At 37.7% G+C, this 288358-nt stretch overlaps 3 protein-coding genes and 1 pseudogene across 6 annotated transcripts in view; 1 reads left to right on the top strand and 3 right to left on the bottom strand.

Annotated features, from left to right (window-relative positions):
* Positions 1–2811, bottom strand: part of LOC148070586 (Krueppel-like factor 15) — a 6628-nt gene extending 3817 nt beyond the window's left edge. Inside the window, exons 1-2 of the mRNA XM_087801366.1 lie at positions 2640–2811; positions 1–665 (exon numbers count right to left, since the gene is read on the bottom strand). The exon at positions 1–665 is cut by the window's left edge and continues 490 nt beyond it. Of these exons, the coding sequence (XP_087657492.1) occupies positions 1–601 (601 nt within the window). The 5' untranslated portion in view covers positions 602–665; positions 2640–2811. The remainder of the gene's footprint in view (positions 666–2639) is intronic.
* A 2748-nt stretch (positions 2812–5559) lies between these two features.
* nucks1a (nuclear casein kinase and cyclin-dependent kinase substrate 1a) lies at positions 5560–12768 on the bottom strand. 2 transcript variants are annotated; one of them, XM_087801083.1, is made up of 8 exons: positions 12256–12563; positions 10717–10763; positions 10396–10486; positions 9286–9332; positions 9055–9213; positions 7444–7593; positions 6966–7118; positions 5560–6722 (listed from the first exon to the last, which is right to left on the bottom strand). In XM_087801083.1, the coding sequence occupies exons 1-8, from the start codon at positions 12270–12272 to the stop codon at positions 6472–6474; spliced, it is 915 nt and encodes a 304-aa protein (XP_087657209.1). In that variant the 5' UTR covers positions 12273–12563; the 3' UTR covers positions 5560–6471. The 2 variants fall into 2 exon arrangements, with proteins under 2 accessions (XP_087657209.1, XP_087657210.1); XM_087801084.1 differs by lacking the exon at positions 7444–7593 and having other exon boundaries at positions 12256–12768.
* Positions 12769–110864: 98096 nt separating this feature from the next.
* On the bottom strand, positions 110865–283530 carry fhit (fragile histidine triad diadenosine triphosphatase). 3 transcript variants are annotated; one of them, XM_087800524.1, is made up of 7 exons: positions 283396–283530; positions 271318–271402; positions 229686–229802; positions 159955–160100; positions 157734–157763; positions 146183–146251; positions 110865–111136 (listed from the first exon to the last, which is right to left on the bottom strand). In XM_087800524.1, the coding sequence occupies exons 3-7, from the start codon at positions 229789–229791 to the stop codon at positions 111029–111031; spliced, it is 459 nt and encodes a 152-aa protein (XP_087656650.1). In that variant the 5' UTR covers positions 229792–229802; positions 271318–271402; positions 283396–283530; the 3' UTR covers positions 110865–111028. The 3 variants fall into 3 exon arrangements, with proteins under 3 accessions (XP_087656650.1, XP_087656651.1, XP_087656652.1); XM_087800525.1 differs by having other exon boundaries at positions 283480–283529; XM_087800526.1 differs by lacking the exon at positions 146183–146251.
* On the top strand, positions 264317–265275 carry LOC148070584 (zinc finger BED domain-containing protein 4-like; annotated as a pseudogene).
* Positions 283531–288358: the final 4828 nt, after the last annotated feature.

Here is a 288358-nt window from a genome sequence, read left to right as displayed (position 1 = left end):
GCACTGGTGGGCTTGGGGTGGATGGTGGAGGTCCTGCCAGGGAAGAAGGCGAGGGTACTGGTGGGCTGGAGCCGTTTTTCTTGCATTGATAGGCTTTTGTGCTTGTTTTGGATGCGACAGTGTCTGTAATTTTCCCAGTGTCTGGGGGCGAAGTCAGAGCAGACGTGGAGCAAACAGAGTCGCTCGAGATGCAAGGTAAAGGAAGGATCTCCTCTTCTGAAGCAAACAGCTCTTCTTTTACAAGCTCCATCTTCTCCTTCAAGAACTCCTCGATGTCCTCCAGAGTAGGAGAGAATGGAGACGAGGGGTTGAAGGAAAATTCCGGCAACTTTGGCTCATGGTTCACAGGCTCTTCTTCCCCTTCTTCACATGTAAAAATGTGTAGAGGTGCACCACTGTCATCTTCTTCGTCTTCGTCGTCATCCTCTTCAGCCGGTCCTGGGCTGCAGCTATGCATGACTTCCATCTCACTGGCTTCAGGACTGTCGCAGGAGGCAGAACTTCCTGCCTCACTGTGGAAGCCCTCTCCCAAACAGAGGAAGCTACTGTCCTTAAATAGGTCAACCTCCAACTTCAGGGATCTGCTGCTGAGTGACACCATCAGGCCGGACTGTCCAGGCAAACAGTTGATGGGCAACTTGTTTAAGGTGTCAGATGAAAGGAACCTGCAAACATATTAGAATGTTAAAATGTTAGACGTGGATCAACATTATTCAGTTAGTAGTTTAAGTAGTTAAAACTTAACTAGGGTTTAATTTAACATTGCAGAATGTACCTTTTATATATGAACTGCTTTGCAGAAAATCAAAGGTTTATTTTGTGAGTGGCTAATCCAACCGCTGTAGATTTTATTTTTGTATTAACTTTAAAAATGTGGCGACTATATCTGTTGAATAGTATGTTGATGGTGTTGCTGAATGGAAGTACCTCAATGCCATAATTATATTGAATATTTGTTAAAACTATTGAATTATGAAACTTTGATTCATTTATTTATTTAATTCAAATCTTTTTTTTTTTAACATTTAATTATACTTAATAAGAAAAATTCAAATAGACTTCAATATTCTAATTAAAAAAGTTAAATACGTTTTCTAATAAACACTTATTCAATATAAAAAAATTGGTAAAAAAGTTAGCTGAATTATGTTGAATTTAAAAATGGACCAAATTAAAACATATGAATTTAGAAAATGCCTTTCAAATGATTAAAATTGGTCCTCAATTCCTGGTTCCGGGACCCTATACCAATCTGTGAGGTATTTGTTAAAAAAAAAAAATAGTATTTATATAATAATTTGTGTTCTATTGATGTTTCTGTCTGAAATGTGTTTTATTTAAAAAAAAATATACATGTTCTCGGAAATATCCTCAGCCTGTGACTATTGACACGTCAACACACTGAGTTAACATCGCAACTGCAGAACAACAAAACATGTGTTATTGTTTTAGTGAAAAGGAGTGATACACACACTTGAGAAACAAACCCTTCTTTGAGTCATCAATTCATATCAATAAAACAGAAACGTGTCAGCACCTTTGCACAAGTAAGTAAGTAAGTAATTTGTATTTATATAAGTAAGTAAGTAAGTCATTTTTATTTGTATGGCGCTTTTCCAGACCAGGGTCACAAAGCGCTTAAACAATCAAAACAATATTCAATAAAGTATATATTTTAAAGATCAAGATAAAAACTGATAACACAACATAGTGCTTTTCCAGACCAGGGTCACAAAGCGCTTAATTAATCAAAACAATACTCAATAAAATATATACTATAAAAGGTCAAGATAATACTGAGAACAACACAGGCGTTCCAGAAAATCAAGGAAACAAGTTCTCTAAAAGCTTGCAGAACACTACTGTTGGCATACAATCAAATATATATATATAATATAGCTGGAAAAACAAAAATATCTTCAGCATTATGGTGAGATGTACTTTTCATGCATTCAATTAAATATATTTTTTATTTTTAATGGTTGGTTGCTGACATTAAATCGGTCTGAGGTACGAAGAAGGTTGGGGAACTCTGAATTAAATATTGAAACTGAATTTGTAAAAATAATAATAATAATAATAATGATTTCGAAAATATTACTTTTTTTATTCAATGGTTATTCGATATTCTGATGGCAAAGCTAATCCATATTGTTGCTATCGTATTTTTAAAACGTGTTTTGCACACAGAATCGTGTCTTACAAAGTGCTTATAAATGTGCCCTACGTTGTTTTTTTGTTGTAAATATTGTCTCTAAGCAGCTGGACAGCCTAAGCGTGGCCACTCGTGTAAAGAACGGCGTCTTGGTGCAGTTGTTGTGTTGCTGCTCCAGAGGATGTTGTTGTGGCACATGTTGCAGCGGGGCCTCCCTCTCACATTGAGGCAGCATGACCGCGGCTGGTAAACACGGGCCGCACCGTCGCGCCCATATGGCGAAGAAAAGTCGCTGCGTCTTCTTAAAACAAACATGGCGCGAGATATGCGATGGTGGTGCTAGTAACTTCCCCCGAGGTCGCTTTTTACGTTATAAAACCCCGCCATCGGTCGCACACATGCCCGGGTTAGTACATGTATTTACACGCCTCCCTGCTCCGACTGAAAGCTGGGGTATAGCTGGGGCGGGTTAGCTCGAACCTACCGAGAGTACTTTGACGCGGCTCGCCTCGGTTTAATCCGCTCCGTCAACAAGGATCGACGTCGCAGGCGACGCTTCCCTCGTTTTTTTTTCTCCCACCGTCGTGTTGTGGTTCCAACTCTCTCGCTTCTCTACTCACGCCACGGGTCCATGTTGGCATTTCTTCTCTCCTGGCGTCACGTGACTGCACCGCTGCACAATTCGGAGGAACGGGCCCCTTTCCTGCGCGCTGATTGGTGGAGGGCAGCGGAGGCTCGTCTAAGGGAGATCTTTCAGATTGGCTCTAGTTTGGAAGGACTTTTTGTTTGAACATGTGTTGATGGTTCGGGATTTACCACCAGCGCAGAAGTCACTATGGTGGGGGACAGGGGATCGACTCCAATGATTGATCAGGGTTAAAAGTTAGATGGGAAAAAATAACCCAGGACCAGTAGAAAAAGTGCAACAACACGCGGTAAACACAGAAGAGTTTGTGACGTTATTATAATGTTTTCGTCCAACATATTTTAGAGGATAGTATTCCTTTGAGAAACATCTTAAGACGTTTTTATTTGTTCAGGCTTTTCCTTGATTTTCTGGAACTCCTGTTGTGTTATCAGTTTTATCTTGATGTTTAAAGTATATATTTTATTGAATATTGTTTTGATTGTTTAAGCGCTTTGTGACCCTGGTCTTGGGAAGGTCTATACAAATAAAAATGACTTACTTACTTACATTAGTGTGACTAGTGTGACCATATTCTAAAGCCCCACCCCAAAAAAGACAGGGCTGGGTCCAGTGTATTCCTCAAAAAAAAAAAAATCCTCTTTGAGAATTAAGTTGTGTTTATAAACAATACAATCGTTTAACTTGAACATTTCACGACAAAATTATCAGCAAATAATAGACATCCCGTAAACTACAATATTGCCCGTAATATTTGTGTATAAATATCCAGATTTCTTAAACCAAAATACAATGTGATATCTCTGGAGAAACACATGCAACTGACACAAACATCCTGGTGTCAATTATGTAAGAATATAGATAGATAGACACAACTTTAGATAATGCCTTAACAAACATGGTAGCTTATATTTTCAATATTAAGTTATCCCATTCCTCAAAATAATGTCTGATGACTGATGCACAAATTATAAATAATTCGTCAAAACTGAACAAAAAGAAAAGAGATGTACTTAATATATACATATATGTTTATAGTTCTTGCATAGATGTTCTGTGCATTTAAGTGTTAAGACTTTGCAGTGGCTATTAAAACAATCTTAGGATGCATAATACAGTATACAAAAGTAATCACATTGATTGGTACATAAGTCATGTAACTAGAATACATTTTACTAAATAAAGTAAGAAGCCTGGAAAGGGTAAGTCTGGTATTGCAACTGCTAAACAATAAGCTTTCGATATTAACCACATATAATTACAATGCCAAGTGCAGGGTTTTGAACCTGCAAAACCTCAAAAGTGGTAGGCTCTATAAATTGAGCTGTATGAGATTAATTAAAGTTGGATCTGTGAGGAGGTTTAATTTAATTTCCTTAAATACAACAGTGTGTTTTGCAAAGATAACAAACGTGCTGCACAAACCCAAAACTAGAGACATTGGAAGAATTTCCCGAAACCTGTGTGGACATCCCCCAAATGAGCAAATCTCAAGGTAAAGAAGGGCGTATGTTCACCCTGATCAAAGGCACCAGGTCATCTTCCGGTCACTCTGAGATGGAGATGAAAGTCCAGGTCAAACCACGCTCTGCAGCATTTCTTGGATTATTAAAACAGATGTTTTGCAGAGCGTAATCCTGCTTGAAGAGGTGTCACCACCATCTCACATCTGGACACATCCAAATTGTCAACATCCCTGGGTAGATTTGACCAGCTTGTTAAATTTCAACAAAATCATTAGTAAGGGTATTCAGTACTTTGCCATTGTCTGATACCCAAGATTAATGTTATCATTGAAGATACATCCTATACTGTCAGATTCTACACTGTTAAACCGTTTTGATTACTACTGATCAAAATGGGCTACGGTTTGAGGACTCAGGGGCAAGTATTGCTGTAAGAAATAGGTTCATTATTACCACATTTGCTCAGCTAATTTTTATGTCGGGTGGATTACATTTCTAAAGAATTATATCATAAGGTAGAAAACTACCAGCCCCATGAACTCTATGTTCATGTTATGTTTCACAAAATGTCTGAAGCCAAAGAAGCTTATAAAGGATTGAAATGAAAACAAACCATATCACAGAACACACATGTATCATGAAGACGCAATAGAAAACATAGTATTCTCTACAATTGATTGGTGAAATACGGCTTCTTTTTTTTTTTTTTTTAGATAACCAAGTTTCTGAAAAACAAATGTGCTGGAATGTCTGTCAAACATTTGAAGTCGTCTGTGGACATCCTGCTCAAAAACTTGTAGATAAGGCAAGTTGTTCCCCAGATGTCCACGGTGGACTTTTATTAGAAACATCAATGCAAAGTGTCCAAATGAACCATACACATCATTACATGATTTAAAATTAATTTAAATGAGACCAGTTTCCTTGGGATTATATCTTGAAGCGTTAACCTTTATTCCAAAGTGTTCCATTGGTTAAACCCACCAGTTTGCTCCTCTGGGCCTTGACCTACCAGAGTGGAGATGGGGAGAGACTAGAATAAAATACACCCAAAAAGAAGTAATGATCGACGTTTGAATAAGGCCATGGATATATAAAAAGGGGTACCATAAGGTTCAGTGGAATTTTCTTCAAGGGTTTCAGGTCTGGGAGAAAATTACATCAGGTTCAGGAATCAGAACCCAATGAAAAGTCAACAACATATGGTCATTAAAGGACGAAAAGTGGGTGACACAGAGAGGGAGATATAGAAAGTTCAGATTGCAAGAATGCAGATTTGATCAGGTCAAAAATTTCTTTAAAATCAAGATACATTTTTATTTCTTTTCTTAAAAAACAAACATTACAAAAGATCTGAAAGAGAATTAGAACATGAATCAAACAGGAGAACCAACATTCTTTTTTGGACTTCAAAGAAAAAAAAAAAAATCTATTCTTGCATTTCACAAAAAAACAAAAAGAAATTGATTTAGGTGGCGCCTGGTACAAGGTGGTGATGAAGATGCAACATCCGTATGTAAATGACTTCAAAATAGCAAGGCAGCTGAGAAGAAACGAGCGAAACAAAGCCGAGGTCTTCATACAGGAAATACCCGAAACACAATTAACACAAAAACACAGAAGCTGTCTTGTCACAGTTTGAGTTGCCAGTCTGACTTGACCAATGAACCTCCTTTAGTTTCTTTATGCAGCTGGATAGCGACACAACACAAGCTCATGAGTGAGTTGGAAAAACAAACCATCTAAAATGAAGCTTGATTGTACTGGGATCAAATTTTGAGACTGTTAAAAACAAAGTGTGTTTTAAAAAATCCCATAGAATAAATGTCCTTTAACACTTACAGAATTGCCACCAAATCAGCGCAATTGTTAAGAGATCCTGTAACAGAGACCACACATGGGGGGCCGAATGTAGATATTTGTGAACAACTTCAATCAGGACGGATGCGCTGCGAAAGGGTCGTGGAAGTCTACAGCGGTGGAGGCATAATGTTGAGGCGCTGAGGATCAGCACAAAGCAGAATTGAGCATGCGCACGATCACACAACCTACAGTGAAGGACCGAGGTCCGGACTGAAGATGTGGGGGAGCTAAATGAGTAAAGTCCACCAGGCCAGACCAGGCCACCACAGACCCAAAAAGTTAAAATAAATGATGAGGGCAAAAAAACTTGGGAGGAGACACGGAGGGTGGGGTACCATAATCTAGTCTTCTCCAGAGGGCGCCTCCTCCTCTGAGCCGTCTTCTTCTTCTTCATCCTCTTCTTCTTCTGCTCCTGGTGCCTCTTTTGTCGTCTTGTTATCAGGGGAGGCCTCCTTCTTCTCAGCCTCTTCCTCTTCTTCCTCCACAGGACTTTCAGGTTCCTCTTCTTCTTCTTCCTCTTTGGGTGAGCTCTTCTCCAAGGCCTTGCCACTTGGGCGACCTTTGCCTTTTCCTTTCATTGGGCTTGGGGTCACTGATACAGAAGATTTTTTAGTTTTTTTGGGCAATGAATCAAATAGTGTAAACCTCTATCACTTATAATGAAATATTCAACATAATATCAGTCTAAATGACTCTAAAACACAAAAATTAATTTTAGAATAATTATCTGTCGTCTATCTATCATTATAAACATTTAAGTCTGAACTCGTAATCGTAATACATCATGCTGCAGTATTATGTTAAATTAATATTTTATTAATCAACAAGGACTCACCAGTGGCCTTTAGTCGAGGTTTGGGGGACTTCTTCTCCTTTTTTTCAGGCCGCCCTCGACGAATCACTTTTTTGTTCTTCTTCTTGGAGCGACCATAATCGCTGTCGTCATCGTCTTCCACCATGAAGTCCTCATCACTACCAGACTCATCAGCTGAACAAAAAAACAACACTTGCTTCATGAGACGCCAACGATTTTTAGCTGCACTTTAAGCAATATTAACACGACCCCTCATAGCCAATACAATATTTAACACAGGATAAGGTGTTCCATTTAAAAGTATCATAGCCATCATAAAAAATGTGTTTCTACTATATTTATTTAACCTACCAACTGTATAATAAAGAGTTGTGTTGTCCAGTTTTGCTGGTTGTTAACAGTTACAAGACAAAGAAACAAGCACGATTCATAAGTATAGACTAAGTGTAGCAAGTTAAGACTTTAGAAAATGGCAAAGCAGTCCGTTTTGAATACTCACGATCCAGGTAAGCTTCCTCTGCGTCTTCCTGTTCTTCATCCTCACTACCACCGTCTCCCAGAAGAATCTCCCTCTGTTTGGACACAGCCTTGGTGGCTGCCTGACGCACTGTACGCTTCCGACTCACCTCCTCATCGTCCTCACTATCATCTATACACAACAAGAGCAGAAAAATGAATATAATAACGATGTGTCTTTAACAAAAATTTGGAAGTAAAATTAATGTTCATATTTTTTTTGCAGCTCATTAATACCGATACCAACTCCAAACTTTGCCATCGATTTAGTACGGGCTTAACAGTTAATCGCATGTGCGATATAATCACGATATTCAGAAATGCGATCATTATATCACAGAGTTTGCCATTTTATTTAATTCATTTATTTTTCGAGCCGTCAAAATGAACTTGTTGATCAGTGACATCTAGAGAAGATAAGAGCAGCAGTAAGTAAAAAAACGAGTGTTTTCAACAACTTTACTTCCCGTCACCGGTTTGTACATTTGAACCAAGAATGTCTGTCTGTGCGCCACTCTTATCTCTGCCTGTGGGCATGTGTGTGTGCTCCTCAATGTTACATTATGCAATCACACAATTCAAATTGTGTAAATGTTAATATATTATTGCGTACGAAAGGAAATGCACTTAAACACAAAAGAAAATTTGCAAAAATATTGCAGTAACAAACAGTAGTATACATTTAAATGTAAAGTTAATTATTTATTGTATTAGATTTAAAAGAAATGCATAAAAAAGGACATTGAAATAAATAATTGCATAAATATTTTTTTTCAATAATCCATCAGCCCTAGATTTAGTCCTTCTGGTGTTATTGATTTTTTTCTTTCAAGACTTTGATTGGTCACCTCTATGGGATTTTACAACCCAATTCTCAATTCAAAATACATTATTACAAGTCTGCAGTTTCTGTCTATCTGTTTGGTAATTCACCTTATCCAATTTTCATGCACATATTACTTATACTTGCATACTACACCATCTAGTGCTGAAATACAAACATCACAGTTCTAAAACATCCCCTTTTCAAGAAGAATTAGATTGCAGTTCTGGGTTGAGAACTTTTTATTATTTTTTAAATTTAAATCACACCCTTGAGTTCTGGTTCTTTACACCGGTCAATGAAGGACGTTAATGCGAGACAAACCCACGTTGAGTATCCAATCAAAAAAAAGAAGATCCAAGTGGGCTTCTACAAGTCAACAGGAAACATGGAATATATCACTAATGACCAACACATTATTTTCAACTGCAAGTATCTTCAATTGAAGTAACTGGAAATTACATAAAGCTGTTTATTTGGCATTTCAAGTGAACAGTAAAAAACATTAATTAATTTAAATTGCTACAGAATCAAAGTCTCTTTGATTCTCTCCTTTCTGCAGAACGGCTTATGTAAAGCATGGTTGGCAGAGTTACCACTGATTAAATGGGACTAGAATTGTGGCTTACCTTTGATTTCACCTTTGAGTAGCATAAATAATCTAACAAGAAAACACTTCATACACGTACAGTATAGTACTTCCACATCGTTTAGATGAAGAGAATCATTTATAAAAAATAACTTGCGTCTCGAATTAATAGACAAAATTACCTGCAGCTCGTTTTCTCTTGGGAGTTTTCTTGCGAGGGGTCTCCACCTTGGCTTTCTTCACCTTTTTTCCTTTTTTCTCTTCATAATCACTTCCCCCATCTTCATCTTCTTCCTCTCCAAATTCATTTTCTTCTTCTTCCTCCTCACTGCCAAAGTCTTCTGCGGAAGAAGAACATGATTCAGCCCCCCTCGTCATTTCACTCTTAACAGTACAAAAAAGTTAAATCATACCTGCTGAATCATTTTTGGACTTTGAGAGCTTGCCGTCAGAGTCTTCACTGGAAAGAAAAGGGGGAAAATGGTTCATACAGTTCTTTCTTTAAAGCAAGATGTTAGCTGATGCAAGCATCTTTTTGAAGGACAAACCTCAACAAGGTTGTCCTTAATACCTAAAAAAAATATCTACCTTCCAGTAAGAGATAAGTAAATTATCCCACATCAATTCACCAATAAAGCCAATACAGCCAGCACACTGAAGTGTCTCACTTTGAAAGGTTATTTGAAGTTTGTAAATAAAGATCAAAGACTTTCCGATTATGCCGATAAGTTCACGACCATTGATTTCTGGCCTTTGGCATTTGGTATTCATAAAGGATTAGTGATTTCACAAACACCATTTGTAATAAAAACATATGGGTAACTTTTGAGTTTGTCCTACATTTAAACAGTCATGACTCACGCAGGAGAGCTCCAATTATTATTGCAACAATGCTTTTCACTACATAACTTGGGGCTACCAGAAAGAAAATACTATTATTGTTATTTGTGAAGCAACGTTTGAATATAGACGGGACATTTAGTAGTAGAGTAGCAGAGCAATGTTCTTAGTAAAGACTGTATAGATATTATATTGAAAGTGGTAGTAAAATTTAAGAAAATTTTATAAAGGGTACATTTAAATCAACAAACCATGTTTTAAATGTTATCTAAAATTAGTGAATCTATAATCAGGCTGAACGAATATTGTAAATTAATTGCGATACTTTTCTGAAATATTGCGATTTACACGATTTTTTTTATTCATTTTTTAAATCTTATACAATAAATGATTAACTTTACATTAAAATGTATTTCTCAGTCATTCTTTGTTTTCTTACTGAGAAGTTTCTCGTGTGTTTAAGTGCATTTCTTGCCATACACAATAGTATATTACCATTTACACAATTTGAATTTTGTGATCGCATAAGGTAACTTTGATGAGCTCACTTAGGCAGAGCAACGCATAGTCGTTTGACGGCTCGAACATTAAATAAAATCGCAACATCTGCGATATAATTGCATTTTTGATTATCCCGATATAATCGCAAATCCGATGCAATTACACTATAGAAGAGCAGTTACCTGTCCTCCTGCGAATTCTTTGTACGCTTGGGCTTTGGCTCACGTGGGGGTGCTCGTACTTTTTTCGGCTTGTCTTCATTGTACTCCTCATCTGCAAGTTACAAAAAGCCAGTCATTAAAGCAACTGAAACATTTGTACTACGTGTACATTTACCACTTTTCCAAAATGTATGGACCTTGTCGCATACATTTGTTGCTTACCTACTTAATAACTATATTAATACCAGATTTCTTTTATTATTATGACTTTGCCATGTCCTTCAATAAACCTTATTTTACACTTCCATAAAGGCAATATACTGTACAAAAAAAACCTCTTACCAGCATCAGACTCGTTGAACTGTGAGTAGTTCACCACTTTTCTATTCCTGTAAAGACAAAAAAATGAATTGACTTAGTGCACAGGTTAATAACAGGTAGTGGAGTTTTAATGAAGTGTGGTCAGGGTTTACTTTATCTCCAACATTAAAAAAAAGAGTCTGAATCACTGCTGCCAGCACCATCTCGTCATAACATCTATGATTTAGGTAAATCAAGACTACTGGAAGTTTGTTTCGCACTGCTGGATGAATATGCAATGTTTTTGACTTGTAAACATGAGGTTGGAGGCCGATTCCTGAAACTTGGGTCGTGGTTCAATGGCAGCCATCATTTTGGGACCAATGTCTAGATTTACTATTTTATCATAATAATTATATTGGTATTTTACTAATTTCCGTCCATTTGTAAAAATGTAATATTAATTTTAATATTAACATTAGAAAATGTTCAAAATTTGCCATCTAGAAAGGACTTTACTTGATAATTGGATCCGCTCTCGTAACCTCTCGTTCACTATGATTTCATACAGGGGGAAACTTTATAAAGAAACAACCTTAAAGGTGTGATCATTGAGAGACTTACTGCATCATTTGAAATATGTAAGCACATCAAATAAGAAAGTTGGATTTGAACATTAGTCGCACTGTAATTTTATTATGGTAGGAAAACATCCAAATGAAAGAGACATAATACACCCATATAATATAAACAATACATGGCAAAAATATTTGTAAATTAACACAAATTACATTTAACATTCAAATATTTTGGATTATTTACTGGCCACTAAGGAATTTAAAAAGTAAGGATTTGGAATTTACTTAAATAGCAATGTGTTCTAGTAAATATAATAAGTAGTAGTTTTATTTACCATTTAATAATTTATAGGGTATTTTAAGGGGTGTGACAATTACAGAAAACTCCGCCTCCCTGTGATGTCACCAAGTTAATGCCACAAGTGGAAATATCATTCTTATCTAAAAAAAAAAAAAAAAAAGAAATCCTCGCGTTTAAGGGAGCGGGTGTTAAGATCTTGCATTTGCGACTGAAATGGACGAAAAACAAGATGGGAATTCGACACGAAAACCCAAAGCAATGTGTGCAGGCGAGTAGGTGATGGGGGCGGGATCGACGGTGCAGAGGCTCCTCTGGATGAATGGGCAGCCATGTTCGCATTCTCCAGCCAGGGAGGGAAAATATGACCAGGCCCGGCGTTAAAGCGCCGAGAAACCCGACGATTTAAATCATACACGTCGGACCTGCATTCTCGCTTTCGAAATACACCCAGAAAAAAAAAACCGTGCAAAAATGACCGCCAGGCGGCGAGAAGAACACGGCGAACAAAACCGCACTGCTGGGGAACCATGTTAGAGACGAGCGCCGAGAAAATGGAAACGAGCACATTGTAATCGGCCCGAATACTCCCCGTTTCTAGGTCATAAAAATACAACATGGCGGCTGCGTGTATGCAATGCGCTCTCGCAGATGTTATTGGTTAGTATTTCAAGTCGTGCAATGCGGAGGAAAAAAAAAGCTTACCTGACTGGTCGGGCCATGTTGCGGGAACACTGTGAAGGTTCAGGATGGAAGAAAGGGGGGAGCGAAGAAAAAAGCACGGGGAAGAAATGCAGATTCCCGCCGAAGGAAGCAAGATTCAGGCACAACTCCCGTGTCCGAGCAAACGGCTGAAAAAGAACCGTGTGCTGGTGGCTCGACCTCCGAACGCAAATATTCTTTTTTTTTTTTAGCCGACAACGTCACAAAATGGTGAATAAAACAAACTGAAACTGCAGCCTGTGCGCAACCAAACGGGGCCTAGTGGGAGGTGGACCCTAGGTGACAAACCCCGCCCCTTCGGAGCGCTGAGAGGAGAGGCGCGGCGGAGCGGGGCTCCCATTGGCTCGTTTGAAAGACCAGCGTGCGTTTTCATTGGCCGAGGCAGCTGCTTCTCGGTATTCTTCGAGCACAGACTTCTCCACCTCCGCCGAGCAGCCTCGGTTGAATTTACGCCATGAAGAAAACAAAAAAAAAAAAAAGGAGAGATTCCCCACTGTGTTTAATCACGCTCGACGTGAATGGAACTTCAAATATGCCGTGAAAAAAAATGTGCAGAAGAAATGTATGCAAGTGTTGTTGTGTTGTTGTTCCCCTTCGGCGTCTGCTTTGTGAGACAGATGTATGTCGAGGTAAGATTTTGTAATTAAGCGAGAATCATGAAAGAACTTCAATATGTCTTTTAATGTCAAAATACATACAGGATTTCAATAAACAAGCTACTGTTGAAAGTACCCACAACCAAACGTTACAAAGCCATTCAGCCTTTTTCTCAAATCCCCTCAGATTGGCCTCATCTTTAAATATTGGGAAATCAGTGTTATTCATGTTGTATGTTTCAATCGCATTGTGATCTAGAAAACCAGAGGACATTTTCACTTTAAAAGGGTTTTCATTATTGAAAATAATATTGCCCCATTAGTATTTTCATTTTAATACTACAATAACCAATCTCACCGATACTGAAAAATACAGACCTACATTAAGAAGTTAAAAACAAATAAAAAAAAAAAGGTTTTGTTCTAAAAAACAAAATTGGGAATATGGTTACATGGATTAAGTGTTGTTCAAACATATTTTTATTCCGTCTCTTCATGACTACAGTCTACCAAGCTGGATAATACATCTAGACTAGACTAGTTTCTTGCACGTGACAATATGCCACTTGAACCAAATAATTTACACCACGCTGTAACAAGGGTGGCATCTCTTTTGGCTCAAGAACTGCATCATAGATTCAAATATGTATTAGTTAATAGTTAGTTAGTTAAGATGCTGGCCTTGGATTATGGTGCACATGTTTTTTTGTTAATGCTTAAAGCAAATCTGTGTTGAAATGCTAATACATTTGTACACATTTCAATTGGTTCTGAAATTCTGTTTGCTCCAAATATAGTATCTAATGTTTGTTAGCGACTGGCGTTTCTGTTGATCTTCTTGCCTGTGTTTACTGATGTACTCAGATGTGGTTCCAATCAATGAGTAGACCAATATTTGGAGTCAATAATATTTCAATGAGCTGCTACTCAGCAGTTTGCTCACTTGGAGTAACAATTTCCAGTTTGATTGATTGATTGACTTTATTAATCCCTCTGGAAACAGAGGTACCAGTCATTGCTTTAAAATAAGTTCAGTTATAAAGAAATGTTTTCAAATGCATTCGTCATGCGACGCGTCTCCAAGAAGTTGCAGATCAAGAACTTGTGCTAATACGACTGATTGTCTCCATGTGGACAAGGCCTTTGTCAACTAAATGTTTCTAGAGGTACGTCGTCGTACACATAGGCACTTTTTGACAGAACAGCCAAGTCATCAAAACTATTTTATATATACTATATACTATATAAGATAGTTTTGATCTTCACCTCTTTCTCACACACACGTGTCATTGTCAGAAGCTCACAGTAACAGATACTCATGCAGCAGGAGACAGAAATGCTGTTATAATTGCTTTACTTTTTTCTAGATTACTGTGGTGCAATGGTAATAACTTGAATTGATCCTTTCAATCATCACCACAACACACACTGGTTCTTCAGCAGAAAAAAACAAACACCCAACTGCCTCACATCACTTTCCTTTAAAGGGACAGGCTCAACTTGAAACTGCCCTGTTCAGTTGTTTACATGGTAAACATTTTTCTAATCATTGGATTTGTTTCTGTGTTCTTAAAAACCTGCATGACTGAGTTCCCTTGCTGGTTGTATGTGTTGTCTCATAGATTTTCTATATTTTATCTTTAACTTAATGCCCCCAAATGGGCCTGCAAAAATGTGAACATAAAACACTATAAGTATGTGAACTGTTGGTGACAAATAGACTAGGCACATGTGGGTATTCCAGGAGGCAACTAGTAGTATCTTATCTGAAACTAACTTTAACAAAATAAATGAAATTCACATGTGACTTGAAAAAGCTTGTCAATTTTGGATTTATAATTCAATACCTCCCAAGGCCAGTTATAGTTGAGCATTGTTTAAAGTTTGGTCATGTGCCTTGAATTCAGTCCATTACGTAAGTAAGTAAGTAAGTAATTTATATTTATTGAGTGCTTTTCCAGACCAGGGTCTCAAAGCGCTTAAACAATCAAAACAATACTCAATAAAATATTAACTTTAAAGGTCAAGATAATACTGAGAACAACACAGGATATGTGTTTTACATATGATATTAAAATGCGTTTAATCTTCACCTTCGGCTCTTCGTCAGTCACAAGATGGGGGAATCTAGGGAGAGAAGAGGCTGCTATAATGACAAGCAATGGAAGCCTCTCCTATCCTCTTCCTCATGCGTCTCTACCTCTGTGCTCAAGGATAGAGGTGCAGGTGTGTTGCCATGGTAACTAAGGATGTGCCACTCTCTTGATGATTTCTGTCCACCTTTTTTTTAATTTACAAAAGCTGGATGTCTTTCAGTGTTACCTAATGTTTAATGTTTTATTACAACATTGAAGATCTAATATATGTCTGTGAAAATGATGTATAAACATAACTCAATTGGGGGAGGAATTTACAGCAGCAGGATTGTTTCGAGACACGCCTCACTCTCGGTGCCAAAATGGACCTACTTTTTTTTTAATGACACAACCCCTCTACCTTTGCTTCTCTTTTCTCTTATAGAGGGAACCATTTATCAAGTATCCTTTACATTTATTGTCAACTAACACTGATTATAACTCCACAATGTGCACTTCTGACATTCCCTATATATATACAGTATATATTAATATATATATATATATATATATATATATATATATATATATATACTGTATGTTTCAGAAATGGATGTACTGAATGGAGTTGCTCTAAATATCTTGAAAAACATGCATACTATGATTACACAATAAGTTTCACTTAAAATTAAACATATAATACAGAAAGGGGGAGTAACCTGCAGCCTTTCTGTGTTGAGTATTTTTTGTCCACCCCGAGTTTGCGCCGGTTTATTTTCTGTACCACAGAGAGTGACCGATCGGATGATTACTTCAGCAAGATGATGATTCAGACCGAACATATTTTTATTTTTTCTAGTTCCCTTATTAACAATAAGGGAAAACCTCAGTGAAATGTGTTTTTCTGTTTTTAAAATGTTTTAATTGTTAGACTGATGACACAAAACACCCTTGAAAAAAAAGTGCCCCCTGAGTAATAAAGTATGAGTTTTTGACTCACTATACAATTATTCACAACTGAGTTTAGTTTTAGGTTTTTGTCTCCAGGTAGGGAAGTGCTAGATAATATTTTCAAAGGAGCAGTCAGAAGGTAAATATTAATGATTAAAACGATGGCAAAATGGCAAAGATTGGTTGGGTTTTGGCTTTAGTTTCCCTTTAAGATCAATTTAGTTTCTGTGGCCAGATTTTTGTTGTATGTCAGCTGAACTTCCAGAACTAAAATGAACTTGTTCAGTTCATAGTTTGTAATTCAAAATTGTTGAGCTACATTTACAGATCCAAAAACAAGCAAATTAATAGTTATTTTCATCCGACATGTTGCTAAAAAGTATTTGTTTTTTTGCCTCAGCCAACATATAACTACAGACAGCAATCATTTGTTTCAACATTGAAAATCAGCAGGCAAAGTCTGCACAGAAATGTTGAATTTTTCCCATCCACATCAAGTTTATATCACAGAGGCAGTTAAGTGGTGACGTCAACTGATAGAATAACAACTGCTTAAAATGTCCTTTTGCTAAGAAAACATTTTGTTTACTGTATTTTGAGGGCAACTAACTCTCCTGGCTTACCCTATTTAAAAAAGATGCAGTACGTCTCTTATAATGAGGATGTTTTGAAGTTAGTTTTGAGATGTCAGCGAATGAGATGTTACGACCTTCACGCCCCCTCCAGCCAGCTGTAATCACCCCCGCTTTGTTTATACAACAAGTCACTTGGAGGTGAAGATTTTGGGATTGATGACACGGGGTGACAAACTATGATGCTTGTCCAATCACAGCCAAGTGGTATCTGCAGAAAAAACAAGTGTTTTCAGTAGGCGGACTCTAGTAACGCAGACAACATAAACTCTCGGCTGCCCTCTGGTGCAACCCTCACGAACACAGACCTTGAAATGATCCATGAAAGCAGGGGTATCAAGTTACAGTACTCCGGGGCAAAACTACAAATACTACTACGACTACAAAACTACTGATACTGTACTTTGTATGTTCCTACATTATCGCTACATAAATTTTGAAAGATATCGCATTGTTGCCTCTGTATCGTAATATATAGTGTTGCCAGATTCTTGCCAATAAATACCCCTAATTCTTATATATATATATATATATATATATATATATATAAATATATAATATATACGATATATATATATATTTTACATATATATAAAATAGCACCAATCAGATCCACAGAAGTCACAAAGTCACGCTACACTAATGCACAGTACAAAATACTATTATAATTTATGTCAGTGCTAAAAACACAGGTACAGCCATACAAAGACATTTTTATAATACAATTTTGGCTTTTCTGTTTGGCCTCGGTTGGTTCATTTTCGGTTAATCATTTTTATTTTGTGCATCCTTAGTGTTTATTTTTTTGTATCATTTAAAAACAATATATTACTTAAATCAATCAAAAATATTACATTAAATTAAATCTACCGCAAAGACAAAAAAGGAAGTGTTAAAACCTAACCATTAAAGGCCAACACGCCCTTGTCCTAGAGATGGTCTGATGTCGCTTCATAAACAGTGTCAATTTTTTCCACTAGATGGCGGTCTCGTAACTATTTTCCTTTGTTTTGAACAAATGTTCTAACGAAACATCACATGATTTTTAAACTTATGGCACCACCTACTGACCTCTAAACAACATGACACTGCTTCATGAAGCTTCATCAGACCATCACTACCTTGTACATATGTTTATACTCTAAAAAGCCTTTCTGCTTTTTTCTTCCCTTATTGAAAGTGTGGCTTGGTATGTTTGTTGTGTTTCAAGTTTAAATTCTGCAAGATACATTTTCAATCACATCCTTCTCCTTTTCAAGCAGCCATGAAGAAAAAATGACATGTGCAAGAATGTGTCTGTTCTATCACATGATTAAAGTGTCATTCTATAATGCATACGTCCTGTTGACTTCTGAGAACCACAGATGAAACAGTTGTGAGTCTTTTCTTTGTGCATGCCAGAAGCACCCCCAGTTCCCTGGCAGAAGAGCCATTTTCCAAGAGAACTGACTGCCGTTCAGTTCAAAGGCAGTTTGAAGGGAAGAAGAATCAGACGACGAGTAGGAGCAGCAGCAGTAACAGCAAGGTATCTCTGATGAACCAGAAGAAATCCGTCCTTCACAGTTGTCCCTGATATACATTGAGAAGTTCAAATGTTCCTCATTTTTTGATTTATGTTGTTATTGATCTGGATTCTCAGATTAAGCTTAAGTAACCCATTGCTAATGTATGGTTCTAGGCCAGACCTGGGCAAAGTGCGGCCCTTTGACTGTATTTATGGGCCCTCGTAATGTCAAAGTATGATCATGTATAAATGGTTCTAATGCATTTATTATTAATTTACATTTTCACACAACACTTCCCTCCTTTTTGTGTGTTATTTTTCGAGTATATATTAATCCCTCAAAAAACTTGTTTTTAAGTTAATTGAAGAAATTTTTTTGAAAAAAGGAATCTATACAAGAATAAAATTGCATCTTATTTAGCTTAATAAATGTCACGGCCTAATGACGCATGTCTTTTTTTTTTTAGGGAATTTTCGTCTTTCTTTTTGCTTGACGGCCCCTACAACATTCACGGAATTTAATGTGGCCCTTGTAGAATTTGAATTGCCCACCCCTGTTCTAGGCGGTACTGTAAGTAAGTAAGTAAAGGTTATTTGTAAAGTGCCTTTCTAGACCAGGGTCACAAAGCGCTTTAACAATCAAAAACAAAATACAGCTAAAATACATGCTTTAAAAGGCACAAGAGTCCCAGAAAATCAAGGAAAAGCCCTGCACAAATACAAATGTCTTAAGATGCTTCTTGAAGGAGTCAGTAGACTCTATGAAACACAGAGGGAGAGGAAGATCGTTTCAAAGCTTAAGACCTTGACACACACTGCAGAGACTATCGGGCGTCTATCGCTGTCGGGCAGTCCTATGTGGCGTGTCTCCCCCAGTCTGGAGTCGGCATCCTAGTCGGTCCTAGTCGGCCGACCAAAGAGGCGGGTTCACGCATTAAGTCTTGGACTCGATGGTCAATCTGATTTGTCTAGCGCTAGCTATAGCTAGCGAATCAGCGCTGGACAATAAAACAGAAGTGACTATTGTAAACACTAGATAAGCACCGATGGCATGGATGAAACCACACTGTTATCGAAAACTTCACACCAATATTATCATGTAAATGAAGAAGATCATTGCGGCGCAGTCTAGACATGGTAATCTGGTCCTTTCACATGCATCCAGCGAACATTATCATAACATTGGACACATCTCATCACCTCCTGCTCCATGTACTAATTAAGTTACGTTAATGTATTGAATTGTTGTCCTATTCACGTGTGAGTCACCTTCATTTTAACGTTTGTACATTATCACCGTGTCTGATTCATAGTCATTTTGTGCTAATAATGATACAGACGGACAGTATTGTTGACATGACTTTAATGATCATTCTAGATAATCAAAATTATTTCCCTATATCTTGCTCAACACATATACGGAAAAGCCCTCCTAGATGCTGCTGTGAGATCCAGGACTTCACCCACTTAATGCATTTTTTAATGCGACGTCTTTCTTCCACAACAAGAAGACCGAGGGCTGACAATGCCAGTCGCTTCATATTCGTGTCGTTATCCATCACATTTTATTTTTATCTTTTGTTCAGAATTATGTCTCGCACATGCGCAGAATGTACACTTTTTCCGACAATCTCTTTGGTGTGATCCGAGGCAATTTTTTGAGGGAAATGGGCAGACTACGTCAGACCACACAGCACTGCCCGACGGAGTCAGACGCCCGACAATCCCTGCGGTGTGCCCAGGCCGCAACAGCCTGGAAGGATTTCACTAACCTTCACTGCGCGTCCACACAGCTGGTCTCCCGTATCTCCTCCGCCTTCATATTTATCAACTCCTCTGTTCTTTTACGCATATTATAAATAATTAATGGATATTTCAGAATAAAAAAATAAACATGGAATTGTTGCCTTTAAATCTGTCAAATACAGCTCCTGCGCCATGAAGTCATTGGAGAACCGACTGTGAGTTGATTCATGACTGGAACTCAACCATTTCAGTGGCTGAAGCAAGATGTGCCTAGATCAATGAAACATTTCGGTATCAAAATGACCAAGCGATGAAAACATATACACTGTATTTGTGTCCCCTGAATATTATAGAGAGAGACTGCCACTCACAAACAATATCAGATTCAAAGACGCCTCAGAGGACTGACTAGAGGAAGTAATGGCAAACTGTCTGGGTACAACATGACAGTCGTTCGGTCCCCCCCCACTGGTGAGAGCCATCAGACCACAGGGAGGACCCAGATATCAGGCACAGCTCGTCGACTGCTGGCACAGTAGGAACTTTCTTTTTACCACCAATTCCATCTAAAAGACTGGTCTTGCTCCAATCAACAGGGTTTCCAACTGCCGACAGCTTTGCTGGTTGACACTCCTAGGATGCGCTCACACAGTGTGTACTGATCCGAAGAAGACAGAGTCACTCCACGACCAGGTTCACATACGGCCATCGATTTCCAAGATGACAATTTTCCTGAAGAGCAGTGCGACACAACCTTTCATAAATAAAGAAAAATGGCCATTTTGAGGGAGGAGATGCCTTATATTGGGGCAGTGTACTGTCCCCTGCTGGGTGGGTGGGGGGGTGAGTGCATTAATCTTCAAGCCTTGAGTAAACCTACTATACATGTGTTTTCATGCAAAAAAAAGTAGATTTTCATTTAGAAAATGCTTGTTTTTTGTTTGTTAAATGACTGAACTTTAACCATTCGAGTGTCATTGAATGCACCACACTCACTGACAATCCAACGCAGAGAAAGCTTTTTATTTTTTTTTTTTTTATTTTTTTTTTTAGAATCCCTTATTAGTCCCGCGAGGGGAAATTCAACCATTCACACATACTGATGGGAGTAGGCATGCACACTTGCGCCAAGTTCACCATCAGGAGCAATCAGGGTGAAGTGTCTTGCTCAGGGACACAACGACACAAGCTTGTCTGGAGCTGGGATTTTCATGGTGTTATTAAACACGATCGAACAATGTTTCGTCTTGTTTTAAACGCCATAGATTGTGGCACATTCTCTTTTCTGTTAACCAAATCTATTCTCTTTATAGCCATCACCACCACAACTTGTTATTGCATTTCGTCTCAATTTCCTCACATGGTAATGGCTTGTTGGAAATAACCTCCCGATAATCATTGTTTGCAAGAGGCTTCGGGAAAATAATTTTAGGGACAATTAGACCCATTGTCAAAAGTATTTGGTGTGAAGACGTTGGTTATTGATTATTTGCCATTTCTCTTACAATTTACTTTAAGAATGAGAGGTATTCACCCAGATTATTACAATATATTTTTTAAAGCTTATTACTATCTATTGTTCAACATGAAGCTGAGTGTGATTCATTTCAGTTGATAACTGCCTTAAGATTTGAGTTAGAAGTACAGATAGGCTTAAAAAAAAAGGATATCATATTTTAGAACCATTGAAATTCAATTCATCCTATATTTTAACAATATTATATGTCATGGATGACATATTAACGAATTTATAGAACATAAGATTTGTACAATTAAACCAAAAACCTTTAAGAAGATGATCTTTAGGATTTGCCGATGATGATTTTATGTAATCTTTTGTCAACTGAGAGTAATTGTTCTCGGCACTTCTGTCATTGTTTTGCAAGGTCTCTCCTGTGGAGGGCAGTGTTGCTTCATGTACTCAATATGCCGCTGGTTGACGCTTGGCAGCCCGTTGTGTTGATTCGACCTGTGCGACGGAACCAGATAAAGATACATCTTATTCAAACCGAATTATTCAGTGTTGTATCATTATTGATAATCTTTGACATTTCATTAGTCAACAAGTAATTAACTCATTAAATAGCATCAAGTGTACTTTATTTTTTCAGTGAACAATCCATCATCATGGTTCTATCTCAAACTTTACCTTTTCTCTATTTATAGAAATAAAATTTCACAGAGTAGGACCAAAAAAACACAACATTCATATAAAGCAGCTACTCACCAATACTCGGAGACATCACCCCTATAACCCGGGGGACCTACAGTTGTCCCACTCAGAAGACAAATCATCCCAAAAACACACCTATCATAAAAATAACTTCCCCTGAAAGTACCCAGGAATGGAATTGAATAAACATGAAGGAGCACATCTGAATTTAATGACCGCTGCTGGAAAAAGGGTACATTAACAACCACTCCTCTCTGGTACACAAACAGCCTCAATACATTAGTCCTAATATTTGTGATATAAATGTAGACACTGTAGAAACATTGACGTAGAGACTCACATCTCTTCCTCTTATCAATCACAAGGCAAGTGTGCCTGATAGAACTGGTGTGTGTGTGTGTGTGTGTTCTGTGTGGTTTATAAGGGCATGATCAGAATCATAATCCTGTTTATTGCTGTAATGTAAAAACAAAGCTTTAATCTTGTGTGTTGCACATGAATTATGACACAATTTGTCACAGTAGGCATATGAAAATAGATTCATTCATGTTATTTATTTTCTGTATAGTGTATTTTGTGACTATTTCTAATGAAGGGTGCACGAGCAGCAATTGTAAGCCAATGAAAGTGGATGACAATTACTTCAAAACCTTTTAAAAATCCAAATGAGACTTCAAAAACACGAATCACAGCTGAAACGCTAATAAAATGATTACCTACATGACGGCACTGATAACTGTTAACTGTCACTGTGTGTTGATTCTGGTTGGAACCATTGGCGTACATATTGGTGTGTGGTGAAGAGAAATTGTAGGTAGAGCTAGTATGTTTTCCTGCCTATACCACGGAAAATAGTCTTATATTAAACTTATTAAACAATGTTAATTACATGTGGAAATCAACACTTTGACAGCTAATGATGAATTATAATGTTAATTATGCTCCTTTTTTAGATACACATGAAAACACATTTTAATTATATTATGACAGACACAACACAGAATAAAACTTATTAGAAAAATGGAAAGGAAAGTTATTAACAACCTGTCCTCTGCACCAGAACATCAAAGATACTTTCAACCCACTCATCACACGCAAACACAAAGACCCTGCAAACAAAAAACAATGATGAAAAAAAACGTTTATATAAACCTGTGAAAATTAGCATCCTCCAAGTTAAAAAATGAAGTTCCTCCTGAATGGCTGCATCCTGGTTCTCTGGTCCTACGGTGCTACCGAAGACATTCTGGACACGCAGACCAGGGTCACCTGGCTTGGGTTGACGGTGAACCCTAACAATATCATAAGTCCATTGTTCTACTTAGAAACATTAACACTCATGAGGGACAAATAGTTTGATCTGTAAAGGCGTGATTGGGAGGTTTTGCATCTCCAAGACCCTGAGTAAACATCGGCGAGACAGGTCTCCTGCTGTCTTATGCTCCTTGGTTTCAGCGGGGAGAGAAGTTTGGGCCTCTTTCCATCTGCTCTACCTCTGCTTCAGGACCCAAGATAAACTGTGGAAGTCTCATATATTAACTATATTAACGTTTGTGTGGATGACATTGTATCCACCAAAGCCGTGGTGTGTTCTCAAATAACAACCCATGGATTATTCCTGACATCAAATCTTTCCTGAAGGAGAAGAAGAGGGTTTTTATGTTGGGCGACAAGGATGAGGTGAAGGAGATACAGACAGAACTGAAGAGGAAGATCACAGGGGGGAAGAAAATGTACTGGGAAAACATGATGAGTCAGCTGCAGCAGAATATCACCAGAGAGGTCTGGAAGGCAATAAGGACCCAGATCGGGGGAGGAGCGTGGTGGGTAAACTAATTAAACACCTTTAACAATTGGTTAGTCCAGTTACCCGCCCAGGTAACTCTACTCATACCCCAAAATGCAGCCTCTGTTGTCTGTAAACTGTCAGTCTCAAACACATTCCCTCTCAGCCAGAATGCTTCATCTCTGGCTTTTCTCTTCTTGGGATTGTGACCTCTTTTGTAAAATATCAAAAATGCATTAAAAAAAAGGTTTAAATAAATTGTGATAATAGAACTGAATATAAAGCGAAACTTTCACATACAGAGCTAGGTTTCTGTTAAAAAGACGCCAAAGGAGACAAGTCTTTGATGCTGTCGAGAGGTAGACCTTTTTATTTGTTGCATAAACCCGACAAAGAATGAAACAAAGAAACAAAAAACAATGACACACAATATTACGCTTTACAACAATGTCTGAACTCTAAGTGGAATGCTTCAAAAACATACTTCATGTATTTAAATCAGAAATTATAGCCTGATTTGTGATACGGTTATCCAAAACTACTTTAAGTTTCATATTTGGTTTTGACATTTTACATTCAAACACTTACTTTAGGGTCTTGTTCCACAGACAAAACAAGCGTTCATCCTCTGAAAAATTAATTGGCAGTAGTAAATAAAACAGTGTGAGTGCAAAGTTGTGTAAAAGTCAAGTATCGCCTTCAGCCATGGCTTTACTTTCTAGAGCAGTGGTCCCCAACTACCGGGCTGTGGCCCGGTACCAATCTGTGGGCTATTCAGTACTGGGCCGCACAGCTGACACGACTGTGGTAAAGTATGCGAGTTGTCATCAGGCTTTCTGTCCTTGCTGTCATAGACAGGTGACACATTGAAAGTTCTGTCATCGGTCTATGTTGTATGTATGTAATGGAATATGTTAATGGTAGAGTATTCAATAGTGATGGTCCCATGAAGCTTCATGAAGCAGTATCATTATTTTCCAGTCCACTAGATGGCGGTCTCTGCACTATTTTCCTTTGTTTTGAACGAATGTACTAATGAAACATAACATTATTTTTAAAGTGATGGCGCCACCTTCTGACCTCTAAACAACATGGCACAGTTTCATGAAGCTTCATCAGCCCATCACTAGTATTCAGCGCCTGTCTTAATGCACCATAGTCTGGTCCGCATTGTCTGACATTGAACCAGTCCGTGGTGCAAAGAAGGTTGGGTACCGTTCTAGAGGACAAAAAGCTGCTGTCCTTTAATCAGTATATTACACGGAACAAAATCACTGAGGGGTCCTTGGGGATATAAATCAGTAAAGGCGGAGGTAAGGTCAATGCTCCAGGAATGTTTATCCCTGGTATTGCTTCACAGATTATTTATTTGTAGAAATATACACTACATTTCAGACTTTTTAACAGTTGACACTTGACTATGATATGAGTGATGAGTAGGATATGAGTTTTAAACAAACCCAAAAGAATTAAGAAACAAAAACACTTCTCCTCTGTTGTTGTCACACATTTCAATTCAGGACACCATCTCGCCTCCTACCCCCCTCCAACATGTGAGCAGAAAGGTCACTGAATAGAAATGAGGTAAAAATGTATGAAGTATCCCTGAAACACTTGAAGACATGAATGTCTGCTTTTGAAAACAGAATGTTTTTTTCATCTTGCACGGTGGAAGAGAAGAGCGGTCGATTCGCTGCCATTTGGCCAAAGACTGGAAGTCAATGAAACAAAAGAAAATTTTCGATTTCTCTCTGAACTCTTAGATGTGTTTGGCATGCTTGATAACCGATTTTTAACTTTGGACCTTTGTAGAAATGTCATCATATTTACAGTTAAATTAAAAAAACAAACCAAAAAAAACAATTATTAGTCCTTTATTAGCATGATCTACCAATCAGTTGAAATTTAAGAGCCCTTGACCCAGAGACAACACAAGGGATACAGCAGACACATTTATTTTCAGGCCTCTGGTCACCTTGAAAAAATGCAATGTAGAAAAATTACCAGTTGATGGTTCTCACTGGATTATGATAATAATAATGTTTTGTTTTTATCTTTAGTGAGGAAAAAGCTGATGAATAAATACAGAAAAAGAAAAAAAAAAGAAAACAAAGTGACGCTAACTGTCTCTTGTACATGAGCAAGTTATTCTCAGGAACATTAACCTGACAGCTTTGATGGATGCACCGGCGTGTCATAACAAAAATCATAATTGTATTAGAAAATAAAGGCAGCATGATGGTAAAATCCAACCCTGTAAAGTGTTCATTTAAAATTGTGGAGAAAGTGCAGCCTCAAGATGATTTACAGGTGTCAGTAGAGTGTTTGATCCCTCTTCAGTTTTGGAAGAGGAACTGAAGATTCTTATCTGACATGCTACACTTAGTGAGTAAGTAAGTAAGTAAAGGTTATTTGTAAAGGGCCTTTCTAGACCAGGGTCTAGGACATAAGATAAACACAGGAGTCCCAGAAAATCAGGGAAAAGCCTGCGCAAATAAAAATGTCTTAAGATGTTTCTTGAAGGACTCAGTAGATCCATCAAACACAGAGGGAGAGGAAGATCTTTCCAAAGCTTAGGAGCAATAGCCTTAAAGGATTTTTCTTCTGTCGTCTGGAAGCGTGTTCAGGAACCATCAGTAGATTCTGATCCACAGACCTCAAAGCCCGAGCTGGGGTGTAAGGCTGGGTCAGATCACTGATCTAAGGAGGGGTCTGACCATGAATAGATCTGAAAGTTAGAACCAGAATTTTAAAATGGATCCTGAAAGAAACTGGCAGCCACAGAAGAGTTTTAAGGATCGGGGAAATGTGATTTATTCTACTAGAGCAGGTTAGAACTCTCGCTGCAGAGTTTTGTATTAACTACAGGCGAGACAGCTACTTCTTGTTTGGACACAAAACGAGAGTCTAAACAAGAAGACACAAACGCATGGATAATAAGCTCCAGATGATTTTGTGTGAAGTTTAGAGATTTTTCTCAGTTGCAGGAAACAGTTTCTGGTCAGTTTTCTGCAGTGTAGAACTAGAGACATTTCTCTCTCATATACAACACCCAGGTTTCTCAGGCTCAGTTTTACAGACTGACCTAAGTCACCCAATTATTGACTGAAACCTGGAACCTTATCATCAGGCGCAATAACCAGAGTTTCAGTTTTGTCCACATTTAGCTGTAAAGTGTTTTTACTCAGCCATTCATCAGTTGGATCAAATGAGCAGCAGAGCTGGATGTCATCAGCAAAAATGTGGTAAGAAACATCAGGAAATGATAGGAAGGGACTGCAAGCAGTGGCTTCATCTGAAATGATTTTAATTGAATAAATCATGTGAATTAATAACATACAATTGTGTTGATCTTAACCCTTGTGCTATCTCTGGGTCAAGGTGACCTAGAGGACTGAAACAACAAGGTCACAGAGTACCATCACAAGGGATACAACATACACATTTGTTTTTGGGCCTGTGGATCACCATAACCGAAAGATAACATGAAGGTTAACGATTTTGTATCAAATCAAAATAATATAATTTAAATTATTTATAATGAAAAAGTTAATCACCAGTTGTGGTGGACATTAACTGGTTCTTGCAGTTTCATAAACAATCAAATTGTTGTGTTCCAAGTGGCTACACAAAAAACTCCAGAGGCATCCTCTGCATTTTAATGTAAATGGTTACTCTGTTGCTTTGAATTCATTTAAATCTTCCCTCTTATTCTTGTCCTTTTACTTGCATTTTCTTGGCTGCACTGTTTCGATTGTGTGGAAGTTAGATTTTCCCATCTTGTTGATAATTCATCATCACCTCACTACTTTCATCAAGTGAATTCAAAATTGTTCCTCTGATTTCCCTCTGAAACTATGGTCGCAAAGGCAAAACATTTTTGTTAAAATACAATAAGGTAGGAATTACCTCCGTCTTAAAAGGTTTCTTGTAAATTATACTTTATTGAAGTGGAGTCAATCTGTGAATAAAAAAAAATGTTGAAAATTACAAAAATAAAAATAAGAAAACCCCAAAAATATAAATGAAAGTAATAGAAGTGTTTCATTTGTGAGCTTCATGCAAAACTCTTTCAGTCAAGGTTGTTGACTAAAACAAACTTTAAAGGGAGAATATTCATTTTAATTTATATTTTGGTAATCGTTAATTAATATCTGGTTTATAACAATCGATAAGACAACGCGTCTTAAATCTATTATCATCAAGGCTTGGGAGGAATTCTTGTCACTAAATTTTAATAATAGAAGTAGGTAGTTACTTGAATAGAATTACATTTTATGCTGTTTTATGTCATATGAAATCAGATTTTTGGCTGAGGTATGCTGTTCATCCGTTTTTATTGTCTTGCCACAGCCATTAAACATTGGCAATATAACATGTCCAACTACTGTGTTAAAGTACTACATTCCATAATATTTACAATAAATGTAATTACAGATTATATTTCCCAGTCAACAAACAGGATCAGCCGTATTTCAAACTACTACCACTACTTAATCATGTAAAAGTAAACTTCATTGACACACTAGTCAGAGACAGAATGACCCACGGAAAAAATATAAACACAACCCTTTTGTTTATGCTCTCATTTTTTATGAGATCAACTCAAATATCTACAACATTTTCTACATACACAATAACCATTTCTCTCTAAATCTGTCTTAGTGTGATAGTGAGCACTTGTCCTTTGCTGAGGTAATCCATCCCACCTCACAGGTATGGCATATCTAGATGCTGATTAGACAGAATGATTATCACATAGCTGTATCTTAGACGGACCACAATTCAAGGCCATTCTAAATTTGTCACTTGTAGCACACAACACAATGCCACAGATGTTGCAGGTTTTGAGGGAGTGTGCAATTGGCATGCTGACAGCAGGAATGTCCACCATCGCTGTTGCTCGAGGTTTGAATGTTCATTTCTCTACCATAAGCCACACCAGCCCAGAACCTCCAGATCGAGCATTTTTCACCTCCAAGAACAGCCACTCTGACTGCTGCTGCAATAATCGCTTTGTATAACCAAAGAATTTTTGTCAGAAACCATCTCAGGTAAGCTCATCAGCATGCTCGTCGTCCTCATCAGGGTCTCGGCCTGACTCCAGTTCGTCGTTGAAACTGACTCGGGTGGGCAAGTGCTCAGATTCAATGGTGTCTGGCACGTCGGAGAGGTGTTCTCTTCACGGATGAATCCCAGTTTTCAATGTTCAGGGCAGATGGATGACAGTGTGTCTGCCCTTGTGTCGATGAGTGGTTTTATGATGTTGTGGATCGAGTGGCCCATGGTGGCGTAGGCCTTATGTCTGCACTTACATTTAATATTTTGAGTGCACAAGTGCGTCCTGTTTTGCAGTGTGCGAAAATTCAGTGCGCATTGAGCACTCAATTGGCGCAGTCAAATGGCCAGAAAATTGAGTGTGGATCGATGGACACTTTCCACCCTCAATGGCCGCCATCTTACTGACGTAGATGACGCTACGTCTAGAGTTACTTTGCTAAACGGAAGCTATGCCACTGGCGACGCATTTTCGGAGCAGATACCGGCATACACTTCTCAAGAAAACATACATTTTACGACAAAACAACTTATAACTTGTTTTTTAATTGGTGAAAAGCGCAGTCAAATGTGGGCGATATGGTTACAATGGCTGCTTGTAATCAGTGTTAAAAAGTAGTAGAAGAAGAAGCTGTCTAGTCGATAGTGTGTAGGGGTAGTGTTTGATTTGAGACAGCACTACCCTGTCGACATTGGTGCACTGCGCAAGTAAGTTCACTGTTTTACAGTGTACTGTAAAGCGATGACGTGATCCTGTGGCCCATTGTTGTGCCAAACATCCAAGAACATCACCTCATGTTGCAGCATGATAATGCATGGTCCCATGAGGCAAAGATCTGGACACAATTCTTGGAACCTAAAGACATCCTTGTTCTTGCACGGTCAGCATACTGATTAGACATGTGACGCATTGAGCATGTTTGGGATGCTCTGGATCGGCGTAAATGACAGGGTGTTCCAGTTCATGCCAATATCCAGCAATTTCGCCTAGCCATTAAAGAGGAGTGGACCAACATTCCATAAACCATAACCTAATCGACTCTATGTGAAGAAGATGTGTTGCACTGTGTGAGGCATATAATGGTCACACCAGATACCGACTGGTTTTCTGTTCCCAATAATACAAAGCTGCAACTTCAGAGCGTACTTTTATCGTGGCCAGTCCAAGACACACCTGTGCAATCATTAAGGTAAGGTAAAACTTACATTACGCTGTCTAACGTGTACCACACCTGTGAGGTGGGATGGATTATCTCGACAAAGGAAAAGTGCTGACTATCACAGATTTAGATTATAGATTTTTGAACATTATTTGAGTGAAATTGTTATTTTGTGTATGTAGAAAATGTTTTAAAATTTGAGTTTATCTCGTAAAAAATGCGAGCAAAAACAAGTGTTGCGTTTATATTTCGGTTCAGTGTAGTATATGAACATATACAAGCTGGAAACGAAAATCTTCTACAATTATACCTAGAGATGTTATAAATAGAAAACAAATACTGGTTAACTGGTTAAATAACCAATCAGTATTCAAAAACTTGGATTAAAATACAATTTGGTCTATAGCATAAATACAAATTAAGTGACTAATGGCACACACGATTTGAAATTTGAGTTTAGAAAGAGGGCGCCCACGAGACAACCCGAAGGATACCATCACTCACTTGAATTCCACAGAGTCTTTTCGGTGCCTTAAGTGTGTGACTGTATTAAGGGATATCAACACCTAGCCCTACACAGATGGGAGATGGAGACATTCAGGGTGAGCTTTACCATCAGGGCTGCCTATGATGAATTGCCCTCTCCTGTGAACCTAAGCCAGTGGTATAGCGAAGACCCCACATGCTCCCTATGTCCAGGTCCGGCAACACTGCGGCACATCTTGGTGGGATGCAGGAGCAGCTTCATCCAGGGCCGTTACACCTGGCGGCACAACTAGGTGCTAAGGTGTCTTGCAGCGGTCCCGTTGGCAGCCAACACCATTTGTCTGAGAGGGACAGGCAAGCCTCGCCACCATAAGAGCTGACACTGGACAGCTGGGCAGAGCAAGAGACTGGAAGCTTCTGGCAGACCTTGACAAGAAACTCTGCTTCCCACCTGAGCTCGCCTCCACCAACCTGTGACCAGACCTTGTTCTGTGGTCACCCTCGTTCAAGCTTGTTTACATTATAGAGCTCAATGTGCCCCGGAGGTGTCGTTGGTTAATCTGCGAAACACCATTGAAAAGAGCGCCCACTTGACAACCCGATGGATACCATCACTCACTTCCACAGAGTCTCTTCAGTGCCTTAAGTGTGACTGTATTGAGGGATATCAACACCTAGTCCTACACAACAGATCTTACTTGTCTATCCACTCAATAAATAATAACTCAACCAAGACTTCATCATAAAGAATGACTTTGTTTGTATTTTGTGTTGACCACAAATTGTTTTGTGTACATGTGTATGTCTTGTACACACCTGTTGATTTCACCACAAATAGTGTAAACTCTAGGTATGGCTGTTGAAGAGCGAACTTTAAAGTGGACAGATTCCTGTATAGCAGGCGACTCCTCAAACCTGTCTTCAGTGGACTGATAACCGCAGAATATACAAGATGGTGATGGTTGTTATGTCTTCCCCTCTTTTCTGAACCTGCTTCATGTATATTTTTAAAGCAGATATAGATGCTTGAGTAAAGAAAACAGGCTTATGTGTTGATTAAAGCAATTAAAACACCCATCTGCCATGTAACGCTTTAGCATTACTGCATATCCAGATTTTCTTTCCTACACATTTCACACAGGTTTTCTATGATTAAAAAACCCACATAGGGGGTGCCTTTGTAGATACTCATTTGAATCTCATATGTCTGTTTATTTTTAACATTTCACACCTGCCACTATACATCAAAGGTAAGGCGACTGTTTTTCATTTTTTTTAGAAAGTCAAAAGTTTCTGCCTCACTATCGTCTGGTAGAAAAATCCTTACATTAGATATTTTCTTAATACACTGAAACCTAATACACTTTTTTTTTTCTAAAAGACTGCACAGGTATGTCTCATATCTTAACAACAAAGTACAGATATTATAATAAGATTTTGCGTCACACACACGCACACACCCACACAAATATACCATTCAATCATTTTTTTTATTTCTTTTCCAGAATTACGGCCTATGTCTCAAAAGCATTTAGGCAAGTGCAAATTAAAGTTTCTTGTGGATCAAACCCCGTCCTCATCATTCAATTCACACGTTTTATCAATTCTGATCTTCACTTTACACCTGACAACGCCTAGGGTGCCACATTAACAGCACATCATCACCAATGAGGGCTTGTCATAATGGCCCCTGTGGAGCCACCCACAAAAAACCTCTTTGCATATTGCTGGTGAAAGGTATTATCAGCTCACAGTGGGTCGGAAGAAGGTATTTTATCATTTATAATGAAGAGAAACATCTAAAAAAAACAGCTTCTCCAGGATAAAACTCAGGCTGTTGCTTCCCTGGTTAAAGATAGTTGGATAAACTCGATAACAAAATTTGATTTATTTATTTATTTCTTACCAAAACCAACCACTTTTGTCCATACCGAGAGAGACACTACACTAAGAATCGATGAAAAGTAAAACAAACATAAAAAGAGATACTGTACATGATATAGTTTGGAGTATTTAAAAAAAAATTTTTTTACTTTACATGGTTTGTCAACATGTACAATAATTGCAAACATCACATGACCAGAAAACGTATTTGCTGGATTGACACTTAGTCTGCTCCCTATTCCTTCATAAGAATAATTCAGGGACATACTAATGGCAGAAAATTTCACATCACTTAAGTCTTGAGATTCACATTTGCTTCCATAAATGTTATGGTGAGTTTCAATGATTATGTTATTATTAACACATTGGAAAAAAATAATCACAACCCTTTGCAAGAGCACAATGATCCTATTTGTTATTTAAGTGCTATTTTGAAGGTGACTATACCTCACTTGTTAGATGTCCACATGCCGGATCTTTTTATCTTTTTAATCCAGGTGTGCTGTAGTGAACAATAATAGCCACCAGATGGCGACAGCCCAACATTGTGTCACAATACTCCTAAGTAAGTAAGTAAGCTTTATCTGTGTTGACGCAATTAGTCGGATTTGTAACTCTACGTATGATGTGTCGTCAAGACAAGCACCTGAGAGCTGTGGTATGACTTTTTGTACACTTAACAATATCTATAATACGTTGGAATGAGACAGCAAGAAAATCAAAACACTGTGTTGTTTGTAAGCTTTAAAGAGGAGCGATTTGAGCACGATCACTTCAGTATTAAAATGAAAAATGCTTTTATATTTAACATTACACCAACACAGTAAACCAGTTTAAACACATTTCATCTAAAAATATTTGAGAATAATTATGTCTCAATTATGCAGAGACATTGCTAAAACAACAACCTAAAAATGTGTATCCAGAGGTGGGCATAGATCAAGACATTCACATACCTATGAGCTCATTTTGTGACATGTTTAGTCCCTGACTGCTCATTCCTCCAAGACGGACCGAGATCATCCATCACTCAGCGGGCAGTGATCCAAGCATCTCGTCTGCACAGTGCAAAACATATCGGACATGCCTGCAAATGCGAGAGAAGCGTTTGCCTTTATAAGTCAGGCGTATATTTTATAAATCAATTCCTCTGGTTACAGTTCTGTCACGTCCCTCTGACAGACGCTCACAACAGCATCACGGATAGGAAAAAGAAGATGAAAAAAGATGCCGTCTGAAACAAAAGCTCCAGACTATCTCTGCTCGGTTGTCAGGATCAATATTGGCATGTATGACAAAGACGGACGGTCTCTAAAGAAAACTGTTAGATTGAATATGGCACTGGAAATGACAAGTGACAAGCGAGCCACTGTCTGAGGCTGACAGAAGAGCTAACGACTAGAGACCCCTGTGACAGATGCTCCCCAACACGTCAAGGAATAGGCGGACACTGGGGACTGAGATGACAGCATCCACGACCACACAAATTCTGTTATTAAATAAAGAAATAAAGAAATACAACTATCTTCATTTTTGAACCCACAACATGGGCTCGACTTTTAAACACGATAAACACAATTGAGGAAGGGGAAGGGTAAGGGTGTGTTTCAACGAATGAAAGGATGAGAGTTAGAAATCGTTCACAAAATTGCCCAATTTATTTTTTTTCATTATTTGAACTTTAATTTCCTTTGTAAACCTTCAAAAAACAACATTTTACACATTTGGGCAACATTTTTGTTGCGCTCACATGGTCCATCTGATATCATACTTAAGTATTCCGAGTATTTTTTTCCATTTTCGGACACGTTGATTTTTGCCCATTTTTTAAAGTTTGAGTGAAAAAAATCGGTCGAAATATACCTTTTTTCGAGCCTTCAAAAATCAACAATTTAAGCATTTAAGCAACTATTTTTTTGCGCTCACATGGTGCGTCTGATATCATGCTGATGTATTCCGACCTTTTTTTCCATTTTCGGACACGTCGATTTTGGGCCATTTTTTAAAGTTTGAGTGAAAAAAATCGGTCGAAATATACCTTTTTTCGAGCCTCCAAAAAACAACATTTTACACATTTGGGAAACATTTTTTTGCGCTCACATGGTGCGTCTGATATCATACTTAAGTATTCCTACATTTTTTTCCCTTTTCGGACACGTCGATTTTGGGCTATTTTTTAAAGTTTGAGTGATTCAAATCGGTCGAATTATACCTTTTTTTGAGCCTTCAAAAAACAACATTTTACACATTTGGGAAACTTTTTTTGCGCTCACATGGTGCGTCGACATGAAAGAGGTGGAGCTGAACGAGCTGGACGAGCTGGACCCAGAGAAGCAGCAAATGACCGGCGATGGTCAGGCGACCTCTGGTGAAAAGAACGGCAGCGTCAAAGTGAAGGTTCCTGAAGATGAGTCTTTCACTGGTTTGTCCGAGGAGGATCTGATGAAGGAGGCAGGAAGGACGGGATGGGTGTGGACCCGACGGGGACTTCTGGTGCTTTTCTGGTTGGGCTGGATAGGGGGCTCCTCCCTGCAAACCTCTGCCTCTTTGGCCTACCCGAGTCACCCATTAATATACAGAGTACCCCCCGACGTTGGATTCAAACGACCCGGGTAACATTTGACGCGTCGCCCAACTCTTCGTTGCCATGGTTACGTGTCGCTGTTGTCATTTGGCTACCGTAATTCTAAAACTATGAAGCGCACTTGAAATGTTTAATGTCAACACTGCGATTCTACCCTCGATTATGCTTACCGACCTCAAACCACTTTGAGGTGGTACACAGCGACCATAAATCGTTAAAAAATGCTTCATTTGTATTTTTTGAAGCTTGGATTATTCACGCATCGCGGAAGTCAGGGGGCTCTCGCGGAGTAATACTTGTTTAAAAGTGACTATATTGTATATTTTTAGGTGTTACAACTCCACAATGTTGAGATTGTTTTATGAATGAGTAAAATAAAGTCTGGATGTGCTATTTCGCTTGATCCTCTTTATAATCTGGTGCGCTTTTCTTTGAAAATAAACCTTTCATTGAGATTGCGTTTATGGACATATGTTTTCTTTTTATTTAGCTGCGATCATGAGCGATCCTCGGACGTGATCTACTGCCGCACTCCATACGTAACTTCCTCAAAACCTCCAGATGTTGACGTCACTTGTTGTTACTCGTCCCAGAACAAGCGTTTTTGTTGCTCACGTTTGTGCAGTAACTTGACGGAACAAGGTGCGCGTCACTCGACTATTGAGGTAAGATATCATTATTGCTTTAAGACTCAGAAATAAGGTTTCATTGCGTGTAATGTAACTTTCTGTGGTGCGTTAACACGAGAGCTAGTTCGCTAAAACACTGAATAGCTTTTTTAATTATAATGCAATAAAAAGTTTGCTGAATTTGGTAGGTCATGGTAGGCGATTTATTTTATTAATTGATTTCATTTATCACTTCCGCATATTAATACAGATAACATATTTAACGTATTAAAGTATATTACTATAAGTTTATTTTAACCCTTTTGGATGAGGGATTTGATCTGTAGTTTTCTTTAAATGAAAGAATATATATAAAATAATAATGAAAAGTATTTTAAATTCCAGCATAAAGAGGTAAACCAGATGGGAAACGCCATAAAACAATGGATGAAGGAAACATGGAGAGCTTATCTCTGAATGCATGATCAAGTATACTTGCTTGTATTTATTTATTTATTATATTTAAAAGGGAGCACTAGTATGTATTTGTTTTGTTTTTGCATGGAAGTGACCTGCAAGAACTGCCCAGAACTCCAGACCTACTTGACATGAAACCGTTCTCTCTGTGGTTCCTGCCAAATGATTTCAAATGTGAAGTAAGTGGGTAAGTAATATTTGTAAGCATAGTGAACACAAACTTGTAAACGTACAGCACATCCCATCATGGAAATAATCTAAAATGCAATTCTATGTTCTTTGCTAGGTGAGATGGAGTGCTGCATATCAGGTGCTGGACTAACCATCGGAGGTGGAAGGGACACTTTGGTCATTAAAATAGTCATGTTTGGTAATAATGATAAATACATTTCTGTGGCAGGACGCACAAACATGCTGACGCATATGGCCAAAGTTTTCTGGCTTCTGTTGTTGGAAACACTTGGTCGTGCCTGTCAAGGTGGTAGGAACACCAGTCTGGTCTAACTACCACTTTTTCAATAGATTGTCTTTATCAATAGATTTCACACTTCAAATGATCAGTATCACACGACTTCATTAATACAACGTTTTCCAGGTTCTGTTGACTTTCGGACAAAGAGGATTTGACGTTGTTATGGCAGTAAGGAGACGGCTGGAAGAGAAAGATTCTTGAGAAAGAGATGAACCAACACTGGAAGTCCCTGTCAAGTCGTTGTGATTCCCTGAAAGAGTTGTCTCGCATGGCAGCGTCACAGCAAGGTAAGAGTTTATTTAGCAAGTGAAGAACAGAAGTACAGCTGCTCATTCTTATTGTCTTATTCATTTAAGATGCACCATGGGCTTGACTGGTGTGACTTTGAAGGATCTTCAGAGCATTTTAGGAGCAGGAGCAAGTCAGTGTGACATCACTCGAACCATGACTCGGACCAGAAACTATTACACGCAAGTCTTCGCTGAGGACGAGACCATCAACGTCGTGCAGATTGACTCTGATGGTTACTCGTGACATTTGTGACGATCTGTGAAAATTTGTTTGATATGAAACCTGTAATAAAGCACAATTTGATGTAATTTTGAATAATGATCCCATAGTATTCATCCCAACATGATCAATGCAGTTTTAACTTAAATTCTTTGCACTCACATGGTCCGTCTGATATCATACTTAAGTATTTAAACGTTTTTTTTCCATTTTCGGAGACGTTGATTTTTGGCCATTTTTTAAAGTTTGAGGTTGATTAAACTATTTACTATTATAGAGTTAATCTTGTTAAATAGTCCATGACCTCAGAGAAGATTCATCTTCATTTACATTTCTCTTATGAGTGCTACAATATTATTTTAAGGCTTGTATTTAAACAAGCAGGGATGTTTACAGGAGAGTAATAAGACCGAGCAGGGGTTCTGAAGGAAATAAAGCTGTTTCAAACTTTCAGGAAGACATGACATATCATGTTGGGAGGCAGATTGATGACGGGGCAGTTAACACGAAGAGCGAGAGCAAATTAGTTTTGGGACACTGTGCATCACCTTGAGGGTTATGACTTAACTCACAATTTGTTATTCTTCTAATGACTCTGCTGGCGATAGATCGGCGAGAAAAGATTGGCTTAAGGATTGAGAATGATGACTTCACACCAGAGGAAATGGCAAAGACACGTGAAGGGGAAATTGGTGTTTGAGGAGGAGGTTGATTACGAGACACTCACCTGTCAGTATGGACCTTCCACATGGAGACAGATGAGAGTTTGATGAACAGAATATGTGAGCTCAAATCTTACCCTTTTGAATAGAAAATGCATCGCAACTGCAAATCCCCTGCCGGGGCTTTGATGTAAGAACTACTGGGATTCTCCGTTGGATAAGGAAGTTCAGTTTTGGTGAAGATAAATGATACAATTAAAGGTTTCAATTTAAAAACTGAAAAATGTGAACCCACAAATAATGAGACTTCTCAGAAGGGAGGCTGGACCACTGCTGCCTCTAGAGCAGTGCAGAGTTGCTCCGGGCATGTCAACTTGCAGCAGCAAACCCAGGACATGTTTTAGCCAAATATCTCACAGTTGGCCTGGAACTGCTTCTCAGCTTCCCACGAAGAACTGGAAGAGGGATCTGGGGAGAGGCCTCTGGCTTTATTACTTCAGCTGCTGCTTTCGAGACCCAACTGAAGATTAAAGGTAAAAAAAAAATGGATGGATCCTTTACAAACCAGAATCATCTAAAAAATGTATTTGATATCATGAATGAAACACCCCGAAACAAAACAAAACAATAACCTATTGCTCAGTAGAATGAGTTTGTGAAACTCATTAAATCATGATAAAGGTCAGAGAACGATCAAACAATATATAGATAACAACATCCTGTAGGGCAGCTGAATATTTAAAGATGGAGGGGAGAGCGAGGATCAGTACATGTGTGTGTGTGTTGCCTTTGCACAAATTCATAACCCTCTGATCAATGGAGTCATGTGAGGCCAACACATCATAGAGAATCTGAACTCTCGACGCAGCGACAGAGGTCAGGCGAATAGCACACAGAAAATTCACTTAGTATGCTGATTTGTTTGCATCCGTCCTGGTGAAGTTCCGCTATCAGCTTTCATCTCGCCATGAAGGAATTGAATTCCCAGGCAGGCGAGCCGGTCAGGGCAGGCAATAATCATGCCGTCTCCGAAGCCCTTAAGCTTGTGTTATGATGAAGGCAAACTGTCAAGTGCTAAATAGAAAAACATTATGGTCGCTCTTTTTGGGAAATGCACCTGTCATTCCATATTGGTAGCATGCATATCACCCACCAACCTGGAAACGTTAACTGTCGCTTTTACTATCCCAACACATATCTCTTAAAAAGGCAGCGAAATAAAGCGGTTTATTGAATGCCGCATGGGTCACCGCATCCTCGCACAATTGAGTGTTCCACTCTCTCCCCCCTCAAGCTAGTGGAGGAAAGAAATAAAACAGAAAAGAAAGGTTTTCCTGGTACAATCTGTGATTACAAGGATTATATCGGCTGCTTACGTCCGAAGGGGTACTCATTGAGTTTTAGATTGTACACAATGTCTTTTTCTGATGTCAAACACAAAGGGCTGGCGGATTCAGCGAGCCTGGTAAGGAATAACGAAAAGGTACCGAGGCATTTTCAGAGGGATTGTGTTCTATAATTGTTTCACATTCACAGAGACGCTCTGAAGAAATGTGAACACGTACAGTACAAGCACGCACATGCATTTAGAAGTCAACCTCCAATGTATAATTTGAAACAATTATTTCAGCTTCACATTCAAAATATATGTCAAAGCCGTTTCATGAATCAGAACTGCCATAATTATAAGCAAATCTATAGTAACAGTTTGGTGCCAGCAGGGATAAGTGGTGGCTGGTATGTAGACTTCACCTTCCTCAACAGAAAAATAATAATAACACATGGTATTCCAAACCAAGCACGCAGAGCTGCCGCTGTCCATCCAGTGCTATAGGAAAATTATTTCAAACCTTTCTATGCACTAGGACACAAGATATACTTTATACTAACTAATCATCACACACAAAACACTGCAAAAAGTTAAATACAATAATTAAAAAAGCTTATACCTAAACCTGGACTCACACGAAATCAGGTTGCGGTACAGTTTAGTTGTTCTTTTTGTAGTGTCAGATATAGAATCGATGGTTATTAATCCGTAAGATCAACATTATATTCAGAAATAGCGATCATTTAGCAACATTATTACATATGAATGAACAATCTTACAGCAACAATCTTAAAACACATAAATGACCATTGCACACAGATGTCCCATTTAATCTAGATTCTTGTGAGCTGACTTTGTCAGATTAGTAAGGCTAACAAATCCACTGCTGTCTTGGGTGGATGTCTAGTCATAGGTCTAGTCATAACAAAAGCAAATAACTGGAAGAGTAGACTGTTAGTTTCTTTATAGACAGTCATCAACAGATAGCACTGATATTTTCTCTTTTGATATGCCTTTTCCACTTTTTCCTTTAACTCTAAATCTGGAGTTAGTATAGTATATCTTTTTAGGTTTAAAATGCATATGCAGTTTAAAAAGAAAAGCTGTTCAAAGCAATATATGAGTGTAGAGAGTGGCACCTAGAGGGCTCTGAAAACAAGGCTACTGCTTATGAAGCTTCATCAACCCATCAATTCCTTTTAGTGTCAATACAGTTTTTTCGTTTACCTACATTAAAGTAAAAAAAATACTGAGAGTGACAGATTGGAAAGCGAAAAGGAAATGTGATTAAATAAATTGACGAAATGTGCCGTATTGTTGTATTGTCAGCACAGAACTTGATGCAATCTGCAATGCCTAATTCCCAATAGACTTATTTAGGGAAGTCCATGTTTCATTTCTCCTTCTACTGAAACACTGAATCTCCTGGTTCTATGACTCAGGACCCGCCCAACTTCCTGGGTCCAAAGTTTGGCAACCTCTGAAAACATGGCATGGAGAACAAGGAAAAAGAGCAAGAAAAAGACTTTTCAGAGCGTTAAATTTAAATAACATTTTCGGGTATTTTCAAAGCCAAAGAAGAAATTCATATGAAATATATAACCAAATAATACAGTGTTTTGATGTCTATATACTGTTTAAACGTGCACTTCAATCTGATGTTTTCATAATAATGTAATGTTTGATATCATTCTGATCCATAATCAGAGCCGGGAAAGTAATGATCATTTATCATTATGTGTGAACCTCAGATCTTTCAATAATGTCAAATAAAAGAAATTTTGGAATTTGATCGGAAGGAGGAGAGATACAGAAGGAGGCAACAAATTCTAGCAAATTGGTGATGAGAAATCAGAGGTCACCCACCAATCCAGGAGCACGACATAATGCCTTTAAATGCAAAAGAAAATGCTGTCTTCGCTCTTAACTCTTATTTTCACCCTGTAACTTAGTGTGGCCCGTCTCCCTGCTGCACTCCCTTCCCGAGACGAAAGCAAGCTTCACGTGATCCAACCCTTAGTTTCACATCTTTGTTAAACTATTTCATCAGTCTTTCATCAGTCTAGACTCAATTTTTAATCTCTCACACATTACCAGTACTTCTTCACTTTACCTAAAGTTAAACTTGTTAAGAGATATTGATTACACTTATATAAAAATAAACATTTGTTTTAGAGCAAAGCCATATCCATATCTGCAGTCCTTCAATCTTTTTTCAGCTCATTTTTTGCCTTGGTTGAACCTACATTCTGTTACTACACTTCACAAAACAATCCTTCTCACTGCGGCTAGGTTCATCTGAGCAGACAAAAGCTGTGTAAATAAATATATACCAAAATACATAAATAATATACCATTTTAGATTAGATGGGATATAGCTTTAGTAATCCCTTAGGAAATGCAAAAACAAAGTAGAAAACAAAGTACAAGGAACAAGTACAAGTACAAGTATAAACATAGACTTTGGTCTTCTCAGCAACCTTTTTGTTTAGTTCCATTTTTTAAACCATCTATTTTCAGTACTTGTTTTTTAATTATGGTACTCCCGGTAACCCATAAATATAAGCAGTATATTTCAACTTAAATTATGGTTTTCTCTCTATTATCGATTCATCATTTCAACATTAAAATAAAATAGAATTCCTACAGAAACATGTTATTCTTAAATCGACAAATTGTAAATGCAAAACAGCAAACGTACTAGCTGAAGTACTAACACAAGCTATTTTGCTTTCAGGAGGGGCAAACAGTTCTCTCTTGATACATGTCCATGTGCGTTTCCTTAGCATGTGTTTTTTACACACACACTTTTAGTTAATCAACCTTGTCTTTTGTCATTTTTCAGTGAAGGCTACTAGCAAAAATAGCTATAAACATTCCATATACTTATATTAAACAAAAGAGCCAAGAATATTAGCACCAGTGGTCAAATTATGAGCGTTTACAGTAATAGCATTAGATAAATTAATTTGAAGTTTTCGTAAGAAAAGGAAAAAGTTGTTTTTCACAATCAACCAACTGCTATATTCACACGGTTGCAACTGTCATCAGACATGACCAGATGTGAATTTTATGGACAGTGTGGTAATTTAGCACAGGTGTTGGTTTGCCTTTCTGAATCTTTTGCTCTGAGCATCCTTTTCTATTAATCTGTTTTGGCTGAAGTTTTGCCTGTGTTTTTTTGAAAATCATGAGTTGGAACATGAAGGACCCATTTTCAGAGTCTTCCACTGTTTCATTTCATATTTCTGGCCAAATCACCACTACGTGATAAAATGATTCATTTCGTCAACACAGTATTCGATTTGATTGAAACAGTGTCCTACTTAAAGAAAGTGAAATGACTTCGACTAATCATTACATGTTCCAATTCCACATTATGAGCCTCCATTCCGTCGTGTTTCACTCCAAGAACACGACCAAACCTTCCTCGGCTGGATTTTCTGGCACTGAAGCTGCTGTCTATAATTTGTTTTGGCAGGTCCATGTAGGCAGGTGAGGTCTGGTAATGAGCCTGATTGTCAAAGGGAGAGATCACTGTATGAAAAGCCTCCAGGTTTCCATGCACCTGAAATAATGAAGGAAGTTTTGACTTCTGAAGACAAAAAATTACAACGACTAAGGTGACAAAAAAATACAATTTAATACAAAGACACAGTGCAAGTACAACGAACGTCCAGCAGATGGTGGCAGTGTAACTAGAGTCCTTTCTCTCAGTCCAAAAATTAAAATATTAAGTAAAAGAGACAATTCAGGCGGGCGAGGCTGCAAGTGACAAGATACACTGGGGAAGAGGAAAATCAAAAATTAAATCCAATTCACTAAAGAGAATAATAAGGGATGAAAAACTGGTCAGGAAACCAATCAACAAGAGATCAAGGCAGAGTCCAAAAGGTCGGGCAGCAGCAAGAATTACCAGGGTAACTAGGGCAACGTTCTGACCCCGAGTCTGAAAGGATTCCCGCCTTTATACCTGGCAGTAGATCGCTTATCGCCGGCAGCTGTGGTTCTTGCAGAGCCTCGCCCTCGCTGACTGTCAAGAGACAGAGAGAGCAGGCAGAACCAAATGACATTGATACAAATCAAGTGGAGACCGCGAGAATATTTTATTTAATAACTCAAGACCAAGACTGAAGTTGGCGGGAATTGCACGCGTGCAGAAGTTTTGCACACGACTCGGGTGCTGACTCGTGACTACGGAAGTATGGCGTGGATCGGAAGCGACTAGTCTTTAGCGTTCAAACCAGAAAACCCTTTCCAAACCTTCTCCCGAGGTGGTTTTTGCTCAACCGGTTAAAACCCTTAAAAAACAGTTGATTTGCGTTCAAATAAGGCTTATTTGACTGGTTAAGGACCTCTGGTCTATTCAACCGGTTACTATAGGCTTAGTCTGAATGGGGTCATAGGCCAAAGGTTTGGACACACCAAATGGGTTCATTCAAAGTTTTTGCAATTCTCCAGTCTGGCTGACCTTCGTTTCTTAGGGTAATGATGGTCACTCATTTCTCCTCATTTAGCTGATTGGTTCCTTTCATGGGTCTGGAAAAGCTCTATATAAATACAAATTACTTACTTATGAATTCTAACAGTCGTCCATAAAGCTGTTTAAACCTGACTTCTGCACAACACAAATGATGGACCCATCTCTGCTAAAAAGTCTGCAAAGCAGTAATGATAATGATAATCGGCTACTTTGAAAAAACTGGACTATGAGACATGTTTTCAGTTATTACACGTTTGTCTGTTGAGTACATAATTCCACATGTATTCAATCATGGTCTTGATGCCTTCAATAATAAAAAATAAGACTCTGTGGCATATTATCATGAGACGTTGGCCTTTTATCATTCCTCTAGAAAGGTTACCGAATGTCTGGACTGCTCTGTTAAAGATATAAAGCCACCAATCAGAACTGACCCATGCTCTTCTAAAGCTTACAACCTACCTCTGGGAATACTACAAGGTCAAAAGCACTAGCAAAAGAGAGGGTGTTTTTGAGCAGAGATGCTAGGAGAAGAGCCGACCAGCTTTGCCTGCAATTATCCTGTCAAATGTTTGATCACGGTGGAAAAAGACAGAGGGCTCTGTATGCTGTACCCAGTACATGACTTTCAAGGGGATTTTTAACTAGAAAGATTTGACATCATGTGCTTTGACAGATGCAGTCGAAATATCAAAGTCGATTAGGGGCGGACTCAGCATGGGAGTAAACAGGAGGTTGGTTATTAAGTACATGTGAAAGAGACAGAGCATGAAATATTATGTCCTTCAGACCATTTTATTTACCAAGATTATGCCATTGCCACTAATCACTGTCACGTGAGTGTTTCTTCCAAGGCAAGAAATAGAAACTAATGACAAAGAAAGTGTTTTTCCATCTTGTAATTTCATTAAAGAAAAGTAAGGTATTCAATCCGAAATTTGAAATTAACTCCTTTTCTATCCACCCTCATGTCAACTAAATATTCTGTTCATTTTTAGAGTTATAGTAAAATATGCAAGTCCATTTTAAAGTAGAGTCTGGAGCTCAGTTGGCTTCGTCTTTTTCTTCTTCCAAAAAGACAAACTTAAAGGGTTAGTTCAACAAAAATGTAAACTTCACTAATTTTCTACTTACCCTCATGTCAACTAAGGGTTGGGGTTATTTCTGAGTAATCCGTCCGTTTCCAGAATGCATGCTGTCTACTGTCTACACTGGAAGCGCCCACGATATTACAACAGATTACTCTGAAAATAATCCCAGCCCTAAATTGAAATGAGGGTTAGTGGAAAATGTGTAAAGTTTGAATTTTGAATTAACTTGTCAAGGCTTCAATATGAGATGGACGTTATAGACGAGCACCTCGGAGGTATTTGGATGTTTTTAAGTGCGTAGTTTTTGGAGGAAGATTAACCTGTTAGTTCCAGTCGCTACGTTAAAACGGACATACATATTTGTCTTTCACTCAACAGATTACTCACAATTATCCCAACCCTTTGTCGACATCAATATGAGGATGAAATGAGTGTAATTGGAGTTTTGGGTGAACTAACGCTTCAAATCGACTTGTGCAAAAACTGCAGTAATCCCAAACAAACAATCATGACCTTAATGTGCTATAAAACCATTAAACATAATCAGCAACAGTGAATCAGTAAGTTAAAGCAGTGAGCAATCTAACACAGAACGAGTACGAACAGCGGCTAAACCTACATTCAGTAAATAATGCAACATTACAGTGAGGTACTGAGCTTGACTGATCACATGTGCCTTCTCGTGGACAAATATCCAAAAATATCCGGATATTAGTTTCAGAACCTGTTTGAAACTTTCAAGCATAAAAATGCCTGTATAGCAGGGAATTCCTCAAAATTGTCTGCATTGTAGGATTGTACCTAGTTCGCTGAACTTGCTTAGTGCTCAAAGTTGAAGAGGTCTCTCTTTAATCACTTTAATCCAAAAAGTGGGACTTCTGTGGCCACAATTGAGCCAAGTGTACAACTGTGGCTCTCAGGGCAAAAAAATGTGGAAACAGTTTGATAGTACCACGGAAAATGATTTTTGACCAGCATATAGGACTATGTGTAAAGTTGAGATATTGCACTGGAAAATCTTACCTGGGATGCCTGTGGAAATTGGAAAGGATACATAGACAACCACAGTGGGCGTGAAATCGGCCCCATGAATCTCAAGGCTCTGTATGGCGCAGTCTTGGCTGAGTCGCATGTGCAATATTTTGTGAACCAGACTGACAGACCAGAGGGGTGGTCCCCGAGAGTCTGTTCCAATTACAGGGAAGTCACACTCGGCCTAATAAGGACCATTCAGGGGTATTACGGATTATGATGATCTGAATTCCCACTAATAAGACAGTTTCCCTTCCAATGAGTATTAGACTCCACCAGGACTCCCCTGAATCGCCAGTTCATTTCACAATTTTTATGGATAAAATTTGTAAAAAGGGAGAAGAGGGACATTGATTTGGCATGCCACAGTATCCCACGGTAAGAGTGAAGAGAGAATCTCTTAAATTACCAGCGTAGTAAATGTAGGGTTAAAACTTTCACAGGACAACTAGTGCTCTTATGATAATGACTATTAAATAAATAAATATATAAAACATGATATTTAAGAATATAGCTTAAATAATTGAGCACCACCTTTGAGTCTTATTCCAAAGAAAACTAATAAATGTATGCGGTTAATAACTTATTAGTTGACCTTATTAATTAATAATAAAAGAGTAGTTTTGGATCAATCTCATTAACTAATTTACTACTTGTTGTGATTAAATGTTCTTTGTCTGATAAGAGGCTCTAAAATGGATGATAATAAAATTAAAAAATATTGCAAAGGTCTGGTGCCTTAATTGCAGGCTGGCAGAGATCTTCCTTGACTGAGTTGGCGACCGACCACAGCTGCATCTTCACTCAGTTCAGGGGACCAGAAGTCTGAGAAGATGCATGGCATCTGTGATCATAAGAGATTAAAAATCGAATCTAGAGTAATGAAAGACTGATGAAGTACTTTAACGAAGATGTGACGTCTATATATAATAACTGTTCAAAGCAAAATATTATAGAACAAAGAGTTCTAAGAAGTGGCCTCTAAATGTAAACACACTGTGTCATTAAGGTTCATCAAGCCATGACTTGACAGTCGGACAGTGAATATATATATAATGATTAAAGAACATGTGCAAACTGAAAGGTTAAGGGTGCAGTTCAACCATGTATGACCTTTCATGCACTCTGTTGATTGCATTGATGTCATGTCATTTATGGTCCATTTGAGATTTACTTAGATAGCTTGGACTCAGTTCCAAGCTACTGCTACCTAGTCTACCGCGACACCTCCTACTTTTAGCCAAAGTCATGTTCATTCTTAAATTACCTAAACAACACAAATGAACATAAATGTACTGCATTGAATAACAGGAGCATTTCTAACAGTCCTGGTTGGTCTCAGGTGACCTCTTTTTCCTCCCGATACCACATATGATCTGGAAGCATCAGTAGGTCTAACAACTACTCCAATGGTTCCTTATGATGTAATCCACACTTTCCCGCCTGTCATCAGTTCTGGGAGTTGTCTGGCACGATGTCTCAGATTGTAGTGTTTTGCCTGCTCACGTTTCCCCTCGTCATCCTTTTTTCAGAAACGCATCCAAGTCTGGCCACTTAGGATAAAATTTGACTGTGTTTTGGGGTAGAGAGGTGCTCAGGTTTCTTCCCATGAGCAGTTGTACTGGTGAGAACCCTTGCTCCAGAAGTCCTTTGCCATAGTCACTGTCCTTTTTTCACAGAACCTTGATGGTCCGGTTGTTGTTGTTATATCTGGAGAAGTAATCAACAATCAGAAAGTTCTGTTTCTTTGACCACTTAAACACATCGATGCCAAAATTCTGCCAAGGACGGTCAGGAACAAGAGTACCTATGTTTTTGACATGTTTTGCAGCTGTCCACCATCTGGCCTATCTGCGATGAAATTCCTGGCCACAATACTGCTTGTTTTGCTCTGGCCCTGCACTTTGAAATGCCCTGGTGCCCTTCATGCAGACATTGTACAATATCTGCTCTTAGCTGATACGGTATCACAAGTCTCTCTCCTTTCATGAGGAGACCCTGTGCTGCATGCAAGTCCATTCTGTGTTGCCAATATCCTTTAATGTCTGGGTCTAGCCTACATTTTTCTGGGCAGCCTGACTTACAAAGTTTCCTGATCTTAACTCACATTTCATCTTTTTCTTGAGCAAATCTTATTTCCTCCAGCCTTCTATCTGTAGCTGGCAGATGAGATACTACACAGATCACACCTTCAAAGTCCTCCAGCATCTGTGACATCCTCCACTGGAAATGTTCAGGTGCAGATGCAATGCCAAATGCAAGTCTTTTATACTGGAACCTTCCAAAAGGCGTGATGGATGTTGTGAGGGACCTTGACCCTGGAGTGAGGGGGATTTGCCAAAATCCAGAGCGGTAATTAAGCTTTGTGAAAACTTAAGCATCTTTCATCATTGCTAATGTTTGGTCCACTGACGGGAGAATATGACGTTCCTTTTTACATCTGTATTCAAGGCTCTGAGGTCTATACATATTCTGAGGGGCTTATTATCTGGTCTGGGAATCACAACAATACATAAACACCACTCTGTTGGTTCAGTCAATATGGAAAGTATGTCTTCCATTCTCTTCAGTTCGGTTCTCACTGCTTCTCTGAGTGGAAGGGGAACACGTCGTCGGGCAGACGGTAAAGAACCCTGTTCCAGCTCTATGTGATAAGGCTCCTTCAGCTTCCCTAAACCCTCAAAACAGCTGGGTAAGCTGCTCTGAAATCTGCCTCTGTTTCAGTGATTGTGTCTACTCTGTACACTAGTCCTAAAGCCTCACATGCTGGTCTGCTCAATAGTGGCTGCACTAGACCTGATACAAGTAAGACATCTTGTACTGTGCTGCTTCCCTTTGCTACTAGCTTTAACCCAAAGCAGCCCTTTACTTACAGTGGGTAAGTGCTTTTCCCTATTAGTTGATTTCTTGACTTTTTAAGCTTGCCATCCCTGCCTGGTCTATACATTTTCTCTGGAATATATGTGACATCTGCCCCTGTGTCAAGTTTAATTTCTATATTTTCCTCATTTAAGGTGATATTTTGAATCCAGGGCTCTGACCTCTCTATCCTAATTTCTCCCAGGAACACACAATCCGAAAAGGCTTCATTGTTGTGGTTTTCTGTCACTTCACGAAACCTTGCAGCTTCACTACTGCGACAAACTATTGCAAAATGTCCTTTGTTTTGACATTTCCGGCACTGTACCTCTCTTGCTGGACAGTCTTTCCATGAGTGCTTATTCTTCCGACCACACCGACTGCTCTTTTTCATTTTGCTTTGCTTGGTTTTGTTCTTTCCTTTGCCATGTTCTTAATTTTCCTCTTATTTTACTTGTCCACATTGAATCCATATTAGTTTTTCCTCTGATGAGCTGCTCTGTAGAATTGCTTGTTAGTTCGTTACAGTTTCACTCTGTCACACAACTGTCTGACTCTTTGTATTGCTTTAGTAAGTGTTAATTCCAAGTCCATTTGTAGTTTCTCTGACAATCTTATGTCTTTTATTCCAACTACTATTCTGTCCCTTATAAGTTTATCTTTGAGCACTCCAAATCCACAATTTTCTGAAAGTTTGTGAACAGATAGTACAGTGGTAAAACTGCCAAAACGTCATCTGCTGCATCACCCATTGCATACAGCAGTGAATACACTTGATATTCATCAGTTTTATTGTCAAGAGCTGTTGCAATACAAAACCTTTCAAATCTTCTGATCCACCTTGGCCATTCTGAAGGATTTGAAAAATTAAATGTCTCAGAGGGTGTTATTAGTATGGTGGTTGACATTTGTCTCTGTGGAATCCTGGCTTCTCTGCATTTAGATTAAAACTTTCAGATGAGCTTTCACTCGCGTTTCCCTCCGCCGACATGCATGTAGCCCATTGGCTAGCAATCAGCTGTTAGCACCGGTGACTGCCTTCGTCTACATGATGGTAATTTTCGGTCTTAAAGTGCATGAAAACTTCTTCCGCAAGTTTATTATACTGTACAGCACCTGGAAACACCGCAGAGACTTGCTGCTCACCACTTCTGACACCATGTATAATGACTCGTCAGGACTCGGTAGACTCAGAGCCAAGCAGCCTTTATTCAGCACATAGGAAGTACTGTTACTCTGACCCCAGCGCAAGGCATTGTGGGTAGTGTACCGCTACAATAAATACTGCTCCTCATTAGCAGATACAAAATAGCTATCATTGGTAGGAAGCACAACAGTCACTCTGTGTCCAACAAATATGATTCTCTTGGCACTCTTGGGCCATCGCTGCAGGCAAATAATGAGATCTGGCAGACTGTCCTTCAGAGATAGGGTAAGGAGCTAGATCATTCAGGAGACAAAAGTGCAAATGATTCTCCATCACATAGATAGATCCTTGCAGTTGATGTGGTATTGCCAACTTTGCACCAGCTACTCCCAGCCAAAACTGTTTTGAAGGAGTAATTATTGTAACTTTTTTTCTTAAAACACAATTTTGAAAACACTTTAACACCAACTTTTATCAACACCTTAAAAAGTACAATGCCTCTCATTAGACATTAACAGCTGCTAAAAGATTGGTCATCAGTAATATTACACATTTCCACTCTGAAGTAGATCTGTTAATCTTTAATCACAGGCTTCATGCCTATACAAAGAAATTCAAAAAGGTTGTGTGGATACATTAGTTCTATGGAAATATTTGCAAACAGAGCTGGTGCAGAGAAATAGTCTTATCCGCTTTAAACCAATTACACAGAATAAAAGTAAAGTAACGCTTCAAGCAAGATAGGTATGATTATTATACTCAAACAAGTGGACAAAAGCTTGCAGCCACTTTCATGACCTTTAAATCCACTCTCCTTTTTTATATGAGGCTGGGCTGACCATAAACAGCCAGAAGCAGTTTCACTGAAGTGTGAACAAACGTAGCAAACTCCTGATGTTAAGTCTGCAATTCCTGTGTATTTTAGAGATTTTCAAGATTATTGTATCAATATTTCAATACAAAAATGTAAATGTTGATTTAAATTAAAGTTTCTGCATATTTTAATGTGCATACAAAAATGCTCCAGCTAAGGAATATTTTAAGCATTTTATCAAGAGAAAACACATTGTTTACAATTCTCAAAGGAGCAATATTGAAGGTGAGTAATTTTGCGGGTATACATATTATTATTATCACATATTGTTGGTTGTTTTTCCATGTTCTTTTCAGGATAGACCCTTATACAATGGTTTCCACCTGAAACTCCTACATGTGTCTCTTCAAACCTGTAGCAGATATAGCAGGCACACCCCAGGCAAAAGCTTGCCATGCAGTTGAACACAGCCTGTTAACCTCTGGTAATCACACTGGCCGCTGGCTTTTTGAAAATCTTTATTAAAGGGAAAGCCTTAACCTCTAGTGCCCCCTTGTCTCTAACCACCTAAAGGTACTGTTATATCCCTCAACAGGACATGACCATGACCTTTTTTTTTAATTAGTCACTAAGCACCTTTCCTATAGTTGCTCTTACCCTCCGTTTCCCCCTCACTCTTGAACAAGTCTCCTAGTCACTTCAACAACTTTACCTGGGGGAGAATGCTTTTTTCGTCCAACATCTATGCCCCTTTTTGGCAATAGTCTTATGTAATAGATACTGAGGAGCTCTTTTCATCCTGGGTGCTACCCAATTTGTGAGAGATCCATCCAGTAAAAGGTCCCAGCCTGAGGGAACCAACATCACCCCATCGTCAGCCATAATTTGGGATGAGATGTTGTGGTCCCAAAGTGGAAGAGATAGAACTGCTTATCTGTTTTAGTTGACTGTACAGTAGTATATTTTTACAGGAAAAACTGTACACTCTGCTGTGTAATTTGCATGTGACATTCTGATAAGAGTCTTGTGGAATTACCAGACAACAAAACCAAGCTTATAATAGTTAATTTACACAATGTTAAAAAAAGAAAAGAAGATCCACGTAAAAGTGTTGAGGACAAACTCAGGGAATAAAAGGTTACCTCCCACAGTCTATAAACATACAGAGCTTGATTGAAAACTTGGATTAATTGTCCGTAGATATGGATGTATGTCTTTGTGTGCCCAGACTGACATGACAGACAAGCATCCTGTCCAGGTTTATTTAAAGCTGTTTTATTTTCTTTGCATAACATTCTAGCCTCTGGTTATTTACTTCTCAAAACGGTCCTCTCAGGCTTTTTCGTTAAAATAGTCCTCTCATTATGAGAAGAGACAAACACAAAACCAAATAATTAAGCCAACTTTTCTCATCTTTCCTTTTAGCAGGGTTGGTGTGACTTTGATACTTGAGCTGTGTTGTGTGGGTAGCAGACTACCCTTAGGCTTCCTGTATAGCATTCCAAGAATACATCTTTGTTGAATATAAAGAAATATTTAATGACCCCGTCAAAATAATAGTCCTCAATGGTTTTGCCATTCTGCAACCGATGTCCAGTGTTATATTACACCCAGGCACCAACTCCTGTGAAGAATTGACCACTGTCTTTAAAAACAAAACAAAACGTAAGTTCCCTTTAGGATTAAAAAGATGATGGTGGGATTTCCTAGAGGGTAGAAAAGTGTTTCTTTAACTTTTGATCTCACTCAATGTGGACCCCCCACATACTGTAGATGCTTTTATAACTTGGTGTATACTGGGCATAACCCTTACTATGATCTGTGAAGCCAGAGCTTTAGGCATGACTCTATAAAGTAAGACAAATCTAAGTCACGACTATAGCATGCCTTAGTTTACCTTTCTGTGACCAAGCACATACTAAGAAGGGTGTACCATTTTCATCTGCAAAGGTTTTCAAATCATTTTGTCATTGTTATTTGAAGTAACACTGGTTCATTTTAAATGCACAGAATAGTTGAGGAGGGAAAATCTTCTGTATAAACGTTTGTTTTACTGGTCTCTGTCTAATTAATGGTGAGCCTAAGCTAATTAAACTCAGTTTATGCTTCACTGAACATAATAGCTGATCTGGCTTGAAATTCTCTGCCAAAATACTTAACCAATTAGACACTGTTAAATACCCTATTGCTATTTATTGATTTACTGGTTTTTTAATCCTCGGTAGACTACCAGCTGTCTCGCTCTCTAGAGGTTTTTCAATTCTGATGCCTGAAAATTATAGCTGTTGTGCATCTAGAACAGGATATACATTGCATATTCTTAACCATCGTGAGTGCATGCATACTGCATGTTTAATATTGACATTGGCAGGAGAGCAATAGTCTTTCTGAACACTTTTATTTTGCTTCAACTGGTTGGTGGACCAGTGCAAGCTAAAAAACTTTATCAGCTCACCTCCTGTATGTGCTAGCTTTGTAGTGCTGTTCAATGATTCAAGACCATTTGGAACCTTAACAGTCAACAAGAGAAATTCAGCCTCCAAATTTTGTAAAAAAAAAAAAAGAAGCAGATCTTAAACAGATACGCAAGTAAAACAGTACAAAAAGACTGCCCTCAGACTTGCACCAAAACTGGTTGCCTTTTGAAGCAGATTGAACACTGAAAACCTCTTATATTTAAATTTAAGAAATTAAAATCAGTCAGACTGAGAAATTACAAAAACTTTAAATGAGCCAAGAAGGTGCGATAAGCATGGATGTAGTAGGTTAATATTTTTGACTTTGTCAATTTATAAGTAGCTTGCGTGCTAAAAAAGTGCGAGTCCCCCCTGATTTGGAACAAAAGACTGTCCTCTGCAGTTTGTGCCTGCTGGGATTGCTACATCCACGATGAATCGTTTTGGTCACCAGAGTCACCATCAAAGTGAAGAGCAAGAACTTATTTTCTGTTCTGGGGATAATTTGCAGCAGACATCGGAGACAATCACAAAAGAAATAAAAAAACGAAAACTATATTTTGACAAAAATGACCATTAAATCTAAGCATGCTGTTTGGTAGACAAAAACGGGATCGTCATGTGAAATTGATGGTCAATAGTATCATTTAAAGAGTACATGAGATTAATCAAAAGGTTAATTTGCATACTGAAAACTGCTGTAAGCTCCTTGTTAAGGACATACAGGCAAAAGTTCTCTGCAATTCTGTAGAAAACTGAACATATTCTTCTACGTCTACAAATCATTGAATGCTTTATGTTACTCAATATTTTTTTCCATATCCGCTTAGGTCTGGGGAAACTGTATCGCTTTTAACTTCTCTAACAAATGAAGCTTAAAATATAGGTTTATTTTTTTCCGAAACAATTCCTCTTGTTGAGGGTTTAAATAAAAGATTAAGGCGTGTCAGTTGCTACGTTGAAATGAACATACTGTATATAGTTTTTGTCTATAACTCTAAAAAGGAACAGATTACTCTTTACTTACAATATATATCTCAATTAAATGTATATTTGGTATATATATATATATATATATATATATATATATGATAACAATAATAATAATAATATGGTACAGTTGCTTGTATATTATGTATTTAAATGTGCTTAGTATATACTGTATGTATATCATGTTAGATTGTGTAATACAAGACAAGATAAATGTCACAGATAGCTATGAGTCCTTTTCCCTGTTGTATGTACAAATAATGTGTTTGAAAAATAAAAAATGATCAAGCTAAAATAAATGGGTTATTTTATCAGGTAATAGCAAGAGAATCAATCTTCCTCCTAGCTTATGTGTTGCATTCTTGAGTTCCGACCCTTTTCTGACCAGTAAAGCATCTTTGAGATGGTTTGCTTCTTTACAAGATGCGAAATGATGGATGACATCAGTACAATATCTGATTTGTTGATCAGATAATTTAATAACCTTTCCATCTGCCGGAGACAAGGCTGTCAAAGAGAAATGTAGCATGAAACCTAATGTTCAGTCAGAGGAAACCAGACTTGTTTTTCTTCTTCGCATAAGCATTTTTTATGTTTATATGGGGGTCGGGGGGGTTAACTATATATTTTTGGTTTAAAAGTCTTCATTTTCTGGAAGATATTCATTCATTCATCGATAATTATTGTATTATTTTTTGCATCCTCTTTGACAATGAGACGTAGAAGTCACAGCTAAAACATTATGTTTGAATTATATTAAAAGTTCTACATTCAAAAATCAATGAACTACTGAATGATTTAAAAAAGATTAACAAAGTGCCTTAAAAATATCAGAGAATCACCACTGTAATAATGAAGGCAGACAATTGTGCTGATATTCTTATTTGAACAGGAGGTTTATTTCCTCCTTCTGAACAGCGATTTGGGAATTTACCGCACAGTTTAGCGAGAACTTTCTAAATTAAAGTGTGGCTCATGACAGGAGAAACCCGAACAACTGATAGATTGACACGTGCTGTGTCTCAAATCGCATACTGCTCTTAGTGCACTGGCGGTTAGTATGCATCAGGATAGTGTACGTACTAACTAGTACGCAAATTCTCCACATATAGTATGTCTCAAATCAAACACTGCCGCTATGCACTAACCGGAAATGACGCGACAGCTTCTTCTTCTACTTCTATTTAATGATGATTGCAACCAGCTGTAGGAAAACTATCGCAGACACCTGCTGGCAGCACGGTTTGCAATTTTGGATCAAGAAATATGAGAAACAAAATATTCGCGAGATATTTACGCCAGTATCAGCACCGAAGAAATGTCATACTGCTGGCTGAAAATGCACCTGTAAGTATATGCATATAAATAAATCACTAAGATGGCGGCCATTTAGGGTAGAAAGTGTCCATCGATCCATACTCAGTTTTTTGGGCGTTTTAGTACAACAATTTAGTGTGCATGGTGAAATTCGCATACTGAGAATTGAGACGCACTTATGCACTAAAAATAGTTTAAGTACGCAACTATGCGATTTGAGACACAGCTCATGTTGTTGTGATGTTGTTGTCAAGTTACGATGACTCAACCACTTGTTATTCCAATCTGCGTGAGTACAGATGCTGAACTGACAGATAAACCCGCCTTAACGTGCTTCTGATTGGTTAATATTGCATGGGGGCTCCTGTGATTGGCTAGATTTACGCAAAAGATTGACTAAAGTTAATATATATAAATACTGTAAAGTATTCAATGGGTAAATTTAAGTGTGAAAATCGTGTGGTGTGGTTCAAATTGCGTGACTGTCACACTCAAAGACTGAGAGTTTGCAACCCTATTATATATCAAAACATATATAATTTTTTTTTTGTTGCATCACACACTGAGGTCACATAAAAAAATGTAGGATGTGAGACAACATACTTAACCAAACTTTTTTTTTTCCCGCAAATTATATAGATGGGTTTTATGGCAGGAGCTGAAAAAATGACTGCTGAACTACCTTCTTCTGGAACCTCCTTCTGCTGCCCCTAGGAAATAAACTCTTGGATCTGTAAAAGCGCCTTTTGGTTAGACAAAATCTCACAACTGAGGCTTTTAAGAGGCATCCTGTCTCTACAACTCAACTATCCCCAGTTAAATTATAGTATAATTCCTGTTTGTGGCTTGCAAGGTGAAGTCTGTACATAAGAGCTGGAGGTTCTACGGACAGAATGTCAGGTGAGGTATCACAACACTTGAACCTGTTGTTTGAACAGGTTTTTACAGAAATATATGTAACAGCTTTAACAGCAGGGGAGCAACAAATCCCTCCAGTCAGTAGGATACTCATTGATTTTTACTGAGCTCCTTCCGTGCAGGTGTTACTCACAATTTAGAAAAGTATGGAATAATCTGTGTGCAGTGGGGGGTGACCGAGGGGCTACACGGAAAATCAAGGCGGTAATTTATATTGATTACTCTGAAGATTGATGGAAAATAAATGTCTGTCGGGGCAGTGAATAGAAAGTGGCATGTTTATTGCTGCATCGACAATTTCCTGGCATTGTGCGGTAATGGTTTAAATTGGTCTGCTCAAGAGTAATTTAAGGGAATCCGAACCCACAGTGATCTCTACTCTAATTGTTAAGCACAGACAAACAAGAGTTCATAAGCACATGAGTGTTTTTGTACCAAATACTCTGCAAAAATTCTGGAGTTAGAAGCAAAGATGTAATGTTTTTAAACAGAAAATGAATACATTAAATATTTTAAGTTATTAATAAATGTGTTTTCTTATTATGCAGTTCATGCATACTGTTTCCAATTATTTAACCATTAGAATATTTATGAGTAAAAAACACATATATAAAACCAGAGTTCATTATTTAGTGTAGTAGTTTTTCTATTTTTGACGAATCAATTATGGTAAATATCCAGGTAAAATCTAGATCTGAACCATATTTAAAAAAAAACATTTTAATAATCTTTTTTTTTTTTAATGTCATTTCATATCTGTTGGGCAAATCTGTTGTTTTTCTGTGACGAGAAACATTTATCAACCAATCCAATCTGGACAATTTAGGGTCTTTCAAGCATCAATATGGCTCTAGGGACTTGGTCATTGCGCTAGCGGTAGCGCCCCTTGCCCAGGGCCTTTGGACAGCAGCTTAGGATACGCTCCAGGGTCCCCCTCTTAAGGCAGAGGTTGCAGGCTGGTGACTCCACCAATCCCCTGAACAGGTTGGATGGGCTCGGTAGTACATCATAGACAGCCTGAATCAGGAATTGTACGCAATGGGCTTAAACTTGCCAGGTAGGCCTGAAACTTGTCCTAAGGGGCGGCTGACAGACACCGGACTTGGTGAGGGGACCTCTGCACTGGGCCTCTGTAGACTTCACCAGCATGTTCATGGCGATACAGTGATAATACCCTTCTCAAAGCTGTGCCTGTTTGATAATTGACTTATATTAATCTGATAAAATATCACAGTTTAAACGCAACGGAAGAAAGTGTCACAAGAATAATGTAATTGAATAAACTGGTGAAACTGCACAACGTATCTTCCACAAACCACAACCAATTGTGGCGCGAATCTTGGAAAACAACTGTCAATGTCCTAACTATAATAGCAGGATGGATACCATAATTAAATCCCTCGTCAAGAACAGGTGCGAGGTGGAAACGTAAACACAGGTAAAACAGATGATAAATAATTTCCAATTAATTCGAAATGAGTGGGATTATGAAAATAATAGCCTGGTTGAACAATGTAAAGTTGATTTATTCATGATTGTTCTGTTGTAATGCTATGAAGTTATTAAAGAAACAATGATGATGAATAAAAGTTGAGACGCAGATGGTACACAGCATCATCATGCAGAGGACGCCAACAGCTAGATTCACTTACTGTTAATACATTCACTTCAAAATGTACAGAACAGCAGATACAGACAAAGCCCCCATCGAATCCAATCATTTATGGAATGATGAGAAAGTTCTTTGAGTGACAAGGGTATTCAGGCATAAAGTCAGATATCATAGCTGGAGACCACATTCAGTGCATGAATCCATCTTCCCTGGCTGGCCAAAAGAAAAAAAAGTAGGGTATTATTAAAGGAAATCATTCCCTCTTTGATTTGATCTTTTTTTGCCTGAAGGGCTGAGATCTACATCTTTACTGAAGGAAAAATCTACTCTCAATTAAACCCTGGCTCAGCCAGCAGGGAGTCTGTCCTAGTCAGTTATAATTAATGTGGAGGGTGATGTGGACATGTGATTGGCAGCTGGAGTGCTATGGGAGCTGCCAGGGTGGACACCTGCATGAATAGAAAGACAAATTAACCTAGGGTGATTCTTTCTGCCCATGTGTCACTTTCTCGTCCGAGCTGCACACAATGATTTTTCTCTCGCACTAAAAAGTAAATAATGTTGAATGTAATTCCATTTTTCTGTTTTTTAAACAAGCTGTATCTATATAAATCAAACCGTGCATATTGCAGTTCTACTGATGCAACTTTATTTAGGGGCTTTTGGTTGAAGTGGTTGAGACTTTGATAGGAAGACTGACATCAAACTTCTGTGGTAACTCTTACAGAACCAGTACTTAAACTGGGCCTTATGGTATTGTGAAGTATGCGACTCCCTCTATATTAAATAGACATAAACAGTGTTGTTTTAATTGTTTAAGCGCTTTGTGACCCTGGTCTAGAAAAGTGCTCTATAAATATTACTTACTTACTAACAACGATGATTTGGGCTGGACCCAGAATATTAAAATAGTTCAGCTTTAAGTAAGGAGATGAACCCAATTGAGTGGTACCACATATATTAAGAGAGCAAAACATACATTAACAAAGACAATACTAAACAAGTAACATTCATACATTAGGATGGCCTTCATAATAAAAATAAACAAATAGACATTCAGTTTGTCACAAAAAGGAAAAGAAAAAGTTCAAGTCCCTTCATCAAGTTCCTCTAATTCAGCAGCTCAAGTATGAGGGTCCAAACTGTGTTCCAGAGTGAACTTTAAATTAAATGTTGAGCAGTGAACTGATCAAAAACAAGTGTTCTTAGTTCTCTGGACACAGGAGCCTTCCACCAGTTTTCATGTGGCTGAAACTAGCTCGCCATCACCTACCTTGCCTGTATAAAAAGCAGGTTCCAGTCAATTTCGCATTCTAGAAAATATTCCTTGTCAACAACACAGGCTGCATTAACATTATGAATCGAATACAATATACAAAAACGCAATACATTAAAAAATGATAATATATTATTAATATATAAATATTCACAGTCACAGTCACATTGATTGAAACAAATCGAGCTTCTAAAGTTGTTAAAATCATTCCCCAAAAACATAATCAGCATCATTCAGATGGTCATATTGAGAGAAAGTTGTCATTAAAGGCATGTATTTAAGTTGGCCTTGCATGCGTAATGATATGGCTCCTACAATTAATATCTTTAGTAGTAATTTATTTTAAAAAGAAATGCGACATATGATACCTGTGGCTTTTTTTGTCCTTCCATTTAAAAGTGACAGGTCCACACTACTGGCTTTATCTATGCGAAAAGATTTGATGTGCTCTGTCACGTGACCGCCCGCCGCAAACGTAAACAATGAGCGACGTCTTCGCACAGGACATAGCGGGAAATTCATGGAATTCCACCTGGGTTACAACTGCATCATTTTGTCACCATATGATACATGAAAAATCTTTATTCAGCCAGCATTTACGAGCTTCTAAAAATAAGAATGCTTTGTAATAGTAAATGGTTCATGAAGCTTCATGAAGCAGTGTTATATTTTTTATGCTCAGTAGGTGGCACCCTTAGTTTAAGGAGGATGTGAGGTTTCAAAAGAACAGCTGTAGAAAAGACTACTGATTATATAGCATATACAGCAATGAACTGGGGTATGGATAGAAGGACACTGTCTCATGAAGCTACAGTGCCTTGAAAATGTATGTATGCGCCTTCACAATATGTCACTTTATAAAGACAAACCCAATTGTATTTTATTGACATTTTTAATAGATCAACACTCAGTAGCACATAATTGTGAAGTAGAATGCAAATTATATACTTTTTCTTTTTTTGGGGGCAAAAAAGGAACTCTGGATAAAGAATACTTTGGTTCTGTGAAGGCCTCAGTGCCTTATTTCTGTCAGACGAAGAGCAGAATGAAGACCAAGGGACTCACATGACAGGTTACAGTAATGATTCTTGGAAGTTTAAAAGCAGTATTATGATCAAATAAATTATCATAAACTTTGAACATCTCAATGAGTACAGTTCAATCCATCATCGTAAATTTGTGTGGCAGGAAAATAACAAACAATTGCTAATCACCCTGAACACACCATCACTACTGTGAAACATGATCAGTGGACTCACATTCCAGCAAGACAGTGATTCTAGCAGATAGTGTACTGGTAACAATTGAATCGGTTGGATCAGAAAATGTCTAATTTTAGAATGTCCCAGTTGAAGTCCAGACTTTAATCCCAGTGAGCATTTGTGGCAAGACTTGAAAAATTCAGATCACAGACACCCTCCATGAAATCTGGCTGGACTTCAGCTTTGTGCAAAGAAGAATGGACAAAACTTTCTCTAGATGCGCAAAGTAAGTAAAGTAAAGTAAAGATTATTTGTAAAACGCCTAGCTTTAGACCAGGGTCACAAAGCGCTTTAACAATCCAAAACAATTTACAGCTAAAATGCATGATTTAAAAGGCCAAGACACATAAGACAAACACAGGAGTCCCAGAAAATAAGGGAAAAGCCTGCACAAATAAGAATGTCGATGTTTCTTGAAGGAGTCAGTAGATCCATCAAACACAGAGAGAGAGGAAAGAGAGTTCCAAAGCTAAGGAGCAACAGCCTGGAAGGATTTATTTTCTCTGGTCCTGAAGCGTGTTCAGGAACCATCAGTAGATTCTGATCCACAGACCTCAGAGCTCGAGCTGGGGTGTAAGGCTGGATCAGATCACTGATGTAAGGAGGAGTCTGACCATGAATAGCTCTGAAAGTAAGAACCAGAATTTAAAAAATGAACCTGAAAGAAACTGCCAGATCGTGTTGTGACATCAGTTTAGAGATTTTTCTCAGTTGAAAGAAACAGTTTCTTTTGTTGAACCAGAGACATGTCTTTGTCACACAACACCCATGTTTCTCAGGCTCAGTTTGACAGACTGACCTAAGTCACCAAAGTATTGACTCAACCCCTGAACCTTATCATCAGGCGCAATAACCAGAGTTTCAGTTTTGTCCAAATTCAGCTGCACAAGTGTTTTCACTCAGCCATTGTTTCATTTCTAGCAAACAATTGACCAAGCTGTTCAGCCTCTTTTATTTATGTATTTATTTATTTGTTGATTTCGGGCATGTCAGTGGAGTTGGCATGATGTAAGATTATCAGAGCTCTTTTTTGGAGTACTAACAAGGGATTTGTGGAGCATTTGTATGTGTGTAACACAACATCTGTAGTGCTTTTCGCCTGCAGTTTGCCGTCCTGGTGTGTTGTATCTTGCCCCCCTTCTTCAGTTGGCGAACTTTTCTGGGCGATGTCTGTGTTCTTTCTGGAGAGGTTCTTGTTGATGTTGATGTCCGATCCTTTGAGTTTTCTGCTTTGCTTAAGCAGTGCAGACTTGTATTTTCTGTTGGTGAATCTCAGCACAACAGCTCGGGTTCCAGACTCTCTCTTTCTGGGTAAGAGGAGACATACTTCAATGTTGTTTAAATCCAGATTGATGCCTCTGCCATTCAGGAACATAGACATCTGCATCTTAAACCTGAGGTTTAATTCTGATTCCAGTTACGTTGCGTTTTCCAAGCTGGTCCAACTCCTCAACCCTGCTCCCCAGCTCCTTAATCAGCTGGTCTTACTTCGTGTTGTGTTCCCTGAGCTGTTTGATTTTAGCCATCGCCTTTTGAAGAGGTTTCTTTTTTTTTGGTTTATATCTTTCAGTTTGTTTTTCAGTTCTTATTTCATCACCGACAGGCTTTTGTTAAATAATTATTTCACCGCTGTTAGGTTTTCATTCAATAATTCCCACCTGGACTCACTGTCAAAGCTCTACTCATACTTGGGGTTTAATTTTCATTTTCCGACTCTTATCACTGAGCCCTCAGTCGGATCAAATGAGCTGTAGAGCTGGATGTCATCAGGAAAAATGTGCTAAGAAACATAAGGAAATCTCACAATGATTTTCCCCAGGGGAATCAAGTACAGCAACAATAATAAAGGACCCAAAACAGAACCTTGAGGGACTCCACACAACAGATCCTCTGATTAAGACATTGATTGGCAGCTACACTGAAACTTCGCCCAGAAAGGTATAACAAGAACCACTGTTACACAAACCCTGACAGTCCCACTTAAAAGGATCGAAACACGGAGTCGCTTCCGTCGCTCAAACACGACGTCACTTACGTCCCGGGTCTTATTCTTCGCGTCGTGGAGAAAGATGAACAATCCAGTGTGTAACGGGTCGTTTATTCACCGCTTCAAGTCAAAGAAAATACAAGCTTTCAATTACGATCGACCGGACCCACGATGTCCCGGCGACTGTTCAGATCAATAGCCCCGGGCAGACTGGTCCCGATTTATAGAAACATCGCTATATTTAAGGCAAATTTCCCGTACAGGGGGTCGTCCTTTCCGGCCAAATTGTTCTTTCCAGTTCCCATGTGTCACCGACCCCCATTGAGAGACATCCTAATTTGTCTTCCTGTAATCTAATTATTCAAATGTCTTTGGGCGGGGGTCACTTTCTCTTCCGTCTTTCGCTCTCCCTTCTTGCTTCGTTCTTTGATCTACAATTTAAGGTGTGATTTGCAGATAAACAAATGTTTGAAACTACCGGTGTCATAACTCTAATTCTGATCCAAGCTTGCTTCGAACCAGTGTGAATCAGTCCGAGTGAAATGTTGATTGTGAATTGCGTAGTCAAACGTTCCCGCTCTTAGATCAAGCGAGTAATTTATACTTTATATTTTGATTATCCTTTAGCATTAATTAAAAACACTTCATCCCTCAGTATTCTCAGCAGGATCTGGTGATGAACTGTAGAAACATAAGACTTGTTGTAAAGTTAGCTTGGCTAAATACAAATCATCACAATATTCTATTTTTATTGGCAAAAAGAAAAAGAAATGTCCACCACACAATTACGCACTATACCGTTTTTACATAAAATCTCTATAAAATACATTTAGGTTTGTGATTGTAAAGTGAAAACATGTGGACATAAAAGGTTTGGTTTGGTGCTTTGGTTTTTGGTCTAAAGAAACAAGACAATACGTATGAAAATACAGACGAAAAAAGAGTGTTGTAAGAGGCGTTGAAGGTAGAGGAGTCAAGTTGGACAGAGGGCAGAGCAAGAATACGTGATGGTGTTCAACGAAGGGCCAGGACTCAGGTCTTTTTGTGAAAATAAGGGCAACCATTATTAACCATGGCATCATTCATGGATTATCACACAGAGAGGCTGGAAAAGAGTCTGGTCTCATCTCAGTCAGAAAACTGTGTGTATATTATCCATATTTTTCTGGAAACCCAACAGTGGATATATGACAAAAGTGTCTCTTATAACTCCATTTACACTAATACAATTTTTCAGTATGTAATGTACGATGTTACTGTGTGACTCCCTACCTTCCCCTAATTCTTTCCTCTTTTATGTAAACATACAATGTCTGCCTCACTGAAGGCTCCTAACTGAACAGCAGGAGCTGGCCATAGTTGCCATGGTGATGGCCAACAATGGAATCAAAATCTGGGAAATTCAGCCGAGAGTTCTTGAAGAAGACAAACTCTTCAGAAGAATCAACGCAATCAGTGTGACATCAATGTCTCAAACTCTGTCGTTACATCAAATCCACATGAAACCGCTGTGTAAGGTTCCATTTAAAACAGGGGTCCCCAACCACCGGGCCACGGCCCGGTACCGGTCCGTGGGTCATTAGGGACCCGGCCGCAGATAACGGATAGCACACTTACATAATCTCTGCTTTATTTAATTATCCAAGTTTTTTCATTAGCAAAGTTTTATTTTGAAAAGTTACCGGATTCCCTTCATAGCGGTGTTATGGTGAGTATTTACCTTTTTTACCTGTATCATTTTACTTTAAGGTATGTGACGTTAACGTAAGTGACGTTAGCGTTTGTGACCTGTGTTGTCATCATGTAGGAAGTGCTCGGGCTGAAATGGTACTTGCACCGGTCCACGAAATCTTGTCTGGTATTAAACTGGTCCGTGGTGGAAAAAAGGTTGAGGACCTCTGATTTAAAACAACTAATGAGTGGATAAAATAACTCCACAGTGTTTCAGATTGCAAGGTAGGTTATTCAGACGTTGAAGTCCAGTGTGTAATTTGCCTCTTTCCCCTTACTTCTTATCCTTAACCACATTGAGGAACATAACCAAGTAGCCCTCCTGGAGGCCTTAAATATAGCTTGCTAGATCTCACCTGAAGACTGTCAGGGATGGATAATTGAAGTGAGGAAATTGCAACGTTTTCTACAAAAAGATTTTTTTCCAAAAAAACTATAAAGAAACAATGCATTTACTGAAGGTCTTCTACATGCACTAGTTTCCTGATGGTAGAGAATAGGTTCACACTATTTTCGTGTGTTCTAATATTTTGAAAATAGTGTACGTTTGGTTTACAATGTGGTCCTTTGAGAATGAAGATAGCTGGAATGTCAGTTGTGTGTTTATGCGTCAGTCCCTTGGAAATGAATACTTCTGGGATTTATGACGCGTGGTGACAAACTTTGATGCTTAACCAATCACAGCAGAGTGGGTAAACAAGATTTTATCTCCAAAAAACAAAGCCTTTTTAGTGGGCTTGCATTTTCTAATGTAAATATTTCAATTAAAAGAGTGTTTTGTACAATAGATGTCGAAGATCAATTTAGTTGGCCTGTTTGCCAATCAAGGAATTTGCCTTTCGAATCATCCAATACTATACTCTTTCACACATACAGACTACCTCTCACATTTAATACTGAATGTTGACGCCTACTGTACGTGCATAAGAGGCAGTACATACATGTATATGAAATGTCAAGTATGTCAACAAACCGATAGGACAGAGAGAAGACAGCTTGCATACAGAGGTTCAGATGTTTATTGCAGACATGGGACAGTAATCAGGAGGCAACAGAAACAAACAGAATAAGAGATCACAAGCCATGAAATATGAGGGTGATAAAACAGACGCAGAAAGGAGAGTCACACCGCAAGAGTTCTGGATACATGATTCCAGCACATTGTTTATCTCTCCTGATAAAAACAGTAATTTAAATTAAATACAGAGAATGCAATTCAATATCCTATTAAGTTTGTCCGACAAAAAACAAGAGTTATAATATTTCTTTAATCCAACCATGCAAGTGAATGCTGTCTCTAATAATGACTGATGCACCTTTGGCTCATGAAATAAATGAGATTGCAACCAGACCCTGGTGATTCGTCATAGAGTTGGAAATGTTTCTCGAAAGCATAATTAAAAACTTTCATTTTTATTACTTTCCATTACATGGCAATGATGATCTTTATACTAGCAGTAATGAAGTGGTAGCTTGCAAATAAAAAACAGTGACTTCCAAGAATATTGACAAATTTTCAATGGTTTGGCCCTAATGTTGTTTTTTTTCAAAACCACAACACAGCAGTGGTACAAAATGTGGTATTTGATACGGTCAAGATAGAGAAAAGGATTTAGCTGTGGTAAGTGAAAATAAATTTTGCAAAACCAAATGTGACTTAGGGCTACCTGGGCAGTGGAAACTAGTACAGTTGTCTAGGAGGGTCAAGCCACTGCACGCCGAATAGGTCAAATAACAAAAATGGATTTTGTTAAAGTACTAGTTCACCCAAAATTCAAATTGTACTCATTTTCTCCTCATCCTCATGACAACTAAAGGTTGGGATTATTTTAAGAGTAATCTCTCTTTTTGAAGTTATAGGCAAACATGTATGTTCATTTGTTGGTCGTGAATGGGGCTCCCATTTCTTCATCCAAAAAAATACACCTAAAAGCATCCAAATACCTCAATATTGCTCATCTGTAATTTCCGTCTTATAATGGCACCTTGACATTGTTCCTTGTCTTCCAAGTCTAGTGGACTACTGATCACCAGGTTTTAGGGCAACACAGCTGTTAAACAACTTACAACCAAGACCTCTAAATCTTGTCTCATCACCTTGAAAATAAGTAGGGATTTCCACCAACTTCACACCTGTATCTCTTCTTCAAGAGTAGCTCCAAAGCCTCGAAAATTGCTGGTACAAGGACCAAAGGCACTTTCTTGCTTTATCCGAATTTCAGCATGTTCAAAATAGTGGCATAGCTTTTAGTTTACTTGAGATCTTTCCATCAAACTGCCCATGATATTGTTTTTGTTTCTTTCTTTACATCTTTTGCTTGTGGAATGAGCTTTGGTTTGTTGTTTCTTTCTCCTCAATTGTTAAGTACGCAGGAGAAGATATCACCTTGTTCCAGGTCAGACTGTTTATTTATATATAACTTTTTGACTAGCGTATCTAGTAATCTTCTTTTGCCAGGTACCTTCCTGCAAATATATTAAATATATAAAAAATATATATACAGTACATATGTGGGGGAAATCTATGCAAATTCTCCTTTCTTTCAGTCACTTTAGACAGCTCATCGCAGTTGCCACTTCCACTTTATCCAGGGGTTTACGATTCCGGCGCACTTTCATCACTTTGCGTAGCAGTAAATGCAGTAGTTATTCTTTTGATGGTATATCTTGGCACCATCTACTTTTACATTCAGGTCGCCGTACTTGGCTGGAGATTGGGCTGTAGATTTTCTTATTCTAGAGTAAGGTTTGTTTGTTTTATACTTTCTGCTGCTTGACTCATCACAACTACTGTTGGCTACTGATAATCTATGGATGTTTCTTTTATTCTGGTTTCAATAGATTTAGGGTTGACTCACATTCTGTTTTTTTGTTTTGTTTTTTAGCAAAGACTTGCATCCATCCCAACGCATCTTATTTTCATGTCCGTATTAAAAATGGTACTGATGTCAAAAGTTTTAGCAGTGTTGTATTCCAGTGTTCTTTGCACATCTATAATAGAAGAGGAACATTCATTTTACCTGAGTGGTCTTGACAATACACTCTACCCGTCCGTAAGCTTGAGGTTAATTGAATTCAATTGTATTCAAAGTGTCAAATCACAATAGTGTTATCTCAAAACATTTGACTTGGATAAGAAGGTTTAATAACTTACATTTCACTAAAATTTTAACTGTTGTCCTCATTGACAATTGTTAAATGTATTTTTATCTGTATGTACGCTTATCTTTGTGTGTCATATTATTATAATTATGTTCCATACATTTGTGTAAGATTTCGGCATTATTATTATTAAACTATTATATTTTTATGTTGGGATTTGATAACTCAATTTGTAATTTGTAATTAAATTCCATGCCAGAGAGCGTGTCTTACGACATTTTAAACACACTTGCATTGACACAAATTTACCACAGGAGATGCTATCTCTCAACCCATAAATACACACACATTTAGCACCATATTCTGATAATCAACCCAAAATTCATGTAAGCTTTCTGCCATTAGATACTCGGTAAAAAACATTATTTTGTCACTAACTTGACCCTCCTTTTTTATATTAAATCTCCTTTTACCCAAAAAGTTTAGAATCACAAAATGCATACACACACATGCGCACACACTCCCACACACTTCAGACTAATCTATTTTTGTCATGGCTGGCCAGTTGAGACCAAACTTTTCTCATCAGCTCTTACATGGTGCTTGACTTTCAGACGGACTGCTGGTTTCTGGATGTGAGTGGGGAGTGTGTATGTGTATTGCTGGATGCATGTCCAATTCAGGTGTTGAGAAGTTAACACACTCTAGAGATGTGTTTACCTTTTTTCGAAGGGGGAAAAAATGATTTGATATTTCCTGACAGAGTTTGAAAGAATCAATATGTAAAAACGGTATTTCTGAGTTGGTGTGTGTCTCCACCTGATCTTAATGTCTCCCAAAATGGCTCATGGACCAAATTGCTTTAGAAATAACCACGTAAACTAATGACGTCTTAGTGAACTTGATCAAGTCATGGGAAAGTGGGATCAAGGGAGGGAGAAGAACCTAAAACAAAATGTATATATTATATAGACAATTGATACATTGATTTGTATGAGGTACAGGTTTCTGCCTGTTAGGGAAGTTATTTATTGCCACTGTCGCTAAAAGCTTGGTCCTTGTGATTCTTTGGGACCCCCTTTTTCTGTTCTCTTACGAAGTGTAGTTTTAGTTGTAAAGTGTATTGAGATAACCACATTATGGACTGAATGAAATTGAGTCAATTACCTCCATCTCTGCTGATGAGGTCTTACTGCAAAAGTGTTTTTTCTCTTTTTTTTTTGCAAAATGTCATCAATAACATTCAATTACTTCCAAAAAATCCCTACCATGGTGTAAAACTCCCCTGATTTAAATAGTAGAGATTTTCACGGGGCTGCTGTTTGTTGTCTTGGCTTGTAAAGCATGTATTTTTCTGTAGTTTATATGACCCTAGTCTGTGAAAAGCACTTTAAAAAATAGAAATGACTTACAAGTTAACTGATTGTTGGAAATAAATGAGCCATTTCTTATACGTTTTTGTATTATTAATCTAATTAGAAAATGTAATTAGTTAAGATAACTGCTGGATTTTAGCGAATAGTTCCATACATTTATTCTGGTTCCTGACGCCTTTAATCTTAGCTGTGACTCCACTAAAATTGTGTTTAGATTTGATATGAGCTATGTAGGTTAACTAGAGGGCGACTTAGTCACATTGCTAAAGTCATCCTTACAGAAAGAAAAACAGAATGCGCCTGTCTCTTTTCCACTGTGTACATCATATTAAATGTGTTTATGTAGTGTGAAGCACAAATACATTTTCTCTAATGCAAAGACTTCCAGATAAAGGATTACCTTACACTCATACACAACTCACACACACACACACACACAACAGAAACATGCACGTATGCACAAAATCATGCATTTATCCTTATTATAACTGCCACTGCATTCTGGGTGAACCTCTGTCTTTCACACACCAACTTTCCTGTGCAACATCAACTAAATTATCCACAACCAGTGTCTCAAATTCAAATATACAGTTTATACATTTGTTTAATGTACAACTCTGTGGTGCAACTTGAAAATGAACTCAATACATCTTAAAGACAAAGCGGGCATATTCCAGACAATTATTTACTACTGATTGCATCTTGTTTAAATGGATCGCTGCTTTCAAGAAATGTCAAGTGTCAAGTATATGTCGAACTTTCAGTTCGTTGTGCATGTGAGAATTAGAAAAGCAAAAACATACGGACAGGAGAGGAGCTAAGATGGCAGTCAAGAACATGTGCCAGTGTGAGTTGTGTAATGGAGGAACAGGGGGAGGCTCATTGATGTGATGTCACAAATGGCTAGAGCCAGGCTGAAGAAGTCAATGGAAGGACCACTGATGGTTTGACAGTTAACAGACACTTGTGACAACCCCTCTTTATTCAGGACAGTCAGGAGCTGTCAGGACTTGAGGAATATTCTATGGCCACTTCATCAATGAGCTTTTACTCTCCTTTATTTGCAGTGTTTTATCATTTTATTTAATACTATTTTCCTTGAATGGAATGCGTGTTGTTTTATCTTGTTTTACTACTTTTCTTTTTTAATGTATTGTGTTATTTTAACTCAAACACTAACTTTTAACTTAGTTGTTTGCTTTTATGTAAAGCAACTTGGTAACTACTGTTAAAAAAGTGCTAAATAAATACAATTATTATTAGTATTATCGTGAAAGGATAACGATTAGTATCAAATTATACACACATACTCAGTTGGTTTAAAACGTCAGGATACTCAAAGAACCGTTGGATTTTCTTTGCAACTGGATTCGTCCAATTAGTGAGCGGCAAGATGCCAATCCTTACCCTTGATGAAGAGGGTGGCTATGGGAAGCTTGCTACGGTTTCCGGGTACCGGAAATCTTTTCGGGGTCAGTGTAAAAACAATAAGCCAGTGTGTGAAGGACCTTTGTGCGGCAGCAAAAATGTTGTTGGAACCTCATTTTGATTTGTTTTCCGGACGAGAAGTCACTAAGGTAACTGGCTTAATTCCATAGATGGATATCATACACCCATCTTAGCACCACAGGATCAAAACACAGATTATATAAATCACAAATTCTGGTACTCAATCATCCTTCAAGGTGTTGTTGATGAAACTAGCAGGGAGCTTATATATCCTCACTGTTGGAGTTAGGCAGCGGGAACCACTTCCTACAGACAGAAGAAACATTGGCTGAAAAACTGCTGCCGCGGAAAACTCCCTGAATTATTTTGCTTTTTTCTATATTTAAATTTTACATGGGTATGTATATCCAGAGGAATTATGTATAGTAAAAATATGAATATATTGAGAAATATGTAGAACCCCAGATAGCAAACTTTATTGTTTCAATGTTTAATTACTGTCACCATTTTAAAATTGAAAATCTGTCGTTGAATCAACATTGATTCAACATTAGACATAGATGGTGGGTGTTGGGAGAGGGGCATTTGTGGCGGGAATTTGGACATCTGTGGCTAATTGCAATCGGCGAACATTTTATCCAAGAGGGGAAGAAACTGGTAAATCCTTTTAACATATTATTTATTGTTATATTTTTATATAATATTTATTTTTATCCTCAAGTACTACCTTTTCATTGTTGTTCTACTCCTAACTTGCATATTAATGTACCGTGAATTCATATTTTCTTAGGTTAAGCTTGATAGCATCACTATTCATAGCGAAAACAGCTCATTATTATAGCAACTTGACTTTATTCTTTGGTTCCACTGAACGGGGATGAGTTGTGGCACGTTTTGACTATAAAAGTTCCTCTGGATGATCACAGTTCAGCATCAAAATCAGAAACAGAAGGATGAAGCGTACCAAAAAACAATGTTGATTAATTGACATGAGTAATATAGAGGACCAAAAGCGAAACAATTTTATAAATAAATAAATACTTAAAAATGTAATAATATATTTTTTTATCCACAAGGCCAAATCCTGTGTACTTGGAGTCGGATGTGGTCAGAATCCAGTACTGCAAAGAAACAATTGGTGGTGCAGTGGTGACACTGTCAGTAGTCACCTTAACTGCTACTCTTACTTTCAGGTATTAATGCATCTATTTCTACCTACTTTCTCCGACCTACCTACCTCCATTCCAGCCCTGATTCAAGTACAAGTATACAATTACTATAATTTAAAAGCAATTACAGTTTTTACGTCTTTTTTTAGCCTCAAAAAACTGCTCAGCACTTTGGCCAGCATTATAATGGGAAGTGAACCACTTCACTTTCTAGGTGTGTTGTCCAAGTAAACACATTTCGTTCTTGCATTTTCATCTTAAGTTGAAGCTGCTTGGTCAGTCCAACTGAATAATGATGTAGGTAGACAAATTTGAGTAACATTTGAATATGTGTTGTCTAGAGTTGTTGTAATTATATAGGTTCATTATATTTTGTTATTTTTGAATAAATGATTTAAGATTAAATTTGTAATAATGTATTCCAAGACTGTACGTGTAATTTCATTATGTGTTTTTAAGATTCACCTCCTGAAACAGAACAGGGAATGTTCTGTAGTAAAGAGCCGCATTATACAAGGCAAGCATCATTTATAAACAATTATTCAGCTGAAAATTATAAAAATAAACAAGTACATCAATTTAGAATGGAACTGTCTTATGTAAATAATGGAACAGCCCTTTGACATGTTTTGTTTTTCAGCGTCTGCTCGCCAATTTGACCAGAAACTGACAGCGTTGCAATCCAAGGACACAGAAGTGGCTCCGCTATGCACCTGATAGAAAAGGCCAAGTTGCAAGTCCAAGGAAGGAAAAGAGCTAAGAGGGCACATTTTTCAAGTTACATAAGTTATTCAAAAATGATTTTATGTTCCAGAAATTTGAAAACATTAGTATGTTACAATGTGTTAATATGGTAATTTAGAATTATTTGTCTAAATACTAAATAAATAATGGACTTTTTGTTTTGTCATTATACCATGCAGTAAAACAGCTGTTACGTTTGTGTGTATTTTGTTGTAATATTTTAGGATTGCTCCAAACTTGTCTGTTAGGCAGATGGTAGTGAGATTACTTTGTAATTGACTAGTTTAGCTTGCTGCTCGTTTAACTATAACTTGAAAAGTGTAAAAAATATTTATTAATATGGAATACTAGATTGAACCCTAACAACCTGAACAAAATAACATAAGATTAAGGTATTTGCAAATGAGAAAAATGTCTCTCCAATGTGCCCAGTGCTATCAAATGTAAGAATTTCCTCACTCAAGTCAAGAAAACTTGGTCTGTAGTTGCGAGGCCTGTTGGATTAACTGCAAAAATCACTGAAAGTGGTATCGAAATTAACGTTCAATTCAAAGGCATTACCTCCGGTTGACAAAGCTGCAGTTAACATGCCAATAACACGCTCCTGTATAACTTGAGACTGTGGCAATGTGCTGTTTAATCAACCCGAACACTTTAGAGTTGCAATAATCATGCCATCTAATCTGCATCTTGTACACCTGTGGATTTATTCTCTCGGCAAAGTGCAAAAGTGCTCACTAACACAGATTTAGACACATTTGTAGTCACTTTTTAAGACCTGTAGGAAATTTGTGTATATAGAAAACGTTGTAGAAGAAAAAGTGCTCGCTCCTCTAGCACAACTTTGGTGTTGGTTTATTTACCAAGGCGAGGATGAATTTTTTTGATTTACCAGGATGCATCAGGGCAGATCGCCTCCACTGTGTCTCCATTTAAGTGGCCACCATAGTAGTGTACCCTGTGTTAAATGAGCTTGAAGGCCCACCGGTGGTCCTTCAAGACCGACCAACTGACAAATAAGCCGAACAAATGGCTGACCCTGACCCCTGCTGCTGAGGAGTAACGGCCTCCCCACATCAACTGGCCACATAGAAAACAGAAAAAGTCTGTCCGAGCGTATAAACTCCTCCACCTGGGTGTTGGGCAGAAAGCGCCCTCACAGGTGGTGGAGACAGGAAAAGTATGTATGAGGAAAAGGCTTCCATTTAAAGTCACTCTAGCAAAAGCACTACTGTTGAAAGAGAAGCAGATTTTGAATGGAAAGAAACCGAAGACCCGAAAACACTTAAATATTTAATTGAAAATTTCATGATGACATAAATCAATACAAAACTATTACTATGTATGTACGTACATTGTAAGGCACACATTTGAAGTACGACCAAATTTACCAGATACCATCACAAGGGATGATTCAAAATTCTCTTAATTACCCATATGTACATAGGCTTAAGTGATCGCTTCTCCTATTTTGACCAGTATTACTCAACAGTGGTGTTTTAAACATCCAAATAAGCCAAATGATTACCTCTCTGGTGAAATGCTGGTCCTACGTCCCGCTATTCAGCATATACTTCCTCATACCTAATGACTATATAATGTTTTGACAAAACAAGACCTTTCTTCAAATATAGCTTTCAACCAACTCCATTACCCTTGACACTCCTGGAACAGAGTTATGACATAGCCGACAAGGTTGAGGGCACTTGCATCGCCTTCCTCGAGCTGGACATGCAGACTGTGTTGGCGTGTACAGTGACCACTGGCGGACAAATTCCTATTCTTGTATGGCGAGCAGCTTGCAGACCCCCTGATATTGCCAGTTAACATTACTAATGAATGATGTGGTATCTCAGTTGGGGTTGACATTATAAGCAATTGCTCACTTTTAGATCAGTGTCCCCCTGAAAACCTGTCAAAGGTTTGAAGAACATGTCACAACACGAGGTTACAAGGCCGATTCCCATGATTTCCCATTGCAGGGTTGTGTGTCCATGGACCAAATACAACAAGAAATTACTAAACTGACCTGCTTATCCTGGTAACTTTGCTTCAGCATAAAAGGGCTTGACACAACGGACAGGATATTCTTAAAGTGATAGTTCACCCAAAATTTCTCATCAATTTGTTCCTTTTTAGGCAAATAAATATGTCCATTTTCATTTAGTGGCTCAGTTTTCTTCATCCAAAAAGAACAATTGAATACCAAAAAACACCGCTGTGCTGCTCGTCTGTAATGTTTCTCTTGTTCTCATAACTCGGCAAGATGCAATTTTCCGAACAGAAGTTTATATTTTAAGCTTGTTTGTAACAGAAGCTAAAAGGCCAATATACAAGACTAGACAGACAGGAAGTACTCCGGGTAACTATGGCAAGTGCGTCCAATCTACCGTCCATACTGGAAGCTCAAAATATAGGCTGAAAGAAGTTATTTGGATGTTTTTACGTTTGGCTTTTTGGATGAAGATGAAGACAAAGACTACTGACATTTGTGTCTATAATTAAAAAAAAAAAAAAACAGATTACTCTGAGAATAATCACAACCCTTAGATAACATAAGGGTTAGTGGAAAATTAGTGAATTTTTAACTCTTCAAACTATCAGGTATTTTCTGTCTTTGAGATAGATTTTATGAAAGTAAGATATTAAAGCTTACAATTTAATGGATTGCAAAGCACCAAATAAACAAAGATTTACAAGAACAAATTAGCGTTTTTAGGGACTCCAACATAGTTAAAAAAAAAAACTCAAGTATAAGTTTTTGTTTTATGTTGACTGAAGCCACACTTGTGTTTATACTGGAAGTATTATGGAGCTGGTTTGCGTCATACAAGCCCCACTCCTGCCATTGTGCCGGTGCTAACATAGATATATACTTTCAAATCATTTACAACCAGAATAGCCTGGCGATAAAATAAATCATTTTCTCATACTTTAAGTAAATTGCCCCCTATGTGACACATTCAGTGGAATTGTGAATCTCACTCCACTCTCGGTCGCACTCCACTCATCACATGCGTGGAGACATACGCTTTTCCACAGTTACACACTGTCAACCAGAATGTTAACTCACTAACCATCTGTCACTATGAAGGCCTAATCAGCGGCTTCATCCTGTTGAGCTGTTGGGCTTACTGAACCACAAAAAACACCATCAACAGCGCCTGAGTCATAAATTTCTAAAAACATCACAGATTGTACAACAAGTTTAGGGGTCCGAGTAATGATTCAAAATCCTTTACACACTATGGTTATTCAGGTTTACCATCTCTGGCAGGAATGCAGACACTTAAAGAGGCCTTACACAGTTTTTACTCAAAGATCAGCAGCAAGTGCGTTTGTAATGACAGTGAATAGTGAGTCGCTTACAAACATAATGAAAACTCCTTTCAGGCATGGCTGGCTAAGCTATTAAAAGTGCTTGCCACATAAATTGTACGGTTTTTCCAATAGTGATTTATCAATTAAAATGGAGACTGGGGGTGTCACGCTCTCATGAAGTTCTCACAATGTCATTGCCAAAATATCTGCTGCTGCAGGGACTGTGGGTTGTGTCTTGCTTTATGGGCTCATGGTTTCTGTGGCACTAGGAGACTTACTTCTTAGCTGAGAGGCACATTGAGATGATAAAACTCTAAACGACCGGATTTTGTGCTACTTTCAACCCACAAGTGTAGTTATAAAAGCATTGCACACCTTGCTACTAGGTAATTTTTATACTGTAAATGTCTTTGGGATTTCTACAGGAAATACAATTTATTTAAAATAAATACTTAATGTTGACTTGTGTTTGTTACCCATGGAATATATCATTGCCACCAGAATATTGAATAGTTGAATTTAACATTTAAAACATTGACATGTTTTGTTGAAATGTTGTATTTTTTTAAGCATTAAATTATTGTTAAGAGCTCTGTTTGCCTGATGCGAAGGCCGTGTCCAAGGAGCCTGTGGAACTGGCCTTGTCATCCAATGTTATAATATGGATTTATTTGCATCTATTGCAATGAAGTAAGCTCTCTGGTGCCAAACATGGTGCTGTTGTTACACAAGACTTCATACATGTAGATACAGAGTCAACTCCCCCTACACATCGTAGTCGTTGTATCTGTCTGGGCGGTGTTGAATGTGGCCTGATAGCTGTACATTAGCGTCCATGCTTGTAGCCAGGTTTGCAGAATCACTAGCAGCAATCCCAAAAGGAGGGCAACCCCAAGCAGCACAGAGGTGAGGAGCAGCAAGTTGATGGCTGATTTGGCAAACAGGATTGAGCATCAGGAGTGAGCCCAAGAAGCCAACCGGTCCAGGGAAGACAGCAAAACAACCAGACGACAGAGCATCTGGGTGTAGCCCAGAAGACCCCCCTGGCCGCCAAGCCCCCACCTCATCAACCACAGAGGACCATAAGAAGACAGGTCAGAGGGATGGAAAGCCCCCACAGGAGCAGGGGTGATGAACATGAACACCTAATATGGTCAGCACTTGGTCAAAAACCCCCACAGGAGCAGGGGAACAATGCAACCTAGTACCAGGTCAGGTCTCATGGTGAGTGCAGCAAAGGTCACTGGGGGGCCACATGGTCAGAAATATACTATTCCAGAACGGGCCATCACAAATGTGCAGTTGTGGTTTGTCCACTGCACGGTCAGAGGGAGGTGGGGAGGATACGCCACTTCCAAATCAACCTCCAGTGTATTGGCTGTGGATTTGCCCGTCTCAGCCGACAGCCTTCCCCAGCACGGTGGGCATCAGGGGACTAGCAGCAAATCAACAGCCACTGTGCGGCCCCATCTCTTAGACAAACAATCCTGCATAGACACATGCAGGACAGGGCACACGTGGAAAGACACTGCCACCGCTACAGGGGGCATCCACCCGAAGAATCCGGTCAGCTGCCTAACCTGACCAGCAACTGACTCTCCTGGGAACCAGCTCATCCATCGGTCTCACCGCACCCAATTCAGGCCTGCAAAGATCATTTGGAATATTGATGGAAAAAACTGGTCAGTATTGTGTGTTTGGACTGCGTTGAAGACTAAATTTCAGTCTACAGACTCAATATGAAATGTTGTTTTTTTTGTCTGCATCTTTCTTTTACAAGTATTTGTAGAATTTTGGTTATTATTTAATTGTATAACTACAAATACAAGAACAAAAGTTAATTACAACTAGCAGACAATAACGTCATAAGGACCAGACCTTGAAGGCTGGTGCCTTCAGACACAGTTACTCTAGTATGAAGAGCCACTGAGACATTCAGCACAATACTTTGACCATGGTTCATAAAATAGGAGTCGGTAAATAACCATTTATTTATTGGAATGTAAAAGTTTCAGAGAACCTGCAGAATTCTTCCTGGAGTTAGATTCCCTGTAGATCCAGAGTAAGGCTACATAGATATGCAATAATTCAAAACTATTGTAGTCACATTAAATTGCAAAATCCAGGACTAATGTAAAAACCAACATCTAAATGAAAACATCTGGTGTCACTGCCTGAATGACATTTCCACTTATTATACTGTGTATCATTAATTTAATGTTTTTTTTGCCTGGGCGCCAAAAGCAGCCACCGAGCCAGACCTAAGGGAAAAATCATTAACATTTACAGATCATTAACCCTTTCCGAATGACTTGTAAGAATAACAGAAACATCGTAAGCCATTATCATTCATCAGCCATTGTACACAGCATGAAATGGCTCTACTGCACAGGGGAGAGCAAGAAGAGTCTACATTAATGCCCTCACATGCTCACAAGCTGCAGACAAAGGCTGGTGGGAATGGTAATGTCTTTTGATGGCTTCATGTCGGTTTTAATACACTAGCCCAAAAGAATGACTGAAGAGTTCCCTAAAGATTCTAAAGCAGCATGAACGTGATTCTGCTGGGAGCCAAACTGGGCCATCAGTCTTAATGTTCAATCCCGATAATGAATCCGAAGATTTTGAAGAGTTTTCGTATGTGGTCATGGGGAATGCTGAGCTTCTGGAATATCAGAGCACACACTGGGACGCTTATTTAATGGAGCTTTTCAGTAAGAAAAAAAAAAACATACTAATGAATTCTGAAAATATAAATATGGAAACATTTGCGAAAGTATCAAGTTCATTTAAAAAAAACAACTGTGTATCAAATCTTAATGCTGTATCACCTGGTGACTTTTCTACCCTTCAGTGATTCAATTTATTGTGTTTATAGTCGTTGTAAAGCACAGGTGTAAAACTGGTCCAGAAAAGGGCCGAGACGTTGCAGGTTTTGGTTCCAACCAGTCAAGCACATAAAGTTGAACCAATCATGTGTCTGAAGAATAATCTGTGTAACAAGAACAAGAAAATCACAACACTTTTTTAAGGTAGTGAGATTTGAAGTCAGTTAAATACACGTTTTATTTCTGTACACACTAGACCGGGGGTGGGCAATTACAATTCTTCAAGGGCCACATTCAATTCTGTGAATGTTGTTAGGGGCCGTCAAGCAAAAAGAAAGATGAAAAAATCCCTAAAAAAAGGACATGCGTCATTAGGCCATGACATTTTTTAAGATAAATAAGCTGCAATTTTATTCTTGTATAGATGAGTTTTCAAAACATTTCTTCATTTAACTTAAAAAAGATGTTTTGAGGGATTCATATCAACATAAAATATTACACACAAGAAGGAAGGAAGTGTTACGTGAAAATGTAAATGAATAATAAAATACATTTGTTAATGCATTAGAACCATTTATACATGATCATACTTTGACATTATGAGGGCTGCATAAATACAATCAAAGGGCCGCATGAGCGGGGGCCACACTTTGCCCAGGTCTGCACTAGACCCTTACATTAGACACCATTTAACTGAAGACACAAGTCAAATAATAAAAAAATAAATACATTGACTGCTATTAATGCCACAATGGCAATAAAGTCCATTAAAGAAACAAAGAATAAGTAATTTATATTTTGCCATTGTCTTGGACATACTGTATAACCATGGCCTTTTTTTAGCCCAGTTTTGCATATACACACGTGAAAAAAAATTGTCGGTATTCCTCGTTTAATGAAAGAAAAATCCACAAGTGTCACAGAAATACTAAACCAAAGATTAAAATTTGACATAATCTCATATGGTTACAAGAAGATGTTAAGTGACATGGTGTTTACCAAACTAAACATGGACCTATGAAGCAATGATAAAGCACTGAGCAGCTTGATATTCATGTGAATACAGTTGCACACATTATTTAAATGTAAGAGCCTTGAGAGTGTAGAACGTCCATAGATGTAACTGCAGGACGAAAATTGAGGACAAATCAAAAAGATTGAAAATACAAATGGTAACAAGAGCCCAGAAAAACCTCTATAGATAGTCTAAAGCTGAACTCCAAGGTCAAGGTGCATCAAGGTCAGATTCCACTGTTTGTCATTGTCTGAGCCAATGTGGACTTCATTGTACAACTGTTGAAAAATAAAATTCAGAAAAAACCCAAATTGGAATTTGCCAAATTGGATGTTGAGGCACTCAGTTGTTGGGAAAATGTCCTATGGACTATTAGACGGAGTGTGTGTTCACAGACACAAAAATGAAGCATAACAAGAAAAGAACACAATGAAACATGTAATCTGTTATGTTCTGAGGCTGCTTTGCTGCTTCTGGCGAGGGGATATTGAATCTTTGTTTGGTAGAATTAAATCTCTGCTGAGGGGAACAACAGAGGTGTTTTGTGTCAAGTCTTTCTGCCTACAGTCACTACACACACTCTTTTAAAATTGATAGCTTACCCAAAATTCAAACTTTCATACTCATATTATTTTCAGAGTAATCTGCTTCTTTTTTAGAGTTATAAACAAAGATATGCATCCTTTTTAATGTGGTACCTGGAACTCAGTTGTCTTCGTCCAAAAGACACACTTATCCTCCAAATACCTCTGTTGTGCTCGTCTGTAATGTCCATCTTGTATTGAAGCATCAACAAGATCAACAAGAAGAATTACTCCGGAAAAACTTATATAAGTCTATATTTTAGGCTTGTTTGTAGCAGTAGACTGTATGTGCTCTAGAAGATAAAGACAGACAACTGTGCTCCAGTCACTACATTAAAATGGATATGCATTTTTGTCTATAACTCTAAGGGAATGGATTACGGAAAATAATCCCAACCCTTAATCGAAAAAAGGGTGATTAAAAAATGAGTGTTTTAAAAATGTGGTCTATCACAAACTATTACTTTAAGTCAAGTCAGGGTACAGTGACTTTTTTTAAAACGACTTTAAACGTGATAGTTCTTGTTCCAGCTATCCAGAGGGTCCTAATGTACAAGAAGTTTGTGGATTTACTACTAAAAACAGTCGTACTTACTTACTTACTTACACTCACAATATTCAGATGTATGAATCTGAACGTGCACACAAATACAAATACTTTTCCTTCGTACATCCCAATCATGTAGAATTAATCCCAGACTTAAATTGTAGTTTAACAAGAATAAAAGTGTAAATGTAAATGTGACGATGACATACATCTGAGTAGTAAATAAGGACGTACCTTCAAACTTGTCGGGAAGAGTGTTTTTTGTGTGTAAAACCTCTTAGAACATAAGGCCCCTGATTTGTTAAACTGTGTACTCTTGTTTGGTGAGAGCAAAAACCTGCAACCATTGTGACTGTTTCTGGATTAATTGAGGACTCCTGATCTGGAGTGAGCACACTGACATGATGTATTAGTTTTGTAACAAACACTCCATCCTTCTATCTTTGTGTTGTCATTACAAAGTGCCACTTCACTTCATGCACCACAGCCCTAGCTTATAAGGAGACACAGCATAATTGTATTTACACATGCTTGAACAAAACAAAATCATCAGATATTACCTCAATTGGACTTTATTTCATATTACCTCACTTGGACTTTATTTCTACCTAAAACTAGAGCTGTTGTGGCTCTTTACGTAGTTGAGTGTTCCCAATACAGGTCTCTGATATCATCCATCATTATAAAGTTCATTATCAAGATGTTTTCCTAGACTGCCATTAGACTTGGCTTACATCAGGAGATTGATGCAGCCCACCACTGATGAAAGTGCTGCTTGATCCCTGTCATCAATCTAGATTTTACATGGTGTCACGCTGCAGCCTTATTCCTTCATAACAATGCTTCGTAGAGTTCTGCCACCAGCCTGCTTATGATAGTGGCCATCACAGGGGATTAAGACAAATATGGGCTCATTTTTGTCTGAGTCAACATCGACATTGTTGCATGTAAACTATGACAGATAGAAAGTGGTAACTTTACAAAACAGAATGTCCTCTTGTCTGTCCTTTATAAGTCACCTACAAAGCAAAGGTTCAGTGAAATGTGTTGTTTATCTATTCTAAGCAGGGCCCAGTCTGGAAATGCTTTTAAGGCCTCAAAACAAATTAAAGGTAAAAACAAGAGTATTTATTAAATACAGTGAATACGATTAAAATACATTACAAGTTAAGTTTCCCGACTTCTCAGTTAGGTACGTTTTTCAGTCAGTTTTTGTTAAAATACACTTGGAAACAGTTGTGTTTTCCCCTCCATTTGTCCCAGTATATCTGGGTATTACGCCCTTACTGCTCAGACTCATGCTAGTGAGGCTACTAGTCATGTTAAGATGTTCACATCGGTTACATCAACGATCAATATTGATCAAAAGTTAACACACAACATCATCAATACTCTCTAAGTCACTGATTTACAGTTTTATTCTTGTTAAACTCTATTTTAAGATGTTTCAAATAAGCCCCTGATCGTCTCTGTAAATAAAGTATTCGCTTTAATAACTGTATGTAAAATATAAACATTTACATTGAGCTGTCTGCACGAATTTTATGTAAGCGTGTGATCCATGTCAGAAATGTTTAAAATGAATGAATTAAATCTGTTAATCCAGTTTAAATTCATGTTTTCATTTGATTTTTTCTGATCACAGAGAGATTAATCTGGTAAATTTAAATGTGATTTAAATATGTAAATGACGGCGTGGAAAGGGAGGAACAAGTCTGAGAGGAATTCCACGTTGATTGGTACAAAGAAAAACATATTTTATTTGTGTGTACATGCAGATTCATACATCTAAATATTTTTGTATGTGCCCCATTTTCTGGATTTGAGTGTCCGACCGTATTTAGTAGAAGATCCACGAACTGATCGCCAGCAGCTGTGCGTCATTAGCTGACCCAGCAACACTGTTCAACTGCTGTGAACAAGGGAAAAACAAGGAGAAGCAGAACATTTCTTGACAAAATAAATGGTAACAAAAGGTCAATAGACAAACAAAAGGGCTGGCTTTGGTGCTACCTAGTAATGAGTCGATGGGGCGTCGTGAACACCTGGTGGAACTAAAAATCCTTACAGGCAACCTGACAGATGCGCTTCCCCAAAACACAGTTTAGCGCGTCAGTTCGAAACAGTCCTGGTATCAGTCACATGACTTTCTCAAACCAAAACACAGGTTTTGCTGTATGAGCTTGATGCATTCGCCAACGCATCGGTGTTGCCGGACCCATTTTTATTGCTATCCTTGTCTTTTCTACTCATCTTGTGATAACGTCTGGACATACTCGGGATACTGAAACCTAGTGAAATCATAGTGAAATCTAGTGAAACCTCAGGGACTGTGCTGGTACATTTACCCAACTCTACTGATACTGTCACTATTATTCATCACCAACATCTGCAATATTGTTAAGGCTGTTGCATGTACTGACACTTACAACTAAATGTATACTATATATGTATTCCAGGGACAGGGAATTGTTTAAATATTTTTTCATTTATTCATTTCTGTGATTACTTTTTTATGAAAAAAAACAAAAAACTTACAAACTTTTTTTTCTCTACATCATTTTTCTAACTCACTGAAGCTGTTATGGATAAAATGATTATGGCATATTCTGACTTAAGTCTGTTTACAGCCTCTGAACATACATTATGGAGGAATTTCTCTCTAAAAGCTCTCTAAAAAAGCAGAACAATTAAGATCTTGGGAATTAACAGCTTGTTCAAGAAATGATCCAGTCCTTACTGATGCAGACGAGGGCAATCCTTTACTGGAAAACCTGTTGGCTATTTTGATTCAACAAAATGTTAAAAAATGTCACGTTAACTTGCCAACTGGCTTGTGTGCCTGTCCCGTGAGCCACTGCAAGACCATTCTCACCATTAAATGCTTCATTTTTGAACTCTCAGACTCTACAGCGGCCACACTTTCGTCACAATCTGGGTCAGTCCCTTCTCTTAGAAATGAAGACATAACTATTCAAACATAAACAACTGAAAAGGCCCCTAACCATCATCTTCCGGTTCTTGAAAAAATCCTGGAATTCCGGACGTCTTGCTCAAGACTATAGTGTGTGGTTCCTTTCAAGCTACAGTCCGGTCGGCATGGGTCTATAATGTAGTTTGCATCCAGCTAATAGAAAAAATGATTATTGTGAGCTGTAATTAACTAAAAAGTTGGTTCAGACGGCAGCACAAGAACAGCATAATGCTTATGAGCAATATCTCTCTGCAGCCCAGGCAGAAAGAAATGAAAGACTTATTGCAAATAGCTGATCTCTAGGGGGAGCCGATGCAAATACTCAGTAAGTTTGTTCAGGAGTCGCTGAAGACATGCCCTTTTCACTTGTTACTGGAATTAAAAGGATACAAAATGACTTGTGTAAACAAAACAGGGTGTCGCCCACCCTGTCAGTGTACTATATATTTATCTTCAGTATGTCTTTATTTGAGGGGATAATTACAGATTAGTCAAAATAAACCAAAATTCATTTCCAAGGTGAAGTCAAAAGTAAAATGATAATTTTAGCCAGTATTTGAACCATGCGAGTGCTTTACCCACAACGATCTCAATTGATATCTATCTATCTATATTTGTGACGTAGGCCGAAAAGCAAAGGACTCAAATGCAGACTTGTGATCAAAATAAACTCTTTAATCAAGGGTCAGTGTCTTGCTTGAGGGGGGTGAGGTCCGGAGGACGTAGAAAGTGCTGCAGTGCTGGTGGAGGGAGACAGGGCCGGTGCTCTGGTGGTGGTGGCCCGGGGCCAGAGTTCTGATCCATCCATCCGTCCGTCCGTCTGTCCGTCCATCCATCCATCCGTCCGTCTAGTACTTCATAACCAATGTATTACTTTGATGGGGTAGTCATAGCTCGGATGGTAGAGTGGTTGCTTGCGGTCTGGGAGGTTGCGGGTTCAAGCCTTTTGTGGCGTTGTGTCCCTGAGCAAAACACCTTATTTCTCCTGATGGCAAAGCTGGCGCCATGGGTTGCAGCCTACTCCCATCAGTATGTGATTGTGTGTGTGAATGGGGGAATGCGTGACTGTCAAAGCACTTTGTGACCCTGGTCTAGAAAGGCACTATACAAATAGACATTATTATTATTATTACTTACAATAATATAACTTACTAGCACCCCGGCTAATGGGATGGTGTCATTGTGATTAGCAGGTGTAACCTGTTATTCAAGTTTGACTTTGTGGCATCACTCAGTTGTAGAACTTGAGTCGAGAGCAAACAGGAAAAAGAGGCGAGAGGGTGTTCGGATGCCAGAAAAGAGAGAGATGTCAAAGTACTGACTCAGGGGCGAGCGAGTAATCACTACGTGTGCACTCGTTGATCAAGTTTAGTTGCCAAAACATCATGTTTTACGCCCCACGTTCTTTTTTTTTTATGCTCGCTGTTTGTGTTTCTGCACTTCAAGTTCACTGTATGTGCATGTGACGTCCGTCACAATGTTACACACAGGACAGCAATACCTGTGGAAAAGCAGACCCCCCAGCAACTCAGCATATGTTTATATGTATTCCGAGAATGCTTAAAAAATACACATTGGGCATAGGTTTTATGATATACTAGTGTATACGGTCATATATTTTCAGCACGACATAGCAACAAGTCAAGTACATCTGGTCACTTTGACCAGAAGGATAACAATATTTTAAAAATGTGAATATTAACAATGGCACACTCGCATTGACGTTTTAAACTTTACCATGCATAAGTCATTTACCCTTTTTTTTCCATTAGTTTTGAAATAATATCCTTTTTTAAATTGCATGAAAGAATTCCGTTCTGGTCGGATGCCAAGGGGCTCGAGAGACGAGTATGCAGTCTCTAGCACATGGGCTTGAGAGAGTGGGTGGAGAGGCCTTTGGGTCGTATCTCACCTGCGGATATGTCTCAAAGACTAAAAATTACGCGTGTCTCACAAGGGGTGACATTTATTGGCAACGAGACAACCAATTTGCGCAGTAGTCGCTGCTACTTCACTGTGACGCCATGGATACGTCCAAGAGACGTCTTTGTAGTTTCCGTAACGACTACTGTGTGTCTAAATGAACATGTCTCCGAGACCCAATAGAGAAAACGTCTCCAACTAGTCTCAGAAAAGTCTAGATGTTTGAATACCCTGCAACTACATATCGACTCGAATTGTGTCGAGTGGACGTCTCCAGGCCTGTGAGATAGACCCTGTAGAGTAGCAGTCAGCAGCAAGACTCGTCTACTGAAAATACATCAAATATTTATGTTAAGGTTTGCGAATCATTAAGGAGAATCTTACTTCATAAAAAAAAAAACCCAATGAAAATAAGTAAATAGAACCCCTTCAAATATCGAAATGAATCAAAGTGTCATGTATTCCTTCAAATCTGAATAAATTCCCTAATAATTATGGTGGTAAATATTTTCACCACCATATTGGCAGAGTGGGTCGTTCAAGGTAACATGTCAGACAGGCTGGTAATGAGACTTTAACTCAGCCAGTTTCGACACAAGGGTACGCTTTACTCTACTTCAATCAATGGCCTTGAACATTGTTTCCAACAATGTAAAACAACAAATAAACAACATGTCATGTCCAACAGACCATTGGCTGCTGGACACGGCGGCTCTAGAAAACATTACTTGGCAGGACTTGATGGGTTTTGTAAACAACACAGTAACGCAGTTGGCGGATGATGCAGAACCTAATGGCTTTTGGCTCTGAAGACAAACATGATGCTTAAAGGATACGCTTTGATAGCATCTGGTACTCAAACCTACATTTATCATAAATGGAGACTGAGCCCTTTTTTAAAATGGGTGCTTCATTTCTCATCAGTCCACTATGTGCTGATCTGGTCCATCAAACCCAGGTCAACAAGAGCCTGGTCCATTGAGGTATGGATCAACTGAATCAATCATGGTTTTAGTGACAGCTGGACTGGCAAGTTATAACTTGATAAATCATGATATTTACACCCACATCTATTTTACAGATTGTCAAAAGACTGTTAAATATGTTGTGTTGCTGATCTCTTAAGAAATAATCTTCGTTGATATCAGAGGTCGGGAAGAAGAACAAGACTTCGACTGTAGTCTAATTAAAATGTGTACTAAATAAAAAATATTTTCCGATCAAAATACGTTGCTGACAAAATACCATTAGCTGGTATACCGAATTATAAAGGTACAGGTGGGATCTTGTTGAAGGATCAAACAAACTAGACAGACAGCAGTACTAGTGATGCTGAGCTAACAACAAGGTTATTTCTAACACTAACAGTGTTACGGCATGGACTAGCAATAGCCTTTGTTAGCACGATCTACATTGTAGTTTGCGTATACAGCATGAACATTAAAAATTATACTAAAGAAACATTTATTTATACAGTATATGTATTGAAAAAATACCAAGCATTAGACAGAAGTAGCGCGAAAAATAGAAAAAGAATATACACAATATTACAGAAGCTCAACTCACTGTTTACACTATGAGCAACCATCTTGTAATTCCTGCATCGAGTGACATCTAGTGGGAACAACTGGAACACCTTGTGCAACAGCCTGAAGTATATTTTTATTTCATGTTTTTTCTGCCAGTAATGCAAGAATGAGCTTTGGTATCCACTTCTACAACAGTAAAACACAGTTTAAAAAAACCCTCTCCTTACCAACTCTGCTGTTTTCTTGACATTTGTCAAAGTACTTTATCACACAATTAATAGTTTTTTGAGTTTCAAACCAAACACAATAAAACGTCATCGTTGGATCAAAGACTTTAGTGTCGCAGAGACAACTTACGTACAGCTGTAGGTCTGTATTTCAGTTTAAGGAGAAAATATAAAATGGAAAAAATAAATCTGTGACAAAAGTAATTGGTCTCCTGTTAAACCATGTGTTGAAGCCATTATTTTGAGAACACAACACCTTTTGCATAGTTCGGAAATATTTACATGTATTTAAATGTTCTTAAGCCCGGCCCACTGAAAACTTTCTGGATATTAGATTTGTTTACCATAACCACACCCACTCTGCTGTGATTGGTCAAGCATATATGTTTGTCACTGCATGTCATTTATCACGGAAGTCTCCACCTCCAAGGGACTCGTTGTATAAACAAAGGTGTGATTACAGCTGACTGGAAGAGGAGTAAGACACTGTATTATGATACCTTATCAGCTGTTTCTTGAGCCCTCATAAACCCATCAGCACCACACTCCACAATTTACTTCCACCATTTCAAGTGTTCTGCATTTGTTTAAAAAAGGCCCTTGTGTCTGTTTCTCGTTTCATCTTCCTGGTAACCTTAATACAGCCTCTAAGAACTACAGTCATATAAAAACATTGACCGTGACCAACTGCCATAAAGTAGTTTAATCTTGTTGACACTCACAGACTCTCCGGGCGGGTTGTCCAGACAAAGTAACACAACATGAACAATCAACAACACATGAGAATGTAAAACATTCTGGGGAAATATATAAGTGACAATACTTTAGAACTTGCCCAAGAAAACATGAGAGTGAGGAGGATTCAATTTACATTCAATTTTCTAGGTGATTATGCATAAGCTTGTAAAAAAAAAAAGGGAATCCATTATGCAACTTTCGTTGTCACCAATTTTTAACATAGCTGCAAGGTGGTATAAATCATAGTCACATCTTGGAAGCACTCATCCTACTTTCCTCACTCTTTCATTAAGCACAATAAATACTGAAAAGCAATATATGGCTCGATATTAAAACTGCCACCAGTGGTTCACAAGGAAAAGACTCATTTGAAGTCATGATTTAGCACCAATAAACTGTTGTTTTGCCTTCAGCTGTTAAATAATAATAAAAAAAGAGACTTTGCCTATTGTTTAAGTAGAATGTGTCATACAGTTGATATATTACAAACATATTATAAACTCTTACCTATTTTTCACCAAGGGAACTGTCATCTAAATCATGATCAGAGAGCCTTTAACATATTTACTCTGACAACTTTATTATTTCCAAACTTACGATGATCCTTTCAGTATCTCAAGTCTTGACTCTTAAACTCAATCACATCGCTTTTCACTATATATGACTACGTGGATAAGATCCATGATCTTTGAGATAACCACAAATCTTCAAACCTCATCAGCCTTCTCAACATCGTCAATCCTGAACCATAACAATCACATGCTGGTTCGAGGTCATTTATCAATGTATACGTGTAGGAATCGTTTTAAGTCTGTGTGGAGAATGGCGAGTCAGGCCGGATCACAAGCTTAAGATGAGAAAGAGCAACAAACAACGTTGGGCTGATGAAGCTTCATGAAGCAATGTTATTTGAAACTCAGTTGGTCGTGTCTTCAGTTTAAAAATGATGTGAGGTTTCAATAGAACATCACTGCACAACAACAGATCATGGAGTGGAGGATGTTGTCTAGTGAGCCCTGAAAATCAGGACAGTGTATCATGAAGTTTCATTGACCCATCATGTGCTCAATTGACTTCATAGGCTGTCTAGTGAGGCGTTGTGAATATTTTTTTCAATTCATGTGCTATCAGTTATATATTATTAGTTTGTTGGCGACTTATAATGCATCAAACAGTCCATCTAGTGGCCTTTCAAAAAGATGACACAGTACCATGATCAGTATGGGGTAAGTTACTTTAAAATAGTTGCTTAGTCACATTACCAGCATTCATTGTGGATTTATTTTTAAAAGACCAATAACATAAAAGGCTGTCTATTCATCATCGTGTAGAAAAATAGCCTCCTGTAAAAAAAAATAGGAGACGCAGGTCTTAAAACGTTGTGACTCTGTTGCTCTGAGCAGTGAGCTGATTAATCTGAAGGACAATCCCTCAAATAATAAACCTGTTAAAATCCAGTAATCATTACCGTGTTACAATTTTTGACAAAATAATTAGTAACATCACTAAAACAAACTTCCCAAAAATATTTTAATTAACAACAAGTGACTCCCAACACTGATCACACATGCTGTGTCCCAAATCGCGCACTTTTGCACTTGTGCGAAAATGTAGTGCGTAATGAGCACTAAAATGGCGCACTTAAATGGCCAGAAAATTGAGTGTGGATTGATGGACGCTTTCCACCCTCATCCCCGCCATCTTAGTGACGTAGATAACGCTTAAAAGAAGCTACGTCACTAACTAAGAAAACACTAATTATACCACAAAACAACACAACAAAAATAATGACACAATGAAACACAACTTATTAACTTGTTTCAAGCGGTGTGTTCGATGTGAGACAGTACTACCCTGTTCAAATTTGCCCACTGGACAAGTACGTGCACTATCTTAATTTGTACTATAAACCAGTGCACTCGGAGAAGTACGCAATTTGGCACACAGCTACAGTGTCTTCACTACACAGCACTCATAAGGCCTCATCAACCCGTAACTAGTGCACAACACATCACGTTGCTCAAGGGTGACGCTGATGCTAAAGTGGGAACATTGTGAATGATGCTAAATCACTAATCTAGACTAGAACTTTGACATAATCTTACTTAACGTTGGTCAAATGTCTAGGCGAGCATGTAGATGTGGTCACTGATGGATGGTTTGGAGGCTAGAAACAGCTCAGCACAGTCACAGACCAAATCTGAGTAAGTAAAAACCTCCCTTCCTTCAAATCCTGCAGGCATCTCAGCTGACATCACAGAGTTCCCTTAATACATACTTTAACCTTTTTCCAATCTTTTCTTCCCTGTTCCTGCCGCACACCCTCATGAATAAGGTATGGGAGTCAGTCAGCAAGTGAGTGGCAAGAAGGGTGCCGGCAGAAGCCAGGTTCCATCCATCACTGTCAAAGGGTTCCACACATGTAGGCACCAACGTACACACGAGCAAAAGCTCTGTGGTCTGATGATGATGATGGTTGTGTGTAGCCGGTTAATGGTATTCAGGAGCACTTTGTTAGACGCTGAGGTCTGTCTTGCCAAAATGCCTCAGTGTGAAATGTGACTGCACGCTGAGATTTGGGAACAAAGCTTTTTTTATCCGTCAGGTATTTTCTGTTCCATTAATGAAGTATTTAATACAGTAATAATGCGGATTCCATTATTATTCCTAGAATTCTTAAACCAAATCATACTAGTTGGATATGTGAATCTAGCTGTTATTGGTTACATTGTGGTGCTGTTCATGGAGCATCTGGTGCCTATCAAGGATTAATGTGTTTAAACCGAACTGAAATCCCTCATACCAGAGCTGAGATGACAGAGGTGTGCTTCACTCAAGTGTGAACGGTAATGGTCAAACGAAACACCCGGTGAGATACAGATATAAATATCTAATGCGAGTTTGTTTTGGATTCCTGGCATTATAAATGTGTGTCACTGGGTCACAGGTCAGGAACTCGCATAAACTGCTGAGGGGCTCTGACAAAGTGTTTCTGGCACGGAGAAAAGTAAACTCTATTGATCTGGTCGCATCTCTGAATAGACTCATTGGCTGTAGGAGAGTATCGCTGGCCAAATACTGCCCACACTGTTAAGCAGACAAGTAATGAATCACACCTGAGAGGAACAAAGTGGAGCCCAGGGATGATCCACCTCGTCTCTGTGATCTTTTGTAGGTTTCCTTGAAAAACTTTTCTCGCCTTGTTCCAACCGCTTAGAAAATAATCATTCAAACCTCAGAGAATATGCTGGCAATACACAAAAATATCTTAGCTATGTAATTGGTTCTACAACTTGCCAGCGAAAAAAAAGGAAGAGAAAGACATTTGAGATGAAAATCAGCTTTTATATATTGCCAGTGGCACCTTGCTGCATGCTGCGCTCATCTGTCAACACTCCAATTCGGAGGCAGGGAGGAGATTTGAAAAAAAGAAAAAAAAGAGGGAAAATCAATCACTGGGATGAATAAATATGTAGCTGGTGTTGGCACAACTGCGGCAGCTGTGTTCTCATCGTGTGTTAATGTGGCGTTTCTGTCGCATGTCACATGTGAATCAGACTTTGTAAGTACGTAGCAAGAGATGGTGACATCTAAGCAAACAACATGATGAACTTATGTGATTTCCTTACGATGAGCTTATTGATATTTCACAGCAAGAACGTAAATCAAAGCAAGTGTTGGTCTTATTTGAAGTAAACATAGTCTTATTGGACATAATGATGAGGTACATTTATCTGAAAATGTTTTAAGAAATGAGGACACAAATTTTACCTGATTACGTGAAGGTTTTGCTATTGAAGTAAGAAACATTTTCTTGCCAAGTTTCTAAAAAATAAGAGTGTTTCAGAACAAGACCAAGAAAGTGTGCTCTTCAAACTCTATCTTTTTTTTAATCTTTTTAGTCCCGATGTTCAAATGTTGGAATAATAAGTTTTTCGTTTTCAGGAGAATGTGACTCAAATTCAATCTGCTCAGCTAATTCTGCCCGGTTTGGGCTTCTAATCTGGACCATCCTGTCTGTGAATAAATTCAATTTTATTCCATCTATTATCATTTTCCTTAGTGTAAAGTTTCTCCTGTTACACCCGGAAGAGAGCTCAACTGAAATGAAAGTCTCTTGACAGGCCTATACATTAAAAAAAGAAAAGTTTTCTGGCTAGAGTGCGTATTTTTACTGCGTTATCATATCTATATTCCTCTTTAAACGTATTTTTCATTTAACGCTCATGTGTTTTAAAGTGTGTTTCTGGCTCTAAAAATTTGACAAAAAGAATCTTGGTGTTTCATATGAAAACACAGTGTCTGACCTACTGTTGTGAAGCAGTTTGGTCGTCACATAAAACTCAAAGACTCTCCAGGTGGGTTGTCCAGACAAACTTAGAGAGTAAAAAGCATTTCTAAAATAAAACCAAGCATTGCAGAATTAAATCAAACAACAATACTAACGTGAAATATTGTTGCTTATAATATTAACTCATTGGTGTTTAAAAATCCAACATTGTATGATTTTAAGTATAATGCACTGTTAGCGGTTGTGTGTAATTACATTTAAATGAAACACCAGGAAATGTTTTGTCTTCGTATAAAAGATGCCTGTGAGGGATGGGAGCCGAAGTCAAAATTTTCCTCAACAGCCTCAGAAAACAGAGGGTGAATCACACTTAAACTGTAAAATATCTCTTCAAGCCTGCAGCCTTGTTCATGAGCCTCATCAAAGGTTATACTTACGCATGGAACAAAAAGCATCGCAGCCTGGAGCGTTTCATAACCTTGGCACCTCAAAGAAACAGTCTTTAATGCATATTTTTACACTTATTTGTGTTTTGTTTCGCCAACTTCTAGTAACTTGGTCAAGTGATTCATGATTAAATGTTGAACTCTAATTTTACATCATGTAGTAAGTTTGAAGCATGAGGGTGCTCTGTTTTGAAGTGATTGCTCTATGTATTTATATTTATACTGTCCATAGCAAGAATAATTGTTTGATTGAAATTTGAATTAGTTAATTTTATTTTTGCTGAAAGTATCCTTAAGTATCAAGTGTCAGCCAATATATTGTGTCGGCATGTAAGGCCTGTTATAAATAGTTGAAGTGGATGGAGAACGCTGTGATTACTTGGTAGATGTTTTTCATTTTATTGTTTGTAAAAGTTTTAAAAAAAAAGAAGCTAAACACAAATTAGTTGCATTGTTTTCATTTTCATAGTATTTATGGCCTGTTTAGTTAACTTTCCCAAAGCTGACATTTTCATATCAGTTATTCCCTGCTAGAGATATGTATTGCTTAATTAACAGGAAGTTCGCAAACAACGGCAGCTCCTGAGCCTACACTGTAAAATTACATATTGTCAATGTATTCTGCCGTCACTACTCGAGTGGAGATTTTATGATAGGTGTGAGAAATTAATGTAAGAGAGTATCAATTAAGAGCCACATATGCTGGAGGAGGTCTCGAGATGGTGACAGGTTTCACCATCTCGAAACTAGCAAGAACAACAATTTTATTTCCAGCGTGGTTAATGAAGTTAATGTTTGTGATATTAATACCAGTGTATGTCGTGACGGGAGAACAGGGAGCCACAACAAGGTGCCAGTTAACAACGTATTACCCAAACACAAAAGACTTGACAAAATGACCCCCCCAAAAATGGAGGGGGGAAAAAGACGAACCAAGGAAGGATAGTGAAACATCAAACAAAAAACATTAATACATCGTGAAATTAAACAGACCACCAAATGTGGAAAAAAAAAAATGTAAACACAAGCGTAAGAGAGTTGTTACGGAGTTTAACATTGCATCGGAGTTGGTTCGACCTGACACTACGGACTGGAACCAGTAAGCTTAAGAAGTTGCAGCTGGGGTTCATTTTGTAAGAATTGAGGAGGAAACAAATGAAGACATTATGGACAGAAAAAAGCTTAAATAAATAAATGAGGGCATAAAGGAATGAGTAGAAAGACCTAGCAAAGAATTTATATTGAGAGAATTGGTCAAAATAATAATTAAAAAAGACTCAAAACAAGAGAGTGAGCGATATAAGAAGGATTACAGAGGGATACAATTATAGGATTGACATTCTGGAATCTGAGCTGAGAAAAGAAGCTTAACCAGGTGAAAACAAATCTGATCTTAGATGCAAAAACTTTAAAACGTTGGATTCTATAGTGAATGCAGTTTGCAAAGAAAAAGAGAAAAAAAACAACCTTATAGATCAAGTTGCGAAACCCCTCGAAAGAAACGTTGTCATCCCAGCCCAGCACAAGGTAGAAATGGATGATCATAACCTTTAAGTACTGTGAAATCCATAGAAGGCTGAGGCAGTTGTTTTGAAACTCTACTCTGAAAACTGTGATAACAGTTAAAGTGGTGCTGAAGAGGCGGGGCCAAATCGACATTAGACAGAAATTGAAAAATGACTTGTCAGCTACTAAAAGTCCTGAGTCCTGCTTTTCAATCAGTGAGGGAGAAATCTGTCCTTTGAGGAGACAAGACAATTATTTGTGGAAAAAAGGAAGCTCACTACTCATATGGAGCACCTACTGTATGTAAACCTCAGTAAATTGAGATTACGTAAAACAGATAAAGACTCAAATTTAAGTTATACCTATGTAAGAAACATGGAGGACACAGGGAGAAAGGATTCTACACAATAGAATCTGGACGATTATGAAATGTCAAAGAAAAAGTTGGTAATTTATTGTTGTTATCATCTATCAAGCTGATTAAATGCTTTTATAAGATTGTGTAAATGTAGATTTGGTGTCAAGATTAAATTAGACATAAGTCTATAAGACAAAAACTAACAAGGGTATTGTTAAAAACAAAAACAGACTCTGTTTGTGAGTTCTTAAAGTATTTTTACCTTCGTGCTTTAAGGAAATGTTTGCAAAATAGAGAAGGTGACCGTTTTACTGCTACTGGGATTCTGACCACACACTAATATTAATGTGAGAAAAGATTTCTACTCTTTAAACAAATTCTAGATCATTTTCTAGAAAACAATTTTTGCAAGTTGCTCAGAGATCTGGGTCAAGGTGACCTGGTGGCCTAAAAAAAACATGTTTGTGGTATCCCTTGTGTTGTGTCTGAATCAAGACGAACAGTCTCCACCACCAGAGGCAACACAAGAAGAAGAGATAACCTTGTTGGATTCAACAGAAACTTTGTCCCATGATTAGAAGACCATAAACCCGGTCCTAAAAAAGTATGTAGAGGTATGTAATGGCACCTTACACTAATTCAGAACTCGATCAGCAAATGACGCCACAACCAACTTAAGCGCATTCCATTTATAGAATTCAGTCGAGAAAATGGTGAGAGAGACAGTGAAAGTGACACTTTTCGCTTGCTTTGTTTTACAAACAACTCCTGGATTATTATGTGATCCTTTTGTTCAGTATGATCTTCTTATGATAGGTAACCGACACGACTTCACTCTCATCCCTGCAGCGTCATGGTGCAGAAGCAGGGCGTCCATTAACCTCAATGAGGAATCTAGTAGGTGTTTTTGCCTCAGCAAAGTAGATGATTGATAAATGCCGAGCTGTGTCCCACCCATTGGATACTAAGTGTCTCTTGTCTTGATTTGGATGATCTGTCTATGGCTTAATACTTTTTTGATTGACAGTGAATAAGCAAATTAACCACCCTGAAGCAAACATCACCAATGTTTTTCATTCCGTTGTTCTGAGTTGACACAGAGATGTTACTGTCGAAAATTGAATCATCTTTCGTATCCTGACCAAAATCTGCAACTGCTGCTGCTTTTCACGGCCAATGTAGCGTCAGTGATGTCATCGGTGGAGCAAGATGACAAAAGGAAGGGACACTGCTGTAGTCATGAGATTGTTATTGCTCTTTGTTTCTCTTGTAATATTGTATCCAAACACCAACAATTTAACTGGATGGATGGATGGATGGACTCTTTTGTCTTATTAGTAGATTTAGTAGTAAAAGTACAAGTAGATTTAGTAGTAAAAGTATAAGTAGTAGCAGGGCCGGGTCTAGGCAGGGGCAAGAGGGGGCCTGGCCCCCTCAAATAAATGTTGTGCCCCCTCAAACTTACATGTAAGTAAGTAAGTAACAGCACAATGCCCCCTCAAGATTTGTGGCTGCCCCCTCATACATGCCTGTCTAGACCCGGCCCTGAGTAGTAGTAGAAGAATTAGTAGTAAAAGTACAAGTATAATTTGGAGTATAAGTACAATTAGTAAAAACAGAAGTAGAATTAGTAGAAGATGTGGTAGAAGTAGTAGAATTGGTAGTAGAAGTAGTAGAATTAATAGTAAAAAACAAGTATAAGCAGTCGTCGAATTAGTAGTAGTAGAATCAGTAGTAGAATTAGTAGCAAAAGTATAAGTATTAGTATAATTAATAGACAAATTAGTAGTAAAAGTAGAAGTAGAAGTACTAGGAGAATTAGAAGTAAAACTAGAAGTAGAATTAGTAGTACAATTATAATTAGTAAAAGCAGTATAATTAGTAGTAGTTTTAGTAGTATTGGTAGAAGTAGTAATAGAAGAAGTAGTAGTAGAAGTAGAAAAGTAGTAGTATTAGTAGTACTATCAGCAAAAGTGGAATTCATTTTTTAGGCGTGAGTAGATTAATTTACCGAAAGGTCATAGGGTTATGTGAATGGGGAATAAAATGGTAGAAAGAGAGGAATAGAAGAAAGAGTAGAAGAGATAAAAGAAAGATAGAACATAGACCGCATTTCGGGAACGAGCAGAATTGAAAAAATTACAAAGTTTAGGTCTGAAGAGAAAAGTGCCATTCACACAATAATAATAATAATAATAATAATAATAATAATAATAATAATAATAATAATAATAATAATAATAAAAATAATAATAAGAGTTATTTATGTTTTCTCAATATAGGGACACATCAAGTTATTTAATGTCTCAAATTATAGTCTTACTTCAACTGTATAGTGTCTTGAGATAACTTTGTTATGATAAGACACTTTAAATAAAATTGAATTGAATTGAATTGAAATTTTCGTAGCCTCCCTCAGGTACAGAAAGTTGTCATCTCCCCTCCAACACTTGTTCCACTGGGTTGTGTCGCGTAGTGGTGCTGGCTGTTTGTAAGAAGACACAGTTGTTGCTGATTAGCCAACTGCCAAACAAGGAAGACAACATCATCCTGTCCACTCAACAAATGGTCCATTTCATCAAAGAACTGTAATGACCACTGATTTTTCTGCCACCTCTTTTCACTGCAGTCGCTTGGTAGACCTAGCTGTTTTTAGTTCAAGGTTGAGTTCCTGCAGTGTCTTTAGGAGTCCATCTGCTTGTGCCTCCAAATCTTTCTGCATGACATCAATAAGTCTTTGTTTGTATCAAAAGTCATGCTAATTCTAAATCTGAGGTTTACATTGGTGGACCTTCCTTACCAGGACCCCTTAAAAGACCTTGTTTTAAACAACTGTTCTAATGAAACATCACTTAACTTTAAAACTAATGGCACCACCTACTGACCTTTTAATAAAATGACACTGCTTCATGAAGCTTAATCAGCCCAACACTAGTTCTGGGTTGATTGTCTCTACAGGCATCTCCCACCTTATAGCCCCTGCTCCAATCAGCTGCCTCGATAATTGAGACACGAAGCATGGCCCATTTGGTCTAGATATCACCTGCCTCCCCTGTGACATGATTGAAGCTTTCATAGAGGCAGTGGTTGAAGACTCTGCCAACAGTTTACAGGGTATCCAACAAGGTGGGATATGCGGTGACCTGCTGTTTGGAGCATACGCACAAACAACAGTTAGGATCCGCCCACCCCATCTGAAGGTAAAGAGATGCTAGCGTCTTGTAAAAAAAAGGTGAACCCCAACGGATGAGCACCAAACTTTGGAGCAATATTATAAACCTGTCTTAGAAAACTACCAATAAATAAAGAACTTGAGGGTGTAATTTTTTTAGGTAAAGAGTTTGGGCTTCATTCTAGATGAACACATTATATGGAAAAGGCCCAGTTTAAAGTCAAGTAAAATTATACCTTTTATTCAAATTTTCCATGATTGTTTATTTCAATTTGAACACTTATGACTAGTGACTTCAGTCGAACGGTTTTAAAGATACTTTTTTACCACAAAGTGATCAGCCCTGAGTTCAATATAACTAGAAACATCGACCTCAGAGTAATGTCAACCACATAAATAGCAATTAAATAACTAGAAAAAAGGGAATAATTGATAATAAAAGTTGCAGCTGTGCACTTTTTCAATCACAATCATTTTATATGAAATTGTTTAGGACTGTATGCAAATGACAGAGTTTTGTTAACTGATGTCATCTGACAAGATGGAATTTAATCATTAAAAAATATATTTTAGACTGTGTGTGTTACTTCCAATTAAATCACAGTGCCAATAAAAACATTTCCCTCCATGCTGATAGCTCAGGACTTGCCTCTAATTTTTTTGATTTGCTGTGTGACAGAAGGGTTTTATGATCGTCTATTTCATAACATGACAGTTGGTGTTTTATCACGATTTTAATGATGGCAATTTTCCTAAAAACCTATCATTGTTATCTTTATGAATCATTATGCCTGGATAATAATGAAATAAACTGTACATGATTCAATTCTTGCTCATTACAACTGGCATCTTGGTGTCTTGGTATGAGCTACCGTAAAGCTTTAGTAGTCACTCAGATGACAAGCCATATTTCTCCTTCAACTAATAAAACCCCAAACATATTGAAACCATCTCAATTTTCAGATCTAGACTAAGAAGCCAATGTTAAAGTTTTATTTTTCCGAAGTATACCAAGACTGAGTGTGAACTAGTAGAATTTCAGTGAGCGATGGACTTAATTAGGGTTCAGGTCACCCTTTAAATTAGTTCATTTTCAATGTTGCCACAGTTAGGTGCAACTGTACTGCACACAGGAGCCCATAAGGGGACACTATTGGCCCCTCTCCTCTTTACCATCTACACTTCCTACTTCTGCTACAACTCCAAGCTGAGTCTCCTCCAGAAGTATGCTGATGACATGAGTACAGGAGTCTGATATGTGACTTTGTGTAATAGAGTTAGAAGAACCATCTGCAGTTCTTGGACTTTGGGAGGTCTAGGACAAACCTACATCCAGTGTCCATCAGAGGTGACGAGGTGGAGATAGTTGACAACTATAAGTACCTTGGTATGACGTTAGACGTGTTAGCTAGCCTCATAGATGTGTTGTTTGTTTTTTTCTTCATCTTCGTTTTAAAGCAAAATTTACAAAGGGCCGAGGTTTGGCATGTGTGTTTTTTGTAGGCATACTGAGTTTGTGGTCTGGATAGTTAACTTTTTAATCCATGTACAGCTGTAGATACTACCCTGGTAACGAAGTGTATCTTGAGAGATCACTATAAAATAGTTGTTCTAATACTAAACAACATGGAGTTCTTTTTTAGTTTAATGTCCAGTCCGAAGTACATATGGATGTTGTTTTTTCGTTTTCTCACATAGATGCACCAATCAATCATTCTAAATGGAACAGAAATAGTTTCCCGCTGTACAACATGCTGCAAACTATTTCAGTGTCCCCTGTGCCCAGGTTTTAAACCTGCAAAGCAGCATAAAACCCTGAGCCATCTAAAGGTTCATATCAAAAATGGCATTTCATTTGAAGGTAAGTGTGCATGTGTTGTGCTTCCATACAACATTATTAACAATTTTATTCATTTCCTTTTTTAGGTCCCAGATGACACTTGTGTGCGTGTGTGTGAGTGTATACAAGTATACCAAGTATGTGTATATTTATTCACACATGTATTTCTTAGGTAAGAAGCATATTTGCAGCAGATCTATATGTGGTGTTCACATCATCCTACAGCTTGTATTAAGTTTACATGTAAGTCTTGCTTTCAGATCCTGCACTTGACGTGTTATCAAAAAAGTGTTTATTTATTTTGGTACGTAATTGATGTAAGTAAGTAAGTAAGTAAGTAAGTAAGTAATATTTATTTATATAGCGCTTTCCGAGACCAGGGTCACAAAGCGCTTAAACAATCAAAACAATACTCAAAAAAAGTACATACTTTAAAGATCAAGATAATACTGAGAACAACACAGGAGTTCGAGAAATTCAAGGAAAAGCCTGAACAAATAGAAACGTCTTAAGATGTTTCTTAAAGGAGTCAGTAGACTCCATCAAGCGCAAAGAGAGAGGAAGATCGTTCCAAAGCTTAGGAGTAACAGCCTGAAAAGATTTCTCTCCTCTGGTCCTGAGCCGTGTGCGTGGAACCATAAGTAGATTTTGATCCACAGACCTCAGAGCCCGAGCTGGGGTGTAAGGCTGGATCAGATCAGTGATGTAAGGAGGAGCCTGACCATGAATAGTTCTGAAAGTAAGAACCAGAATTTTAAAGTTGATCCTGAAAGAAACTGGAAGCCAGTGAAGAGTTTTAAGGACCGGAGAGATGTGAGTTCTTCTACTTGAGCAGGTCAGAATTCTCGCTGCAGAGTTCTGAATCAACTGCAGGCGAGACAGCTCCTTCTTGTTAAGACATGAAAACAAACTGTTGCAATAGTCCAGACGAGAAGAAACAAACGCATGGATTACAAGCTCCAGATCATGTTCCGACAACATTTTCCTAAGTTTAGAGATTTTTCTCATTTGAAGGAAACAGTTTCTGGTCAGTGTTCTGCAATGTCGAACAAGAGACATGTCTTTATCAAATACAACACCCAGGTTTCTCAGGCTCAGTTTGACAGACTGACCTAAGTCACCCAAGTACTGACTCAATCCTGGAATCTTATCATCAGGAGCAATCACTAGTGTTTCAGTTTTGTCCACATTTATCTGTAGTGTTTTCACTCAGCCATTGTTTGATTTCTAGCAAACAATTGACTAAGCTGTTCAGCCTCTGGGGCTCAGTTGGGTCAAAAGAGCAGTAGAGCTGGATGTCATCAGCAAAAATGTGATAAGAAACATCTGGAAATCTCTGAATGATTTTACCGAGGGGAATCAAGTACAGCAAAAACAATAAAGGACCCATGTCTGTTTTCTTTGAAATTATGTTTCCACAAGAGATTCCAACGTCAATTCCCATTTGGAAACCCGGACACTACCTCTTGTCTGTGAGTAATGATGGGCTACCAAAAACTACACATCACTATTTTTACTATTTTAAAAGAACAATCACTATCTCGCTGCTCTCTAATTTATGTTGTATTCATAACAATCTGCACTGTGTCTGTTAAATGTGGTTTAAACAGTTTAGAGCATTACATTTTTGCTCTTTTAGATACTGTTTGTTTTTATTTTCATGATCTGAATGTGTTTTGTGGTGTCTTGTCCTCTCACATAAACATGAAGTATAGGATTTTAATCCATTAGAGAGAATCCATCTTTCTTGACTCCAAGTTTGCTTATGCAAAATTGGGATTTGGTGATGAGGAGATGAGAACAGTACTGAAGTCCATAACAAAATTAAATTTCCTGTTCCCAAGAAGTTCTGACGTGTGCTTGTTTTTTTTTTTTTTGTGGTGTTTACTTGAAAAAGAGTTTCCTATAACAAAAGCATGTTTAACTGTTTGTGTGTGCATTTGCATGGACATTTTGTTCCTGACTAACGTGTGTTGTGTGCACATGAAATATGCATTTTATTGACCTTTTTGGTTCTAATTTATCTGCCTTTTTAATTCTAGAAACCTTTCTCAGACTCTACGTTTGTTTTTTATGATTTCAGATCCTCTTACTCCCATTATTAAGTATTTCATTCCCACTTTAGGGTTGTCCTGGCCGGCCACATGGGAATGAGGGTGGCATCTTCATGTTGATGGTAGACCGGATTGTGCCCGTTTGTCTTATGTGCTTCTATATTTGTGGATGAGTAACGTGTAATTATTTTCTTTTTATAGTATGCCCTGTATACTGTTTTGGATGCTCCCTTTGACTTCACCATTGTAAGTTCATTAATCATTCTGTCATATACCATACACTGCATGCTCAATTATTAGGCAAGTTAACATTAGGCAACAGTGCTGCTGATCAATCCAAAATGTTAATACATCTCAAACTTGGATATTTAAAGAAGTAAAAGTGAGGTGTCGGCTATCATAAAAATGTTAAAAATATATATGTGTTTGCACAATTATTAATGTGCAGAATTATTATGCCGCTCAAGAAAAATCAAACTTATCCCAACTCACCTGTTCATTTGCATCTGTTAAAGTGATGATAATAATAAAACAATTAAAAATGTACAAATACATTTCTGAAATGTTAACAACCAATATAGCCACCCTTCCTTCAATAACACTCAAAAGTAAGTAAGTAAGTAAGTAATTAGTATTTATACAGCGCTTTTCCAGACCAGGGTCACAAAGTGCTTAGACAATCAAACAATACTCAATAAAATATATACTTAAAAGGTCAAGATAACACCGAGAACAACACAGAAGGCTCAGAGAATCAAGGAAAAGCCTGCACAAATAAAAATGTCTTGAGATGTTTCTTGAAGGAGTCAGTAGACTCCATCAAGCTCAGAGGGAGAAGAAGATCGTTCCAAAGCTTAGGAGCAACAGCCTGGAAGGATTTCTCTCCTCTAGTCCAGAAGCATGTTCAGGAACCATCTGTAGATTCTGATCCACAGACCTAAGAGCCCGAGCTGGGGTGTAAGGCTGGATCGGATCAGTGATGTAAGGAGGAGTCTGACCATGAATAGTTCTGAAAGTAAGAATCAGAATTTTAAAGTTGATCCTGAAAAACTGGTAGCCAGTGAAGAGTTTTAAGGATCGGAGAAATGTCTCGCTGCAGAGTTCTGTATCAAAAGCCGTCCATCCATGGAATCTGTCGGTTTCTTGATCTGTTGACGATAAAGTTTAAGTCCATCTTCAACCCTAAAGGGTCCAACCAGCTCATCTTTAATAATACCAGTCCACACCAGTACTCCAACTCCACCTTGCTGGTGCCAGAGTGGAGCTCTCCGCCAATTACTGATCCAACCACGGGACCATCCATCTGGTCCATCAAGAGTGACTCTCATCTCATCAGTGCACAAAACCTTTGAAAAATCTGTCTTCAGATATTTCTTGGCCCATGCTTGAAGTTTCATCTTATGTGTCTTATTCAGTGTGGGTCTAGTTTCAGCCTTTCTTACATTCACCATGTCTCTATGAGTACAGAGCACCTTGTACTTCCGGACACTCCAGGTAGGTTGCTGTTCTGTAATATGACTGCAATAGAGGATAATGGATTCCCAGTAGCCTCTCGCTTGATTCTGCTCACATCTTTTGCAGTTACTTTTTGTGGTAACTTGCACTCGTGAAGAAATCACACAGAAACTTCCAGCCGTTTAACTCACATTATCTTTGGAGCGGCAGTGCTCAGCACATCAACAGGTAGGGAAAAAGACACGAGGGGCGTTCAGGCCCCAACATAAAATAGGACATTGCCACCTTGCTGCTCCCAAAACTTAAAATTGCATACTGGAAACTTATAATCTACCCTTTATCTGAAACAAAACAGGTAGCCATTATCATCCATCAAAATCTAAGGTCCAGTCTATCGGAAGTTTTGCGTGTGCACTGGGATCTACGTAACCCATGGGTGACTCCCGCTAGGGGTTATCTGGAGATGGAGACCCTGATGTTTCTGGTGTAGCAGGTTGGAGAAAGGACGGCAGCATGTGAAGGTACGGTCGCTTTCGTTGGTACCTGCCTCTCTTCCCGGGTAAGGGGTGAACATCCACCAGTCTTACTTCAGGAGAAAAGTGACGTAATTGTTGCTGAGGTTAGTTTTTTCAAAAGGTTTTCTTTGCATTATTAGGATTTTTTCTATTCATAGAATACCGTGGATGAAAACCATGTTCTCTTGTGTTTCCGAAGGACGAGCAGAAAATTCTCTGAGACTGTAGACGGGCTGGCCAATGGGTTGAGGAAAACAAACTTTGTTTTTTAGCAAGAGTTGAGCTGCCTGACATTCTTCAGATGAAGGGAGAGTACCTGGAAGAGGCAGTAAAATGCTCTCATCTGAGGAAGGCGTTCTCATCGACGACGATGAGCGAGAACAAATACTGGAGCCGTTTAAATCTTTATTTTTTCACAAACGGACAAATGTTTGAAGTTGTCTTTGTAGAAAATTAATTAATTAATTGTGATAACTTAATTGCTCATTTAATTTTATAACTATTTAACCTTAAACTTTACTGTATATTCGTGTATTTCTCTTTGTGCTTGAGTTGTCCAGTTCTAAACACTAGTCAGTCACACCTTGAAGTGTACATTCTTACTGTAGGTCTAGTGAATTGTATAATAATTTTTAATCTGTATATTTTCAATATTATTTGTACAAAATAAACCATATTCTGCCTCGTTGGTTAACATTAATCTATGGATCTGCCACATACATTAATTTAGACGAAAAATAGATAAATGATTGATAGATAAGATCAATTATTTATTGATCATAATTAACTGACCCTTTTTTTGAAGGATAAATTAAATTGTAACATTTTGTCTTAAAGCAGGTCTAAGCGTGGAGGTCTGAGAGTGTAGGTCTGAGCCTGGGTATATGTTTTTTTAAAAGCCAATTCTTATCAACACCGACATTAGCTCACACACCATCACAAGCTCATGCAGGACAAGGCGAGTTGCAACAGCTAAACAATAATATATATGCTTTATTTACAAAGTTGCCCTGAGAGGCGAGGCTGGTGTGCCCAGACTGCAGCAGTCAACCAGGCCTTTCTGGGTGTGCTGGGCCAGCATGTTCAGGCCACAGATATAGTAGCCAGCCGTAACCCAGCCAATGTTCCTTGTTCGTGCTGGGAAGTGGTTTTCCCAGCTGGCTAACTTCTACAGCGAGGAGAGTCTGAGAACCCGGACGACATGAAGGCTCCCTAGTAGTTCCGTCAACACCTTGAAGGATGATGGTGTGCCAGCCTTTCCGGTTAAAATAATCTCTGTGTACTACGGTACTCTGAACCAGTAACAAGCTTTAAATCAGCAGTAAACATCCTATACCTCAAGGGCTCAGTTGAACGACTAGCCTGACCAAACCAGTGACAATGCAATGATATCTGAATTACACATATTTGCGATTTGCAATTACTTAAATCTCCTCCTTAGGGCCGAATAATTACAAGCTAGCCAAAAAGCTAGCAATGGCGAATATTAGCTTATCCTCATATGTCTTCGGAGTTGCTATGAATGATAGTAAAACTTATGTTCAGACTTGATAAATAAATATATACATACAACTAAAACACACAAATTAATAAAGCATTTTTTATTCATGTATGTATTAAAAAAAATACCAGCATTCCGGTGTATTAAAGGATTAAGAGACACTGCATTGTTTCCGTTTGCTTCAGGCCCAGGATTGGTTATCCCACCAGGATTAGCTGCTCATTAAAAAAAAAAGAACATACTAATGTTTTTTTCACAAATTGTAGAAATAAGAATAGATAGATAATGGGGATTTCCGGAGTGACTGACAGAGTCATAATTGTGCAGGAACACAAATGCACCACTCCTTTCACATGCTTTAACTGCCTCACTTCTAAAGCAAAGAAAATCCTAATTGACATCCAAAATGAGAGAGACGACTGGAAATTCTCGCATTAAAAAATGAATGTTTTTAATGAATCCTAGATCAGTGTGTGTGCACTTTGTATGTGTGTGTGTGTGTGTGTGTGTGTGTGGCTCATCAAACATAACACAAGAGGTCTGCCATTCATAAGACGCTCCCTCACTGTGACATATCCCTGTAATCATTTCCTTCGTGCAGCAGGAAGAGGTTATTTTTAAATTTAACTGCCAACTCACAAGGCGATACCTGGGAGAGACCTGATGGGTGATATTTGCACATCCTCGCAATTACCTAAGTTAACAAGGCAGGGAATTCTGAAGGATGCCGCTGGATACAACATTTAAGTCACACTATGAGATCCAACAAATGCTGTCAATGTGAGGAAGTTCACTATGACTATTAGGATAATCATCTGTTTGGGATTATCAGACTTTTCTCCTTAAGAAATGTGCGTTTTCTTTTTCAGCTTGACAGAAAAAGTATTGATGTGTGTCTGCAAGAAGGGTGTGAACAGTCGACTAGCCTGGCGGAGCAACCAGGTATGTTCCCAGTTGGCTACATCTTTGGAAAACTCTTATTTTTAATTAAAATAAATCCACCTGGATTTAGTGAGAGAATCCATCGGTAAAGTTCTCCAGGAAACCATCAAGGAACATACAAATCAGTGAGGATTCACGCGCTGCTGTTGTGGTTTATCTCTTTACACAGTCATGCGGTTCCACTGCTAATCTGAGCTCAGTGGGACGTTTTCATCATGTTGATTATTCAAAGTAAACAAACAAAAGGATTGAAACTTTCAGGATTTGCATTTCTGACATCGAGCAAATTAAAACAATCCCTGGAGTGAAGCTATTCATTAGATTAGCTGGTGAGAAAATGACAACATTGAAATGAAAGCCTGTTGCAGACATCAGGAAAAAGCAGCACATGATGGTGACGATAAAAAACATACCAGGATGGGCTGCAAAATAAAGCCTAAATTATGATGACAATCATAATCTTTTTTTTTTTTTGACTGAGAGTAAGCGTAAAATGTGAGTCATATTTGCCACAATGACATTATCTTGAATAACAATCAGAAACAGCTTCATTGCCAGTAATGTGAAGAAAAAAACGATATAATATTTTATCGTAGTAAGGTGGGAAAAGCGATCGAGGCAGACATTTGCAGGGCCAAACTTGTTTCGCAAAAGATCACATGAGGAAAGGTGGGGTGTGGTTGGAGAAAATCAGGCATCCCTGCTCTGATCCTGAAGGGGGCACAGTGCAAGAAAATACAAACAAAAAAAAGACTTAAAGCATATATTCGTACAGTAACAACATGATACACATAGGGGAAGGGTCTTCAGGCACCACAAGGCATGGGTGCAACTATGGTCGGCGCTCTACAAGTCCTGCTGGCCGGGAGTCGGGGGAAAGAAGAAGGAACACCGTAGGCGATGTGTCACTCCGGTCCATGAGCTTTCTCCCAGTCAGCGGCGTCTCTGCCTCTGCCTGCCGGTGGTATGGGCCTTGGGAGCTGGTCCAGAGAGTAATTTAAAGTCTGAGGAGGATGAGAGAAGAGGGGGCAGCAGAGCATAAGTGGACATGATTTTCCTGGAGATTTTTTAGATAACTAAGTTACCAAGCTACCAAGTACAATTCCGGTTCGGCCTACCAATTTGGTCCGGGCACTTCCTACGTGATGACATCACACGCTGCAAACGATGACGTCTTTTTAAAAGCTTTTTTATTAGTGAACAGAAAAGAAAATCTTGGACGATTTAATCATTTTCGAGGAAGCGTCTCTCTGTTACTTCCTGTTGTACGTGACTTTTACACTAACGGAATGTGTCATGTGATGACGTCACTGATTTGCTGAAACAAAATTGTAACTAAACAATGTGTAAGGAAATGACAACTTTACTGTAATCAATCATCTAGATTTAACACACGTTTCAAATAGTCACTTGATTAACTGATAATCTTTCATATTTAATTCATATTAAATAATCCTTTTCTTGCATTGCATCCACTCACTGTAACAATTCACAGGCACAGAAAGCCTTGCACACATACAGAAAGATTAAACAATCCCAGATTCCCAGCAAGTCTGTGGACACCTGTTTGAGAACTCACACTGAAAGACACAACAGGCCAGCAAGTCACTGGGAACAGTCTCTCTCTAGAAGACAACAACCTTTGGTAAATTCCCACGACGATCACATGCGGAGGACATCTTAGAATCAAGTGTTTACAGTTACTGACCAATCCTACATGTACATTTGACTAGAGGTGTTAACCTGAATATTCTACAATAAAAGATCCACCATTTTGTGAGATTTTTGCGTTCTGGCATTCGATGACGTCTGCGATAGATCTCTCTGCTTGCTAGCGCCCGTGTTCACGTAAGTTTGTCTCTGACTTTTGCATAATTCACTAAACGAGCATTTTTCTTAAACTCATCCATGTGTCTGTCCTTCATTTTCCACCACGAGGCTGGGGAGGGGTCGGTTCACCGGAACACAAAATCCCCACAAATGCAATATAAACATTCATATAACATCTGGTTACAGGTATATTTAAAACTATGTTTTGTAGTTATTTGTATTTCTATTATTGCTTAGACTATAGCCCAGTTTTTTCAAATGGTTCAAGATTAATGGATGGATGGATTTATTTGTAGAAAATAAGTGGTTTTGTGTTTGTGTAGAGGAAGACAAAGCAGAATTAGGATCTCATGGTGACAAAAAAATTCATTATTAAGCTCAGAAAATGAATATCCACTCCATTGGTCGATTTTACTATTTATATCAGGAGCTCTTTCCACAGTGGCCAGGAAGTAAGTGCTATGATTGATGACCACCACTTCAGCTGGCAATGACAGTATATGCCTACTTTTCTTGTCGACCAGGTCTAACAGCGAGTGATAAATCCTCGTACTTAAACCTTGTCCTTGATTTAAAGGTGATATAATCCAGAATATCTCAACAATTAAAGGCATATGTATATATATGTATGTATGTATCTATTTGGCTTGTTCCTCAATGATTTTAAAACAGAATTGTATATTTCCCAAACACTTACTCAATCAACCCAAGTGATTAAACGATGGCTCTTTCAGACTTAGGGGGCTTAATGCTCAATTTCGGAGCCAGCAAATTTGTTTTAAAGAGCCAAATGTGTTGTTGTGGAAGTATAAGCCAACAGTGGTGGGATTCAGACGTGAGCTGCTTCTCATTAAGTTGAAGTTAATGTGATACCATTTCTTCACTGATCACAATTGTCTTGAACCCACGTCATTATTACTGAGGTAAATAACCTGTGATAATATAAATAATATTTCAGTCCAGATAAAATAAAATAACATGCTGGCAAAGATTCAGTGTCTGTCGTATGAAAAAAAATGTACAATGATCTCGGATTATTAACCCCAAGCCTCAATAAATGATTTTAAGTCACGCGAGTAGCATCTTACGATGTCCTCTGAAAGGAGGATGAGCAGGAGAAGCCGACCAGGATGTCGAAGGCAGGAGGAGGAGGCCTGGTTTAGGAGACTGCGCAGCAGACGCAGCGAGGAAAGAAACGTCAGGACAACGACCTGCAGTAAACTTTCTTTCAGCTGGGATGAGTCGACGTATAAACTTGTCCTCAGCGTTGTTCCTCTGGAGGTCGGTGCTGGCGTTGTACACGGTCAGGAATGTTAGAGAACGTAATATGGTGTTGAACATCTCATTTATCCTCAATTTTGAACATTTTCCTCTCCACTGAACATGCACATGCAAGCAAAACGAGACGGGACAAGAAGGAGCAGCCTGTCCCAAGTTCAGAGGAGCAAATGTCAATGGCGCTGCAAGGTTCCATCCATCTGTCACGCATGCATAGTTTCTATTTGAAGTTGAATGAATGAGGAGACTTCAAAGTCCCACTTTTCATTCCCACAGTCACTCTGCTGCTGCCTTACAACCCCAGTCACACGTTTCACTGGCCCCTCGGGGGCACGCTGAACAGTACAACTTGGAAATGTGTGGGCTTTTGCACTGAACTCTCAGACTCAGATCCAATGGAGTGATAAATGATTTCGGCCTGAACTATATTTCTCCCCTTTCCCTCCTTTACCTCTGCCACGATTCAGTCTATAGCTAAATTTACCTCTTCCTGAATACACACAGAGCACTTTGGGTGAACCACGTATGAAAATGTATGTACAATATGTGGCCCCTGTGGCCTCCTCTTCTCAGCCTAAGGACTGAAAATGTTATTTCACAGTAATTCTTCCCAATGTAGCTTGAATATCACAACTATTTAAGTAGACTTATCTCAAATCACTCTCTTTGAATTGATTTGACCCTTTAATAAGAGTCTAAAAATCAACTGCCTTCCAAATTATATTTGTGTTGGTAAAAGTTGAAACAATAAAAGTTATTGTGTGACGTTTTATTATTTCTATTTCATAATTCAATCTGTATATTGTTTCTGCTCATCTGTTCAAGTTGCTTTTTCTTCAGTAAGAAGATCAATATACATATATATTCAGTAATTATGAGTCTGTTAACCCTTTAACATATTGATAAAAAACTTTGATTAACAAATAAAGGATGGGGAAAAATAAAACTTTCAAAATCTATCAATCCATCCATCCATCCATCCATCCATCCATCCATCCATCCATCCATCCATCCATCCATCCATCCATCCATCCATCCATCCATCCATCCATCCATCCATCCATCCATCCATCCATCCATCCATCCATCCATCCATCCATCCATCCATCCATCCATCCATCCAAGCTTGTTCTTACTGTTTGTAACTATTTGTAACATTCTGGAATAAAGAAAAAACTGAGGAAGGAAGTAGCCAGTGCTCTGTACGTGTTAACTTCTCCCATGAAGTCATCTTCAGCTTCTTTATTGAAGTGTCGCTGGAAGTGTTTGTGTCAGCACCACCAGACATCTCTGTTATCAGCCTTCTTCCTCTCCGTTTTTTTTTTCACTTCTGACTCTAGACTTTGTCTCGGAAGAAACTCCACCTGGAGCACTTAGACCGAGGCCAAGACGAACATAATCGCTTTATTTGTTTTAAAATAACAACCCTGATTCCCCTCAGACTGGGTCTAAAACGGAATTACATGATGTATTTTTAATTAATCTATGTTGAGTATAGATTTGGGATTTAGTTTTTACCCTGTCTTAAAAGCACAAAAAAAACCACAGCAGCACCAAACAGAGTTAATGTTGTGTTGGACATAATTTTTCAATGTGTTGTCAAAAGGGATTCTCTGGACACATTTCTTACCCAATCCTTTCCATGATATTTTTATAAAAACTGCACCATGAAGAGAATTTCAAAACATCCATACGAATTAACTGGAAACAACCAAAAACGATGTAGTGCAAATGACAGGCCTGTATCATATGTTCTAAAGACAGCCTGCTCAGAGGGTCCACAACGTTGAGCAGTTATATTGGGTCACACATGGTGTTGCTCATGTTTTTTGAGTGTTTTGAGCTGCAGTTTCTATTACATGCTCCAACGACACCTGGGAGAGAATAATCTGCATTCATTTCAATTTGACTCAGAATCTTTGATAATGAATGTTTGCTCCACATATACTAGCCGGAGCACAGCTGTTTGTAGCTCATGAGAATAAAAAAGCAGAAGATTTAAGGTCAAGTCTGCAACAGGAGTCACAAAATGAGCATTTGCATGTTCATCGTTTCTGAAACGTTGTGGTTCAGCAGCGCAGATGAGATGCAGAACCATTCATTTTAGATACACAGTAAAATGATGTCTTCAATATTACATTTATAAAAAAAAACATCCACATGTTTGTGTTTACTAAAGATCAGTCAAGCCACATTCTTTTATTTTGCATCACATTTATTATTAATCCAATGAAATTCTATTAAATATCTCCAAGCCTTATTTTTTTTTTCCAACTTAAATTCATAATTGTGACACCTTAGAAGTGATTTGTGTTGTGTTTTCTTAATCATTGAGCAACACTGACTCTTTGAGTAACTTGATCAGTAACCATTTACAGTGTCTCAAGCTGTTTCCTCAACTCTGAAGCTTCTGCTGCCATCTCTTCTTCACTTCTCCACATGGCCGGCACGTCCTCTTCCATGTTATCATGCTTCTGCAGCTGAAAAAACAAAACAGAATATCTTGACAGGAATACAAGGAGTACAAATGACCAGTACATTGTTTCCTTTGTCCATTATAAAAGCATAACAATGAGAAAACAACGTGCAATATATGAATGACAAATGCTTTGTGAGGGTGAGGGTACACACATATTGAGTAATGCAAAAAACATTACAAAAAACTTTTTGTAATCTGGTTTAAAAGCAACCAACACATTGGTTTCTTGTTTCAGTCGACTCATGTTGGCTTTGCAACAAAAAAAAACAAATCAATCCTGTTATGATGTTAAGTTGGTTAAACCCAGAAAAGCAAGGTCAATGGCCTTTATTAAAACTGAACATAATATTAAAAATATACATATTTCTTCAACTGTACCTGCTCAGTCATAGTGAGAAATACTCACAACCTTTGTTACTCAGGAGGAGAAGATCCCTTCACTTAGATCTAGTTTCAGTCAATCTGCTGTACAAACAGACAGATGCGAGTCTTCCTTAGAACACAACAGATACAGCTGACAGAATGGGACTAAAGCAGGACCTCCGGTGTAATATCAGGATCAAGCACTGATGGCTACGACTACTTTTCTGGGATCATAAATAGATCTGACATCTGAGGAAAAACATGTCCTTGAGACGAACAAAATAAAAGCTGCAGGAGATAAATACAAATCCAAATTATTTGTTTTATCGAGTAAAGTGGGCTCGGAAACATGTGACGTAAGGCGTTTATGGGAAGAAAAAGCAACAAAAACAAGAGTAACAGATGGTGGTGATAACAGCTCCAGTAGTTAATTGTCAATGTCTTAAAAAATAAGCTGCATAAAGTGAAGATCAGTAGAGGAGTATGGGCGCCACCATGAATATTTATTCAATTGCAAATTTGCAATGTCTACCTTTGGTCTGAATGCAGTCAAGCCTGGGCTTGGTGTCAATATTACAGTTTTATTGCCATGAAATAGGCATCACACATGAAAATATGTGCATAAGGGATAGATATAGATGCAATATTTGATATGGTAGGTTCGTCCAAAATTCAAAGCTCACTCATTTTCTACTAAGCCTCATGTCGACAGAGTAATCGGTTATAGACAAAAATGTATGTTTATTTCAATTAAGTGATTGATGCTCAGTGGACTAACTTCCTTCAAAACGACGATTAAAAACATCCAAATACCTCCATACTACTTGTCTGTAACATCCATATTGTATCGACGCCTCAAAGAGAGGAATTGTTTCTTAAAAAATAAAAAAGTCTATGTTTTACGCTCGTTTTGTGGCAGACACCAGTGTACTCCAGAAGTACTTCTGGTTTATAGCTCTTATTCTTTTGTCTGCCACAAACAAGCGTAAAATATAGACTTGTTACATTTTTTCCGGAACAATTCTTCTTGTTGAGGTTTCAATACAAGATTACAGATGAGCACCACGGATGTATTTGGATGTATTAAGTTTACATTACATTTTTGTCTATAAGTCTAAAAAGGAACATGAAAATATAGATTTTTTCCACTGTAATGAAGCAGATTCTTACTTCCCAAAGCTCAGTAGGTGGCGCTGTTGACCTAAACATGATGGTAACTTCATAAAAACAAGTTCAAAGCAAAGGGTGGAATAAAAATAGGTCGCCATCGAGTGGGCCCTGAAATTAGAAGAAAGCTTCGTGAAGCATCATTATGTTGCAAAATCTTATCCAGTACATTTGTCCCATTTTCTCGTCTAAATATCTCATGAAACTTTTATAAGAGAGTTCACCCATTTTTTGAGCTAAAGTGACTTTTATTTTAGATTTAGATGAACGTATAATATCTCAATTTTCCACTATTTTCACTAATTTCAAGCAAAAATCATTTGCATTAGTACTTTAAAACTCGTTTTATTTTCCAAAAAAAAGTTTTTAAACTTTAAACTTTAAGTTTAAAAACTTATTTTTTCTTTACAAGCAGGCAAATCATCAGGTGCTATTAAATATTTCATAATTCATAATCTGCGCTTCCGTAATTTTCAGCGACTTCATGAAACCTGAATAATATCGATGACTGCACTGGAAAATAAAATGAGTTTGCTTTACGTTTGAAAGTATTTGAAATACGTTCAAACGAGAAGCACAGTAAAAAAAAAATCACTCCCATTGGCAGTACTGTGCTTCCTTAGAAATGGTTCATAAAACAGAGTCTTTTATAAAGGACACGCGCTCTGAACCACTAATTACATGTAGCTACACAATAATTCTAGTCATTGAGTCTCATCTGCTGTGGTTTTCCTAATTCTTGTGAAAAGACTGTGTTTGTGGATAACAAAGTCATAATTTTCAGTATCATAAAGTATCAGCTCTGGTGTTTAGACCTCGGCCTTCACAGCGCTAATATTTATTACTAATAACTAGTTATTCTCACCAGTTAAACTTCTGCATGTTTATGATTCAATGGCTCAATAAGTGTACACAACATTTAAGAGCAATGTTTCAGCTTTTAAAAAACATTCCTAATGTGTTGTCATGGATGCCAAGCAACTTATACTTGTGTAAAAATGTATAGCACAGACAAATTGAATAAATAGCTAAACTACACAAAATTGTAATTTGTTCCGTTTGTACTGTTAATTACCATCATACTTGCACCATCAAGTATCTGCCGCTTAATTACCAGAAGAATAAATTGATACACATCATGAGTTAAAGTTTGATTTCAATTACTTTTAGAAGATTCACAAGGTCTGAGTTCTTGGTTGACGCTGACACTATGTCAATCAGGTGAGAGGAAAAACGACACAAATCGCACAAACTGAACATAACAGAATTGAACTAGTAGTTTCAAGGGTACGTGGAGAATGTGCAGAGTCTGAACCCACAACATTCATGAAGGAAAATCAAGCTTAGAGTGGCTTGATTCAAAATAAATCATAATATTCAAGTTCATGACTTTTTAATAGATGTTTTATCCAAGAAAAAAAACAAGCATACCAAAAAAAGTGTTGATACTCAACGTGTTTTGAAGCAAGGCAAATTATTTATCCACAATGTTTATCTCATTTCAGGCTGTTTAGCAATGCTGAGCTGGTTTCAATCAGCTCCACAATTTGACCTAAAAAGCCAAAAAACACCACAGGCCCAGAGGAATACATGAAAAAAATGTCAGAAGCAGTTATCCTTCAGTGTCGCCATGGGCCAGTGTCCAAGAATAACAGTTTTCATGAAACCAATGTACAAAACAAACACTGGAACAAACACACAGATGTCACATGTTTCATTCGTGTTTGAGCGCTGGGCGGCTCTGTCACCAGAGAACAAAAACACAATCAATTTGATTTAGACAACATTTTTTTAGGCTTCAAGCCAAATTGAAAAGCGGGTAGAACTGATGGGACATTGTATTACATTCCACTGCTTCTAGCTCTTCATCACTCTTGCCAAGGCAACACTAAATATATATATACAGTATATATATATATATATATATATATATATATATATATATATACATATATATATATATATACACAGTATTGGCTGGTATTGACCAGTGCTATCAATTGTCAGATTCTCCAACAACTTTTGCACCCCTCACTCCATTTGGCATAATCTATTAAAACATTTTTAGCACTTAGCTTCTAGCAAAATGATAATCATGCAGTGAAACAACATCATTATCATTTTTACCACAAGCTCAAATAAGAAAACCACAGAGCAACCACAGCAACGACTGCATAAAACAAAGCAACACATTTATAAAACTCATGCATATTTGTAAAACAGTTAACCATTTACCAAATCACTTCTGGCACCACAACACACAAGCTATAGTAATGCTTCCATGGTGATGATGTCAACCAGAATTGTGGATATCTTACTAGTTTGTCATTTAATTGAGATTGTTAAAAGAAAAACAATTAATAAATTGTCTTAAATGTGTACAAATGCCCTGTTCCAAATACCCTTTTTTAATATCAGATACATCTGGACACGATCTGGAGCTTGTAAGCGTTTGTTTCTTCGTTTAGATTATTGTAACAGTTTGTTTTCATGTCTAAACAAGAAGGAGCTGTCTCGCCTGCAGTTAATACAAAACTCTGCAGCGAGAATTCTGAGCCGCTCTAGTAGAAGAACTCACATTTTCCCGCTCCTTAAAACCCTGACCCCTGGTCTAGAAGGTAAAACGGTTAAAACTGGAGTCCGTATCCGTCGCTCCAACACAGGTCTTATGCTTTGCTTTATGGAGAGAAAAGGTCAAATGCAGAGTGTAACGGGTCGTTTATTCGCCGCTTCAAGTAAAACAGAGATACAAGCTTTTACGATCGATCGATCGCGCTCTTTGCCGGCAGCGCTACAGGTCAATAGCTCCGGGAAAGACGGTCCTGAATGATAATAACATCGCTATATTTAAGGCAAATTTGCAGGCCGAGAGGTCCTCCCCCTATCGCCCTATTGGTTCCTTCAAACTCCCTGTGTCACATGGAGAATTCTTCCTACTTAGTTTATCATTAAAATGTTCTTCGGTGGAAGTTCCTGTCTCCTAGCCCCCCCCTCACAGATGTGTCCCTGCTTCGTTCTTTTTATCCACGACCCAAGGTGTAAAAAAGGGCAGACAAACACGTTTAAATAACCGTTGTCATGACTCTACGTCTGTTCCAAGCTTGCCTTGAAAACAGTGTGATTGATTGTGAATGTGTATTCAAACATTTAAGCTCTAAGATGAAGCTAGTAATTATACTTTATATTGTGATGATCTTTATTGAGAGAACACTACTGATGTGTTGGATTAAAATTGTCATAAAAACACACATTTTATAATCATGTTTAACAAAGATATGTGTAAAATAATCATTGTTCAATGATGTTTTGTCATTTTTAACATTAGGTCAACATCAAATATACATAAACTTACATAATAAACATGCTGAAATTAGAAATCTTTTTTTTTAAAACCAAACATACAGTAGCTTTAACTGATTTTGCTTCTAGCATAGTTGAGTTATGATGAGGAAGAGTAGATTTTCAGATTAATGGTGCAAAAAAGGTGGAGTGGTGTTTCATCCATTGATTGTCATCTTATGATGGTTCACTTTAGATTAAAAAAAAATTGATGTTTTATTTATTTGTCTCTTGTTGGTTATTATGCAAAAACGACAGCTGTGTCACCAGAGAAGGATTTATAGCCTTTTGTGTTTGATCAGAAAAATAAATAAATAAAATCAAAACCCGGCGTGTTTAACAGGTGACTTGACGCCCGCCAAGATGTCTCTGTGTGGGATGATTTGTGTTTGCATATTTTTTTGCAGAGCTGCTAATACAATGGCGTCGCCGACAGAGATGAATATGTTCATGAATATTAATACGTCTCCATCTATGGGCGGTTGAATCACTATGATGCCACAAAAATATATATATATATATTGCAGGCATCATTTTGGAAGTTTACCAACAGATTAAAGTTCAGATTTTAGAACTAAAAACTAATAAGACAAAAATAAAAATGTAAATATTATAGCTTATTTGCATCACATCGCAGGTCAATAAGGAGCACAAGTCAACAAGCAACAAGCAGCACAAGCAACTCTGTCACAAATGGGGCAAAACTCTTTGAGCACTTTATGTTGCAGGCTGAAAAAACAAGTATATTTGCTAAATAGAAAGAGTAATTCTTATTTTCAATATTTTTTCCCTCCTCCACCAAATAAATTCCTTTCCTTCCTCCAATACACTTATTGTTGACACACATAAACTCTATTCCTTATCTTATCTTAAACACTGCTATCTTTATGAGTCATCATATCAACATAAACAATAATCTACCTTGATTATGAGCCAACCATCTGGTGGGCCACATAAAATTACTTTAGATTTGAGTTTCAACACATGTTATGAAGGAAATTATAATGGGTTCCAAAGCCAGTAGAAAGAATACGTGGTTATCGTATGTCTATTATGAGTTTTGTGTAACTCCTGAAATTCTCCTTGGTGATTATGACCTCATAATCTCCTTTTTAGAGAAAATTACAGGTTACAAAACAAATGCGTTTGTTGGTATCCCTTGTTTTGTCTCCTGGTCAAGGTCAACGGCCTCCCTGGCTCCCATAAATACATATGCAGTGCTTGAGATCGTTCACCTTGACCTCAAACACGTTAGTTTTTTCTCAACCGGGTCACCTTGACCCTGAGATAACACAAGGGTACAGTATGAGTTGCTTGAGTGATGGATTTGATGTGTGCACTAGGAAACTGCATAATGGAGTAGAATGGATCTTTTAGGCAGGACAACAGTAAAAATTCAAAGTAGGTTTTATAAATGAATGCTATGTGCAAATGTACATTTGCATCTAATCTGAAACATTAGCTTATCCATTTACCTGGGTCCGTCTCCTAGCAACCAGGTTTTGTTTACACTACAGCTGAATATATTTTTCTAGTGCAACCCTAATTGTCTCTGTGACTGAACTACTCATGTTAATAACCCTGCGCACAAAATGTAAATATTTTCCCTGGAGCACGCCTGTACTCAATTCCAACATAAGTGTGTGTGAGCCATGAAAGCAGTGTATGAAATAGACAAATGGAGACTCTTGGCTTGATTTGAATGAATGGTTTCCTCTTAATTCTGATCACGTGGAGGGAAATCTCTAGCTATTCCATATTTTAGCGAAATGTAAAAAGAGAGGAGTCTGGTGCAAAAACATGTATATGCAATTCATTGTTCATAGCAATGTACAAAGAAATGTACTTGGACTTGGGTTTACGCACAGATAGTGATGGCATGATTCATCCACTAGTCCACTAGATGGCGGTCTCTGCACTTTATGAACTGTTCTAATGAAACATCACATAATTTTTAAACTGATGGCGCCACCTATTGACCTCTAAACAACATGACATTGTTTCATGAAGCTTCACCAATCCATAACTACCCAAAGGTTTTAACGTTATAAATATTTTGATTGATTTCAGGATATAAGTGTAGGCCAGGTTTCAGTCAGAAATCTACCATATCCTTTACCATACCAAGGTAAACTGTCGGTCTTTTGTTAAGAAAACAAATTTAAATGACTAGTCATTATCCAGCAGCTATTCGTGGGTCTTGTCGAACACAAATTGGCCGAGTCTGAGCAATAAATCTTGTCTGACACATGCTTTAGTCGACATAATCAGGGAAAATATGACTCTCATTCCCAGTCCTTGAGCTGAAGTTTGCATGTGTTGCAACCAAGCACGTACCAAATTTACAAGTATACAAACATCCCAACTCCAGCCTTCTTTGAGTCTTCGGGACTTGGCTCAGTCTCTGAGCTGGAGCAAGAAACATCTTATACTTGTGCGGTAATTATCAAGGGCTCTGAGGCTGTTTCATAAATCTATAGATGTAAATAGTGAGGAAGCTGATGAAGAGGCCGCAATGAAGATCCAAGATGAGAGGATCTGCATGTGTTCATGTATTATAAACATTCTAGATTACACCTCTATACTGACATTACTATTCAGATGTTTTTTTCTTGTCCTTATAGAAGTAAAACTATATTGTTTGACTAAACAAACCAATTTGTGAACATTTAAATAAATACATGTTTGTTGTTTTATTTGACAAGACAATGAACAATATAAAGAATTGTTATTAAAGATTATGTATAGATTAATAATTAAGAACCATAACCTACTGAAAACTGAACCAAAGAGGAGTTAACTTCAATTTTAAAGGAAACCATTTGTTTTTGCGTGTTAACCTACACAACAACCTGGACTGGATTTACTGCAGATGAAGGTGAAGTGGAATATTCAGAAGCTACCTCTCAAGGTGGACGAGAAACCATCATGCAGGGGGTGGAAGAGAGAAATTGCACTTTATTAACCTCTGGCAACCCCATTCCCGTCTGTGGAGACTGGCTGTTGGACTGCGCAAATAGGACACACTTTCATTAAACAGTGACCCCAACTGGGCAAACCAGAGTTCGTACTGACCTCTCCGCCATACACAATTCGAGAGCAAACAGCTGTGGCGTCACAAGCACAACACAGCCGATAGAGTCATCGGCGTTGCTGGTCAGTTGGAAGAAATCCTTGCATGTTGGAATGAACAGACAAGGTCAAGACCCACGACTGTTCTTGAGAATAGATTCAGGCTTCCATGCACACATTTTTCAATTCCAGGTTGTCCGCTCTCTCTGACATTTGACGAAATGAAGGCATCACTCTCTTTGGAGCAAACCATATATATAAATATATATATATATATATATATATATATATATATATACTTGAACATGACTTGGAGCAAACCATATATATAAATATATATATAAATATATGGTTTGCTCCAAAGAGAGTGATGCCTTCATTTCTTCAAATGTCAAAGAGGGCGGAATATATATATAAATATATATTTCTATATATATAGATATATATATATCTATATATATACTCTATATATATATATATATATATATATACTCACCGGCTTTATTAGGTACCTTGCTAGTACCTGGTTACTTTTGCCTTCAGAACTGCCTTAAGTCCTTCTTGGCAAAGATTCAACAAGGTACTGGAAACATTCCTCAGAGAGTTTTGTCCATATTGACCTGATAGCATCACGCAGATGCTGCAGATTTGTCAGCTAGACATCCATAATGCGAATCTCTCGTTCCCCCACATCCCAAAGGTTCTCAATTGGATTGAGATCTGAGGCCATTTGAGTACAGTGAAGTCATTGTCGTGTTCAAGAACAAGTCTGAGATGATTCCAGCCTCATGACATGGCGTGTTGTCCTGCTGGAAGTAGCCGTCAGAAGATGGTACACTGTGTCCATAAAGGGATGAACATGGTCAGCAACAATACTCAGGAAGGCTGTGGGGTTGCAATGATGCTCAATTGGTACTAAGGGGCCCGAAGAGTGCCAAGAAAATTTCCCCAACGCGATTACACCATCCCTACCAGCCTGTACCGTTGATACAAGGACGGATGAATCCATGTTCACGCCAAATTCTGACCCTACCATCCGAATGACTGAGCAGAAATCGAAATTTATCCGACCAGGCAACGTTTTTCCAATCTTCTATTGTCTGATCTCGGTGAGCCTGTGCGAATTGTAGCCTCAGTTTCCTGTTCTTAGCTGACAGGAGTAGCAACCGGTGTGGTCTTCTGCTGCTGTAGCCCATCTGCCTCAAGGTTCGACGTGTTGTGCGTTCAGAGATGCTCTTCTGCATTCCTTGGTTTTAACAAGTGGTTTTTTGAGTTACTGTTGCCTTTCCATCAGCTCGAACCAGTCTTGCCATTCTCCTCTGACATCTGGCATCAACAAAGCATTTTCGCCCACTGAACTGCCGCTCACTGGATATTTTCTCTTTTATTGGACCATACTCTGTAAACCCTAGAGATGGTTAAATATGAAAATCTCAGTAGATTGACAGTTTCTGAAATACTCAGACCAGCCCATCTAGCACCAGCAAGGTAACTTCAACCAGTCGGAGAGGTGTACCTGATAAAATGGCCGGTGAGTGTATATAAAGTATATATATATATATAACATATATACTGTAATACTAATAATTATTATCAAAATCTAAAATTGTTAATTATAAATATCTAAGTAATCAGATTTTTTTTTATTGCCATTATTGGTGCAAGGTACGAACACACACACACACATATATACAAAAACTGAATTCTGAATTCCCTCTTTTTTCTGTGTGCAGTTTATTTGCAAAGTGAGATAATAGCTGATCAAAATCAGTTTTTTTTTTGATAAACCTTGAATGAAATGGACATGTGTTCCAATGATCTTTGTGGACAAGAGGCTGGATATGAATCTTGTGAGCTGGTGTGGTTACAAGTGGTCTACTGTGTACTAAGACTGGTTTGTTAGATTTGTTCTCTTAAAAACAAATTTGGACACAGCTCATGCTATATACAGTATTTAAAAAGGTAATTAACAGGCATAAGCTCCTACTGTCAGCATACCAATTAAACGCTGCCTGAAAATAAATTGTGTCATTGCGCTCTGAGATGAAGTTTACTATTTAAATATAGACCTGTCAGTGTACAATATTTAGGAGAAATAAATAATTTGTGAACTTCAAAGATCTTTGAGTTGAGCTCATGAAAACTGGCTGCAGAAAAATAGATTGGATTTTAATTTATTACAATTTTGGTCTCCAGGGCTAATTATCATAGAAATTGGGAACACTGATTTAAAATTAATTGGCAAGAAATTGCAGAGCTGTCTGTGCTTCTCATTTGTTTACTTATATCAATACAATTGAAAGTTATGGATATCTTATAGTTGTTGTTTATTTCCTATCAATTTGCTTACATTGCATTCTCACATCCCATATGTCGCCCATGAAGTCCAAGTTAAAAACCATCCTTTTTTCCCCCTTCACTCTCGTCTATCCTAACAGAATCTAATTTTGGCACTGGCTGTTCTCGCAATTACATTGAAGTTATGATTGTCGCCTGCAAAAATCTATACCAGCTGTCATTTCTTTGACGTGGTAGTGAGCTTTTGGAACTTTGAAGTTCTCAAGCGGCAAAAGGGCTGCCAATTAATTATGAATCCCTTGTCTGTTAACAAACTGACTAACTGGATGTACACAAGGACACTGTGAGCACAAACTAAAGAGCTTTCGTGTTTGGAAGTTGACATCTTCTGCGGACAAGGGTTGCCTGTCAAAAAAACAACAACATAGTGTATATCTTCTTTGACTAAAGCACAAATAAATAGCAAATGTAGCTGTAGGTAAAGTCTTTACTTTGATTAGAGATGATTATGAAACAAAAAGTGGCATCCTGTTAAAGTGAAAGTTTAAGTTCCTTTTTGGAGTCATAGTCAAAAACGTATGTTCATTTTGATGTAGCAACTGTTGCTCAGTGGTCTTCGTCTTCATCTTCGTCCATAACGACACTTAAAACCTCCAAATGCCTCCATACTGCTCATCTGTAACGACCATCTTGTATTGAAGCCTAAAAAACTAAAGCTTAAAATATATTTTTTAAGAAAAATTACTCAGGTCAATGCTTGAATACAAGATTGATGTTACAGACGCGCAAACCGGAAGGTGATTAGATGTTTTAAAGTGTGTCTTTTTGGACAAAGATAAAGACGAAGAAATGGACACTTTTTTTTTTTTTTACCTCTAACTAAAAATGAAAGCATTACTCTCCCAATCCCAACCCTTAGTCGACATTAGGGATCCAAGAAAATTAGGTAATTTTAATTTTAGGTAAACTTTTATTTAAAACGTGAACTTTATTATAAATACTGTAAGTTTAGGTTTTTCCATTTATACATGACCAATATATCTATTGCTAAACATTGCCAAAGAGCCCTAAAATGACACTATCAAGGTCGTATGTTTGTCAAAAGACCTCCAGACCTCCTGCTGAACCAAATTAAGAAATCAAATAATTCCCTGCACTGTGAGGTGTATGTGAATCACCTCAAGAAATACATTTACTTCAGTACCTACAAACACATCGTCCACGGTTAAAAAGGATGTTCAATGAGGAAACCAAAGCCGATTCACCTTTAAAATGGACCAAAAATGACCAGGAGAGTGGAGGCTACGGCCAAATAACCACAACGCCTGGTCAAATGATTGGAAAAATGATTGTCGTCCCCTTCCATTTCGTGAGAGGAGGTTTTCTGAGAGAACACTGGTGACTGCGGCCACCAGCGATATGTGAAGTGCCTTTAAAAGACCAGTAAATGACTCTCTGAAGCTGAATCCCTGTAAGCTTGAGAACAAGAAAAGCCAATTAACTTTGCCAAAAGGATTTTCCGCATCCAGAGATAAAGAAAAGATCCTTTGATTTACGTTGATTTGAAAGTCAGTTTTCTTGAGATATCACAGGATTGTCTTCCATTGATGAAACCCGATCGATCTTGGTCGATGAAAATTGAATTAACCCTACATGCTGAGACCCTTTTTAATGATGTGCTATCTGAATAGATGATTGACAGGCAGTCTACCTTGGCGCCGAAGGCTTGGTCCTTATCTGCTTCTAATATTAACATAATCCTTGTAGTGGTTGAGGAAATTATACACGTGGCTGTAGATTCTGTTATTACGCGGATAATAAGACTCGAGATTTATGGCCTACGGTGTATTGAACACAAAAATTAAAAAAACTGTCAATGGAAATCAATTGATCGATCTATTAGGGGATGCTGGTCTTAAAGTCGACCCTTGTGTTCCCTGGCTTCCAGAAATACATATGCAGTTGTGGAGGTCGTTCAATTTACTTCTCTCGTCAAAAGACCACAATAGAGAAACTAGCACGTTGTTCATCTCCAATAATGTGTCTTGAAGAAGACATGCAGGTTTGTGCTGGAGATTAAAACCTCGATTGTTGTTTCCACTGTGATGGTTCAGAAATATCACATATTTCACCTCCGTACTTCCTTTTGTAAATTTCACAGCACGACATACTAATTTCCCTGACTTGAAGCAGCTGTGAAAAGTCATTGAGGGTGGCTGGGCAACAACTAAAAAATCTCCCTAGATGCTTCAGTACAGCCCTACTTTCTGATTACATGCTGGCAGTCAGTCACTGATCTTCAGTGGGCCATATCTGATCGTGCCCCGAGAGAAAAAAGGCTATTCATCTCGCCCAGGAAGGGCTTGTTCGGATAAACCGGTGCCTCCGACAGCTGTACTGGTGGTCACTTGTGCAGATAATTCTTTAAACACAGAAGACCCCGTCAATCATTCGACAAAACAGCCGACGGCAACGGGAATGGTTCTGTTCAGAGCTAGACCTTTCCAGCATTACCATCATCATGATTTTTACTAATGTGGCAAACAAACGTCATAACATTCCCAGCACCAGTCTTTGACTGTCATTATTATCCCTGTATTATGACAACACAGATGTAAGTGAAATAATTTTTTAACTTGTGCTGCCGACATTTCAGATATTTAATGCAGGAGTGGGAAATTGTGATAATTTGGTGCTTTAAGTAATCTACTTTTTCATTTTAACTTTACTCTATGTGTCTCAAGTGTTAGGCTGACGAGTCATTGAGATTCTGAGAATCCTCTAAACGATCTCCAGTTTTTTCTATCCATCTATCTAACCGATCCTAGAAAGTATTTGCTTAAGAGTGATTCCAGAACATTCTCAGAGAAATCTTATCAAGGAATGGACAGAAACTCCCGTTTAAGTGAGGAAGAGTGTTTGGACCCCCATTGATAGGTATGAGTCATCCTTTCAAAGCCAGATAGAACATATGCTTTTGATGATAATGGGAAAAAAATGATAAACTTAAAAATAGAATCTGATCTAACTGTTACGACTGTTTCATTTTACATACTGTATATGTACAATTTCACTTGGAATAAAATACATTTTAAATAAATAGTAAGATATAAAGTCTAATCTAAACTAATCTAAATATACAAAATGCAAAACTTAGGTCCACTTGCCTACTATTCTGAAAGTGATACTTTAATATTTGCCTATATTATTATTTTTTTGCTTATATTTGTGCAAGATGTTTACACTTTTGACTTACAACATTTCAATGTAATTTGGTATCAACAATGGTAAAATCTACTTTTCATGTTTTGCGGAAATGTAAAAAAAAAAATATAAAAATGTTCTTAGACTCTTTAGGAATCTTTAGCAATACAGACCCAAATGTTTTATTTTTTTAAATGATTAATGCAAGAAAATGTATATATTCACCCAGGCTCGTGCAACCAACTTTTTTCTTGTATATAAATCTTTGTAGTATGAATAGAAAATAGGTTTTAAGGTCTAGATAATCTATGTAAGATAAAAAATAATTCGGATGATTTAGTTAATATCATAATTAAATAATCTCTCTTTTTTTTTTAAATCTCTTGACAGCACCTATTTACTGCAATAGAACGTATCATAAAGAAAATCCTGTTCAGTGAGCAAACGTAGCTTTAATCTAATGCCAAAGCACTGACAAGCGACAGGGTCTAAACTCACAGTTCAAGACTTACATGCTTGAATAACTGTCACGCTGGCAACAACACAAACAACAGATGTCTGAAAAGGTGTGCTTGTGCCCCACATTTGAATAAAGGGGATAAAATGTTTCTGCATCCGAGTTTATAGAATGAAATTGTTTCTCTTTCATCTCAAATGATCTCCACCAAGAGAGCACAGCAACCTCCCAAGAGGCCAGCGCCTGAGCAGGAGGGACTTGCTCAACCACCATGACGGAGACTGACTGCAGCTATATTGTAATTTATGCAAGAGAAGGTCCCCTGGTAGATCTGGAACGAGAGGAGTTGTGTGATGAGTCTGTGTGTTGCTGTTGAACAAACTCATTTAGAGATCATCTCATGCCACTTTGACCTCAGTCTGCCAAGTCTCAATAACTTCATGTAAACAAGAACAGCTGCCTTGGTAGGTCAGAGTGAAGCTGAAGGAAAGTCTCTCCAGAGAAAAAAAACTCCACATTTCTTGCTTGGATGGAGAAATAGAAGTGTCAGAACTGTTTGATGATTAAAGAGAAAGTTTACCACCTTATTGGTATATAAATTGGTTTCTATGTAAGAAATAAGGCCAGTTGAAGAAAGTAGAAAAACAATCATCCAACAAAATAAATGCAATGCAAATTAAATATATTTGGACATCAACAATACTTTTGTATCATCTAAAAGTTAAGTTTGGAACTCGAAAAGCTTTTAAAATCAGTACTTTCCTCCAAAGAATGTGTGTTTTACTTTGTAAAAACATTTGACAACAGAAGCTATTGGGTTGCTCAAAGTATAGTGATTACGTTCATGGAAGAAACACAGTCAGGGCCGAATCCAAGCATTCAAGAGTGAAGGTCATGACCCGTGTGTTCAGGGATTCAGAGCCAGCTCTGTGTCGATAGCTTTTGTTGCGGTTTTTGTTGTTTTTTGAAGCTCCCTACTGGCCAACGAAGGATGTGCGACAACCATGCTCTTAGGGTTCTCTTTGTGGATTGGCTCAGCAAAGAAGTGTCATCAAGCCAATTTTTTTTTAGTTTGCATCACGGTGCACACTCTCGGACCACTGCCTTTGCTTTTTGTGCATTTTATGAAAGATTGTGAATTTCAAGTCCTAGGATCACTGTGTCTGTGTCTTAAGAGGATCCAAGGAATTAAACTAGTCACCAGTTTTACCATCTCATAGACAGTGACACACCTGAACAAGCTAGAGAAACAGCATGGGAGGAGACATCTTCCATCTAAATGTTGACTACTGCAGGTAACAGAGGGACTAATGTACAAGACAACACTCGGATGAATCAACGCAGATGCAGCTGCCAAACCCGTTGAGTCAAAGCAAACTACGATGGATAAGATCCTCCGTCTTTGTCGCCTCGTGCTCAGCGGATCATGAAGCTGTTGGTGCATTTCATTTGCAAGAATTGTGGCCATACAACATGTTTGACAACTCCAGCTATAGATAGATGGTGCATACTTGAGAGCGGCACAGATCTCAGAAGGTAAATGGGACCAGAAAAAAATACGAATGGGTTTATATATATATATATATATATATTTATATATATAGAAGAAGAGAAGATTTTTTTGTTTTAACTATGAGTGGTATTGGTACAAAGAAAGGTATTGTGACATATTCATCATCATTTCGTAAGTATGGTGAGTTTCCTGCCAATACTGAGGAGACGTGAAAACACCCAAAAAATAGCCCAGTATGGGCCTGATCAAAAAAGCTTTTTACACAATAAATATGATTTTGAAGAAATATCCAGAATGATTCCTGTATTTGTAAGTAAGTAAATGTAATTTTTATTTATACAGCGCTTTTCCAGACCAATCACAAAGCGCTTAAACAATCAAAACAATATTCAATAAAATATATACTTTAAAGGTCAAGATAAAACTGATAACACAACAGGAGTTCCAGAAAATCAAGGGAAAGCCTGAACAAATAAAAACGTCTTAAGATGTTTCTTGAAAGTCTTATTGTAGTTTTATAATAAAAAACTAATTTCTTGTGCGTTTATTTATATATTTTTATGATGAGGCTAATAAATATAACTTCATATTCAATCATATTATCTGCTTTAAATGGTGAAAAAACAAGTGATTTGTACAATTATTGACTTAAGTTAGAGGACTTGAGGATCGATTTGTTGTTTGTTCGACTTCTTCTGCACACAGTGAGGCAGGAAGGACCTTCACAAAATTAACTCGATGGGAACTTTCATTTGAATATTACCCACGTTTTCTACTGCCTTAAAAGCCAGAAGGTTGCAGGTTTGCTTTCAGGTCCGGTGGTATGCAACTTGTGACCATTCTGTGTGGAGTTTGAATGATTTACCCGTGTTGCATGGGTTTACTCCGGGCACTTCGGTTTCCTCCCACAGTCCGAAAACATACAGAGGTTAATTGAGAACTTTGGGGAATTGCTGTAGTTATGAGTGTGTGTTTGAATGGTTTTATGTCTTTGTGTGTCCTGCGATAGACTGGCGTCCTGTCCAGGGTGTCCCCCGCCTCTCGCCCAAAGAAGCTGGGACCTCCATAAGGTAATAAGCGGAAGTCATTACATGAAAGCTTTCCACGAAAACACAACACAGTGTTTATTCCTAAACACTGATGCTTCACTGACACGTCGCTTTAGATCCTCAGAGGACTTTAACTATGCACCAGATAATGCTCATTGAACAAAACCAAATTTTATTTACCGCATCAACCTTGATGTAATCTTGCTTTTTTTCAGCACAGAAGTTTCATCGCAAACACCGGAAATGAGATTTTCGAGGTTTTGAAAAGAAATGGGCTCCTTTGTTGTCGTTCCAGCGTGTAATTACTGGGATTTAATGGTCTATTAATTCTTTCATCTTCTGATAGGGCCGCTGAAATCTGATATTTAGCGTATTAGCATGTTAATGCATGGCACATTTAGTAATGATAATTGGTTTGCTATCTCGCCGTCACCTCTAATAGCTGACACGTCCTCCATCTGTCGACTCTACAGACTTGTTAGCATAACTTTCAGTAACACATCTCAAGCTAATTCTGTATTATTTCTTTTATTATAAGATGTGATCATGCAAATTAGGTCCTTGATGGTGTTTCAAGCATCCGCTGTCTTGTAATTGGTAACTAAAGTGACTGAAGAGGCCACTGTTGAATATTGATGAATTCTATAGAGTCACAATTAATCTCATGATATAATTTCTTTGTCAGGCCGACTTCTGATACCAGACGGTGAGCGCTTGTCACAGACGTAGTCTTATTTCCCACATTGAAGCCAAGAGACTTACAGTAAGAGAAGGACCGAGAGAGACGTGGTGGCTCATCGGGCAGTTCAGGGGATCAGTGGGAAGGTCTTAAAAGAAAGAGGACTAGGAAGGTTCAGACAACAATCCTAGTTGATGTGTGGAAGTGTTACAGACTAACTTTCAATCAAAGGCTGTTTAATCAAATGTTGTCAACATGAAAGAAAAGCCTCATTTTGCAGATGATTCTCACTGCTCAACATTAATAAGCAGCCTGTCTGCTTGTCAATTCGATCCAGATGATTGACAGAAGATGCAGCTAGCTACTATTAAAACACACATCGATCATGAAAGAAATAAAACCTTGATAGAAGAAGAAAGTGAGACGTGCTGGTTGTTTCCCCGCCAATCAGTCAATCACTCAGCAGGTGTAAAAATAAATGCAATAAATATAACTTTAGGTGTAAAAGTAAAACAAGTTTATCGCTCACCAATAGTGACTCATTATGTAAAAGTTACAGGGAAATCTAGAAATGAAGTTTAGGACCTCTTTAATGTCATCGGGAGCGACAATTCAATTCAATTCAATTTTATTTAAAGTGTCTTATAACAAAGTTATCTCAAGACACTATACAGTTGAAATAAGGCAAAAGAAGCAAAAGAAGCCTCATGAAACGGTTCAGTACTTTTAAGAAGCCAGTAGAACTAGGTTAAATATGTATTATACAACCATGGGTGTCATATAGTGAGCTGTGAAAATAAGGACAGTGCTTTATGACGCTTTAATAGCCAATCATTAAACACCAAAGTTAAACCTATAAAATGTGTCTGACCACCACCTCTTCATACAAGACATAGATTTTGAATTTATAAGGTTTATTTTGTTGCTCTAAATAAAAAAAGAGTTTTTACTATAAATAATAATTGAGAGTTTAGGCATAAATGTTTTGGTACCGGAACACAGAATGAAGCTAATTCAAGAAGCAGAGCTGGACCGGTTTGATAATTCAACATTGGATGGGAAATATTTTTCGTCTAATTTGTTTTCCTACCACTGGGTCTCTGCCCAGCATTGTGCCAGAAGACCCCATTCTATTTCAGAATCAGAATCATCAACTTTATTGCCAGAGTGGTAAACACAACACAGACATGTCTTATGGTGAAATTACAAAATATGTCATCTAAAAAAAATATTTTACTTATTGCAAATACATATCAACAAAAAAGTTATTTCTGAACAGTGTTTAAAACCCAATTTGCACAATCTGACCCTTACCAAAATCCACATTTTTGAAGAAAGAAAAGAGTGAAGAAAAACAAGTAATTGCTCTGCCAGAAGGAGATCTTGTCAATAAGAGCCAGCTTGGGAAACGGAGAAGAGGCTGACTTGTGGCTTCTGAAGTTACAACCACTCATAACTATATGGATATTGTAATAATACAATGACCTAGTATTCAAAGTGTTAAAGTGAAGTAAGGTGAAGTGTGTTTCCAGATTCTGAAAGTTTCATGGTCAGATGAAAAATAACTTTACCACATCTTCCAACACTCAAATGAAACTACACAAGCATCAAAAGAGTATATCATATAATAATATTCAATATGATCTGAATCTTTACGTTAATGCAACATTGATTTTTTTAATTCATAAACATACCTATTTGGTGGAAATGTGTGACTCACATTCCACAATACGATCTTCACTATTAATAACGACTATATATTTAACAATAACCTTTTTTAAACCTGTAGCTACATTCTTACTTTCTGCCTTGACGGCGTTTTTCAGTCCGAGGAAAAAAATCTGATTTATATTCAGTTCTGCAGTGTGGGAACTATAGAATGCTAAAAACTCTGACCACTTGACCTTTGTCAGTGTGGTAGTGCTGAGGAAACGCTACGCTTAGTGAAATGAGTGTCAGAGGTCAGGCCATTAGCAAGTTCTTGGCGACTCAACTGTCAGCCTCTGGGAAAAACCTTCCAGTATGCATCAAGATGACTTAGGCTGAAATAGACATCATAATGACTATCAGCGAACAGTGGTCACATGGTGTGTGGATTATATGAATTCCAGAAATACATTTTATTCTCATCCTTTTGTTCGGTGCAAAGCTAAAGGGAGGAAAAATGAAGAGGGGTAAGAATGTGCAAAATGGTCTACCTTCAAAAGACTTGGTGAGAGGTTAGCAACGAGTCTGCTCAGCTCAGCAGGAAAGCCGACTGGTGTGTTTTTTTAATTTGTTCGATTGACTGATTTTAAAGGGTTTGAAACGTACAATAAAAAACGTTACAAAGGATAACTATACTTTTCTGAATAAATACAACTCACAATATGGCAAATAATGCACAGGAAAATAGCATTGGCTCTTATCTTGTAAAGTAGATTACGATGGGAGTCAATATTCATCCCTAGTTAGGCCCCCTCTTTTACTGCTCACTACTTTGGCAAAATGGTGAATATATAGAGTATGTTTGTACTGAATGTCTTAGTAACATGGCAGTTGGAAACAGTAATCATTCAGGTAGTTATTTCAACTTGCTTTCCTGTACACTCCTGGTAGATTTGTCTTCCTTGCCCATAGCTAGGGCTTTAAAACATTCTCATTTGGGTGGTAAAACACACAATTAAAACAACCTGTGTATATTAAATAAAATAAAATTGAAAACCAAATATCATAGAAAAACTGTAAAGAGAGGGAGAGAAGAATACACGCAGTAAAAACACCAAAAATAATCTGATATTATTAACATCCTTCTTATTTAATATGGATAAATATGGTATTAATTTCATTGAAATTGGACATATTTCAATGTTAAAGAAGGGCTTCTGCTTTCCCTACCATCAAAAAAAGGAGCAAAATACTAGAAATCTCCTTTACTTGGTATTTACTAATCTTCACACTTTCTAGAATACTAGAATAAATTGCCCTATGGACGTTTAGTTCTGTTTCCTGGAGTCACATGCGGAATAATCTTATACAAACTCATGATGTGAAACTTTGGAAAATATCAGTTGAAGCTTCATAAGGTAGTTTTCTATATTTTAGAGCTTAGTAGTTTGTACACCGAGTTAAGCATTTATAGAAAAGCTGTTTCAGAGCAATATATTATAGAACAGAGTGTCATCCGCGGGGCTCCAAATAAATGCTTCAAAAAGCTTCATCAGTTCATCACAATGTTAATGTACATTGCAAAAAAACAACAACACAGGCAAAGCTTGTGCTGATAGAAGCTCAATGATTGTATTGTCAACTATTAGTTTCAACTAGTAATTTTGAACAAATCTGCCTTCACATAATGGTCGTCTCTGGCCTCCAGCATCCTCCTTGTATAGTGTATATTGTCTTGGATTCTGACACATTTCTGCCAAAGTACAAGAAGAGCATATTTGCTGCTGCTACAGCAAGGACATTGATAAGCTAGAAACCTCAACACCATCCTCCAGAACCATTCCTGATCCATTTCCCTCTCTGTTTACCGTTCTTTTCCAGCTCCCAGTAGATCGCTCCCAGGTCTTTCCTCCCTGCTCCCAACACGACACAACCAAAGTCATTTGCACCACTGAGACCTGCTCCAAAATGGAGACTCAAGATGGCATGTTTAAAATATACTCCTGCTTACATTACCGGAGCAACATTGGGATTCCCTGAAGAAATTAAAAACAGTCTAACCGCCGCCCTCCATCACGTCCTCCTCTTTGGTCCTGCGCAACTGTGACAGCACCCCAACGGACACCGACATACATGGACGCTTTCTAAGGCTCACACGGCTTTACATGGTTGAATCGCACGGTGAGTTTGCTCCTGAGGGAGGGAGCGCAGGGACAGAGGGAGGAGATGGAGAGTCGTGGTGAAATGGACCACTATCTTCCTCTGGCTCAAGGTTCTGCCATGAACAGGGCGATACAGATGCACCGACATGGTTCACAAGTCGCTACACAGATGATCTTGACACAGACGGAGGTGTCCAGAGTAGGTTACACGGAAAGAGAGGTCGAGATAAAGGGGGGGGGGGCAGAAAAGAGGCGGAAGTGAAGGAGGGACAACAACAAGGAAACCTGTGTGACAAAACTTTACAAGACATTCCGATAAAGAAATGATGAAAGATAGAGAGAGAAGTGAGGTTAAAAAAAAATACATTTTTAGAGAGCCTGGAGGGTAGGCTTATGTCATCTGTCACCTTTGTGATTGACGAAGATCACCTGCTGTAACGCTGTAGAAGGATTTATGTTATATTTAATCTTTGTTTTTCAGGACATCAATGATTTATTTGGCTCTGTCGGAGATCTGTCGAGTAACCTTAAATGACAGCAGGAAACTTTCATCTTCTTTATTCTGAGGTTGTGGTGTTTTTTAAAAGTTGATATGCTACAAAATTTTGTTTCCAACAACTGATTTTATTATAACGTTCAATCTCAGTTTATTTGAGTGACAGAATTTAAATTTAGCATTAAAATAAGTCATGATTCGAAAACATAAATATCCACCACTAGCATATGAACGTTTAATTTATTTATAATCTGTTGAATGATCTTATTACATTTTTAAAATATAATAAATAAAATGAAAGATAGCAGAATCCGATACTTTAAAAACGTAAAAAAAAACATGAATTGAATTGATCCAGCCTCATTTCTTTGAATACTTTGAATCATCAGATGTTTGTTGAAGGCCAACATCATTTTTATATTGAATGAGGGCCCAAGTTTTAAAAATAAAATATCAAAAGACAAAAACGTACAAAAAGTAATAAGAAATTATTATCTACTGCAGCCAATGATAATAACAAAGATCCAAACCAAAATGGCTTCGAAAAACATTAGTTAAACAACAAATGCTGGACCCTGGTAGCAAGGCTATGCTTCTTTTTTTTCTAGTTGGAGCAGCGACGGAACATTTATCCTCTTTAACAAGGCTTCTAAATCACTGAAATCAGACTGTGTGCAGAAGGCCTCCTGAATGTGTCCCTCAATCAGTTTTAAGCACTTTACGTAACAGCACCAGTTACAATAGAAACTGTAGACAGACGTTCAAATGATGACCCCGGAATTGTTTAAATACATAAAACCAGAACATTTGATTAAGTGAAGTTTGGTCCCTGGAACACTGGTTATTTGAAATCTATTGTTGAAATAATGAGCTCGGTGGAGTATATTTAGGCGTGTTAGCTCCTGTCTAATAAAGACAGATGAAGTGTGGACCTTGTGCTTAACCCTTTGTTCTGTGGTGTATCGTTTTTTTTAATTCACGTTCTCAATTCTTTTCTCTACTTTATTTCTTGTTGGGAAATAAAGTTTGGAAAACATATTTGGAGCTAAGAGGTCTGTTCCAAAAGATCCAGCTTCAATCAGAGATGATAAAAAGACAAAAGTGCGTTCCAATTGAAAATTAAACAGATTGTGGGGTTTAAAAACACTTTAGAGATCAAGACACAACTTTAGACAATGTTAATACAACAAAAATGATAACAGTGGTCAAGAAAGAAAGTGAAAAACACTTAAATGTTGTTCCTCTTCCAAATTCCAAATCAATATTTGAGACTTAAACCTAAAATAAATATTAAGGTATTAGCCTCAATAAGAGACAATGGTGTGATAAATGTTGTGATTTTTAACAAAATACAATGTAATACCTCTCTTCATATTCATAGTCATAGCGTTTCATTTGTCAAACAAACTAAATGCGCGACATACAGCACAGATGAAAAACAGTCAAGAAGACATAAAAAGGTCAGCAACAAGATTTATATTAGACAGAATATGAACATGATTTGATTCGGTAATGTACAGTGAGTTGTGCGGTTTGGTGCCAATAGCAGGGGCGAAGTTGAATGTACAGTCTTGAGTAATAGTCTAACAAATGGTAGTAGTATGGGAACTAATAAAGTAAGTAAGTAGTAGTGACTTGTAAAGCACCTTTCTAGAGCACGGTCAGAAAACAATGTTTCTTATTGAGACTAATACCTAAATAATCTTAACATCACTGTGAGATTTAAAAAACAATCACCTGAAAATAACAAGAACTTGATGGGATCTTGAATTGAAGCGCAGTATAGTGTAGTGATGCACTGGCTGATGAAGAAATCTGGGTAAAATGCCATCAATGAATTAACAGGTCAAAATGTATTTGTAAAAAAACAGGATAAATATTTTGTGGCTACAACTCGGTATGTGGCCACAAATTATTTTTTATTTTCTTTTCCATTTAATTTCTGGGGCTCGTTTGTGTGTTTGTGTCCATGTCAACACTATTCAACTGCATGTAGGGGTATCCGCCTCCTACTGGCGGGATGTTGTCATCACAGCTGATGCATTTGTTTAAAAATCCTGTTACACATTCAGTGATCGTGAACCACTGCAGGACTGTTGCAAAAGTCACATGCGAAAAAACGGCAAGTTTTTCTGTTTCTTTAAACTAAATTTACTTATTCTGAATTACACGTTTACAAATCGAGTTACACGTTCATAAATCAGGATACACATTTGTGGATCACTGCACAAATACACATATATATTTGCAAACTCTTTCACGCATATATAGAGCTTTGGCAACAATAATAGCCCCATAAATGATGATCTTCAAATCCTGAACAATCGAAAGTAACCTAATACTGCTTTTAAATGCTGCGACAAGAGAAGCCAAGCAATGGATCTATTGGAAGTGAGATGACGGCATCTACTATAACCGAAAACAAGATAAAGACAGCCTGGAGAAGGGCCCGGGACTAATCAAAGGAGCAAATAACCCTTCCTCTATCATCCTTTTAAGAATAAATCTGATGTGCAGGCTTTATATGACAAAAAAATAAAGGACAATTTAGCAATAATGCCCCATTTAACCAAATACAAGTGCAAGACAAGTGCAGCCTAATCTTGCTTGGGACGAAAATAATGTCGTATGTTCCCTCAATTTAAATCAAATATTGTAAATCAATCATGTGTAGCACAGATAAAACTGTCCATTGTTGCACCTTAACAATGCGATCAATATGAGTTCATTTGACCGTTAATATACGTTTTAAGATTTCAAAAATTTTGTTCTTAAGTACCTTTTTTTTATTTTGGCAAGACAAATAAATAATTCATTAATATATATATAGTTTTGCATAAAATTAATGGAGAGCCAGTGTGATGTACCCGTGAAAGGAGAAGACTGCAGGAGGTTCATGACATTTCTATCATCAATAATCTCCTTTAATTTATCAGTAAGAATAACAAACGTTGCTGGTTAAATTTTCTCTATTAGAGCTTTTTTTTTAAAGAAGTCAGTGGCAATTAATCCCACAAAAGTCAATTAATAGAGGTGAGAAAAAAGATACTGTGCCTTCTCTGGAACAGCTACCATTGAACAATATTTCCTGCTGGTTTATGCGACTCTTTAAACATCAATTGAACGAATACAAAACGTTCATCTGAAATAACAATTGCTTGATTCCCCTAAAACCCCAGGGAGGACGCATAAGTAAATTAATTATGAAATGAATAAAATACAAATATGAATAATCAAGTACACAGATGTTTATGCAGAATATATTAAGACAGCATATTATAACTGCTAATTTTTTTTTCAACAAATGGGGCGAAGAAGATGTTAGAAATGTGAGATCAATTTGATAAAATAACTTAAAAAATTAGTTGTATTCACTGCATTGACATGTTTTTAAGCAACTTTCATATTGTATATGTGCACTTGTTCTTGTATTTTGAAACGTATAAATAAAAATGTCAGTTCTTTTTAATAGGGAACGTACATTTGAGTAAACCGTCCTATCCATGGAATATTTCACAGTAACTTGGAGGCATGAAAAAAAAATGCAAGTTTTAATTAGAAAGGGAATGAAAAACCAAACCAAAAATTCAGAACTTCCAGTTACGCCGCTTTGAAAATCAGAGCATCGTGCCAGAGCTTCTGCTTCGATCCAAAATGTTGAACACCACCAGTGACCTTGACTGCATCGTGTTAGCGCTTATCCTACAGTGAATCCTGCTTCTATTTTGATTCCGCTAATTGAACCACTTGAGAATTGTTGAAGCAGAGAACATTGAGGACAAGCGGAAGAATAACACTCGCTTATATAATCGTCGCACGCTTTTCCTTTTATTCCGTGAACTCTGCAACACCTATAATCCTTGCCAAGTTTCCCAAAACTCGCAGGGAATGAAGCGGCAGATGCAGAGACGGGGAGAAAGCGGACAGTTGTTGGTGATGACAAGCTGACTTCTGAGAGTTGATTCGTGGCTGTGGATCCATCTGTGGGCCCAGAAGACATGTTCCCGGGGAAGACAATGACTGTTTGTCAAACTGATGAAATCAAGGGATTCAAATGATTACTTTAAAAACTTTTTTTATAACAATAACATGTTTTTGATTATGAAAATAAATAGATAAAATAGAATCAATTTTATTTAAATGATCAACTTTAGCTCGCTCATTCAACAGGGTTCTTAGGCACGCAGTTTTGAAACTTAATTTGAAACTTAATCACCAAGATTAGTGTATGCTAAAATATAATTAATGAGCGAGTCAATGCGTAATAAAAAGTGTAATTATTCAAATAGCTATACAAGGTCATCATTTGACACTACATTTAATAAGAATTTAAATAATATTACATTTACATTTTTTTCTAGTCTAATTTATTCACCAGCAGAATTACTGAGATAGATTGTGTTTGAGGGTCAAAATTAGATTAAAAAAAAAACAATGTTTTGATACCCATTAATGGTTGTGCTCCAGGAAAACTTCCCCTGCATATTTCTGCTACAGTACCTTCATTCCTTTGCACATTCATCCATTTATTCAACCATTATAACCAGAACGTTGGCATTGTACATCGTTTTTTCTGTTTCTTTTTACTGGCAAAGAAATTCTCATTGTATGGTTTGTGTGACTGTGGGCGAAGGTGCTACGTTGCACAATAGATGAATATCAAAAATTCTCCTAAACTTCAAACCACACATTCCACGTGCTTTTCAGAATTGTACAACCTCACAATTGCCAATATGGGATTTTATTGAACTATTAAAGCAATAGTTTTAAAGGACTGTTACTTGTGTAACTGCAATTCTGTAAAATCCAATGTTTCTCAATTTCAAGATACAAAATGTACCTTTAAAGAAATAGAAAAACAAAGCTCTTATAAACTCTAAACAAAAGAAGAGACATCAGATTTGATTTAAAGGCACAACGTTTTACATAATGAGGAGAGATGAATACAAGTCCCTCTTCCTAAAAGGTCCAATTTTCACTCTGGAGTGCGACCGTTTCAGTCGCACCTTTATACCCCATCATACCTTATCTATTACCCATGAAACAGGACAAAGTTCAGCCACAGGGAAACCACAACAGACGTCGTTAAATGTAACAGAGGAAAATCAATGTTTCTTTCTGTGTGTTCTTACTCGATTGAATCGGTCTCGAGTGTTTTACAACATCCTGAGACGTTCTTCAGACACAGCAGTGATTGAGACAAGAGCAAAGGTTAACATTTAGTTTCCTGTGGTTCAACAAATTTGATAACACTCAACACACTAACTTGGTATTTTCCCATCACTTATTATGTCCAATTATGTTTGTATCCTCATGGTAACTTTAAAAAAGTATTTTTAAAAGTACTTCATATGAAAACACTGTCACCGTAAAGCAGTTTTGTTGGTCATGTGAAACTTCATTTCACTTCAGTCATGACTGTGAATCAAACATTTAACCAATCATTACAGAAACTAAGAAAAAAAAGAATGCAAAAATGTTCTACTACTTTAACAATTACATTCTTACTTACAATAAATGTCAACTTTGACATGCCCTTTCTAAGTCCTGTCGATTTATGCTAGCCAAGTTGATCCTGCTGAGGACCTGTGGTTGTTTGACCACTGAAGACTTCCCTGTCTGATGCATGAGTTGTTGATTCACCTTAAACCCAATTCAGCTCAGAAGAACTCCGGAATAATTTAGATTTATGACTCATCTCACATGCAAATTTATGTATAAAGGCTGAACCGTGATTGGCATCATATCCCGAGTAACCTCGGCTGCCTCACAGGGTTTATTGTCTCTGCGGTGATAAGAGAAAATGAAATGATGCTCATTTAACAATAGACATGCAGCCACAAATAATGAGCTGCAGTCTAAATGTATTCCGCAGTTTATCTTTGTCTCAGATGTGGATTTTGGAGTCGAAGAAGTACAAGCATAAACTTTTACAAAAGGTCAGAAAGACATGGATTGAGTTTTTAATTTAATTTTCTCCTTAAAAGTGACCTCACAGAACCAGGAATATGCATAAAGTCGTGCCAGTCTTCCTCTGGGGGTGAAACTGACACTCCTAGTGATTTTCCGTCAAATAAATTGATCAAGGAATGGAAAACATCTCGCTGTTAAAACTAATGCATGTCCCGAGGCTCTTCATTGTCAGTTTTTTGATCGGCATAATTAAGTCAAGAGTAGCAACGCCAGCACTATAAAGTCGCTGGTTAATTTGGGTCAGCAGGTCATTGTAATGGTCTTATGCCGCACACTCTCCTGTAGATCCTGACCAAAGGCATGAAAGAGCTCATCTCAATTTGTCTGTCTGGAAAATGGTTCTTTCCTTATATGGCACTTTTTTATATTTTGTTACCAACCTCCATCCTTTGTCAATCTATTTTTCTAACCATTTGTCTTTTCCATCCCTCCCTCCCCCTCATCTATCCATCTTCATCCAGCTATCCATCCAGCCTGAGGGCCTGCCGGTCTGTCGATCTATCCTCTATCCTTACGTTTTAAACAAGTACATTTGCTGCTGACATAAGAAACCATTCATCTAGACAAAGTAAGTAATGTGTCTAACTCAAATTTGGTCAATCTCTAGAAGATAATAGTGTGCAGAATGTGTGCATTAGCCAAGCAGCAGGAGGTTTGGTCAGATTATGATTAAATTGAAAAAGTAGTCATACATGAATCATCTGTAAAATAAAAGATAAGGCTAAGCTGACCACACCAATGCACCGACAGGCTCCATGATGGATGACGGTCTAATATCTATGATCACTGGGATCGACAACACATTGTGGAGAGCTCATGAACAATGGTATCAGGCTGTAGAGAGCAGGAGTTCATGAGCCTGCTTCCCACAAATAGGCCCTAATAAAAGCTGGGAGATGAGAAGGGAACAACTACATTCCATCATCTGAAGGAGACATCGACCCACTCAAGTGCAGCCAATGAGAAATAAGATGGGACTAGAGTAATAGAGAGGACCCTCCCGGACCTCCTTCTACACGGTGATAGAAAACATAATATCGGTTCAGCAGTTTGACTGTGGGGGCGAACGGTGGGAGACTGGGAAGTACTATTGCTTTGAAGCCAGAAGGTTGCAGGTTCTAGCTTGAGGCAAAGCATCTTTTATCAGTGGCGTTTGAATCAAATTTAAAACTGCTGGCTAAAGTGTAAATATATGGACATTGTGGTCCAGGGCACACACGAGTCAAAGGTCACTACAATTAACCTTGATTCAGTTTATTCAAACACTCAGAAACGGTGCTTATCATCATCCAATCGCTAGTTATCTAAGTGGTGTCCTGCAAATGCTATTCAATGTTTTGGAGGGAAACTCCAATAAATTTCCATAAAAGAAATCCAAATCCAATATCATATTTCAACTATTACTGTGCAGGACAGGACTGGGGAATTGTGGGTTGTTATATACCCAATCCCTGCCCTCAAAAGGTACTCTAATGATAAACTCATATCAGATAATAAAAGTTTGATTTTTTTTGCTTAACAGAAACATGACTGTGTGAGAACACTACTCAACCATATTTCATTTAATGTCCCTCGAAGCCCTGGTCGAGATGGTCGGCTAGAAGCCATCGTACAGTCCTGTTTCTCAGGCTCCACTAGACTAAAATCAGATCAACTCTTTTCTTAAGCGTTCTTTGTCTGTTCATACATCGTAGAGATAAAGTCCCCCACCTCTATTCGCTGTACTCTATTGTCCAACGAATCGATATTCTGAAATTGTTATCAGAGTTTCCAGATTTCTTGTCCAGACGCGTGCTAGGATCAGATAACGGGATAAATGTTGGTAACTTTAACATCCACTTGGATGTGTTTAAATAGCGCTTTGCTACTGTGTTCAATTCCATCTCTTTTAAATACTGCTATACATTTAGATTCTCTGTCGGTTATTTATACATTATTACTGTGTCTTTCTTACCGGCATCATGTCTCAAAATAATATAGGACTGGCATTGCATCTAGAGTCCTCTTAAAAAAAGGACACTGTTTTATGAGGATTCATAAGCCCATCACTAAATTTAATTACATTTGAAATTTAAATGATGTGACTAGCAACTTTATAAGCCTTCCTTTTTGCCATCAATATAATTAATAAAAAATGTTGGATTTTTCTTAACTATCAGGAATCAGAAAAGTAGAGTCATTATGGTAATAATAATAATTATTATTAATAGCATCAAAAGCACTTTACATTTAGTTACACATTCACGTACTAACACACACTGATGGGAGTAGGCTGCGATGCCAGCTCAACCATCAGAAGCAACCAGGGTCTTTCTCAGGTACACAACGCCACAATCTCTCTCGGAGCTGGGATTGAACCCGCAACTTCTTAGGCCAAAAGCCAACCAGTTCCAACCATCTGAGCTATGACACCCTAGATTCTAATAACTCTGTTTGTTTAAGACAAACAATTATTTGTCTCCTCAATCTCTGGTGCACCCAGCTCCACTTTACACATGCAATGTGACCATTATCAGCCGAAAGGGAAAGACAACGGTGCGGAAAAATGTGTCCCTCTGATTTAAAATGTACTGCGGGCAGCAGCAGCATATAAGTAAGTAAGTAAGTAATTTTAATATAAAGAGAAACCTGGTTTATGACTTAAAATACCTGGTGAGTCCAAATTTAAGAACTGCAGGTGATGCTGGAAACAGCTGATGTGGTTGGTCTGATGCTAATGTGTTGGTGGTTTGCTGATGTCATCATCCCAATATCAGCTCAAATTTAAAGTAAGCATAAATGACGGAGGGAAATGTTATTCAGATTCTGTTTACCACAACTCACTTACTGGTTTTTGGATCGGTAAAACTATTTTAGTTTTATATTTTAGAGTCTGAGAATGATCAAGCAGGTTAAATTATCCACAGTCCTTGTTTTAAATACAGATGTAGACTACATCTGTATTTATTTTTTGTTATAGGTTGTCATCAGCGACAACAAACTGCTGAAGCGGAACCACTAACCAGTATAGATCAATTGGCACAATTTAAAAAATAATCAAAACGAAATAAAACTGCTCAGGCTATCATTGCTCAAATACTGCTCTAGAATGTATTTCTTGTTAAGGAGGTGCCGTTGGCCATGGCATTACGTCAAGAACCAGAAATCATGACAAATGATTTTGGTGAGAATTTGATGCTGTGAAATGCCCCATGAGAAAGGAAAATGGTTCACATTTATCATGTGATTTAATAAACTGTAGCAGTAACAAGTAACCTTCCTTCTGCTATCATAAAGTGATTTGACAATGTCTAATATCGAGAGAGTTGGGCACAGCTTTGAATATCAGTTCATGCATTTCAAAAAGACACACAGCCAAGGAAGCACATTCAGCAAGAAGAGAAACAGACTGAAATAGAGCACTTAACAATGACTCTGTTATGAGTAGTGACAAGTGAATGTGCTTCAAAGGACTAAAATGGTACTGAAGGCAAAGAGTAAAATGACAGAAAAAAGAGACTCAAAAACAAGAATCGCTGCTTGACAGGCCTTTTGGGCAAGGTGACACTGTAGACAATGGAAAATGTGCCATCTGGTGAACAACTGAGGAGTCAGACAAACCAAAGGAGAGAGGGAGCAAACACAGACGGAACAGCAGTTTTAAAATGTCATTCTTTATCATAGAGGCGGCTGACAGCTCGCTGGGTTGACTCGACTTCATCTAAATAAAGTGATCGCACAACCGCTCTCCCGACTCCCATCCCTTCTGCATACAACGTTAAGTGTTGACTCAAATTTCTGCTCTTGATGAAGTACAGGACATCCTTAGGTAGCTTAGAGGGACTCATAAAGTCTTTCCATGTTTTTTACGGTGATATAAGACTCACAGACACAAGCAGCCAAGATTTGTTTTCTCTCCGGGGTTAAACTCCCACAATATCAATCTATTGAAAGATATGTTTAGGTGTCATCCATGAATTATCACATGGAAGATTTAATGTCCACATTACACATACAATGCTAACATGATGTTAATGAATGATCATGTGACACATACAGTACAGGCCAAAAGTTTGGACACATCTTTTTTTTCAATGTTTTTTCTTCGTTTTCATGATCATTTATATAATGAATTCTCTCTGAAGGCCTCCAAACTATGAATGAACACATGCAGAATTATATCATCAATAAAAAAAAGCTATATAATTGAAAACTAATTATATTGTAGTTTCCTTCTCCTCTTTCTTTGATGAATGCTACGCAGACTTTTGGAATTCTTTTGAAGACCTTCAAAACATAGTCACCTGACCTTTTTTTTTTAAATGAACAGGTATGTCTTTTCAGAGTGATTTAGTGGAATGTTTTGCCTTACTGATGGAGTAGAGACCATTAGTTATGTTGTACAGAAATCCGGTCAATACAGCCCTATTGGAAAACCTTGTAATTCATTGATGGAGAGAACCAGCTTGGTACAGGGAAATGAGGCGCCATCATTAGTCAAGAATTGTTTGTTTACTGTTGTTTACAAATGGTGTGAACACAGATCAACGCTTTTTATAAATTGGTTTACAACAAGCAAATTGTACAATTGAAGTTGAAAACTCTACAACAGTACGTGTATGATATGTATTATAGATTCTATGATTGTTCTGACTGTACAGTTTTTTTCTAAAGCTTACAGTTTTACTGCAACTTTTGTAAAAGACAAGATGAGATATAATCCAAATAAACAGACGCTCTTTGGGTTAGGTGTTCTGGGCACAGCTAACTCGGATAAGTAAGTAAGTAAGTAAAGGTTTTTTCTAAAGCACCTTTTTGGACCAGCCTCACAAAGCACTTAAAACAATAAAAAAAAATACACAGTTAAAATATATACTTTAAAAGATCAAGACACATAAGACAAACACAGGAGTCCCAGAAAATCAGGGAAAAGCCTGAACAAATAAGAAAGTCTTGAGATGTTTCTTGAAGGAGTCAGTAGATCCATCAAACACACAGGGAGAGGAAGATTGTTCCAAAGTTTAGGAGAAAAAGCCTGGAAGGATTTCTCTCCTCTTTTCTGGAAGCGTGTTCAGGAACCATCAGTATAATCAACAGACCCCAGAGCCCGAGCTGGGGTGTAAGTCTGGATCAGATCACTGATGTGAGGAGGAGCCTGACCATGAATAGATCTGAAAGTAATAACCAGAATTTTTAAATTAATCTTAAAAAAAGAAACTGGCAGCCAGTCAAGAGTTTTAAGGATCGGGGAAATGTGAGATCTTCTACTAGAGCAGGTCAGAATTCTTGCTGCAGAGTTTTGTATGAACTGCAGGCGAGACAGTTCCTTATTGTTTAGACACAAATAAGACCTTATGTCCAACACAGGACACAATCACAAGACCATGTCTCCAGGTTGGTATCGGAAAAAATCTTTCTACCAGAGATAATTTGAAAAGGTTTCTGGGAGGAAACAAACCTGGGCCTCTCAGACTCCTGCCCCATCTCCCGGACCTCATAAAAGCAGGGATAGCACCTAATGATGTGATACAGTTGGGACATCAGTTTCTCTAATAACCCCTCTGATCACATGCAAATTAAAAACAAACCTATTTATATTTCTGCTTCTGGGACTCTCTGTGAAAGTGCACACTTTAATTTCTCCCTTTGGGTCCGAGGACAGTGTGGATAGGGAGGTCCTTTTTTTTCTACTAAGATCATTAGAATATTCATCTCCAACGCCCGTCATTGGTATTCATTTCCTGCCAACTCTTGTTATGAATTCAAAATGTCACGGCAAAATTCTAAACAGTCCGAAAGGCATGTTCATTAATTTCTTATTCAACTTTGTGGTTCATTGGTTTGTAGACGTGTGCTCGAGGGGGCTGTATTGCCCACCGATATTTGTTCAAACTCATATCTCTGATGTTTAATTAAAGTTATTAGCAACCACAGGTGAATCAGTTCATTAGCGGTAAATTGTGTTCCAGGAGACACAGGAGTCTTCTCTGTCAGTAATAATGCGTGTTGTGAACGGCTGCAAGATAAATGGATGTTGCTCTCTGACTGCGATCTTTATTAATTGAATAAAGTGGAACACGTGGATTATTACCCAGAGTGCCACACGTGAAGAAATGATTGCTCATTACGGTATGAGTGATTAAGAGTTGTGTCTTACCATACATGCTTTCCTCTGAAGAGGAAACATTTAACTTTGAAGTGTTTATGTTTGTGAGGTATTTATGTAAGTAGTTAGCTTACCAGATATTTCCCATTGCGCCCCCTACGTGAAGCACGCCTCACACGCACCACTGCTCCAGAAGGCTTGAACCGCCAGGCAGTTGTAAATGATATTAAATGTTGCGTCGGTTTTTTATTTGTAGGATGTATTAAATATAATAAAAATTAATAAATCCCTTTAATTAATTTCCAGTTAGACAATTGGTCTCAAGTCCAGACATGTGATCAAAACCATTACAAAACTCTCTGGAATATAAAGTCAAAGACATAAACCTTAATGTATGACACATGTATTACTTTTCGAAATTCACAATAATTTGGGATTAGAATGGGTGTCTATATTATTAACTTGGAGGTCGATATACAGATCCAATTTATGTGAATAATATATATATATATATATATATATATATATATATATATATTATTCAGTCCAAGATCTATTTAAGATACACTTAAATCAACACATTTAATGCCATAAAAGGCAAGAACATTTTATGCGTTGCTGGTCTTCAGAGCCTTAGAAGGTATTCGACAACAATATTATATTTTCTTGTATAGATGATATTTGATGTGAAGTACTGGAAGTATGATATGGTGCGTGTGTATATGGTTATTATATGACAAGGGATGGGTAATGATTCTCTCCACCGGTTTTGACATAAACAGTACTAACCAGACTGTGAAGCAACACAATCCTCAATCCTGTTTTAACGTCACTTTTTTTGTAATGTCATATGAATGATTTGCATCACCCACTCTCGTGCACACATACAGCAAGTTATATGCAGCTTAGAGTCTGTGACTTTTGACAATGTTAGCCACAAAATTATATTGAGAGAAAATATTATTGTATAAAGAACACAATCAAATATATTTAATAATTCTAAAATTCACTTTCAAAATCAACCAAGTGTTGGAAGTACTGGTTTAGCACCAGTGTGCATATTGATATTTATGACCAGTTTTTATGATTGATTGCAGTTATAGCAAAAATGATAATTTCATCAAATAAGTTCTCCAAAGTTTAACGCTCATAAGCTACTATAGATAAAATACTTCATTGCGGTTACCAATAAAACCTGACAAACATTACCTTCTTATTCATCATCATATATCATGGAAATTAAACATGGATTTTCCATGCAAGTGTACTGTTTGACTTGCAGACAAAATAATGGCATTTTAAAGTTATATTACAAATATTAAGCTAAAATATTTAACATTAAAAATATGACAAAATAAAATATTTAATACAATTATAATAATGTTAAAAAACCATCAGCTGTGTTAGTAAAAAAGTAGGCGGATGAAGAATGCACAAAGTCAAACACTCGCACCAAATCGATTCATTTAAGAGCAAAGCACAATTCACCAGTGAGCGTTTTAGTTTGGCAACACAACGGCGACTGAAAAGTGGGCTGTCTTACCTCGTTATAGACACTGTCATTCTTCTGAAAGTCGCCCGTCTTCCTCGGCAGAACATGGACATGGACATGCTGGAGGCAAACAAACAAGGGAAGGCAATATTTTAGAGGCCGTGTACAAGCACTTCATCACCAGGGAGTCGTTTGACAGACTGATGTGACAGGAAGCGTTGGCTCGGAGAGACTTCATTAATTCACAGCGTGTTGGACGAGCCACAACAGAGAGCCACAAATCACAGGAGAGCAGCCATACGTTTTACCACGCATGCCACCTGCATGCCATAGAGGATACTTATGTTTACTCTTTAAAGGTTTTAATTGACAATACAGTCCTTCTCACTTGTAGGTCTGCTCATCACAGACTGTTGCTTCTTCGAGTGGCTTTTATGATCAATAATTAACTATTTATTTTTATCAGTGACTGCTTAAGTTATTTAAGAATTCATTTGATGTTGTATTGCAATATGTGTAAGATACACAACATTTTTATGTAGTCCCATTTGTGTGAAAATGAAAAAAAAAAGAAAAAAAGGAACAAAACAGCTGCCTCGCTGTGTGCTGTTATTTCTTTCTGTTGTGACAAATGGAATTGATGCAAAATCTATCAGAGCTCTCACGCTGAGACCACGTCTTCTACCTTCAGGAACGTGTTGGACCCGACTGCGATAGAAGGATTGTGTTCTATTTTTTCACAAACATGCTGAGATGCAAGATGTCGTTACACGAAGGCAAACTTCCAGATTTTATAAGTATCATGTGAGCGAGTGAGCTGATGATGAGTAAAATCTCAACATTAATTAAATTAATCCAGATTAAATGAATGTGTTGCTGCCCAGGGCAGACACCAGTGTTGGGAAAGCAAACTAGTTCAGTTCACCAAATTCAAAAGTGTAGTTCACAGTTTATAATTAAAATTGTTCAAATGAGCACTGATCCAAACAGGTAACAAGTTCATAGTTCTTTATTTCTACATAAACTCTTCTTTTTCAAAATGTTTCACACAGCCATACTGCTGTCTCTAGAAATCTGGATGAAGAAGAACTAATAGAGATAGAGACATCCATGCACACATTCATGGATATCAGGCAAATAAACTAAGTTCTGTTTGTGTTCTTCCAAAATATGAACTATTTCATTAACTATCATTCAATTAACTCATTCAGACACAACCCTGACAGATACACACCGCAACACATCATTGATACGGTCTTTGTCTTGTGATGAGATCAACTGTAGCAATGAGACGATCATTTAAGGAAAATATTACCTATGCATTTATATTTCTTCACTGCTTGACCAAACATTAACAGGTACTTTTTGGTGATTTAGGGCATCAGTGTTGTTGGGCTATAAAAGGTTTCTGACCACTGTTTTGCACTCTAGTGGAAAGAAATTTAAATTGCACAGTTCCTCATTAATATATTATAATATAATAATTATACCTTCATTATGGGCCGACTGTATTTAAGTATTGAAAAAATGTTTATTTTATGAAAATATAACAATGACTTTAACTGGACCTACATTTATCCTAATCAGAATTAGGTGTTTATTATGTTTTGCCCGATTTAATCAAAGGTAATTTGCTGATAAACCTGAAGAATAGTCATGTGTTTTGTTTCTGAAATTAACTGAAGTTAAACAAACTAACTTGGTAGTTAGTCCTAGTCTGTTATTGTATTCCTGTATGGTACGCATAAAAAAAAAACAATGGGGGGAAAAAGAAAAAGCTATATTTTGGGAAACCTAATTGCACCCAATACAAAACAGTTGCTTACCTTAATGTTCACTTTTTTATTAATAGGGCATGGGAAGATAAATGTATTGGGAGCAAACTGTAGGTCGACCATTTATCTAAGGGATAAAAAACTAGGAAGTTTTAATCTCCATGTCTTAACTCGCAATAAAAAACATCTCAAATTGGCAATTACTTGAAGAAAGTATGAATTCTGTATATGTTAAAACTGTTCCCTCAGACATTAATCTGGTTTAAGAAATACATGCTATAATGATTTGGATTGCTCAATGTATTTTTAATTATTTTCTGTATCAATGAGGAAAACAGCCAGATTGGATTACATCACCCACATCCGTAATACCCATATCTCTTTTCCATCCATAATAAAACAGAGAAAATGGCTTGTTATTTAAAAGTGTTTGCGTCCTGGAGCGTGTGTTGCCTGTATATGATTTATCAAGGGTATAATAAGTTAATTGCTGGGCTTTTATTCATATTTCATTACAACACAGTGGTTTGCTGGGGAGGCAGACCTGATGAGTGCTCATAAATGCTACAAACAAGATAACATGTTTGGAGGCGTCTGCTTTTTTTTTTTTTTTTTTCCACCCTGCGTTCTCTATTTAATGAGGTCATTTGCATAATGTCTGCATTATTAAATTTGCCAACCTCCAGGAAAACTTGTGATGCACAAAAAAAGAGTCATCACAGTGGGAGTTATTTATCATAGCTGCGCTCTAAATGAGAGCTGAGTCAATGAGCTCGTAGCCAGCGGACCCGGGGAGCGTGAGTTTGCATTCTCTGAAGACGCAACTGAGCCCCGTGTTGTTCACACGGTCACGACGAACTTCAGACTCCCTGGTGGAGGAAACATGGCTCCTGGGCACTTCGTGTGAATGCACCTCCATCAAGAGTGTCTGAGCGTCTACATGCATTTTTGCATCATTACTCAGACGTATTCAACAATAAATGAAACAGCTCTAATGGCCTTCAGAGGTGCGACTGTTCACAAGTTGTAGTAAAATTGTCAACATAAAAAGTTGAGTCTTCAATAATGAGTCTTGTTTTAATCATCTTTTGCAATGCATTTCAAAGTGTTCTGCACACGCCTCCAGGCATTTTCTACCAAATAACAAGAAGATCTGGCAACCTGGATGTAATCAACAGTGATCACTCTAGTGCGGAGACAAGAGCGTTAGACTCTACTTACTTTTTATCACTCTCCTCTGTGTACACTAATTCATCACAAATATATCATTCAAAAGAGTTAAAACTAGTGATGAAGCAGTCTAAAGTGTTTAAAGATCAGTAGGTGGCGCCATCAGTTTAACAATGATGTGATGTTTCATTGGAACAGTTGTTCAAAACAAAAGGGTAATAGTGTAGAGACGCCATCTAGTGGACTCTGAAAATAATGTCACTGCTTCATGAAGCTTCATCAGACCATAATCATAAAGAAATGTGTGATATTATTAAAAAATATATATATATCATGTTAATAAGACAACCAAACTTGGTGTTGAAGACGACTTGAAGTGTTCAACTTTACTCCTAGGACCTCAATAAGGCCAATGAAGAAAATGTAAGTGAAGTAAATTTGTGAATAAAGTCAAGTTCCATGTCTATAATATCTGAGTGCTGAAAATATTCTGAAGGCAACAGCACTATACAAACGTCCAGCAAAGAACCCGTCGACCTTCGATTAATACTCAAAGTAAGTAACTTTTATCCAGAGAAAGTCCAGCCACTGAGCGAAGAAAAAACCTGCGTCCACAGGTAATAGTTGGAACATAGAATGACCAGTAAATCAAGACACACATCAGGACAACAGACTGATTACAGAGGTTGATGCACTCATGTGTCTCGCCATTTCATTCTCCACAATACTTCACCTCCACTCAGGAGCATCTTGAACAAATCATTTTCCGACCGAGACTTGTGTATCCAGAGGTGCCATCTTTTTAATCCTGTCGTGTCCTAATCCTACCGTGGCCATAACAACTGTCAGCAGAACTGGTCACCATGGAAAAACATGAAATGACACTGGTCACCAGTGTCGGGTAAGTTATTTTAAGTTGTAGTATTTGCCGTTTATTTTTAATAGATCATACGTTCTTGAACGCACCATAGAAATCCTATTATCATTGAATGCATCATTGAGGTGTGTCAAAAAGGTGCACATTCATTGTTAATTTATTTTGAAAGAGCAATTACTTAAACCTATATCATTGTGTATGGATATGAAAAGCCTCTCAGAGACCAAATTCCTGGTTTCGGTACTACATAAGAATCATCCAAGAAACGGGATTTAAGGTGCAGCTCGTGAGTTGGAGGTGGGAATGATATCACAGTAACTTTTGAGTTGACAAAAATATTACTTACTGAGCGACTTCCACAGATGTTTCTCAAGCACCTGCTGGTTTGAATAAGTTATATATACATTTTGACGAATATGACGATAAGGACAATACACAACAACATTCAAAGTGTGTGTTTTTTTTGCTTTGTGTATTTCATTGGTTTAGATAGATAGTTGGATTTAATTTATAGTATAGATTTGTCCAGAAATATACACAAAAATTCTCACATTGTAATCGTATTTGTGTCAATTTAATATAAGCAGTTGTCTGAAAAAATGGGTCACTATACTAAGGGGATCTAAATTGACAACTCGTGTGGGGAGTTTCTCTGACTTCCAGGCTCCAAATTCCGAGCAGGGACCTGGGAAGGGGCGTGACTCAGAATTTACAAGTTCCAGGTAGACATGGAAGGCACCATTAGATCTCCCTTGACAGGAGCTGGAGCTTGAGGAGCTGTTCGTTTCAAACAGCCATACAAAATGCCTCTGGAAGTCAGTAAGATTTTAGCTTTAAAAGGGATTTCTTAGTTGTTCTTTTCGTATCCATCTTCCACTTTATCACAAAAGTGATGAATACTAACTAAAGCTTTAATCAAGCTTTAAATACAAATTATTACTTGAAACAGAAAAAAAGAAGAGGAAACTTTTACTTGAAGACGGACAGACGTACAAGTATACTTTGTCGCTACCCGTTCTAGTCTCTTGTGAGACCAGAGGGTTCTGCAAATGTTGGGACAAAGTTTTTCAGATTTTGCAAGAAAATCTGTGGGGAAATTAATAGGAGAGAGCAGCCGCTGAAAAGGATCGTCTGAATTGCAGAGAGACGTGACCTCCGGCTGGTATCACTCATATTAAACAGAGATTGTATGAAAATACAGATATTCATACTGCTGCTTCTCTAGATATATATTCAATGTAAAAGTATGTTATTGCAGTGCAGTGTGCAAAGATGGACAAATTAATGATATTTTTTAAAAGTTAATTTGGTACCACTTAAGAATGAGGAACATATATTACATATTATTATGCTACTTATTATTAAACGTGTATTCACAGAAGATTCGCCACTTATTAATAATGATAAGGTACTTACTCACAACTTATTCTTTGGGACCACAATCTACCCTTAATAGCATTCTATTTCTTCAAGGGGAAAACACTCTTCTACAAGTATTAACACCATCCTAATTACTGTACATATTTAGTAGTGAGGATGATATTAATAATACAATATATTTTTGTATTGTTGATCGTAAATTATTTCTCTCATGCTACTAATAAGGAGTAAATAGAGAGAGGTTAGTTTTCACATAAATTAATCTTAAATTACGTTTTTATTTCCTGTTAATAATCAGTACTTAAGTGTTCAGTGTGAACTCCTTAATATCATGTTATTATGGGTAGAATGAAGTCATGATGAACAAGTTGTGAGTTAGTGCTTAATTTGGGCGATGAGTTGCTTGATAAAGATTCATAAAGCATTAAAACTTATTTTCAGAGGCTACGAAATGGCACCATCTGCTCTATAATCGAATGCTTTGACCAGGTCCAGCTATAGCCTATTGAAACCTACTCTATTGAAGACTTGTTTCTGTTTGAACGTTATCACTTAGGAATGATAACAGAACAGGGCTCTTTCTATGGAAATTGCTTGTTGGAATCTTCAGCTTCTTTTATATGAATAAACTGTTATATCACAAACACATAGATATTTCATGGACAATGGATTAATAACAGCTCAATCTTGTTGTTTAACAAAAGAAATGATTTTACCATGTTTGTACTGTTATAACCACTGCTGGTGGTTTTGTCTGCACATATGCATGCTGTTTTTGTTTGTCGCAAAAGTGTTAAACCCCCACATACAAGCCTGGCATGTGTACTACATCTTAACATCAATTGATGCCCTTTTAATCAGGAAATGATGGGTTTACAGGCCTATATTAGTGGTAGTGTTTTAAATCATTATTTTGGGTTTAATTGTTGCTAAACAAGTGATATTTACAGTGGGAAGTTTGCAGTCATCTCTGTGTGTGTCTTATCATTGGTAGAGCATTAAATATTTTCTTTCATACTAGTTAAGGTAAGTACTAGGGCCAAAACAATCTGAGAAGTACTTTAGAGAGAGTACAGGTCCACTTTATTTCTCCACAGCATCAATGATACCAATGCTTGGCTAGACTGGTGACACAACAAACAGATCTGTGGTCAAGATAAATGTGGCCAAGGGACGCAGAGAAACTCCTTTAGGACCATTTATAAACCTCATGTTCCCCCAGGACATTAATGGGCTCACTTAAATTTGACAACATGGACCATCAAAATCTCTTCTTAACAACAAAAAGATGGTGTTTATAAAAAGATAAACAGTAAGGAATCATAAAATAAGCTCAATATGGAGCTGACGAGTGCCAAGAACACCTCCAAGCAGAAAGTAGATCAAGGTTACGACTGAGCAGCTGTTACCACCACTTGGTGAGATATTTGCAATTGATAAAACATCTCGGGGAAACGACAACAATTTCACAGTCGGATTTAAATTAATACAGTTTTTTTTTTCTTACCCCTGACCTCATGCTTTGTTTGAACTTCCACGAGAGTTTGTTGTCATACTTAATAAAAAATGTCACAACAAACAGACCTGGACCGAAAAACTAAAATTCTATACATATATTGTCAAGGTTTGAATTAAAAATCATGCCAAATTATTGTTTTAATGACTGAGAATGTAAGAAAAATACAATAGATGGACAGTGATGGCGAATGAAAGCGAGACTAAAAGTGAAAAAAAACTACGCTTTATTCATTTATGTTGATTAATACGAGGCAAGATTAGTTTATTTGTGTCAGAAAATAACTATAAATTCACTTCCACTGCCTTGTGTTCGACAAATACAGTTTTAGAAGCCAAAATGTTTACCAAATGAAAATCAACTAAGTAACAATATAAAAAGGTACAGACAAAAAAAACGATAAACACAGTATTCCTGGTTTTACAATGTAACAACGAAGGAGATCTCCAGAGGGATTAACAAAGTAAATCTAATGTAATCTAGTTTAATAGAAATACATAATGATGGGTTAAATAGGAAAAAAGCTAAGACAATGTAATTCTGGTTTGTGTATAATATGCTATACAAATATTCCCAAATGAATTGAAATCGAAACAATAATTATTCTGAAAGCTGCCACCAAAAATTACAACCGCAGTCATTCTCTGAACCATGCAGTCACTATTGTTGACCTTTGGACCAGCATCTCTGATGGTGGGCGACGAGGAGGTGTGCTCTGGGCCACGCGTGGGGACGAAACAAGTGCTCTTGCAGTGTTTGGTCTAATGGAGCTTCTGGCTAGTAGCACCTGTGTAGCATCATTGACTAGAGCAGCTGCTGACAGGTTTGGATTCAAGTGGTAATTTGCAACTGTGGAATTAAATTTGTGATTCAAGAGCCTGTTTTATCTTAACGGGCTGATGATGAATCATTCGCACAATACAATGGTTTAATTTAAAAATAAGCAAACACAATTGAAGTCATTCATTGTTTGCTCCGAGATATCACCCATCTCACTCCATGATTGACAAACCAGTCCTACAAAAGATAGTGTCGTGCATAGAACCACCAATTTGGTATTTATATATGATTGATGTGCATCACTGGGAATCCAGTGTATATACTTTATACATATTAATGTTATTCATCGAAAATCAATCACAAAACATCTCATTCTTACAATTGAATATATCATAAAGAAGATAACATAAGTAAAATTCCAGACCATCATGGGTCAATTAAAGTTAAAATGTAAACACTCTATTATATATACTTATCCTATAAATCCATTACCTATACATACGCATCCTTAAAACTCTTCACTGGTTTTCAGTTTCTTTCAGGCTCAACTTTAAAATTCTGGTTCGTACTTTCAGATCTATTCATGGTCAGGCTCCTCCTTCCATCAGTGATCTGATCCAGCCTTATACCCCAGCTCGGGCTCTGAGGTCTGTGGATCAGAATCTACTGATGGTTCCTGAACACGGTTCTGGACCAGAGGAGAGAAATCCTTCCAGGCTGTTGCTCCTAAGTTTTGGAACGATCTTCCTCTCTCTCTGTGTTTGATGGATCTACTGACTCCTTTAAGAAACATCTTAAGACATTTCTATTTGTTCAGGCTTTTCCTTGATTTTCTGGAACTCCTGTGTTGTTCTCAGTATTATCTTGATCTTTAAAGTATATACTTTTTTGAGTATTGTTTTGATTGTTTAAGCGCTTTGTGACCCTGGTCTAGAAAAGCGCTATATAAATAAATATTACTTACTTACTGACTATATAAATAAAAATGACTTACTTGCTTACTTACCCTGATGTCGACTAAGGGTTGCGATTATTTTGACTATTATGAGTATTATTGCTTTTCATAGTTGTAGGCAAACATTTTAATCTAGGAACTGATGCTCAAGTTCAGCTTTCTTCCTGTTTGTGTAGCATGTTGTTTAAATTTCTGCTACAAATTAGCTTAAAATATAGACTTCTTTAAGTTTTTCCGCAACAATTCCTCTAGTGGAGGCTTCAATACAAGATGGATGTTATAGACGATCCCCGTACAGAGGTATTTGGATGTTTTTAAGTTTGTCTTTTTGGATGAAGATAAAGATTAAGACAACCGAGCATCAGTTGCACATATTTTTTCCCTATATGTCTACAAAGGACTACTTTGAAATGAATCCCAACTCTTAGTTGATATGAGGGTGAGTAGAAAATGAGTGAAATTTAAATTGTAGGTGAACTATAACTTTAAGATTAGTTTAGATGGAAAAGAAAAATATTTAATAAAATAAAATATAACATGTTTGTAGTCGGTTTTACTGACAATTTGCCAATACATGGGAAGCAAGATATCAATGGCCTCAAAAGTTTTTCGGTCCAATCTTTGGCTATAAAACCTTATTGGAAAAAATCAATCACATTTCTCATTTTAAATATGTAATTTTAGCTTCTCACGCTCTATACTTTCTCGTGGATTTATTCAGCATTATCTACTTCACGCACAGTTATTGGATCTCATCACAGTCATATCTCAAAATTCATCAATAACAGCGAGGGCTTGTTGAGAAAAACATAGTCTATATGTTACGATACGCATGACAAATCGCTGTAATCACTACAATCTTTCCATAGGCCAAAAAATGCACCCCAATAGCATTATTCAAATCAGAGATATTTGTCATGCGTGAGACTGCAGGCGGTGAGTTTATAATAGAACATTTGCCTCCTCCTTACAGCCTCAGTCTTATTCAATCACCAGTCATTGCCTTATTGTTGGGCTGCGAACAGCTGATTGCAGTTACCTGCCAGATTGATGGGGCTGGGCCGACACAGTAGCAGGTGTGCAATATCTACCGCTATCATCTGTTTTCCATAACAACGTTAGACAGGTTTTTCGTGACACTTGCTTTGGTGCAAAAATGATGTGACAAAAAAACTGACGTCATTTCTGCAAGGTTTGGAAAGCAACACACATTTTAATAGTGGCTGTTGTACTCACTTTTTTTCTACGGATGTGTATCGGATTTATCTGATGCAGGTGCTTTTGAAACGGTGCTGGTTCTTTGGTGGTGCTAAAAACTGCAAAATGTTGCTTGAAGAATGAATGTCAAAAACAATCATTCCAAGTTATTTTTCTAAATACTTTGAATTTTTTTTAAATTTGCAGTTTGTCAGCAAAACCAAATCAAACAGGCCTCTGCAGCAAATGTAACAGTTGGAGCAACTGTCCTGAAACTATAACTTTGAGGTTTAAATTTGTATGCATGAGATGGCGTGCATGAGGGTCATTGCCATGCAGGTGACTTCTGAAGCAGAGTGAAAGTCATTTAAATCACGATTGTTGAAATAAAGAGAGTGGAACTAATGTGTTGATTTAATTGTCTCTTAAGTAGTTCTTGGACCTATATTGTATCATCAGAATGTGTATGTTCGTACAAAAAACTCTTTACAATTTCATTAAAATATTTACATTAGAAAATGTAATTAAGCCCCCTTTTTTTTTAGAGATTAAATCTTGTTTACCATAACAATACCCACTCTGCTGTGTACTTACTATCGGTCAAACATCAAGGTTTGTCACCGCACATCATCAACCCCGGATTTCTCCACCTCCTAGGGATTTGTTGTATAAGCAAAGCGGGGCGTGATTACAGCTGGTTACGGCTGGACACATAATGGACTCACCTCTCGTAACCTCTTGTTAGAGATTTTATGACGGGGGAGAACTTTATAAAGTAATAAGTTCAAAACATGGTGATGATGAGGGACTTACTGCATCTTGGAGAGGAAGACTTCAACATTTGAAACTTGTGAGTGAGTCAGGAGTGTCGTCTTTACATATTAGTTGCCCTTTAAAACAGAAGTTGAATGTTTCTAGTTAACGGAAAATTGCATCCATTTTCTGTCTGGTGTCTACAGTTTATGTCAGAACCAGAGCCATTACAGAATGTAATGTCGGTATGAATTCCTTATTCCTTGCTGGTTATATGCGTTTGGCCTCACTTGATTAATCAAGAACTGATTTTTAATTAAATGTATGTAATTTGTGAAGAAATGTAAATCAATCCCATTAAGGATACACTTTGTGCACATCATGAATTCATTAGTGGGCTCGAACAGAGAGGATGTGAATGGGTGTCTCCATGTGTAACAGATTAGCTACCATCCGTGGGACCAAACTTCCTTGGACTTTGATGTTCAAAAAAACGAAAAATAAAGAGCGATGTGGAGGGTATTGATGAGCTGGTAAAGATTCAGTTTCCCTTTTTTTCAGTTCAGTAGTTGTTGACGTCAATTTAAAAAACGCAGAGTTTCAACAGAATTACTGTTTAACGCAACATATTATGCAATAAAAAGCGTTATCTAGTGGGCTCTGAAGATAATGACACTGTTTAATGGAGCTCCATTAAGACATTGCTAGAGAAAAGGTTGAATTGGGAACTCAAAGTCTACTTCTGTCCCAGCTTGAATATGACCTCGAGGTGGGAGGTCTGGGGAGGCATACAGTCAAACACTGCAGGCTGAAGAATCTAATACATTCTTCAATTATTTCTGCTCCCATCCTACTACCTGCTCCTCCTCTCATACTCCCACTAGCCTTCTTGACCATCATCGCCCGCTTACTCTCCTCATGGAGTCATCTTTCTTTAATTCCACCTCCAGGACTTTTATCTCAGGTCTTACTGACCAGGGCTTGCAGTGCCACTGAGCTGGTCGGTTCATAGAGTACCATACATCGTAACCTGCTGCCAAAAAATGAATTTATCATTAATGACCACAGCTCTGAATAATTCACACGTGGCAGGAGTTTAGCGGCACAAATGAAAAATCTGTAATTTTTGAATAGTGAATAAGCGTTGTAGAGGCCAGACTCATGACATATTTAGAAGCAGTGAATTATTCAGCTCTCACCTTCACAGTTTGTCCGGCTTCAGGGCCGTCCTGGTGGGAAAACAGAAATAATTAGACAAAATTCTGATTTATTCAACATCAATAATTTAAAATAATTTAAATTACCGATTAGAAAATGAGTTCAGTTTTAATTCCAAATAGTAAAAGAGAAAACGATTTAATATCTTTGGTCCAAAGATATATCTCAAATTTCAATTGTCAAAGAACCAAAAAATGAAAGGTAGTAAATAGATAATGAATATTCAAGTTATCAGCTCATTTTCCAGGACAATGCCAGGTTGCATCCCTCAAATATCGCACTTACACTTCAGGCAGAATAAGACTTGCGCATAAACAGAAAATGCAGGATATGGCTCCTTTATGTCCACACATTACACAATGTGCATGCACACACTAACGCTGGATGATGAGTGAGATAACATATACATCAAATCTCACGAACTGGGCTTTCATGTGTTGGGGCGAATCCCAGGAGCCGTCACAACTAATCTTCCATCATCGCGTCTCATCACCTCCACAGTAAAATAAAATGATATCCAAGTAAAGATGATTTTTTTTTTTTTGCTACTCTGCATTTTTGTCCTCTTGCTTCTAACCTGTGAAACAATTTTCTCAGATGGGGCTGCGGCGTGAGCGAGGTGCTAGTTCGATATTAGCATATATATCACCAGTTATGCAGAATAGAGGCGGTCAGTTGGAGGCGAGCGGCTGTCTGGGCGCCTATATTTAGCTCTCAGCAGGTTGTAACACAAAGTGGCATTCAACTTAACTATGTAACTTTGGACGTGAAAACAAGAGAAAAACTTGCGATTAAATCATCAACACTTGATTCAATAAAACTTAAGTTAAACCTGAGATAAATATTTTAAGTTCACCATACTTTTCAACAAAAAAACACAACATTTGTCCCTCTTTTAAAGACCCTGTCCGTAGTTTTTAAATAACATATTAAGCTCCCTTCAGTTTCGGAATAGTCTAACTAAAATGTCTGAAAACTCTTTTCAACTACTCGTTTCTAGGTTGCCGACATAAGTTTGTAAAATGAGAGAAAGTTCTTTTTGTGTGTCGGTTTCTCCTCTTATCTTCCTGGTAACGTCCTATAGTCTCTCAGTAATTCCTTTGAAAACTCTTGGGACGGGTCTTAGATAGTGAATAGTATTGTTAAAATAAAAGTTAGAGACAGTTCTATGACACACGTCGACTGTTCAGCAGCAAGCAATTGTATAGCAGTTACTAAAACTAAACCAACTGATATTAAATGTTTGTATATACATGAACATTTATGAATAAAGTCTGCATAGCAGTCATTAGAAAAAAAGGTGAGAAACTAGAACATAAAGACACATTTTCAGTTATTTAAAATGTGTTTTGTTAGAGTATATAATTCCATGTGTATTCAATTATAGTTCCGATGCCTCCAGTGATAAGCTACAATCCTAATAGTGATAAAAACAAAGAAAAGGACGTGTCCCTACTTTTGGCCTTTGCTGTGAATATATAAAAAGGAAATTGTTTCTTAAAAAACACCAACAAAAGTAATTACTTTTACTGCAGGATTGCAAACTGCAAGACAACGTTTGTTGTTTTTATTGGCTTGACAGACTTGAGGAACATAAAATTGCCATCAGAACTCAAATTACCCCATGGCGGAACACTACAGATAGGCAGTACACCCAAATCCCAACCCACATAAAATCATGGCCTTAGAAGTAATCCCTCCATCTGTGAGAGAAGGTGACAGAATAAAACACCTGCTGAAAAGAGAAACTTTCTGGATCAACACACTCAAAGCTATGTCTTTTCCTGGATTATGACTTCCGTAGTATTTTTTAAATGTAACGTTGACCTTTGACTTTCTTCGTTCATGCACTTATACATACACTGAGCTATTAAATGTATAAACGGACCCCACTGTAAACGGGTTTTTTTTTCGAAAAATTAAAAAGAAAAGAAGATATTCTCTATAAACCATAAACAATATCCCTTTTTAATAGTCACATTCTAAGGTATTCTTTAAAAACCTATTTAAAAAAAACAATACATTTTCTTGGTGTGTTTATCACATGAGACTCATTGAATATACACAACATCTACATATATCTTCAAGCCTTTTCTAGATCTATTTGTTGAATTTTTGTATCTGTTGAAATCATATTCAAAGATTTTAACTTTTTGTTGTTACAAAAACACATTCAAGTTGATAAAGAAATTTTTTTATTACCTGAACGGCTATGGTCAGAGATGTGGCATTGAAATGCTTCTCCACCAGCTTGGCCACTCTCTGTGTAGCGGTGAAAAGATCGGTGATCTCGTCTGGACGGAGGTCTCGGTAGCGCTCCACAGGTCTTAGGGGACACACCAACACATCTGACAAAAGCCTGTTAAGGACCTGAACATACATTACATCGTAAAACACATCAATGGTAAACATTCATTAGAAGGATTTTGAAGGGAGCCTGTCACACAAGGACCCTTATGTCCTAATGTTTAATGGTCCGAAAAACCTGGTCTTGTTAAAATTTGCTCACACTTTAACCAAGGTTTTCCACTGAATTTGTACCACTTCACTCCACTCCACTTCATGTCAATGGCTATCAATGGCAGTTAAGAGTCTAGAAGACCTAGAAAAACCTGGTCAAACAGTTATTAATTATGATCCGGTCAGAAGGTCTTGCTGTCTATACACAAATGTAGGGAAAGTCTCAGAATTTTTCCGTATAACCACTGAAAAAACCTTTCAATCAGATACCCCACATTTATGTAAGTATTTTTTCCTTGTAAGACAGTTCCTGTCTGCTTCAATACAGATCACAACCCTGATAATTTAAAGGTAGTTCACATTTTTACTTGCCCACCTAGAGGCAGCGCTTGCACTTTACTCTCCTTTTGATTGCCTTGACGAAAGAATTGATCATTATCTGAAATTCCCTACTTTAACCATTTTCCTTAGGATCAACGCCTGGAGATACTATGATGAGGAATCTAGTTTAATCTGATGTGAAGGATAAAGAAAACTTATATAGTATAATGTGTGGGTATTAACTTCTCTAAAGTTCGGTTGCAGCTATGGCTTCCTTTGTCTTCTAAACACCCTTGAGCTCGACTATTTTTCCAAACTCCTCAGACTTTTATGCCCCTTGGCAATCGCTGAAAACGTGTTCCACCAATTTCCATGAAAGTGTGAGAAGGAGAAAGATGAGAGCCTTTTGTGGACCGACTGTAGAGGAGAGACTGTTGGGAACTTGTTGCTTTAGCAGTGTGCACAGCTGTGTGACACATTGCCTGTGGCAGTAGTTCCTCGAGATTGTGATTTTTTTTTTTCTTTTGCTTTTAGTCTTTTGTGTTACTGGAAAGTGTTTTGCAGAAGAATAGTCACTTTGCTCTTCTTACTTATTTCAAAGTGTCTCTCCCAATTTCCATAATCAAACTTCTTAACTTTGCCTGATGCTGGCTGACATGCAGCTGCGCTGACCAAAGGTCGTGTTCATTTTTTCTTTTCACACAACTTAAAGTGAAAGATTTCTATTCAAAATTCACTCATTTGTGCATACAGTCTCTTGTCTAGAGTATTTCCTGTCTGTATCACTTGTTATTCTTTTAACTTCTTTAAACAATCTTTTAAGATTGACTTTTGGTAGTTTTACCAAAACAATTCCGCTTGTCAAGGCGTCAATACAAGATGAGCATTACAGACGAGCACGATGGAGGCATTTGGATGTTTTTAAGTGCATCATTTGGGAGGAAGATGAAGACAACTGAGCATCAGTTGCATCATTAAAATGAACTTACATTTCTGGCTACACTCTAAAAAGATTTCTCTGAAAATAATCACAACCCTAAGTGTAAATGAGGGTGAGTAGAAAATGAGTGCATTTTGGGTGAACTAACCTTTTACATTTAACACAAATCAAAGTCTTTTTACTCCGTATTTTACAGACACGGCAATAACTTTCTCACTCGTAACCAGTGGCTTCAAGGCAGTCACACTCAAGAATATCTACCTGTCATGCCGTTACTTAAGTGCTTCAGACTGCCAAGAAGCAAAGCATTTATATGTTCTATCTTTCGTTTTCTCTCTTCTTTATACAACATATTGAGCCCAAAGTCCTGATCACAACCCCTCATCATCTAAGTATCTTGGTTGCTTGGCTCCTGCAATGATAACATCCACATTTAGCGAGTGAAGCAGAACTAAGTCCCCTTTGCACTAGTGTCCCACAAGACTTTTTTTCTTCTTATATGAATACAAATTGACTTGGATCAGTCATTAACTGTTGTGGTTTTTCCTTTCATTGCTCTTACGATGACACACTTTACCCCAGTTTGAAGAGAGGCAGACATTCCAATGGAAATCCCCTAGTGGATATCTGCACATAATTTCAAAATCATTCTACATGAACTACATTTCTCTGTTTTTTGATTAAAGGGCTTTCCTAACCTAGACCTAAAGATCCCCATTATACCACCCCAACTCAGAAACATTGACTCATTCCCCCCTTTCAAATCACAACTCCAAACACATCTGTTTAAAACTGCTTATTCCATTTGATGCTATTCCTCTACCCTTTTCTGCTACTTTTTATTTATACATATTTTATTGTTGCGTTTTAAATGTTTTATGTATGTAGCCTATGTATGGCAACCTTGAGTGCCAAGAGAGGCGCCTTTAACTAAAATGTATTATTATTATTATTATTATTAACATAGTGCAAAAACAAAATCTGTGTGTAATACTTGACAACAGATAATCCTGAAATGTGATATTGGAGGATGTGAAGACAGCAAAAAAATCAGAGGCAATGTCCACTTCTGATCAATGAAGTTGTTTTCATTCTGGTCAAGGCTCCTATTACATCACTGCTAACCCACCCTTGGCAGAAATGTCTTCTTGTACAATCAGACCTCTGGCGTGTTTACAGAATGCAGCTGTTCATCAGATGTTCAATCTTTCCAAATTCAGCCACAAAAAGGATTAGGAGAGGACTGGTGCTTATCTGAAAAATGATTCAGTCTTGTCATCCTGCCGTCCACTTCGCTCAGTATCCTCAAATTGGCTTGGTGTTCCCTCACTGAGAGGATTGTTACGCAAAAGGAAGTCATGGCCATAGTAGTCTAGGTCCCAAAATTATGGAACAAATTCCCAATTACCATATGAAGGCACTTGTTAGTTGCAAACGTGCACACGTGCACGTGGACCGACCTCTTACGTTAAAGGTACTTTCAGACCTCGGTCAAAGATATGTGGCTAGATATGAAGCTGTCGTATAAGAAAAAAAAAAGTCTTGTTCACAATGCTCATAAGATCCATCCCTAGGTGGTAGAAAAGTGGAAAATATACCGTTTACCTTACCAGATGTGACAGTTCCAGGTAAAGTGAGAAGTCTTCGTCTGCACAAATGTCTTCCGATGACCTCCAGGGCTTTTCCAGTTGGGAGGACACAGGACATTAATATATATTATCACTTTTGGCCTGGGACTGTCTTGGTTCTCCACTACGTGAGTTTATGGAGGCACTCTTTACAAACTGATGTTGGTAGATTACGGGCGATAGTGAGTAGTAGTAGTAGTGCTCTTCACTTTACATCGAGAAAGTTTCACCATCTACACCTTGCTCCACATATATTGAGCATCATTGTACCCACAATTTTTTACCTCCTTAAATTAGTCAATTGTATGTGAGGGGGGGTTGAATTCCCAAGTTTCTAAAGAGCTGTAGCCGTCAGTATGCCACGTCCTTTACCAATCTCATTCGTTTACCTCTGTACAGACGTTCCAGCTGCGGCTTTTGAGATGGAGCCGAAATATGACGATAGTGAGGAAAATCCATTTGCTGATATCCTATTATTATCTGTCTCAACACTTATTTGACTGCCCTGGAGTGACTCACTCCCAGGGTTGCGAGGCATGTAATAAGAACAAGGCACCCCAGATTGCTTTTACATTGCAAATGCAATCATTTCCTGTGAAAACATCTGCCCCGACTGCACTCTTACACAAGCCAAACCACAAAGAGAGATTAACATATCGTTCCTTGCCCTGTAGTAAAAAAAAAAAAAAGAGCACCTATCCAATGACCCTTTCCGAGCTAGTCTTTTACACTTTGAGACCTCATGCAAATTTGATTTTCTTTTATTTAGTGGGATATTCACACTCCAGAAATGGGAAAAATCAAGTTGGCTGGTTCACTCTGATTGAGGGCAAAATTCTATCAGGTAGTTGAGGCTGTGTTATGCTAATGGTCTGATGTGGTTTCAGACTAAAGTTGACTGCATTTAAGCAGATAGATAGACTGACAGACGGACAGACAGACCCCACGACTGTCACACTGAAACAAGCCTTGAAGGAGCCAGTCGCCTCTTCACATGAATCAAAGTTCCATTTTTCCTTGGCCGCTCAAAATCCAAGATGGTCAAAACAAATCCATCACTGCCGCTGCAACAATTGGCTTTTTTCTGCCTGATTACAGCTGCCTGAACGTGGCCCCTATCATGACCCTCACACTTCAAAGCCAGAGAAACATAAAATGGATAAGGGACACAGATGGCTGCACCCACTATAACGACGCAAGAAAAAAAAAAATGAAAGACAGAAAATAAATCTTTAAATGGCAGTTCTAGGGGGACCTATTGTCAATTTCCTTTAAATGTTTTTTTTAGATCAAAGCTCATATACCCATTGAGTGGCTTTTCATCCATTTAATATTTCAAATGTTTCCAACATATGGTACATAAACATTTGAAATGATGTCTAAATTAATCAGAAGTAAAGATGAAATAATCGATAAATAATCAGGAAGATTATGTTCGCTTGAGTGACGCCGTGCTGATCAGATGACGGACGAGGAAACAACAGTAAAGATCCAGGATAAATCATTGGCACTTCACTGTGATTGAGCACGAACGCTGCCGCCCTACAAAAACAAACGTATTCATCTGAGCCTTCATCTGTAGGAAAGATAAATGTGTGGCCCATTTTTCCGTAAAACAAAGTCAGACTTACTAATTCAAAAACAAAAGAAATATTAATTCAGTAGAGAAGTCTATTTATGGAGTTCTTCAGTGCGGCAGTGTAGTTCTTTATCCAGGTCTGTGCATTATCTACCCTCTGATCATTGTGTGAATCACGTTCTTGGTGCGAGCAATGCAATAGGATCGTTGTAGATATGGCAATTGAAGCATATAGGGCAATAGAATATGATATGTATAATAGTAAATAACATTTTGACATGTTTTTTTTTCCACATTTCCAACCAATTGGTTTAATTTAAATGACTCATGCAGTATAACTGTACATTAAAATATAGCTGTTCATTTTCTCCTATCTGTGTACTGTTTTGTGGCCTTGAAGAAATACTGTTGATAAAAGTAATCAACAGTAAAGAGTTTACCAAATTTAGGCACAATAAGACAAGCAGCAATAGGTTTGTCATATTACTCAAAAACACTCGGGAAATTGGTTTATTAAGGACAGTCCAAACACCATCAGTGTGACAACAGACTTTCTTTCAGGAAGTTACATACATTTCCTTGAAATCAAGGCCTTTTTTTAATTCACGTTATAGAAACAGATATTTTATCCATTTGGTGTGACAGAAAAACAAAGAAAATCCTGGGTAACTCCTCTCCACAGACGTTGAAAAACGAGCTCATTGGCAAAAACATGTCCTTGTGATTTGGGAAGAAGAAGGCTAGATACTCCACCACATTAAGAGGCAGCATGAGAAAGGATTGGGCTTTCCTTTATCACCAGTTCTCATTATAAATGTAATGGTTTTTAGCCCAGCCGATGGACAGAGTACAGTGTCTAATAATCTGAGGCCTGTGTCCCTATCTTTAGCTAATGATGTTTTCGTGACTTAATCAATCAAAATTGTTTTTAAGTGGGTGAAACAAAAGAATGATTCTGGTCAACCAACGTCAGCTTCTCATAAGACGAGGGGAAAAAAATAACTTGAAAGTGCCTTTAAGCAAGGAGTGGTTTCCGTGAGTTTTTGACTTCCTAACATATCCAGGCAAGTGATTTCAACGGGGACGTTGTTCTCCTCATGATATATTGTTATTCCAGCCAGTAAATAACTCATAGTGGTGCCTTAAGGCTGTAGAATTCAGCCAACCAAGCAACTGGCATCTATTGCCATGAAATCTAATTGCGCCTTCATAATCAATCAGGCTTAAGTGACAGTTCCGCATCCAAAATATGGCCGCTGGGATGAAACAAAGCAGTTTAGCGTCAGACTGCTTGCTGCGTTATATGAGATCTGTGACACAGAGAAAACCTTTACCTTAGTATGTGGCCCCACATGGCATACTGTATGTGCAAAAGGAGGACACATTATCCAAAGATATGGCTGAATCCATTATTTATGACTAGAAAAATCATCCAGGCAAAATTGCAGACAAAAGCTGAGAATAATGGCGAAATAATGTGAATATTACTTCTTATACGCTCCATAAAACTGTGATCAGCACTTCTTATTTGTGATGAATAAACAGAAAGTCTGGTCTGTCTCACACCAATGGCAGATTCTAAAGTCGTCTCAGGGATTTTATCTACTGAGTATGAACCAAATCTAAAATATGAACCATCGCCCTTTAAAAATGTATTATATAGATACAGTATATATATACTGTATCTATATATCCAAATCATTACACATGTATCACAAAATATGAAGCCATAATCATTATAAAATGTGCAAGTAAATTAATCTGCACTAGTAGAATATTACAAGATGAATAATAACATCCAAGATAAAAATACAAGATAGATATCATAGCACAACTTTTCTTACACAAACAAACATTTTACACAACATTTTCTTTGTAAGAAATTGTGTTCACTTAAGTTTTACATTTGACATCAAATACTTTTAACCGTTTATTTATGGTTGAGTTTTAATTTATATTAATGCCGCCAAGATTTTTGTAACTGTCTGTCTGTCGTTTAAAATACGTGTTAGTCATTATTAATCAGATAACAAGGTTCAAACATTGTTATTATTGAGCCCATTAAACTGCTGCTTAATTATTGTAGTCAGTACATGTAAAGAAGAAGAAACGGACTGTTTAACTCAAAATTATGTTGACAGAAAATCCTTCCGACAGCACATACTCCTAATGAATCAACTCCCATGATTTACAAATTGTGTTGGCAAAAAGAACAAACCAAGTTTGTGAACTGTGAATCAAACTCACAATTTTAAAATGATCAAATATTCTCACGTAAGTGACATTAAAGTTAATTTACTGTAGGGATTTTATTGTACGCTATTGTTGAAAGTATCGTGAGAACATGCATAAAGTTTGCATAAAGAAACTGTTTATCCATGCAGTGGTTGAAAACTTAACAATTTGAAATTCCTGTGACTAACGTACTTTAAAAACAAACTATTTGGGGGTTTTTTTAAGTTGAAAACCATAGTGTTTGGCCTTAATTACTTGCTTTGTACACATTCTTATCATGAAAAAACATTTGTGTTTTTTTAAGTGCTTAAAAACCGAACCAGTTAAATTAATTTTGCTCAAAGGTGCCAGTAGTTGCAGGATAATTGATGCACAGCAGACTTTAAAATGCACCAAGAGTCCAACTTCTTTGAGAGTCCAACTTCAATAGGAAGGCTCACACTGTTAAAAATAGAATTCCCCTGTCTACTGTCAATAGAAACCGCAGGCTTCATTCAATAGTCGATGTCTCGGGCCGAGCTGGCCTCCACAATAATTACTTAACTGTCAGCCAGGATTAGTGGGTCTTAAGGTATTCACAGCCAATCCTCAACTGAGACGAGGACGGGAAACCAGTGGGGATTTGCTGTGACAGTTTGGCGCCGGGTCTTTACCGTCTATACAGAGAGTGCAGCGAGAGAAAGACCAAATCCAGATGGATTCATCCGGGATAACAAACACAACTCTGGTTTCCAATCCAGGCTCTCCAGGATCACCCGAGGGTGCAGGTCTCACAAAGGATGCTTGTAACGGCCTTAGAAAAATCTGCCATATAGGTAGAAGATCACGGCTTCATGAATTCACTTTCCTTTTTTGAAGTCTAAATATCCTTCTCAATAAGTCTCATTTGTGAATATAAAAGAAAAACCCCAAATTAACAAAGACAAATAGTCATACACTGTTAATATTTTTAGTATTTAGCAATTTTATTAATCATGTATTCATCCAAAGCCACTAGTAAAAGTGCAATATCCCAAAAACTACCCAGACCAATTCAAGTGTGCGACACATTAAAGCAGCTCTATGCGATTTTAAGTTGAGCGACGCCAGTGGACTAAAGTGGTAGTGTTAGGCTGACGTGTCATCTCAAGTTATTGTAGTACAAAAATATTAAGGTACCCAAACTACCCAGAAACAATATTAATATGTTTCTAAGAATAAGCAAAAATGTGTCTAATTTTGTCATGCAGTGAAATGCATGAAACACAGATCAGTTGAAATGCCAATTAATTGAATAGCACAACGACAAGATAAATAATGATTGTTTTAAATAAAAGGCTGTTTTTTGAAGACACATTCATTATTTGTAGGAACACTGTTTTGGCTGTCTGCACATCATCTGGACAAAAAAAATGGAAAAGGTATAAAGAGAAACATCAGCCCGGTGAACAAATGGCCTTTTCATAACAAACAGTCGGGATGAGGTGCATAATAAGTGGTAATGTGAAAGTCATTACTCTCCCTTGCTGATAGGAATCTGAAGCTAACATTAGTGCTCTCATCTTCTTTTTCAGATTTGTCCTCAAATGTCTATCCACTCCTAAGGATCCGTTTTTTAATGTGGGCACTGACAGGGTAAATGTTGTCGATAGAAATTGGCAGCTTTGTCTCGGGCGATCGATTACTTCGAAGCTGAAGTTGTGGCTGAATCTGATATGATTAAACAAAGAAGTGGGGGATGGAAGTGAGGAAGAGAGAAAGCAGCAGAAATCAATATCTGAGGTAAAGGCTTCCAAGAAGTCTGCTGAGCTTCGAGATAAGAGCATCACACCTCTCAACTCACACCTCTTTGTCTTCCTTCCTTCTTTACCTTTCTGCCTGTGTGCAGGGACTGTCTGATGAAAGGACAGATGCTTTTCCAGATCACAGGGTTAAAGCGGTCAGAAAGCCTTAGACCCCTGAGACAAGGACTTGTCAAAGCAATAAATATCGTTGGGGAGGAGTAAAACCCTTTACTGTTCTTCACACGCCTTAATCTTTGGCACAAACTCCGGCTCCGCTGTCCGACATAGACGGAGGAAACTTATCCCAGGATAGAGATGGATGTTGGAAACATCTCTAAGAGAGGACACATGAGCCAGGGTATGTAACACAAATAATTATTGATACAAAGCATAGTGTCTGAGAAAACAATAATTTCATACAGGGCCAAAGAGATCAAACCAAAAAGAGTTACAGTATGTCTAAAAAAGTCCAACATGTCAAATGCTGACCACCAAAATTATCACTACAGACTCTTCACTGGACAAATAGAAGATGAAGTGCATCATCAAAACACTAACAAAATGTTGTAGATGTAACTAAGGTGAAGATTTTAAGGAGCAGGGAAACTCAATCAGAAGTTTCCCTGTATACCATGTCTTATACTGTAAAATATCTGAGGGAGATTTTCCAATATCTAGCTGTTATTGTTCATTGTAATGGAGGATTGGGAAGCCTTAATCCCTTATGGGGTTGCGGGGGGCTGGAACCTATCACAGTTCATTGGGGTGAGGGGGGGGGGCACCCTGGACGCCAGTCTATTTCAGGGCAAACAAAAATATATGACCATATACTGTACACACACACTCATACCTACGGAAGATTTCCCCACGTAGTACTGTGATCACATACAAACTCCACACACAGAGCGCCCCCTATGAGAATTAAAAAAAGATCCAATTTCAAAGAAATGTATACCATATTTATTACTCATTTAATAAGGATACTAGTTATTTTAGCCAGTTAATAACAAAGTTTACTTCAATACACAACTCTTCTGTTGTTACCCAGTTTAATCTAGTGGTTTGAAATCCATAAGCACCTTTAAAGAACACAAACCAGCATAAACACCAACTTTGTTGACTCGAATAAAGATAATACTTTGTGTGTCAGACTGTAGGGGTTTATTGTTTTTTAAGGAACATTTCCGTCCTTGATCATGACACGCAACCCGACTTTGTTTGAAAGTTACATCAAGTCTTGGTTTATGGCTGTAACAAGAAAAATAATATTTCGAGTCCAAGTGCACAAGGTCCGTCTTTTGTGAGCAAGTGGAATCGAGCATGTATTGCCTGGAGCTCAACTAATGTCGCAGGCACTAATGTGAATGAATCTCCTTGGCAGCTTCTGAGAGCTGACCAAAATGCCTCATCTTTCATAGTGAAGGAGATTTATAGATTGTCCCCTCAGCAATTTTGCTGCACATCCACAGACCCCTCAATCACTCGCTGAGCACCAAACTCCAGATGGGGTGAAAAAACAAAACACCAGGATCCGGTTTGTCATTTCTCACAAGTGCCATCTCCATGACAAATGATTGCTTAAGGTGTGCTATCTAGGAGGAAACACTTGCCAGGGCGACTATTTCTTCTCTGTCGCTGATGCCAGAAATTCGAAAGGGACAGTAATAAAGTGCCCCACTGTGCTGCTGTTTCTCAGGAACACACAATGGGTGGAATGGCTCCAGGCTGTCCTGAGGCGAGCCGTGTAGTTGAGGAATCAAAGCACTGAACAGAGGCAGACAATGCCCACACGACTGTGGTTGTTTCCGACTTCCACCTGTTTATTTAGCCGGGTAATGTCGCCCTTGTGTTGTCGAGTCTAGTAACCTCCCAGGCTTGTTTGTCCCTTTCAACAACAAGTTTGTTTTAAGGGCAGCAACCTGCAACTCTGGAGCCAAAAGCATCATTTGTATCATCCCGGTGAAACAAATATCCAAGGAATAATAGGAACAAAAAACAATGCTTTTATAATTCACCAGGATAAAGTCAACGAACGATGCATCCTAATCATTTCATAGATGAAAAGTACAAAGCAAAACAAAATAATTGGCGCACTTGGTTGTCATCACATTTGAATTTAAAAGGGTTTGAAGGTTTTATTGTATTACTTTGACGTCTGTTAATCCTTGCTGCCAACTCTGGGAATAATTAGCAAAAACAAGAAACTTTTGACTTTATAAAACATTGCAAAATCATTACTATAAACATATACTTTGACAGTGAGCAGAGGAATGTACAGGTGAGTAGATTTAAACGATGAGTGTTATGCTATATAGAAACGTGTAAGCACCTGTTTCAATGACTCAAGCAACCACATTTTTATGTGACTGAACTTCTCATGAGCAATTTGCACAACCATAGCGCTTACTAAAATTGGGTTATCATGGCAGATTGATTGGTTTATATTTGCAAATGACAGAGTCGTGCTGTGTCTCAAATCACGCACCTCTCTAAGTGCACTGCTTTACAGTACACAGTAGACAGTGTGCAAATTTCGACAGGGTAGTACTGTCTCAAATCAAACACTGCAACATTTGACAGCGCTTTTCGCCAATCGAAACATGTTATTAAGTTGTGTTTCATTTTGTTATTATTGTTGTTGTATACGCCGGTATCTGCTATGAATAGTAGCTTCTGTTTAGCGTCATCTAGGTCACTATGATGGAGGACGATAAGGGTGGAAAGTGTCCTTCGGTCCATACGATCTGCCCGATTTAGTGTGCTAATTGAGTGCTCATAGCACACTACATTTTTGCAAATTGCTCAGCGTTAACGCCCTTGTGCACTTAAAATATTAAGTGTAAAAGCAGAAGTGCGCGATTTGGGACACACCATAGGTTATTGTATAAGAAGTACCAACAAGCTTACTTTGTGCTATTGGAAGACTAAAAGTAAGTTAGTAGGTTAGTAAGTCATTTATATTTGTAGAGTGCTTTTCTAGACGAGGGTTACAAAGTGCTTAAACAATCAAAACAATACCCAATAAAATATATACTTAAACTGTCAAGACACCCCTGGGACAAATGCAGGAGTCTCAGAGATTCAAGGAAAAGCCTGCACGAATAAAAGCGTCTTCAGATGTTTCTTGAAGGAGTCAGTAGATCCATCAAGTGCACGAGGTTGCATGTGTTGCTTTAGATTAAACAAACTGACAACCTGGCTTCTTAAAAGGCACAGAATCCTTAACAAATCGCTAAAACAAAAGTAAAAGAATAGGTTACATGCGGCAGAGACTACAATAAGTAAGTAATTAACGCTGCGGGAATACAGTAAACAAAAAGAAAAGGTCACGGTGAACAGAATGGAACTTGATGATTGACAGCCTACGGCAACACAAGTGGCCATTTATAGAACACAAAGACCTGCAGATGACCGTCTCTGTAAACACATCGTGTGAAATCTTGAAGCAGCTGGTGCACCAGGTGCCTCTTCTGTCAGCCAAGAACAAGGAAAAAAACAGCGTGACCGGGAAATGTAAAACTGAACAAACTGTTCAAATGGATTTAATCACAGATGGATATTCTGGGCCTTATTGCTTGATATTAATACAATCATTTAAAAATACTTCGGAGGAAGGTGAGACAACACAATTATTATTAGTATTAGTATTGAATAAATTGTAAGATATATGCTGTCATAGACTATATGGTGGCCTCACAGAACAAGATTAGGAGAAAAGCAGATGAATTACAATGGGCTTTGTACGGTTATAATATCATTTTTACAGAAATAAAAGAAGACTACAACAAAAAAGAAATGTCAAGGCTTATTGCTGACTGGATGAGATGCAAGTCAATCTTTTGACAGGTGGAAAATTAAGCATTAGGCTACAGTTCATTAGGACTGTCATATTATATTAGAATCGTTGTGGACAGATTCTGCATCCCTGCCACAAACAAATCCCAGTGTGTGTCCAAATAAATCACTACAAAACAAAACTAGAGAACACTAAATGATGACGGAATGTTCCTCTAATATGTGACATGGATTCCGCTGAATTATTTGATTTCACATATATCATTATTGAATGGTACATTTTTGGTTGATAATTAGTTCCCTTAAAAAAACATGATATCTATGAATCAGAGAAGAATTAACTTTAAAAAAACGTTTCATGAAGATTTTTCTTTGGTTTCAAGGACAAAAAAATCATACAAACATTTGCGCCCACACTCTAAACTCCCACAAAAACAAAAACAACAGCTGGCAGCATTACTTGAAAAGGAAAAATGTAATAAATATTAATAATGGTTATCAAAATGATAACGCAGACAGACATATACATCTATGAGCATAATCAAAGATGTTGTAATGAAAACCGTATTCATTAATCAAAATCAAATGTTTCATTACAACTGAAGGGGGTACATTTTGCATTTCTTCCGGTGCTTGAATAGCAGATGGATGTGAAAGACATAACAAAAACAACAGTCTAAGTAGAATAAAATAAATATTGAAATAATCAATACATTAAAACAATTATAAGTAATACAATATTTATGCATTCAACATTCTTGTGCCCTCATCGGGTAAATGTTAACAAAACTTTTAGCATTCCATTACCTTGTCTATATCAAAATGCAACATTTTTATTTAATAGGGGAAAAGCAGTGTCCTACTTGTCCAAGCAGACTACATGGTCGTCTTTGGTCTATAATATCTCTCATTAAACAGCTATTCTGATTGAACTCACCATCTTTTTTCAAGTGAAGGTGCCACTGCTTTAAGAATCTTCATGAAGCGGTCACTACTTTTGGTTTAATTCAAATGATCAATAGTTTTAGTAGAACATCATTGTGACTAATCCCTGTAATACCCTCTCTTACATCTGCATTTAAAGTTACCTACATTGGAGTTTTTGTGTCAATCTCTCCAAAAGACAGTTGCATTAAAGAAGCAAGTGCTTTGCGGTCTGACTGAAAAGTGTTTAAAACAGCGTGGCGTATAATTGAAAAACACTTGATGAGATGGATTAACTGTAAATGACTATTGAGGGTGTTCGTGTCAGCTGACAACCACTTTGACGCAAAAAAGTTTGGGTTGTTATTTGTTACAGTACAAATCCTCTAAGGAACTTAACATGAATCGTGATGAAAATAAAAAAAAATGTGGCAAACAGTGTGTGGAGAACCAGTGGGAAAGAATGGCCTCTGGATTGTTGTTGAGAATCCTTTTGTGCAGTAGGACACCAATTCCCAAACGTGTAAAGACCCTCAGGCAGGCAGCCCAAGTGTAAGAAAGATAATGATTTCACAGGAACAACATTGTTCCTGGTTTGATGATTCCCCCAGTACCTAACTGTTGGATCTCCAGTTACCTGAACAGCTCCAACTCAGCTGGGGGTTTCAACTTATTTTCAATTAAACATCATTTTAGGTGCAGCACAATGGCTTCCTTCTAGCTTAGTTGACTTGTTTACAACACTGGCAAAACAAGTTTATTTTAAATATCATATTGAATGTGCTGGTTTCATTTTAAATCCATATAAAGTAGCTATACGATGTCATCTATTCTTTATTTTCGAGTTCCTTTATATACAATCATTTGCCCTGAGGACCAGAGGGGATACCATGTGATGGTCAATGTAATAGTTGGAAACAGTCAATCTGAAAAAATAAATAAAACGAAAAGTTGCAAATGTATCGAATGATGAACTCTGCGTCACATATTTGGTTAAATTGATCGCTTTTGATTCTTGATTCTTTTTTGAAATCCACAACATTAAATATATAAATAAATAAAACCACAAAACATAGCTTCTATTCGAATATATTTTGAAATATATTAACAAAAAAACCTTGCAACTTTTTCACAATATCTTGCAAAACATCTCCTGTTGATTCCCTCAAATGATTCCTTGATTGTACCAAAATTGATCAAGTAATATAGTTATGTCAGAAAAAGACTATTAATAGAAAATCTAGTTCTAGTGCTCAATCCTTCTTTTCATTCTACCTTTGTTGTTCCATATTGGTCATTATTGATTACGCCACATCTTTTTCTTATCTTGTGTTTATTCTATTAAAATATATAATTTGCTTTATTCATAACTGAATCCAATTTCGTAGTCTATTTTCTCTATGTGTCCCAACCCTCTGTTGTGTTTTGATAGGTAATGGAACTCAGCTGGGACCTGCAATCTACACTCCTGCAGTCCAAACAAAAGCTTTATGGTTCCAATCCGCTGTGTCAGGTTGTCCCATCTAATGCATTCTAGGGTTCACTAATCTATTTCCCTGGTTTATTGTGCTTGTCTAGACTTATACGTGTGCGTGTGTTTTTTTTAAAGCACATTTCTGATTAGACTTGTTTTGCTTGTCCTGCTATAGGCATTTGTTTATCTTCGGTTTATCTTTTCGGTTTAACTTTATACTTACCGTGTATTTTTCTTTCGTGATTCCCATTTCTGGTTGGTCTGTTTGTGTGTATTCCCCAGGTAAGTGATGTCATACATGACAAAGGCACGATTATTATTGCCACACCAGCAGTGAGCGCACACATTTGCAGTGAAAAAAAAGCAGTGAAGGAAAGAGGCTTACAAGACAGGGATCCAGCCATTGTCAGGAACAACACATCAGACATGCTGAGTTAGCCGATATGCTACATTTTAAGTGCTTTGCACAAACTTTCAATTTAGTTTCTCAGCTAGCACTGATGTTGCCAGCTATTCGATGCTTGCTGGGAAGAGTCAAGTGCATTATCATTTCCCAGTGCAGCACAACAGCTAGCCATGTGCTGAAGCAAAAAAGAAAGCTGTTCCGGAGCAGAACAAACTCAAGACTGTTTATGTTACTGGGAGGAACAGCGCTCATGACATGATGCATCACTTTCAAGCAGCGACCCGCTTCTGAAGACTGCAGAGGAAATTAAAACAACTCTATTACCTTCTCTGTGGAACATAACATGGACAGTTTACACAGCAAGGATGAACCACGGTCACTACCCGAAAGAACCGTGAACAGTTTGTCTCTGTGTGTCTCACAACAAGATTGCAAACAACCACTATCATCTACAGACAATTCTACCTCTGTATGTGTCTAGACTGTGAGACAGAGTAAACTCTTTGTTTGCACACACATTGACCAAAAGTACGAGTGACATTAATACTAGACTTTATATTATCTTATTCTTTTATCCTATCCTGAGCATTGGACTCGCTGATTTTCACTTGAGGCTGTTGTGTCCTTGCCCTGAGGCTGGCACCAATATGAATTCTTCATCCCGATACTTGTTAGTCTGCACGTTCTTCTTTGATACTAAAAAAATAATGTGGGCAGAAACGAAAAAAAAAGAAATCCATTATATATCTGCATTCGGGGAAAATAAAATGGCCTTGGCGAGTAGTCGAACAGCATCTGTTAGCCTCCATTACCGCCACACAAAAGAATAATGAGCAAGTGTAATGGCAGTGACAGAGTACGGGGTGCTTTGACAAGCCTTTAAGCCAAACTATTTCAATTTCATATTTGCTGATGAACACAGTAATTACATCAAATTAAGAATTCCAATCTGATAATGGGTATCCCTTCATCAGCTTTTGTTCTCCTACTATTAGGCCTCCTTCAGGGCAGAATTAGTGCAATTATTGTTCAATGTAATCCGAAAGCACACAAAAAGGAATCAGTCGGGGCTGTGATGCTTTAATGGAGTGCCAAGCAGTCTTATTGACTGTAAACAGAGTAAGTGTGCTGGAGTTTAAAGGCCATGTCAGCATATTCCAGAAGATGATTGTGTTTGTTGGTTGGGTGTGTAGTTGTTTGCGATAAGAGACTTAATTTGTCTTTGGGTGCAAAATCAGTTGATGTTCTCCAAAAGCCAAAACAGCAAACATGTTTCATTAGTTCTGACGCTCAGGTAATTTAGTTGATGTCAGGGGTGAGAGTCTTCCAAAACAATGTAGCCAAAATAGAAGACAGAAAAATGTCAAGTAAACAACTGAGAAACACGATAATCAGTGTTTACATGCATCCCACTTAATCCTCTGACACAGTTATTTAACATGTTCAGATGACCACTTTTTCAGCATGCAATCTGTATCAGATTTCCAATGAAAGTTCCAATGATCTAATAACTACAAAAATGAAAAACACACATATTTACAGAATTAAGTATGATTTTACATACAATTTATCTTTAGACACTGTGTATAAACGCACAAACCAAGATTGTACAACAAAAAAACATTTAGCTATCAACATTATTTATCATGACCTGAGATTATTCTGATGAGTTGCATTGACTGGAATTGGGTCAACTGGGTTGATGCAATCAGAACATTTGATTTGTTTAATCAAGCAACTCTGATATGCCAACCAGGCTGTTAAAATTGACAGTTAGCTTATCCAATGGAAACATACAGAAGTCTGACTCAAGTCTGACTCACGGCTGGACCTTATGATAAATAAGTGACCCAGTGTCTTATTTTCTTACAAGATGAAGAATCAGTTGTACCCCAAAAACCTTCATCCATCCAGGATCAAATAGTGTTAATCAAGTTGTAGATGTAAAATACCAAATTCAAAAGAAAGAGAACATAATTCATGGACTACTCACTCATTCTCCTTTTATGAAATATGGCATTCTTTTGAGCAGCCTCATCACTTCATCAAGTGAGTCGCTGCCATTTGATGTGCAGTGCCGATAAAAGTACGGATAAAAGGCGATGGGAGTCCAGGGTAAAGTCAAGAGAAGTCAGATGTCATCTGATTGGCTCTATATGATGTATTAGGTGAACATCCATTTGTTTTTAAGGTTATGTGATCTATCCACACTGCCTTTTTTGTTAGACTAGTAGATAATGATCGACTGGTGGATCGTGTTAGATGTATTTAGCACCCCTGTTCTAAACCATTTCATGCTCGTCTGCTACGGTACAGTAGCTGACACAGGAACCAATAACATACTAACAAAAATATAAGTCATAACTTAAGTTCCACAGATGAAGAATCCTCTTGGATGAGATGTGATACATCTTCCCAAAAAATGACTAATAATCTACAAGGACAAGGTTGGCGACCCTTTATTTGGAAAACATTGCATGCCAAGGCTGCAATTTGGCAGGGCTTTAGAAAGTCATTAAAAATGTATCTGGAAATGTTATTCAAATCCAACTATCGGGCTCTGTGTCAACAATACCATTTATTTTTGTTTACCTTCTGCCAATATATAGCTACAATAAAACCGTATTTTGATAATCTGGCAGTAAGACGTTCATACCTTGGCCAGATAATAACAGATTTCAGTTGTAGCTTTTGGGCAGATATAATATTTTTTTTTGGCATGGATAAATTGCAGTTGACAGAAATGTCTGTCTTGGAAAAAAAAAAGTTTTCAATTATTCTTCAAACTTAACATCTTCTCACACTTGGATCCACTGCCTCCACTATCTGTATAATGCAGTAGATATATTCATCATCTCAGTGTCTCTGTCTCAATCCAATTTGCCAGGGCCTCCAGAACGGTGATAGGGTTGCTTTGTATGTGTAATAGCTGTTAAAGCAATTGGTTTAAACATTTTATTTTCCAAGAACAGGCAGCGTAGAGATTCGTCAAAGAGGTTAGTCTCTGGTTCTCTGAATTGTCTTTGTATTGTAAAAGGATAGTGATGTTTTGGTAATGAGAACATATATGATGACAGGAGTATTCGCAACATGTGGCTGCCACAGAACCACACTGCATTGCTTTACTTATTTTGTTGTTGTTGTTAAGTGCTTGTTTACAGAGATGCCACAAGAATCATTCAATAATGCATCTCAGTATAAGACCATTTTAATGTACTACTGTATAGTTTTCCCAATTATTTCGCAGAAACCACCTTGGCGATTTATGATAATTTCTTACTAAATATTAATACATAGTTCCGACATAGTGACGTTGACGCTTTATTGCAACATTACTCATGGTCTGACCAGGGGCCTGAGCTTAAAGAAGATTGCCTTTCATGTCATTTATACGTTTCAGTCAGGGCATCCTCACCACAGCAGGTACCTTTCGCTGCTTCAGGCTCTGCTCACCACAAATTCCTTCCACATAAACTCTTCACAGACTCGATTAGAGGCAAACAAAGACACCATTTGTGAAGACACCATGTATATTGGAGAGTTAATCCAGCTGCTTAATTTTCCAGGGGCCAACTCCTCACGATGCCCCTCGCATTTGACCGGTGACGATGGAACGCCTGCCAACCACATAAACTGCAACACACTTTTCATTAAAAGTTCAAGAAGTCTCTGTGTTGACAAACAGCCTCGTAGCTGCTGAGGTGTAAACATGCACCTGTCTCTGCAGCTCCGAGCCGGAGGAACCGTTCGACTTACACTTAATTGAATAGAGCAGGAACCCGTATCAAAAATACAAACACAATTACGACGAAAAATATATATCAAGCTGTGAAACTGAGATTTCATCCGGTGAGTTTAGACATTATCCTCTTTAGTTTTCCCAGACGGGTGGTAGAAACGAAAACAAGATTTGAGTGTGATTACAATAATAATAATGTACTTGTTGATACAGACAGAACAGCAATGACGCCTCAGTGCTATGTTATGGTTTAAAAATGACGCCAAACAATTGTACTGTAAGTGTTGTATAGGCTGTTGTAGTTTATTGTATGCACAGTTGTTGTTTTTTATAATATAGTATCTTATGCGTATAGTTGTTATTGTATACTTATTTTAATCTGTGTGTGGAAATTAAGCTGCTGTGACCATGTTCTCTCCTTACTGTGGGATTAATAAAGTAATCTTATCTTATCTTAAACACACTTCTACAAGGTGAGCTCATTTATGATATAAACTCTTCTCTTTTTCTATATCAAATCTGACATTATGCCCATTCATATCCCCCCTTCGATTTTGACCTTCATTCAATAGACAGTGATAAAAAAAAAGAAAAAAAAGTTCGAAATGAACAGAACTCACTAGTGAATGCAAATTGAAACCTTGGGCACAAAAAGGAATAATCACTTTTTTGAAAAGATTTTTCTACAAGCTGCCTCTGGCAATAAGGCCTCGACAAGTTACAAACTAGTACGGTGAAGCTGTAATGCATCTAGCATCTAGACGTTCTGTTGTTGTTGTAATAATATAATAGCTTAAATCTATTTGCATTGCCAGGTACATACGTTTGCCTTAGTAATGGTCTAGTAAATAAGGAATAAGGTACATTCAATGTAATTTAAACCATGGTAGTATTGCACAACTTCTTTACCAGTAAGTTAAGATTTATAATAACTTTTTTTTTAATCAAGTAAAAATAATATAGAGTCCTTTCATTCTATTTTTTTATTTTTTAGAATTGTTTGAGGGTTAATTTGTCCAACTGAAAATGCAACACACACACACACACACACACACACAAGGTTCCAGGTGAAGCTTCTGCCGATCGCGTCGATGTCCAGCACTGACATGGTATTAACCTACTGACAGGGGGCCAGTTAACTTGACACCTAGATCGCTTCTTGCTGCAGTAAATGAGATCTCACTGTCCTGCTCTGTCTTCCACTGCCCTGACATATGACAGCTTTATAGAAATGGATTCCATCCCGTCTTAAAAGTACATTCAAAACAAAGTCAGAACTGTGAGGAGAAATATTGATGTGGTAAGAACACCTCTATAACCCTCGCCATTAAAAAAAACAACTCTAAAACTTTATTTGAAAACCAGGCAACGATTGCAACTAAATTGAGCAATTGTTTCACTTTTGTTCTCTAAACTCAAAGATGCCATAATGAAATGTGATATGAAAATCGACCAGCAAGACATATTTTGATGAAGGTTTTCCTTGAATTATAATTTGGTCAATGAACTGTTCATTGTTTCATTTGTTGTCCTCTCCCACTTTCTAGGTTCGCTATAGTGTTCTCCAATGACAAGCATGGAACAAACTTCGACACACCTTCGAGCAATGTACTTCCAAGACATCAATGGACAGTCAAATGTCATCCAAATCGACTCAACCACGATGCAATTTGCTTTTTGTTTATCTTAATTTTTTCCTAAGACGGTCTTCATCTAGATCTGGAAAATTTTTAGTCACTCTTCTTTATAGTATTGGCAGTGTCTTGACAAAAGAAAGAAGAAAAATGGTATTTTATGATAAAACATTTCAGTTTATAAACATCGGTTTTCTGGTTGTTTTGAGCTCAGCTCCATGTCGTGGCTCAGAAGAATCATTACCTAGAACTTGATGACACACACTTGAACTATTTACTAGTGATGGGTTAATGAAGCTTCATGAAACAGTGTCATGTTATTCAGAGGTCAGTAGGTGGCGCCATTAGTTTCGAAATAATGTTATGCTTCGGTAGAACAATTGTTGCAAACAAAGAAAAATAATGTACAGACCGCCATCTAGTGGACTCAGAAAATAATGCTTCATGAAGCTTCATCAGACCATAACTACTAATTACATCAGAGTATTTCTGTGTGCTCACTAAAGACCTGGAATTATGACTCAAGTTCTGTGTTCCGGCCTGCGACCAGAACAGTTGCATTTAAATGGGCCAGGCAAAAAAAAAGTAACTAGTATGTAACTGTTGTATAATACAAATTATAGTCTCATAATTTAATCAAATGAAAGAGTTCTGAGTTCATTATGGGTTCACTGCTGCAGGATCACTTACAGGAAGGGAACATAGTCTACTCAGTATTAAAACAATTATAGCAAACATGCATGGAAATTTCTACATAAGTGCATGAGAGGCTTCACCCTTATACACATTCAACAATATCAGCATAGTGATAAAAGGCAAGAACCACCAGTGTAATCATCCCAAGTATCTGTTGAAGCTTCAAGTACATCCGGACTAATGCTACATTACAAGATTGGATACACTCTTGCTGCCGTGAGTGTATGATGCTGGTCAGACTTAAATTAAATGAATCCCTCAAACAAGATGGAGAAACGGGGATCCAGCCGCCTTGTACACAGACTTTTGGACAAAAAAAAGGGATTCAGGCACAGCTCCGTTGTAGACTCCTCACAACAAACAATATTTGAACAGGAAGCAGCTAGCTTGTTGAACACTACCACTACAGAACCAGGTCTGGGCTTATCAGTGGGGAACTGTGTGGGATAAAAATGGATAACACTGGATATGAAAAACCCTCTGCCAGTCAATGAGGCCCTCTGACCACGGCACCATGGTTAACATGAAAGTTGACGCTCACCATTAGCGGCTCGCCGAAGAGAAGTCAGCGCCCCCTCTCGTCTGAAGCAGAGCCTAATGCAGCAAGTAAACAAGCCATGGGCCTTCAAACACCACACGCCAACGGCAGGAGGACAATGGAGCCGTCTTAGAAGCCACCACCATCACTTTGACTTTCGAGCATCACTCTCCACAGGCTATACCAGTATTGAAAAAAACTGCTGCCAGGTGTACTGAGACTTATGTGGACTCGGTACAAAAACAGATATACATTAAAATCTAGAAAGCAGTGCACGCTACTGATGGTCTGATGACGCTTTATAAAGCAGTGTCATACATACAACATAATTTTTTAACTAATGGCGCCACCTACTGACCTCTAAACACGTGACACCGTTTCATGAAGATTCATCAGGCCATCACTAGTGCACACACAAAAAAATGAATATATTATACATCCCAATCATCAGGAATTGAGCGCAATAGTTACATACCGACCCCTCTTTGACTCTTGCAAAGTAGAGTTTAAGGGATAAGATGTGGATCGCTTTGTTTATTTTATTATTTAAAAAAAATATGATGCATTTTTTTCTGAACCACTTGAAATAGTTGATGAAAACAATCATGTGGTCATAATCAACAAGGAATGTTTTATCAATGTTGCTCGTTAGTGGTCATTTTGAGAAGTAAACATTAGAAAAACAATGAGTGGTGTCAAGGGTCTCAGCAGCAGATACAGTATATGCGTACGATGTCTAATGGAGCTGAAGGGAAGCCTTCACGTTTTCCCCACTGTTATTATACCAGATATGTATGAGATAAGATATGTATTTGCATATGCACTAATAATCAATGAGGCACCTAAACAATACCTGACCTTAATCATAAAATTAAGGTCAGTGAAGAAAAAGGAAAACAGAATGTACTGAAAAAAATTACTTCTACCTACAACTGCTTCAGATAATCTAAAGGGTATCTACGGTATATAAAGACCATATACTCGATAAGACAGACCAGCTTTCTAAACAAAAACAAAACACTTTTGTATATAACAACATCCTATCATTGGGGACACGAGTCTCCTGAATCCTTTCGACTCAAGACGCTTGTTGTTTCTCCTCAAGTGCCGTCTTTCAATGCATTTATTGATTTGATTCTCATCGTGCTTCTACTTGCATGTTAACCCCCGAACAGCGAGCAGCAGTATTTTCATGGTAGGATCAGTGGCGGTGGAGGACACGTACAGTATAATCAAGGCCTGTTAGCTGTGCTGCAGGTGTTCGACTCGTCGTCTCCTCCGAGGTTGTAAGAGGAGCGAGAAAAACGTCTCATGAATGCAGACGCCAATAAGAGGGAATTGGCTTGCAGGCAGTTGAACCACTCATCTCAATATATTTCAATTTCATTTAAATACATTTAAATACCATAACCTGGACGTGTCGCCCATTTGCATGATGGGTACAGTGGGGACCTATCTTTAGAGGTCCAAAGGGGTGGGATGTGAGACTGCAGGTGACTCTGCAGCTGTGACGGACAGTTAACGGCTATTTCTGAATGACAATTACTCCAGCAATATATCAAAAATCTACATTTTCAAGAGTGAACCAATGATTAATCTCGCATGATAAAATATATATTTCAGTTTCAATTAAAATGGAACAATGGAACAAACTCTATATTTAATGAGACACAGTTACGGTGCATGAACAAGTGGTGGGAAATTTTAAGTTTACATAGTTAGCTTGATTTGCATTAAGGATTTTGTCAGGTTCATAACAACTACTCATGGATATCCTTTTTTTTTTTGTTTAAACGTCCATCCTCAATTCAGCTTCCAACAATCCTCAGATGCCAGATAAGATGCTGAATAAGAATGAAAGTCAGTTCCCTTTTACAAATCATGAATCTGTGTACAAGGTTGTTCAATAATAATGTAATTATAGAATGAAACCCACTGCTGTTGAATCATAAAGTTGTAATAATGACAATAATTGACATTAAAGTTACAAATAAAACAAACTATTGACTGTTTTTATTAGTATTATATGCGTTTGTCGAAAGACATTAAATGTGAAAGGAATTAATATTGAATTTAAGCCCTAAATATAAACTAAAACAGTCATATCGCTTTGTACAATATGAAGAGAAACTTAAGGGTTGTGACTGCAATTATTTGAGAGATAATATCCTTAGAGAATGAATACATCCTTACTTAAAATGACTACTTTATTATGTTAATATAGACATTTTAGTCAGTTTGGTCAGACATTTCAATTTTTAGTTAGTGTAACTGCTAAGCAAATAATGGTGACAGACTTAATTGTAGTTTGATATCCATCATGAAAACCATCAAGAAAAGAAAATATGTAACAGAAACATCTAAAGGCACATCATGTGAAATGAAAGATAATAATGGTAAAACATAAAGACAAATTGAAATTAATACCTTGTTGACTGCATGCAATTTATGCTACTTTAGCTGTGGCTTGTTGGAATCCTGTAGTTAGAATTTCGGTTTGCCCAGTCCACGTACATGCGATACCTCCATACTTCATAATTCACTTTAGGACTTAATAAACTTGAAGTTATTTCAATGTCCATTAGTGATTCTCGGGCCTCACTGCCCACCTGTCTCACGTCAAACTCCTCTCTACTAAAATTGCTAATCAAAGTGACCTAAACTGTCATAAGTCTAGAAATTCCTGAACCACTCTCACTTGAGTAGATGGAGGGCAGGTTAAAGAATCCGTCATTCCATTGTTACCGATGGAGATTACCCAGAAGCGGGATAAAGAAACGTACTGCAGTGAGAAAGTTCAGTCAGATAGCTCCTGCGCCTCATCTCCTTTAACAGTACCTCAAAAACATGCTGCTGGAGCCGGCATTTCCTTCACCTTTCCATGACCGTGTTAGATTCCTTAGAATGGTACAGTCTAGAGCCAGATAAGGTGGTAGGACAAGTAAAAGTCAAGTCTTGTGTTTAAAATATTTATCAGTTTTCTGCTGAATAAAATAACAAAAGACAATACAAGGGACAGCAGAATCAGACTGGCTGGTGGTGCTAAAGTGGTCTCTTTTTGATAGAAGAAGTGAGGCATCTATGTGAATGAAAACAGCACTCTGCCATCTGTCTGTCTGACAACGGCTTCAGAGCACCTGACTGTCACACTCAGAGGAGCACCTGTCCATCATGATGAAAAGACTGATCAGGGTAGACAGCGATGGACAATTTGTGATTCCCTGTGAAGATGGTAAGAGAGAGAGAAGTAGAAAAAGGAGACACGTCAGGTTTTTTTTATTTTATCGATTGCCTTCTCCTTCCATTATATAAAGTGTGCCTTACAGGAAATATGAGTAGAAAGAAACTGCCGTAATCAGAGTGCCCTCAATCTCCTCAGCAGGCGTAGGGATCAGAACAGAACGAGACTGGTTCAGTAAGGCTGGGTTGTGTGGCAACCCAAAACCTTGTAAGAGCAAAGCAAGCTGACAAAAAGCAGGAGCTGACCCGGGACGAGATACAAGAAGCTACACCACTACAGATTCTTAGCCGGGGTGAGGGGTTATTCCGTTCTCCCTGGCCGATCTGTTCACCTGGGGTCTGGCGGACTAACCTGCTTGCCAGCTCTGTCGCAGAGGGGGAGCTTTGGAATACATCCTAAGCTGCAGCTCAAAGGCCTTGGGAGATTTTGTTATCGCTGGCGCAACAAGCTGGGTTTGCGGGGAGCAATTATACTATACTACTATAACCTTTATTCAAGCAGGGGGGAATCCCACAAAGTAAACTCATAGGGGGGTGCTTGCAACAGACGAGGGACTGGCAATAAATTGTTGATATGGGAAAGCAGTTGAGATATCCAGACATCATTGCAGAACTCAGCCAGACATGGTCTTGGTGTACTACAAACAGGTGGTGCTACTTGATCCAACCACCGCTGACCTTGGTGGAGTGTCAGCGGAATGGTTGAAAGACCTGTTCGAAGAAGTATGCTGCAGGGACGTTGCTATATCGGGTCACGGGAATCCTAGGGATCTACAGACGGCAAAAACAGATGAAGAAAATCTAGGATCGGTCTAAGCTTAGGTTGAGGAGGGGGAATAAGTTGTATAGTGGGCTACCTGGCCACAAGTCTGGGCTTGATCACCACTGACGTGGTCACCCGGGGGACGGTGTCTGATGTCAGATCCCAAACACCCAGTGACTACTGGCACATCCATGTTGCTCCACATGGTTGTCTTAGCAACAATAGCTAATTTACAGAAAATCTTTTCCAAAGGTGTCATCAAGTGTTCACTCACTCAGTTTCAAATGTTCATTAGGTTATATATACATATATATATATATATATATATATATATATATATATATATATTCTCACTTTTCCTATCTGGGTGCAAACAGAATGGTTCACTAAGATATCAGAATTCTCTAGAATAGGGTCACCTTGTAGTAAGACAGAGTGGTTTCTAAACCGCTGTTGAGTAATTTTATCGTGCTAAAACTTTATTATAACACAAAAAACAAAACTCAGAGACAAATGCTATATGTGCTTTTAGGGTGAGAAAAAATAGCCTCATGACCTGCTACCTGAGTATATTTTAACAGAACAGCATGTTGAATAATCAAGAGTGGATGTTAACATGATTTGCTGGAAAAATAAAAGCTGTTAAAAGTGCTCTCTGAAACTGGTTTCATAATTTCTACGGACAAATACAATGAAAGGCAAGATAAATAAATGTATGAAAAAAAGGTAGACAGTAAGTAAGATTCATATAATTGTTGCATTCAAAACCTAAATCAGTGGTACAGCTATGAGTTCTAAAATTAAATACACACAAGACTTAGATAAAGGAGACACTGCCATAAAAGAAAAATAATTTAGCTAATCAAAGGGAGCTTCTTCACTTCCAAGATCAACAATAATTGTAATCAACTCAAAATAATGTGTTTTTTTTAATATTAATTACAAGATAGTGGATAACTAGAGATAACTGGGCAGGCTCATCTGCGAGTACCTGAACCTGACCCAAAACAATCTTCTAGACCAAGCAAATACTGTACTTTCAGTGAATATGTAGAAAATACAACCTGCACCAGGAGATGTTTTGACTCACCATCCATCACACATGTGTGTTGCAAGCCCCTCTGTGACCATCTGGTTTGGCTAGACCACAGAGCCTGACGAGAACAAACTGCAATGGATTGTCAAGACAGCAGAGAAGATCATCCCAGTTGACCTGCTCTCTCACCCACGCCCATATCTTGTCCCTTCGGCCCTTGAATTGGCTCTTGAGTTCTTTCTTGCAGTCGTTGTCGTGGTCCTGCACTAGTATGTGTCCAATCATTTTCCATCTACGCAGCGTCATTTCTTCACTCAGTGGCTTCATCTCCGATTTCCTTACTAGAAGGTCTATAGTTCTGACCTGATCTTGTCCATGTATACCCAGTATTCCGAGTAGGCATCTATTATGGAACACATCAACTGCTTTGTTCTCTTCGATGTTTAGTTATTTCGGTGTTTCACATCCGTATAGCAAGACTGGCACCACTAGCTTTTGGTAGAGTCTTACCTTTGTTTTCTTCCTGTGATGATGTTCAGAGCTCCAGATCTTCTTGAGTCTGATGAAAGCACCTCTTGATTTTGACTATGTCTATTTTTCAGATCCTTCATTCCGCCTCCCTCTTTACAAACTGTAGCTCCCAGGTAAAGGAACTTCTCTACCTCTTCGATGTCTTGGCCACTAATCTGAATTCTTTCCTGGTTTCTTGTGTTAATCCTAATTTCTTTTTGTGTGTTGACCTTAAATCCTGATCGTCCGGCTTCTTCATCCATCCGTGTTGTTTTATTCTGAATTTGTTGTTTGCGGAGGAGAGTGACAATATGTCATCTGCAAAGTCTAAGTCGTCCAGTTTTTGTGTTAGCTTCAATCTAATTTCATATTCTCCCTGTTCTTCTCAAGATCCAATCCATCAAAATCAAGAATAAGAATCCCGACATATTACAACCTTGTTTAAGTGTACAACACCGGTTTTAATATCAAACCACTCATACACTTTCTCTGATCTTCTACTGCACACTGGAAGTCTTCATAAATTGTTCTGACCATTCTGACTATCTTTTCTGGGATTCCATACTTTTCCATATTTGTCCACAGGCTTTTGTGATGAACAGAACCAACATTTTTCCAAGTCTACAAAGTTAATGTATAGTGTTGCTGAGAACTCTACATGAGCTTTGAATAATTCGGCCGTGATGGAGTCGATTCCTGGTGCCTTAATAGAGATTATTATTATTATTATTATTATTATCAGTCTTTTTATTGCTTCTTTGACTTCACCCATTATTGGTTCATTTACTGTAATCTCTTCAATTCTCATCATCTTCTGTTATTGGGTTTTCTGGTCCTTCTTTATTAAACACGTCCTTGAAGAATACCATTTTTGTCTAGTACTGCTGTACTCTGTCTGGGTCTCTCGTTACATAATGTCTTTGTGAGTCTGTATAGTGTCTTCATGTGCTGTTTTCTTGCAGTGTCTTCGGCTTCACTAGCGATTTTCTCCAACCATTTCCTTTTGTCTGCTTTTATACTTTTCTTCAACTCTTTGTTCTTCCCTGCATACTTCTCTTTTAGCTGCTTCTTGAATATTTCTGAATTTGTGTCTAGGATTTTCTTATTTATACTTTCTCTTTGTTCTACAAGGCTCCAAGATTCTTTACTGATCAATAGCTTCATCTTTTTCCATGGTATACCAAGGACTGCTTCAGCTACTTCTATGTATGCCTTCTCCATTACTTTTGGGCGTCACGCTCTACTGCTTCATCTCCTACTCCTTCCGCTTCCTTTTTCGCAGACTGATGGAAAAGGTGTTTAAGATGGTTTTATCCTTCAGCTTTGCTGTGTCATACTTAAGTCTGGAGTTTTTCTCTTCCTTTTGTCGTTTCTTCAGTCTTAGCTTGATTGTTGTGCATTGAAGATGGTGGTCACTTCCAATGTCCGCAGATCTTTGTACTCGTGAATCTTTAACAAAATTCCTAAATCGTTTGTTGACTAGTGTATGATCTGACTCCTTCAAGAAACATCTTAAGACGTTTTTATTTGTTCAGGCTTTTCCTTGATTTTCTGGAACTCCTGTTGTGTTATCATTTTTATCTTGATCTTTAAAATATATACTTTATTGAATATTGTTTTGATTGTTTAACCGTTTGTGACCCTGGTCTGGAAAAGCGCTATATAAATAAAAATGACTTACTTACTTACTATCTGATTCCTGGTATTCCCATCTGGAGATATCCAGGTTGCTTTATGTTGGAACAGAGTTACAAGGTCGTTCATGTCACACATCTTGCATAGCCTTTCTCCGTAATCGTTCTGCTGTCCGAGACCCTGCTCGCCAATGACCCTGTCATTATATATCACCAAAGTGTTAATTGTTTTTTTTTTTCAGTGGGCGGGGCTTCAGCACATCTTCTAATGTAAACATTTCCATGAAAAGAGAGTTCTGTACAAACAGACACATACCGATGAGTACAATAGAGGTCCAAGATCTATTTACGTCACACTTAAATCAACACATTAGTTGCTCTTTAAGTCAACACATTTAAAATGAGGATAAAAAAAACATGTTCATTCATTGTTGCAATTATTCATTAATAATGAATAATTGAAACAATGAATGAACATGTTTTTTTTATCCTGTCAATGATCACTTCACACATGTGTGCATCATTAGAATGTCACTCGTGTGCGTCGCCATTTATGTCTCTTAGGATTTATAAATAAATACGATAAAGTTGCACCTGGTGAATTAATTAGCATTTTCTCCTGCCAGAAAATGCAAAGTGCATATTCATTGCTGCAAGCATATTGACTGGTTTACGCTACTTGTAGGTTTTTTATTTTGTTGTTTGCACATTTTTTATTATGCTATTAAATGTTGTACAAACTAAAGGATCCCTAAACACACATTATTACTTACTTTTTCAAAGTTCTGCCACTCAGCGATTGAGAGGTTACGAGAGGGAAGCCCATTATGATGTAATAAAAGGCTTCACTCATCCTCCAGCCAGCTATAATCATGCATCGCTTTGTTTATACAACAAGTCCTTTAGAGGTGGAGACTTCCGGGATGGATGACATGCGATTACGAACCTCAATGCCAGACCAATCACAGCACAGTGGGTGTGGTTAGGGTAAAAAGGTTTTAGTGGGCGGGGCTAAAGCGCATTTTGTAATGTAAATATTTCAATTAAATAGGTTTTGTACAAACAGACACATACTGATGAGTACAATAGAGATTCAACATCTATTTTAGAGACTATTATATAAACACATTAGTTGCCCTTTTTAAACAATTTCTAGTGAACCACAGAAATGATAGAAATGGAGAAAACCAGAACTGCAATTCAATTTTATAGTTTCATTTATCACACTGTGTCTTCAGCAGAAGTGCAAAAATAGCAACATCCCCGTATATTTCTAATGTTATATATTCAGTGTCCTCTGAAATGATGATCCATTATCATCCACATATACGTTTATTCAGTCATCTCTTAACAATAACCGCCCATGGGACTTATAGAGGGGCTCGATCAGAGGGTTCCAGAAGCTCTGATTGTGTTATGCTTATAGTGAATGGTTATTGTTAAGCACCGTGTGTCTCATGGGCCGCAAACCAGAGTGAAAATATCAGCATTAATGGAAAGGGATGATAAATCGTCACACAGCTGAACATGCTAAGCACAAATGTGGTACGAAGAGAAAGATGAAGAAAATAAAGATGGATTGAGTCACCAGCAGAGGTTTGAACTTCTGAAGCAATCATTGATCCATTTCTCAACCCACAATGAACGATGTGATAGAAAAATAATAATTCAATGCTTAGGTCTCCGAGGTTCAAGCTGAGAGTTTGGTTCCAATCAAGATGGTATCATGGAAACCTACGAAACCCCAAAAGAGACGGATCATATATATTGGCGCATGACTAATGATAAAAAGAGGACCAATAGCAGAGGACCATCAAGCTTCTGAGGGATTCCAAAAATGGACAGATAAATGTAATCGATCACAAAACAATATTCCAATCACTTTCTCATGTATTGATGGTTTATCCTTTGAGTAATATCGATTTAAAGTGACACACGGGCCTTTATTATGTACATTAAAGGACAGGTCTTCCATAAATTACTTGGGTCAATTCATTCCTAATTCATGAACGCTATTCCATATTTTCCGAAAAGTTCCTTGCGGCTGCCATCTGCCAACAGTTACGCATTGCAGCTCTAACTTCCTTGAGCTGGAGAAGCGCGACTGTTCTCTCCCTCTCTCTCTCCAGCTGCCACAAAAATATGCACAGACCTTTTTTTCTTTTCTTTCTCGGATATTCTTGTTTTTTTGTTTAATTGTTTCTTCACAGATTTGCAGGAGGAAAAAGAACTTTTAGTGCTATTGTCAAGGACTCTGGAGTCTTCACAAGCACAATTAAAAAAAGTGGTGACTGTGACTGTTAGGGTAACTGTTTCTTAAGGTGTGCTCAGTGCAGTGCTTTAATATTGTTTATTTTCAATAGTTTTGTCCGTTAGCAACCTTCCTGGTCAACAACCGAGATAGTTCTATCAGTGTCAAGTCTTTTTTCTTAGTGTTTTAGAGTGTAATGTTTGACATAAGTCAGCATTTCGGACTTATATTGGACATTTAATGTAACGTGAGGAAATACATTTATGGTTATCTGCAATACAAACATATATTATTATTATGAACTGTACTCACAGAGTTGCTGACAGTGGTTGAATGTTTAGGAAATATTGTATATATATGATTCGATATTATGGTCATCCGATCATTTATATTCTGCGTCCACACACAGATCAGTATATTTTAGTACAGTTCGGTCTGTCATCTACAATCCTAGAGTCATTAAAAATGGTGCCATGTGGATGAAATCACATAATTTTCACCCTTGCTCATGTCAAGCAGTGGACAGTGTGGATCCCCAGAGAAGTCTGCTACTCCTTTAGTTTGTACTGACACTTTTTTCATGTAGTTTTTGCAAGTGCAGCTTCTGCTTTTTTCAGTTTACACGAATGAACAATCAGACGCCGCTTCATATTTTAAAAGTGGAAAAAAACTGACTCTGATTTGGAGAAACCCATTGCAAATTCTTCCAAAAACCTCACTCACCAGCTTATTTTGTAGGGGAATTTATTTGGAAACAATGAGATTTTTTTGTTACATCGGGTTATTTTATATTTATTTGTAACAAATACTTGCCTATGTGTATACCAGGCTTAAATTAATAAACACATATGTGTCCCTAACTAACACTGTCAGTATTTTTCACTCAGTGTACAAGACTTAGAAATACTTTCAGATATTACAACCTGAATGATCAAAGCGTTCTTCTTTGATTTAAAATACATGGCTTATTCACGTTTACTCTCCTGTTCTACAGAAACTCATCTAGATCCATTGTCTTCTAAACATCTTTCTTGAGCTTGGGTCCCAAAAAAAAGTTGTTGCTTATTCTTTATTTCAATCTCATCTTGCCCTTTACGTCGAAGTAGTAAAAATTATTGGTTTGAAAGTATCAGAACATGTTTCTTACACCACAGTTAAAAGAAATACCCATTTATATATTATTATTATTATATATAAAAGGTAATATCCATGCATCTCTGAGCTTTAATATTAACCATGTTTCTATTGCCAGCTGCGTAATGTTGTATCGCTGAGTTGGCAGCACCGTTTATTTACTGTTTATATATTAAAAGTATCGACCTGATAAGAAAAGGAAACTTGGCATCTCAATTCCGAAGTGAAACCCTGGCTGAGTGTGAGACAACCCTTGTCCATCTCTTGCCTGTGTTCCCTTCCTAATTTCTTCTCCGGGGAATTGGATGGCTGATGGAAGAACACATAGACAGGCAGAGTGCAGGGTTCACCATTCTGTCTGCATGTTGATGGATATGTCAAGTGAAACGCGTCTACCTGTGTAATGTGAAGACGCCTTGTGACGGGGAAATGAAGAGGAACCTCAGAGGGTCACATGAACGTAACATCTCTATAAATGTGTGCGTGGCTCCTTGAGCTTGTACAGCATTTAATACGATACTAAAACATGTACCAAAAAAACAAAAACAAAAATGTAAACGAGTTAATATGCTTGAAGCAATGAATATGCACTTTGCGTATTCTGTCAGGAGAAAAATTAATTCACCAGGTGCAACTTGATTTATCAAACCCAAGAGCAATTTGTATGGGTAATAAATGTCGATGCACACCAGTGACAGTCTAATTATGCACACATGCATTGAAAGAAAGATCAATGAATCATTGGAAACTGTGAAAGAACATGTTTTTTATCCTCATTTTAAAGGTGTCAACTTAAAGGTCAAGTAATGTGTTGATTTCAGTGTCTCTTAAATAGATCCTGGACTTTTTTTGTACTCATCAGTATGTATATGTTTGTACAAAACTCTCTTTTCGTTGAAATATTTACATTATAAAATGTGCTTAATCACGCCCACTGAAAATACTTTTTTTGGAGATGAAATCTTGTTTACCATAACCCCGCCCACTCTCGCGCGTCACCAATCCTGGAAGTCTCCACCTCCAAGGCACTTGTTGTATAAACCAAGTGGGGAGAGATTGAAAACCATTATTATTTCTTAGAGGGTACTGTTCTCGTAACCGCTCATTCGTCAAGATTTCAAAAATAAATACATTTATAAAGTAGTAACTTCAAAACATGGTCATGATGAGAGACTTACTGCATCGTGGAGAGGAAGACTTCAACATTTGAAACATGTGGAGAGTTGGGTTTTCACATTAGTTGCCCTTAAGTTTTATATGAGGTCCTCATCACTACAAATAGGGCTACGTTACAAACCAATTAAATCTCTGAAAAACATAGGCTTGTCGCCAACAAATTCATCGATTATAAAAGAAATGTTGGAAATTGTACCCACAACCTCTGGTGCTGTACCCTGTGGCTACCCTAGCCATTTTAAGTAAACCCAAACATCCTATGTTTATGTTAATCTGTCTGTCCGTCTTCATAGTAAATAAACTCCTTTACTTAAGTTAAGTATACATCAGAGGAAAGATCACACACGACCATGATTTTCAACCAGTAATTGCCATGTATAGACCACCAATTACATCCTGAGACACATAATTGTATACACAATGTCCGTTAAAGCGATTCTACGCAATTTGAAGTCGAGCGACGCTGGTGGACTAAAGTGGTAGTGTTTAGCCCGACGGGAGACCACATTTCCCATGAGCACTTGCTAAACGTTGAAAAAGTTGCCATGTCCAAGTCCGCAACAGTTGGATGAATTTTCTGTTTTCAGACTTCCATTATCTGAATGAAGGATGGATACCGATGAGGTAATGAATCAGATTGTGGATAATGAAATATGATATGCGTTATGACGACTTTGTAAATAACATAACTTTGTTTTTGTACCGTCATTTGCAATATGTAGCATGTTCACACTATCCCCAATAACTTTTACAGTGAAAATAAAAATCAAACAAAACAACTCAAGTCACTGTATATGAGTCATTCAACTAGTTTCAAGTTGATGTGTCATCACAAGTTTTATGGAAATATTTTAGTACAAAACTATTAAGGTACCCAAACTACTTCGAGCTGCTTTAACACGTCAAATAAATAGATACTGATGACAAAAAATAAAGGAAATAGATTAATTTTTTATTGTTTTAAGCGTTAGGATTCAACCCTCTTTTCTTGTCCAGTCAATTTATAGTTTGAGTTTGATTTATTTAACAATTTAGAAAGGGACATGTTCCAGATGAGATTTGAAACTGTAACGTCTCTGCACGGTTTTGTTGTCGTCATCATTTAGAGAACCTTTTTGCAGCAGATCAATTACATTTTCTGAGGGGCCACATTTTATAAAGTGACTGCTGAGGGGCCAGCAAGCAAAAAAAAAGGAGCGAAAAAGTATGAAATCAAGATAAATTTGGTCAAATTGTATATATTGTATGTTGTATAACTTTTATTTTGATTGAAATCTAATATTAATGCATTTTCAAGATATGTTTTCATACTCTCATATCTTTTTGGGGCAGTATATACACACACAAAGACAGCAGAGGACAAATGTCCTAAAACCAATATCTTATAGCCATATTCTAAAATTGTTAGTTTCTACATACTGTATTTAATGTTTGACCACATGAGGGGCCACACAATTACAGCCTATGGGCTGCATAATTTATTTAGCATTTCAGCATATTTGTACAATACCTTTTATCTTTAATATTCATGCACAGTTTAAACATCGTGTCATGGACCGTTTAAGTCTCCGTCCAGAACATATTGTAGGAAGTCTCTTACACGGAATACGTTTGCTGTGAGCTTCTGACTGGATCAAAAATAAATGCACTCTTTGAAAGAAGGAATTAAGAAGAAGCCGATCGTCTCTTAAAACATGACAAAGTTCATCCAGATGGCAGCTTTATGGAATCACAAGCCAGTTCACAAATGAAGCCTTGTGGCCACTCTAACTTCCTCTTAGATCCTCTGCTGTCTTCTCATCTCCACCTGCCAAGTGGATGACAGCTCTCAGTGGACCCACTTTAACAAGAAGGGCCGCGGGGTCCGACGGGAAAAATAATATATTCCAGCCAGTTGCATGCAGCTCTTGTGGGAATCCAGAGCAGTCTGTCTTCTCATTGCTGGCGCGTAGCTCCAACTGGAACGTGCCACTTAAGATTAAACGGTAAAAAAATAAATAAATGAATTTAGTGTCTTTATCACTGAGGGAAAAGTTAACAGAGAGAAACGTGGGTCCAATGTAGCCACCTGGAGAGGTAAAAGAAAACTCTGGGTGTTTTCCCAGGAGTGATCTGTTCATTTTTAGGGAAGTTTCCAGCAGCTACCTTTTCAAAGGACTTGCTGAACCAAAGTATGTTAGATTGAACAGTCACTCACTTGCCTAAATAACATGCCAGCTTTACAGTTTAATTTGATTCGAAGCAGGACAGTGAGATTATACTCTTCCATCCTAGGCTCACAGAGATACGGTCAATAAAGGAAAAGAAGTCAGGAGGCAAAAAAACACTTTGGAAACGATCATTTTAAGATACCAAACGACGAGGGACATCATTAGGAACTCATGATCACCCCCCTGTCCTCCTTTGGGTCTTTGTTAGGTGGTGTTTCTCGCCACGAGCACACAGGCTTTCGTGACGCATAATCACACGTTACTATTTCGTGGCCCGAGTCAACTCCATTAAATAAGGGGGGAGAAGAATAAAGTCAGTGACCTCTTTCACTCCCTTTCACCCAAAGCTAGACGCCGTTTAACCTTCCGGTGACACGACGCTCCACCTGCCTGTCAACCTCTGGCTAATGAGAGATGTCACGAACAGATGTCTGCATGCTGGGAACACGATTTCAACTCCAGGAGCCCAACGACGACGCCGGCGTCAAGCGTTGTGTATCTTAACTCGCTGTCACGATCCAGGTATTGCTGTGGTCAGTGGTGCGTTTTCCTCATTTCATCCATGACAGGTGAGCAACACTCCTATCGTGTCACTCGGACCAACAAAACATCCCAGAACATGGTTCAAACATGGAGATGCACCGACTGAGAATAACTGTTTTCCTAACACACTTTGAAGCGTGAACACATACATATGATTTAAATACTCTTTATTTACAAATACTAAATCATGTCTTTAGATCCAAACATAAAATTTGAACCATCATCTGTATGAAGGATCCACATGTCGTGATCTGCATTTAGTCCATGGTGTTTATTCTTGGATGCTTTAAAACCATGAATTACATGACAAAATGTGTTGTATATGGAACGAATGCAAAAATCTTTAACTTTGTATCTCTCGAGAAATGTATGGAGGATAATGAGTTTCTTTACTTGTCAATCAAAAATGTTGCTTCAATCAAACACAAAATATATATAATAAAGAAACTTTAATTAAATAAATAAGTATATATATGTATATATTAGAGATAGACCGATATGTTTTTTCAGAGCAGATACCGATACCGATTATTAGTAGTCAGGGAGGCCAATAACAGATATTTGGAGCCGATAGTCATTTGCAGCAAAAGTTACTATATTGGCATTCATTTTTTGAGTAATACAAACGCCAACACTAATTTTTGTCTAAATGGCTTTGAGCATATTTGTATTAAACATCGTAGAAAATCAACGTAATTTGTTTTAAAGTAACAACAAAAACAAAAAGTGCAGTTTTCTTCAGTATATATATACTGTATTGTGTAAAGAAAATGACTTTAAATATATTTTGTGTAAGGATAGGACATTTGGGCCTTAATAACTAAATCTCTAAAAGGTTGCTTTAAAAAATTAAAGTCCATTATGTTTTTGATTGTAGTAAAACAGGTATTAAAGTCCTTTTTCTTTGGATCTAATCATTTTGAAACAAGTTTCACGCATGGAGGGGTGCTTCCCCATTGGTCAGAGATGTTTGAGTGACTACACCAACAAACCTTTTCTGAAAACCAGGTTATGGCTGCCATTTAACCTAAGAGCAGAGGCCTAACACGTTTGGTACTTAAGGAACCTCCCAGACGTATGATAAAAAATAAATAAATACAAAAAAACTGTCTGTAACTACTGTTTCTCAAAGATTCATAAATTAGGGCTAACATACGCAAAGATTTACAGCTAGAGGAGTAACTTTCATAAAGTTACGTGCATTTTATTGCCTTTTAAACAGAGTGTAATTGTTGTTGTACTTATCCACCCTTTTATATTTTTTACGTTTGGAATGCATCTACAACACTTTTTATCTTGGAACAGTCGAGTGTATTTAGATTTGATTGACATTTTTTTTCAATTGAAGTACCTTTTTGAGGCAACTTTTTTTTATATTAAATGAAAAGGAAACAAATCGACCTCGGAAAAAGTTGCCCTCATCATTCTTTGAAGTCATTTCAAGACATTTTTCGATCGATTACTGATTAAAATGTGGCGAAGGTCCATTTAGAAACTATCAGTAAAAGCGCAAGAGAAGTTCATGAGAGAGGGCAGTTATCTTGGTCATCATAATAAAAATTAAAAAAGGTTTTAAAAATCTGTGTTTCTTAAGATGTGTCTTAATAAAACATTTTCTCATTTTGAAGGTAAAGCTTGTATATATAGCTGCAGGATATGACAAGAGTGCTAATATAAGTTATAATAAATATGATGCACGGGAACGCACGGTAAAATTCAAGGTGGGAATCAAAAACAACAAGAGGGAATCTTCACATAATGAACACAATAAGCATAAACAAGGTAGGCGGAAACATAAATGCAAAATGGAAATTAGGAAGGAACTTGCAGTACTGAAAGCAAAAATACACCTTGCTTGAAATGAAAAAGACATCATGGGGAGTTTAGGCACGACACCAGTAAGATGTAGAAACTGAGTTTTGGAGGCTTTAATAAACCTGTTACATGGCTGCATGAAAACTTTACTCTGAGAGTCCAAACTGATCCAAATCTACTGAAGGTCAGCTGTACCTGAAGTTTCTTTTTTAAACCGAACAGCAACAAAGGAGCAGGAGTGAGAGGAAGCATTTAAGAGGTCGACAGACTTTAACTTACTGACGATTTCAAAAGGGAACTTGAGCCAGACTGAACCCATCGAAACAGTAGAACTGCAGTGAAAAGAAACTTGCACAAAACCATTCTTAAAGCGAAATTAACTGGAGGAATGAATGAATAACATGTACGTGCAAAAGAGAAACGACTTACTAAAAGACGAAGGTTGTATCTTAGTAGTAATAGTAATAGATACCGAAGACAAAAAATACAGGAAATAGATTCATTTGTTATTGTTTTAAGCGAGGGATTCACCCCTAATTTCTTGTCCAGTCAATTTATAGTTTGATTTTGATTTATTTAACAATTAGGAAAGGGACATGTTCCAGGTAGGATTTGAAACTGTTACGTCTCTGCACTGTTTTGTTATCCTCATCATTTAGAGAAACATTTTTGCAGCAGATCAATTTCATTTTCTGAGGGGCCACATTTTATAAAGTGACTGCTGAGGGGCCAGCAAGCAAAAATAAAAGGAGCAAAATAGTATGAAATCAAGATAAATCTGGTAAGATTGTGTATATCATATGTTGTACAACTTTTATTTTGATTGAAATCTAATATTAAAGAATTTTCCAAATATGTTTTCATACTTGCATATCTTTTTGGGGGGCAGTATATACACACAAATGACAGCAGAGGACAAATGTCCTAAAACCAAAATCTTATAGCCATATTCTAAAAATTGTTATTTTCTACATTAAGGAAACTAAGGAATAAATAAATACAAAATAACTGTCTACTGTTTCTAAAAGATTCATAAATTAGGGCTAACATATGCACAGCTTTAGAGCTCGAGAAGTAACTTCCATCCAGTTACGTGCATTTAATTGCCATTTAAACAGAGTGTAGTTGTTGTTGTTGTTACGTTTGGAATGCATCTACTACATGTTGTGTATATTCCTATTGCTATTTAAAACTATTTTATTATGATTGTCATCTAATTTCACCGATATGCTTTCGATCCGGCGCATTTGAAATAACTCAGTGGCTCGAACACATTTTATTTTTATTGCAACATTGATTAGTTTATTGCTTTTTTTAAAAAGGCAGCTTGAAATGGCAAAATAACATGTTGCGTTTGAGATAGCACTTACATTGTAAAAGTTTGTATTTAATAGCACTTTTAAAAATCATTTAAAGTTATCAACATCCCTCATGTCAAAGTTTTTAATCAAATCCTGGTGATTTTTTTTGCCCTTATGGTTCAGCCTTAGAAAGTGCCAGGCAGAAAGGGTCGACAGCTTCACTTGAGTTAAAAGCAGTATCCAGACATGACGAGTGTGTCTCTAACTCAGGTATCCCTGAAAAAAAAAGTAGCCATGCGTATCCTTTTATGGCGGTTCAGTTTACTGTCTGGATGCCTGGAACCTCATTAGGCATCCGCTGTCAACCTCCATCTGTTTTAGACTTGCAGGTAAGGAGAGAGAAGAAACTCTCCTTCTGCTGACTTCCTCATCTCTTGTTCATTTTTCTTCACTCCTGCCATCACTTCCATAATAACACGTATTTTCTCCCTATATGTTCAACTTTCATGCGTTCAATAGACACGACTCTTGAAAAACATCCTCCTCCCTTTGCTTTCATGATGAGTCGAGCCTGACAGTGCTGAGCTTTTCCTTCCACTATTAGACAAATGCAACATGAGATAAGTCTATGAATAATTATGGTGGCGTGTTTATGACGGCCGTGAAGCATCTCTTTTATCCCAGCTCTCGCCGGGCGAAAATGCATCGTTGTGTCCAGTCGTGTATTCTAGGAAAATATAATTTGATTCGCATATTATTGTGAAAGTCGAGTAGAGATGGATAGCTTACCACTCCTGAGTCTGCTGGTGAGAGTGTGGTGTAAATAGACCAGGTCAGTGGCTTTGGCCAGTTTTTCCAACGAGCTCTGATCTCTAATGGCTACTGCCTTCGGGACTTTGTGCTCCGTCAACTGCAGCCCCTTCTGGGCTTAGCCAGATGCCCCCTGTGCCCCGCCAAACTTTTTAATGAGGCAGTTAGCCGTGCAGCGCTGGCCTTTCGGTGGCGCGCTCTGACCGCGCACTCTGATGACAAGGAATATTGATAAAGCTGTCTGGAAAAGGCTCAACTACAGCTCTGTGTTCCCAGCTTTCAATGTCTTCTCCGTCAGGCTTCCCAACAGAACAAACAGATCCCAGACAGGTAAACATCTGGCTACTCTGTTACCGGAAAATGGTCGACCGATGATCATTTTTATGTAAAGCGAGGGACAAAAAATGAAGATTTTGAACAATGGTGTGTGAGATTTTGTGGGCTGTGCACAAAAAAAAGAAACAATTATTTGATCTTGATAAAACACCCACCACTAGAAATTGATTATGAATCGAACTAAAATTGTTGAATTGAAATCAAACAAAAATGTTACTGTTGACAGTTAAAGATGCTGTTGTTTTTACACTATTTCATTAATGGCCATTTCACTTCATTAACGATTTTGGAGTAGTTCTGTAAATAAATCTTATATATAAAGAAAATACAATTTACACCACGCAAAATAGAAATACAACAGGACAACTATCAGGACAGTAAACTTGGAGGATAATTAATTAAACTAAAGAGAACATGAGGGACATACAAACAGTAAGACTGGTGGATAATGTGTGTAGTACAGCTTTGGCATGAAAGAACACATAGATAGTGGTTACATTTCTACAAGGCTTTAAAAGATGCCTGACCACTGAAGAAATGACTAATGTATTAATTAAGTGTCTCTTAAATAGATCCTGGACCTTTATTGTACTCATCAATATGTGTTTGTACAAAACTCTATTTTCATTTAAATATTTACATTAGAAAATGTGCTTAAGCCCCGCCCACTGAAAACGCTATTTTTCTGATGATGAACTCTCATTTACCATAACCACACCCACTCTGCTAGGATTGGTCAAGCATCAGGGTTGGTCACCGCTCGTCATCAATCGCAGTATGTGTACAACTCCAAGGGACTCGCTGTATAAACAAATACCATAATTACATCATGATGGACTCTGCTCTCGTAACCTCTTGATCGCTGAGATTTCAAACGAGAGAACTTTATAAAGTAATAACTTCAAAACATGGTCATGATGAGGGATTTACTGCATCTTGGAGAAGAATACTTCAATATTTAAAAAATGTCAGTAGAGGTTAACACATTAGTTTCTTTAAAGAATCAGGACGAGTAAAACAGTGTCCAAAGCCTCTTTGTTTAGTGCCAAATACGAACAAAACAACTAAAAAAGCAGTTTATTTGGAAGGCCCCTTTCTACCTGGAGGAGAGTGAAGATGGCCAGTGGAATGGTCTGAGAACAACATCCAGTTTGTAGAGGAAAGATGCAAAAGTAGTCCCTTAGTTAGGAAGTTAAAGATCACCAAAAGTTTACAACAGGGGACCAAGACCTTTGGCAAGGTCAAGCAGCCTCAATGACAGAGCAATACGAACTAAAACCAGAACTGATGTTGAGGACTGGCTAAAAACAGTGGGAAAGATTTGGCTCACTGGTCTGTTCTATATGCAAAAGCACCTCATGTATGAGGATCCATGATTTGGTTTCAAGATGTCAAGCAAGTCTTTCAGTTTGGTTGGAAAGGAGGAAATTTCCAGTGTACTTGACTAGAGCTGGGTATCAATCGAAATTATTTCCATAAAGGTACAAATACAGATACCTTAACTTCAATACAGTTTCCTTAACAATATTTGCATATAGTAGATCGATTGAAACAGATATAAATGGGTGGTAATATAGTACATTTTATAACTGTATAATTTTTCAGGTATGGTCAAATCCCAAATTGTTATTATTATTTATCTTGACAGGATGTGATGTAAATGTCACAGCCAATCGAAGCTAGCTATAATCGCATGAATAACTTCTGGGTACCAAACATGGCCCGCAAGGTTTTTCGATACTTTGATACTTCGTTACTACCAAACCATTTCGGTCTGGGCCAAATGTCGGTACCCATTCTGCACTTGACCCCATCTTATTTCCATAAACATGATTGATTTAGTTTATAACTTGTTGCTTCCTTGTTTCTTATTTAGAACCCGTTCCCTTTTCAGATACATGACACTGTCCATCATTGCTGAAAGAACACTTCTTCGTAATGTGACATTTTTCCTCCACCCGCTGTCATTTAATTTGAGAGTGGGGGGGGGGAAAGTATGCATTAGCAGAGCAGATTGGTGCCACCATGTTGTGAGGCAGAATCATTAATAATTCAAGGCTGAGAAGTCTTTTGCCCTGATGGGATCTATCAGATGGGGAAAGACGCCCCCTTGGTATTAAAGATGCTATCATGATCATAAACACTAAATTTACCAGCGAAGTCTAGCAGAACAAAACAAAAAAAACATGCACATGAACCAAACCCCATTTTTGTACCGTGCGGGGCAGATTTAAAGATAAGGAAGGTGAGAGTTATAGAGCGTCACAGTGGGGAAATCAGTTGAAACACACATTTGCCCCACTGTGGGACATATCTACAGGTCTACAGTGCCTTATCTTTAACTTCCAAAGTTAAACCATTCATTTTGGCATGAGGTTGCATTCTGAACGATATCATTTTTTTTAGCAAAATTCAGATTTTCACATCGTTTTGTACCATAACCATGTAGCCTTATTTAGCCGTTTATAGTTAAATAATAACAGCAGTGTAGTGATTTTAAAGCATGTAATGATTTTACTGCAGGTTTTTAAAGGTCATTGATACAAAATATTTTGTCTTACCAATTGTAGACTTAAAGAGCTAAAATAATATACGCTAACTATAGAGTATTTAGAAATGTCAGATATCTATGACAACAAGAACAAAATGGAAAACATTTTTTTTTAACTAAAAAATATTTCTCATCTTTGCAGTTTGTTTTAGTCTTCGATTGATGTGGACACAGTTCTGGGGTCACTGTACTATCTGGAGTGCCCTCTGGAACATAAATGTACATATATATGGGTTAGAGATACGGTTATATTTTAATTACTAGTTCAGAAGTCAACAAAGAAAACAAAAATGATAAATGCCAAAGGCCGAGGGAAGAATCAGACAAGGGTCTAGGCCACTGATTTTACTATGCCCCACAGTGACAAGTGTCATTTCATAGCAGATTACAGTTCATGAACTTTAGGATATCGGAGGCTTCGTAAAAAAGAAAGAAAACGTTTAGATTTGTAGAAACCTGAAAAAAACATGATCATCATACTTTGGTTTACTTTCATTTTACTAGTGTGATTTTCTCTTGGACATTTCTTCATTCTTCTTCACGGCTACTGTAATGTTCTGTCATTATGCGTCGGATGGGTTGACTTTGATCGTGCCATCTAGTGGCTGTTATACGAGTTGCAAGATTTACAAGTCAGATTTTTGCAGATTTTGTGCTACGATTGTCTGAAATAAACAAGACTTGTTAGTGGCGGATCTGTGTAGTTGCAATACTTCCAATTAGTGATCTGTGTTGTTCTCAGTTTTATTTTGACCTTTAAAGTATATTATTTAGTGAGTATAGTTTTGATTGTTTAAGCGCTATATAAATACAAATTACTTACTTACATGTACAATTTAGTTTCACAGGCAGAATTTCAAGTTTTACACTTGTTTTTTTTGTTTTGTAAATTAAAATGATATATTTACAAATAGAAATGTTTTTTTTATACAAGTTACAAATATGACTTTTACATTTGTGGATATCACAACACACACGCAATCATTGAATATTTACAGATCACCCTTTCACAAGTTACAAATATACTTAGACAAATATAAGCTGCTGAATCATATATAATTAATCACATTTATTTTGTATTGATTATTACTTCTTTATAGCAGCTCTGGGTAGTTTGGGTACCTTAATATGTTTGTACTAAAATAATAATTGTGATGACGCATCAACTTAAAACTCGTTAAATGACTCATTTGCTGTGACTTGAGGTGTTTTGTGTGATTTTTATGTTCACTGTAAAAGTTCTTGGGGATGGTGTGAACATGCTTTATCGCGCTGGTTCTGGTGGGGGTGGGTTACGTTAAAAAATAAAAGTTAAAGTACAAAGCCTTCATAACACATATCATATTTCATTATCCACAATCTGATTCATTACCTCATCGATATCCATCCTTCATTCAGACAATGGAAGTCTGGAAAGAGAAAATTCGTCCAACTGCTGCAAACCGGGACTTTTGTTAGCAAGTAGCAAGTGCTCATGGGAAATGTGGTCTCCAGTCGGGCTAAACACTACCACTTTAGTCCACTGGCGTCGCTCGATTCAAAATCGCATAGAGCTGCTATAACATTGTTTTTCTATTAAAAGGATTTTACTAAAATAAAGACGGTTGTCCTCCTCCTGATACTCGGACCACGCTTTCCTCGCTGGTGAGTGAGTTGGAGAGGCCTTCATGTGTTGAGCAGCTGGGACGGAGCTAGCTGCCATAGCACTAGCTGCTACCGGGGCAAAACCTCCCCACCACAGGTGCTCATCCGGAGTGAGGCAAGCCGGCTAGATGTCGACTTCGAGCAGGTGCTCCTGACCCAGGCAGAAGAAGCAGGAGCCGTGGAGGTCAAAATCTTCCAGGATGGCTTTGCAAGAGATGCAGGTACTGTGGTCCGTAGCGACAGTGGATGGTAAAAAAAAATTGGCTTGAGTAGATCACTGAATTGTAGATTTGAGGTGACTGAGTGAAAAAGGGAGACGAATGGTAAGAGGGGGCGGACCCTTCCCCCCAGTTAGGTGGAGAGTAGATTCAATTTATTCAGGTGCAGGGGCCGAAGCCTCAAGGAATAAACCAATAGCTAAGCCCAATAGAGGGCGCAGAATGTATGATATCGAACCTGCAGTATGTTTTGCTGAGAATGAAAGTAGATCAATGTTCATGGTGACCTATAAGATCCCAGTGATTAAGCTAAAATAAAATACAGAGAATATGGAAGTCAACAATAAGAGGTTAAAAGAAAGGAAGTTGATGAGAATTTGAGAGTTGGAGAGGTTTGGTAAATATTGAATTTGTTCATCCAACAACAAAGATTGTGGCTCTGTCTCGGCTGGCCAATAGAGGGCACTGGGGCGCCGCTCTCCCACTGATTTTCCCGCTTTTTGTATTTCTTTATATTTTTACATTTCATTTTCGCATTATTATTATTATTTTTTTTTTAGTTCAGTTTGTAAATATTCACACTTATATTTGCATCGATGCATTCATGTTCTGTTTACAATCTTGGTTTGTGTCGTCATTTGTGATATCCGGTCTATCTGGTGGAGCTTCTTTGAAGAGCCAATCAGTTTCTGTAACTCAGACGATCAATTATACCTCGTACTTTCGTCTCTGAAAATGATCTTGGGGTGCTGGAAAAAGCGACCCTGAATGTTGCAGTACATAAAGGGACACATTTGCAATGTCAAACTGGCTCGGCAAGCTCAGTATATATTTTAACTGTGTATTGTTTTTTATTGTTAAAGCGCTTTGTGACCCTGGTCTAGAAAGGCGCCTTACAAATAACTACTACTTACTTACTTACTACTTACTTACTTACTCACTTGGTAACATGCACCAGTTTTGAACTTCAATTTGATATTCAGTTATGTACCTTACAATATATCAGCCATGTAGAGAATCTAGTGGGTCAGCAAAGGAAGCATCTTCTTAAAGATGTCCTTCGTACTATTTTTTTTACACCTATTCTTGATTCACACAATGTTTTTTTAAAAAAGAAAAGGTGTTATCAGTGAATGCCTTGTTCCAACAAGTCTCTCAAACCCTTTTCACAGAAATGATATTATAATATGAGAATGGAATTGTGATGTTATTCATCCCAACACCTAATGCATGGATTGCAACGCTGAAAGCTGACGTGTCAAAATATTCTAATCCATTTCATGGATTACTCCAGGAAGGATGTTATTGCTGAGGACGAATCTGAGTGAAACGAGCCCAGCTCTGTGCATTTACACATCTCTCTATTCAGAAGTAATTTTCACTTCTAGTGCAGGATGCATAATGCATAACAGGGTTAATAATCAAGCTCCGACTTGTGAGTGTGTGCTGGGAGCAGTCTGCCCTCTACAGGTTGAATTCTTTCAAATTGCTTTCACTCTTATTTGTCGCTCCTCACCTGTCTTTTGTTCAACCAACAAGCCTCGTTACGCCTGTCATCGCCGAGACAACGGGTCTCACCAGAAACCATCAATCTTAATGGTCCTTTGCGCAAATAATTTGTATTGTCTCGGCCAATTACTCTCTTTCAAATCAGACAATGTGTGTTTGGGCTTTTGTGTGAAAATAGTGTCAACTTCTACAAAACACGTGTATGCGTGTGTGTAAGTGTGCGTGTGTGTGGTATCTCCTGCCACTGCTGATGAATAAAGCTCGAACAAAAATGCCACATCCTGGCTGATAAAGGAGCAATTCGGACGTTATGAATTCTGAAGAATATCTGCTATAGAAATGTACCCAAGGGAATGATAGAGAGAGGCAGAAAAAAAACACTTTGCATTTGGGCCATGAAGCACGAACATGAATTTAATTTAAACAAATTTGGATTCAAAATCTATCGAGGCATATAAAAAGGTCAATTTTGGCCCCTAGGCCCAAGTAAGGCAAAAGTAAAGTAGAGAAAAAAAAGAATTTTATCAAAGCAACTCGTCATCGAATACAGCAGAAATAACCAGGAAGGTGTCTGCATCATTCTATGTTACATACAATATATGATACAACAAGTCAACATGTTGATCTGCAGGAAGTGGTAAGGTGTTTAGAACATTTATATTGCTGCTTTGTGATGACAGAGACAGAACAAGCACCTGGCGCCGAGGCTGTCAGAACTCTACAAGGGACCCACTCAGCCATACTGGTGTGGACAGTTGTGAAGCTCTGGATACAAATCTTCCTCTGCCAAAACACGGCCAGAGAAACAGAGCCTGACCATACAGACTCCCTCTCTCTGACATAACCCTGAACGGACTACTGACCACCTACCGTGAAGAGTTTTGAGCAGCATTTTCAATGTTTTGAATGTCATTTTCAACCATATGAACTTTTTTTCTGTTCTGGAGGAGTCAGATGGGTTGTTTTATTTTGACAATATTGTAAAGATATTAAAGAATATAGCGGTATTTAAGATGTTAAGTCGTTCATTAACAGTTGAACAACTATACAAACCTACCAAAGAGGGCAAAGGTCATCTCCCTTTACAACGTGGGCGACAAAGAAATTGACGAAGTAAAGGCTTGTCTCATTTTACTGCAATTCTGAAAGGTGCTTGAAAAAACTAAAAGATTTGATCTCTTTATAGAGTTCAAGGGGCTGCTAAGTGATAAAGAGTTCCCTTGATTGAATGAGTGCAATGTAAGATAGTTCATTGGTGATATATATATAATAAAAAGATAAGGACCAGCTTAGCGCTTGAATAAAGCTTTTGACACAATCGATCATTAACAAGATCTATTGTCAAATTTTAGGGCTTGAAGGCACTTGGATGTTCATGACAATATCTGGAGAGTCTACTGGCTTTATTTGCCATTTAATATATCTGCCCTACGGAGCTTCCTAACGCGTCAAATGTTTGGTTGGCTGCTGCCCATGCTGTGGCTCAGTGTGTGACCAATCAATCGCTACTGTGAGCAGAACAATGCAGGCGATAGTGTAGTGAGTGCAGAGTGGCTGCATTAGAGTCAAATTGAACCAGTCAATAGATCTATTATTGGGCATCAGAATGGGAAAAAAAACAACCTCCACATTTTGATAATGATCCAATTGCATAATCCTCCTTGAATCGCATACTTAGCAGGTTAAAGGAGTTTGTTTTTTTCCTAATGACCCTGGGGGCTATGACATAAAGTCTCCTTTGGGCTCCTCCCCAGATGCAACACTAATAGACTCAGGGAATCATTTATTCCTCGTGTTATTATATTGTTTAATTCTGAGTTTGGAGGCAGGAGTGGAGTGAAAAGATGACATTCCATGGTAATCTTTGTTAATCCGTTTCCTTTGTTATTTTTCATTGATATCTGTTATTTATCTTTAGATTTGGATTGTGTCATCTTGCACTTTCTTTCTATTGCACTTTGTTCTTGTTCTTTTTTTTTTGCACCTATCGTCTGTGTTGCTATATGCTGGAAAAACAATTTCCCCGAAGGAGACCTCCATCCGTCTGTCCATCCATCTCCAGTATAGGGTCTACCATGACAAAGACGTGGAGTAAGGCCAGTGTGCTAGCACCAGGTGACTGAGCCTGAAAAGTCATTGATTTTGGCCTTAAAGGCTTTTCCGTCAGAGATTATACTTTAGATTTTCTTTTATTGTCATTTAACAGAAAACACAGCAGTGTAACTGGCAACGGAATTTCGTTGCTTGACCAGCCGGGGACCTACCCACTTCCTGAAATCTTAGTCCTGCTCGCGGGACATGGAATGTGAAGTACTAAGATATAGATATAGATCTATACTAGATATAGTTGGAGTCATTACAATACACAGTTGCACAGTTTTTAGTACCAATCTAATCAAGACAGCTTAGCCTCTCTTCCACTCTGGTTTGCTCAGTAGCTTTTACATTGAGGTTCACCATAGTAGATGAATGAATAGCATCCCTTTTCCATAGGGTTCTGGGTCGTGGGCTAACTGTTTGTATCTATTTGCCAAACAGCTGCTCAGTCATTAAGATAGTTGCTAATGACAAAAATACTGTCAATTTCTTTTCAACTTGTAACTAAACTAAACAATACAGCACGAGTAAGGGTGCTGTATTGTTGCTGTTACGTTGACTTCTGTGACTCTGGTCTGGACAGTGAGATTTACAGACGGTTTGGGCTGGCAACAGCAACAGTAATGTGAACCTGCACTCATCTAAGACCAAAACCTCTCTGTATATCATTCGATCCACGTCCATAACCTCACCTATGGTCACCAATGGTGGGTAGTGACCGAAAGAACAAGATTGTGGGTACAATAGGCAAGCAATGAGTTATCTCTTTAAGCTTTATCCTCAAAGATATGGATATCAGCATCAAGGAGTAGCTAGGAAAAGAGCCGCTGCTAGGTTAGGTTAGGTTAGCCTGGGCCTCTGAATAGGATGCCTCCTGGCTGGTGAGTTGTTCAGGGTACTGTATGTCCCACCCGTAGAAGGCCACGGGGAGACACAGGACAGGCTGAAAAGACTTTTTCTTTCAGGAATTTATTGGGGTTCCCCTGGAAGAGCTAGACGCTGCAGCTCGGGAGAAACAATTCTGGTCCTTCGTGGGGAAGATAATGCCACTGCGACCTGACCCTGGATCCAGCGGTAAAGGAGAAGGTAAGAGGTGTTTTGAAATGTTTGTCTGTCAACAGAACCAATTTGTAGACAATATAACAACCTTTAGTACTCAGTATCTATGCATAGTTGTAACATCCGATATGTTAAGTTATCTAGCAGATTCTTTTCAGCCAAAGAGCAGAACAAAGTTTCAACTGTGGGACCTACTCAAGTTTAACAACCAGGATTAGGGTTTTATTTTATAAAATCCAAAAACTATTGTCTCAAAGGAACAATTTGAAAGCAGTGCTCAATTGAATTTTAGAGAAAAAATAATGTAAGGCTTATCTCGCTGGTTATTTATGGATGCCACTCGTGGATTGACTATTTTAAAAACACCTGCTTTAATGGCCTATTAGTGCTTTTTCCATTTGTGATAATAGTTGATTTAGCTCGAATTAAACAGAAAACAACTAGAATCCTTTCTTTTTTTTAATGTGTGATGAACCAGATTTTCCAGATCAGGAAAAGTAGCCTCTAGGATTTTCATATTTACAATTCTCTCCTTCAGTGAGTCGCAGCCAGCGGGTGTAAGACGTCTCCTCAGCCGTAGTTCTGTGAATTAAATGTAAGCAGCACAGCCGGCCTGGGGCAGTCTGGGTTCAGTTTGTGTGGCCCAGCAACTCACATATCTACTATGACCTTAAGTCAAAACAACTTCTGAAACAGTACTGTCCCAGACTAAAATACTGCTAGTAAAAAAAAAAACATTGGTCGAGATCAAAATGTTAAAAACTGGTAAAAAAGTAAATTCACTACATATACATAAGGTTTGATTAAATAAAGGGAAGTGAATACGAAACTAATGGTAACCCACTGGGTCAAAAAGTTCCTTGGAGATGTTCGCAGTAACAAAAAGTTAAAGTAATACAAATAAAAATGATCACTTTATGAGCACTCAATGAAGAACATTTGGAGTTTATAATAAGAAAACTTCCATGGCAGCTCAAGCTCTGCTGTACGCAAACAAATCTTGGAAAAATATAATTAAGGTAAGGTAAGGTAAAACTTTATTGATCCCTCAGGAGGTCTCCTTTGGGAAATTTGTGACGCTTTTAGAAAACAGATGAATTCCAAGTAAAAAAAGTGACATGTATATAGGTAAAAATATAACAGATTTTAAAAAAAAGTAGTGAACATGTACAGTATGTTCACAAAAAAAGGTTATGTGACACATATAAAAGACAAGAGGTAGAGGGAACCCCTTGGCTACCACTTACGCTTCCTTTTGTGTCTGTCAAAAGTATAGAGACATCAATTGTGTTTGCTGCCATAAAATCTGCCAACAGTGGTAAATTGCTTCACCACTAAAAACTCCACTAGACAATACACTGGCCATAAAACAACCCCCGCTTGCATGTCTCAACCTCACCTTTAGTACGTCATTTTCACATGCATGCATTCTTTTCTCTTTCTGATCCATCACGGCGGCCATGTCTATGAATTTTCATTTTATGCTATATTGGCACGTGAAAAACCATCCGCACACATCGGACAACTTATGGATTTAGGACTTAGGTTTTGATTTATGAATGGAAACAGGTCATAAAACATACAGTTTAAAAAAAGGAGCCCCATGAACTGATGTGGCTATCAAGGAGAAAAGGAGTGGCGCAGGTCCAACGTTGGCCTGGGGCTTGTTGATGGAGAACCAAAGTTGAAAAGGTAAAATCAATGAAGAAAAAATTGCAAGTCATAGCTCTGTCAGAAACAGGGATGACAAAAGAAAAGGGACAAGCTGTAATTTGGATGGTTATAAACTGGACAATAAAAACAGAACAAAGAGAAGAGTAGGTAAATAGACCAAATCAAAAGAGTATTGAAGAGATAAAGCCAAGTTTTTGTAATGTAGAAAAAAAAAACACCTTTAATTTGACTTTTAACTCATACAAAGCAATCGAAAAACCAACTAAAGGTTTTAAAGGGGAAAAAACAAACTAAAAAATACATAACCAGGTCGCGTTGATATGGACACCGTTGGTGGGCCGTTCCAAAATTGTATACTAATAAAGCCTTTGTTTTGTTGATCCTGATGTGTGCTTTGGGTCATTGTCTTGCTGGAACATGACGTTCTTCTTCATCTTCATCTTCCAAACAGAAGACAGGAGGATTTGTGTCAACACTGACTGGTTCAACATTGAACTCTTCATAATAACATCCACGCTGAATAAAACCCTGGTCCCAGCTGAAATAAAGCAGTCCCACAGTACAAGCATGCTTCACTGTATGTATGGTGTTCTTTACAGTGTTGTTTTTGCAAAAAATAAACCTTTTAAAATGATTTAAAAAAAAGTTCAACTTTGGTTTAATCAGGCCACATTTTCCCACATGCATTTAGGAGATTTCCTTCCATCATGCCTCTCTACCTCCAACCATATTCATGAAGAAGAAAGATTTCTGTCGCATGGCCTAGACATGTTGCTGTCGACCTCTTGACAGCCTCCTCGATTGGTTTTCTTCTGGTCTTATCATCAATTTTGTATGTCTTGTTCTTTGCGATGTCCCTGTTGGGCCATAATTTCGCCACTTGATGATGACAGTCTTCCATGTTCCACTGTAAATTGAAATCCGGGGAAATTCTTTTTGTACTCCTCGTCTGATATCTTCAAACAACTAGATCCTGCTCATGCTTTGGAAGCTCTTTGCAGATCACAGACTGTGCATGAAGGGGGCAACCAACAAAAATAACGTAACTATTTTGGGGCAAATATAATGATGACTGGTGTGACTCCAATTAAACATGATTTTGAATGTAATTGGTTGCACACTCTTGCTACCTTATTATCCCAGTTGTACATTTTTAATGCACCTCAGGTTCAAGTTCAGGTTGTTTTTCCAATTGTGTTGTAGATGTTACAAGTAAAATTAAATGTAGATAAAGTTGTGAAATTATTTATCTTGGTGACATTTTTGACATCACAAAAACAGGCAATTTAATAGCGGTTAGTATAATTTTTACATCCAGTGTTAAAGGGATAATTCACTAGGAATTCACATTTCACTCATTTTCTACTACCCCTTATGTCGAATAAGGGTTGAAATCTGTTCCTTTTTAAACTTACAGGCAAAAATATAAGCCCATCTTAACTTAGCGTTTTGTGATGAGTTTCATCTTTCTCCAAAATGGAAGACTTGAAAACATCCAAATACCTCCATACTGCTCGCCTGTAATTTCTCGCTTGTGTTAAAGACTTGACATGGGTTCTAAAATTGAACAAGTCTATATTTGAATCTTGTGTAAGAGAGCTTTAAAGGCTAACATGGTTTGACAGGCTTTCATACCTTGGGTAGATATCGCTAGAGCTCCCAGTGTTGACAGTAGACTCATGTCGAGGCTTCAATACAAGATGGACGTTACAGACGAGAACCATGAAGGGATTTGGATGTGAACGGACAGATTTTTGAACGGACAGATTTTTGCCTCTAAAGAAGAACCTATTATTCTGAAAACAATCCCTATCCTTAGTACACATGAGGGTGAGTAGAAAATTAGTGAAATCTGAATTTTGGGTGAACTAACCTATTAAATGATATAAAGGTTTGAAGGATTGATGGAAAACAAGAACATTTTAGAGGAACTTAAAAACAATTGTGTAAAAGCAAAAGCACGACATAAAAATAAATGTTTCTTAACAGCGTTTTTACATCTTACTGGACGGGGTATCAAGCTTTGAAAATAACACGTCAGTAGACAGGGAAGGAATACTAATGATAATCCTAAAAATAAAACACGTAAAGGGCCACTAATCATTGACCTGTACTGTACTCTTCAGTATGTGTCTGTTTTTAAAAAACTATTTTCATTGAAATATTTACATTAGAAAAATGTGCTTAAGCCCCACCCACTGAAAATATGGTTACCATAACCACACCCACTTATATGATTGGTCAAGCATCAAGGTTCGTCACCATTTTTCATTCATGCTGAAAGTCCACCCTCAAGGAAATCCTTTTAAACAAAGCAGGGCATTAATTAAAGCTGGCTGCAGGAGTGAAGCGCCTAGTTATGTCTCTGCTTATGTAACCTTTCGTTCGCCGAGATTTAAAACGGGGGAGAACTTTATTAACTTCAAGACATCATCATGATGAGTAATGTACTGCATCTTGTATTGTAATTGTATTTGCATTGTAATTTGGGTCTTGACCCTTTAAGCCTGCATTAGAGAACCCATGACTTACATATGCAATACATAATTACGCACCTCGACCTGCATGAGACTCATTTTACATGCACATATACTTGAGATTATATTTTATATTTTCCCACCTAAATACAACATCATATTAAAAGTCTCTAAAAGTAATAGTAAATGCAGGATGCTGACGATATACAAATGAGGTCTAAGTTATGGGCCTATGAGATTTGCACCTTGTGACTACTTCTACTAATGAATCCCCACACATCTAAAATCTCGACGAGTCGACATGCAGGAAGTCGCACATATGTGTGTTTTTACTGAAAAGTAATGGCTTACCTTTAAAATCTAACCGAGTCTTAAATATACTCCAGAAAATAAACAAACATTTGGGAGTCAGAGGACAGCTAATATATACAGTATGTCATTAGTCAGGGCCACCTTTTTTGGATGGAATAGTATGACTTTATTTATATTTACTTTGCTGACAGCCGGCACTTTCCAAGCTCATCTGGTTTCAGTGTAATTAGAGTAAAAGCAAGATATAATGAGCAGTGAGCAGCCTTCACATTGTCTGGCCATAGTTAATGGCTGATACCATTATGGCGACACAGGGATGTAGAGGAGCTAAAAGGAAGCAGCTATTTAGCATGAAAGTCATTACAGCACTCTGACCTCTGTGCTAATGACTCGACGGCACCATGACCTCGCGACGCTGTGAAAGGCCACCTCATCAACATGCTGCCAGGCTGGGCAGGTGACCCCGGGTCAGGGAGAACACGAGGAGCTGCCAGGTATGGACGCCGTGCCAAATGCTGACCCAGACTAATAGCCACATGGCCCAAATCAGCAAGCAGGGCCAGATGTGTGGATTGAACCTGACACCCGCTCAGTGGCCACATGACTAAAAATGAGTTCTAGCATCTGGCTCGCTTATGGAGGCATAATTAGGGATCAGCTGTGTGCAAACAGCAGCTCACCTGAGCTCACCATGACTACCCAAACTGGTGCTTCTTACAAGTCAGAAAACTCAAAGAGCAGTCAAGCGAAAACAAGAAACTTTGCTGAGAGATCTCGGATTTTGAAATGTACCAAATGGCTTAAGACACTTTCATTCATGCAGGCTTTTCCTTGATTTTCTGAAACTCCTCTGTTTGTCTTGGTTTTGTCTTGACCTTTTAGCATATATTTTATTGATTATTGTTTGATTTTGTAAGAGCTTACTTTTGACATTTTCAAAAGACTGTTTATATAGCTATCACATGTAAGGACACCACTTAATAACAAGCAGGGATCTGTTTCAGGAAGCAGCAACAGAGTTTAAGTCACAACTGTCCTGAAAACCCAACTTCCTGACTTACTTACATGTTTCATATGTTCAAGCCTTCCTTTCCAAGATGCATTAAGTTACTCGTCCTGATGATGTTTTGATAAATAAAGTTCTCCCCTATCTAAAACCTCGGCGAACGAGAGGTTACGAGAGTGATTACATTATGCCTGTTTATACAACAAGTCCCTTGGGGGTGGAGACTTCCGGGGTTTGATCATGTACGGTGAAAAACCTTGATGCTTGACCAATCACAGCAGAGTGGGTGTGTTTATGATAAACAAGATTGTATCTCCAGATAACGTAAGCATTTTCAGTGGGCTGGGTTTTAATACATTTTCTTATGTAAATATTTAAAAGAAAATAAAGTTTTGTACAAACAGACACATACTGATGAGTACAGTAGAGGTCCAAGATCTATTTAAGAGACACTACAACACATTGGTTGCCCTTTCAGGTCAGGTCACTGAACCCTCAGTCAAAGTTAACTAGCTAGAAAGGAAAGCAAAGCTAATATGTTTCCCCAAGAACTCCCCAATCCTGTCTCCAATTGAGGTGGACACATTAACAGCCAAGGACGATCACCTTACCGTGGTGGGAGAGTTTGTGTATCCCAATGATTCAGGGAGCTATGTTGCCGGAAGCCTGGTACTGAGTGACTAGGCTCCTAGTATGGGTACCCATGGCACACAGGTCCCTGATGAGAGGTTGGACTAAGAATGGTCCAAAATCGACTCCATGAAAAAGATAACTGAATTAAGTTTACCCTGCCCGTAGGGGCCCACACCTGGAGCCAGGCCTGGGTGATGGGTTACCCGTGAAGCCCGGCTGGGTTCAACCCATCCCATGGGCTCACCACCTGTGGTGGAGATTTGCCAGTTGGATCTGGGCTGGACTCTTTCCTCCTCTGGTGTTGCTCATGGTGTCGGGGATACTCACTTTGTATTGGAGTTTGCTCCAGTGGATCAGAGGGTCGCCTACCTACGGCTTAGGCTTAGACTGTTTTTTGTGCTTATGCACCAAACAGTAGTTTGGAGTATCCAGCCTTTTTTGGGGGTCCTTGGAGGGGTCCTGTACAGGGCCCTACCTGGGGCCTCCATTGTCATTCTGAAAGACTTCTACATGGAGAGACTTGGTGAGGCGTGATTGGGAAGAGCGGTTTTCCTTATCTTAACCCAAAAGGTTGTTTGTTGTTGGACTTCCGTGCTTGTCATGGCTTGTCCATAACAAACACCACGAACATAGGGAAGCTCATAAGTGTACTTGGTACCAGAGCTCCCTAAGCTGCAAGTCAATGATTGATTTTGTAATCGTATCATCAGACATGAGGCGGTATGTTCTGGACACCCGAGGGAAAAGAGGGGCAGAACTGTCAACCGATCACCAACTAATTGTGAGCTGGCTCCAATAGAAGGGGAAGCCCCTGGACCAACCAGGTAAACCCAAATGTGTAGTGCAGGTGAACTGGGAACATCTAGAGGGCGAAGCTGTCAGAGGAATTCAGCTCACACATCCAAGAAGCTTTTGCCAACATCCCTGGCCGTGGAACTACGCACCAACTCTTCACTCTCTTGGCGGTTCTCGAGGGTATGACCTGCCAGTCTTCATGTGTTTTGTGGACTTGGAGAAGGTGTACGACTGAGTGCCCAGGAGAAAGTTGTGGCAGGTGCTTCGGGAATATGGAGTGAGAGGCTATCTACTGAAGGCCCTCCAATCACTGTATTCCTGCAGCGCTAGTTGTGTGCGGATCCTTGGATGCATACGGATCGGATGTATTCCCAGTGAGAGTTGGTCTCCGTCAGGGATGTGCTTTGTCTCCAATCCTGTTTCTGGACAGGATTTCAGGGGGCAGCTCTGGCAGGGAAGGTTTGTGGTTTGGTGGCCTGAAGATCCGATCGCTCTTGGCTTCGTCACGCTGCGACCTTCAGCTCTCGCTGGATCGGTTTGCTTCTGAATGTGAAAGGGCTGGGATGAGGATCAGCACCTCTAAATCTGAGACCATGGTTCTCAGTAGGAGAAAGATGTATTGTTCTCTCCGGGTTGAGATTGAGCCCTTGCCTCAAGTGGAGAAGTTAAAGTATATTGGGGTCTTGATCTCTCGTGAGGGTGTTCGGGAATTGGAGCTTGGTCGGTGAATTGGTTCAGCAGGGGCGGTATTGCATTTGCTTTACCGCACTTTTGTGCGTAAGAGAAAGGCATAACTCTCTTTTTACCGATCAATCTTTTTCCCCACCCTCACCTAGCTTTGGGTCATGAAGGAGAGAACGAGATCTTGGATACAAGCGTCTGAAATGAGTTTCCTTCGACGGGTGGTGGGCGTCTCCCTTAAAGATAGGGTGAGAAGTTTTCTCACTCGGGAGAGACTCTGAGGAGAGCCGTTGCTTCTCTGCGTGGAAAGGAGTCAAATGGGTTCTCTTGAGGATGCCCCCTGTGCGCCTCCCTTCGGAGGTGTTCCAGGAGTGTCCAGCTGGGAGACAGCTGGTCCTGGACCAGGTGGAGAGATTATATCTCTTCACTGGCATGGGAGCGTCTTGGGATCCCTAAGTCAGAGCTGGAGGATGTTGCTAGGGAGAAGGGCGTTTGGCGCTCCCTGTTGAAGCTGCTGCCCCGCCACCCGGCAACGGATAAGTGGATAGCGATGGATGGCTGGATGGATGGAGATTAAAAAATTCAGATAATGAGCAAGATAGAAAATGTCAATGTGTTATTATTAATTATTATATTATTAATATTATTTGAAAGATGACTACATGTAATCACTCCTCAACAGAAGTAACTCAGTTACTTAGTTCAACCAAACTATCTAGCAAGCATGTTCTAGCTTTCGAGTTATGAAGGTCAGTGTTACTCTGCCATGTGAGTTTTCAAATCTGGGTTATCACAAAACCTGCTTTCTAAAGCTGGCCTCAGGTCTGGCATTTATGTTTGACAGTCAGTGGATAGATCAACAATTTAGCTGTCGGTTTCAGTCTTTTACCCTCAGACCACCACTTCTGTTACTGTCTGCCATGTATTCTGGCTAACAGGGATGTTAGTCAAGTGTAGTCGTTCAAAGCCTTAAAAAAACATGTCGTTCCATGTGACCGATTCAGGCAGTTCAATTGCAGTTTCAATCAGTAAAGACCACATTGGAGGCCCTAAGTATTAACATTGTTGTGTAGATTTTTGAACACATTAGTTTGTGATGAGTGATCTGTGAGTGAGCTTCAAGTGCTCCCTTGTTAGGAAGTAAAACGCGAGCACTTGAAGCTCACTTCTCCTAATGTGTCAAACAAAGGAATGTTAATAGAATAAAATGTGCAATATGAGAAACAATGGAGTGTTGTGAAGATATTTGAGAGCTGCAGTGGAGATGGACTGTGGACAAACATATCATTGACTAGAATGGGTGAATTTCTGAAATGAAAACGTACTACGGTTGATGGAAATTGAGGCGCTACATTACAAAGTGAGACACTGGTACCTGTAATCCAAATTTTTGGATGGCAGCTAAAGGTTCATACAAACCATCTGCAGAAATTGTGGAGCTACAAGCCCAGAGACCTTTAATAAATGAGATATATTTGTGATAAGTTGATGATGATGTTGATCATGATCATTACAAAACATGACAAAGAGATGAATTGAAGAGTTTAAAAAGGAGATATCTACAAAGGCAAATATTTACTTTACTTGCACTCTAAGAATTTCCGAGTTAAGAGAATGTTTCTTCACATCCCAGCAACTGTGATTAACTCTCACTGACCTTTGAGAGAAGAAAATTGAACACGGTCCATTTTTCTTTGGCTTCTGTTATTAAGGCAGAAAAATGTAATTACGTTCTGTGTTCCAGCACAGTGCTTGTTAACAAGAAACTGTTTGGTCATTTCACAGTGCTGCCTTCTAACATCACGACACAAGATCTCTTCATTTATTACTCTTGATTCAAGAAGAGGCTGTTGGGTCCTTTTTTTTTTTTTACAAACCATTGGGAGAGAAAACAACACATACTGCAGATTATTGAAAGCCATTCATCAAATTAGTGTAGAAGTGTTTCTCCTATAATGGAGGTTAACGGCTGCAGAACGTGCCAACATGATCTTGAAACTCGCCGTAAATACAAACTGTTGGAAAAGAATCAAATAAGATTATTTTTTAAAGAAAAGAAGCTGATTTCATGCTTTCATTCTAGTGAAGTCTATTTGATGAAGCTGATCAATCTAAAAAAAAACAAAAACAAAACTCCAGCTTTAAAAAAACCCACGAAACATGTCGTTTCCTATGACCATTGATGAAGTACCAAAACATATCTCAGTCTCTAATTTATACAAATCAATATGTTTTTTGATTTAGATTTCCAAAAAGAGCAGTCTGTTTAACCAAATTGTTAAATAAGGAATGAGACAACACAATTTATTTTTCTGTTTATTAAGTGTCCCTGTTTTTTCTCTTCAACATTATGTTTTTTTTTCTGTTTTAACTTGTGGGAGACTCATCAAGGATTTGTTTGTATAGGCTATGTATTCCACACTAGCATAAGGGCTAACAAGAACATGTTGGACGGTTCATGTATTCTAGCAGAAATACACGCGCATACAGAAGTGTGAACATATTCATATCCAGAATTGTTAGACTTTGTTCTCCCAAGAAGCATGTTCTGATTTATGGTGTGAGCCATGATGTCTGATACACAAAAAGGTCTCATTATTTGAAGCTTCAGAAGCAATATAGCTCAAAAGGTGTTTTGTTGCTCAGTGTCCTCCCAGATGCTTTTATTTTCCCCACTAGATATTGAACACCAAGCTTTATTTCGCTGCTAAAAGGTTTTAATGGACATTTGCATCTGTTCACTTCTAATAAGCTTTCAATGTAGTGGATTCTTTGACGTAAACAAGTCCACACACTAGTGAGGGGTGTGAATGATTATATGTGTGTACAATTATAGAATGACCAACACATAAATGATCATGACAGTCCTTAATTTAGAAATGTACTTCCTTTAAACAGGACTGACACGGACACATCTGTACACGTTCTGCAGCATTTTCCCTAGCTTGGCTATGCCGTCGCATCATTTCTGTACTGTTTAAATAACTAATGGATCAGATAAGTACACGTCCTTGTGGGATAAGCTCCAGGAGAGCTCCTAAACATTTCGTACAGCACATTCTAAACAGTTATTTGGGGTCCTATTGATGAGCTTAGAAACTTAAATGGACCTATTTTGTTCAGGACAAATTTACCTCAGAAACTGGCAGGACACACCAGTCACTGTGCTGCCAATAAAAAAAATAGGAATTCTGTAGAAGTGCTGGAAAACGAGAGCACATTTAGACTTAAAACTGGAGAAAAGAATACATTTTTGGCATCACCAGGTGTTGCAGATGAAGTGGAAAGTATCCCATCATCCAGGAGAATAATTGGCTTCTGCTTTACACTTCTAAAACCAATTTTATGATCTCAGGTGACATTTCCCACACTGCTGAAACTACTCCCCAGAAAATAGGTTGTCCCCATTCTCAAGGTCATTTGCCATCTTCGATGAAAATGCAAGTGTAAGGAGATGAAATGTGGCAATAGATCCTGCAAATAACACTGAAAATCGATGATGAATAAATAAATCGAAATACTATTGGGCAGGAAAGAACACTTGGAGAAACAAGGCTTAAAAATACCAAACAAACAGTTTCCAAAAATCAGGAGCAGATAGTGGAGGTTATCAATCTGGAGAACAATGAACACTGAGTAGCATCAGTGGGAAATTACAAAAGGAAAGATATAATAAATTGAACATTGTATCATTGAACTAGTGACTCATACAAGACGATAAAAAAAACATACAAAGAGCCGAAGTCAAGAGAAGTGAGATCAAATATGAAAAAGGTCAAACAAGAGATGATGGAATGAAGGATACACAGATGGCAGGATAAAAAAATATGTGATCCACAACCACATAAAGGCCACAACCTTTATTTGTGAGACTCCAGGTGTAGATATTACGAAGAAGGTACAACTGAGTTCAATGAAGAACATGTGTAAAAATGTATACTGCAGTAAATTGCTGCCCGTTATTAAACATCTCTACTCTATATGTTATTTTTCTGATCACCTTTTTCAGCTGGAATAACATCATCCTTTTGAAATGTAGAACGGTTCTGATCAATCTGTTAGAAGTTCCTGTGTACATCTCACATAGACTTTTTTTTTATTACCATCAAATAACAACCAGACAGACAGATGATCTCTTCTGGAAATGTCACGTTTTCCAGATGAGCGAGTCGGGAAATGTTCAGTGACTCTTCTGCAGTAGGCAGGAGATGGAAGTGTGTCACTCTATGAGACTTTGTTGAGGGGAAATAAAACCTTACCTTACTCTCTAACTGGTTTCCATGACAATAGCAATGGCTTGTTGACACTGCTAGAGGAGTGTTTTTTCCCCAATCTATTTTCTTTTCAATTATATAAAAAATACGACGAGAAAAGTCAGTCGTGTGAGGAGTTGATAATGTATAAACACAATTATAAACACTGCCTCAAGCATCATTGAGTCCAGACGGATGATCAAAATCTTTTTTTTTACTAATTTAAGAATCATGGAACCATTGGAAACACATTATTTGATGCCTCTCTAAAACTCATTTAGAGAAGCTGCTTCACATCCGACTTGTAAACCACCCGAGTGAGGGAGTCAACAGCACCACGTCAGCCACAAAAAGGAGAGATGGGATTCTGAGGTCACCAAACCAAAAACCATTACCCTCTGCTACATTCTGTCCAAATGTTGTGAACAGAGGCGGTAATAAAAAGGCAGTCCTGGCAGAGTCCGATTAAGTGGATTAAGTAAAAAATTTGGACCAAACTACAGGGACTGAATAGTCCTATAGCCTGTCCATTAGACAAGTGGTCCAATTAGACAATTTGTTACCAGGCTGCACAGAAGAAATAACAATTTGTATTATTAATATTTGTATGTCTAAAATGTGTTTTGTTTGGATAAAAAGAAAGTAAAAAAAAGCTTGTGGTTTTTTTTTCTTTTTTTTGAGAATTCTAACCCGCTCAAGTAGAAGAACTTACATTTCTCCGATCCTTAAAACTCTTCACTGGCTTCCAGTTTCTTTCAGGATCAACTTTAAAATTCTGGTTCTTACTTTCAGAGCTATTCATTGTCAGGCTCCTCCTTACATCAGTGATCTGATCCAGCCTTACACCCCAGCTCGGGCTCAGAGGTCTGTGGATCAGAATCTACTTATGGTTCCTCGCACACGGCTCAGGACCAGAGGAGAGAAATCTTTTCAGGCTGTTGCTCCTAAGCTTTGGATCAATCTTCCTCTCTCTTTGCGCTTGATGGAGTCTACTGACTCTTTTAAGAAACATCTTAAGACGTTTCTATTTGTTCAGGCTTTTCCTTGATTCCTTGAACTCCTGTGTTGTTCTCAGTATTATCTTGATCTTTAAAGTATATACTTTTTTTAGTATTGTTTTGATTGTTAAAGCGCTTTGTGACCCTGGTCTGGAAAAGCGCTATACAAATAAATATTACTTACTTACTTGCTTACTTTTTTGAACCAGTAAACTTGTGAAAATGAGTGACACACAAACTCTTCACGATTTATATGTTGATTATTTTTACAGTTCTTATCTGAAAGTCAGTCCGTGAATATAACGTCGACATAATAACGGTCAATGGACAATAGAACTAGACACAGGTGAACCAGTTAAGCAAACTTCAACAAGAATGTTGAAATGTATTCACGTCACCCAAGCCAGGGACTTCAAAAGTTCTAGAATTCACATAGGAATCCATGTCCTTTCTTTCTTTATACATTCCTTTTTTACTTTTTTTATGTATCCAAAGCAGTATAATGCTCCAATGTTGTAACATTTAAAATGCATTCATTTTCATCCAGATAGCAACAACAGACACATTTTGTTACAAAATTTGTTTTTTGAGAATGTACCCTTCAAATGCAAATCCCTGTACGACAAACACAAATAATTTAGGATAAAATGTACTAGTCCACGTCCAAATATACCCGTTAATTCCACCACCAGCACACTGAGCAGTGACTCATAAACAGCTTTAACTGCATCTGATCTTCCTGTTTATTCATGGCCACACTGTGTAGCAACAACAATGCTTTAAACCAGAGGAAGTGAAGCGAGGGTCATTTTAGCATTATGATGAACGTGACTGGAATTCATACGGATCACTTGTGCTGTTATACCCGGCACAGACGTATTATCTTTACATGCTACACTGCTACATTAACTTGACATATATCCCGAGCTGCCGTACCGCACACCCAAGGAAAGATGGCCTGAGGGATACATGCGAGGTCTCTCTGCAATCTTTAGGCCAAACAGGAAAATGGGTCGTTGCCTAGTTGTGTTTGCATTGATATTCTGCAGTCATTGAGTTGGAACGCAAGTCTCCTGTAAAGTTAAACAACTGTTACATGATTGAATTATTTGTTTTGTAAACAACAAGTCATGGCATTGACAAATGGATGCACACTCTTTTTCCATAACTATTATTAACAGAGGGATAAAACTCATCCATAAAACTACAATGGAAAGTATTTCCTCAATTGAATATTACCACATTCGTGAGAGATTTTGAAGGGTAATAACCTAAATAATTAAAGTCAGATTAACTTCAAATCATCAATCCAACATCTGCATTCAAATCTGTATTACGTTGTCAAATAGACCATCTTTGTCAATCGGGTCATTTTCCAAACATCCGTCCATCACTTCCTGATCCGACAACACACGTATAAGTAACTAAGAGGGATTACCAAATAAATATACAGTATGTTCTCATTATAAAAAGACAACTGTTGAAATGTTAATGGGACACGGTTCAGCCAATCAGCATCGTCGTCACTTGTAGCCAGGACACATTCCGTTTGGGGTGAAGGAAACATGCAGCTTTTTTTTTATAATATACATGTTAAATGTTGGTAAAAAATGTCCTTTAATAGCTAAATGTTCTGTTCACTCATCAAAAATCTTGTGTTCACACAGGCTTGGAGCAAATCAGATACAAATCCCAAACTTTTTTTTTTGAAAAGGTAACAAAGAGAAAAGTCGAAGCACGTTGGACATAAATAGTTTGTTTCAGGGACGCGTTTGAGCAGCGACTTCAACTGAAAGGATAGAGACTGCAATAAAAATGTACACCAGGGTGATCGTCATTCTAGGTTAGAGAAATGGTGTCATACTACATTCAGTATAGAGTCTAATATTATTCAGCACAATGCTTTTATTAGAAGTATCCGTTTGCTCTTCAGTGGGTATCATTTTATATCGTCACACAAATACTCTTCTGTTATTGTGTAGTTTTTGTGAGTTGTAACCCCGGCGGTGGACACGTACGGGGATCTAATCTCTGTTTGAGCGAGGGTGTAAACTGAGAGGTACGGGATGGCAAACATATGTTTGTGTCTTCCAGACACTAGTTTTAATAGCATTGCAGTCTGCTTATTTACTGGCTGTGGTGTTACACGCTGGATTGTCAAAGGTTTGAACTATTTTTTTAAGTTAAGATCGGGGGCTGACAAACAGGGATTTGCATTTTTTTACGAGACACAAATTCAGGTACAGATTATCACAGGATAAAGTAAACTGGTCATGTTGTCACATTTGAACATGAATGAAATAAAATATGATTATGTCTGAGAGAAAACATAATTAGAAGAATAGATGGAAGTATGAGCAGTCTACAATTAAATCTGCCTTTCATGGTCAATATCCCTCTCTTTGTTTGTGTCACACTTGACTTGTGAATTCACTGCCTAACAGACTGTTTCCAAAAGCCCCATGTTGTTGCCTGGCAACAGATGTGAGATTGAACTTGCCCTTGATGTAAAGGCCACTCACACGTGAGTTCACCACGTGTTTATCTACCATGCATCTAAGTAGATCGTCAGTAACGGCTACTTGGGTCAATATCGATGCACCTTGTTTACTTTCACCTTAGCTTTGCATCTCGTGTCCAAAGTTGTTAACCGATATTGTCCATATGTTTTACAACAAGCTGAAGATTTAAAGAAAGATGAAGAGCATGCTTTTTCTTTTCTAACTGATAATCACTTCTTTGCTTTGTGCTCTCTTCTGAAGTGCTTTTGTCTTTTCTTAAATGTTCAGGTACTTTCAGACCAATGTAAAGTTTGAATGAATTCACTCCTTAATTTGGTCTTTAAAATATTTAATTTAGTTTTATGTGTTTTAAATGGAAATATACGTAATATCCGAATGTTGGTGAATTTCAAAAGAATGATCGTGAGATGTCAGCAGGGAACTTTCTACTGCCACTATTAACTTCTTTAGAAAATAAAAGTGAAAATACTATAAAACAAGGTTGGATCTGAGCTATTTTTCACTGTGTATAAGTTACGGCAGAGGAAAAAATATGATTATACCGTGATGAGATAAGATAAGCAGAAATGTCTGACTCCTTTTTCGAACTTAATCGTCGTATATGATGGTTATAGAATACATATCACACAATCAGGAGTCAAGGACACTTCGAAAATCTGTATTCATACAACACAGTGAAGTTTATTATTTTATCCAAGTAATTTACTCTATCGCTGACTATTTTTATACAGCATGCATATGGTTTACATGTAGAGGACTATAATAAGGATCTATAATCTGAAAGCAAATGCTTACATTATTACAAACGGTTAAAGAGAATTGCAATTGAAACTTCCTGTATAAAAATGTAACAGAATATTCACTAAACTTTTATATATTGACAATTGAATGTCTCTAACAAAGGCAATAAATTATTCTGCACAACAGAGATGAATTCCACCAAAAAAAAGCTCACAAAAAGCTCCCACAACCCTCTTTCTACGAGAGTCATCAGGCTGATATATTACTTTTCCGGCACTAACAGCGTGTGTGTGAGGGTGAGTGTGTGTGTGTGCATGTGTGAAATCATTTTCAGGGTTATATAGAAGTCAACTTACTGCTCAACAGGATGTGTTTCATGGTGTATGTGATAGAACACAACATAAATTGCCCAGAGGTTTGCTGGTTCTTGGTGTGAAAACAGTCTGCAACTGCTTGCTGGTGCAGGAAATGAACATTTTAGTTGGATATTATATCTTGGTGATTTGGGAGGAACTGACTTTATCAAAGGCTTTTGATTAATTTAGCAAACAATGAGCATTTGTATCCGTCTAAATTATTATTTTTTCTATATCTGCATTCATGATAATAATACATGTCTACATAATAATACATGTGTGTGAAGTGGCACTGAGTGACCAACAGTGCCACTTCAGAAATAACAAATGTGCTCAGCTTCCATTGGATAATATCTTATTACAATATTATACTATTAAAAGTGTATTTTGCAAACTAAAGCAATTTGGGATCTAAACACAGTCCCATTCACTATTTTGTGCATGGTAGAAAAACAATAATCATGAGGTACAAAGGAACGTGCTGTCAAATGTTTGGTTGAGTGAGAGAGTGAAATATAAATAAATACATGGTGCGAGAGTAATCAATGACATTAAACAGACGTTTAGCCTCGGCTAAACTTAATGACTGAACTACTTTAAATATAGTTGAACAGAGATCTGTTCAATATTTAAAAAAAACAAACAATTCCTTTGAAAAAAAGAAAACGTGGCTGGATTGAAAACCCTGAATATAAGTCTCCGTATATATGAAAATACTGACATACATGACCATAATTCTAAAAGCTTAACACACTCAGATTCCTTATCTTTGCTTTGTTGTGGTGTCACACTGTTCAGAGGTGAAACTAATGGGTACAACATTATTTGCACAACGCATTACCTATTCCCAAAAGTACACATCCGACCGACAGGAGACCCACGTAGTGTGTGGGCGACAACAGGGAAGAGACTGTAGATATGGTTGAAAAAGTAATAAGCTATATAGTCTCATTCAATGTGTTCTTCACGTCTATGCTCAAGGTTATGAGAAAGGTAAGGTAATAGAAAATTCTGTAAAACTTACAGCGCACAGAGGAAGAGATAGAAGGTCTTTTCCAAACTATGTCTTGAATGCTATCAATTCATCTGTCACTGCTGAAAGGATCCAATTTTTTAAATAATAAACACAATTTTGTACAAGGGAAATCAACTGTATTGTTGCATTTCCCTGATTCCCATGAATATACCAACCAATTATTGACTACTTGAACGTAATCCACTATTGTGCAATAAAATAACAATGCTATGGGTGTATTTATATCGAGACCTGTTTTCATAAACCGCCCAGTCGAGTGTATTTTACTCAATAGTAATTTTATGAGGCGCTAAAGTTCAGGTTAACATAGCATACCTACCATTTTTCATTAAACTTGTTCTGAGCCCAGGTAAAGTGCAGAGGAGAGGGTTTCTTCGGCTGAGTTGTTTGCACACCAACATTCTAAACACAAATCTAAGGCGAAGTCTGTATTGAAGTCTATTGAACAAATAAGCCATTTATGACTTTTATTGGAGACAGTATGAAAGAGTGAGTCTAATGTTTCTACCGCAGAAAGGAGTAGCAGAGTGTTTAGGTACATTTCTTTAATACATTGCTGTGTATTCAGAGCTGCCTTTCTACTTTTCTTCCTAAAATTGTTGATTAAGAATGTTTTCAACATAGGATGAGAGGTTTATCTTGACGGTCTCTGATCTCTTAACTGCTGTGGTTTGTTAATAAAATATCTTTGTCCCTCAGCAAACTTGACAATTACACTATGGTTCAGGTTAGCTTGGGACAGCGGTCACCAACTTGTAGCACACAAGCACGAAAGGAGTAGTAGTTTGATTTTGTGTTTCCTTTCTTATTGAAGAATCAAGATTGTATTGGAGTAATATCATGTTCCATCCATAGTAATATATGTTAAGTAATTTCAATAGTGTGTAACTGATTGTAGGCCTTCAGGGTTACAAAATCCCCTTGGAGTAGTTGCAAAATGTTGGTGACCCCTAGCTTGGACCAATATTTGTGGCACAATCCCACCAGACGTATAGTTTTATAGTGTTACTGTAATGGCAGGACATTCTGAGGAACCAAAGTCTATTTCAAAAGCTGCCTTTAAATCTTCTTGTTGCAGTCATATCAAATCAAGCATATTTTCTACTCTTGTTGTAAAATCGTGACAGTTAAAAAGTTAACAAACACAATTTTCATAGAGGCCAGGATTGCAACCTTTATGAAAATTGCAGGTGGAGTATTAGACAATACTGGGGGCTCTTCGGGTGTTTACATGTACTCTGCTGTGAAGATTATAACAGTGAATTTGCGGGGTAGACAGAAAAGTCTCTCTTACAATCGTTAGCTACTTGTCCTACCAGCAGGGTGCCGTCGCTCGCGTCCACATTGTTACAGCAGTCATTATTAATGTCTATTCAGACATCAGCGCCCCTGCGGTTCTCCGGAGAGAGAACTACCTTTGTCCAACCAAAATGCTGTTTACCAATCAATGCTCACAGCATCGTCTGGAACAGATACAGTCAGAGACGTCTCTGGAAGAAATTTTGGCACAGTAGGTACTTTATTCCCATTAGGTTGTCATGTCCAACTTTAGATTGTTGACTTTGCAGAAAGCAGATGTTAAAGGACGGAAGGCAACAGTGTTCCTGCTTGATGTCCTTGTGTTCCGTCTCTATCTCCTGCACCGGTGGACATCACTGTTACCATGATGTTGAGGTCTTCCATTCCCTCACAATGTTCCTCACAGTTGAAACTGAGAGCTTAAACCTCTGAGATAGCTTTCTATATCCTTCCCCTAAACCATGATGTTGAACAATCATTGTTTTCATGTCATTTGAGAGTTGTTTTGAGGCTCCCATGTTGCCACTCTTCAGAGAAGATGCAAAGAGGAGAAACACTAACAATTAAGCCTCCTTAAATACCCTTTCTCATGATTGGACTCACCTGTGTATGGAGGTCAAGGGTCACTGAGGTTACCAAACCAATTTTGAGTTCCAATAATTAGTGCTAAAGGTATTAAAATCAATAAGATAAAAGGGTGCCTAAATTTATGCACATGCCTAATTTTGTTTAAATCATTCTTGCTAACTTTCTGTAAATCATTTAAACTTTATTTTACTTCTCAAATACCACTGTGTTTGTCTCCTATAATATATATTTAACTGGAATGTTTTATCCAAACAACCAATGATTTATAAAGGAAAATCCTGAAAATGTACAGGGGTGCCCAAACTTTTTCATACCACTGTATGTTCTGTTTCCCACTCGATACAACGTGAAAGTGCATAGAGGCATTTATCAATACTTCAATACCAACCTGCAATTTACAAAGTGTAGAGAGTAAAAGTATTTCTGATAGATCACTAAAACTGCATGGATTCAGACAAAGATCCAGGTATAGTTATAACAAGGATATTTACTTGGTACTCAACAGGACAGCGACCCCTGATAGTGGTCGAGAAAGTGGAACACTCACCAGGATGATGATCAGGATCAGTCAACGCAAAACAAAGGAAGGATACGTCCAGGAACCACTGGCTTCCTGTTGACCAGAGCGAAGGAAAGCTCCGTCTGCAGGAATACGCACGATGTCTTGATCAGGTGCTGTCCAAATCGCAGGCTTGACATGATGCACAGTCCTTAAAAACAAATACAGGGTTTAATAAAAAAGACTTTGTAGTGAGAGTCCAACAGATATATTTTATTCTTGATTCGTTATAATCTATTTTTTCCTTTAATGACAGTGTGAACCTTAGAAAATTGCTTTCATATGCTCGAGATTTGGATTTTAACTTGAGACATCACACACATGTGCTATTTCCATGGACAAAAGTAGTTTTGATTGTTTACAGGCTTATTTTTTGAGTAGCCGTGACCAAAGCAAGTATAATCGACTGGTATGACTTTGGGGAAAATCCAATACTCCATAGTCGTAATTTTCCCGACAGTTACAATCAATACAACAGAAGTTAAATAAATATTGTTTTCTGTCTGTTCAGATTTATCATGGACTGATAAACTGGTCAGTGAACAGTAGTAAATACAAAAGAAATAATCATAAACACCCTAAATACACCAGTGATGTCCCTAACTGGAAAACAAATCTGTTCATTTGGTTTGTTTGTACAAATGAGTCTTTTAATTTAAGTATTAACATTATAAAATGTGATTAAGCCCCGCCCACCGAAAACCCTTTTTTAAAAATGAAATCTTGTTTAAAATAACAACACCCAGTCTCCACCTCTAAGGGACTCATTATATAAACAAGGCGGGGAGTGACTAAAGCTGGCTGGAGAAGGAGTGAAGCCATTATTACGTCATAATGGACTCCCTCTCTCGTAACCTCTCTTTCGCCAAGATTTCAGACAGGGGAGAACTTTATAAAGTGATAACTTCAAAACATCATCATGATTAGGGACTTGCTGCATTTTGGTGAAGAAGACCTTGAAGAGATAATGGAGACGGCAATAATATATATTATAGAAAAATATATTTTCATGATAGTTCTGTTACTAATAAATGTGTAAGATAGTTGATGTGTTCCTTCTATAAACCCATGCAAGTTAGTATAACTTCAAATTTTAAATTTGAAAAACAAAACAAAACAAGAAAAGTGTCTTAAAACTATCTATTTTAAAATAACCGAATACCACCCAAAAAAGCAGTGTTGTTGAAAATCTGATGTGCTTGAAACTAGTTATATTAAGGAAATATAAAACATCACTTCTCATCTTGATGCAAATGTCGGCACTAATTATCAGTCAGTATGAAAACCCGCTAATAATTAGAATACTTAACTCTAGTTATTTTCCAGTGGCTTATAATTAAATTTGAAACCCACCGAGCACAACAAATTGGTTGGAAGGGGTGAAACAAACAATCCCCCTCTGAGTGCATGCTGATTGTCCGTCTGGGGAGGGTGAACGGTTGAGGGTGGAGTGTAATTATTTGGCACAATATCATGACAAATTTAATTATACCTAATGACTGTGAGACGATCCTCTCTTTGGAAATGTGTTCAAGACTTGCTATAATGGGGTTAAATGAGGTCTAAGCGATTACATGGCTCCCTCTTGGTGAGCTGTGTGGACTGACGGGAGGCAGGATGGGAGGGTAGGGGGGGTTGGGGGGGGTGGGATTCTCACACAGTGTAGCATCTTCCTGTTACTATCTGCACACTTGAACCACTCAGGCAGCACTCGGAGAGTGTGAATACGCCATTGGTGAGACTGGATCCAGTCCCGGAAGACTCATCCACACCTTCCAAACCAACTTTCTTCCTCTGCCTTAACCATCACAAATACAACTTATTTACAATTAAGGACGAGAGGGTTGTTATGAGTCCAGTGTGTGCACAGAAGCCGCAATTACTGTTGACTTTACCACGTTTTATTTTATTTTTTTTGCCTTTCAAGTTCAAACCAACACATCCGAGCACCATCTTTTGTAGAATAGTCTCTCAATAATTGCCAACACTGGGGACACAGAGGTCACACTCTCTGATACTCCGCACAGGATATGTACATGCTAATGATCTCATCTGCCGTTTGTTGCTCGCCATTAAATATGTTAACAGTCTGCCAGGATAATTAGCTCTAATTAAAACCGTTTTTATTTTGAATTATGTCAGTCGTGCTTTCAACCAGTGGCAGAGGGAGGCGTAATTAGTGACTATATAACTCACTCTGGAAATGGAGATATTCCGGGAACACTCCGACATGTCTGTCATCATTGTTGCCTCCTTCAACCAAGAGATTTGCTGCCTCAACCATCAGAGATGCACAGACTGCTAGTATATTTTATGGATTCTTTACCTGTTCCTGTATCTGACAAAACAGATTATGTTATATATAAAGTTTTAAAAGGGAAACTAATGTGAAAAGTTTTTTCTATTTTTTTTATTTTCACTTCACAATCTTTTTAAGTCTTTACTTTGTAAAGTTCTACCCCATCTGAAATCTTGGCGAACGAGGTTACGAGAGCAGAATCCATTATGGCATATTAATGGATTCACTCCTCCTCCAGCCAGCTGTAATCAAACCTTGCCTTGTTTATACAACAAGTCCCTTTGAGGCTGTGACTTCCAGGGTCCAGTGACGAACCTCGATGCTTAACCAATCACAGCAGGGTGGGTATTGTTTGGCTAAATGAGAGTTAATCTCCAGCAAAAAGTGTTTTCAGTGGGCGGGGCTTAAGCACATTTTCTAATGTAAATATTTCAATGAAAAGAGACTTTTGTACAAACAGACACATACTGATGAGTACAATAGAGTCCAACATCTATTTAAGAGACACTTAAATCTACACATTAGTTGCCCTTTATTGGTGTCAGTTATGTAAATGTAAATGGGGTTTGAAACCTAGATTCAAACAATAAGTGATATCAAGGAGATTGCCACTTTCACTTATCACTTTATCCAGACAAGAAAGAGAATTATTGTGTTTAAATTGTAAAATCAGTTTAAATAATTTGCATCTACAGTGTGTTTTCTATAATTCTTCTCTCATAACATGCATTGATGCAAAATGTATTGATGTTTTGTATGCAGGTCTGATTCAGTGCAATTAACACATTCAAAATGTCACCAATACTTATGTATTGTGATATCGATCCTGATATTTTCAATGTCGTTGGAAATTAATATTAATCAATATTATTAAATTAAATGTAATTTGAGTCCTCTATTATTTATGTAAATGCCATTTTATGTAAATTTATATTGTTTTATTTTAATGTATTGTATTTGTATAATATATTTCCTTTATTGAAATTCACATTATTCCTATTGTGTTATTCTGTACTGCCAACACACGAAAAAAAAAATCCTGTCTTGTGTTGCAACACTGGCAGTAAGAGTTTCTGATTGTGATTGTGATTGTGATCCATAGCAAGATTTCGTGATCTATCATTTTCATCAAGAAAATGTGAGGCGGCAGGTCTGACTGCATAGGAGTATAATACAAAAGCGCTTTTTATGCTAATCAGAGAACAAGGTATATTTGTATCAGTTGAAAAGTGGATGAAGCAGGATCTCTAAAAAAGACATCAGTCCATTCTCATCCAACAACGACTGTCTGTTTTCTACATCAAACAGAATATTAACTACATTTTTGCTCTCCACTTCCAACCCGAAAGTATCTGCAGGTGATTTACTGCTCTCTATTGGATCACTGGGTTCAAGGAAACTGGGTCGGAAAGTGAAAAGCAACATCCAAGCGGACAGCATGCTATTAACATGATGCCGTATTATTCATGAACCTAGTTATGCTTGCAAAGCATTGTGGCTGTCAAGAAGCCATCTGTACTCTGACCTGACCCCTGCTGACCTTGAGTTCAACCCAATCATCAAGTTCATGCAGGTCAACACCTTAGGAAACTGAAAGCATATTGATCATATACGTCGCTTTCGACCCACTAAAAATAACGGAAACATTGATGAAACCATGTCCTAAAGTTTCTTGCCTACATGAATAAAATTGGAATAATTTGCCATTCTCACCGTTTCCTGTAATTTTCAGAGTTGGACAGAAGAGGAAAACTACTTTTGAGTGGGTTTTAACAAGAGTGGGTTAGCAAATCTACATTGCTAAAATTCAACTGCACATGAAAAAAATACATATACACATCTATACGATTTAGATACATATAACATTCTACTCAACTGTCCTAATTTTGTTTTCAAATTAATAATTTATAAATATTAATCGATAAACAAGCTTTGATTTACAGTTAACTTCAATCGCTTTATAATATGTATTTCTATTTAAAAATCACAAAAGAAATACAAAAAAAAATTAATAAAATATAATTCATAAGACTATATCAAATCAAGCATAGATGTATACAGATTTCAATTCACTGCCGTGAAAAAAGTTTTTTGTTGTCATTTTGTTTAGATACTTGAGTCAATTAATACATGTTTTTTTCCAGGATGTTTTATTTGTCCTAAACGATTGTTTTGAGTTTTTTAAAGCACCGCGCTCGTCGATGTCAATGAGGTCGTCTGATCCATAGGAAGCCTATTTTAACACAAAATTAAACAAAGTCTCCTCAATTAAAGTCGATGTAAATTCATAGTATAGTTGAGAACTTTTAAACAACATATGATCTTGTTTTTCTTCATCATTACCATCTCTTACATGGATCTCGTCTCGTATTCCTAACTTGAAAAAGTACATGTATTTCATTCTAATTTCCTTTGGAAACAGTTTTTTCTTCATCGACATCACCATTGTTTCATCAATGTATAAGAAAAAATGTTGACATCAACACATAATATCAAACAAATGTAATATTATGTTGAAGCTCTAATAGGGCCTTGATCGGTTGTGAGTCTAGCTCCTTACACCTCAACCATCACAAGAGTGTGCCGACATCGTTACGACTCTTATGATCCTTTTGCAGACCTTAAATCTCAGTCTGTGGCGGTGAAAATCATGCGGTATAAGCCCAGCTTTGGTTGACAGATTCTCCCTCAACATCGGTATCAACTAAGTCTCCCCGTCGCCAGAGATTAAGAGTCCAGGTGTCATCAGTGACAGCATACAATGATTTCAATCTCATATTAATAACATCACCCTGTCGCCTTACTTCAATGTGGAAAATGAATAGCCTCCGCCCCTCCCTCTCTGCACAGGCTGATCAGCCCCCGGCACAGACTACTGAAACCTTCTCCAGGGAGACCTCAGTATACTGCTAGCACATAACTCTGCAGCTGGATCACAACCAGAACTGTGTCCTCCCTCCATGACCAGGTATAACCTGCAAAAAACTGAAACACACTCTTGAAACCATGATTGGGGCGAGTTAAGAAATGGAAGTAAAAATAAATGAGGTGATTCGGAGTCTAAGATTGCGAAGAACCAAGACCATTTATTGTAAAAAGGTACCGTATTTTCCGCATTATAAGGCACACTTTAAAGCCTTTCATTTCTCAAAAAAGGACAGTGCCCCTTATAATCCGGAGCGCCTTATATATGAACATTAACTAGTGGTTGACTTGTTTACAAACACTTTCATGACTCTGCGCCGACTGAGCCGACGCGCCCCAGGGTGGGGTTAACCAAGCACGTCACATCATGGCAGACGTCTATGGAGTAAGATTACTGCCACCGTTTTGAATAAGGCATGTAAAATACATTGATGAATAAAGTTCACTTTAAATGCAACCAAAATATCTTTTTGGCATTGAAAGCATTTCATGTAATGTTGGTACTTAAATTGGCATCGTGTGAAGTTAAAACTCCTTGTCTAATAAATACCTGGTTATATTATAATCTACACAGAACTATCATAGGTTTAATTGTTTACAACATTGTTGATGATTAATTGAACTATTCACAGTATGTACCTAAATGCTTAACCATCTACAGTAACCTTAAGTTTTGGACTTGAAGCAAACTCTCTCCACCATCATAACAGTTTGGGTTTGACCAGATACATTTAAAACAAAATAGCGGGGGTTGCCCGAAAAAAAAGCTAACATTTGAAAACCAAATAACCCATGAAGTTGCCCCTCTCCCTTTTATGATCGAGTAGTCCTCCCCCCTATAAACATCCCTGATAGGTAAGAAGTCTATATGCAAATGTTTAAGCAACTTTGTATTGATCAAAATTGTAAGTAAGTAAGAAATAATTATTTGTAAATTGGACACATTTAACATTTTCTGTTTTGATTTTCTTCCCCCCTTGCAAGAAATTGCAATTAACAAATGCAAATGACCTTTACTCAGTAAATAATATAATTGGTTTAAGTTTCATCAAAGTTGATGCATTTTAATTTCATTGAAAGTCAAAAGTATAGACATTAAGCCTACATTAACCCACTATTTTATGTAGGGAGAATATTAGGCATATGCTGCACATGCATATAGAAATAACCCACTGAGACTGATGACAATTGGTTTACTTTCCTGTTCATGATTCATTTAAAATGGACATTATGAACAAATCAGCATTTAGGTTACACTCGTCATCTTTTAACTTTACAAAGTTGAATACATATCTAATGAACACAATTCTACAGTTCCCTGCCTCTTGGTGGAGTCTTTTTTTTTGGAGGGTCCTAATGATCCCAGGAGCTATGTTGTCAGTGGCTTCTTGTACCTGGTGCGTTCAAAACCCCCCTTATGATGTCCCTTCCCTCACCTAGGGAACTGTGGGTAGTGACTGAAAGAACAAGATCACTGGTACAAGCAAGTCACTTGAGGTGGCTTGGGCATCTGGTGAGGATGCCTCCTGGACCCCTTGTTGGTGAATTTAAGGGTCCCACCGGTAAGATGTCACGCACCGAGTACACGCTGTATACTGTATCACTCGGCTGGCCTGGGATAACCCGGAAAGAGCTGGAAGATGTAACTCTGAATCATCTACAATTACAGACAACAAGTGAATGATACGATTTGTGTTAATTATAACACACCATTATGAGCATTTCAAAGAGTTTTTTTTTTAATGTCCTTTCATATCTCTATCTGTCACCCCAGAAAGACTGCATAAGCGATGGCTCACAAATGCTGAACAATCAACTTTAATGGTCTGAGTAAAACAGTAAGTATTAAAAAGTTGATTCTTCTCCTGAAAAGTGCAGGGATCGGCACTTTTCCCTCAGTTTGAACCTTGCCTCTCTGTGTATTATGCAGCTGATTAAGACAGTAGATCATCACTTAGTCAGCACTGTGAGTCTGACATCATCACATCAGCGGGTCCGTGGAGACCATTGCTCAAAACTGCATGAAGCTGGGTCTTAACACCGCCGCTACAATTGGAGAAAAAAGAAAGAAGCTTGAAATCCTAAGATCACGCTCTTAACCTTGAGGTGAGGTAGTGGCACGATCGGTGCTTGAGAAAACAGATTTAATCACAAGTACACATTCGTTATTCCAATTGTTAAATAACATTTGAAAATTAATTAGCAAGAACTTAACTCATAAATTACTACGCTGAATGTACACCTTTAATTTAAACTGCATAACCTCTGCTGTGGACATTACATCCGATACAAATGAAAGTCTTGTGTCAGAAAACATTGTATTTAGATTCAATTTTCTGATGAGCGGTGGATGAAAAGAACATTTGGCAGACGTATTTTTCAAGCGTTTGGCTGGAGATGAATATTACAGTCGAAGATAAAGGATCAGTAGATAGCAGGGTGGGCGCGGAGTGTGGCATAAACAAACATGAGTGAAGATGTGCAGAAATAGAGAAGACAGGGGAAGAAAACTTGTGATGTCTCACAAAGTATATCTGCGACCCTGCAGTGTATCTGGAGAGAAAGCAAATACATTCTTACTGGAACAACAACAACCAGAATGAGTCCTAAATGTGGTCACCTTATGTTTCAGGAAGTTTATATTTCAATGAGCACTTTACAGCCAAAACCTGAATTTAAATGAAGTTTAGTTAATTGCATATTGTATGTCAAGTCTAAATGCAATCCAGATCTGTTGTTACATAGCCCAGCAAATGTTTATAAAGTTATACATTAGTTTGATTAAGTTCACAATAAAATGTAATATATACATCAGAATAACCTTTTAATGGATGAAATCGAATTGACACGCAAATCAACTAAGACTGATATCACTGGTCAAGCTAGCACTTATTCATTTGTAGGTGAAGTGATAATATCAGCATCGAAACTTATAATGCAAACTTCAACCATAAACTGGAATATTGACTCAGTATCTTTGAATAACTGATACTGACCAATGGTTTTAAGCTAGTTTGCCGTGTCTATTATGTTACAAAAGCAGTCTTCCGGTTAAGCCGGCCATGGGTCAAGAGACAAAGCTTTGGTCGGCTGGATTATCTTCGGGCAATGAAACCGTGGAAATAATCAAAAATGACACGTCACCCTGTAAAGTGTGAGTGGAAAGTGAAATGATCACATCAACACTGGCTGTAAAATATTGTTATGCTGTTAAAATGCCTATTATAAAAGGTGTATATCTAACTTTCAGTCTGTCCACAAGTGGACACATCATGAATTGTGGTTTTATGCACTTGAAGAGCCTGTTTTTAAAACTCATTGTTGCCTCTTGACTCCTATAATCCAAAAAGGCTCTGCACTACTCCTTTATTATCAGTTCTGCAATAGTGTGAAGAGGCTCATTCTTCATCTGATTCCAAAAATAGTTTTGGACTTTTAAAGATTTCTCTAAATATTTAGCAGGTTACAGCCTTGTAAAGTCCCAAGGCCTTCTTTTAGCCCTCAGCAACTTCTGCGTAATTTTTTGGAATTTGTCGAATACAGCAGAAAAATGACGCTAGCATCCTTTCCATGCAAGTATGTTAAATAGAATATTTAAAACGACATTATATGGCCCTTAAATTTGAATGTAAACGGTTTTGTATAGTTCAGATTTCAGACCTTTCAGATCTGAGAAGTATCTCAGCAGTGACTAAAAAATACCTCGGAACAAGAGGACAAAAAACACATTGATTCCAGATTTTTTTTTCCTTCCTTCTGTCTAATTGCTTAATTGTATTTCCTGGCTCAGAACAACATGTCACAATTTCTTTATATATTGACAACCTTCAAAGTGTATTGGTGTCAATTAATGGAGGCTACACAAAACCACCATTAAACCTTGGAGCTTTGTTATAGCAACACAACTTCAGTAATGACTGCGGAACTTCAATCACGTTACTAAAACTTTAAAGTTCTGAAGTGTAGGCATAGGTGCCCATCCGCACACGGCAAACCTGAACCCTTTGAACTGATATTGATTTAATCGTAAGTTGAAAGCAAGGCCCAGATGTCAGGAGGTGTGTCTCGCTAGGATGTATTGACAACATGATCAGAGTTTTTTTTGGAAGCAGCCGTAGTGAGAACAAGTGATGTGAAACTTTGATCTGCAACTGCTTCTTACTGAAAACCTCTAAAAAGGAACAAAGCTGATTTAAAAGCCGCCTTTTGATGTCGAGATGAAGAAAATTTTAGGTGCTTCGCTTCAGATATGATGGTAGAATTTTAATGGGTGCCAACGCACCACTTTCCAGGAAGCAGGAGCACCAATGCAGAAGAATTGATAAGTTAAATAAATACTAATCATGTTTTTGGCTACACCCTTAAAAGAAGGTGGCAGGTTATTTCAAGAGGGCTGCTAACACGTCTGCTAGGATGCTTGCTCTGTTTTCACAATATTAGATCATAGAGTTTATCTGGCAACTGATGTGTTTGTCTATTTCCGTACGTCAGGTCTTTCCAATTTAACCATGCTTTTGCCTGACAACTCGTGACAGTTTGAATTCACGCTTCTCTTTGTTTTAAAAACATCACAACACTATATTATTTTATTTATACCAGGTAATATGAATATAATATTCTAGAGCACTATTCTTTTTAACAGATTCATTTTTATTTCACACTACGTTATCTACATCTACTCACACTTGTCAAGACATTTTCGAACCCTTGCAATGTGGTGAAAAAGACCAAGTATACTTTCAGTTTCTAATGAGTACAGCATCTTTTTGTGTGTTATTTATCTTAATTCGAATGAGATTGAAAAAAAAAATAATAATAATAATCTCTCTCTCTCTCTCGGTCACAAATTAATTGAAATATTTTAAATAATGAATGGCCGTTCACAACTTGTATAGCTCAAGGCTACAGTACATGTCACTTAACCTCAAAATTCCAGGTTCGAGACCCGTATAGTTCTTCATATTTTTAAGTAATTGTTTTTAAAATCTTATTGGGAATTAAATATTTAGGTACTAGTCTCAATAAGAAAGTGGTTTTGAGGAGTAACAAAAAATTGAAAAATAGGCTAACTCTCTCTCTTATATACTATTGTTGACACCAGATCATTTATTCTGAAGAATGTACTACCTTAGTATTTGTACTATTTAATAATAGACTAGAAGAGAGGCATTACATTGTATTTGGTTAGAAATTGGAATATTTATACGGAACCAACTTCGAAACAGAGAATACTAAATATTTAATTATTAACATCACAATACGATTTTAAAAACAATCACATTAAAATGACAAAGTCTCAAACCGGGTATATTAAGGTGAAGAGCCGTATACTGTAGCCTTGAGCTATACTAGCTGTTGAGGTGAACAGGGTAATCTGCCGTGCATGAATTAAATGATTTAAACTCATCTATGGCAACTTAATTACTTTTTTTCTTTCTTTTTTTTTTCCTACAATCGGGGCGGCGCAGCTTAATACTTAATACCCATTTTTTTGTATTTACAAGGACAATCTGTTACTGAACCATTAAAAAGGGTATAAATAAACCTCACAATATCTTAAGGTTCTTGGACTCGTCGCTGTCACACTGTAGTCAGCGGCAAACCATTCCTGACCAAATATTATATTAGTTGGAAGCTTTACTGTTGAGAGAAAGGATTTTCTTGTGGATAAGGTGAACCAGTAAAGTGCGGACAAAAGTGCTTTCTGATAAGCCGTGCAGTGGTATTACGGAGAAGAAATCACTTTGACCTGGTGTAAAAAGAAATTAAACAAGCTACTGTACCTTACAACCAGCACAACCAGCAATTAAGCTTTTTAGCTAGAGCCTGGTGACAGTCTTACCTCAAGCAAGAAATGCAGGTTTTGAAGACTCATCTTCGTGGCGGAAATAAAGTCTAGGACAATAACAGCTGTACTCTACCATTGATTATATACCATGGCGGAATGATAAGCTTGCCAAAGAAGAATATTCAGGCCACATATATTAAAATAAGAAGTTGCTCAACATGCACAGGTTCCACCCTAAGTCAAGTATCAAGAGACGTTCCATGACTATGTTCAGGAGATTGCCCCATGAGATAGGCATAGGTAGAACTTTATTGATCCCTCAGGATGAAGCGCAAGGTGAATGTCTCAGACAATGGAAACTGACAGAGGATTAACCGGAGGAACCATGATGACAGATAGCTATAGTGTCTGATATGAACACTTCCTACCAATGGCTAGAGTGGGCTGGACTGAAGGGCAGAACAGACACACACATCATGGCGGTACAAGAAAAAGGCCCCGGAGCAACAGAGGCCCCTATCAACCCCACCAGGCAAGATCTTAGTTGCACGCTCTGCAAAGAGTGCCCTGGAACATTCCAGCACCTGACAGTAGTGTGAGAGAACACAAAACCAAGAAGTATAGTGCACAGGAAAGTCTGTCTTATATTAAAACTGGAGACCCCAAAGGTCGAGATGGGTAGAACCTCCCAAGGTGATGGAGACGGAGCATCATGGGACTTACAGATACAGCCCTAGAAAATGGTAATGGCCGACCAACCGTAAATTGTGAAAATAGATAAGCAGCAGAAGAAAACTGTTGTGATAGATGTAGCCATCCCAAGTGATAGCAATCAGGAAAAATAAATGTAAAAAATGAAGAAAAAAAAAATACTCTGGTCTCAAATAAGAGGTAGTCAAAACCAGTAGTGCTTGTGGTCAATAGAGCATGCTGAGCAGTGACTTTCACACTTGGGTGTGGCTCCAAAAATCCCTGAATTTGACACACACCAGAATTTCCTAAGACACGATAATGCAGTACTGGGTACTACCAAGATACTGTGAAGGACTACCATGCGCAGATTCGCATGAAAGGAAACTGGAAAACTTAGAATTTGTTGGTTCAAATAGTGGATTTGTCTTGTGTTTTAAAGAACATTGTAACAGCCGGTTAGCAATACGGCTTTAACAGAGAGGTCTTAAGCTTGCCTCATATATAAATTGGGATGAGAATAAAGACAGCCCAAGGTAGGTAGGAAGCTAGTCAAGGACAAGCGTAAAAGTCAAACAAGTAGAAAGAGTTGTCAGTTTGAAAGCAAACAGTAGTAGGGTGAAGAAAGGTACAGTAAATAAAGGCACCTTCTCACACATTATACCACAAGGCTAGTCGGGCCGTTTCCATATTTACCTTCCTCCATCATTGGTGGACAGCTTCTACTCCATGATATTCAAACAATCTCATGGTCTAGTTCTGCTCCTCTTACTACTCCTCATTTCACAGTATTTTTCAAGTAAAACACATGTTAATTCAACAACATGGTCAATCCAGCATTGTTGTGTTCTTGTGAAGAAGCTGGTGGTGTCCAGTTCAGACTTGTTCACATGTTATTGTTCACAGATAAAACCCAATAACAACAGTAATAATGTGTATATTATTTACGTTCAAAAAGGTGCTGACCTGTTTTATTGTTTCAACAATTAATAATTTAATTAATAATTTTACATTTATTCTGTTCTTACATATAAAGTTAAGTAAAACTAACATATTTTGAGGATAAGATTTCTGGGGAACAGTATCGTAACATTTTAGAGTCCTAGATGTCAGTGAGCTGCTCATGCTCAAGCAGTTTTTACCAGGGTAACCTGTCAATTCAATCCAAAGTATGATTCTCATTATATTTCTTTTGAATGCTGGGCATACTGATAAATTTGCTCAATGCGTCTCAGGCACTTTAACTGAAACGTAAACATAACAGGAACAAAAAGCTAACTACAATAAATGACCTTACTCATTCAGTGAAGAAAGTTTGCGATTGTCAAGCCAAAGAGTGACAAATATCTCCACAATGAAAAACAAGGTAACCTTGGCACACTTGGTGATACAATACTCACAGTTTCTCATCAAATCAATGACATTCTCTTAAGGGAGCTGTGCTTGAGTAAAGAACCTTGAAAAGAGAATGTAAGGGCTGAAACTTTACTAGAAAAGACGGCTGACGTTGTTTATAGAATTTATCGCCAAGACAAAAGCAGAACTGTTTCCGCTAATATTGCCAGAGCAATAATGGTATGTTAATGGCATTTAAGCAACCATTTTTGCCTTTCAGCTATTGACTACATCAGTTCCAGGAACACTGAACCTCTCATCTTACATCTTGCCTCACCATTTAATAGAAAATGAAGCTTAGGCTGCTGACTTGAGAGAAACATGACACTCAGCGGTTTGATGTTTTATGCATCTGCTGTCCCGATCTGCTGCCCCTTTGGGCTGTAGAACAGCAATTATATAGACAGAACACATAAAATCACAGACCACAATTCAATTATTTGGCACTCATTATGCATTGTGCTCTTCTATTCGGATTGAAAATCACACAAGTGCTAGCAAATATGATTAGAACTAAAACTTAGTTGACCAAAGTGTGGTGCTGAATACTAACAATGACCCCATAACAACAAAGAAATCACATGGCAAAAGTAATCATAACATGTTTATTGTCAGCAAGAGTCAGAACCAGTGTAATACAACACCCACTGATATTTATAATTAATAACCCTGTCCGTCTAACCTAAAAAAGAAAGAAAAAAGTCTTTAGCTAGTGCCCATAAATTGATTTCTGGAAAAAAGAAATTGACAGATAAAACCTTAGTGGAATATGCCTTGAACAATTTACTTTTACTGAGAATTTATTTTTGTTGGATTTTGTGTATACAAAGGCAATCCAACAGAGTCAAGATTTTACCAGCTTCCATAGATATTCAACTAAAAACTGGCATACAGTGGAATCCATAAAACAGATGAGCACCAAAATATTAAAATGTATGAATCAGTGTGCAAAAACCTATCCAACCCTATTTCAATTTTGCATCCCAATAAATGTGGGATTAAGTTCAGATATTGCTGTACATTAACCTTCCCTGTCATGTATTTATACAAATCAAATATAAAGGAGTCCCTCACCTTAGAGTCCCCTCGGGCCTGCACCAGATGTCTGGGTGTCTAGGTGTGTCTGATTAGAATGTTTCACATTTTACACTCTGTCTCTGTAAGAAAATGACTTAATAACTCAAACAGGGGTCTGTTCCCGTAAGAGGACTGTCCTAAGTGAAATACATAAATATAGACTTAAATCAACCAAATGAAGTTCCAGAGAAAGAATGGTACTGTGTAAAGGGACGTTGCGTTGTTTCTTATCATTTTATATAGTGTGCTTGTGTGGAAATTGCATAAAAAGGCTAATGAGAACGTCTTTTGCAGAGTAATAGACAAGGCCGGTCACCACAAATGTGTTTAAAGTATGTGATAGCAGGTTTCTTCACATAAACAGTTTGGGGACACATCAATAGAAACAAAAGCATGTTTATAACGTAGGACTTGCTTCATCAAGTAGTGCAAGAGTTCAACAGCCTAAATGGCAACGAATGTGTTGATTTGAGACGTCTCTGTGAATGGATCTTGGACTCTATTGTACTCATCAGTACCCTCTCTTTTCATTTAAATATTTACATTAGAAAAATGTGCTTCAGCCCCGCCCACACTTTGAGGTTTGTCAATGTGCATCTTCTGCCTCTGAAGTCTCCCCTCCAAGAGACTTGTTGTATAAAGAAAGCGGGTGTGAACAGTTTCTTTTTAATATAAAAAGGTGATGCTGAACTTCTTAGGCATTCAGTGATAATAATCCCAAAAGGAGACCCCTGTATGTGCAACAATCTAATCATCATGCTATGTACAGTATTCTATTATGGTTGAATAAGAGTATTTGGAATAGTTTGTCACATCACAAAAATATTTAATATTTTTTGCCTCGGCTTGCATTGAACCAATGAATACATGGCAAGCTATTGCATAAGACCTTATCAGCACATGGTCCTAGAGAAGCTTTAATAATCACTAGAAATTAAAGTGGAGAGAAAGAAGAAATTATGCATTAAAAACCTTTCTAAAGTAGACAGATGTGAAAACTAAAATGTTTTAATTGGGTCATTATGTCTTGTGAGCTCTATTGACATTAGGGATTAAATATGAATATCACTAAAATTATAAATGCACCACTCAAAAACTGCTACTACAAAGTACAAAATCAGGAATTGTTGAGGGGTAAATACTATATCAAGATATTGTTTATTGTAAATATTTATTTGCCAATCCTGTGTAGGGTGTTGTTATACGAGGATCAACAGGAGTTTATTGAGCTATGTTTCGTGACAAGAATTTGACTTTGTCAAAAAAGATGATACTATCAGTCAGGTGTTAGCTTAGTTTTAGATCTCCTGGGTCACACTGTTGGTTATGTCAGTGTGGCTTCGCCTCGACTCTAGTTGGACTTAACCTTGACTCTCTTTGCAATATTACAGTGTCACAAAGAAGAGGTGAGTGGCATCACCAGTGACAGAGGATTGCAAGTGCTTACCTATTCTCTTGTTCTAATGATAAACTGTACCTTTCATTTGGTAAGATTGAAGGCATTTCATCTCTTGAACCTTGCATTAACCAATCATTTGGTCCTGAGCTGGTACAAAGTTTGCGTTCCCTTTTGGTGAAGACCAGGATCAGAAACAGAGCCTTAAGGGTTAAAGGTTACCCACTCAAATCAAGACCCCATAGAAGCTTAGTCAGCACCAAGAGATATTCAGAGGTATTTGAATTGATCTGGTGATCTGCTGATCTTCCATATATCATTATGACATAAGACCTACAGACTAAATTTACATTAATATTGTTAATGTTATTATTTCGATATTCTCCCCCAGATTCACATGAGTCTGAGGCATTAGAAGACATATATTTTATTATGCATTGACCCTGATATTTATTAATTTAGTGAATTTTAATTTAGATTCTCCATTTACCAATATTCACACTTAAATTGTTCTCAAAAACAATTACATTATATATATATATTTTTTTTACAACCAATACCAAACAGGTGTTTCCATGTAGTGGCATCACTGCGTTGTACTCCCTGAAAGAAGACAACATATCTGGTTTAGATTTTTATTATTTTATGGTTATGTTATAGGTTTCTGTTCCCTCTTTCCTGATACAATGGTTAATGTGGCTCCAGTCAGTCAGACTCTGAGTCAGTCAGCTACAGATGGAACACAGCAGATGCTGAAATAACTTGAGTGGAAGCTAAGTGAGCCCAGAGAAAATGGAAGAAAAGTGCACAGTTAACACTTTCTGATTGACTCTCAGGTCTTTACTGGAATCTGAAAGACTGAAGCCAGCGTGTATGGGGGGCTGGTGAAGGACATGTAGAGCCACTATATCCACCGCTGTTGTCTCTGCGTGGTAAAAACTCACTTCAAAGTGCAGCCAACCATCCTCCTGTTCTGGAAAACTAGGGGAATCCACTAAGACTCAAACTGTGCTTCTCCATTCCAATAATGATGATGTTCATTGAGAGAGTAAATGGCCTCCGGGGTCATTTGAATCTCGAAAAATAAACAGTTTTTAGTCAGTATCCCAGGAATGGAAAAATGAACAAAAAGCGTCCACCGCATTCCCGCACTGATCCAGGAAGATGGTAAAGGTTCAAACCCTAAAAACTGAGCGCCATATGACCACCAACTTTCTCTGAAACAACAGCTACGAGGTTGCCTTTTAAAATGTTGTTGTGTTCATTGAAAGCACAAACTGTAAGATTGGTTATTTGCTTCTACAGTTATCTAAAATGGATGTTGGATATTTAGTAGTCTGTGAGAGAGCCGGGTAAAAATGACAATAAATAACCCCTATAAATAGTTTATAGCCCACTATCAGCCTAAATTAGCGCCTTCATTTATCACCTTTCTGTCATAGTCTGAAAAAAAAGCTGCCCAGCTCAACAACGACGGAAAGTCTGTTACACATTAAATCCTAATAAAAACAAAAGGGGCAACAGAGAGAAAAGCATAACACGGCGGTGGCTGATCTTTCAAAATGTGTTTTGGTGTGTAACGTATACAGAAGTGCAGTATCCACATACAATATCCATCCTCTGTTCATGTCCTGCATTTTGTTGAACAAAGGAAATAGAAGCCACAGTCTTTTAGCTTTCTAACACTTCTATCATTTTTAATGAATGTTGGTCAAATTTTCAACTTATTCAGGGTAGTTGCTAAAGGAGAATCATAGAACTAAGACAAACCGTGAAGAAGAAGACAATGTATCATCCAATTATTTGTCGATATCACCTCAAAATACGATGTATTGCATTTGGTTGTGTTTGTGGCGACAAAACTACAATAGCCTGCAGATGATGGCCTTTCCTTGGAACAAGTGGTTAAAGAGGGAGCTGATCAGTACCAGGCATTATGTCATAATAACATGGCTTAAGAAGGTATGTCAGCAAATGCAAGATCACAAAGCCCAACATCTAAAACAAAAGAAAAACATGGTATATTTGATGCTATTGACAAAAAAACCTATACTCAAGAAACTCTTTTCAGGTGGTGTGTGTCACATGTCACAGGTTTTAGGATTTGTTTTGGTGCTAAAAGGTCATCTCATCCACACTCGGTAGTAAATTGAGTGCTTTGCTCTATAGTGGACAAAATGATTTCGATGAAACTACTGTGAAACGAAAAAACTGCACCGTTGACCATCCATTCTCCGACGTTCATTCCCTCCCTCGCTACCTCCCATCCAATCTTTCTTTAAGGAGCAGTGGTGAATGCTGGAGCTGTCTCATCCCCAGGCATTAAGACAAAGATCCCGCAAGCTTCCCACTGGATGTCTGCCACAGCATGCTTACAGGCAGACAGAAATAATCCTCTTCCAGTGATAACCAAGCAATCTCAAGGCCCCGGGGAGCTGCACACCCTATTCAGAAAGCGACAGAACAAAACGAATACCGGCATGTTATGGGGCAGTGGCACAGAGACCCCGGGGTTACACAAATCCAAACCCCCCCCATCGTCCCAACTCAGTGTTGACTGAAGACGAAGGGACACAAGCGAGTCTGCAAGCTACGCTGTATCTAATACATGTCCTGACCAGTTAGGCATCAGTGAATGTCACATATTCACATATTTTTCTGAAAAAAAACTATGTTTTCTGTTTATCGCCAAACTTGATTGGGCGATAAACAGAAAACATTTGAAGTGACATGTTGGACCCAAATTTGCTACCCATGCGATGAAAAAGGATCATGAATGGTACCCAAACCAAATCTCTTTAAAAGTTAGCATTCATTTGTGCAGACATCTCAATTAACCCGGCTTCCATGCTTTCTAGAAATAAACCTTCAACTTGACTGGGAGGCAATACAGGGGATACCTTGAACACATTTTTTCCGGGTCTCCAGGTCATTTTTACCCAGAGATATCGCATGGATTAACACAGAAACTGAACTAAAGATAATCAACACATATTTTTTTGTTAAATATTTCTGCCATTTGTTTTTCTTTTATTGACTTCTTTTCTTCTAAAAGGAGGTAAATCTGAGTGAACTTCAGAACTATAAATAATATAAATTGGTCCTAGAGACACTACTTAACAATATTTAAGGACCTTTTCCCGTACCGTTTCACAAGCATGGATTTTGTGATCTCCTTCCCTCTGAATTAAAATATGCAGATACATGAATGGAAATAAGATGAAAACAGAAAGGTGGGTTTTTTTTTCAAACTTCGAAAAAAAAAGGACATATAATTGTTCATGCCATCATTTGATTAACTTGAGTTGCCTTATAAATGTAACAGAGCTAATAAAAAAGTGAAAGACGCTTCAATGGAAGAGAAACAACGCTGTCTATGTTGATGACCTCTAACAACAGCAGGAAAATACATCTTTTTATCATATTTGTTCTACACCAAAACTTCATTAAAAAGTCATAGTTTCTGATAATGTTGTTCATCTTTTACTTGTATGACATTAGCAGACATCACAATAAAACTTCAACCGTCATGCAGTATTTTACATCTGCATTACGTATAGGAAGGTGAGGGCTCACCAATCTTTTTAACAGAGCTACTTTAACATATATCTATCTATTTTTTATATTTATCAGTGCATCTGATTTTTTTATTGTGGCCAGCCTAACACATACTTGTGCAATGTGTTTGCTGAATATTGTCTACTAAAACAGTGGCAAGATGAGCATTGTGTTATTGATCACGAAGCAGTTAAATGTATCCATACTTGAAAAAAACTATTCTCCATCCTTTCTGATGGATAAACCACGTTAAGGTATGAGAAGGTAGAAAACCAGACTGCTGAGCCGTCAAACCAGTCCAACTGATCGTCATTTTAGAAGCGTGTCAGCATAGATTTGACAACATTTGACATTTTAATACAGAAAAGTTGGTTCAATTCAGAGCCGCAGGGACAGAGCTGCAAATGTTACATTTTCAGATCAGACTGTGGTTCGAGGGGACAGCACAGCGAAATCACGGGGGGCTCAGTCAGTCACAGGACTTCTGGAGTGTAACTTTGGTGCATTTATTTTGAAAGTCTTGTGATACAGCTTTTAAGTTAAAGGTTATAAGGATGCCTGCCGACGAAGGAAATAAATTGCTACAAAAATCTTGGTATACACAAATAGACGGTGAGACGTTGGAGACGGCAGCGTAAAAAAATGTAAAAACATGTCAAAAGCTTTCAGTTGAAATAAAAGCAGATCACCCTAAACAAAATGCGTAAAAATGCCTCATGTTGGATGTCCTTGGCTTGTAGACAGATAGTGATGTTTTTTTTTTTACAATAAATGAAAAAGCTCTATTGTCATAAGGTCAGCCTTATGACAATAGATGGTTTAAAAGTAAAATAATTTTGAAATAAACTTTTTTAATGCTTAGATTGATGTCATTTTAATTTTAATTTCAACAGTGATTTTGCTATTTATTGGTTGTTGAACCAGACTGCGATAACTGAAGGTTTGTAATTAGTTCTCATTTTGTAGCGAAACAAAAAGTAAGAATACCAAATATTTCTTCACGTGTAAAATCACTTGTTTTCTTCACCGGACATACTTTTTGCCATCTTGCACTCGGGCCAAATCTGTTTGACCTTTTTTAATAGTGCGCTAAATAACTTTTGTTCGTTGCCGCCGGGGTAATGAGGACGGGACAGCAATTAAAATGAGGCGAAGTGTGAGGATCAGCCCGGTTAAATCACATTGATACGATGAGCTTGCATGGCTGACGTGCCTTCCTGCGGAGTGCTTGCCCTTAATAAGTAAATGAATTAATTCCAGTGTAGCTCCGTTCATTTACAAACACCCTAATAACCTGGAAATATGTCCTGATGCCGAGACAGATTAGCACTTCCCCAGAGAGAACTTCCCCGTGATCGAGGGTTGAAATCTTCGGTGATCTTAAGATAGCAGCAGTGAAGGAGCAGGAACAAGCATATCACTGTTTGCTCATTCAGATTACATCCAATTAGTTTCCCTCTTCGTGGCTGAACACATAGTTAATTAACTGAATAGTAAAGGCCTTAATTTAACATACCCTCAGGGCTTTTGAATCGCATCTCTGATGGAGAGACGTTCACGTTGCTCGCAAAGCGTCAGTGTCCGACCGGCTTTCAACAGTTTTGACTGATTAAAAATGAAACTCTGCGCACACCTACAGGGCAGCACGACTGAACAAATGCAATAATTTCATTTACTCAACAATCGCATTCAGGCTTACCCCCCATTTTTAATTAAACTGCTGTACATGTCTGGGCCAAGCAAATGCAAGTATAATCGAATAAAATTCATTACCAGGCCCAATAATCCACCTGATGAAGCAAACGTGGAAACAGATATTAAGCATCGCGCTTCAATTTATTTCATTTTTCCGTGTGAAGTGAATCAGTCAATTACTGTAAAATTATGCTCAAAGCAATAAGCAGTTAACAAACTGAAACTAATTAACACGTTTCAAAGAAATTCTCAGGATGAGTACGATTTGCATGCTTTGCTTTGATAGCTCGATCAGTCATGCGTTTTCTAGTTGCCGACATCAAAAATATTGATTACCTCGTGTTTGTAAACGCCGGAGGGAAGGAGGACGTGATCGCAGCACAAAACAACCTAAGGAGGATGCTCGCTAATCCCTTTAAAGATCCAGGAATCCGCGAGGAGTGCATGTGAATAGGAGAATGTATCGTCTCAAGGCAAGATAGTTAATCACTCCCGACTCACAACGAGTTGCAGAAGGGAATGAGGACCGCTCTCCACGAAGGCAACACAACTTTGTCAACAAGATGTCTGACAAAAAAACATGTCATTGAGGACTAATTATCTATTGAGGACTTGCTCTTCAACCCAAACGCCTAAACGAGTTCAACTGAAAAAGGGTTTGCTCCTGTTTAAGTAAGAGAAAACATCTGAAAAGCACTTATTTTCTCCTTTTTTAATTGAGAGATACACAACCTTCACATTGTCAGTATCCGACAAATTGAATCCCATACAGATGTCACCCAGTACAAAGTAATTAATACTTATTTCAGACGAGAAAGTAGTTCAAAAGGACGTGTATAAGTAACTTATATAACTAATAAAACAAAAACAAAAAATATGAGTAAATATATTCAAATTTTACAGTGCAGAAAGTATACTACAATGCGCCCAAATGTACGCACATGAATTTAAACAGGATTCCAACAGCTTAAGGCGAGTTAAATCCAGGCCTTTTTAATGCCATTTGAGATTAAATTTAACCAAAATGGGGAAACAAAACACTTCATCCAATTCATACTGTAATTCAACATTACTTTTTGGTTCAGCAAAACACAACATAACTTTGCACAGTTCGAGACATAACAAAAATATTGTATATATATATATATATATATATATATATATATATATATATTTATCTTTTAAATGTTAAATCTTTTTTTGTATTATTTAAAATTTGATTTATATTTTAATACCAATTGAGGTATTGTTTATAGATTCATTTAGTTTTTTGTTTTTTTTTGAGGATCCACAGGAACATGAATGTGGGTTTTTTATTGGTCATAAATGTTTTTTAAATGAGGAATTTAAGCAAACAATATTAATTTAATTATGCTGAGCACTTAACACTAGGGCAGTTGAGTGAGGGAAGGGCTTGATTAATTTGAACTATAGACTAAACACGATACTAAGTACTGAATACAGAAAAAAAACGACCAAATGTGGCAATAAGCTACATTCTTTTTCACTGAAACTACTTTAATTTATAGCTTTATAATGATGAGGATGGTAATGATGGTGATGATAAAACATAGTTTCATTGCTATTAACTACTTGCACAAAAGACTTGCATAAGACCAAGCAGTACTCACCAGTAAGTCAATTGTACATTGGGAGCTTTCAAGAGATCTGAAGGTTCTGAACTGAGGCTGAAATGGACTGTTGGTTTGAAACCTTCAGAATAACCATGACCAGGATAAATATGAACATACAGAAGGGTAATTTGTCCTCGTCTTAGGAGAAAAGAAACTGCTTAGGTTACCAACTCTCAGGAGTCTGAATGACTCCAGTCCACCTTGTACTGTCTGATGATATAAGCAGACAAAAATATCTTAATTCCCAAGTCAAATGTGGTCTATAAAAGCATGTTTATAATAACAGTAGAGTGTCAAACCGATCCTACATTCTGCATTGGAAAACAATAAATCAAATTGAATTTATTGATGAAGAGTGGCAGATTTGAGAGTGGATGTGGATGATATTTTCCATATAATTATGCGTCACAACTATTCACCTGTTAAGCAAAATGCATCATGTTGATTATATAGAACATTTAGTGTGGTAAAAGTGTACTTCATTAGAGTTAAAAAAAATAAATATCATTTTATTTTGGTTTCATGGGGAGCAGTTATGTAGCAAAGCAATTCTACTGCTGGTAAGAAACTTTCCCTGACAGATGGTGTAGTGATGAAGGGCATCACGCTACAGCTTCTACCCACTAAAACAAACTCATCATTTCAATACACAATAATGGCTTTCTGCCTAAATCTGTCACTTGCACAGGGCCTGACACCTGTCATGAATATGCATGAATTTATGCAATTAAAAGCATGAAACCGGCAGAAGGAGTTAGTAATGATAGCACAGGAAGGAGAAACGGAGGCAATTCCATAACTTTGTTTTGGTTTTTTTTTTTTTTTTTTAAACACAATTCTGACTTCAACCTGCTATTTGATTAATCCTGGGTTGGTTTCAGTCTTCCCGAGACAATGTTCTGTTCTATACCAGAATGCACTCTATCTGAGGCTATTGGCTAGTCTGGGCTTATGGCTAACAACAATAAAATTTGATCGAAAATCATCTGGCCAGGACGAGTGAAGGAAAATAGATCTGGTTCTCACAGCTTATGTCAATTGTGATCATCTTTGAATAGGGTTATGTATATATAGTGTGTATATTTGTACAGCAAGGCAGGAAAGTAAAGAAAACATTTTCAAAGGCAATTCGTCCTTGTCTGCATTTGTTTCTGCCACCGCCTACTGTAAAGTCAGCATTTGAAAATGGCATTCATTAAATCGCGATCTCCATTTGAATCAGTCCACAAAAAATACATTTCTGAAAGTCAAATAAATATATTGTTATTGAAAGTAGTCTCCAAACTTTTGCTTTTAGCTTTGCATCTAAATTAGAATCCAATATCAGACCAGAAATCGTAGTTTGTTATTGTTGGTTCTTTGGTTGAACATTTTTTGAAAAAATTGAAATCTAAAATTTTAACCTAAAATTTTACGGAAAGCAAGTAAGTAAGTGCCTTAAAGGGAAATCATAGTGAAAACACAACTCTCCTGACTTGCTTTACTTTATCTCGCTCCGCTTCGTTTCTACAACAAGTTCCTTGGAGGTGGATACTTCCGGTGGCGAACCTCAATGCTTGACCAATCACATCAGGTTTTGGTAAACAAGATTTAACCTCAAGAAAAGTGTTTTGAGTAGGCGGGGCTTAAGCACATTGTCTAAAGTAAATATATCAATGAAAAGAGAGTTTTGTACAAACAGACACATACTGATGTGTACAATAGAGGTCCAAGATCTATTTAAGATTCACTTAAATCAACGTTTCAGTTGCCTTTGAAAGTTTATTTGCTTCCTCTACCATCCGAAATTGGTTAAATGATAGATATGGACTGATGTACAAATAGAACTCAACATTTCAAATGTTTGCATTGACAGTAACATTTGCTGGAATCAAAGATGCAGAAAATGCATCTTTTATAAAAAATATATTTAATGTAGCAGTGAGAAAAATAATACTGAATGACAAATACTGCAGGTCAGAGTAGCTTCATCAGCTGTTGGGCCAAATGTCTTGTTGTAGCAGCATCAGTCTCCTGAACATGTTGCCTTGGAAACATTTTCAGATAAGAGCTGCCAATCCCCGCTGATGGTGACTTGAAGGATTGATGACGTTCATTCGAGTTCACTCCCAGCAACACCGACAATAACTTGTTCTCTCTCTCTATAAATACTTACGATCACTGTGGCTCCTCATTAAAGCAGGAACGCCTTCTGGCTCAAAATATTTGGAAATTTTTCAAATAATAGAAATCATAGAATTTATACACATCGCCGCACAAAAACATTGAGACCCGATAAGCCCGTGTAAAATAAAAATCCTCTCCGGTGCAATGGGTGCATTTGTTCATAGCTGTAAGTGTAATCTTTTTAAATGCTTCTCATATATTGCATGGTGGGATGACAGCAGTAAACTCAGCCTATAATCTAATGATATTCATTAATATAGTCAAGCGTGGCTGCAGCACAGCAAGCTCACAGCAATTAGTTACACTTTTTAACCCGAGGTAATCCCCATCTGATGAAATGCAGCTGTTTTTTTTTTTTTACCTCAAAATGCTAGACTGATCCAAGCAGTCGGGGAGGGTTTCAGCACCGACTTATACAGTCGAAGCCGTTTCACTTATGCACTTATGTTGAACCTTAGGGGAAAAAACATGCACACACTTGTTCCTATTCATATTATTTTAAAGTGGGATATAGATCTTGACACAAAAATGGAGCACTACCGGAGGCTTGACGTGATCATTCAGATCACCACAGGGGACAAATCAAACATGCTACCATTTCAAGAATGAAACATGAATTGTACCACAATAATATGCTTTGAAAGTTAAAAAAAAAAAAAATTGTATCTCTTTGGGATTACTTGACATCAGCCACTTGCACTCTCTCCATTATTATATGGAGTGTACATCAAATGTTTTAGGGAATCCAATTGAGTCGGTACATGAGCATGGGTCCTACATATCCCGACTGCAAGACTATCTTCCGCATCCACACATTTCATGAATAGCAAAAATGCAAGTCTTACTATAGGGCACATGCAGTGGTACGCACTCTGGGAGCACACAGAAAAAGGGTCACCCTGTAACCTCGCAAAGCGCTACATGAATTTCAAGATGAGAGAATGGTAACATTTCGGGAGTGGAAAAAACCATCCATTTATTTCATTTCAACCGCCCACTTCCTTTTGTTCCTTTATGGTTGAAACTAGGCAAGGCCGTCATCACATGAAATTTAATGCATTACAGGTCTTTAGCTGAGTGGCCTGAGAGCCACTCAGCTGCCATTAAGCAAGAGGAGGGACCAACACGACCACTTCCAGCCAGCAAGTAATTGGAGAAATCTGAAGTACATGTTCAGGTCTGATGGTATCAGATGTTTCATGATTAGTAATTGCTGAACACTCCCCACAGCAGAAGCTATTTGTATGCCACCGCACAGAAAAAAATATCCAGACACTGCTTCTCAGCGTGGAAATGGACTTTCATAACATACTAGAATATGACGACAGGGTCAAAGGGTTGGTTAAGTGGATAAGTAGACCAGAAGGAGGACAGATAGATCTCACTTTGACTTTTATTTTGAGAAGAAAAATGAATGGTACATATTTTACAAGAAACAGGTAGGAAATACCAATATGTGAAGTAAAAGTAGAAATTAATAATAGTAGACTAAAAATCATACTGCAGGCTGGACATACTATTTTCATGAGCAATATATTTGGAGGGAAATATACAGTTATTCCATATGCAGCAGAAAAATACCAAATACAAAATGCATTTAATTATTTATAACCACATTTGGTTCTGGTCCTGGTGGTTGTTTCAAATAGTTTACAGCCTTGGGTGCATGGCCATTCCTCATACAATACTGTATGTACCGTTCAATACGTAACAAATCTAGTCCACACTCATAAAGCATTAAAATGCAGTGTTTGAAAAAAAAGAGCACTCACTAAGAACCTTTTTTACTTTAAAAAACCACATACGTGTTATACATCATACACTAATGCTAATCACTTATTACTTATCCATTTTTTTTTTCAGTTCAGAAGACTGCAAAATAAACTCCACTGAAATAGCATCAAGTTTTGTTGAAGTAAAGTGCATCAGGTCAATTTACAAAATAACTCCTTATCTGAATACGAATCACATTTAAATGTATAAAAAATAACTTCATGAGGACATGTCTTTGACCCGAGTATAATCAATGGGTCTTAAGAGCACAAATAAGGTACGCAGACAAACTGACTACAACAATGAATACAAGTTTTATCTGCTAAGCTCTGCTAAAAATGTCCGCAAGAAAATCCTTCAAATTCAATCCTCAGCAAGTTGTCACCCAAAATTCTGCTTAATGTACCCCCAGAGTGATCGACAGAACTTTTATACGTCACTTGACTTAACTTGTAACTTGACAACCTTAAACAGTCAAGGTTGATTTTGTTAGGCTAGGAAATAAGGCACACCATTGCACATTTGGGGTCTACGTAATCAACCCATTTACCAAGTTCAAACTGACAGCTGGCAGTTTAAATTAATGAATGCTTCGAATAAATAGTAAAACCATATAACTAAGAAAGGATTAATGGCTAATTTTGTGCTGGTCCGATCAAATTATACACTAATGTGTATAAATATGATAAATTATGTTCTTAAGATTATTTGGAAATTATTAAATTACAGTGGACCACAACAGCATAGGAGTAATTCTGACAAAGTGACTCAAAATAAAATTTTAAAGGGCAACTCATTTGTGTGATTTGTGTTGTGTCTGTCAAATTGATCTTTGACCTCTATTGTACTCATCAGTGTGTTTCTGTTTGTACAACCATCTGCTGTGATTGGTCAAGCATCAAGGTTTGTCAATATGCATCATCAATCCCAGAAGTCTCCAGCTCCAAGAGACTCGTTGTATAAACAAAGCAGGTCCCATTATGACATAATAATGTGCTCAGCTGTCATAGCCTCTTTAACACTGAGATTTCAGAAGGGGGAGAACTTTATAAAGTAATAACTTCAAAACATCATTAGGGTGAGAGACTTCTTGAAGAGGAAGACTTTGAAACATCCAAGTAAGTCAGGAAATGTCGGTTTTCAAATTAGTTGCCCTTTAGGTTAAGTGGATGACATTCACACTATATCATCAAATAAAACAGCCAAGAGAAAAGGCAGACCAGAAAATTGTAAAGCTGTGTGAAAAATGAGGTCAAGTACATTTGTTCTATAAGATTGTGGAACGATTCTCAATGCCTTGGACCATAACGAAGGTTGGTGACTTTGAGTTCATCATAGATTCAAAGAATTCAATGGACTAAGAGGTGTAATAAGATTAATTTGTGGTGCGGTGTAAAGTTAAAACAGAAGAGAAAACACACAGGAAAATCACTAGATAAACATAAAGTACATAAGAATAGGACAGGAAGCTTGCGGGCCTAGTATAGCTAGCAACTTTAAAAGATAAACATTACTAAATAACCAGCACATGTGCACCAAAACAAGGAGATTCTTGATTCCCTTACCAGACACAATTAATGAAGAAAAGTCCATTTTGGATATCCATGTTGTCTCACCAAGGGTTGACTGAAACAACAAAGCAGCTATTTGACAGCTCACTGATCCAATGATATTTATTTTCTTGATCAAAAAGGGGGCCTAGAGGAACATTGCTTCCGGGTTTGTGTTGTGTCAATAAAGTTGTAAATGTACTGATATTAATGGAATAAAATGCCCAAATCAATAGGAAACGGACATATAGAAAGTGATTAAGTTAAATGATGACATTGCTGGTTCATTAATCTTTCAAGTGGAATCTGTTTTAGGGTTGAGTCGCCACAAGGCAAACAGCAACCATATTAAGTGTGAGTCTGGGATCATAAATGACAGCAATCCCACTGCCCCAGTAGTACGATGACCAGACTACTGTGGATACATCACTCGTACTGTGTTCTAAAGGGACTCTGTTCACAACATGTTGTTCTTTGTGTCCAGTTACGCACAGAGCTTTGAACATCCTCCCGTAGCCATGCTATTGATGGGTTATATCCAATTATTAAAGGGACTCAGTTAATTGATACACATTTTTTTTGAGAGTCATGTCGTTCATTAATGTGAAATTAAAGTTTAGGGGAAAATAAGTAAGGGTCCTGAAATAACTAAATAAGCAAGATGTAGAAGCATTTCTCTAGTTTAGCCATAGAATTCAGACACTTGACATTTTACTTGAAGGGTTATGCAGCTTTGCAACTTTAATATGAATATGCTGTACATTATATGGATTACTTTATTTTGAATAAAAAACAACTTAAAATAACTGAATTCAGTTGCTATTTAGTTGAATGTATATATGCAAAATACAATACACAGACAGTGTGATTATTTTAGAGTCAGATATTTTTTCATGCTCCATCACCATATACTACCCTCCCTTCCCAAGTGTCCAAAGCATAATGTACACAACGATATAAAGCAAGGCAATTACAGACAGATGTTGGCAGTGAAACACATCACTAACCTCTAGCTGCTCTACAGAGCATGATGCATATTTTCTCCTTACCCTTTGACAGTTTTATAGCAGCCATGTCGGTGACTGGTAATCATGTACTTTGCTTTCAACATTGCAAACTGAAAATCACAGAACATTATATTGCTGTGACATAGCATGAATCCTATATTGACAGTTTTTACTTCAATAAGAGGCACTAGGACAACATCTCACTTTCCTACAATGTAATCTCGAAACTTGGGTTTAAAGATGTGTTTTACATGTTGTTCATATGCAGGGCAGGCTCAGATTTTAGGAGAATTAAAGATAGATATGTTGGTCAAATGTCGTAAATGGAACAGTCAAGTAGTGGAGTAAGACAACTGATCAAGTTCATGGACCCAGTGCATAATTACATGAAAAGAACACGTTGCAATATCTTGCCCAACCTACACCCAAGTTTAGCGTCTACGATCATACCCTGATTGAAGAACTTTCCTTTTTTTTCAATAAAGTTTAATCGTTTTTAAGTTTATTTAACTGTGTATCTACTCAATGTAGATGCATAAATATTGATTGAGTACATAACAATATCAGCTGAAAAGAGGAGCAAATAAAAAAAAAAGAAGATGTTCATGGTGTTACCATCTTGGAGCTTTCTTCAGTAAACATATAAATACATACACACACACACAATATTTGTTGACAACATGAGCAGTTTCGTTCTTATTTCAGGACCTTAAACGTTTTGTGAATAGTTCTTTATACTTTCCAAGGCAATATGAATAAGAAAGTTGTCAAGGCTGCAAGAAAATTATAATCTATCAGAAAAAAAGGTTGCTACTTATTCAGACAAAAGAAGAAGGTAAATTGTGAAACTTCACCTACGTTGACACCAATTCTGAGGTGACATCAACTTCGAGGCATCACCAAACTAAAGGTCTGCATTTAAACTGTCCTTGAACATTCTTTGATCACACGTTGAACAACATAGCTGCTATCCAGTATATCAGCAGAGATATTTACATGTTTACTAAGACTGACATGGAAAAATATGCAGTTTTCTGTGTTCTATAATACCACTTTGTGGGGTGTAAGCAAGTTGGAACCACTGCCTGAGAAGGTGCCATGTAGAAAACTGTACAACCTTGGCTGTCACTGCTTTTGTACAACACCTTAATGCAGTTTGCTGAAGACATCAGTAGCTTCTTGCCTAGTTGGCTTGCCACTGAGCTGCCTCTTTGTTTACAAGTGTAATCAAAGTAACTTAATTCAACCTTCTCTCTTTTTTTCAATGTATGTTTAATTTTCCTTTATCATACAAATGGCTTAATAACTTATATCTAATATAATAATAATATTATACCTAATATCTTAACAATCAAAAAAAAAAGTGTTACTGTTAAGGTAATCATTTATTGTATTTTATTGAAAATGCATAAAAAAGGACATTGAAAGAATAATCGCATAAATAAGCCCAATCGCAATATTTCGGAAAATAATCGCATTATTATATTTTTCCAAAATTGTTCATCCCTACTGTATAGCATACCTAACTCAAGACTCGCACTGAAAGCAGTCGTAGTTTGAAGCTATAATCAGTATTTGTACACGTTAAACACGTTTCTAATTCATTTCTTAATAACTGGCCCAGCTACGTCAGTATAACAAGGGAAACATTATAAATGTGTAAAGGGTGCAATCCTAATTTGCTTTGCTTACAATGGCTAAATCACAGCTTCCAAAAAACAACAACCACTTGAGTGATGACCTACAAAGGTTTTGCTTTGTGCTTATTGCACTCCAGACAACTCTTAAAGGGTAACTAATGTTAACCTCACTCACTCAAATCTTTCAAATGTTGAAGTGTTCCTCTCCAAGATGCAGTAATTCCCTCATCGTGACCATGTTTTAAAGTTATAACTCTAAAGTTCTACCCGTATGAAATCTAAGCGAATGAGAGGCTATGAAAGTAGAAACTCAATAATGGCTTCCCTTCTCCTTCAGCCAGCTCTAATCACGCCCACTTTGTTTACACAACCAATCCCTTTGAGGTGGAGACTTCCAGGATTGATGATGCAAGGTGACAAACCTTGATGCTTGACCAATCACAGCAGAGTGGGTGTGGTTATGATAAACAAGATTTGACCTCAAGAAAAAGTGTTTTCAGTCGATGGGGCTTAGGATAATTTTCAAATTAGACAAATATTGATGAGTAAAGAATAAAGGTCCAAGACCAATTTGAGATACACTGAAAGACACTTGAACAACAGATTAGTTGCCTTTTAATGTTATTTAAAGGGAATTTTTCCTCATCTTTAATCACTCTGTGGTCGGTACATCACACTGCACCAGGGACTCCTAGTGAAGACTATACTGTTATTCATGAACATTAGCTACTCTTAATCCATGTCATATTTAGTTCACGCGTGGAGGAAAAAAATGGTTTAAGCAGGGTTTTCTTTTTAACAGACATAAATCATAGCATACATAATGTCATTTAAGCAAACCCTGATAACTAAGTTTGATGTATGAATTCTTTTGAAAAGTTTAATCTCCATACTTCCACTATGCTTGTGAAAACATCATCATTTAATGCTTGCCGATGCTTATTTGAATAAGCCGAAAGCTGCAAGACATGAATATTCAAATAACAGTGGAAAAGAAATGGGTGAACCTGCGAGATCTGCTTGCATCAAATCATTTGTAAAGAAATACCACTTTAATAAAAGCTTCAGTCCTGATAGTGGAAGTGTGAATGAAAAGTCTCACACACATTGGAATGAAATTGTATGGGAGAACTACTGACTTGATTTGCAAATAAGCTTAGATTAAACAATGACACTGACGCAGAAACAGTTTCGTCTTTTGAGGTCAATATGAATGCAGTTAATCATCAGCTTTCACGCTTAAACTTTCATTGTTAGACCATGATCCCATAATTTGTACTATTAACCCAGACTTCTGATTCTAATCATCGAGGGAACACGTTCATTAGTCGTTTAGTTATTGACAATTCTACGTTAGCAATCATGAAGACAGCTACTGACATAAAACTTTCAAGTTGGCAATGCTCCATGTTTATAAGTCCAAACATTTCTAAAGGTTGATCAACGTACAAACTGCTAGATCTACTGTAGTTTTTGTTTTACATTTCTGCTAGAATTTTTCTTCCAGAGTCAAGCCTGAGTCCAAAGTTCAGTACTGAGCTCTCTTCCTTAGAAAATCTCAAAAACAAAGGTCTGCATTGAAGATCCATTGCAACATTTACACTAAGGAAACAACCCGAGTTGAGGACACTTTTTAAACCCTTGACCATATTGGGTCAGTGCTCAATTTCCTCCACAAAACAAACAGATAAAGCGTCACTCACCAAGTGGTAGAAGGATAAATAGAAAGTTGACTATAAAAGACCAGGGACTCCAATTACTGGGTAAAATCTTGAAACATTTTTAACATATTCAACATCTTTGGTACATGATCCTATTGTGTTTTCCTATTACATTTGTTTCCAAGATGATTTTTTTTCACAATATATGTCTACAGAAATTTGGCAAAGGTGTGGGCAGGTGTCTATGTGTGTCCTCCCTGGTGTAGAAGGTTATTGTTGCAACAAAAAAAGACGCTCAGCCCACTTGTGCATTTTTGTATGCTCACAAGTTTTATGTGATGCTGTCCCATGAGGACCAATAGCGGGCACCATCTCTGTTTAAAACTGGGGAGAGAAGGGGGACTGGTGGGGGGTGGCCGTTAATGAGCAGATGGCATAGGAACACATGCATGCTCTCTGCAATCCATCTGGACCATCTTGCAGGTGAAAAGAAACTGTTCACTGACTTAAAATCTCTAGAGGGATTAAAAATGAAAAATAAAGAATCCAAGTGGGGGAAAGACGTGTGATCGCAAGATGAGCTTCCACGACAAGTAAATTGTGTTCTTGTTACAGAGTTAATATTGGAATGAAACAAGCTCACTTGAGGTTGGGCATTATGGAACACTGACTGGCTAGCCAGATGTTGTAAATGTGTTTGTGTAGCTGGATCTTAATTATTGTGTTTTGCACATTTCTATGAAAATGCAGAAAGTAAAGTAAAAAGTTATTTTTCTACGAAAGTTTATACATATTGATATTCAGTTATTTTAAGGACCCTAACTTATTTTCCCATATTGTTAAATAGTGTAACTACAATGTCCGCTTTACCATTTCTCTGCATGTATAGTACACAACAAAATCAAGATAAAGACTCATGTTGTGTCAGTTTATGGTTTTAACTTCATTTGGAAACATTGTCCCTGACCCACTGACTCACTAAAGCAGTTTGGTGGTCACATGGACACTCCCTGACTCTCCAGGCAAGTCGCCCAGATAACTCTGCTTTATCCCTTTATGTCACTTTAACGCCGCTGTACACAGCCTGGCAGGTAAAACATTGTCCTATAATGCATCCTTTCACTTTTTATGCTTCTTTCTGCACAAACAACCTCATCATTCATTCCCAACCATTCCGCCCTGTGTCCACGTATCTTCTTCTTCTCTCTTGACCATTACTCTTAATGATTTAAATACTTGAACTCTGTTTTCGCTACCTCTACTCCCTGCAACTTCACTGGTGTTCCTGAGGCGCCTAGTTTAAAACATTCTGTCTCATACGCTCCCACATGTCTTATTTTTTTCTAGGGATAGACCGATAATCAGCCGGACCGATTATCGGCGGCGATATTAGGCATTTTGAGGCATATCGGCATCTGCCTATTTGATTATCCGACGGAGATCAATTTAAAACTGGGATATTTTGGCTGTGCCTTTGACTCCTGTCACTACTCTGTCGCCAACTTTGCCCGACAGCAGGGAAGGCTGGGCATGCCATGCACACTACTCACACACACAGTGGAGAGGAGAAAATATTTCGCCAGGTGGGGAAGTAGATGTATGTTTACAAGGTAAGTTAAGATAGCAGACCCTCCCAAACTTGCGACCATTTTGCTCGACGCGTACACACCGACCCGCCCAGTCTGGCGGGCGTGCAGACTAGCGCATCTATCCCTTTCCCCTGATGATCTGAAAAAGTTGATAAATTTGTGGATAGTGACTTTTTAGAAATAAATTCGCTAAGAGGGTCTGAAAAGTTGCTAGATTTAGCGAGAAAGTCGCCAAGTTGGCAACACGGGAATAATAAACACACGTACACAACCTAAGTCATAAAGTAACTGCATTATAGAGCCTAAATAAACTGCATTGTGTTCAGGGATGAATACTCTCTCCTATTGCCATTGTGCTATTTTTCAGCTATCGTAACATTAATGGTTAGTAGTAATGTAGCAGCATCGTTTTGAATTATAGGGTCCCTCCTAACACATGTTGTTAAATATAACATTTGCATAATAAAATCAACTACAGGCTTCCGAAATGCTGTAATAAATTAAGCATGATGAGTTGAGCATATGTCAGCATGTGGCCCCACTTTTAAGTCTTTTTTTTTAAAACCCTTATTGCAGATGGATAGACTTAAGGGTGCAGTATGGAAGCGTTCCACTCAACCAACACCAGGGAAGGCAGTCTGTGACGGATGCAATGAAGTTGTCAGCATGGGAGCAACAATGGGGAAAAAAACATGAATACTTCAAACATATGGTCCCATCTTAGGATTCATCACCCCGAGTTGTTTGAAACGGCACAGATGAAACTGGAATCTGAATCTCAGGATCAGGCAACTTCAATAGACAACTTCAACAATAGAGGACATGTTTCAGAAACAAAGAAAGTGGACAAACTCAGATGACATCTTAAATATAAAAGTGATGCATGGGTCCAACACTGGGGAATATCTGAAAGAGACGTTCCTCAGTATGCTTGAGGACTGGAAGATAAGCAAAGACCGTGTAGCTCTAGTGATTCGAGACAGCGGAGCAAATATTGTGAAGGGAATGAGACTCGCTGAACTTCCAGACCTCAGCTGCACAGTACACCTTGCAACTTGTGGTGAATGATGGTCTGTCAAGTCAAAGAGACATCAAAGATATCATTGCAAAACCTAAGAAGTGTGCCACACATTTTCACCACTCCATTCTGGCCGAACAGCGTTAGCAAGACATTCAGAGGGAACTCGGCCTGCCAAAGCACAACGTAATCCAGGCTGTTCCAACGAGGGGGAAAATCAACGCTCCAAATGCTGCAAAGTATGCTGGAGCAAAAGCGTACTCTTACCAGTGGTGAACATGAAGGATTTGCAGGTCTCACTGCTCACCAGTGGGACCTTGTGTCCAGTTTAATTGAAACTCTTCTCCCAATAGAGGTAGTGACACTTCAGGTGAGCAACAGCAACCCATCAGCATCCTGCATCATTCCTCGCCTCACTGTGCTGAAAATGCTACTTCAGGATGATGAAGGGTCCTCCACAAAAGGCATCAGAACGCTCAGGCAAGCCATGAGGGAGAGCCTGGACAGGGGTTTTGCAGAAATAGAGGACACAAAAATCCTGGTGCTGGCCTGTCTCTTAGATCCTCATTATAAGAGTCATGAATTATCCTCTGTCAAGACATTGATGCAAGGCCAAAGGATGGTTGAAAGAGGAAGAGGATACCGCCACACAACAGACCACTCAAGAGGAGCAAGCTGCCACAGAAGGAGCCAGTATGGAGGAGCAGGCGGCTGCAGAGGAGGCCAGTGTAGAGGAACAGGCAGCTGCATATGGGACACATGAGAATGACAGAAACATCAACAAAAAGGCAACAGAGAGAAGACACATCCTTCCACAGTCGTGTTGATGAGATGTTCAGTTCTCTGCTGCCACCCCCACACTAGTGAACTGCGTTGAGGATGAGTTACATCTGTACCTCAAGGAGCCAGTGTACGTCAGGCGGAGATGGGGACCCACTCCAGTGGTGGAGATAGAATGAAGGGCGCTTATAGCTACTTGTGAAGCAAGCAAGAAGGTTTCTTTGTGCACCACCCTCGTCAGTTCCAAGTGAGCGCGTCTTCAGTGAAGTCTGCGATTCATAAGAGCAAGAGAAGCTGTCTCACTGCAGAGCAGGCTGAACAACGCTGTTTTTTGCACCACAATCTGGTCCTCCTCAATTGGGATTACTATATAATTCTACAATCAATTCTACAATTATTTCACAATCAGTTGTCTGTACTTAATAAAATAATGATGTTGATGATCTATGATGTTTAATAAAAAATTCATGCCAATATATTAAGTTTTACTGCAAATGAATATCAGCTCCAAATACCAAATGTATAAATTGTGACTGCTTTCATTTGTTTTTAAACCAAAATATATCCAAAAAACAGCTTTAATAGCTGCTGGAGTCAACTGTATCCTCTCATCCTGAGTCATCGATGGGATTTTGCGGAAGTTCAATGTTAATTTAGCTGCAGAGGATGTAATGAGTGGTTCCATCTAGCGGCTGGAAGTTTAAGTGCAACAGTACGTAAATATTTTTCATGTTAATTTAGACACATATTATTGAACTATAAACCATACAAAAAAAACTATGGTAAATTGTGATTTGCAAGCCAAAAATTAAGAAATGAAAATGTAAAAAAGTATTGATCTTGATTTGAGATGTCAGTTACACAGTTCCTTCTGTACAATGCATACAAATGATGCATGTTTTTAAGAGTTATTTTAAGATGTTATCTCAAATGTGTGAAATAATGTCCAGATAAGATAATATTGGATTCGATCAGATTAGATAGACTTTATTAATGCCTCCGGAGATCTCCTTCGGGAAATGAAATATTAAACAACAGAAATAATATACAACGTGCATAAAAAATGCAGGAGGTGGGAAATAATAATAAATAAAAGCACAGGGAGGTTGAACTCAGTCCATCAGAACAGATGGGGATCTGACAGAGATGGACACAGCCCACTCTTCGCCCTGGCAGCTGTGATGAAATGTTAAGTGAAAGTAAACACACATGGACTTGATGGATCAGCGTAGTCATCCTTTCACTTTCAGTTCTCCCAGGAGCCTGATCACTTTTATGTTCATGGAATCTAAACTTTCACACCAAAAAATAGAAATATGCGTAGTTCTCATTCTCTATCAGTTTTTAGTGCATCAGGTTTCTTTTCATATAGTGAGTATAGTTGTGGTACACAGCAATGTTTTCAATTTTAATACTTTTTTTTTTTTTTACAAAGGTAAAATGGTTGCAAGACTCCCACGCGCACTTTTAAAGATATCTTTATCCATACTATAAATGTGTGTACAGGTAATATCTGTACCCATAAACCACAAGGCATGTATTTTAAATTTAAGACTTGTATTTGTACTTTATTTTCTATTTGTACAAGTGCTAGTAACCTCTTGAATCTGCTGTGTGTCTCCTGCCGATACAGATATTCCCTTAACATAATTTAGAATAAAGTGTGTGGAATTTACAGTATGCACCCATGTTGGCGGCGAGTGAGGTGCAAAACAAATCTGTGTCTAACAAAGACAGATTTAAGGGGTCGTGTTCAAGTAATCTTTACTCCTACTCTTCGAAAAATATTTATTTTGGTTGTTTTACATAGACTTAAGACTTTCTTTTATTGTCATTGCCCAGAAAACACAGCAGTGAAACTGGCAACGACATTTCGTTTCTTGGCTACCGTTAAGAAACACAGCAAAGTCAATTTAAATAAAAAAGTATAAATATAAATATTAATTAGTTAAAAATAAAATTAGTGCAATATAGTTTAAACAGAATAATACATAACATTTTAAATATTGCATAGTGTAAGGAAATGACAACTTCACTGTAATCAATCATCTAGATTTAACACACATTTCAAATAGTCACTTGATTAACTGATAATCTTACATATTTAATTCATATTAAATAATCCTATTCTTGCATTGCATTCACTGACTGACTGCAACACATGGCCGAGGTCAGAAAGCCTCACACACACAGAAAGACTAAACAATCCCAGATTCCAAGAACATTCCAAGAAGAATGTGTGAACCTGTTTGAGAATTCACACTGAAGGACACAAGTCGCTGGGAAGAGACAGATTCTAGAAAACAACAACCTTCAGTAAGTTTCCACTACGATCACGTGCGACGGCCATCTTAGAATCAAGTGTTTAGAGTCACTGACCAATCCTACGTTCACATTTGACTAGAGGTGTTAACCTGAATATTCTACTATAAAGATCCACCATTTTGTGAGATCTTTGCGTTCTGGCATTCGAAGACGTCTGCGATAGATCTCTCTGCTTGCTAGAGATAGAATGTATATAAAAATATAAATAACGTATAATAATACATGTGCATGTCTTCCAATTCCACATGTGCCTCGTGCATGCACTTTCTTCGTAAAAAAGATCAAGGCTTATTCATTGGTTCACATGTCATGGCAGATGTATTGTTTGGTTTTGGAAAACCTTACATGAATGATAACTGCAGCTGCCAAGAATATCTTCCCCAGCACTTTGATTGACGTGAATAGGTATTAAAACACCTTTATCACCCCAATTTTACATAATGTCTTAGCTTTTAAACCATTGCGTGTATTTCCGCTTTGGCAAGTGTGAAGAAATCACGGGGTAATGATGAGTATCTGGTAAAAGCCCTTGCTTTCAGCCATCCATTTGACAGAAAAGCTTTCTGATTGCGAAAATTGCCTGACATGGGGTTGTGTATTGTGAAGTGCCAGGACCATTAAAGTACTACTCTATTAAATAAATAAAAGAAATGGAAGATTATAGTTCGATCGATAAACCTAAAATGCACAGTCGCGACAGAATTAGACAACCCTTGTTTCTCCGAACAGTATCTTTAATTATCTTCTCTTATTAATTATCTTTACAATCACAGTTTGGCAGTAAAATACCATTGTTGTGAATGTAAAAGCTAAAGCACATTAAGGTCATAATTTCCATTTATGGAAATTGGTTTCCATAGTAATACAATTTATCTGAGGTAGGTTCTGTCAGTATTGTTTTAGGACTTCTTTTTTTTTTTTTTTACTATTTGTAACATACCGAGTTACTCTTTTGTTAGTATTGTTTTGGGGGCTCAATTTTGCTAGTTGTAAAAGACCGAGTTACAGGGAAAATGTTGTCTTTTATAACAGAGGATCAACTTATTGTCATGATATACATTTTAAAATACATGTTGAATGTTTTGATTTTAGATAAAATATTTTAACACGAAAATGACACCAAAACTCACAAGACCAAAATAGTCAATAGTCAATAAGCGGTAGTTATTCGCACACATGCATAGCAAAATTGTTCCAAGAAAGCTCATTGTCCGAATCCTCCTTCAACAAATCACTAGAATTTTTTAGAGCTGAGTTGACATTTCAAGTTAACATTAAAGGCCGTTCATTAATATTCACAACAGTTAGACCAGTCCAGAAATACATATGCAGTGGTGGACGTCATTCAGGCCTTTGGGTCACCTTGATCCTAAAATAACAAGGGATAATATCATGCTCTGAATTATGTCATTCCAGCTATGTTTTAAGCCTCCACACTAGTCAAAGGTTGCCTTCTATGGAAAAGGTTAGGACATTTTAGGCTGTATTAGATCATTATTTAGAAGTTATTTTGACTATCCTCTCTGACCACATATAATGTTTGCATGCGGCAATAAAATAGTGACTTTCTTGCCAACACGTCTCTGTTTGATACTCTGCTGCAACAGTGATGGACAGGAACTCTGTATCGTCACTGCCGGAACCGTACATCTAGGATACCACCTGTCCGAACTTCTCACTGACTAATAATAATGCACAGCCCCACCACAACGAATACCACATTGCTAGCTGCTTGACGACTTATTTGTTCATGCATTTGGTGTTCAATGTAAAATTCATTGTCAAATTATCACCTTCGCCGTCTTAATTCACGAATCATTTGTCTTACTTAATTTGCTATAATATAAGATATAAAAACCAAACTATATATATATATATGTACACACTATATAAACTAACGTCTTTAATAAATGGATCTTGGACCTCTATTGTACTCATCAGTATTTTCTGTTCTGTAGAAAATGTGCTTAAGATATAATCTCAAGAAAAAACAAAGCGTTTTCAGTGGAATGGGCTTGTTTACCATAGTAAGTAAGAAAGTAAGTAATGGTTATTTCTAAAGCTCCTTTCTTGACCAGGGTCACAAAGCGATTTAACGATCAAAAATAAGACACAGTTATTATATATATAATATATACTTTAAAAGATCAAGACACATAAGACATACACAGGAGTCCCAGAATATCAAGGAAAAGCCTGAACGAATAAAAATGTCTTATGATGTTTCTTGAATGAGTCAGTAGATCCATGAAACACAGAGAGAGAGTAAGAGCTTTCCAAAGCTTAGGAGCAACAGCCTGGAAGGATTTCTCTCCTCTGGTCCGGAAGCGTCTGCGTGGAACCATCAGTACAAGCACTCTGCTACTGTCATAATAGGCTTCACTCTCGTTCGCTGAGATTCCAGAGACCTTATAAAGTAATAAATTCAAATCATCATTATGGTGATGGACTTACTGCATCTTGGAGAGGAAGACTTCAACATTAGAGTGAGTCAGGGTTGTTTACATTAGTAAGCCCTAAAAAATATACTTCCTTCAGAACAACTGTAATGGCATTTTCTTTTAAAACCTACCAACCAGAATAGCCATTTCCAAGTTTATCTCATTTTATTCCAGGAAAACTAATTTTAATTGAGTCAGTTCTTTACTCTTCCCTCTCTGACATCTCAGCATCGATTAATTGATGCCAAGTCGAACTATTGCCTTCCTCAGCCCATCACTTCCACCTGTCTTTCTCACGCTTGGTCCACCCTACTGGAGCACCTCCATGTTTACCCTTAAAACATCTTAAACATCTATAGCTAAGTCAAATCATTCTATGACTCTCATTCTCTGCTGCATCAGGTATACAGCACATATGTCCTAATGACTAACAGTGGCGGATACATTTATTTTGAGTAGATTTGAGAAGTACATTTTGAAAGTGTTACTCTTAAATGAAGCATAAAACCTGTTAGCCGAGCAGAACAAGCGAGAGACGTAAACACTCTGAATGAAAGAAACAGAATAAAGTGTTTTCAACACATATACATTCTGAAAAGGTATGTATATTTGAATTTAGACGAGAGCAGTACGCGCACACACAGACACACCATCAAACTGTGTAAGTTATAATATATGAATATTTATGACAGGAAATGCACTTAAATACAAGAGAAACTAAAACAAAAATATGCAGTAAGAAAAGTCAGAATGAGTGACCAGTATTTTCACCTTTCTCATCGAAAACATGACTGTATAAATGTCAGTGACATCACCTGCTGCTTAAAACTTGATTGGATAAAACATTTAACGTTATATTTGACAGAGGAAACCACGCAGCCAAGAGGATATAATATTACATGACATAAAACATACATTTCATTTTAGTGAAAATGTTGAGGCCAGTAGTGAATCCCTTGCCCTGAGGGTCCGCCACTGAATTGAACAGTAGTTATACATCCAGTGTGATAGTATTATAAACTACCACTGATGTGTCTTTTCCAAGTATATTTTTAACTGTTCTATTATTTTACGATCAAGTTAATAATCCAGATTTTATTTTTCTATTTTAAGTTTCGATTGACGGACTGTATCAAACTATTGGAACGAAGCAAATAACGCATTCTCGTATATAACTTCCTCGCAACACTTCCTCTATCAAATAAAAATCAATGGCTCAACCAATTGTTCTGACGGACTAGCGCAGTAAATACACTTACCTTCAACCTCGCAGTTTCCCACGATCTCGCAGCCAGGTAATTAGAAGCAGGATGGAGCAATCGATGGAGACAAGCCACACTTGAGCTGCAGGGATGAGGGAAAGACAATAACAAGGCAGGTTTAATTACGGAAGGGTCCACAGCACTAATAAGACTGTGTTGTCACGTTGTAATCAAACATATTGGGGGTCACAAGATGGCTGCTGCGTTTAAGTAGATGACACAAGTGACAAATCTAGCAGAGAGTCACCATTTTAATAGGACTGAACAGATAAAATCCTAAATGGGTTTTCATGCCTCTGGCTCAAAAAAAAAAAAAAAAAAAATCTAGTAAAATACTTTGAAAATAAAAATTGAAGAAGCGTGATTTCCACAAGAAAATTGCAAAAAAAAAAACTAGGAACAACTGGAGTAACAATGGCAAATAGGATAAAATCAAGACTCCAAGATGGTCTAGCCCATTGGTTAGTATAAGTAAGCATCTGGTTAGCCAGGAACAGCTAGATAAACAGATTTTTCACCAATAAAAAGTATCGTGGGGGGAAAAACCCGACCACTGAAAATGCAGTAAATAAAAATACAAATACTCCAAAAAAATATCAAGTATTACGAAGAATGGAAAAAAATCAACAACAACATGCCAGAATCAGTGGAGACAGGATAGATTTGCCAGATTGAAGGCAAGAGTAAAAATATTATATATTCTGTACCAGCAGAAATTAATTATGATAATACCCAGCGGCTCGTTGAAGATTTTATACACAACAGGGTGGAAAGCAGAGAGTTTATTATTCATCAGAGAGCCTGGAAAGGGTCATATTGGACTCAGGAAACATTCTCAGGGTAGTTTGACAGGTTAAAAAACACGTCAAATGAACAAACCAAGATTACCCATCCAAAGTCTAGGAGACGTTGCAATGGTAGATTCAAAAATATTAATAATAATAATAATTATTATTATTATTTCTGGAATTATGGGCCGTCACACAGAAGAGAGCTCAGTTACAGGATGTTTAATAAATGGTATTGATTAAAGTCAACAGACAATATTTTTAAAGGTTGTCTTAATTCTGGTCATTTTCATTTTCCCTCTCAGTATCACAGCAGATGTTTAAAGGTTGTTACATACCAACGTTGTTAACATAAAAGATCATATGCAATATTCAATTAGAAGTACTCACAATGCATACCACTGCCAAGAAGCTCATACCATATTTTGTTTGAGAAAGGGTTGAAAAACTGTAAAGGCTGACAGCTGCTAAGCTGTTGCCAAACTATCACCACTAGACTCCGAGTCATGCTGGGTTTGCTGCAGTAGCAATATTTTTATTCTGTTTTAACAATATCACTTATTGACCCTTAAACGATATTAGATAACCAAAAACAATACTTTTTGTCATTACAGTTTTCAAGGGGATTTCTTTGGCTTATTTAATTATATGCTTCATGTCATAAAGTCAAGATCTCTCCATTACTGTTGTGGAAAAGGTTATGTGAGCTTCAGCAGTCAGATGTTGTGAAACTAAGGTTATTTTACATCATCCTCAATTTACACACCATCTAAATGATCGGTTCCTTGACCCAATATTTTCTGCAATTGTCAAAAATATTTTATTTTGCAAACAAGGGGTCAGACAATTGGTGAATAAAACATAACCGCATTGCCAGATGTAATCATGATTTTTTACAACCCGAGGTTTCAACAGCAGAGTCTCATTAAGTTGTCTTGAACATCGTCCCTAACTGTCTTTTTAAGGACCTCCTTTACCGCAGCCATGAATCTCAATTGTTGTCTACCTCTTCTTATTGTACATGGTACCTCCCCTATCCAACATTCTCTGTCCAACATTTGACCCATCTCTCTTTACTACATGTCCAAACTGTCCAGTCTAGCCTGTCGAACGTCATCTCCACACTGTCAAATATGCTGGACCTCTCACATATATATATATATATATATATATATATATAATCTTGTTCTTCCTGTTCACTCTTAAAATAAAACAACCGTATTTTCAACTCTGCCACTTCCGACTCCATCTGTCTTTGTGTCAGAGCTACTGTCTCTAAACCATCCAGGCAGGCCTCACCACGGTCCTGTATCTTGTGTTGTGCTTCAGCTTTTCTTTTGCACGCTTACATTTTGGGGAGAAGAAAAGTAATATATTCTTGAGTGTTTGTGCAAATGAGTTCGGGATTGAAATAAAAACTTGGTGATCTTTCAAATTAAGTGCCTCTGTGTGCTATCGTGGAATATTTGGTTGGCACAGCAGCCTCTATTGATTCTCTCGACATGATTGATTCACTTGCACTGTTTAAAGTGCACTGTTAACATTCCTACCTGTCGTGTGCACAGATGCAGCACAGTGTCAAGCACATTTCATTCACCTAGATCGGATTCACCATTGCTCCGCTTTATTTATTGTGGTAGAAACTCTGTCCAGATAAAAAAAAGTCCAATATGACATATTGTAAATTGTAACTAAATAGAAGGTCATGTACTTAATGAACCTAATGTATGGAAAATATACCTAATAATAAGGAAAACAAATTGAGTTTGATTTTATTTACATATCTAAAAAATATTGAGTAGGAGTATTTAGGTAGAGTAGATGATATCATGCATTCAATTGTCATTGTTCACAGAATACACAACCATTTTAACTGGATTTATACAGGATTAATTGTCTCGGCTTTGATACACAGTTTAAGATAAAAAAGATGGAAAAGTTTATTGGAAAAATGTTACTTATTTAGATTTGCTTCTATGAGCAGCGCCAAGTCAGAAATAGCCATAAAGAAAGAGAAGTGGATATGTTCCCCGGTGGGCTCGCCATCTGGAAGAAGGGTCATTGAGGTTGGGCACCATGGGGATTAGTCACCAGTCAAGTGCTGAAGCAAGGCAGTCTGGCCTGCAGTTTTTTCAACTGCATCAACTGCTAGAGAGACTTTTTTTTATTAACTGGTCATTTATGTTGACTCTTTCGAGTCCATTATTTATTCATGGTTTGAATTAATTTTATAATTGATAGGCCGCACGACCAACCATGTGATTGCAACCTACATAGTGGAGAGACTTACTTCTCACTGAGTTTCAGTACAGACAAACAGAATGGAACTTCAATAGTTTTCATAGCTAAGCCCTGTTATTTTGGTTCTTAATACAGTATATGAAAAGGCTGAAGTAATGTTTATTAGTTAGGAATTTAAATATATCTAGAGACCAACATTATCCATTATTTATCCAGCCACTTTTATGCAAAGCTACCTGACACCTTGTTTTTGTCCCTTTTAAGTCCAAGTACCAGCCTCAAATGAGAATTTAACTTTCACCTAATTTACACTTGAATGGGTATTTGGCGTTTTGATGATGGAAAAGTTTGGTTTAAGGTGTAAAAGCCGAATTGCTGAGGCAAATGTTGGAGGCAAATGCAGAAAGACAAAGCAGATGATTTGGCCAAGTTTCTCCAGCTGCCGTCAGTGGAGGATGCCTTTTAAAGCCCATTCATCGTGACATCCGCTTTCCCAGAAGACTGAGATGAGCACAGATTCTGGCGTTTCTGTTGATAGACTGGCAAAGGCCTTGTATAACAACAGCCTCCAGTCCTCCCATCACATCCCAGATGAGGCCCTTGCCAGCCATTTCCTTGTCCTTCCATTCCAAAGACTCCCAGGGGTGACAGGGACTGACTGGGTGGCTGATAGCGAAAGAGTAATTAAAAGGGCTGATGAGAGTGACAGAAAGAGGACACCCAAGGAGAAAACTAGGGAAGACAAAGTGCAAGATGAATAAAAGGAATAGCATGAGTGAGACTGAATTAGTGTAGATATCACACAGGTCAGTCTGTTCCCAAAAGTGGTATTATAGCTCAGTTGAATACTTTAGTGAGTTTTGTTTTTTACACGACTCAACTTATGTGAAGTAGACATTTCTCAGGCTGTGATCTGATCTTCTTGCTCAAACAACTTCTGAACTGATACAACATGAATCACAGCAGAAGATATCAAACACACCTTTCTAAACACTGTGACAAAGTGAACCAGGCAATATTTGAAATACCTCAACTGATGCAATTAGACAAGGCGCTTTCAGAAATAAGTCTTTAAATATAAAAATGCCTTGAAGGATTTATTTAATCTTTTTATAGGCTCGCCATAGAACCAGCTACGCATTACAAATACACATATAAATGACTAAAACTGGCGTTTTAAGTTGTCTGGCTTTTTTTTATTTGTGAAGATTATTGATTTGCTTTTAAGGCTTTATTTTGATGTACACTAGTTGAAAGCATTTGTTGTTTTATTGTAACACTTCACTTGTTTAAACTCCTCCTACATACTTTTTACTACTGACAACGCCATATGTGACCCATTACATGACCTCATTCATAAATGGATGAAAGGTCGATATACTTGTCGAGAAACTAAATAGAGATACATTTCTTAAAATGAACATTATGGTATGTAATCAGATTCTTGTAAAGGTCCAAAGCCAAAAAATAAGAATGATTAATCGGCTCTCAAAGGTCAGTATGTAAAATATAATAGCCAATCTAACTAAGTACGGCTTCTTCGCATAAAACTATTAGTTGCTGGTGAGAGGAGAATGATGGATAAGACATGGTATACTTTTTACAAAAGGGCAACAGAGCCCTAGAAAAAGGATACAATGAGAAAAGCAGAAAAAGAGTGAGGAAAGGCTAGAGTTTGCATCAAGAAAGCATTTAAGCAGTTACATGAAGAAAAAAAAAACAATAGAAGAAAGAAGCTCTTGAAATATAGTTTTTTTTATAGGAATATTCATGGATATCTACAGACACACAACAAATTATATATATATATATATTGTATATGTTGTGAAGGGAGGGAATGTCATATCTCATGGAACATATACAGAGACACACACACACACACACAATAGGTCTAGTCACCACAGCCTTTACACTCACACTAGGACGTATCATGCTTCTGCAAAAAATAACATTATTAGTACTCGATGTTACACCTAAACTATTTAAATGTTCATCTTTTGTAAATTGTAATATTCAACAGTTGAAATGCCTATTTATTAAAAGATTTTTTCTTTTTTCTATTGTGTACATTCAAAATGGGATTTTTAAGAGTTAGTTAACATTCCGGGCGACCAGATGTCTGAGGGGTACACGAAAAAATAGAACCACTATACTTTACTATAAGTTCAAAACAAAACATCAGTCAGGTTTAGCTGAAATATTAATCAGTGGTATAATCAGTGTTAATATTGAGTAATATATGTGTAAATTATAATCAAGCTTTACGAGTACCAGGTTGAAAATAGTATTAAAAAGTATTGCAACTCCTTATCAATTATAGACTAAAATTATGAAACCATGGTTTTTATTAATGAAAGGACCCCTTAGTTACTTTCTTAAACAGCTTGTATACTTCTGTTCAACCATTTTTAATACTAAAAACATGTACATTTTGGGATAAATGACACTCAGTGTATTATTCATGTGTGAAAATACTGAACGGCTTGTGTAGACTACATTCTAACTGTTTAAAATATTGCAAAAATATAACCTTATTTGGCATTTTAAAATTGATAAAAAGCAATTTAAACCATGATTCATTTTGTGGTATATCTTATTTAGTCTCAAACTCAATTGAATCATCCTTTTAAGAGAGGCGTGGGCTCAACATTTGACATGTTCTTAATCTTAGCAGAATAAGGTCCTGGTCCAAAATAAATGAATGGCATTAACTTGTACACAGCTAGACGAGAGCTGAAGAAATAAATATTGTCAATTAAAGCTATTTCGGAGAATAGAGCCACAAGTAAAAGCCATGAACAAAAGAAAGAAAGGTTAAATCACAAATTGAAAGGATGTCTAGCCTTTAAAATGTATAGCCATCCAACATTAACAGAGACACACTGAGAGCTTCGTGTTAAAAAATATTGCTGCCAGTATGATCACAAATTGCTACATGCCCACTCTCCCGCTAAAGATCGTAATATCTCACCAAGTAAAGAGTAATGGCTATATTCTAATAAAATGGAATTTGACATGCTCAGCTGCATTAATAGCCTCTGGTTATACATGTATTCTTGATGATACATGAAATCTGGCATTTACTGCAGCTTATACAGCACTTTGAGACCGCTGGAAGAATTTGTTCTGCAATTTGACATTTAAAGGAAATATATATATATATATATATATATATATATATAAGAAAGACAATGCTGAAGACATTTCTCAGAAATATCAAGTTATTTTAAACTGCAAGCTTTCAACAGTTGATGTGCATATAGACGAAGAAAAGGTTATACTTCGAGTATTTAACAACTTGGACATTTAAAAAAAAGAAGTGGAACTGGAATCCAAAAAGTCACAGATAATATGAATTAATATTAAAAAACAAAGAAGTATAATTGATGAAAATATAATAAGCCAATAGGGGATGATTCTTCTTTTTACAGCAGACTAAGTTCCAGCTAAACTGGATTCAGCAAATCAGTATTGGTGGCATTTTAACCCGCCAAAGATAAATTATGCTTCGTTTTTAAAGGATAAAATTTCAGTTAAAATTAAATTCAATGGCTGAGCTAAATGTTCTGGGGGGGAAATATCTAGGTTGTACAACTGAAGTTACATATTTTATAAAAAGGTGTTTTTTTCCATCTCTATACCGTTTTTTACATTTTTTTTTAAAGGCAATGGTTCTGAAATTGCAGTTCCATTTATCACCATCTTGACTGTAGTACTGAGGGAAGGTTCTCAATCTTCCAGGAATAAAAAAAAGAAACCGCGTTTCTTATGTGATTCCTGCTATAAGACTTTTTTTCCCATTAAAAAAAATTATATAATTTGACTGTGCTGTTGAATTATGCAAGCTGACATGAACATATAACACATCCATTTGAATAAAACTCAACTGAAGTGTCTCTAAATCTGATTTGGAATTTTAAACAAAAAAAATGTCATCCTTTGAGCTGATGTGTGAAGAATTTCAAAGTCCCTCTCTTGACAGCCCGAGTTACTTTAACAATCAGGTAATATAAAGAGATGCCTTCCACGAAACATTCCAGTGTGACAGACCGTGTGGCTTAGTAGAGACAGTCATATCTTATAAGTATTCACACATGCTTGGTCGCCTCCATCTGTGCCCGAGGCAGCTGACAAAAACAAGCAATGGTTCATAACTTCACTGACACGCTGGTTCCACATTCCCTTGCACTTACCTTCCTTTCCTTTTTTTTTTTTTTAACTTTTGTCTGCTGATTTGCAAAAGGTAGTTGAAGATATTCCTTGAAAGACACAATGCCGGGTTTTTAATAAAATTCCCTTTCTCAGTTAAATATACATTTAATGTAACGGCTAGACATCATTATTTTCTGTGGGATGGAAACTTTACGTTGCCAAGAATACACTGAATTGAATTAATCTCTACCTGGAGAGCCTGCATTCTCACTTATACAATAGAACTCAGAAAGAACATTCCACATTGAATTTCAATTACGTATTCATCAACACATATATATATATATATATCTTTTCCTAACACATATTTCTTTCACAAGTACGTTGATTATTGAACGCATCCTAAACTGATCTCAAAGAAGATTTAATAGTCTGGGTAAAAAGTGCTCTTGTGTCTATTTTTATCAACTACAGTGATGATATAGACATGTTGCCGTTTGTGATCAAGTTTCCTGAAGATTGAGGACAAAAACAAAATAATGAAATAAAACATATATATATATACATTGGTCCCTTATATCGTGGTTCACCTTCGACTGTATGGATCGGACAAGCCCCTGTGATTTATTTCCTGATCGGGTCAGTGAACATAAAAAAAAAAACCTGTGTTCTGGTTCTTCGTTGTCCAAAGGACTACAGAAGGAGTCAGTAGACTCCATCAAGCTCAAAGAGAGAGAAAGATCGTTCCAAAGTTTAGGAGCAACAGTCTGGAAGGATTTCTCTCCTCTGGTCCTGAACCGTGTTCAGGAACCATCAGAGCCGGAGCTGGGGTGTAAGTCTGGATCAGATCACTGATGTAAGGAGGAGTCTGACCATGAATAGCTCTCAAATTAAGAACCAGAAATTTAAAGTTGATCCTGAAAGAACTGGCAGCCAGGGAAGAGATTTGAGGACAAAGAAATGTGAGTTCTTTTACTAGAGCAGGTCAGAATTCTTGCTGCAGAGTTTTTTATCAACTGCAGGTGAGACAGCTTATTATTTATTTATTTATTGTAGCTTTTCAGACTGACAAGGTTACGAAACGGTATGTAGTATTCATGAGTTTATTTGATATCTGACTGCTATAGGTCTATATATAGTTTATACACTTTCACATGAAATTTTAATGCAGTGCATTGAAAGTCCTTGTCTTTAAACAGTTTTGTATCTCTGGGGCCTTTGTACTTTTTCAATTCCTGATATGATGATCGCTGATTGACTGAAAATGTACGTTATAAAATGAGGTCAGCATGGGCTTCCTAATTTGAGGATAAACTGGAAAAAATAGAAATGGAAAAATGAACTTTCTACACAAAACAAATTTACTGAAACAATTCAATGAATCAAATGGGAATAAAATATTGAGAAAAAAAATGCTGCAATGGCTAAGTGGGGATTTAAGAAAGATTTCCAAGAACTTGGTCTGTGGAGAAAATAAAGGTGGACAAAGGTGAGTTGGATGTAAATATTAATTTGCAGCAATACGTGGTTTGAAAAAAATCGACAAAGTGTAACACATTGATTGGAATACATTGAAATATTTAAAGTACTCCAAAGCTTTTAAATACATTGCCCATGCTGCCCTCTTCTATTCAGAAAGTTGAGCAGTTTCACCATCTCTACAATAGTTAGCTCAGATTCTGAAAGCCCTTCCTTGCAAAAGTATATTTGGAAAAAACAAAAGAGAATGAAACGTGAATGTTCGTTTATGTATTTATTTGGGAATCGCTCTATGAAACGCAGATAAACATCCTCAATGGGCCACATTGTTCTTAGTGACTGGAATGACAACAAAAAAATAAATCCTTGGATCTTGAAAGCATCTGGTTAGCGTATAAACAAGCTGACACAATGTAGACAAGCTGGGAATATTCAGACCTTTGAGAAAACGGACAGGGCTTTATTGAATTATGCATGAAGCAGAAACAGCCAATTCAACAATGCTAGCTATTGTTGTCGTTTGTATAAATGCTGCATAATTGAAACAAGCGCTTTACATTATGCATCAATGTTCACAAATTTCCAAGTGGAATTACGACGCTGGAGGAGCAGCGGAAAAGGAAAGGAAGTAATATGGTGGCAGTTATCTAATGATAGGTACTGTTAATGCTTTATGTTAATGTAGTCGCCTGAGCTCCACTGCACGCACGTACATGTATCAATGCATCCAGGCTTCTCAAACAACACTGCTTTTTCACATCAAACTTAATATACCATCTTTTTTGCTCACACCCCAAAGCTGTTTTGCATAGTAGGCACACATTATATAAATATATTTGTTGTATTGTTTTGGCCACAGTTGTCAAATTTGGTTAAGTTTTATGCAAGTCTCATATGTCGTCGTCTAATGATGGCTAAATTCCAGTCTCTAAAATGTCCTTAAAACTTAACATTAACTTAACAACAAAATAAAGATAAGAGCAGACATATCTATCATCTAAAGGGAATATGATAATAAAAGTGAAATTATTCATTAGGGATGTTAGAAAATATAGTATTGGCGATACATCCCAAGTATCTTCTCCACAGTACTGTATACATTTTATTTTATTTATTTTAAATATTATTCATATTTAAATAATTGAATAATTATATTAATAATATTTACGCTGTGATCATTTTTGGCCGCAGTCAATATTAGGACTGTGTATTGGCAAGAATCTTGTGACGATACGATATATTGCAATACTGTAGTAACAACAATATATTGTTTCTTTTAAGGAAGAAAAAATGTAAAGAAAAAAAAAACTTTTTCTGGCTTTTACAGCAAAGAAATGTGCAAATACTTTCTCGGATCAAATGTGCTTGTAGGAAAGTGCTTCTCAAAATATAAAAAAAACATGTAAACTTATATAAAAAATGAAGTTCATTAACAATCTCAAACATCCTGGAGAAACATGCAGGATCCAGTATCTGTCAGTGTTTCATTTTTTATACTTAAACGTTGTTTAGAAGCCAAAATTAAGTTCAAAAATCAGCTTTAAAAGCTGCATGTGATGTCAGTTTTGTTTTTTTTAAATACCAATACAGTGCTATTGTATATCGATACAGCATCGGGGTACAAATATTGTGATATCGACATTTTCTTACACCCCTAGTCGTTATGTCCTCCACCGTTAAAGGAACATTGAAATCCCGCAATGACTGAGGACGAGAGGATACAGTCAACTCCAGCAGCTTTTAGAGTTGATGTTTCTGAATATTTTGGTTTGAAAACACATTTTTTTTACTTTGTCAAGAGTCATGCGGTCTGTAAATTCTGCAACACCAGAGGAAAGAAATCGGAAAATACAACAAATATATCCTTGTTTCTAATTTATTGCGATATATTATTGTATCTTATCTTCATCTTATTTTGATACATCTCGTATCGCCAGACTCTTGTCAACACACACCCCTATTGTCCATGAATTTAAATGTATGAGATTGATCTTTATGTATTGTTCTTGTAATACTAGTGATAACTTGCAACTTATTTGGGCAAGTAAGAGTAACTCTTAATTATTGTTTAATACATTATTAAGTTCTTAAAACTTGATTTGATTGAGATAATATATTAATAGCTTTGTTTAAAGGTATACAAAATGATGTATCCTCATAATTTATTTTTCCATTTTTCAGAATCATAATTGAATGCTTCACTCTACATGCTTTCTGTTTACATTTTAAAGTGAATAAGAATGAAATATTCATTCATTCATTGACAACCGCTTTATCCCGGGATCGGGGTTGCGGGGAGACTGGGCCCTATCGCAGAATCATAGGGCGAGAGGCAGGGGACACTCTGGACAGGATGCCAGTCTGTCGCAGGACACACAAAGACAGACAACCATTCACACACGCTCTCATACCTACGGACAATTTCACAAAGTTCTCAATTAACCTCTGTATGTTTTTGGACTGTGGGAGGAAACCGGAGTGCCCGGAGTAAACCCACGCAACACGGGGAGAACATACAAACTCCACACAAAGAGGTTGCCTCAGCCTGGAATTGAACCAGCAACCTTCAACCTTAAATCCAAAACAACACATATTTTACATTAAAATTATTATACACGAAGAACGAAGCAAGACACAGGGGCTAAAAGACGGAAACCCCCACCCGAGAACATTTGAATGATTAGATGACAGGAAGACAAATTAGGAAGTTCTCTCTACGCGGAATCGGGACACAGGGAACTTGAAAGAACCATTTGGCCGGAAAGGACAACCCCCTGGGCGAGAAAATTTTCCTTAAATATAGCGATGTTTGTACAGATCAAGACAGCTTACAAGAAAGCTTGTATTTTGTTTGACTTGGAGCGGCGAAAAAACGACCCGTGACACACTCTTGATTGTCCATCTTTCTCCACGAAGCGAAGTATAAGAACCGAAAGTGCCGTCGTGTTGGAGCGACCGGAACGGACTCTGTGTTTTGACCGTTTTACATTAAATATGTTTAAATTGGTTGTATAAACATATATATGAAGTGATTAAATGTACTTTTTTTAAAGCATTATTCTATGTTTGTGTTCTAATACACCAAGAGTGTATCATCAACTTTTATCTAGCGGACATAAGAAAACTACAGACTGCCTACAAACGCGCACGGATGACGTCAGTCGGCGAGTAAATCTAACGTCATCTCCTCCTTCATAGAAACAAACGAGTGTCTGACTTTAGCTCGACTGGTCTGTTATGCTGCTGTCTGTCAACTCGGCTGTAGTTATAGGAAACCGATCTTTAACGTGACGAATATGTCGAGTGAAGCTTAAACGGAATAACTGACTGTCAACTGTATAAACTCCACCAATAATGTTTCTGGACAGATGATGACAGTTAGCTTTGCTAGCACTGTTAAAAAGGACTGACTTACCGTGTTCAAAATATGCCGAGAATGTTTGACTTTTACCTCCGAGTGTTTTAATAACACGCTGTAACAAAATAATACTGAACCTACCGTTGAATTAACTTATCTCGTTTCTATTCGCCGGCATGTGTAGGAAGTCGTTTGTTTACACTCACCGCGTCATGGAGCCCGGGCTTGCAAATGCATTGTGGGTAGTGTAGTTCACATTAGAAGCGCATGTGAAGATGTTCCACTGTGAGATATAGCTTCACCATTTGTATAGCTGAAGTATAATGATGTTTAAAATCAAATCAACCTATATTAACCCAAAATGAAATAGAAAATTCGATTCAATACCATGATTCTGAAGATTTAAGCGAACCATCGGTGTTAAAACAAAGTGTTCAATCTTGAAGTCTCTTAAAATGTGAATCAATAGAAGTGTCAATAAAAAACATTTAAAAAAATACATACTGCAAGAATGTCATCACAACATTAATTGTTTCCACCCACTATGTATTTGAACATAACACCCACCCACCCACACAAAGACACACACACATATCAAATAAAACAAATGTTTTTTATTTTTTATTTAAGTCAACAAAACCCTGTATTGTCTAATAAAATGCAGGTTCTACAAAAGGTGCTTCACTGTTGGTCAACCCTCAGAGCCTCGTTCTGAAAAAGCTCAATGTAGCCGTTTTACCTATATAGGAGTGATGGATACCAGCCCAACTTCCTCCAATTGAGACCAAGCTAAAAAAGGGTGGGCAGCTGGGCAACATTGTTAAAGGGTTTAGCACCATTCTTACAACCTGGATTATTTCAGATAATCCAGGGGTTCTATTTGAAGGTTCCACGCCATCTAACCGAGGCCCATGCGATTTACTCTCTTTGAGTGTACGGTATACGTGAAGACACAATAACAAGGCTGGTATAGCAAGGAATTATGTTTACTCCCAGCATGTTGCACGCACACACACACACAAAGCATTAGATCAATGCAATCGCAAACTCACAACCACAAGGTGAAGCCAGTTGCTGCAGTTGACATTTCAATGAGATACAGTGACCCTGAAACTGGAAATTATGGACATTATTCAAGACCTGTTCCCACAGTGTCCATCAAGCTGAAGACCAGGCCGATTGCCTTCACCTGGCTGTCCTCCTCTTCCGCGTCTACTACCTGCTGCATTTGCGGTTATTATTTGTATCTTGAACTGTGCCATCATTAGTCAAAATAAGTTTTTCAACTGCCCTTTCTTTGGTGGCCTTAATCTCAACCACTGATGACATGAACAAGGGAAGTATGGAGTTGTTAACTGTGCTGAAGGATGGTGTTACTCTCAGCTATTTCATTGCCAAGAAGTTTTTGTTCAGCTTTCGTGGTGGTAAGATTGTGTTTTTGTCTTATAGATTATTGTTCCTGATAGCCTATAACATTCTGATGCTTCTGGACTTAAGGTGAAGCCATGTTGCCTTTTACATTGCACTCAGAATCCACTGTGTTCTGGGAAATGAGGGAGTCGTCATAGTCTCATCGTACATGGAAGCTCGACAAGTCGGGCACCTTGTGCTAACCTCTGCTTTCACGCATTGACACTGCTTTAGGCCATAGGCCTTCAACAGCAGGTTATTAGACGCTTTGAAGAGGACATCCAAGATTGTGCATCTCACCTTGATTGACCTTTCCCATTTGGTGGTGGAATAATTAAACGTATGCATCCATATGTGACATGGTCATCTCAATTACCTCAGATGGACTGTTGTAGTGGAGTTTCTTCTTGTCCACAGTGTTCGTAGAACTTGTGCGGACTGCAGCAGCAGTTTTGGTCTCATTCGTCTATGTTTTAGGTAAGTAAGTAAGTAAGTAATATTTATTTATATAGCACTTTTCGAGACCAGGGTCACAAAGCGCTTAAACAATCAAAACAATACTCAAAAAAGTACATACTTTAAAGATCAAGATAATACTGAGAACAACACAGGAGTTCGAAAAAATCAAGGAAAACAAATAGAAACGTCTTAAGATGTTTCTTAAAGGAGTCAGTAGACTCCATCAAGCGCAAAGAGAGAGGAAGATCGTTCCAAAGCTTAGGAGCAACAGCCTGAAAAGATTTCTCTCCTCTGGTCCTGAGCCGTGTGCGTGGAACCATAAGTAGATTCTGATCCACAGACCTCAGAGCCCGAGCTGGGGTGTAAGGCTGGATCAGATCAGTGATGTGAGGAGGAGCCTGACCATGAATAGCTCTGAAAGTAAGAACCAGAATTTTAAAGTTGATCCGGAAAGAAACTGGAAGCCAGTGAAGAGTTTTAAGGACCGGAGAGATGTGAGTTCTTCTACTTGAGCGGGTCAGAATTCTCACTGCAGAGTTCTGAATCAACTGCAGGCGAGACAGCTCCTTCTTGTTAAGACATGAAAACAAACTGTTACAATAGTCCAGACGAGAAGAAACAAACGCATGGATTACAAGCTCCAGATCATGTTCCGACAACATTTTCCTAAGTTTAGAGATTTTTCTCAGTTGAAGGAAACAGTTTCTGGTCAGTTTTCTGCAGTGTCGAACAAGAGACATGTCTTTATCAAATACAACACCCAGGTTTCTCAGGCTCAGTTTAACAGACTGACCTAAGTCACCCAAGTACTGACTCAACCCTGGAATCTTATCATCAGGAGCAATCACCAGTGTTTCAGTTTTGTCCACATTTAGCTGTAGAGTGTTTTCACTCAGCCATTGTTTGATTTCTAGCAAACAATTGACTAAGCTGTTCAGCCTCTGGGGCTCAGTTGGATCAAAAGAGCAGTAGAGCTGGATGTCATCAGCAAAAAAAGAAACATCTGGAAATCTCTGAATGATTTTACCGAGGGGAATCAAGTACAGCAAAAACAATAAAGGACCCAGGACAGAAACTTGAGGGACTCCACACAACAGATCTGCCGATTCAGACCTCATTTGATTGCCAGATACACTAAAACTGCGCCCAGAAAGGTAAGATGAGAACCATTCTAACACAGACCCAGACAGTCCCAATTCATCCCTCAGTCTTCTCAGCAGGATCTGGTGATCAACTGTGTCAAAGGCTGAGGACAGATCCAAGAGAACCAGAACAGTGAATTTACCAGAGTCAGCCGACATCATGATGTCACTGGACACTTTCAATAAAGCTGTCTCCGTAGAGTGATGTTTACAAAAAGGTGGTGAGTGTGTGTAGAGTGGTGGTACCTGGGAGCAGATCCTGCCTGTACTCTTGTGACCACTTCCCTCAACTCGTCTATAGTGAAGACTGCCATGGTTTGTGCTGTTGGACAGGGCGTCCACCCAAAGGAATAATTCTGGAGGGGTTAGCACATGCATCCGCTAAGCTATCTTCTACTTCCTTCAGGGTTTTTTTTAGACCAAAGGCACATTGGCTCTGCAATCTGCTATATGTCTTATGCCACTGTGTCAGCGTCTTCCTCTCTGTTGGAGGGTGAGGCTCCAGAATCTAAGGGTGCTGGTTGTTTCTCCGGAGTGTCTGGGGACCCCTTGGCAGAGGCAGCCATATCTTCGGCGCCAAACTTGTCACATGAGTAAAAACGGGTACTGCTCTGACAGACTAGACAGGAAAAACTACAGATAAGAGAGATTATTTTTTTTCAGTCTAATTCAAGGTGATCGTGGAAAGTTGACACTGTGGAAGTGGGGGGGTTAGAAAAAGGGACGACATAGGCAATAAGTCCATCAAAGCTTAAGTCTGAGTTTTTTAAGCACAACAAATTGCTTTGCAGATTCCAATCAGATGGCAACCTTAAGATACACCAGGAATCTACTAGTCCACCCGTCCTGTATCCAGCAGCCTGCATTGCGCGTTGAGAGACCAGCTGACTAGATCCACGGTTAATGATTTTATTATGTAAAGCGAGTCCTTGACGGATGACAACAGTTCAAAGAGCAGCAGGGAGAGTGTGGGATGGGAAGGGAGCTACAAAAAAAAAACGTATGCCTTTGTCGAAAGCTAAACTCTATACAGCCCCTGATCCTGTAGCTTTAATTTTGACTCCATGAAAGCCCAATTAGGTTCATTGTGTCTTGAAGAACTTCTCGACGTGTGGCATCCCATTAGGAAGCTGTGCAATAGTGCATGGCTTGATGCTTGTTTTAGTAATCTTTCTTTTAGTCTCGTATACATTAATTGTCTGAATCAAGAGGTGAATACAGACCAGTCGAGAAATAAAAAACACTGTTGGAATCTCTCAACACGTTTCAACAAGATCTATTCAACTCCACTTACACTTCATTGGTCTATGATCTGCATTATATAAGAACAAAGACAATGATGCAGATAAGTAAGTAAGTAAGTAAGTAATGTTTATTTCTAAAGCGCCTTTCTAGACCAGGGTCATAACCGGATTAAAGACAGACAAAAATGTACATTTGTTTTAATTAGCTATTATTTTGTCGATCAACGGAACAATATTGTTTTAATTCGGCATTTATTCATTAATATTAATTTTATATAGCTCTTTTCAGAATCACAGAATTTAATACACGATTCAATATGACACACTAGAATAAAAACATGAATATGATAATTGTCAGTGCTAAATACATGTTCAATTTTGTTATTGCATTTTGTTCTTGATCCATTATATTTAATGTATACATTTGTATACTTGAGTTTTGTGAGGTAAGAAGTCATAGCCATGAATCTAATGGTACTTAAATTGTGCACAATACATGTTGCCCTTTCGGTCATGGTTACCCCTTGGCCCCGTGAAGATTCATTTTTGGTGCATCCCTAATTTTAAGGCAAAGTTGATAATGGATAGAAAAATGAAATGTCTTGAAAAGACTTACACAAAAAAGAAAATGACATCATGGTTCAAAGGTTAGTGTAAGAGTCAGCCATGTCAGTGCTAACAACATGACTGTTTCAGTCTATAATGAGACAAAAGGTACATTCTAGCAGTGGCAGCAACTTTATGTACAATCCAAACAACCGCATC

Source organism: Callionymus lyra, chromosome 10 (assembly GCF_982586985.1).
Source record: "Callionymus lyra chromosome 10, fCalLyr1.hap1.1, whole genome shotgun sequence".
NCBI lineage: Eukaryota > Metazoa > Chordata > Actinopteri > Syngnathiformes > Callionymidae > Callionymus > Callionymus lyra.
This window is presented reverse-complemented; position numbering and strand designations above follow the sequence as displayed.

Coding starts and splice junctions, on each gene's coding strand:
- nucks1a (XM_087801083.1), bottom strand. Junction 10,487..10,716: donor GTTCAACGAGTCTGATGCTG/GTAAGAGGTTTT, acceptor TGTAACTTGCAG/ATGAGGAGTACAATGAAGAC. Junction 7,119..7,443: donor AGAGGAAGCTTACCTGGATC/GTGAGTATTCAA, acceptor TTTTTTGTTCAG/CTGATGAGTCTGGTAGTGAT.
- fhit (XM_087800524.1), bottom strand. CDS start 229,791: ATGTCAAGCCTGCGATTTGGACAGCACCTGATCAAGACATCGTGCGTA. Junction 157,764..159,954: donor CTCTGACCATAGCCGTTCAG/GTAATAAAAAAA, acceptor TTTTCCCACCAG/GACGGCCCTGAAGCCGGACA. Junction 146,252..157,733: donor AAGCCGGACAAACTGTGAAG/GTGAGAGCTGAA, acceptor GTTTGCCTCCAG/CATGTCCATGTCCATGTTCT.